We start from the raw sequence: 263,099 nt of genomic DNA on the forward strand, positions 1-263,099 counted from the left end.
GAGGAAATTTCGGTTCATCCAGTACAGGATGTCAGACAGATCAGGACAGTGTACGACTTGCATTGGAACTTGGAGGTGATGTGGTTCACATACATCTGCTTTCCTGATTCTTCTCTGTGGTGAAGGTGCAATGAAAATCGCTTATTGTCTCAAGTAGGATTCAAATGAAGTTCCTGTGAAAAGCCCCTAGTCGCCACATTCTGGCACCTGTTGGGAGGCTGGTACAGGAATTGAACCGTGCTGCTGGCCTTGTTCTGCATTACAAGCCAGCTGTTTAGCCCACTGTGCTAAACCAGCCCCAACTGGGGATGAGGGTCTGGGAGATTCTGTCAAAGCTCTGGCTGAGTTTTAGATACACAGTCCATTACCTTCACCCATTCTGCTCCCAGCTCTCTCTCTCCTCCGAAAGAGGCCTGTGTTTTATCAATGCTCAGACCAGTTGACAGGTTCCCTCTCCTGAAGGACATTAATGAACCAGTTGGGTTTTTATGACAATCCAGTAGTTTTTATGGTCACTTTTCCCCAGTGCCGGCCCCACAAATGACCAGATTCATTCAGCTCAATTTCACAAGCTGCCTTTGTGTTTTTGTGGGTTCTCTCTCACTCCCTATTTTCTGTTTGGAAACAATTTCACAGGATATGAGAACAGGAGGATTTCCAGTGGGGAAACTGAAACCATTCATCACATCAGGATCTGACAGATGCCCAATTGATCATAACGTGAATTTGATTGGAATTTGAAGATGGAAGGAAAAAACACTGTTCACATTGTGGAGAAATCGTGGGAATGTGGAGACTGTGGGAAGGGATTCATTTACCCATCTGCACTGGAAACCCATCGACGCTCTCACACTGGAGAGAGGCCGTTCATCTGTCCCGAGTGTGAAAAAGGATTCACTGATTCATCTACCCTGCTGACACACCAGCAAATTCACACTGACAAGGCATCATTTAAATGTCCAGACTGCGGGAAGTGCTTCAAAAGCTCCAGGAATCTGATGCTGCATCAACGTGTTCACACTGACGAGAGACCATTCAGATGCTCTTACTGTGGGACTAGGTTCAGGCGATCATCACAACTGACTGTACACCGGCGAATTCATACTGGGGAGAGGCCGTTCACCTGCTCCGAGTGTGGGAAGGGATTCACTCAGTCGTCTGATCTGCTGAGACACCAGCTGGTTCACACTGGGGAGAAACCATTTAAATGCCTATTCTGCAGGAAGTGTTATAAAAGTTCTGAGGATCTAATGTACCATCAGCGCGTTCACACTGACGAGAGACCGTTCAGCTGCTCTCACTGTACGACTAGATTCAGGCAATCGTTTGAGCTCACAGCACACCAGCGAATTCACACTGGGGAGAGGCCATTCACCTGCTCCGATTGTGGAAAGAGATTCACTCAGTCATCCAACCTACTGAGACACCACCGAGTTCACAAGTAACGACAGTGATTGAATTTAGTTGTTACATCCAGGATTCAACAATGTTCATTGGGGTCTGTTTCTGCTGATTTTGTTAAACTCCAGCCCAGTTAACAGCCAAGTTACTATTCTAGATAAATGTTAAATAAATCAACTTTATGTTAAGCACACTGCATTGCATCTTTTTAATGTCTCTAACTCATATGAATTCCTTTTGAAGGGCTCTCATTCTTCCCTGTTTCCCTTCTCACTTCCAACAACAAGTGTGAGGAGCTCATGGAGCTACAGAGACAATCCAATCAGCTGCCTCTGCTGCTTTCCTCCCTTCCACGAGCCCACTGGGGCCAGATTTTTGTTTCTGAGCTCTGAACTCACGCCTTTCTCCAGTCTCTCTGCCGTCTTCTCTCGTGCCCTCTCAGTGCTCCTGTTGTCCATGAGACCCACCTTCTGCTGTATTGACCCTATTCTCACTGAACGACTGATCACCCAACTTCCCCTTGTTAGCTGATTATGTCAACAGGTCTCTCTCTTCTGGTACTGTCCCTCTCACCTTTAAATCCACCGTCATCACCCATCTTAAAAAAGGGTCTATCCTCGGCCCCTCCTATTTCTCATCTACAAGCTGCCACTCGGTGACATAATCCAAAATCACCGTGTTAGTTTTCACATGTACACTGACAACACCCAGCTCTACCTCACCACCATCCCTCTCCATTCCTCCACTGTTACTAAATGATCAAATTGCTTATCCCACATCCAGTACTGGATGAGCAGAAATTTTGATTAAAAATTGTGACGGCCAAAGTCATTGTCTTCAGTTACCACTATAAAATCAGTTCCCTAACTGGGCAGCACGATAGCATTGTGGCTAGCACAATTGCTTCACAGCTCCAGGGTCCCAGGTTCGATTCCGGCTTGGGTCACGGTCTGTGCGGAGTCTGCACATCCTCCCTGTGTGTGCGTGGGTTTCCTCCGGGTGCTCCGGTTTCCTCCCACAGTCCAAAGATGTGCAGGTTAGGTGGATTGGCCATGATAAATTGCCCTTAGTGTCCAAAATTGACCTTAGTGTTGGGTGGGGTTCCTGGGTTATGAGGATAGGGTGGAGGTCTTGACCTTGGGTAGGGTGCTCTTTCCAAGAGCCGGTGCAGACTCGATGGGCCGAATGACCTCCTTCTGCACTGTAAATTCTATGAATTCTAACTACCGTGTCCATCCATATGAGGTAATATTGGAATACATTTTCCTGTGTTTGTCAAGCCAGGAATCTTTATTTCGAAGCAAGAGAGACACACACACACAGCTATTCCGATAATCAAAACATTTCTGAAGGTTTTATTGGGTTACAAGACAGTGATTTCCTACAGATCTTCCCACCTTCAAGAGGAAATATCCTTATTGACGTCTCACAATCTGATTTCTGATTAACCCAGCTATTTCTAAACTACAAGCTTCTTTTCCGAATTTCTTGTTACATTCCATAGATAATATTCTAAAGCTGCTGGAATGATCAGAATCAGCAACACAAACCCTTGAGCTGCCACCGTGAATACATATAAAATCTTTTCCAGTAAAATGTGATCATTATTGACTGAGATTTATTTTCACCACCTGCACACCATCTCTCACAATTCTAAATTATTGGCATCGTAAACACATCTGGTTTTAACAAAGGTTCAGGCACAAACTTCAAAGATTCTCCAGCTCCCTGTTCACCTGCATCCACCTTGTGGATATTTTCTGAATCACTTTAATTTTACTATTTTACTCCCTCTGAATGATTTCAGTGAGTTTAATTCTGTCCCGATTGTTTTAGAGTCAGATTCTCTGCGCATGGTACGTCTATGTCTTGATAATTTAAAATGCTCTCTCATTCTATGTTAATTACTCCATGTTGTTCTGTCGTCGAATAGCTCAAAAAATTCTGGGACGTGTTCTCCTGTGAAGGGTCACCATGTGTTTCCACATGTAACATCACATCTGCACACACATCTGTATCCCAAAAGGATGTTCCATGTACCATCTGATACAGCGCACTCATGGATTTTCAAGTGATCTTATTAAAAGATGAAGGTCTCTTAAAAGATGAAGGAACCACTCCGTATGGTCCCAATGCTTTCAGGTAGTGACCAGACTTGTCAGATTCCATTATTGTTAAGTTCTGAAGCAAGGCTACAATCATCTCCAAGTGAAAACTATCAATCACTTGTCTCATCTACACTTTCCTGACTTCCACTAGAATGTACGTGGAAATCCAGTTTGTCTATTCCGTTGAATTAGACCCACAGAATTATTCCAATTCCCAATCGCTGGTGTGATTTTATTTTCTTTGATTAAAAATGGGGCTTCCAGGGCGGCACGGTGGTGCAGTGCTTAGCACTGCTGCCTCATGCCGCCGAGGACCCGGGTTCGATCGCAGCCCCGGTCCACTGTCCGTGTGGAGTTTTCATATTCTCCCCGTGTCTGCATGGATCTTGCCCCCACAACCCAAAGATGTGCAGGGTAGGTGGATTGGCCACGCTAAATTGCCCCTTAATTGGAAAAACACAATTGGGTACTCTAAATTTATTAAGAAAAAAGAAAATGGGCTTCCCATTCTGTCTGTTTCAGGAGAGTGCGGAAAACTTACTGTCCAATTAAACACTCACATCATTTGCGGGCAGCAGGGTAGCATTGTGGATAGCACAATTGCTTCACAGCTCCAGGGTCCCAGGTTCGATTCCCGGCTTGGGTCACTGTCTGTCCGGAGTCTGCACATCCTCCCCGTGTGTGCGTGGGTTTCCTCCATCCTCCCCATGTGTGCGTGGGTTTCCTCCGGGTGCTCGGGTTTCCTCCCACAGTCCAAAGATGTGCAGGTTAGGTGGATTGGCCATGCTAAATTGCTCTTACAGTGTCCAAAATTGCCCTTAGTGTTGGGTGGGGTTACTGGGTTAAGGGGATAGGGTGGTGGTGTGGACCTTGGGTAGGGTGCTCTGTCCAAGAGCTGATGCAGACTCAATGGGCCGAATGGCCTCCTTCTGCAGTGTAAATACTATGATTCAGTATTTTTAGATCCGTGACAGAGATACAGATCGGTTTGAGGGAAACTCTCATATCTCCCGTTTTCAGGCACTTTGTCTTGAACGATATCAAATGGGATGAAGCCAAATCTTTAAAAAACCTTTAAACTTTAGTTTAAATTCTCACCGCGTTGCTTGATTGTAAAAGGGTGAAGCAAACATTCACAAATGGGCACAATTGTCAACTTTACGTAACTTTATTTCCAGATTAAAGGTGAACAAGATACCATTTTGATCTTTGTTTTTCCAATTATTTTGATATTTTTTCTCAGTCTTGCCAAGATGTTGTTTTCTTTCTTCAGGAGTCTTTCCCCATCGCAGTATTATAACGCAGGAAAAATCTAACTAAAAAAGTTAGCTTTCATGGCTAAACAAATGCTTCAACCTTCTTGGACCAAAAATAGTTAAAGAGGGTGGAGCTTCCCACAGCTTGTGAGCTCCGAAATATAACTTCAAGGCTGAAGTTTATCTTCAGAGATTGAAACGTTTTGGTGCCTTTTCCAATTGTACCAGTAAATTGTGATTCACACTGAAAGGTTTACTTTCACTCAGTAATTAGAACATTTCACTTTCTCAGCACTGACACTTTAGATCAAATCCCAATTGTTCTCTTCCCTTGTAGCTGGTGTGTGGAGAAGATCATGTTCACTGTAGACATGTCAGCACAGAAATCGCACTGTGCTTCTGGATACACTCAGTCTGCAAGTAGATGAATCTTTAAACATGACCTGAGTGAAGGTCTTCCCAGTGATGCTGAGGAGATGTCCCTGAAGTTACTGCAATTTCCTCTGTCACTGCTGTTTTTGTAAATTTTGATGATATTTGTGTCACACGTTTCCTGTGCAATGGATCCTACCTCCCAACAGAGGAGGAGATTATGAAGGTGTGGCAGGAGATGGGAATTTCCGTGTTTGAGCAGTTCAGCTGGAATTCAAGCCTTTCTACTTGCTCAGCAATCAATGGCTTTTTCCAGCTCAAGTGATGACATTTTGTCCAACTCAACTATGACAGAAGCTGCAGGAGAGTCAAACAGAGACAGGGAGATGTCCGTCTCACAGGGGTACAGCTCACAGTCATGTTCAACGCAGCAGGTAATCTGTTTAGATCCGTCAGTGAGAACTTCAGCATCTGCCGATTTCAGTTGGGCAATGTTGGTGAAGAAAGAACCAAGTGTCCTCTTAATCCCATCAAACACAGCAGGTTTCAGAGGCAATTCACATTTTGTGATGTCGGCTGATCCAGTGATTATTTCACACATTCTCCCTGGCTTTTACACAACTGTGTTTTGCTACTTTCACATGATGCCCTGTTCTCGGTGTTGGGTTTATGTTGTACATCAGGTCGGCTTTGCTTTTTGCTTCAATGACAGATGTCATCTCTGCTGAGTGGCTCTCAAACCAGTCTTTGTTGTGGGTTCCACCTTTACCAAATGTTGCTGCTGCTGTGTCAGAAATGATTCAACTCAGCGACTTCCAAACCATCAATAACAATGTTAATGGACGTCAGCAAGAATTGTCAGCAAGGATTAATCAGCACTTTCTAATTGGCGATGTGGAGAATTGGAACAAGGAGTAATTTCAATGGGGGAGGTGGGCAAATTTTGCCCATCAAAACCCCAACATGCTAATTAAAATTCACCACTGGGGTGACCATTGAAAGTTAACTTTCTACTGAATGTGGGGGAGACAGAATGTGTGAGAAACAGCTCCTCCAATCAGATTCAGTCTCTCCCAATCTGGCTGCTCCTCCAGTCTAGGCCTGGATGTGACTTACAGGAAAGTCCACTCACTGCAGTTACTTGTGAACTCGCTGGTGTCTCAGCAGAGTGGACGACCGACCAAACCTCTTCCCACACACCGAACAGGTGAATGGCCTCTCCCCAGTGTGAACTTGCTGGTGTCTCTGAAGGGTACATGTCTGATTGAATCGCTTCCCACACACGGAGCACGAGAACGGCTGCTCCCCAGTGTGCGTGCGCTGGTGTACAGTGAGGTCAGATGATTGCTTGAACCCAGTCCCGCAGAGAGAGCACCTGAACGGTCTCTCGTCAGTGTGAACACATTGATGGCATATCAGTTCCCCAGAACTTTTATAGCCTTTCCCACAGTCTGGGCATCTGAAAGGTCTCTCGTCAGAGTGAACTCACTGGTGTCTCAGCAGGTGGGCTGAAATGGTGAATCCCTTCCCACACTCGGAGCAGATGAATGGTCTCTCCCCAGCGTGCATTCGCTGGTGTGTCAGCAGGTTGGATGACTGAGTGAATCCCTTCCCACACTCAGAGCAGGTGAGCGGCCTCTCCCCGGTGTGAACTCGCTGGTGTGTCAGCAGGTGGGATGAGGTAGTGAATCCCTTCCCACACTTGGGACAGGTGAACGGTTGCTCCTCAGTGTGAATTCGCCGATGAATTTCCAGCCTAACTGGATAATCAAAACCCTTCCCACAGTCTCCACATTTCCACAGTTTCTCCTCAGTGTGACGATGCTTGTGGTTCGACCGGCCGGATTGGCTGAAGTCTCGTCCACACACAGAACACGTGGACGGTTTCTCCTCACTGTGATTGGTGCTTTTTCCTTCCATGTTCAAAATCCGATCATATTCCGGTTGTGATAAATTAGGCGACTCTGTCAGATCCTGATGTGATGTTTGGTTTCAGTTTCCTGACAGAAAGTCCTCCCCTTCCAATACCCTGTGAAATTGAGTTAAAACAGAAATAAGGGAGTGAGAACTCACAAAAACACAAAGGCAGCTTGTGAAATTGAGCTGAACCTGGTCATTTGGTGGGTTCGAGGCAGTGGGCAGGGATACAGATTTTACATATCTACAATTGACCAGAACTTGGCAACACCTCCCAAACTCTCATCCTCCACCACCTCGATGGACTGGGATAGCAGGTTTATGTGAACATCTTCACCTCCAAATTCCTCTCCAGGTCACACACCATTCTGACTTGTCTGACATTCAGACTGGATGAACAGAACCTTCCTCCATTTAAATATGTAGAATGAAGCCATTGTTTTCAATCCCCTTTATAAACTCCATTCCCTACCCACTGATTCCATCCCTCTTCAATCCCCACTACAAACTCCATTCCCCACCCACTGACTCCATCCCTCTTCAATCCCCTCTACAAACTCTCCTCTACAAACTCCATTTCCTACCCACTGACTCCATCCCACGTTAGCATTGTGGAAAGCACAATTGCTTCACAACTCCAGGGTCCCAGGTTCGATTCCGGCTTGGGTCACTGTCTGTGCGGAGTCTGCACATCCCCGTGTGTGCGTGGGTTTCCTCCGAGTGCTCCGGTTTCTCCCACAGTCCAAAGATGTACAGGTTAGGTGGATTGGCCAGAATAATTGGCCTTAGTGTCCAAAATTGCCCTTAGTGTTGGGTGGGGTTACTGGGTTATGGGGATAGGGTGGAGGTGTTGACCTTTGGTTGGATGCGCTTTCCAAGAGCCGGTGCAGACTCGATGGGCTGAATGGCCTCCTTCTGCACTGTAAATTCTATGATAATCCCTCTTCAATCCCGTCTACAAACTCTATTCCCTACACACTGACTCCATCCCGATCCCTGGGAATTGTCTGAGGCTGAACCCTGGTTCACACCCAACAAAACATATTTCATCCCAAGCTGAGTTTTCAACTATATATCCACAAGACTATTTTCACCTCAGTAACATTGGCCGACTCCATTTAATGCGATAGGACAGAAACCATGTTTAAACTGGACTTTTTGGGTGAAAAACGACCAATAAAACGGCTGACCCTCTGCCTATGAGTCAGCAGAACAAAAGGATTCACGTCTCCGATTCAGGTAATCTGAAGAGCTTCTATCAGACCATCCGTGAACTGCACTGTCCAACTGCAGAGGGAGCTACCGGAAGGCCATTTGACAAACTCTTGCTAACGGAGTCTGTGAGTGTCTTCCCAAACACCAAACCCTGAACAGATAGCACCTCTTTCTACCTATAATGTCAGGGAGGATATCAGCCTGGAACAGAAAGGCAATTGCCAGACACTTGAGATGTTTATACACATTGAACTGGATTCTCCACCATCCGCAGCGGGGTCCCTGATGCAGTGGAGAATCGTAAAATTGGTATTGGCGCCAGGCGTCGATCCAAACGCGATGCTCTGACACCCGCCCCCTGCTGGGATCAGGGTTCGAGCACACACCAACAAGAGGAGAAAATAATACAAATGGGTCTTAATGACCCATTAGGGTCAATGGCTGACACTCAGTCAGCAAGAAGATGGAATCTTGTAAACATGACCACAGTGAAGATCTTCCCAGTGATGTTAAGAAGTGAGAAGTCCCTGTAGTTGTTGCAATCTCCTCTGTCACTGCTGTTTTTAAAAAATTGTGATGATGTTTGCATCACGCATATGGAATGGGTCCTGTCATCCATCAGAGATGGAGCAGGTCATAAAGGTGTGGAAGTCGATGGGACTATCCGTGTTTGAGCATTTCAGAAAGCCAGGTGCCTTTCTGCTGGCTCAGCAATCAATGGCCTTTTCCAGCTCAAGTGATGAGTGTTCCTCGTCCAACTCAACCATATCAGGAAGCAGCGAGAGAGTCATACGGAGACTGGGAGATGTCTGTTTTTACAGGAGTGCAGCTCACAGTCATGTTCAACCCAGTGGGACATCTGTTTACTTCTGTCGGTGAGAACTTCACTATCTTGCGATTTCAGCTGGGCAGCTTTGGTGATGGTCGGATGAAGCGCCATCTTCATCCAATCACACAGAGATTTCCATTGTCACAGGCAGTCTGGAATCATTGACAGAGGCTGATCCAATGTTTCTTCACAGAGTATGTCCCTGATTTTTACACAACTGTCTTGGCTACTTTCACGTGATGCAATTTAATTCCCTAATGGACAGAAGTCAGCAAGAACTGTCAAGAAGGATTAATCTGCACTTTCTAATTGAAGTTGACAACCAGTGGAACATTTGCAGACACTGATTTGCATCAGAAGATCAATTTAGGATTGAAGTACAAGTTCATAATTTTACTGTAAAGGTGTTCCTGTTGACAGTTCTTGAATTAAGGAGAAAGATCACAGGCACTACTTTTAAAAAGGGACATTTTTAAAATCAGTAACATCTCCAGAATATTAAACTGCAGCCAGTTAAAGTGTTTGTTAACATCAGCAGAATCTGATGCACTAAGCGTCAAGAACCACAAAGACATGTGAGACTTTAACCAAGGCTTTAATACACTACATAGGAAGCTTACCCGACACAGATGACCCCAGACAAAAGGGTCCGGTCTCAGAATCTGGGTCTTATACCTAACTCCCGGGGGAGTGGCCAAGGCGGAGCTCTCCGTGGCCAGGTCAGGTTACATACAGGTGACCGAACCTCTACAGAGCTATAGTACAATACACAGTACAATACACAGGATTACAGGGCCACGTTACACACAACTATTATATAACTATGTACAATGCTAGGTAAGTACAGTGGTGTATCACCACATTCACCCCTTGTTTAGAAGGAAGTCCGGGGTGAAAATATGGAGTAGCAACACAGTGAACAAACAGGGAGTAACGAACAGAGTCCATCAGGAGGTTCCGTGTCGTCAGATCTCTTTGAACGTCGGAGCTGCGGCGCTGAGGTAGTGTCCAGCGGTATCCGTGCGGTCAGTGGTGCTGGGTCGCGAGGCGGCATGACGTCCCCAACCGCTTCGGCTGGCTCGAGGCGAAACTGCGGGATGACAGCGGCTGGCACGGAGTAGTAACAGGCTGAGGGATCGACGGGAGCAGAGAGGGAGCGGGGTGGAGGTCGCGGGGCGGGGGCGGCAGGGGCCCCTGAGGGGGCCAGGTCCTTGATGGAGAGGGTTTCCTCACGCCCGTCGGGGTACGCTATGTACGCGTATTGTGGGTTGGCGTGGAGGAGACGGACTCTCCCCACCAGGGGCTCCGCCTTAGAGGTCCGCACGTGCTTGCGGAGCAGGACGTCTCCCGGGGACAGGAGCCAGGATGGAAGCGATGTCACGGATGCCGATCTCCTGGAGAAGAGAAACATCCGCTCATGAGGGGTAGCATTCCTTGCAGTACACAACAGGGACCGGATGGAGTGGAGTGCGGCAGGGAGGGCCTCCTGCCAACGGGTGAATGGTAGGCCTTTGGACTTGAGGGCTAGCAGCACGGCCTTCCAAACTGTCGCGTTCTCCCTCTCCACCTGTCCGTTCCCCCGGGGGTTGTAACTGGTCGTCCTGCTCGAGGCAACGCCCCTGGCGAGCAGGTACCGACGCAGCTCCTCACTCATGAAGGAGGAGCCCCGGTCACTGTGAATGTAATTGGGATAACCGAAGAGCATTAAGAGGTCGTGCAACGCTTTGATGACGGTGGCGGAGGTCGTGTCGGGGCAGGGAATGGCGAAGGGGAACCGCGAGTACTCGTCGATGACAATGAGGAAGTATGTGTTGCGGTTGTGGGTGGGGAGGGGCCCTTTGAAGTCAATGCTGAGACGTTCAAAGGGGCGGGTAGCCTTGATTAGGTGCGCCATGTCTGGCTTGTAGAATTGCGGCTTGCACTCCGCACAGACGTGGCAGTTCCTAGTCACGGCCTTGACCTCCTCGACTGAGAAGGGCAGGTTGTGGCCCTTGATGTAGTGGTAGAACCGCCTGACGCCCGGGTGACAGAGGTCATTATGTAGTGCCCGCAGTCGGTCATCCTGTGCGTTGGCACAAGTACTACGGACAGGGCATCAGGAGGATCATTGAGCTTACCTGGCCGGTATAAGATATTATAATTGTAGGTGGACAGTTCGATCCTCCACCGTAATATCTTATCATTTTTGATTTTACCTCGTTGTTTGTTGTCGAACATGAACGCAACTCATCGTTGGTCAGTAACGAGGGTAAATGGTTTTCCGGCCAGGTAGTGCCTCCAGTGCCGGACGGCTTCCACTATGGCCTGTGCCTCCTTCTCAACAGAGGAGTGGCGGATCTCGGGGTCTTGGAGTGTGCGGGAAAAGAAGGCGATGGGACTGCCCGCCTGGTTGAGGGTGGCACCCAGGGCAAAGTCGGAGGCATTGCTCTCGACTTGGAATGGTGCAGACTCGTCTACCGCATGCATGGCGGCTTTGGCGATAGCGGTTTTTAGGAGGTGGAAGGCCTGGCAGGCCTCGGACGGGAGGGGGAATGAGGGGGAACAGAGGAGGGGTCGGGCCTTGTTAGCGTACTCGGGCACCCACTGGGCATAGTAGGCAAAGAACCCGAGGCATCACCTCAGTTCCTTGGGGCAGGTGGGAATGGGGAGTTCGAGAAGGGGGCGCAGACGGTCGGGATCGGGGCCGAGGACACCGTTCTCCACCACGTAGCCGAGTATGGCGAGGTGGGTGGTGGCGAAAACACATTTTGCCTCGTTGTACGTGAGATTGAGGTGTTTGGCAGTTTGGAGGAATTTAGTGAGGTTGATGTCATGGTCCTGCTGGTTGTGGCCGCAGATGGTGACGTTGTCCAGATACAGGAAGGTAGCCCGCAGTCTGTTCTGGTCCACCATTCGGTCCATCTCCCGTTGGAAGACCGAGACTCCATTGGTGACGCCAAAGGGTACCCTAAGAAAGTTGTAGAGGCGGCCGTCCGCCTCGAAACCGTGAAGTTACGGTCCTCCGGGCGGATAGGGAGCTGGTGGTAGGCAGATTTCAAGTCTATGGTGGAAAACACCCGGTACTGTGCAATCCAGTTGACCATGTCAGATATGCGGGGGAGGGGATACGCATCAAGCAGCGTGTACCGGTTGATGGTCTGACTGTAGTCAATGACCATGCGGTGTTTCTCGCTAGACTTGACTACCACCACTTGGGCTCGCCAGGGGCTGGTGCTGGGAGCAATGATCTTTTCCGAGAGAAGGCGCTTAATCTCCACTCGAATGAATTGGCGGTCCCCGAAACTGTAACGCCGACTTTTAGTTGCCACGGGCTTGCAGTCGAGGGTGAGATTAGCAAACAGTGAAGGGGGGGGCGGGATCCTGAGCGTGGAGAGACTACAGGTGAGACCCGTGGGGGGATCAGGGAAGAACTGGGGGTTGGAGACCGTGAGGGGGGGGGAGGGGGCCGTTAAAATGCAAGGTGAGGCTGCGCAGGTGGCATTGGAAGTCCAGGCCGAGGATCGCGGCGGCGCAGAGGTGAGGGAGGACCATGAATTTGAAATCCTTGAACACTGCGCCGTTCACTGAGAGGGTGACGACGCAGTAGCCCGAAACCTCGGCCGACTGGGAGCTGGAGGCCATGAAAATATGCCTGCGCGTGGGTAGTACCTTGAGGGAGCAGCGGTGCACGGTGTCCGGGTGGAGGAAGCTCTCCGTGCTGCCGCTGTCGAAGAGGCAGGTAACAGTGAAACAATTTAGCTGAACCTCCATGGTGGATCTGGCGAGCTGATGCGGTCGGTCCTGGTCGAGGACGATGGATGCGATAGTGGAGCTGTTGGAGAAGGGTGCCGGATCCGGGGAGCGGCCTGCGGAAGAAGGTGGCGACGCCCAGGCGTCTGTTGGAGGCCAGGTTGCTGTCGTTGGCTGCATCTCAGTTGTTTGCAGCATTTCGGTCGGGTGCGCAGGACCGGAAGTGATGGTCGGCGGTGAACCGGAAGTGACGATCGGCGGTGGACCGGAAGTGACGTACGGCGGACCGGAAGTGAAGGGAGCCGGGCCGGGGATAGTCAAAGATGGCGGCGCCCATGCGTCGCACGTGTGGAATAGCAAGCCGGGAACGGAGGATGGCGGCACCCAGGAGTAGCAGGCCGCGGTGTTGGACCTAGAGGCAGCGGTGGAGCGGCAGACGTTTGCAAAATGGCCTTTCGTGCCACAGGCTGAACAGGTAGCATCTCTAGCAGGGCAGCGTTTCCTGGGGTGTTTTGCCTGGCCACAAAAGTAACACTGGGGCCCAGGCGTTCTTTTTACTGCTGGTGTGGCTGGGTGGGCCGTGACTTGCAGGGGTTGTTGCTGGGCGGGCGGCAGGGAGGTAGCGGCCACGTAGGGAACGTGGGCAGGTGCATAGGAAGTTTGGGCAGGCATGTAGGATGCATTATTGTCGTAGGCTGCCTGTTGGGCCTCTGCCATAGTGACTGCTATGTCCAGAGTCAGGGTAGTTTGTGCCAGTAGGAGTTGGCGAATTGGGACGGATGCGAGGCCGGCTACAAAGGCATCGAGCACCAGGGCCTCAGTGTTCTGCTCAGCGGAGACTGCTGGCGCGTTGCAGGTGAGCGCGAGGGCACGGAGGTCCCGAACGAACACGGATAGGGGTTCACCCGGCTGCTGGTGCCGGGAGGCGAGGCAGTGGCGGGCGTAAATAGAATTAACAGTTCGTGCAGACCGGCTTTTGAGCTTCACGATGGCATCGGTGTAGGTCGTTGTTCCCGTGATGAGGTCGAAAAGCCCGTAGTCGAGCCGTGAGTACAGGAGGTTGAGTCGGTTTGCGTCCGTTTTGGCGAAGGCGGAGGATGCTTCCAGGTAGGCCTCGAAACACCGGAGCCAGCGTGGAGCGTGGGGGTTGAGCGAGAGCTTGTCAGGTTTCAGAGCAGCCTCCATTATAACAGTAGTGTATTAAATTGATGCACTAAGCGTCAAGAACCACAAAGACATGTGAGACTTTAACCAAGGCTTTAATACACTACATAGGAAGCTTACCCGACACAGACGACCCCAGACAAAAAGGTCCGGTCTCAGAATCTGGGTCTTATACCTAACTCCCAGGGGAGTGGCCAAGGCGGAGCTCTCCGTGGCCAGGTCAGGTTACATTCAGGTGACCGAACCTCTACAGAGCTACAGTACAATACACAGGATTACAGGGCCACGTTACACACAACTATTATATAACTATGTACAATGCCAGGGAAGTACAGTGGTGTATCACCACCGAATCAAACCAAATATTGTCAGACTATCAATCCTGGATGTGATTAGCAGCAGCAAAACAGCAGATTCCAGTCCCTGCACTCACTTGTGAACTCGCTGGTGTCTCAGCAGGTGTTGTGACTGAGTGAATCCTGCTCCACACAAGGAGCAGGTGAACCGTCTCCCCCCGATGTGATCCCACTGATGTGTCAGCAGTTGGGATGACCAAGGGAATCCCTTCTCATACACGGAGCAGGTGAATGGCTTCTCCCCAGTGTGAGTGCGTTGGTGCTCAGAGATCAGCTGACTGACTGAAACCCTCTCCACAGGTGGTGCACCTGAATGGATCCCCATTTGTGTGCATTTGGTGGTGTGTCTGGAGGGTGAATATCTGAGTGAATCCCTCCCCACAAAGCAAATGAATGGTTTCTGACCCGTGTGAATTCGCTGGTGTTCAGTGAGCATGGATAAGGACTTGAATTTCTCTTCACAGGTTGTGCAGCTGAATGGTGCCTTCTCAGTGTGAACTCACTGGGGCAATCGAAGGCCAGATAACTGAGTGAATCTCCTCTCACACACAGAACGGATGAACGGCCTTTCCCCAGTGTGAACGCGTCGATGGATTTCCAGTCGGGATGAGGGATTGAATCCTTTACCACAGTCCTGACATTTCCACGGTTTCTCCATGGTACCAGTTTCCTCGTATCTCTCCAATTTGGACAATCAGTTGAAGCTTTGTACAAACAGAACACAATTACGCTTTTTTCACTCTGTGAATCGTGTAATGTTTTTTACAGGCTGCTTAACTGGTTAAAGCTCTTTGTGCATTGAGTGTACTGGAACCTTTCACTCCAGTGTGTGTCTTGATGGTTTTCCAGTCACAGATGTTTTAAATGGTGTCGTACAGACAGATCACACAAACATTTCTTCTTCCAAATTCAATTACTGATGATATTCAGGCCATGGTGACTCAGTGACTCTGTCAGATAATGCTCTGATGTGCAGTTTGAGCTTCCTGTTTGTAAATCCACCACTCTAATGCCCTGGAAAAGTTTACAAAACTTTAAATAGAGGAGAGAAGTTTTGAATGTACAATTCTATTATCCATGACACATATATTCCCCATTTGTACCTGCAAAGCAGTAGATCCTAATCCCATGCACTCTGTTGCCTCCTGGATCCTTCTCAATGCACAGAACCATGTTTCTTATTGTTTCTGTGTTCCAACAGCTCTGGCAGACACTTACCCCAGGCGGCCTGGTCCCAGCTCTGGCAGAACGCCAGCCTTTCAGTGCAGGCTGTGCCTTAATTTTCACCATGAGAGTTGGTCAGCTCGGCAAACCCTGCACACCACCTTCACAATTCTTTTCCTTAAAGTTTGCCCCCTCCCTCCCCTCTGGCTGGGTTCAGTTCTCAAGACCCTCTGTGCAAAGTGAGAATAAAAATCAATTAATGAATAATTGTGCCTCCTGGTCACTGGGACCCTGAAGCCCCACCCCAGGAGCTCAAAACCCAGGACCGGCAGGTTCTTTATTGGGGGTTTGGGTCCTCCAGTGGGTGTTTGTGAATCCTCCTCGTCCACCTGCCAGGGTTTCCTTCCTTGCCAGAGATCAGAGTCCTCATTGATTTGAGTGCAAAGAGTAAGCTCTTATTTATTGTCCCCCCTCAGCCATCCTCTGATGTGAACCATCCTCCAGTCTGAAGCAGGATGGTGCCCATTAACCTGGGCCTGTTCCCAGGAGGGAGAAGCTCCGCAGCTGCAAACCAGGGAACTGACAATGATGGTGAAGGGTTTGCGGATCCACAAAGTGTTTCCAAATCCTCCCACCCACCGCCTGACGCTGACTCCGCTTCTCTGGGACAACGGCCTCTCGCCACAAGTCAACACAGGATCTGCGCATGCTCCAAACTCCGCTCGTACGCCTGCGCAGTGGTGTCTAACTGCAGTCGCCGCACTGCGCATGCTCTGCATCACAATGCCCGGCTGATTGACGGAAGATCCCGACCAATAGGAATAGGGGGCGGGCCTGTAGGACTGTATCGCTACTGCGCATGCCCAGATCACAATACATAGTGGTGATTGACGGCAGCTGAGGACCAGTAAGAAGAAGGGGCGGGAACCAACCAATCGGAGTGAATGAGAGGCAGGGCTGAGCTCGGATCTCCCTCATTGGCTGGAAATCTGCATCATTTTGGAAGCTGATTTGTCTCAAACTCCAGGAGAAAACTGGACCTTTCTGTTTGTGGCTTTAAACAGATGAAACCCTGTGGGTGTGGAGCAAACATTTCAACATTTGTTACTGAAATGTGGAAATCTGAAACTATGTTCACACAATTCAAGGGCTGACTTCAAAAAAGAGCAGGGCAGAAAGGGAGTATCTACAGTGTCTTGTTGTTGGGTCACTGGGCATCAGTTTGTTCTCACGTACCATTACTTGTTTAAAGGTGTAGCTTTTAAAGAATGCGACACAGTGGGAGGGATTCTCTGTTCCTGAGACTAAGTGCTGACGTCAGGGCAGGATTTGTGGACTCCCACGACATGAAAACAGGCACTGAACCTGGACGGATTCAGCGAATTTGGAGGGGCTAGCACCGGCGCCACATGGAACACAATCGATTCCAATGAAAAATGGTGCGGGATTCACCGGGTCCGTGATTGACTCAGGGGAGGTTGGCAAGCTGCAGCCGTATATACACATTACACTCCCCACACACACTCATCCCAGTCAACAGGATAGCACTAGTTGTGCTGGAACGCTTCCATCCCACTGATGGGTCAGCTAAGGCCAGCGGGCACCTAGGGGAGTGTCCTGGGGGACACCCATACGATCTGTGGGCAGTCACCAGCGTGCGCAGCTGCATGGCTACCTTGCAGGCTGTGCCAATAGTGCTTTGTGTCCATCCACCCTGACCCCACAGCCTCCCTCCTGACCATCCCCCCTACTCCCCCGACCCTGGCAGAAGTCCCCCTGGCCAGCAGCAGAACTGTCAGCAAACTATGGCGATGTTGGACACTTTCCGTACCCCCCTCACTCATCAGCCACAATGCCTGTTTCAAGATTTTTAAAAGCACAAGCGAACCACGCCATCGGGAATTCGGCCCATTGGAGGCGGAGAATCGCAGAGGCCCCGGAGAATACCGGGTCGGGCCCGCTAATGAGATGTAAACGCTGTTTACTGTGTGTGCATTCCAGAACACATTGACGCTGCTGTCGAGGCGATGGAGAATTGTGATTTGGCGTGAAATCGGTGCCCGCCGCAATTTCAGAGTTGAACCCAATTCTCCGCCCAATCGCGCATTGCAATTCGGGCATTAGCTGATGGACAATCCCGTCCAATAAGTGTCACCTTGTTCAAAATGAACTAAACTTACCGGTTGTCTTTACCAAGCAGATAGATGCTACACAGGCCATGTAGACAGATGAGGAAACCTTGTCCCTTTGTAGGTTCAGAATTGATAAGGAGGAAGAGTTGAACTGAAAATGTAAATTTAAGGGGTGCTGGAAGTTATCTCCCAGTCTTTCCTGGAGATGCCAGACTGGAGAATTATAAATCTTGCACCTTTATTCAAAAAGGGTTGGAAGGATAGCTCCAGAAATTGCAGACCAGCTAGTTTAACACCAATTGTTAGGCATGCTTCAAGAATCAATTATTCCAAATAGAATTTTAAAAAATAAAAAAATTTAGAGTCCAAATTATTTATTTTCCAATTAAGGGGCAATTTAGCGTGGCCAATCTACCTAACCTGCATATCTTTGGGTTGTGGGGGTGAAACCCACGCAGTCGTGCAAACTCCACATGGACAGTGACCCAGGGCTGGGATTCGAGTCCGGGTCCTCAGCGACGTAGTCCCAGTGCACCACATGCACTGACAATAAAATCCACGGGTCTTATTGGGGGTTTGGGGCCTCCAGCGGGTGTTTGTGAATCCTCCCCTCCCACCTGCCAGGGTTTCCCTCCTTGCCAGCGATCAGAGTCCTCATTAATTTGAGTGCAAAGTGTAAGCTTTTATTTATCAGACCCCCTCCCCCATCCTCTGATGTGAACCATCCTCCAGTGGCTGAAGCAGGATGGTGCCCGTTAACCTGGGCCTGTTCCCGGGAGGGAGGGAAAAGCTCCACAGCTGCAAACCAGGGAGTTGACAATGATTGTGAAGGGTTTGCGGATCCACAAAGTGTTTCCAAATCCTCCCACCCACCGCCTGACACTGACTCCGCTTCTCCGGGACTAACAAGCGCTGAAATCCATGTCCTGCAGCCGCACTGCGCATTCTCTGGATCACAATGCCCGGGGGTGATTGACAGCTGCTCTGGACCAATGGGAGGAGGGGAAGACCGAGCGGGAGCGGCTGGTCTTCCAACCTATCGGAGTGAATGAGGGACAGGGCTGATCTTGGGTCTCCCTCATTGCCTGAGACTCTGCATCATTTTGAGTTCTTCCCAGTGGCCATGGGTTCCACAACCTCATTTCCTGCCTGAGGTGTTGACGAATGGGAAGTCTTGGAGGACCGGATGGGCTCTGGGCCTCCAGCCAATCACACAGCAGGCTTTGTGTGAATGAAGATTGAGCTTCACACGAAAGTTCTTCCTGTGTCAAACCTCTGATTAAAACAGTTTATTTTCACTTCAATGGACTTTTTCGAGTCCATTGGCCCTTCCACCGAACTGTTACAACAAGGAACAACAAACATTAACTCTGTTTTGCTCTCCACAGATGTGGCATGGTGGCACAGTGCTTAGCATTGCTGCATCTTAACGCCAGCGACCTGGGTTCAATTCTGGCCTTGGTGACTGGAGTTTGCACACTCTCCCAGTGTCTGCATGGGTTTCCTCCAGGTGCACCAGTTTTTTTCCACCTTACAAAGATGTGCATGCAGGTTTGGTGGATTGGCCATGCTAAATTAGCCCTTAGTGTCCAAAAAAGGTTAGGAGCAGTTACTGGGTTACGGGGGTAGCGTAGAGGCATGAGCTTAAGTAAGGTGCTCTTTCCAAGGGCTCGAACGCTCGATGGGCCGAATGGCCTCCTTCTGCACTGTAAATTCTATAATTCTGCAGGATTTCTCTGTCACAGTCTGATCCGATGGGTCTGTCTAGTGGTATTTCCCTGGTCCTGTCCATGTGTTGGCTATTTTAGGGAGCAGGCAGAACTACCTTGGTTCGACCTGTTGTTTTTGGTTAATATGTCTCGAGTCTTTGAGTTCTTCCAGTTCGTCTCCAATTCTCCTTCCTGTCTCGGGTGTATGGGTCTAGGTAGTTTGGTGTTGTGATTCGTGTTGTTTAGTTGTCTGTCTGTCTCCAGCAGGTATTGTTGTCTCTCGATAATGACTGTGCTGCTATCCTTGTCTTCTGGTCTTATGAACATATCCGTGTTGGATCCAAGCTCCCGGATTGTCTGTCTTTCTCTCCGGGTAAGATTCTGTTTGTCTCCTGTATTTCACTGTGACAGGGCAGAGACCTGATTGAAGGATTCAAACATGGGAGTTCTGGGAAAGATGAGCAAGGATTTGGGAGGTGACAACATGTTCAAAGAGTTTGGAGAGGAGAGGGAGGTTGAAGATGGACAGTAAGGATGGCAGGGTCAAGGGTTTGTTTTATTGAGGAGGGGGTGATGATGGCAGATTTGAAGGACAGAGGGACAGTACCCGAAGAGAGAGAAATGTTGACAACATCCATGGACACAGGGTAGTTGGCTGATCAGTAGCTGAGTGGGAATAGGGTCGATGGAGCAGGAGCTGGGTCTCATGGACAAGATGAGCACTGAGAGGGCATGAGGGCAGATGGGAGAGAAACTAGAGAAAGATGTGGGTTCAGGGCTCAGGAAAGGATGAAATTTAGAGACAGTTTGGTCCGGTGGGCTCGTGGAAGGGAGGGAAGTAGCAGAGGCAGCTGATCGGATTTACTCAATCTCAGTCACAAAGAAGTTCCACAAGCTCCTCACACTTCTTGTTGGAGGTGAGGATGGAAGTGACCGGGGAGAGCGAGAGTACTTCAAAAGGAACTAACTTGTGTCAGAGATATTAAAAAGTTTCAACACTGCACATTTAACACTAATCTAATTTATTTGACTTTTAGCCAGAATATTAGCCCCTGTAAATGAGCATAGACCCAAATGAACATGGTTCAGTCCTGAATGTGAGTAACAGCAAAATCCAATCACTTCAGTTACTTGTGGCCTTGTTGGTGTCTCAGCAGGTGGGATGAAGTGCCGAATCCCTTCCCACACTTGGAGCAGGTGCACGGTCTCTCTCCAGTGTGAACTCGCTGGTGCTTCCGCAGTGCGGATGACTCAGTGAATCCCTTCCCACACTTGGAGCAGGTGAATGGCCTCTCCCCAGTGTGAATTCGCTGGTGCTTCTGTAGGTTGAATGACTGAGTGAATCCCTTCCCACACTTGGAGCAGGTGAATGGCCTCTCCCCTGTGTGAATCCGCTGATGGACAGCGAGGTGAGATGATCGTCTGAAACCATTCCCGCAGTGAGAGCACCTAAACGGTCTCTCATCAGTGTGAACACGTTGATGGTGCATCAGTTCTCCAGAACTTTTATAGCAATTCCCGCAGTCTGGGCATTGAAACGGCCTCTCATCAGTGTGACTGCGTCGATGAGTTTCCAGCTGGGATGGGGCAGTGAATCCTTTCCCACAGTCCTCACATTTCCATGGTTTCTCCTCAGTGTGACTGCATTTGTGGTTGGTGAGGCCTGATGATAGAGCGAATCCTCGTCCACACAAACAAATCAGGTACGGTTTCTCCCCACTGTGAACAATGTTTTTTCCTTCCATGTTCAAAATCCGCTGATATTCAGGATATGATAAATTGAGGACTCTGTCAGATCCTGATGTGATGTTTGGTTTGAGTTTCCGGACTTTCAATCCTCCCCTTTGAACACCCTGTGAAACTGATTTAAAAACAGAAAATAGGGAATGAGAGAGAACCCACAAAAACACAAAGGCACGTTGTGAAATTGAGCTGAATGAATCTGGCTGCTTGTGGGGACGGCACTGAGAAAAAGTGACCATGAAAACAGCTGGATTGTCATAAAAACCCAACTGACCTCTTTGGGAGGAGAGAGAAAGAGGTGAAGAGGGATCTTGTATATCTACACGACATATTAACATTTGCTTTGCCACATATTAGTTAGCAAAGCAAATTCTACCTTGAGCTTCATAAACAGTAATATTGATACTGAAACTATGCTTCTGGTGGCACAGTGATTAGCACTGCTACCTCACAGCGCCAGGGACCCGGGTTCAATTCCGGCCTTGGTGACTGTGTGGAGTTTGAACTTTCTCCCCGTGTCTGCGTGTGTTTCCACCCGGTGCTCAGGTTTCCTCTAACAGTCCAAAGAAGAGAAAGTGAGGTGTATTGGCCTTGATAAATTGCCCGTTAGTGTCCAGGTTAGGTGGGGCTATGGGGTTACAGGGACAGGGTAGGGATGTGGGCCTGGGCAGGGTGCCCTTTCAGAGAATCGGTGCAGACTTGATGGGCCGAATGGCCTCCTTCTGCACTGTAGGAATTCTATGGTTCTAATTCTATTCTATGAATCTTTATAAAGCTCTGGTCACCACGCTTCAGGAAGGTTGTGAAGGTTCTTGAGAAGGTGCAGAGGAGATTTACCAGAATGGTTCCAGCAAAGGAGGTTGAGGGGAGATTTGATTCAGGTACACAAGATTATCGGGTGGGCACGGGAGCAATAGGTCAGAACGTGAGAGCATTGAGGGAGAACTAGAGAAGAGGGACATTGGGGCTCTGAGGCAGAGCAGACAGGGAGATGTTGCTGAACACAGCGGGTCTGGTGGCCTGAAGTGCATATGTTTTAATGCAAGAAGTATTACGGGTAAGGCAGATGAACTTAGAGCTTGGATTAGTACTTGGAACTATGATGTTGTTGCCATTACAGAGACCTGGTTAAGGGAAGGGCAGGATTGGCAGCTAAACGTTCCAGGATTTAGATGTTTCAGGCGGGATAGAGGGGGATGTAAAAGGAGAGGCGGAGTTGCGCTATTGGTTAGGGAGAATATCACAGCTGTACTGCGGGAGGACACCTCAGAGGGCAGTGAGGCTATATTGGTAGAGATCAGGAATAAGAAGGGTGCAGTCATAATGTTGGGGGTTTACTACAGGCCTCCCAACAGCCAGCGGGAGATAGAGGAGCAGATAGGTAGACAGATTGTGGAAAAGAGTAAAAACAACAGGGTTGTGGTGATGGGAGACCTCAAGTTCCCCAATATTGACTGGGACTCGCTTCGTGCCAGGGGCTTAGACGGGGCAGAGTTTGTAAGGAGCATCCAGGAGGGCTTCTTAAAACAATATGTAGACAGTCCAACTAGGGAAGGGGCGGTACTGGACCTGGTATTGGGGAATGAGCCCGGCCAGGTGGTAGATGTTTCAGTAGGGGAGCATTTCGGTAACAGTGACCACAATTCAGTAATTTTTAAAGTACTGGTGGACAAGGATAAGAGTGGTCCTAGGATGAATGTGCTAAATTGGGGGAAGGCTAATTATAACAATATTAGGCGGGAACTGAAGAACCTAGATTGGGGGTGGATGTTTGAGGGCAAATCAACATCTGACATGTGGGAGGCTTTCAAGTGGCAGTTGAAAGGAATTCAGGACCGGCATGTTCCTGTGAGGATGAAGGATAAATATGGCAATTTTCGGGAACCTTGGATAACGAGAGATATTGTAGGCCTCGTCAAAAAGAAAAAGGAAGCATTTGTCAGGGTTAAAAGGCTGGGAAAAGACAAAGCCTGCGTGGAATATAAGGAAAGTATGAAGGAACTTAAGCAAGGAGTCAGGAGGGCTAGAAGGGGTCACGAAAAGTCATTGGCAAATAGGGTTAAGGAAAATCCCAAGGCTTTTTACACGTACATAAAAAGCAAGAGGGTAGCCAGGGAAAGGGTTGGCCCACTGAAGGATAGGCAAGGGAATCTATGTGTGGAGCCAGAGGAAATGGGCGAGGTACTCAATGAATACTTTGCATCAGTATTCACCAAAGAGAAGGAATTGGTAGATGCTGAGTCTGGAGATGGGTGTGTAGATAGCCTGGGTCACATTGAGATCCAAAAAGACGAGGTGTTGGGTGTCTTAAAAAATATTAAGGTAGATAAGTCCCCAGGGCCTGATGGGATCTACCCCAGAATACTGAAGGAGGCTGGAGAGGAAATTGCTGAGGCCTTGACAGAAATCTTTGGATCCTCACTGTCTTCAGGGGATGTCCCGGAGGACTGGAGAATAGCCAATGTTGTTCCTCTGTTTAAGAAGGGTAGCAAGGATAATCCAGGGAACTACAGGCCGGTGAGCCTTACTTCATTGGTAGAGAAATTACTGGAGAGAATTCTTCGAGACAGGATCTACTCCCATTTGGAAGCAAATGGAAGTATTAGTGAGAGGCAGCATGATTTTGTGAAGGGGAGGTTGTGTCTCACTAACTTGATAGAGTTTTTCGAGGAGGTTACTAAGATGATTGATGCAGGTAGGGCAGTGGATGTTGTCGATATGGACTTCAGTAAGGCCTTTGACAAGGTCCCTCATGGTAGACTAGTACAAAAGGTGAAGTCACACTGGATCAGGGGTGAGCTGGCAAGGTGGATACAGAACTGGCTAGGTCATAGAAGGCAGAGAGTAGCAATGGAAGGATGCTTTTTTAATTGGAGGGCTGTGACCAGTGGTGTTCCACAGGGATCAGTGCTGGGACCTTTGCTGTTTGTAGTATATATAAATGATTTGGAGGAAAATGTAACTGGTCTGATTAGTAAGTTTGCAGACGATAAAAAGGTTGGTGGAATTGCGGATAGCGATGAGGACTGTCAGAGGATACAGCAGGATTTAGATTGTTTGGAGACTTGGGCGGAGAGATGGCAGATGGGAGTTTAATCCGTATCCGTGACGAATGTGATATAAAATAGTTACTTTAGAGTTACTAGTTAATGTAATGTAGAAATAAGCCACTTTGATTTTTGCAGTTAGGGACAAAGGAATTTGAGACCGCATGGAAAAAGCAGGAAGAGGTGTGTCTATGAGGGTGATGCTTCATTGATAGGGGCCAGAGAAAGGGATTGGAAGTGAGCCAATCAGAATAGATCGAACAGGTCAGGAGGGACATAGGCTGACCTATGTCCGTCGAGTATGTGAAACTTGATACCATTTGAACTGATTTTGCAGAGATCCCTTTGTCTGTTAGTTCAGTCGTTTTCTGGAATGAAAGAGGCTGGATGTCTCTTACATTTCTGTAAGATGATTAAGCTTGCAAGCTAAATAAATAACTTCTGTTTACGTGCGAATCCGTCTCAACCTTTATTGAGGCCAGACTGAAAGAGAAAGAAATTTGGAGATCAACATCCGTAGTTAGGCCACACTTGGAGTATAGTGTTCAATTCTGGTCTCCACACTACCAGAAGGATGTGGAGGCTTTAGAGAGGGTGCAGAAGAGATTTACCAGAATGTTGCCTGGTATGGTGGGCATTAGCTATGAGGAGCGGTTGAATAAACTCGGTTTGTTCTCACTGGAACGAAGGAGGTTGAGGGGCGACCTGATAGAGGTCTACAAAATTATGAGGGGCATAGACAGAGTGGATAGTCAGAGGCTTTTCCCCGGGGTAGAGGGGTCAATTACTAGGGGGCATAGGTTTAAGGTGAGAGGGGCAAGGTTTAGAGTAGATGTATGAGGCAAGTTTTTTACGCAGAGGGTAGTGGGTGCCTGGAACCCGCTACCGGAGGTGGTGGTGGAAGCAGGGACGATAGCGACATTTAAGGGGCATCTTGACAAATACATGAATAGGATGGGAATAGAGGGATACGGACCCAGGAAGTGTAGAAGATTGTAGTTTAGTCGGGCAGCATGGTCTGCACGGGCTTGGAGGGCCGAAGGGCCTGTTCCTGTGCTGTACATTTCTTTGTTCTTTGTTGTATTACGCCAGGTTTCCATCGGGTGGACGAAGAAACTCTGTTTCCATTCACTGATCGTACAAGCAGTCGGGATACAGATTTAAAGTTTTGGGTAAAACCTGGATTGAACTATACAGGATCCTGAGGGGTCTTGACAGGGTGGATGTGGAGAGGATGTTTCCTCTTATGGGAGAATCTAGAACGAGGGCATCACTGTTGCAAAATAAGGGGTCGCCCATTTCAGATGGAGATGAGGATTTTTTATTCTCTTAAGGGTTGTAAGACTTTGGAACTCACTTCCTTAAAAGGCAGTGGAAGCAGAGTCCTTGAATATTTTTAAGGCAGAGTTGGATAGATTCTTGATGGGTAAGGGGTGAAAGGTCATCAGAGGTAGGCAGGAATGTGGAGTTGAGGTTAGAATGAGATCAGCCGCAATCTTATTGAATGCTGAGCAGGCTCGAGGGGCCGAGTGGCCTGTTCCGAGTTTGTATGTAAAAGGTACAGGAGATATGAGGTGTCTGAGATGTATGTTTTTACACAGCGAGCGGCAATGACCTGAAACTTGCTGCCTATGAGGGAGTTCGAAAATAGACACAATGAATGATTTGATTTCAAAAGGAAATTGGATAGACATCTGAGGGAAATAAAGCTGCGAGGATACAGGGATAGAGCAGGAGAATGGCACTGACTGGATTGCCCCAGTGAGCTAGCATGGTCTCAATGGGCCGAATGCCCTTTGTGCCATCATGTCTCTGCCTCCTTTGTGTAATCTAGTTTTGTAATTTAACCCCGGGGGGTTCAGATATCACTCAGGTAAATCTGTGCTACACTCCCTCCGAGGCCATTCTATCCTTCCTCAGGTTTATTGCCCAGAACTGAACACAGTTCTCCAGGTTTGGTCTAACCAGGGTTTGTGAATCTCGGGGCTTTTCCAGTCACACTGAGACCTGAAATCTTCCCTCACAGACAGAACAGACAAACCTTTTACCTTCCACACCCAGATGCTGCTGATATTCAGGTTCTGATGAATCGGGTGACTCTGTCAGATCGCGATGTGACGTTTGGTTTGGTTTTCCTGTCTGTTCAAACTCCACTTCCATTATCCTGTAAATTTACAGAAACCTCACTGTCAGTTTAGGATAGAAATTCACAACATTCACTCCTCGTCAACTTTGATTAAATGTATTCCTGGAGGTTTAATCACATGACCTGCCCCCCATCCTCCAGCCATTAATCGGTTAACACATCCATCCTTGCGACACACTGCCTTCCTCGGCCAATTGGGAAGCAAAAGGACTCATTACCTTACAGGACAGTGTTTGACTGTCAGCCAAACAACCTTTATCCCATTTTCAATATTTTTATATCCACTGAACAGAAATGTTCAAAGAAAATTACAAAAAAATCTTCTTTACTGTCCCAATGATTTCCCAAAGACCCCAAAATCATTCTGACTGTCCCAATGATTTCCCAGACACGAATCTCACCAAGACAGAAGGTTAAATTTGAATTCATTTAAGTCTACTGAAGACCCTGAAACCCTCAATTGTTGCAAAGACCCATCTGGTTCACTGATGTCCTTCAGTGAAGGAAATCTTCTATCCTTACCTGGTCTGGCCTACATGTGACTCCAGATCCACAGTCAGCTTGTTGACTCTTAAAATGCCCTGAGATGCCCTCAGTTCAAGGGCAATTAGGGATGGGCAGTGAATGCTGGCCCAGCCAGCGACGCCCACATCCCGTGAATAATTGGAAAACAAAATTTCCATTTCACCTGGTCTGGCCGACATGATTCCAAACCACAGCAATGTGGTTGACTCTTTAAATGCCCTCCGAGATGGCCGAGCAAGCCGCTCAGTTCAAGGGAAATTAGGGATGGGCAATAAATGTTGGACCAGCCAGTGACTCCGAATAAAATAAAATCCTGGAGACTCCAGTCAGTCAATCCGGGAGAGTTGGCATCCGGTCCAGGCTGGCAGCGCATGCGCCCTGCGGCACCTTGTTCTCTGTAAAGATGGCGGCCGGTAACCCGGGCCTGTCACCGCTCAGCTCTCACTCTGTTCAGTGCTGTTTAAGACGGGATGGTTAACATTTTATTCGGGAGTTGAAGCCTCCATGGGGTATTTATGAAGCCTCCCCGGCCATCCACCGGATCCATTCCTGAAAGTCGCTCGATTGTTTCTTTCCCGCCCCTCGCACCGTCAGCGACAATCTGAACCGCGCATGCGCCAGTCACGGCCCGAACGCGCATGCTCCAGTCACAGCCGGACTCTGCGCATGTGCGCGGAAGTCCTATGATGTGGATAGAGCACATTCTCATCTGCAACGCTGTTACTGGGTGTGATTGACAACAGACCAAACACGGACAGTGAGATGTCAATGTGTTGGGGTCTGAGCAGGTTCAGGTGAACAGTGATTTTTGTCTTCCTGGACAGAACAGTTAAACTACCCCTCGCCAATAACAATGTGCTGAAATTGGATCAAATGGCCTGGGCATTTAAAGTTGTAGTGTTAACCAGTGGGAAAACTGAGGAAATCCCTTTGCACACATGACGTGTGTGAGTGATCTCCCTCTGAACTGCTCCTGAACTGCACATTAGATTAATTAATGACTAACTCATATTTATTCTTATCCAGTGGAAACATCTTCCACTTGTCTATCATATCAAACCTGTTCATAATCTTACAGGATCAGGTCATCCTTCATTCCCTTTTCCAGAGAAAAGGTTTACATCCTGTCCAATCTTTCTTGTCGGGTATAACCTGCAAGTTCAGACATAATTCAAATATCTTTTCCTGCATCTTCTCCAGTCTTTCTAGATCCATTTTACAATATGGAGACTTTAACTAATCTGAGCAGCAAACTCACCGTTGTCCCCAAACGCCTGTATGTTGCAGTATTTTAGTCATTTTACTTCAGCTGAATGTAAGATGGGACAGAATAAGATCCAACGAGCCTGTCTGTAACACTGTGGAACATCTACAAACTTGCCTCCTCCCCGTAATGCTAAACAGTTGACTTTTCACTCTTAACCTGACAGCTACGTCATTAAGAATAATATGTCAGAGAAAGACTGGATTTCAGCTTGGTGACACCAGGCCAGACTAAATTTTAGTTCACAGGATTGTTGAGCTAAGACTTCCGGTTGCGGCTATGCCTAGGTAGGTCGCACGTTCGGCAGCTCCCGCCGGGAACGGACTTTCTGGGCTCTCCAGAGGGGCCCCAACGGCACTTGTTCGACGGCTCCCAGTGTGGGATGGTGACAGCAGGGTCCCCCCCGACATTATATGGATTGGACCAGGCGTGGAGTGGTGAAAAAAGTGATCTTGGGGCAGCGAAAGGTGCGAGGGAGGAAAAACAAGATGGCGACGGGTGGAGACCAAGCAGCATGGGCGCAGTGGTCGCAGGAGCAGCAGGAGTTTCTTAAACGCTGCTTTGAGGAGCTGAAGACAGAAATGCTGGCGCCAATGAAGGCAGCGATTGAGAAGCTTATGGAGACCCAGAAGGCCCAAGGGGCGGCGATCCGGGAGGTGCGGCAAAAAGCCTCGAGAACGAGGATGAGATCTTGGGCCTGGCGGTGAAGGTGGAGGCGCACGAGGCGCTGCACAAGAGGTGGGCGGAAAAATTCGGGGACCTGGAGAATAGGTCGAGGAGGAAGAATCTTCAGATTCTGGGTCTCCCTGAAGGAGTGGAGGGGCCCGATGCTGGGGCATATATGAGCACGATGCTCAATTCGCTGATGGGCGCGGGAGCTTTCCCGAGGCCCCTGGAGCTAGATGGGGCTCATCAGGTCCTGGCAAAGAGACCCAAAGCCAACGAGCCGCCAAGGGCTGTAGTGGTGCTTTAGGGCTTTACGGACAGAGTGTGTCCTGAGATGGGCCAAAAAAGAACGGAGCAGCAGGTGGGAGAACACGGAGATCTGAATTTACCAAGATTGGAGTGCGGAGGTGGCTAAGAGGAGAGCTGGTTTCAATCGGGGTAAGGCTGTGACCATCGGAAGGGGGTAAAGTTCGGGATGCTGCAGCCAGCGCGATTGTGGGTCACATTCCAAGATCGGCACCACTATTTTGAAATGCCCGATGAGGCATGGAACTTTATACAGACTGAAATGTTGGACTCAAATTGAGGGTTTGTCATGGGGGGGATGTTTACTGTGTTCACTGTGTTTATTACGTTTGGGGAATGTTCTTTTGGTTTGAGTGCTGGGTGGGGATGGGTGAATGGATTTGATGTGGGTGCTGTGGGAGAGTGTGGGCGTTGGTGTTGCAGGGGCAGGCCCCCACGGAGGAAGAGGGGGAGCGGAGGCCCGGGGATGGGGAGTTGGGGTAAGGCCGCAAAAAGGAGCTGCGCCAGAGGGGACGGGGCCGGCTCAGGAAAGCGCAGGCTTTTTCCCGCGTTAGGGAAGGACGGGGGGGGTGCTGGAGAGGAGCGCACACTGACTGCCAAGGGAGGGGGGGATTCTCACACTGGGAGGTCGATGGAATGGCGGGAGAGGCCGGGGTCAGCAGGAGTCAGCTGACTTACGGGAGTGTTATGGGGGGAGCAAAATGGCCAGATGTGGATCTAGCGGGGGGAGGGGGGAACAGGGTTGCTGCTGCATTGGCCAAAGGGGAGCTGGAAGTAGGAGAGGTGGTCGGGGCGGGGGTCCGCCGCCTGGGGGACTGGAGGGTGCGGGAGGCGCGGCACGTGGCTGGCCTAGAAAAGGAGGTGGTTAGTCGTCGTCGGCGGGGGGGGGGGGGGGGGGGCGAGAGTAGCCCCCCAATCCAGCTGATAACTTGGAATGTGAGGGGCCTGAACGGGCCGGTCAAGAGGGCCCAGGTGTTCGCGCACTTAAAGGGACTGAAGGCAGACGTGGTTATGCTCCAGGAGACACATTTGAAGGTGGCAGATCAGGTTAGGCTGAGAAAGGGATGGGTAGGGCAGGTCTTCCATTTAGGGCTGGATGCGAAGAACAGAGGGGTTGCAATTGCAATACTGGTGGGGAAGCGGGTGTCGTTTGAGGCACTAAATATTGTAGTGGATAATGGAGGTCGATATGTGATGGTGAGCGGTAGGTTGCAGGGGGTGCAGGTGGTACTGGTGAACGTATATGCCCCGAATTGGGATGATGCCGGATTTATGAAACGCATGCTGGGTCGGATTCCGGATCTGGAGGTAGGAAGCTTGATAATGGGGGGGACTTCAACACAGTGCTGGACCCAGCACTGGACCGCTCTAGGTCCAGGACGGGTAAGAGGCCGGCTGCGGCCAAGGTGCTCAGGGGGTTTATGGACCAGATAGGGGGAGTGGACCCATGGAGATTTGTCAGGCCGCTGGCCAGGGAATTTTCCTTCTTTTCCCACGTCCATAGAGCCTACTCCCGGATAGATTTTTTCATTTTGAGTAGGGCGCTAATCCCGAAAATGGAGGGAACGGAATATTCGGCCATAGCCATCTCGGACCACGCCCCGCATTGGGTGGAGCAGGAGTTGGGGGAGGAGAGGGACCAGTGCCCGCTGTGGCGCCTTGATGTGGGACAGTTGGCGGATGAGGTGGTGTGCGGGCGGCTGCGTGGGTGCATTGAAAGATATTTGGAGGCCAACGACAATGTGGAGGTGCAGGTGGGGGTAGTCTGGGAGGCGCTGGTCAGGGGAGAGCTAATCTCCATTAGGGCTCACAGGGAGAAGAGAGAGGGGAGGGAGAGGGAGAGGTTGGTGGGGGAAATGGTAAGGGTGGACAGGAGATATGCAGAGGCCCCCGAGGAGGGGCTACTCAGGGAGCGACGGAACCTCCAGATGGAGTTTGACCTGTTGACCACAGGGAAAGCAGAGGCACAGTGGAGGAAAGTGCAAGGGGCGGTGTATGAGTATGGGGAGAAGGCGAGTCGGATGCTGGCACACCAGCTTCGTAAGAGGGAGGCAGCGAGGGAGATTGGTGGAGTTAAGGATAGAGGGGGGAATACGGTGCGGAGTGCGGTGAGAATAAACAAGGTATTTAGGGACTTCTATGGGGATCTGTACAGGTCTGAGCCCTTAGCGGGGGAGGAGGGGATGCGACGATTCTTAGATCAGCTGAGGTTCCTGAGGTGGAGGAGGAGGTGGCTGGTTTGGGGGCGCCGATTGGGCTGGAAGAGCTGGTTAAAGGATTGGGGAGCATGCAGGCGGGGAAGGCCCCGGGGCCGGATGGGTTCCCGGTTGAATTCTACAGGAAATACGTGGACCTGCTGGGCCCGTTGCTAGTGAGGACTTTCAATAAGGCGAGGGAGGGGGGGACCTTGCCCCCGACAATGTCTAGGATGCTGATTTCTTTGATCCTGAAGCGGGACAAGGATCCACTGCAATGTGGGTCGTATAGACCGATCTCGCTCCTCAATGTTGATGCTAAGTTGCTGGCAAAGGTGCTGGCTACGAGTATTGAGGACTGTGTCCCGGGGGTGATCCATGAGGGGATTTGTAAAGGGTAGGCAATTGAATACAAATGTGCGGAGGCTCCTCAATGTGATTATGATGCCCTCGGTAGAGGGAGAAGCGGAGGTAGTGGCAGCTATGGACGCGGAGAAGGCCTTTGACCGGGTGGAGTGGGAGTATCTTTGGGAAGTGTTGCGGAGGTTTGGGTTCGGGGAGGGGTTCATCAGCTGGGTCAGGCTGCTATATAGAGCCCCGGTGGCGTGTGTGGCTATGAATCGGCGGAGGTTGGAGTACTTTCGGCTGTACCAGGGGACGAGGCAGGGGTGTCCCCTGTCCCCCTTGTTGTTTGCACTGGCAATTGAGCCTCTGCCCATGGCACTAAGGGAGTCCAGGAAATGGAGGGGACTGGTCCGGGGGGGGGGGGGGGGGGGGGGGGGAGAGGAACACCGGGTGTCGTGTTATGCTGACGACCTGTTGCTGTATGTGGCAGATCCAGTGGAGGGGATGGCGGAGGTCATGGGGATCCTAAGGGAGTTTGGGGACTTTTCGGGGTATAAACTCAATGTGGGGAAGAGCGAGCTCTTTGTGGTGCATTCAGGGGACCAGGGAAGGGGGATAGACGAGCAACCGCTGAGGAGGGCGGAAAGGAGCTTTCGGTACCTAGGGATCCAAGTAGCTAGGCGTTGGGGGGCCCTGCACAAGCTCAATTTGACGCGGTTGGTGGAGCAGATGGAGGAGGATTTTAAAAGATGGGATATGCTGCCACTCTCACTAGCGGGTAGGGTGCAGTCGGTCAAAATGACGGTCCTCCCGAGGTTTCTCTTTGTGTTCCAGTGCCTTCCCATTATGATCCCCAAGGCCTTTTTCAAACGGGTAAGTAGGAGCATCATGGGTTTTGTGTGGGGGAATAAGGCCCCGAGGGTGAAGAGAGTGTTTCTGAAGCGTAGCAGGGACAGGGGCGGGCTGGCGCTGCCGAATTTGTGCGGCTATTATTGGGCAGCCAATGTGGCAATGATCCGTAAGTGGGTAATGAAGGGAGAGGGGGCGGCGCGGAAGAGGTTAGAGATGGCGTCCTGTGTGGGCACGAGCCTGAGGGCGCTGGCGACAGCACCGCTGCCATTCTCGGCGACAAGGTACACCACGAGTCTGGTGGTGGCGGCGACGTTGAAGATCTGGGGGCAGTGGAGGCGACACAGGGGCGAGGTGGGAGCCTCGGTTTGGTCCCCGATTCGGGAGAATCATCGGTTCGTCCCGGGAAGGATGGATGGGGGGTTTCGGAGCAGGGATTAGAAGAATGGGGACCTGTTCATCGATGGGACGTTTGCGAGCCTAGGGGCGCTGGAGGAGAAGTTTGGGTTACCCCCGGGAAACGCTTTCAGGTACATGCAAGTGAGGGCGTTTGTGAGGCGGCAGGTGAGGGAATTCCCGCTGCTCCCGGCACAGGGGATTCAGGACAGGGTGATTTCGGGTGTATGGGTTGGAGAAGGCAAAGTTTTGGTGATTTACCAGGAGCTGAAGGAAGAGGAGGAGGCCTCGGTGGAGGAGTTAAAGGGCAAGTGGGAGGAGGAGCTTGGGGAGGAGATAGATGAGGGTCTGTGGGCTGATGCCCTGAGTAGGGTTCATTCTTCCTCCTCTTGCGCCAGGCTCAGCCTAATACAGTTCAAAGTTACTCACAGAGCACATATGACAGGGGCGAGGTTGAGTAGGTTCTTTGGGGTGGAGGACAGGTGTGGGAGGTGCTCGGGAAGCCCGGCAAATCACGTCCATATGTTCTGGTCGTGCCCGGCGCTGGATGGGTTTTGGAGGGGTTTTGCGAGGACTATGTCCAAGGTGGTGAAAGCCCGGGTCAAGCCGAGCTGGGGGTTGGAATTATTTGGGGTACCGGACGAGCCGGGAGTGCAGGAGGCGAAAGATGCCGGTATCCTGGCCTTTGCGTCCCTGGTAGCCTGGCGGAGGAATTTGCTATTGTGGAAAGATGCGAAGCCCCCTAGTGTGGAAGCTTGGATCAATGACATGGCAGGGTTCATCAAGCTGGAGAGGATAAAGTTTGCCTTGCGAGGGTCTGTGCAGGGGTTCCTCAGACGGTGGCAACCGTTCCTAGACTGTCTCGCGGAGCGTTAGGAGGACGTCAGCAGCAGCCCAGGGGCGGGGGAGGGGTTTCGTTTGGGGGGGCGTTTGGGTGGGTGGGTGGGGCTTCCCTATTGATGCTTTTAAATGTCATATGGGGGGTTATTGTATATGGGGGAAATCCAATGTATAATTTTTGATTGTTGTGTTCTTGTTTCTTTCTTTTTGTTGGGGGGGGGGGTTTGTTGAAAATCTGTTGAAAAATTTGAATAAATATATTTTTTTAAAAAAAGGATTGTTGAGCTAATTTCTCCATATCATAAGATGCCACTGACGATCCCTGAACTGTCAAACAAACGTAAGGAATTTATATGTACGCTCTGTTCATCTTAAAAGTGTTGATTCTGCTGTTACTGTCACTGTTAATCAGACCCAGAACTGAACCATCTTCATTCTGACAATTGGGGTTTATTTCGAATCTCTGTAACTGAGCTGGGCTAGAGTTTAATATCTTGTTGTTTGTGAAATAAATCAGCTTTGTCTCAAACACACTGTGTCAAGTCCTTGATTTCTCTAGGGGGAAAGGAAATTAATTGATGGCCACGTGCCACCAGGCCATGCCAGTCAGTCTTTTTTTAAAAATAAACATTTTATTGAGCTATTTATGGTTTTACAACAAAATAAACAATGTGCACAAAAATATAAACATAGTGCAAAAGCCGTCTTCCTCCCTTGCAGGTCCCACCTTCACCAACCAGAAGGTAGGGATGTGGAGGTCGTGGTCGCAATGGACGCAGAGAAGGCTTTTGATCGGGTGGAATGGGAATATCTGTGGGAGGTACAGGGGCGGTTTGGATTTGGACGGGGCTTTATTGACTGGGTCAGGCTGTTGTATCAGGCTCCTGTTGTGAGCGTATGGACAAACAGGTCAACATCGAACTATTTCAGGCTGCATCAGCAGACGAGACAGGGATGCCCCCTCTCCCCACTAAGTCAAACAAATTCTGATAGCTCAGCAGTTTCTGGAAACATTCTGATTGAAAGTGTTATTTTTTAAAATAAAGATCTAGTCATTGCAATATAATTACCTAATACACCAATTCACTAATGATAATCAATGTTCACTACAGAATAATTATAAATGTAATTATGGTTTTTTGCTATTAAATCAAAACATAGTTAATATAGAAAAGGTACCGAAGATGAAATGGCTGCAGGAAGCCACGTGTTGGAGGTATAACGTGGTGGAGGTATAAAAGTGTTTTTTGCCATGAAATCAATACATAGTTAATATTTAAAAAGGTACAGAAGGTGAAATGGCTGCAGGAGGCACATGTTTGAGAGCTTCTTTGACCTTGTTTAAAATAAAGGGCTTCCTTGACTTTGTTACTAATAGTAAGAAGTTTTGCAACACCAGGTTAATGTCCAACAGGTTTGTTTCGATGTCACTAGCTTTCGGAGCGCTGCTCCTTCCTCAGGTGAATGAAGAGGTATGTTCCAGAAACATATATATATAGACAGATTCAAAGATGCCAGACAATGCTTGGAATGCGAGCTTTAGCAGGTGATTAAATCTTTACAGATCCAGAGATGGGGCAACCCCAGGTTAAAGAGGTGTGAATTGTATCAAGCCAGGACAGTTGGTAGGATTTCGCAGGCCAGATGGTGGGGGATGAATGTAATGCAACACGAATCCCAGGTCCCGGTTGAGGCCGCACTCATGTGTGCGGAACTTGGCTATAAGTTTCTGCTCGATGATTCTGCGTTGTCGCGCGTCCTGAAGGCCGCCTTGGAGAACGCTTACCTTGTTACTAATGACAGTGAATGTACTATGAAATAACAATTTTAAAACTAAATGTGATTACACATGCAAACTTACAGCTTCTTACATCACAACAGTGAATATGTTTCAAAAGAACTCCACTGGCTTTGAAAGACTTCAGAAGGTCCAGTGGCAGTACAAGGTTTTATAGAAATGTACAATTGTTCCAATAGTCCGCAAACTAGGATATACCCCTCTCTCTGGATCTGGAAAGACTTAATTACCTGCGAATGCTCGCATCTAGAACATACGTCTTCATTTACCTGAGGAAGGAGCAGTGCTCTGAAAGCTAGTGATTTGAAACAAACTTGTTGGACTTTAACCTGGTGTTGTAAGACTTCTATCTCTGGGATGATGCTGAAGGGGTTGCTCCAGATCAGGGGGCGAGGCTGGCAGAATGACCGAGAGCGACTGGTCCTCCAGCCAATCAGAGTGAACGGGAGACGGAGCAAAAGCCGGGGCTCCCACTCACTACGCATGCGCCCCGCCACACACTTCGTCCACCCGGGCCTGTGTCGGGGAAAAGCCCGAGCAGCGTTCCCCGGTTCAACTGCCGTATCCGAGCTTCGTATTCGGGGCTTGGGGCCGACACGGAGTGTTTATGAAGCCTCCCGACCCATCCACCGGCTCTGTCATAACTCACCGAGCGGGATCTGACCGGCGGAGCATCTCCACCCGACCGCCTGAATCCTCAGTTGCCAGCGGTACTGCGCATGCTCCAATTCACGTGGGAGACCGGGGATCAGCCCCGCCTCTCATTCACTCCGATTGGTTGGAGGACCCGCTGCAACCACACGGTCTTCCAGGCCCACCCCTCTCTTCCTATTGGTCTAGAGCTGCTGTCAATTACTCCTTGGGCATCGTGAACTGGAGCATGCGTAGTGCTGATGCTGCACGCGGCCGGGAGGTTTCACTGAAACCCGGTGGAGGCTCCAAACCCCAATAAGAAGTTTCCGGGCCCGGGTTTGCATCGAGCGGGGGGACAGCTGCGGCCTGCTCCCGGTGACAGGCCTGAGTTAACGGCCGCCGTCTTTATAGAGGCTGCAAACCCGCAGGGGGCAAAACATCAGAGATAGAGTTTGTTGTGAAACCAATGGGATGTAAAACAGGAGGTCAGGGTTACAGTCAACAACAATAACTTCTATTTATATAACACCTTGAACATCATAAATCATCCCAGTCAACTTCACAGCAACATTATAAAACAAAGTGAGACACCCAGACACAAAAGGAGATATTAGGGCAGGTGACCAAAAACTTGGTCAAAGAGATGAGTTTTAAAGAGTGAAAGGAGGTGAGTGAGGTGGAGACGGGGAGGTTTAGGGAGGGAATTCAGTGCTTGGAGCCGAGGGAACTTAAAACCATGGCGGAGTAATTGGAATCGAGAGTGTACAAGAGTCCAGGATCAGAGCTGTGCAGATATCTCGGGGGATTTGGTGGCTGGAGGAGAGACAGAGAGAGATGAGGCCATGGAGGGATTTGAAAACAAGGGTGAGAATTGACTGGGAGCGAATGCAAGTCTCGGAGCACAGGGATCATAGGGGAAAGGAACTTGCTGTGAATTAAGACATGGGTAGCAGACTTTTGGATGGCTTTAAGTTTAAGTAAGAGGTAGAATGTGGGAGAGCAGCCAGGTGTGTAATGGAATTGTCAAATCGGGAGGTGGCGATGGTAAAATGCCTTTGAATCTAAAAAGGTTAGGTGGGGTTACGGGGATTGGAGAAGGTGTGGACTTAGCTAGGGTGCTCTTTCCAAGGGCTGGTGCAGACTCGATGGGCTGAATGGCCTCCTTCTGCACTGTAAATTCTATGAGGTCAGAAGCTCATATTGGATCAAGTATGAAACCAAGTTTACAAAGAGACTAGCTAAGTCTCAGACTGTTGCCAGGGAGATGGATAAAGTCAGGGGAAAACAGCAGCAGCCAGAGCAGTGGCACCACGGCTGGCTCTGATGTTCAGAAGGGAGGGTCAAAGCGCAGAAGGGTAATAGTAATAGGGGACTCTATAGTCAGGGGCACAGATAGGCGCTGCTGTGGACGTGAAAGAGACTCCAGGATGGTATGTTGCCTCCCTGGTGCCAGGGTCCAGGATGTCTCCGAACGGGTAGAGGGAATCCTGAAGGGGGAGGGCAAACAGGCAGAGGTCGTTGTACATATTGGTACTAACGACATAGGCAGGAAGGGGCATGAGGTCCTGCAGCAGGAGTTCAGGGAGCTAGGCAGAAAGTTAAAAGACAGGACCTCGAGGGTTGTAATCTCGGGATTACTCCCTGTGCCACGTGCCAGTGAGGCTAGAAATAGGAAGATAGAGCAGATAAACACGTGGCTAAACAGCTGGTGTAGGATGGAGGGTTTCCATTATCTGGACCACTGGGAGCTCTTCCGGGGCAGGTGTGACCTGTATAAGAAGGACGGGTTGCATCTAAACCGGAGAGGCATAAATATCCTGGCCGCGAGGTTTGCTAGTGTCACACGGGAGGGTTTAAACTAGTATGGCAGGGGGGTGGGCACGGGAGCAATAGGTCAGAAGGTGAGAGCATTGAGGGAGAACTAGGGAATAGGGACAGTGTGGCTCTGAGGCAGAGCAGACGGGGAGAAGTTGCTGAACACAGCGGGTCTGGTGGCCTGAAGTGCATATGTTTTAATGCAAGGAGCATTACGGGTAAGGCAAATGAACTTAGAGCTTGGATTAGTACTTGGAACTATGATGTTGTTGCCATTACAGAGACCTGGTTGAGGGAAGGGCAGGATTGGCAGCTAAATGTTCCAGGATTTAGATGTTTCAGGCGGGATAGAGGGGGATGTAAAAGGGGAGGCGCAGTTGCGCTACTTGTTCGGGAGAATATCACAGCTGTACTGCGAGAGGACACCTCAGAGGGCAGTGAGGCTATATGGGTAGAGATCAGGAATAAGAAGGGTGCAGTCACAATGTTGGGGGTATACTACAGGCCTCCCAACAGCCAGCGGGAGATAGAGGAGCAGATAGGTAGACAGATTTTGGAAAAGAGTAAAAACAACAGGGTTGTGGTGATTGGAGACTTCAACTTCCCCAATATTGACTGGGACTCACTTAGTGCCAGGGGCTTAGACGGGGCGGAGTTTGTAAGGAGCATCCAGGAGTGCTTCTTAAAACAATATGTAGACAGTCCAACTAGGGAAGGGGCGGTACTGGATCTGGTATTGGGGAATGAGCCCGGCCAGGTGGTAGATGTTTCAGTAGGGGAGCATTTCGGTAACAGTAACCACAATTCAGTAAGTTTTAAAGTACTGGTGGACAAGGATAAGAGTGGTCCTAGGATGAATGTGCTAAATTGGGGGAAGGCTAATTATAACAATATTAGGCGGGAACTGAAGAACCTAGATTGGGGGCGGATGTTTGAGGGCAAATCAACATCTGACATGTGGGAGGCTTTCAAGTGGCAGTTGAAAGGAATACAGGACCGGCATGTTCCTGTGAGGAAGAAAGATAAATACGGCAATTTTCGGGAACCTTGGATGACGAGTGATATTGTAGGCCTCGTCAAAAGGAAAAAGGAGGCATTTGTCAGGGCTAAAAGGCTGGGAACAGACTAAGCCTGCGTGGAATCAAAGGAAAGTAGGAAGGAACTTAAGCAAGGAGTCAGGAGGGCTAGAAGGGGTCACGAAAAGTCATTGGCAAATAGGGTTAAGGAAAATCCCAAGGCTTTTTACACGTACATAAAAAGCAAGAGGGTAGCCAGGGAAAGGGTTGGCCCACTGAAGGATAGGCAAGGGAATCTATGTGTGGAGCCAGAGGAAATGGGCGAGGTACTAAATGAATACTTTGCATCAGTATTCACCAAAGAGAAGGAATTGGTAGATGTTGAGTCGGGAGAAGGGGGTGTAGATAGCCTGGGTCACATTGTGATCCAAAAAGACGAAGTGTTGGGTGTCTTAAAAAATATTAAGGTAGATAAGTCCCCAGGGCCTGATGGGATCTACCCCAGAATACTGAAGGAGGCTGGAGAGGAAATTGCTGAGGCCTTGACAGAAATCTTTGGATCCTCGCTGTCTTCAGGGGATGTCCCGGAGGACTGGAGAATAGCCAATGTTGTTCCTCTGTTTAAGAAGGGTAGCAAGGATAATCTCGGGAACTACAGGCCGGTGAGCCTTACTTCAGTGGTAGGGAAATTACTGGAGAGAATTCTTCGAGACAGGATCTACTCCCATTTGGAAGCAAATGGACGTATTAGTGAGAGGCAGCACGGTTTTGTGAAGGGGAGGTCGTGTCTCACTAACTTGATAGAGTTTTTCGAGGAGGTCACTAAGATGATTGATGCAGGTAGGGCAGTAGATGTTGTCTATATGGACTTCAGTAAGGCCTTTGACAAGGTCCCTCATGGTAGACTAGTACAAAAGGTGAAGTCACACGGGATCAGGGGTGAGCTGGCAAGGTGGATACAGAACTGGCTAGGCCATAGAAGGCAGAGAGTAGCAATGGAGGGATGCTTTTCTAATTGGAGGGCTGTGACCAGTGGTGTTCCACAGGGATCAGTGCTGGGACCTTTGCTGTTTGTAGTATATATAAATGATTTGGAGGAAAATGTAACTGGTCTGATTAGTAAGTTTGCAGACGACACAAAGGTTGGTGGAATTGCGGATAGCGATGAGGACTGTTGGAGGATACAGCAGGAATTAGATTGTCTGGAGACTTGGGCGGAGAGATGGCAGATGGCGTTTAATCCGGACAAATGTGAGGTAATGCATTTTGGAAGGTCTAATGCAGGTAGGGAATATACAGTGAATGGTAGAACCCTCAAGAGTATTGAAAGTCAAAGAGACCTAGGAGTACAGGTCCACAGGTTATTGAAAGGGGCAACACAGGTGGAGAAGGTAGTCAAGAAGGCATACGGCATGCTTGCCTTCATTGGCCGGGGCATTGGGTAGTGGGTGCCTGGAACTCGCTACCGGAGGAGGTAGTGGAAGCAGGGACGATAGGGACATTTAAGGGGCATCTTGACAAATATATGAATAGGATGGGAATAGAAGGATACGGACCCAGGAAGTGTAGAAGATTGTAGTTTAGTCGGGCAGCATGGTCGGCACGGGCTTGGAGGGCCGAAGGGCCTGTTCCTGTGCTGTACATTTCTTTGTTCTTCTTTGTTTGTCGGTATGCCAGGATTGGAGCAGGGAGCGAACAGTGGATTCAGTCTTCTCCATATTTGATTGAAGTTATTTAGTCAGCAGGAAGAGAACCAGAATGAGCCCTAAGTCTGATATCCAGTATAACTTAGTTCAAGAGGGAGAGGAAGAACGAAGGAAACCCTGAAAGATCTGGAGAAATTACCTTCGCGATGGCTCATCAAATCTCCACATGGTCAGTTCAGGACACAAGGTGCACCTCTGTTATTCTGTCTGCTCAGTCAGGGTCATTCAGATTAATGTCCGTCACAAGTCATGAATGAAGTGATTTATAAAGCATATTCTTACCTCTAATTATACAACTTTGGTAAAAGGATACAGAAATAATGATCGAATACCTTATTTGGATTTCAGCCCCAGGGAGGAGGGAGAGTGTGTGGGATGGGGATTTACAGCTTTGGGGACAGAAGAGAGAAAAAAATGTTCCGCAGAAACTGGAATTAACTGTTCTGAATTTCAATCTTGTACTGATAGTGTGACCTTTGTAAACTCCTTTTCCAGGGCATTAGGAGAGGATTTTCAGACAGGAAACACAAACCAAATATCACATTAAGATCCGACAGTGTCACTCAATTGATCAGGACCTGAATATCCTCAGACTATAAATGTGGAATGAAAAATGTTTGTTCTGTTCATGGGAAAACATTTCAAACATCAGTGTGACTGGAAAAGCACCGAGACACACAGGCACCCGAGTGAATGTGTTCCAGTAAACTGACTGTGGAAAGAGCTTTAACCAGTTACAGCCTGAAAAAACACCACACCATTCACTGAGGGGAGAAACCATACACGTGTTCTGTGTGAGGACCAAGCTTCACTTGATTGTCTGAAGGGGAAACAGACAAAGAAACTGACTCCATGGAGACACCATGGAAACAGTGGGGTATGATTTTCGCTTAGGGGGTTTCCAAAATGCGAGAGATTCATATCCCGGGCGAGCCCTGCAAAGCGCTTGACTGGGGAGGTGATGGTCTAGTGGCATTGTCACTGATTGAGTAATCCCGAGACCCAGCACAATTCTCTGAGAATGCAGGTTCAAACCCCACCACGGCAGATGCTTCATTGTGGCTTGTATTTCAACTTGGATCCAATAAATCAGGGGCAGCACGGTGGTTAGCACTGTTGCTTCTCAGCTCCAGGGTCCCAAGTTCGATTCCTGGCTTGGGTCACTGTCTGTGCGGAGTCTGCACATTCTCCTCGTGTCTGCGTGGGTTTACTCCGGGTGCTCAGGTTTTCCCCCAGTTCAAAGATGTGCAGGTTTGGTGGAGTGGCCATTTTAAATTGTTCTTAGTGTCCAAAAGGGTTAAGTGCGGTTACTGGGTTATGGGGATAGGGTGGAGGTGTGGGCTTGAGAAGGGTGCTCTTTCCAAGGGCCAGTGCAGACTCGATGTGCCGAATGGCCTGTTCTGCACTGTAAATTATATGTTTGTGGAAAACAGTTTGGTGAGAATTGGGTCAAAGGAGCAAAGGGTAAGTCTCACAGACAAGATGAACGCTGAGAGAGCATGATGGGAGACAGCAGGAAGAGAGGAGAAAGATGTGAGTTCAGAATTTGGACAAGGTCTTTGAGGCAGTTTTACTGAGTGGTTTAGTGGAAGAGGAGCTGTAGAATCAGCTGATCGGATTGTTTCAATGGGTGAGGTTTTCCAGACCTTCCTGTTGGCTGGATCTTCCAGTCCCACAGATCTCTCGGTCTGCTGTTCCAGTTCATTGGTTATCTCATTGGGTTCGCTGTAGGCCTCTTGGAGTCTGTGGAAAAGCTCCCGGAGACTCATTCACCTGATGAATTCCCTGGAGCGGAGAAACTACGATACCTTCTTCACAGCCTTCAACAAGTCTTCGATGAAGACGAACATCTTGCCAAGGTCATCAACACTGCTTGCCTCCAAACAACCGTGCAACCTGAGACCATTGATTGCAGCAAACTACCCAGCATTCAGGAGAACAGCGATCATGACATCACACAACCCTGCCATGGCAACCTCTGCAAGACGTGAGAACATGTGTAATGGTGCGACTCAGCCAACGTTATCTACTGCATACGCTGCAGCAAAGGATGTCCCGAGGCGTGGTACATTGGCGAGGCTATGCTGATGCTGCGACAATGGATGAACGGACATCGCGCAACAATTGCGAGGCAGGAATGTTCTCTTCCACTTGGGGAGCACTTCAGCAGTCAAGGGCATTCAGCCTCGGATTTTCGGGTATGCGTTCAACCTTCAGGACGCGTGACAACGCAGAATGGCCGAGCAGAAACTGATAGCCAAGTTCCGCACACATGAGTACGGCCTCAACTGGTTTAGGGTTTAGCACACTGGGCTAAATCGCTGGCTTTTAAAGCAGACCAAGGCAGGCCAGCAGCATGGTTCAATTCCCATACCAGCCTCCCCGAACAGGCGCTGGAATGTAGCGACTAGGGGCTTTTCACAGTAATTTCATTTGAAGCCTACTTGTGACAATAAGCGATTTTCATTTCATTTTCAACTGGGACCCTGCACTCATGTTACATTACATGTTCTTGTGAAATCCTACCAACTGTCCTGGCTTGAGACAATTCACACCTCTTTAACCTAGATTATCCCTCTCTCCAATCGCACCGTATGGACCTGTAAAGACTTAATTACCTGCAAAGACTCGCATTCAAAGTACCATTTTGCATCATTGAATTTGTCGACATATATGTTTGCAGAACCCACATCTTCATTCACCTGAGGAAGGAGCTGCACTCTGAAAGCTAGTGATTCGAAACAAACCTGTTGGACTTTAACCTGGTATTGTAAGACTTCATACTGTGCCCACCCCAGTCCAATGCCGGCATCTCCACATCATAAATGAGAAGCATTAAATGCTTCTGCCAGTTTCGAATTGATGCACGATCAATCACTACTGAAGCGAGATTGTAGTCCAATTGAAGGCTTTAATGAACAAGTAGTTACCCCAGCAGCTCCAGTACAGAATGACTGCTGTGGGTGAAACACAGACTCTTATGGTCCACCTGCTGGGCGGAACCAGCAGGCAGGTTTTACCATTCATACTACAGTATAAGGTACATCCCACCTAGGTACCGCGATACCCCGAATATAGCCTACCACACGAACCAGGCACCTTTTGCGCGTTAGGTGAATGTGATAACCACCATGCTACAGAAACAGCTGGAAGACCAGTACCAATGGACCTGTGCAACGTTCAACTGCACAGTCTTGCTGCAGCTTTCAATGGTTGGGCTGGGAGGCCAGGTCCCTGATTACATGAAGACAACTGTTCCTTTAAAACAAATGTCTCAACTTGTAAGACCATAAGATACAGAACTTATATTGAACTCTAGCATTTGTTCAGTAAATATCTAACGGACTAATGCTCTCTGTTCAATCATTAATGCATCATTCTTATCTTCCTACAGAAAATTTCCACCAATTTTACTCAATATTTGTTTTATTATTCAATGTTGAACATAGTATATTTATTTGTTATATGACTTCATTTTGAATTGAATAGATCTCGAGTCTTCACCCTGAATAACTCTGAAATATACACCATTGAATTGCAAACATGACTGACCAAGAAAAGAAAGCGTTTCACTGGGTAACAGAAATCCCATCAACCTTTGTTCAGTTTGACCACAGTCAGCTTTTAAACAAAGTCAACTATAGTTCAATGGAAGAGAATTGAGAATTATGTGTTGCTTATATTTGACCCCTCTGTGTTTTGGTGTGAAACATTCTGCAGCCTAAATCCCGTTCATGTATAAGAAAGGAGGGGTGACAGCAAATCCACACTGAGCCTGGATTTCCTCATCTCCCTGAGTGGCTTTTCCTGTTTCTCCATCATTAAGGCCGAATCTTTCAAAAATGTGGTTCAGTTAAATCTCTGTCATTTCCTCTAATTCAGTTACCGTATCATTTGTGTCTGTCTATATGAGCTGCCTAGATATGTTTCGGATGGTGACTAAAATCTTATTCTGCGTCTACAAAGCCATTAAATTCTTTTGTGAACTGAGCCAAGATCCGCACTTTGTTTTTTCATGTATGGAACGATCTGTCTGGACTGTACACAGAACAATACTTTTCGCTGTACCTCGGTACACGTGACAATAAACCAATCCAATTAAAGAGACAGTTTCTTACTCGTCTTCAAATTGAAAAGAGTCTTCTTAAAAATTATTCATTTATGGGAGGTGGGCGTCACTGGCTGGGCCAGCATTTATTGCTCATTCCAATTGCCCTTGAACTGTGAGGCTATTTCAGAGGACACTTACAAATCAACCACAACATTGCTGTGGATCTGGAGTCACGTGTAGGCCAGGCCACATAAGGAGAGCAGATTTCTTGAAGGACATTAGTGAACCAGATGAGTTTTCACAACAATCAAGAGTGTTATCATTAGACTTTTAATTCAAGACATTTATTCAGTTTCATCATCTGTCATCGGTAGATTCAATCCCAGATCCCCAGAGCATTAACCTGGGTCTCTGGATTACTCGCCCAGTAACAATATCTTTACTCCAATGCCTAGCCCACATATTCTTGGCAGAATATGGTGTCTCGTGTTGTGTTATGTGATCTTGTCTTGCAATCATTCTACAGAACTGCTGGGGAATTAGCCAGAACGATGATTTATTAATGTACATGTGGTAAGGTAATGATCAGAATGCTATACAGACTAAGTTATCACAGGGTTACATTAGAACTCTTGGAACTACCCTTATGTGCGACTGGCCTCGTGTATGCCTGACAACCTTCTGCTGGTAGCCGGATGTCACCTGACTGACGCCTGATGCCAACTACTGGTGGGAGGTCACACTGCTGAGTACATGTAATATTATATACAGGCTTATCACCACATCTCGTAACTTCCCAAAATTATCGAGTAATTAATTTTTTCAAACAAATTCTGATAGCTCTGCAGTTTCTGGAAACATTTTGGTTGATCGTGTTATTTTTTAAAATAAAGATCTAGTCTTTGCAATATAATTACCAATTCACTAATCATAATCAATGTTCACTGCTGAATAAACTTGAATTTAATTATTGTTTTTTGCGATGAAATCAATACATAGTTAATATAGAAAAGGTACAGAAGGCGAAATTGCTGCAGAAAGGCACATGTTAGAGGTATAAAAGGGCTTCCTTGACCTTATTACAAAGGCCAGTGAATACACTATGAAAATAACAGTTTACGGGCAGCAAGGTGGCGCAATGGTGAGCACTGCTGCCTCATGGCGCCAAGGTCCGAGGTTCGATCCCCATCCTGGGTCACTGCCTTGTGGAGTTTGCACATTCTTCCCGTGGTTTTGTTGGTCTCACCTGCACAACCCAAAGATGTGCAGAGTAGGTGGATTGGCCACGCTAAATTGTTCCTTAATTGGAAAAACTGAATTGGGTACTCTAAATTTTTTATTTTTTTAATAATGAAAATGACAATTTAAAAACTAAATGTGATTACACATGCGTACTTACAGCTTCCTACATTACAACAGTGAATATGTTTCAAAAGTACTCCCATTGGCTTTAAAACACCTTAGGAGGTCCAGTGGTAGTGAGAGGTTTTATAGAAATGTACATTTGTTCTAATTGTCCGCAAATGAGGATATATTACACTTGGTATCCTCACCAATTTATTGATAAAGGTTGAGTCTTAATTTTGTGTAATAACCACGTCATTGACACCATTTTGAATACTCTGTGAAATTCCAGACACACCATAGGGGCTGGTTTAGCACACTGGGCTAAATCGCTGGCTTTAAAAGCAGACCAAGGCAGGCCAGCATCACGGTTCAATTCCTGTACCAGTCTCCCCGAACAGGTGCCGGAATGTGGCGACTAGGGGCTTTTCACAGTAACTTCATTTGAAGCCTACTTATGACAATAAGCGGTTTTCATTTTCATGTACAATTATTTGTTTTAAAACACAGCGAGCTGTTGTGATTTGGAATGCACTGTCCATAAATGGTGCCAGAATCTCATTGGACTGTAACTTCCAAAAGGGAATTTGGTACATTCTGAAAAAGAAAACAAAATAGTCGAACTATGGGATTAAATGGGTCGCTGTACAAAGAGCTGGCACGGGGGAAATGGGCCAAATAGACTCCTCTGTGCTCTAGCAGCCTTGTGTACATGTAAAGGGAGTGGTAACAACCTGGAACCTACTGCCTATGAGGGTAGGAGATGCAGAGATAACGGAGGGATTTCAATAGGAAATTGGACAGGCACTGAGAGAAATAAACCCACAGGGATTCGGGGAAAGAACGGGGCAATGGACAAACTGGCTTCCTCCACAGGGAGCCGACACGGTCCCAAAGGGCTGAATGGCCCCATTCCCCACCCTCCAGATGCTGTGATCTCAGGAGAGAAATTCAGCTGCTCCAGTCACTCCAACTAACTGGAGTCCCTCATCTCTGATCCCATTCTTGTAAATGTCCTCTACACCCTCTCTAAGAACTTCACATCTTTCCTAAAGTGTGGGACCCATATATAGGGTTCCATTCTAGAGGGATAGAATTGAAAAGTACAGAAGAAATGTTCAACTTGTTTAAAACGATGGTTCGACTACACTGGGAGCTCTGTCAACATTGATGATCTCCAGTTAGAAAAAGGAAATAGAGGCACTAGATAAGGTGCAACAAAGATTCATAATATACAGAACTGAGAGCATTTAACACTCAGGAAAGGCTGGAGCTGCTTTTTTCTGGAAAAGAGAAGACTGATGGGTGACCTGATGGAAGTCTTTCAGATTATGAAGGGATTCAATAATCCAATAGGAATTTCAATAGAAACCTCTTTACCCAGCGAGTGGCGGGAATGTGGAACTCGTTACCACAGCAAGTGGTTGAGGTGAACAGCATGAATCCATTGAACGTAAAGCTAGATACATACATGAGGGAGAAAGGAATAGAAGGAGATGCTGATGGGAGATATATGAAATGAATGAAAATTGCTTGTCTTCAATTAAGTAACTGTGAAAAACCCTAGTCGCCACATTCCGGTGGGTGGAGGATCATGTGGAGCATATATACTGACACAGAGCAGGGCTAACCTCAGCCGGTATGGGAATTTAACCTGTACTGTTGGTGTCACGCAGCACGAACCAGCCATCCAGCCAACTGATCTAACCAATCCCCGTGTAAATCTGTAATAATTCCTTAAATATTAGTGATTGCCTGTCTCCCACCATACTATTTAATGTAGTTTCCCCGGGCACCTCAGATAACTTGCCCCTCATACCCTAATAATTTTCTTCTGTGAGAAGCACCAAGATAAATTAAACAAATGAACCACGTAACCACCACAGCCCATCTTCATGGCAATGTGGCATGATTTTGGGGGTTACCAAACAGAAATGGTAATGAAACATCTTCTAACCTCCAAACACCCTTTCACTCTTTGATCCTTGTGAAATGTGAAACCAGATATTCGCAAGAAGGCTCAGAGAGAATCAGACCATTGGAGACGAAGACATGAGACCGACCAGTCCAGCAGAAAGAAACTCTCTGACCATCCCCATTGACCAACAGAATGAACAACATGCAGTCCTGGATGTAATTGAGAACAGAAACAATAACAGCAGAATCCAATCCCTGTAATCAGTTGTGAACTTGTTGGTGTCTCAGAAAGTACGATGAATTACAAAATCCCTTCGCACATTGAGAGCAGGTGAACGGCCTCTCCCCAGTATGAACTCCCTGGTATGATTGCAGACGACATAACCGAGTGAATCACGCAAATAGAGGTAAACATCTTTGAGTTATGAGGGTGACACCCACGCAGTCACTTGGAGAACGTGTCTCCACACGGACAGTGACCTGGGGCCAGGATTGAACACTGGTCCTCAGCTCCGTGAGACCGCAGTGCTAACCACTGCGTCACCTAACTATTTAGATGAGGGAACAAAATGCAATATTTCCAAATTTGCAGGTGACACAAGTTGCGTGGGAGGCTGAGCTCTGAGGAGGTTGCAGAAATCCTTCAGTGTGATTTGGACAAGTTGAGTGAGTGGGCAAATAAATGGCAGATACAGTATAATTTGGAGAAATGCGAGGTTATCCAGTTTGGTAGCAAAACGAGAAGGCAGACTATTATCTGAATTGTCATAAATTAGGAGAGGGAAATGTGCAACGCGACCTGGGTATCCTCGTACACGTCACTGAAGGAAAGCATGCAGCTACAGCAGGCGGTAAAGGTGGCAAATGATATGCCAGCCCTCATTGCGAGCGGATTCAGTACAGGAGCAGGAATATCTTGCTGTCATTATACAGGGCCTTGGCGAGGCCATGCCTGGAATATTTTGTGTAGTTTTGGTCTCCTTATCTGAAGAAGGATATTCTTGCTCCAGAGGGAGTGCAGCGAAGGGTTACCAGACTGATTCCTGGGATGATGGGACTGACGTATGAGATTGAATCAGTTAGGATTGTATTCACTGGAGTTCAGAAGAATGGGGGAATCTCATAGAAACCTATAATATTCTAACAGGACTTGACAGGGTAGATGCAGGAAAGATTTTTCCGAGGGTGGGAGTGTACAGAACCAGAGGTCGCAGTCTGAGGATACGGGGTAGACCATTTAGACAGAGATGAGTAATTTCTTCATCAGAGAGTGGTGAGCTTGTGGAATTTGTTACCACAGGAAATAGTTGAGGCCAATACATTGTATGTTTTCAGGAAACAGTTATATATAACACTTAGAGCGAAGGGAATCAAAGGATGTAGAGGAGAAATCGGGATTAAGCTATTGAGTTGGATGATAAGCCATGATCATAATGAATGGCAGAGCAGACGCAAAGTGCCAAATGGTCTCATCCTGCTCCTATTTTCTATGTTTCTATGTAATCCCCTCCCACACTGAGAGCAGGTGAATGGCTTCTCCCCAGTGTGAACTCGCTGGTGTGTCTGCAGGATAAGCTGGCACCCCTGATGATGGAGATATTTGAGGAGGCGAGAGGGAAGGGGGTGTTACCACAAACTTTGGGGCAGGCATCGGTTTCCCTGTTGCTTAAAAAGATAAGGATCCGACGGCGTGTGGGTTGTTTCGGCCCATATCACTTTTAAACGTGAACGCAAAGGTATTAGCGAAGGTACTGGCTGGTAGGCAGGAGGAGTGCCTCCTGAAGGTGATAGGTGAAGATCAGACGGGTTTGTGTGAGGGAGGCAGCTCTTTTCAAACGTTAAGAGGGTATTGAACGTGGTTATGGCACCAGCGGAGGTGAAGGAAACAGAGGTGGTTGTGGAACTGGACGCCGAGAAAGCGTTTGACCGAGTAGAATGGGGACACTTGATAGCAGTTCTGGAGCAGTTTGGGATTGGTCCACGATTTGTGGACTGGGTAAAGCTACTGTATAAATAGCCGGGGCCAGTGTCCGCACAAAAAACATCAGCTTGAGATACTTTTCTCTGCACCATGGGACTAGGCAGGGATGTCCTATGTCCCCCCCCCTGCTGTTTGCACTCTCGCGATTGAGCCGCTGGCCATCGCAAAACCGCGATCAACACCTCCACCCTATCCCCATAACCCAGTAACCCCACCCAACACTAAGGACAATTTTGGACACTAAGGGCAATTTAGCATGGCCAATCCACCTAACCTGCACATCTTTGGACTGTGGGAGGAAACCGGAGCTCCCGGAGGAAACCCACGCGCACACGGGGAGGATGTGCAGACTCCGCACAGACAGTGACCCAAGCCGGAATTGAACCTGGGACCCTGGAGCTGTGAAGCAATTGTGCTATCCGCAATGCTATCGTGCTGCCCCTCTGATTGAAGTTATTTAGTCAGCAGGAAGAGAACCAGAATGGACTCTGAGTCTGATATCCGGTATAACTTAGTTCAAGAGAGAGAGGAAGAACAAAGGAAACCCTGGAAGATTTGGAGAAACGACCTTCGCGATTGTTCATCAAATCTCCACACAGTCAGTTCTGGACACAAGGTTCACCTCTGTTATTCTGTCTGCTCAGTCAGGATGATTCAGATTAATGTCTGTCACAAGTCATGAATGAAGTGACTTATACAACATATTCTTACCTCTAATTATAGAACTTTTCTAAAAGGATACAGAAATAATGATCAAATACTTTATTTGGATTTCAGCCCAGGGAGGAGAGTGTGTGGGACGGGAATTTACAGCTTTGGGGACAAAAGAGAGAAAAAAATGTTCCCCAGAAACTGGAATTGTCTGTTCTGAATTTCTATCCTGTGCTGATAGTGTGACCTTTGTAAACTCCTTTTCCAGGGCATCAGGAGAGGAGTTTCAGACAGGAAACAAACCAAATATCACATTAAGATCTGACCGTGTCACTCAATTGATCAGGACCTGAATATCCTCAGACTATAAATGTGGAATGAAAAATGTTTGTTCTGTTTGTGAGAAAATATTTCAAACATCAGTGTGACTGGAAAAGCACCGAGACACACACGCACCTGAGTGAGTCCGTTCCAGTGAACTGACTGTGGAAAGAGCTTGAACCAGTTACAGCCTGAAAAAACACAATACCATTCATGAAGGGAAGAAACCATACACATGTTCTGTGTGAGGACGAAGCTTCATTTGATTGTCGAAAGAGGAAATGCACAAAGACACTGACTCCATGGAGATACCGTGGAAACGTGGAGATTGTGGAAGTTGGATGTTCAACAGTTTAATGAGAATCGAGCCAAAGGAGCAAAGAGTAAGTCACACAGACAAGATGAGCTCTGGAAGAGCATGATGGGAGATAGCAGGAAAAGAGGGAAAAGATGTGAGTTCAGAATTTGGACAAGAAACGACTTGAGGCAGTTTTACAGAGTGGTTTAGTGGAAGAGGAGCAGCAGAATCAGCTGATCAGATTGTTTCAATGTGTGAGGTTTTCCAGCCATTCCTGCTGGCTGGATCTTCCAGTTGCACAGGTCTCTCGGTCTGCTATTCCGATTCATTGGTTGCCTCATTTGGTTCGCTGTCGGTCTCTTGAGGTCTCTGGAAGAACTGCCAGAGCCTCATTCACCTGATGAATTCCCTGGAGCGGAGAAACTAGGACATCATCTTCACAGGCTTGAACACGTCATCGATGAAGACGAACATCTTGCCAAGGCCATCCCCACACCCCCACTACTTGCCTTCAAACATCTGCGCAACCTCAAACGGACCATCGTTTGCAGCAAACTACCCAGTCTTCAGGAGAACAGCGACCATGACACGACCCAATCCTGCCATGGCAACCTCTGCAGAATTGACCAGATCGACATGGGTACCACCATTACATGTGAAAACACCACTCACCAGGTACCCAGTACAGACTCGTGCAACTTGGCCAACGTTATCTACCTCATATGCTGCAGGAAAGGATGTTCCGAGGCATGTTACATTGGCGAGACCATGTGACAACGGATGAATTGACATTGCGCGACAATCGCAAGGCAGGAATGTTCCCTTCCAGTCGGGGAACACTTACTCAGTCAAGGGCATTCAGCCTCTGATCTTCGGGTAAGCGTTCTCCAAGGCGGCCTTCAGGACGCGCGACAACACAGAATCACAGAGCAGAAACTGACAGCCACGTTCCGCACACATGAGTACGGCCTCAACCGGGACCTTGGATTCATGTCATATTACATTCATCCCCCCACCATCTGGCCTGGGCTTGCAAAATCCTACAAACTGGCTTGGCTTGATACAATTCACCTCTTTAACCTGCGATTATCCCTCTCTCCAGTCGCACCGTCCGGACCTGTAAAGACTTAATTACCTGCAAAGACTCGCATTCAAAGAACTATATCGCATCATTGAATTTTTCTATATATGTGTTTGTGGAAACCACCTCTTCATTCACCTGAGGAAGGAGCAGCGCTCCGAAAGCTAGTGATTCTAAACAAACCTGTTGGACTTTAACCTGGTGCTGTGAGTCTTCTTACTGTGCCCACCCCAGTCCAATGCCGGCATCTCCACATCATAAATCAGAAGCATTTAATGCTTCTGCCAGTTTCCAACCAGGCACCTTTTGCTCGTTAGGTGAATGTGATAACATTCAGATCTACAGAAACAGCTGGAAGACCAGTACCAATGGCCCTGTGCAACGTTTAACTGCACAGTCTTGCTGCAGCTTTCAATGGTTCGGCTGGGAGGCCAAGTCACTGATTACATGAAGACAACTGTTCCTTTAAAACAGATGTCTCAACTTGTAAGACCATAAGATATAGAACTTACGCTGAACTTTAGCATTTGTTCAGTAAATATCTAACGGAACAATGTTTTCTGTTCAATTAATGCATCATTCTTACCTTCCTACTGAAAATTTCCACCAATTTTACTCAATATTTGTTTTATTATTCAATGTTGAACCTCAGTATATTTATTTGTTATATGACTTCATTTTGAATTGAATAGATCTCGAGTCTTCACCCTGAATAACTCTGAAATATACACCATTGAATTGCAAACATGACTGACCAAGAAAAGAAAGCGTTTCACTGGGTAACAGAAATCCCATCAATCTTTGTTCAGTTTGACCACAGTCAGCTTTTAAACAAAGTCAAATACAATTAAATGGAAGTGAATTGAGAATTATGTGTTGCTTATATTTGACCCGTGTGTTTTGGTGTGAAACATTCTGCAGCCTAAATACATGTAAAAGAAAGGAGGGGAGACAGCAAATCCGGACTAAGCCTGGATTTCCACATCCCCCGGGTGGCTTTTCCTATTTCTCGATCATTAAAGTCGAATTTCTCAAGGTGTTTCAGTTAAATCTCTGCCATTTCCTCTAATTCAGTTACAGTATTGTTTGTGTCTGTCTATATGAGCATACATTACCATTAGGTTTGTTTCAGACGGTGATTAAAATGTTAATCTGCATCTACAAAGCCATTAAATTCTTTAGTGACCTGAGCAAGCTGCCAAGATCCGCACTTTGTTTTTCCATGTGTGAAATGATTTGTCTGGACTGTACGCAGAACAATACTTTTCACTGTACTCGGTACACGTGACAATAAATCAAATCCAATCAAAGAAACAGTTTCTTACTCATCTTCAGGTTGAACAATGAGCCGCCTTACAAATTATTCATTCATGGGAGGTGGACGTCACTGGCTGGGCCAGCATTTACTGCTCATTCCAATGGCCCTTGAACTAAGTGTCTTGTGAGGCTATTTCAGAGGGCACTTACAAATCAACAACAACATTGCGTGGATCTGGAGTCACGTGTAGGCCAGGCCACATAAGGAGAGCAGATTCCCTAAAGGACATTTGTGACCCAGACGGGGTTTTCTAACCATCATGAGACTTTTAATTTGAGACTTTTATTCAATTTCATTATCTGTCAGGCAGATTCAATCCCAGATCCCCACCCAGAGCATTAGCCTGGGTCTCCGGATTACTAGCCCAGTAACAATACCATTACGCCACTGCCTAGCCCACATAGTCTTGGCAGAATATGATGTCTAGTAACTTCTCAAAATTACAAGGAATTTATTTTTTCAAACAAATTCTGATAGCTCTGCAGTTTCTGGAAACATTTTCGTTGATCGTGTTATTTTTAAAAATAAAGATCTAGTCTTGACAAAATAATTACCTAACACACCAATTCACTAATGATAATCAATGTTCACTACTGAATAATCATTAATTTAATTGCTGTTATTTGCGATGAAATCAATACATAGTTAATATAGAAAAGGTACAGAAGGTGAAATGGCTGCAGGGAGCCACATGTTCGAGGTATAAAAGGGCTTCCTTGACCATGTTACTAATGACAGTGAATACACTATGAAAATAACAATTTTAAAATTAAATGTGATTACACATGCGTACTTACAGCTTCCTACATTACAACAGTGAATATGTTTCAAAAGTACTCCACTGGGCAGCATGGTAGCACAGTGGTTAGCACTGTGGCTCCACAGCGCCAGGGCCCCAGATTGGATTCCCAGCTTGGGTCACTGTGCCAAGTCTGCACGTTCTCCGTGTCTGCGTGGGTTTCCTCCGGGTGCTCCGCTTTCCTCCAACTAGTCCTGAAAGACGTGCTGTTAGGTAATGTAAGCCTATTTGTGACAATAAAGGTTATTACTATCATCGGATTGAAAACACTTTAGGAGGTCCAGTGGTAGTGAGAGGGTTAATAGAAATGTACATTTGTTCTAATTGCTCTAGTCTGCAAACTCGGATATATTCCACTCGGTGTCCTCACCAGAATCATTGATAAAGATAGAGTCTTAATTTTGTGTAATAACCACGTCATTGACACCATTTTGAATACTCTGTGAACCTCCAGACACACCATAGGCACAATTATTTGTTGTAAAACACAGCGAGTTGTTGTGATTTGGAATGCACTGTCTATAAACGGTGCTGGAATCTCATTGGACTGTAACTTCCAAAAGGGAATTTGAAGAATTCTGAAAAAGAAAACAAAATAGTCGAACTCTGGGATTAAATGGGTCGTTGCACGAAGAGCTGGCACAGGAAAAATGGGCCAAATAGACTCATGTGCTCTAGGAGCCTTATGTCCATGTACAACGAGTGGTAACAACCTGGAACCTACTGCCTACGAGGGAGGAGATGCAGAGATGACGGAAGAATTTCAATCGGAAATTGGACAGGCACTGAGAGAAATAAACCCACAGGGATTTGGGGAACGAACGGGGCAATGGACAGACTGGCTTCCTCCACAGGGAGCCGACACGGTCCCAAAGGGCTGAATGGCCCCATTCCTCACCCTCCAGATGCTGTGATCTCAGGAGAGAAATTCAGCTGCTCCAGTCACTCCAAGTAACTGGAGTCCCTCATCTCTGGTGCCATTCTAGCACAATGGTTAGCACTGTTGCTTGACAGTTCCAGGGTCCCAGGTTGAAAGATTCTTATTTGAAGGATCTTATCCTGCCGAACTACGACAAGTTGTTAGATTCCTACTATTATTCGACTGTGTAAAGTTGAAGGAATTTATATTATTCCTACAATTCGGTTACCAGTAGCACTTTGCGATTACTGGGACTCAGCAGAAATTTAAGGTAAAACTTCTCAGGTGCCAAAAAGAATTGTTTTTTTTTTCTTCTATTGATTACAATTTGAAAGTAATTTAAAAGGCAATTCGTAGACAATTTGAAGCTTTCAGAGAATCAAGACATTATTTTCTTGCTTAGGCAGACAGCTCGAAAGTAACTTTTAAAAGGTCAAAGTCTGGAAATGAAGCATGAAAAAGAGAGAGAGAGCTAAACTAAAACTAAACGTCAAGACTTCAAAAACACTCTCCAAAACTACACTCCAAAAACACACTAAACACTACTACAGAAACACACTAAAACACTACATCACTACAAAATTCAGATGAACAGACAGACAGACTAAAATGGCGGGGGGAAACTTTTCAGTTATACCCTTCCATATCTGTCTTAAATCATCTAATTAAGCTAGCTTGGCTAATGTAACAATGGAGACTTCATGTTGAGAAAGCTGGAATCAAATATATATTTGATTCAATGTTTTATCCATTAAAATGTTTCGGCCTTATAAGCTATGGAATGTGGTTCACGCTGTAATCACTAATGGCCTGAAAAGAGAACAATAGAGCTTTAGTTACTGGACTCCTGCCACCTCGTTGCCATGGAATTCAGCCCTTGTCCTTGACAGCAGCACAAGTATAGTGTCAAACTGTCTTGCAACTGTGCTGTTTTAATCTATGATGGAATTATGCTGTTTCATGTATCTATTGAAGCTATATGTTTTGAGATGACCTGAGGTTATGGGTGCTGAAATTCTCATTTTTAAATGGGTATTTAAAACTGGGGCTAAATATTTATGCTTAAACAGCTATCTTTTACCTATACTAGTTGTATTAGAAATACCTGGCTTCTACACAGGTTCGATTCCCGGTTTGGGTCACTGTCTGTGCGGAGTCTGAGTGTCCCTGTGTTTGGGTGAGTTTCCTCCGGGTGCTCCAATTTTCTCCCACAAGTCCCGAAAGATGTGGTTAGGTGAATTGGACATTCTGAATTCTCTCTCGGTGAACCAGAACAGGCTCCGGAGTGTGGCAACTAGGGGATTTTCACAGTAACTTCAATGGAGCGTTAATGTAAGCCTACTTGTGACATTATTTTTATTGTAAATGTCCTCTACCCCCTCTAAGAACTTCACATCCTTCCTAAAGTGTTGGGTTCATCTATAGGGTTCCATTCTAGAGGGATAGAATTGACAAGCATGGACGAAATGTCCAACTTGTTTAGAACCAGGGTTAGACTACACTGGGAGCACTGTCAACATTGGTGATCTCCATTTAGAAAAAGGAAATAAAGGCATTGGATAAAGTGCAAGATTCAAAATATACAGAACTGAGAGCATTTAACACTCAGGAAAGGCTGGGGCTGCTTTTTTCTGGAAAAGAGAAGACTGATGGGTGACCTGATGTTATCTTTAAGATTATGAAGGGATTCAATAATCCAATAAGAATTTCAGCAGAAACCTCTTTACCCAGCGAGTGGTGAGAATGTGGAACTCACTCCACAGCGAGTGGTTGAGGTGAACAGCATGAATACATTGAACGGAAACCTAGATACATACATGAGGGAGAAAGAATAGGAGATGCTGATGGGGGAAATATAGAGGGGTGGGTGGAGGATCATGTGGAATATAAATACTGACACCGACCATGGATAATCTCAGCCGGTATGGGAATTTAACGTGTGCTGTTGGTGTCACGCAGCACAAACCAGCCATCCAGCCAACTGAGCTAACCGATCCCCGTGTAAATCTGTAATAATTCCTTAAATATTAGTGATTGCCTGTCTCCCACCATACTATTTAATGTAGTTTCCCAGTGCACCTCAGACAACATGCCCCTCAGACCCTGATATTCTGTGAGAAGCATCAAGATAACTTAAACAAAATAACCATCGGGCATCACAGTGGCGCAGTGGGTTAGCCCTGCTGCCTCACGGAGCCGAGGTCCCAGGTTCAATCCCAGCTCTGGGTCATTGTCTGTGTGGAGTTTGCACATTCTCCTCGTATTTGCGTGGGTTCACCCCTACAACCCAAAGATGTGCAGGCTAGGTGGATTGGCCACGCTAAATTGCCCCTTAATTGGAAAAAATGAATTGGGTACTCTACATTAAAAAAAAAAGAACCATGTAACCACCATAGCCCATCGTCATGGCAATGTGGCATGCTTTTTGGGGTTTCTAAACAGAAATGGCAATGAAACATCTTCCAACCTCCAAACCCCCTTTCACCCCTTGTGAAAGGGCAGCACGGTAGCATTATGGTTAGCACAATTGCTTTACAGCTCCAGGGTCCCAGGTTCGATTCCTCACTTGGGTCACTGTCTGTGCGGAGTCTGCACATCCTCCCAGTGTGCGCGTGGGTTTCCTCCGGGTGCTTGGGTTTCCTCCCACAGTCCAAAGATGTGCGGGTTAGGTGGATTGGTCATACTAAATTGCCCATAGTGTCCAAAATTGCCCTTAGAGTTGGGTGGGGTTACTGGGTTCTGGGGATAGGGTGGAGCTGTGGACCTTGGGTAGGGTGCTCTTTCCAAGAGCCGGTGCAGACTCGACTCGATGGGCCGAATGGCCTCCTTCTGCACTGTAAATTCTATGATCTATGAAATGTGCAACCAGATATTCGCAAGAAGGCTCAGAGAGAATCAGCCCACTAGAGGCGAAGTTGTGAGACCGGCCAGTCCAGCAGAAAGAAACCCTCTGACCATCCCCATTGACCAACAGAATGAACAAACTGCAGTCCTGGATGTAATTGAGAACAGAAACAATAACAGCAGAATCCAATCCCTGTAATCAGTTGTGAACTTGTTGGTGTCTCAGGGAGTGCGATGAATTACAAAATCCCTTTGCACATTGAGAGCAGGTGAACGGCCTCTCCCAGTATGAACTCCCTGGTGTGACTGCAGATGGCATAACCGAGTGAATCGCGCAAATAGACATAAACGGGTGTGAGATAATCGGGATTATGGAGACATGGCTGCAGGATGACCAGGGATGGGAATTGAATATATTCAGTATTTAGGAAGGACAGACAAAAAGGAAAAGGAAGTGGTGAGGCAGTGCTGGTTAAAGAGGAAATTAATGCAATAGTGAGGAAGGATATTAGCTCCGACAATGTGGAATCTGTATGGGTAGAGCTCAGAAACACTAAGGGGGAAATAAATTAGTAAAGAGACCCCAAAACTGCAGTGGTGATGTTGGGAATGGCCGAATACAGGAAATTAGGCTGATTGTAAAAGTTCCTATGGGTACATGAAGAGAAAAAGATTGGTGAAGACACATTTAGGTTCCTTTCAGCCAGAAACAGTGGAATGTATAATAGGGGACAAAGAAATGGGTGAGCAAATAAATACATAATTTGGTTCTGTCTTCACAAATGAGGGCACAAATCAGATACCAGAAATGTTGGGGAACGCAGGATTTAGTGAGAGGGAGGAACTGAAGGAGATCAATATTAGTAAAGAAATGGTGTTGGGGAAATTTATGGGATTGAAGGCCGATAAATCCCCAGGGCCTGATAATCTGCATCCCAAAGTACTGAGGGAAGTGGCTCTAGAAATAATGGATGCATTGGTGTCACCTTCTATAGACTCTGAAGCAGTTCCTGCAGATTGGAGGGTGGCTTATGTAACACCACTATTTAAAATGAGAGAGAAAACAGGGAATTATAGATCAGTAAGCCTGACATCAGCAGTGGGAAAAATTCTAGAATCCATTATCAAAGATTTTATAGCAAAGCACTTAGAAACCAGTGGCAGGATCGGACAGAGTCAGCATGGATTTATGAAGGGGAAATCATGCTTGACGAAATTGACTGGAATTCTTCGAGGGTGTAACTGGTAGAGTTGACAAGGGGGAGCAAGTGGATGTGGTATATTTGGACTTTCAGGTGGCGTTTGACAAAATCACTCACAAGAGATTAGTGTGTAAAATTAAAGCACACGGGATTACGGGTAGTGCATTGAGATGCACAAGAAACTGGTTGGCAGACAGGAAACAAAGAGTAGGAATTAATGGTCTTTTTCAAAGTGGCAGGCACTGACTAGTGGGGTACTGCAGGGATCGGTGCTAGGAGCCCAGATGTTCAGAAGACAGATTAATGATTTTTTTAAAAATTTAAAATACCCAATTCTTTTTTCCAATTAAGAGGCAATTTAGCGTGGCCATTTCACCTACGCTGCACATCTTAAGAAGAATAATCTTTATTGTCACAAGTAGGCTTGCATTCACACTGCAATGAAGTTGCTGTGAAAAGAGTTGGATGATAAGCCATGATCATAATGAATGGCAGAGCAGGCGCGAAGGGACAAATGGCCTCTTCCTGCTCCTATTTTCTATGTCATCCCTTCCCACACTAAGAGCAGGTGAATGGCCTCTCCCCAGTGTGAACTCGCTGGTGTGTCTGCAGGATGGATAACTGTGTGAATCCATTCCCACAGAGGGAGCAGGTGAATGGCTTCTCCCCAGTGTGAACTCGCTGATGTCTCTGCAGACTGGATAACTGTGTGAATCCCTTCCCACACTGACAGCAGGTGAATGGCCTCTCCCCAGTGTGAACTCGCTGATGTTTCTGCATGCTGGATAGCTGTGTGAATCCCTTCCCACAGAGGGAGCAGGGGAATGGTCTCACCCCAGTGTGAACTCGCTGATGTTTCTGCAGATTGGATGAATGTGTGAATCCCTTCCCACAGAGGGAGCAGGTGAATGGCCTCTCCCCAGTGTGAATTCGCTGATGTTCCCGCAGGTTGGATGAATCACTGAATCCCTTCCCACACACAGAACAGATGAACGGCCGCTCGCCAGTGTGAATTCGCTGGTGTCTCTGCAGGGCGGCTGAATCACTGAATCCCTTCCCACACTGAGAGCAGGTGAATGGCCTCTCTTCAGTGTGAACTCGCTGGTGTGACTGGAGGGTGGATAACTGAGCAAATCCCTTCCCACACACAGAGCAGGTGAACGGCCTCTCCCCAGTGTGACTGCGTCGATGAGACTCCAGCCGAGATGGGACTCTGAATCCCTTCCCACAGTCCCCACATTTCCACGGTTTCTCCATGTTTTGGGTCTCCTGGTGTCTCTCCAGATTGAACAATCAGTGGAAGCCTTGTCCACACACAGAACATGTGCACTGTCTCTCCTCACTGTGAATGGTGCGATGTTTTTTCAGGCTGTGTAACTAGTTAAAGCTCTTTCCACAGTCAGTTCAATGGAACACTCTCACTCGGGTGTGTGTTCTGTGGGTCTCGGTGCTTTTCCAGTCACACTCACGTTTAAAATCTTTTGAAGCCAACAGATCGGACAAATATTTTGCCTTCTCGCTGAGGATATTCAGTTCAGGAGGAATCGATTGAGTTTGTCACATCGAGACGTGACCTTTGAGATTTCTGTCTATAATTCCTCCTCTTCCAATATCCTTTGAAAACAATTAGCAAAAGTCATCATTGTTAGTACAGGATAGAAACTCAGAACAGACAATTCTAGTTCGTATGAAATGTAATTTCCTCTATTGTTCTCCAAAAGCTGTAAATCTCCACCCCGCACAATCTCACTCCATTCTCACTCTGCTGTATCTAATATTCACCCTCCCAACTCTCCTGCAGGTGCTGATTCATGTTGATTGACAGATCAGAGCTCAGCTCACTGCTTCCTGACCAGGACACAGAGATTATAATAGGAGCAAGAGTAGGCCATTCGGCCCACCAAGTCTACTCAACCATTCATTGAGATCCTTGGCCGATCTACTTCAGCACCATTTTCCCACATGGTCCCCATATCCCTCGATATCTTCAATATCTAGAATCCTAGCAATATTTGTCTTGAACATACCTGATGACTGAGGCTGCACATTCCTCTGGGGTAGAGAATTCCAAAGCTTCACCACATCCTCGAGTGAAGAAATCCCTCCTCATCTCAGCTTTCTCTCTATTTTCCTACCTGTTCCCCATAACCCTTAACTCCATTGTCAATAAAACTTGTGTTTCAATATATTCAATGACCCCCAGATACAACTGGTCCCTATGGAAGAGAAATCCAAAGACTAACAACCCCCTGAGGGAAGAGACGACTGGAAATCTATAACGTAGCTACAGTCTTATATTACAAAGTGAAAAATATTACATTTACTTTATTACACAACGGTAAATAATATATCTAATCTGTACCATGTAACAACACTGGACATATCCCTGTCCATTATTAATTTAATTGCCCTGAAATGCCAGCCATCTCCTGGGGAACCCACCCCTTTAATTGTGAACATGAGGAAAGAGACAAGCCTTTTTTAAAATAAATTTAGAATAACCAATTTTTTTTTTGCAATTAAGGTGCAATTTAGCGTCGCCATTCCACCTACCCTGCAAATCTTTGGGTTGTGGAGCTGAGACCCACACAAACACGGGGAGAATGTGCAAACTCCGCACAGACAGTGACCTGGGGCCAGGATCGAACCGGGTCCTTGGTGTTGTGAGGCAGCAGTGCTAACCACTGTGCTGCCAGAGACCATCCTTTTAGTCAGTCAAATAAATGCGTCAACCTGTTAAGGAGATGGGTGGGAGGAGATGGAAACACTTTGTGCAGCCGCTAACCTTCATGTAATTCTTTTCCCCAATTAAGGGGCAATTTAGCGTGGTTCCAGGTTGGGCTCAAAGCATCAATGAGGACTCTGATCTCTGGCAAGGAAGGAAACCCTGGCAGGCGGGAGGGAAGAATTCACAAACACCCCCTGGAGACCCCAAACCCCCCAATAACACCCATTGATTTTATTGTCAGTCTGCAGACAGGAGCTGGAGAACTGAACCCAGGCAGAGGAGAGGGAGGGAGAAAACTGGGAGTGGAGGAAAGAAATGGTGCAGATGGTGAGATGGGTTTGGATTTCAGCCCAGGGAGGAGGGAGAGTGTGTGGGACGGGGATTTACAGCTTTGGGGGAACAAGAGAGGAACAAATGTTCAAGAGAAACTAGAATTGTCTGTTTAGAATTTCTACCCTGGATTGACAGTGATGTCTTTTGTTTATTTTTAATTAAAAGTTGTTTTTTTTTTAAAAAAAAGAGTACCCAATATTTTTCCCCCAATTGAGGCGTAATCTTTGCGAGGCCAATTCATCGACCTGCACATCTTTTTGGATTGGGGGGTGAGTCCCACACAGACACGGGGAGAATATGCAAACTCTGTACGGGCAGTGACCCGGGCCGGGATCAAACCCCGGTCCTCGGTTAACCAGATGGAAACTCAAATCAAACTTCACATCAAGACTTAAGTCACTTCATTCATCAGGACCTGAATATCATTGGCCTGTGAATGTGGAAGACAAAATGTTTGTCTGTTCTGTCCGTAGGTAAAGATTTTCTTTTTTAAAATAAATTTAGAGTACCCAATTATTTTTTTCCACTTATGGGGCAAGAGAGATAGGAGGGAGAGAGAGGAGAGAGAGAGACGGGCCCGTTGGAAACTAGATCTAGTAAGGGACTGCATTCCGAAATATGTTTTACCCTCGAAGTGGGTAATATTGTTGTTTTGCTTTTCTTGGTGTCCTAAGAGAGCTGCCCCGGCAGCAGTAAGCTGGTGAATGAGAGTGAGAAGGGGGGGTGGGTAAAGCTGCAGCCGGTGAACCAGTTTTGGCTGGTTCGGCAAGCTTAGCTTCTGGGTCAGAGCCTGGGGAGTGGGTTTGATTTCAATTTGTGTGTCTAGCTGGGGCGTTGGTGGGAAATGGGGGCATGGGGGGGAATGTGGTAGCTCACTGATGATGACTATAGAACTGTTTTTGATTTACTCTGAGGATAGGGGTATGGCAGTCATCTTGGGTGGACCCTATGCCTGTACTTTTTGAAGATTTGCTGGATAGTCCCTCACAGTGGAAATGGCTGATTCCGTGATTTTCATAGAATTTTACAGTGCAGAAGGAGGTCATTCGGCCCATCAAGTCTGCACCGGCTCTTGGAAAGAGCACCCTACCCAAGGTCAACACCTCCACCCTATCCCCACAACCCAGTAACCCCACCCAACACTAAGGACAATTTTGGACACTAAGGGCAATTTAGCATGGCCAATCCACCTAACCTGCACATCTTTGGACTGTGGGAGGAAACCGGAGCACCCGGAGGAAACCCACGGGGAGGATGTGCAGACTCCGCACAGACAGTGCCGGAATCGAACCTGGGACCCTGGAGCTGTGAAGCAATTGTGCTATCCACAATGCTACCGTGATGGGAGGGGCGGGGGGGTGATCCCCTAATTCAGGGCTGGTCACCTGGACCGTAAAGGAATTGGGTGAACCAGTGAAGGTCAAGGGTTTTCACTCACCTGAAGATTCTAAATGCTGGTGTGGTGTTCTTGCAGGAGACTCACTTGCAGGTTAGAGATCCGACCAGATGCGGAGGGGTGAGCCAAGTGTTTCACTCGGGCTTTGACGGAAGGGCTCGATATGCTGCAATTTTAATCAATAAAGGGGTCACTAGGGTCATTGCGGACACTAATGGGAGATACATGGTGGTCAGTGGGTTACTGGCGGGTACATTGGTGGTGCTGGTGAATGTCTATGCCCCTAACTGGGACGATGTGTCATTTTAAAATTAAATTGTTGGGACCTATCTCAGACCGGGATACACATCAATTAATTCTTGGAGCGAACTTCAATTGTGAACTGGATCCAAAAATGGACTGGTACAAGCCCATTCGGCCACTATAAACACAGAAAAATGGAGTGAAATCTGGACGAACCACCCAGCACGGCCCAGGCACCGGAAACGACCACAGCAAACCCGGCAAAGGATAAAGAAATCTGTTCCCATCAGTAGATTGTAAAAGGATTATGGGACACAGATTTAAGATTATGAGCAAGATCTACAGGGGGGATATGAGGAAGAAATTTTACACAGTGAGTGATAATGATCTGAACTCAATGCTTACACACAAAGGTTGATAACCTCCAGGTCCTGATAACTCGAATGGTGCTGTCAGAATTTGATGTGAGGATAGGTTGTGAGTTTCCTGTCTGCGAATCCCTTTCTAAGCCCCTGTGAAAGAAGTTTACAAAGGCATCACTGTCAGTCCAGAAATAAAATTCTGGAAAGATAAATATTTCTCCCGGTTTGAATTTGCGGTGTGTAAATCTACCCCGACTAATCCCTGTAAAAGGAGTTTCCAAAATTAATCACTATCAGTCCAGGATAGAAATTCACCACATTCTCTCCTCCTGCTCCCTGGTCCAGGATGACCGCTCATGCCTTCCCGCTCCCCCTCACCGCTGCACACTGCCCTCATCATCAGCAGTCCCCTGATTTTAGGGTGATGTTGACTCAGGGTTGTGAGTTTCTGCCCTGGGTCTTTGTGTGACTGAACAGAGCCTCAGAGCTTTCGACACATGGGACAGGACATCCAATGAGACAGTGACATCCGGAGACCAGGATTGGCTTCCTTTCCATCTCTGCCACCGCTTTGCATCATCAATAAGACATTGGGACTCAAAGACTAATCCAGTTTGATGGACAAGTTGCCTCCATTCTGAACAATGAGGAACAAGCTCCTCCCACTCACTGAAACATCGCCCCCTACAAAGATGACAAACGCGCGTGCGCCCTGATGCACATCCAATAAAGATGGCGGCCGTTAACCCGAGCCGAACATGAGGAGCCGTAGCTCCGCTCAGTACAAACTGGGTACCTTAAACTCTTTTCCTTTTAAAAAAAAAAACTTTTTATTGGCATTTCTCATATTTATAAACAATCTTAAACTCTTTTCCGAGGTTTGCGGCTTACAACAGCTTTACACGACGTTTCCGCCCACCCCCACGATCTCTCGCTCCCTCCATATTGTTAATCGCCTCGCACCAATTTCGGATCTGAAGACACAGCCCTTCTGCATTGCCATTACCCACACAGCGCATGCTTCAATCGCAGCGGGCCCCGCCACTCATTCATTGGTTGGAGGACCAGCGCTCTCGTCCTCCAGTCCTGCCCCTCCACCTTCTATTGGTCCAGAGCTGCCGTCAATCACCCGGACATTGTGACGGTTACAGATGGTGAGAGCGGCCACAGGCTCAGGCTGACTCGCTGATTGTCCAATAATAACAGTGAGAGTCTCAGTGGGACAATCAGACAATAATAGTGGAGATGGGGCCCAGAGGAGAAACAGCAAAGTGTTCACTCACTTTGAGAGGAACAAACACAGTGTCTGTTCCAATAATAAGAGTCAGGCTGCAGTGTGTGAGTGAATATATCATTGGGTCCAATGGAGAATCATAGAATCCCCTCAGTGTAGCAGGAGGCCATTCGGCCCATCGAGTCTGTGGCAACCCTCTGAAAGAGCACGCTACCATGGCGAATTCCCCACCCTATCCACGTAACACTTCCAGGGGACAATTTAGCACAGCCAATCCACCTAATCTGCACATTTTTGGACTGTGGGAGGAAACCAGAGCACCCAGAAAGGAAATCTATGCAGACGCAGGCAAACTCCACAGAGACAGTGACCCAAGGTCGGAATTAATCATAGAATCTACAGTGCAGAAGGAGACCATTCGGCCCATCGAGTCTGCACCGGCGTTACCGGATTTGGCCAACTCACTGAAATGTGGTTAATTCTGAATTGCCTAGCAAGCCACTCAGTTTAAGGACAATTAGAAATGGGCAACCAAGCTGGTTTGCCCGTGACACTCACATCCCATAAAGAATAGAGAAAATAAAAGGGCTGTTTCCAGTGCCGGTTTCAAAGGAATCAGTACTGGGCCCTTCACTCCTGGTTTACATCATTGATTTGAAAGTAAATGTAGGAACATGTGGAAGAAGTTTACCTGTGACACAAAAATGATTGAACACTTGATAGTGAGGAAGAAAGCTGGAGGGAAAACAAGGCAAAGGATTACATGATAAATGGCAGGACAGGACTAGTTAGGCCAGAGCTAGATTCCTGTAGAGGAAGATTGCACCAGAGAGAGCACAGAGGGGATTTAAGATCATTGACCTGAAATTGACAATGTTTGCTCAGAGGAAAGTTTGGATAAACTGGGGCTGTTTTCTTTGGAACAGAAAAGGCTGAGGGGAGACCAAAATGAAATTATGGAAAGCAGCCTGGCTGGCTCAGTCGGCAGAGCATGGGAGTCTTAATCCCAGGGCCGTGGGTTCAAGACCCACGTTGGGCGCTTCAGCTTCTTTAATCTGAGAACATTGAGCTCAACTGTTTTATGGACGGCACGGTAGCACAGTGGCTAGCACTGTTGCTTCACAGTGCCAGGGTCCCGGGGTTCAATTCCCACTTGGGACACTGTCTGCGCAGAGTCTACACATTCTCCCAGTCTCTGTATGGGTTCCCTCCCACAAGTCCCGATCGACGTGCTTGTTAGGTGATTTGGACATTCTGATTTCTCCCTCTGTGTACCTGAATAGGTGCCCGAGTGTGGTTCCGGGGATTTTTACAGTAACTTCATTGCAGTGTTAATGTAAACCTACTTGTGATAATAGTAAAGATTATTCTAAAGGTATAAAATTCTGGGGGATCATGGTGGCACAGTGGTTGTGTGCCTGCGTGCTGGGGACGCGGGGTCGATCCTGGCCCTGGGTCACAGTCTGTAAGGAGTTTGCACATTCTCCCATTGTGTGCGTGGGTTTCACCCCCACAACCCAAATATGTGCAGGGTAGGAGGCTTGGCAAAATTAAATTGCCCCTCAATTGGAAAAAAATATAAATTTATATATTTTTAAAATTTCTGAGGGATCTAAATAGATTGGATAGGAAGGTCCGAATCCCTTTGATTAAGGGATACATATAAAAGGAGGCAGAGATTTAGTGAAGGACTAGGAGGTTTAGAGGGTGGTGAGGATCTGTGACATGCTGCCTGAAATAATGGGACAAACCCTCATAACATTTAAAAAGTATTTAGATAGACATTTGAATTGATATAACTTAAAAATCTACAGACCACAATCTGCAGAGGGCAGTAGAGCGGAGCTGCTGATTGGCTGTTGTGGGGGAAATTTACATACGTGCATTGTGGTCACTGTAACTTGAAGGTGTACCTGTGCAAGAGACCCTAGCTGTTCAAGTGAAGGCAAGCATCCAGCAGAGGGCAGTAGACCTTCACTGAGTGAGTGCTTCCTGAGAAGGGAAGTAATTTTTTTTTAAAAAAACTTACTGTAGGGAGTTTCCAGCTGAACCCAGTCGGAGTGAGGACTGAGTGACTGCTGGGTAAGTAGTAAAGATTTAAATTGTTTGCGCAGGCCCATAACAGCTGATTGCTGTTTTCGTGTGGGGCGCAGTGGGTGCTGGTTAAGTGTTTTATTTTTACCTGTATTTAAGTTGGGCAGTTTCTAAACCCTAGACACTACACTTGTAGTGACCCCACCCTTCCACCTCCTTTAAACTAAGGGGTAGAGTGAATAACAGGTAAGCACTTTCTTTCTTTTTCTTTTTTTATCTAGAGGGGATGGCAGGGAAGGCAGTGCAATGTTCCTCCTGCAGAATGTTTGAGGTGAGGGATGTCGTCAGTGTCCCTGCTGATTTCATCTGGGCACTCATCTCCAGCTCCTCAGAAACCACGTTAGGGAACTGGAGCTGGATGAACTTCGTATTATTCGGGAGGCAGAGGTGGTTAGAGATAGAAGCTTCAGGGATGTAGATACTCCAAAGAATAAAGATAGATGGGTGATGGTGAGAGGGGCTGGGAAGAAGCAGTCAGTACAGGGATCCCCTGTGGTCGTTCCCCTTAGTAACAAGTATACCGCTTTGGATACTGTTGGGGGGGGGGGGGGGGGGGGGAGAGACGTACCAGGGGTAAGCCATGGGGTAGAGGTCTCTGGCACAGAGTCTGCCCCTGTTGCTCAGAAGGGAAGGGGGGAGAGGAATAGAGCATTAGTCATTGGAGATTCCATAGTTAGGGGGATAGATAGGAGATTCTGTGGGAACGAGAGAGACTCGTGATTTGTGTCGGCTCCCAGGTGCCAGGGTCCGTGATGTCTCGGATCGTGTTTTCGGGATCCTTAAGGGGGAGGGGGAGCAGCCCCAAGTCGTGGTCCACATAGGTACCAACGACATAGGTAGGAAAAGGGATAGGGATGTAAGGCAGGAATTCAGGGAGCTAGGATGGAAACTTAGATCTAAGGCAAACAGAGTTATTATCTCTGGGTTGTTACCCGTGCCACGTGCAAGCGAGACGAGGAATAGGGAGAGAGAGGAGTTGAACACGTGGCTACAGGCATGGTGCAGGAGGGAGGGTTTCAGATTTCTGGATAATTGGGGCTCATTCTGGGGTCGGTGGGACCTCTACAAACGAGATGGTCTACACCTGGACCAGAGGGGTACCAATATCCTGGGGAGAAATTTGCTAATGTTCTTCGGGAGGGTTTAAACTAGTTCAGCAGGGGATTGGGAACCTGAATTGTAGCTCCAGTTTACAGGAGGTTGAGAGTAGTGAGGTCATGAGTAAGGTTTCAAAGTTGCAGGAGTGTACCAGCAGGCAGGAAGCTGGTTTAAAGTGTGTCTCCTTCAATGCCAGGAGCATCCGGAATAAGGTGGGTGAACTTGCTGCATGGGTTGGTACCTGGGACTTCGATGTTGTGGCCATTTCGGAGACATGGATAGAGCAGGAACAGGAATGGTTGTTGCAGGTGCCGGGGTTTAGATATTTCAGTAAGCTCAGGGAAGGTGGTAAAAGAGGGGGAGGGGTGGCATTGTTAGTCAAGGACAGTATTACGGTGGCAGAAACGGCGTTTGATGAGGACTCGTCTACTGAGGTAGTATGGGCTGAGGTTAGAAACAGGAAAGGAGAGGTCACCCTGTTAGGGGTTTTCTATAGGCCTCCAAAAAGTTCCAGAGATGTAGAGGAAAGGATTGCAAAGATGATTCTGGATAGGAGCGAAAGCAACAGGGTAGTTGTTATGGGGGACTTTAACTTTCCAAATATTGACTAGAAACGCTATAGTTCAAGTACTTTAGATGGGTCAGTTTTTGTCCAATGTGTGCAGGAGGGTTTCCTGACACAGCATGTAGATAGGCCAACGAGAGGCGAGGCCATATTGGATTTGGTACTGGGTAATGAACCAGGACAGGTGTTAGATTTGGAGGTAGGTGAGCACTTTGGTGATAGTGACCACAATTCGATTACGTTTACTTTAGTGCTGGAAAGGGATAGGTATATGCCGCAGGGCAAGAGTTATATCTGGGGGAAAGGCAATTATGATGCGATGAGACAAGACTTAGGATGCATGGGATGGAGAGGAAAACTGCAGGGGATGGGCACAATTCAAATGTGGAGCTTGTTCAAGGAACAGCTACTGCGTGTCCTTGATATGTATGTACCTGTCAGGCAGGGAGGAAGTGGTCAAGTGAGGGAACCGTGGTTTACTAAAGCAGTCAAAACACTTGTCAAGAGGAAGGAGGCGGCTTATGTAAAGATGAGACATGAAGGTTCAGTTAGGGCGCTCGAGAGTTACAAGTTAGCTAGGAAGGACTTAAAGAGAGAGCTAAGAAGAGCCAGGAGGGGACATGAGAAGTCTTTGGCAGGTAGGATCAAGGATAACCATAAAGCTTTCTATAGATATGTCAGGAATAAAAGAATGACTAGGGTAAGAGTAGGGCCAGTCAAGGACAGTAGTGGGAAGTTGTGCGTGGAGTCCGAGGAGATAGGAGAGGTGCTAAATGAATAATTTTCGGCAGTATTCACACAGGAAAAAGACAATGTTGTCGAGGAGAATACGGAGATTCAAGCTACTAGACTAGAAAGACTTGAAGTTCTTAAGGAGGAGATGTTAACAATTCTGGAAAGTGTGAAAATAGATAAGTCCCCTGGGCCGGATGGGATTTATCCTAGGATTCTCTGGGAAGCTAGGGAGGAGATTGATGAGCCTTTGGCTTTGATCTTCAAGTCATCTTTGTCTGCAGGAATAGTGGCAGAAGATTCGTGGATAGCAAATGTTGTCCCCTTGTTCAAGAAGGGGAGTAGAGACAACCCTGGTAACAATAGACCAGTGAGCCTTACTTCTGTTGAGGGCAAAGTCTTGGAAAGGTTTTGTGATGAATGATATCTGTATACACATGTACCTTTAATGCGTAGGCCCCTTTAAGACCGGGTTTGGAACCCTGGGGGACTCCGGCTCCGCCCCCAGGAAGCTGTATGTAAGGTTACGTTCAGTAGGCAGCGTGCAGTGAGCACACTTCTCGGCAGCTGTCTGGTTTTCTGGTAATTAAAGCCTTTGTATTATCAAACTCCTCTCCCGAGTCGTAATTGAGGGTATCTCAATTTAATTACCAGATTACATCAAGGTGGACAGCGGTCTAAAGCCATAGAAGCTCAATTTGGACGCTCGGTCGCCGGAAGCCACTGAAATTTTTAAAAACTGCTCCGGTGCTTTGAGGCCTGTCTGAATTCCTCAGAGACTGAAGTTGACGGACCTCGCAAGCTGAGCTTACTACATGCCCTGGTGGGCCACCCACTATCCTCCGTGATCGAGAAAGCTACGACGTACGAAACGGCAGACATTTGCTCTCGCCCTGCTGCCAGGGCTCTGGGGAAACGAGCTCGCCAGGAACTGCGACCATAAAGAGGTGACGGCAAAAGTCCACATGAACTTCCATATTCGTGATGCTTTCATGTCCGGTATCCGATCCACGTACATCCGGCAGTGGCTCCTAGAAGACGGAGCGAAGGAACTCCAAGGCACGGTAACGCTCGCCTCTTCCCTGGAAGCGGCCCACCAAAATCTCTGCACGTACTCCGCGGAACTTGCGAACCCCTCCAGACTCGGCCACGCTTCAGGCCTGCGCCGCGTGGCGACCCGCTCACACCGGGGGGCCCCCAATGCCATTTCTGTGGGCAAGGCCAGCACTCACGCCAGCATTGCCCGGCCCGCTCCGCTATCTGCGGCGAATGCGGAAAGAAGGGGCACTTCGCAAAGGTCTGCCTGGCTGGGCCCAAAGGTCTCATCGGACCCAGAAATCGAACTCCCGGGACCACAGGCCCCGCAACGCGGCCGCGCGGTGGCTAGACACGCCTACTTCCGACGCACCGTAGGACTCGTGCGAGTCATGGGGTGGCCATCTTGGCGGCAGCCATCTTCAAAACTCAAAACATGCGACCGACGGCGGCGGCCATTTTGCAAGTCCGATTCAACCGAGGACTCTGACTGCCCGCAACTAGGAGCGATCACGCTCTATCAATCTTGGCCAAAGCACCTGCGAAACTCAATGATGCAGGTTCAAATCAACGGCCGCGACACCCCTTGCCTTTTTGACTCCGGGAGCACGGAGAGTTTTATCCATCCAGACACGGTAAGACGCTGCTCCCTGCGCACCTAATCCCACCTCCCAAACTATCGCCCTCGCATCTGGGTCTCATTCGGTCCAAATCACTGAGTATTGTTTCGCGAACCTCGCTATCCAAGGCGCCAAATACGCCCGTTTTAAACTTTATGCCCTCCCTCACCTCTGCGCCGCCCTGCTGCTCGGTCTGGACTTTCAGTGCAGCCACCGAAGCCTGACCCTGAAGTTCGGCGGACCCCTGCCCATGCTCACGGTATGTAGCCTGGCGACATTCACAGTTGCAACCCCCCCCCTCTTCGCGGACCTCACCCCTGACTGTAAGCCCGTCGCCACCAGGAGTCGACGGTACAGTTCCCAAGACATGACTTTCATCAAGTCAGAGGTTCAGCGGCTACTAAAAGGGGTCATAGAGGCTAGCAACAGCTCTTGGAGGGCACAAGTACTGGTAGTCCGCTCCGGAGAAAAACAATGTATGGTGGTGGACTACAGCCAGACCATAAACCGCGTTACGCAACTCGATGCGTACCCACTTCCCCGCATTGCAGAAATGGTGAACCAAGTCGCCCAGTATCGCGTATTCTCCACAGTCGACCTAAAATCGGCCGATCATCAACTCCCTATCCGCCCAGAGGACGGCCCCTATACAGCCTTCGAAGCAGCCGGTCGGCTCTTCCACTTCCTCGGGGTCCCTCTTGGTGTCACAAACGGAGTCTCCGTTTTACAAAGGGCAATGGATCAAATGGTGGACCAGTACGGCTTACGGGCTACATACTCGTACTTGGACAACGTCACCATCTGTGGCCATGATCAGCAGGACCATGACGAAAACCTGAGGAAGTTCCTCCAGATCGCCCGGGCCCTCAATCTGACATACAATGAAGAGAAATGCGTGTTCCACACAACCCAGCTAGCCACCCTCGGCTATGTCGTGGAAAATGGGGTCCTAGGGCCAGACCCCGGCCGCATGCGCCCCCTGAAGGAACTTCCCCTCCCCCGTAGCCTCAAGGCACTCAAACGTTGCCTGGGGCTCTTTTCCTATTATGCCCAGTGGGTCCCCAGATATGCGGACAAAGCCCGTCCACTCATTAAGACCACGGTTTTTCCCCTGACGGCTGAGGCTCAGTCAGCTTTCAGTCGTATCAAGGCCAATATCATCAAGGCCGCCATGCACGCGGTGGACAAAACTATTCCCTTCCAGGTAGAAAGCGACGCATCAGACGTCGCTCTGGCTGCTACCCTCAACCAGGCGGGCAGACCTGTAGTGTTCTTCTCCCGAACGCTCACCGCCTCGGAAATTCGACACTCTGCAGTCGGGAAGGAGGCACAAGCCATAGTGGAGGCCGTGCGGCACTGGAGGCACTACCGAGCCAGTAGGAGGTTCGACCTCGTCACCGACCAACGGTCGGTCGCCTTTATGTTCGATAACGTATAACGGGGCAAAATAAAGAATGATAACATTCTGAGGTGCAGGATCGAACTCTCCACCTACACGTACGATATTACATATCATCCGGGAAAGCTCAACGAGTCCCCAGATGCCCTGTCTCGCCACAGATGCGCCAACGCGCAGAAAGACCGTCCGCGGGCCATCCACGATGACCTCTGCCACCCGGGGGTCACCCGGCTTGCCCATTTCATCAAGTCCCGCAGCCTGCCTTACTCCACCAAGGAGGTCAAGTCCATGACCATGGCTTGCCAGATCTGTGCGAAGTGCAGACCGCACTTTTATCGGCCAGACAAGGCTCACCGAGTCTCTGGGCCCTTTGAGCGATTAAGCGTGGACTTCAAAGGGCCCTTCCCTTCCACCAACCGCAACAGTTATTTCCTCACTGTCATCGATTAATTCTCCCGCTTCCCCTTCGCTGTCCCCCGCCCCGATATGACCTCGGCCTCCGTAATCAAGGGACTGCACAGCATCTTCACGCTGTTTGGTTTCCCCGCTTATATCCACAGCGACCGGGGTACATCGTTCATGAGCGATGAGCTGCATCGAGATCTGCTAAACAAGGGCATTGCCTCGAGCAGAACGACCAGCTATAACCCGCGGGGAAACGGGCAGGTGGAGAGGGAGAACGTGACAGTTTGGAAGGCTGTTCTTCTAGCCCTATGGTCAAGAAGTCTCCCAATCGCCTGCTGGCAGGAGGTCCTACCCAATGCCCTACACTCCATTACACTCGCTCCTCTGTATGGCCACAAACGAGACCCCTCACAACCGTTTGTTTGTGTTCCCCAGGAGGTCCACCTCTGGGGTCTCGCTTCCACGTTGGCTGACGACTCCGGGGCCAGTTCTACTCCGGAGGCACGCGAGGAGCCATAAGACAGATCCACTGGTCGAGAGGGTCCAACTACTACACGCAAACCCTCAATACGCCTACGTCGAGCACCTCGATGGCAGGCAGGACACCGTTTCCCTGCGAGACCTGGCACCCGCTGGTTCGCCCCCCCCTTCCACCGATGCTCCCCTCCCAGCACCAGCAGTCGACTCCGACAGCGCCCCCCCCTCCCCTCCCCTCCCCCAGCCGGCGCCGGCACCAATCACCCTAGACACCGCGGATACCCCCCCTGCTCCAACGCGGGAAAAGGCTCAGACAACCGTGCTCCCGGATATACCACCACCGAGGACGACCGTATCTGTCGCACCACCGCCGGAGCTGAGAAGGTCGACACGGGCAATCAGACCACCCAAAAGACTGAACTTTTCATTCCACTTCACCCCCGATGAACTATGCATTTTTTTAAACAGGGGGTGATTGTGATGAATGATATCTGTATACACATGTACCTTTAATGCGTAGGCCCCTTTAAGACCGGGTTTGGAACCCTGGGGGACTCCACCTCTGCCCCCAGGAAGCTGTATATAAGGTTATGTTCAGTAGGCAGCGTGCAGTGAGCACACTTCTCGGCAGCTGTCTGGTTCTCTGGTAATTAAAGCCTTTGTATTATCAAACTCCTCTCCGGAGTCATAATTGAGGGTATCTCAGGTTTATAAGAGATTGGATGTATAATCATCTGGAAAGGAATAATTTGATTAGAGATAGTCAACAAGGTTTTGTGAAGGGTAGGTCGTGCCTCACAAACCTTATTAAGTTCTTTGAGAAGGTGACCAAACAGGTGGATGAGGGAAAAGCAGTTGATGTGGTATACATGGATTTCAGTAAAGCGTTTGATAAGGTTCCCCATGGTAGGCTACTGCAGAAAATATGGTGGCATGGGATTCAGGGTGATTTAGCAGTTTGGATTAGAAATCGGCTAGCTGGAAGAAGACAAAGGATGGTGGTTGGTGGGAACTCTTCAGACTGGAGTCCAGTTACTAGTGGTGTACCATCAGGATCTGTTTTGGGGCCACTGCTGTTTGTCACTTTTATAAATGACCTGTGAAGAGGGCGTAGAAGGATGGGTGAGTAAATTTGCAGATGACACTAAAGTCGGTGTAGTTGTGGACCGTGCGGAAGGATATTACAAGTTACAGAGGGACATAGGTAACCTGCAGCACTGAGCTGAGGGGTGGCAAATGGAGTTTAATGCAGAAAAGTGTGAGGTGATTCATTTTGGAAGGAATAACAGGAAGACAGAGTATTGGGCTAATGGTAAAATTCTTGGCAGTGTGGATGAGCAGAGCGATCTCGGTGTCCATGTACATAGATCCCTGAAAGTTGCCACCTAGGTTGAGAGGGTTGTTAAGAAGGCATACGGTGTGTTAGCTTTTAATGGTAGAGGGATTGAGTTTCAGAGCCATGAGGTCATGTTGCAGCTGTACAAAACTCTGGGGCGGCCGCATTTGGAGTATTGTGTGCAATTCTGGTCGCCGCATTATAGGAAGGATGTGGAAGCAATGGAAAGGGTGCAGAGGAGATTTACCAGAATGTTGCCTGGTATGGAGGGAAGATCTTATGAGGAAAGGCTGAGGGACTTGAAGCTGTTTCCGTTAGAGAGAAGAAGGTTAAGAGGTGACTTAATTGAGGCACACAAGATGATCAGAGGATTGGATAGGGTGGACAGAGAGAGCCTTTTTCTTCGGATGGTGATGTCTCACATGAGGGGACATAGCTTTAAATTGAGGGGAGATAGATATAGGACAGATGTCAGAGTTAGGTTCTTTACTCAGAGTAGTAAGGGCGTGGAATGCCCTGCCTGCAACAGTAGTGGACTCGCCAATACTAAGAGCATTCAAATGGTCATTGGATAGACATATGGATGATAAGGGAATAGTGTAGATGGGCTTTAGAGTGGATTCACAGGTCGGCGCAACATCGAGGGCCGAAGGGCCTGTACTGCGCTGTAATGTTCTATGTTCTACGAATACCTACTTTGTAAACACGATGAGCGGAATGAAATGCAACAGGAACAACAAACCTAACAAAATCCCGGATAGTAACTCTCACTACTAAGAAGGTCAGCAGTTTGCCCAGTTGACCTGCCAAGTATGCTAATTCGGTAATTTCAAAATGTACCTGCATACATAAGAGTACAACAGCAAATTATTTAACTTCCCCAATGTGATGTATAATTAGTCTCAAATTTACCCTGGAATGGTCATTTAAAATTTCCCAGTCACTCTGAAATCTTTATCCACGGACAGAACAAACAAACCATTTTACCTCCCAATGATATTCAGGTCCTGATGAATTGAGTGATGATGATGATGTGATGTTTGGTTTGAAGTTCCCGTGAGTAAATCCTCCTCTTTCTAAAGGAGTTTCCAAAGAAACTCCACTCTCAATCCAGGAGAGAAATTCACAAGATTCTCTCTTCCGGCTTCCGGGTGAACGACGGCCGCACATGCGCCCTGTTGCACCTGAGAAAGATGGCGGCCGCGCAGGCGCCCTGTGGCATATCGCCCCCTAAACAGATGACAGCCGTTAACAGGGACCGTTCAGAGAGAAAAACACCGATGCGGCCGCCCCATTCGGTACAAACAACGAACTGTATGAAAAGTGCCGGAACCAATTTAGCACCCTGAGGAACGTAATGAAATAATGGCGGGTAAGACTACCCCCAATGCCGGGCGAGGATGAATACGCCCTATCTTCGTCACTGGAGCCAGGACGCGCCCCGGAAGTCGCCTCTCTGTGTGGAGCATGCGCGGTGCTGCTCCGGGCTGAGCGCAGCCGCAGTGAGAGTGAGTGCGGCTCCCAGAGGCTGAATGAGAGCCGCTGCGAGCGGGGACAATGGTGAGAACCCAAACCCCCCAATAAGACCCATTGGTTTTATTGTCAGTCTGCAGACAGGAGCTGGAGAACTGAACCCAGGCAGAGGAGAGGGAGCGAGAAAACTGGGAGTGGAGGAAAGAAATGATGCAGATGGTGAGATGGGTTTGGATTTCAGCCCAGGGAGGAGGGAGAGTGTGTGGGACAGGGATTTACAGCTTTGGGGGAACAAGAGAGGGAAAATTGTTCCAGAGAAACTAGAATTGTCTGTTCAGAATTTCTACCCTGGATTGACAGGTGATGTCTTTTGTAAACTCCTTTTACAGGATATTGGAAGTGGAGGATTGGCCGACAGAAAACTCAAACCAAACATCACATCGAAATCTGACAGTCACTCAATTCATTGAGAGCTCAATATCATCAGGCTTTGAATTTGGAAGGAGAAGTGTTTGTTCTGTTTCAGCAGTGTGACTGCAAAAGCACCAAGACCCACCCCCAATGAGAGTTTTCCAGTCCACTGACTGTGGAGAGAGTTTTAACCAGTTACACAGCCTCAAAAAAAGTATCGCATCATTCACGGCAGGGAGACATTAAACGCATGTTTGTGTGTGGACAAAGCTTCAACCGGGAGAGACATAAAGACCCCTCACCATGGAGAAACTGTGGAAATGTGCGGACTGTGGGAAGGCATTCAGTTACCCATCACAACTGGAAGTTCATCGTCGCAGTCACACTGGGGAGAGACCGTTCCTCTGCTCCATTTGTGGGAAGGGATTCACCCATTCATACAACCTTCTGACACACCAGCGAGTTCACACTGAGGAAAGGCCATTCACCTGCCCTGTGTGTGGGAAGGGATTCACTCGGTCATCCCACATTGTGACTCATCAACTTGTTCACACTGATAAAAGACCGTTTACATGTCCTGACTGTGAGAAGAGTTTTAAATGTAAAAAGGATCTGCTGACACATCAACGTATTCACACTGGGGAGAGACCGTTTTCGTGTTCCTTGTGTGGGAAAAGATTCATTCAGTCATCCCACCTGCAGACACATCAACTTGTTCACTCTGATAACAAATTTTTTAACTGTCCTGACTGTGAGAAGAGCTTTAAAAACAAAAAGGATTTACTAACACACCAATACGCTCACACTGGGGAGAGACCATTCACCTGCTCTGTGTGTGGGAAAGGATTCAGCCGTCCATCTGCCCTACTGAGCCACCAGAGAATTCACACTGGGGAGAGGCCATTCACCTGCTCTGACTGTGGGAAAGGATTCATTAATTCATCCAACCTTCTGATACACCAGCAACTTCATACAGGGGATAGACCGTTCACCTGCTCTGAATGTGGGAAGGGATTCACACGTTCGTGCAACCTTCTGACACATCAGCAGGTTCACAGCGAGGAGAGGCCGTTCACTTGCTCAGTGTGTGGGAAGGGATTCACACGTTCGTACAACCTTCTGACACATCAGCAGGTTCACAGTGAGGAGAGGCCGTTCACTTGCTCAGTGTGTGGGAAGGGATTCAGTCAGTCATCCAACCTGCTGACACACCAGAGAGTTCACAGTGGGGAGAGGCCGTTCACTTGCTCCATATGTGGGAAGGAATTTTCTCATTTATCTTATCTTCTGAAACATCATCGAGTTCACACTGGGAGCGGCCATTCAACTGCAATGTCTGAGGAAAGGGGTTTACTCACTCATCCCACCTGTTAACACACCAGCGAGTTCACAAGCGACTACATGGTTTAGATTAAAGCCTGATTGATGCTGTTAATCATGTCCAGCACTGAATAATGTTCACTCTGACAGTCTTAATCTGCTGATGAGGTTTATTATTCTGAATAAATGTGTTTGAAACGTTGTTGCAGATTTTTGTCTTTCCCACCTGAGTTTTGAACATCACTGGTCTGGAGCTCAGAAAGGACAATCTGGGGGAGGATCATTTGGCAGGAACAGAACTTCAGCCTGGACACAGTCCTTCAGGGTCACACTGAGAGGAACAAATGACACTTTGGTCTTTCTCATCACTCTTCACTGTCAGCAAAGTCCCCGTGTGGACTTAATCCTGAGATGTGTAAGAAATATGTTCCATCCGCTCTCCTCCAAATCTCAGAACCCCTAGACATGGAACAGCAGTCTTCTTTACAACTGTGTTCAGAGTCGGGAAGAACAATGGTGAATGCTGGAAATGTAATAATAATAATTGCTTATACATGTAGGCTTCAATGAAGTTCCTGTGAAAAGCCCCTAGTCGCTGCATTCCAGCGCCTATTCGAGGAGGCCGGTACGGGAATTAAACCCACGCTGCTAGCCTTGATCTGCATTACAAGCCTGCTGTTTAGCCCACTGTGCTGTCAAATCAGCGATTGGTGTAAAACTGATGTTCCTGATTGAATGCAAAGCAGCTGGTTTCAGTTTCCAGGCTGAAAATGCATCGGAATCGTCTAAAACATTTTAATGTGTTTGTGTGACAGTCACAATGAATTCATTGAATTGAAACCTACTTAAAATAGATTGGTTGACGTTTGCATTAAAAACCAGCAGGAGGTCATCACAGGAACCTGGTAACAGCAGGGAGAATTAGACAATAGTTTCATTCCCAGATAAAGAAGGAGCTGCAGCCTGTGTCCAAGAATTCCCAGTTTCACTGATCTGTGCTTCCCACATTCTGTCCTTTTAAATAAACCTCACCTCTACCAGCCTTTAACAATCATAAACATAACCGAGAAAAGGGCGAAGCTGTGCCTGCCTTTTTAACTGGGAGCTGAGCAGTGTCAGAGCTCCGACTGTCCCTTTAAGAATGTGTGATGTTTTCAGCTGAAGATTCCTATTGGCCGTTTTCTGGGTTGTCTCCTTATTCTGATCGTTCTCAGTGATCCTCGGGTATGTGAACCTGCTCTCCTGTCTCTCATTCTCTTCTCTCTCAGATTCTCACTTAACCTCTCTCCGCTCTCACACGCACTCATTTCACATACCTCCCACCTCTCTCTGTCTTTCTCTCTGACACTCACTCCTTTAACCTTTCTATTTCACAGAGCGCCTAAATTCACTAAACATTTCTCTCATTATCTCTCTCTGAAGAAGCACCGAACACACTGAACCTCTCCGTTTTCTGAGTGAACATCTCATTTATGGAGACTCAATCCTTTCTCTCTCCACCTCTCACTTTCTCTCTCTCTCCCTCTGATTGGCCCTGACTCACTTTATATCTCCTATTTTCTAATAACCCTCTTTGAGGAAAATGTAATTTTGTATAATGTCCCCTTATTTCTCCCAGTGATAATCCTCAGTCCATCTTCCAATTCAGTGAACATGTAAAAAAATTAAATAACCTCATATTTTGTTGTTTAAAATGGAAAGTGATGTGAATGTAATGCTGAGACCAGCAGCAATCTGTGTGGGTGTTCTTGATGCTGTCAGAGTGAGTTCACCCTCACAGGCAGGAAGACTGTTCACGGTGATAACATGAAACTGACGCCTGCTTTTTCATTCTCAGGTAACACAACTTCCTGTTTCTGTGCTGCCGGTTCCAATCCGCACATCTCACTTCTGAGCAGAAAATAAACCCATAGGCCACAATCTGGTGAGAACATCTGTCAGTGCGGCCTATATCTGTCCACAGAGTCAGGGCAGAGTCACACAGATCACATTGTGGTGACATTTACAAATGAGCCGGTTATTTCCGTTCAGAGTCTCCATTCCCGGACAGAACCGGCTGTGTCTGTGAATCAGTCACTGAGTTCCCTCTACTCTGTGTAGCTGGGAACTGATAACCTGCTCCCTTATATTTTATATCATTCTTTCTGTGTTACTTGTTTCCTCTATTTCTCAGTTTTTATCTCTCGCCACCTCATCTTTCTGTTTTTTTAAATCTCTCAGTTCACCTCTCAGTCAGTCTCTCTCCTTTCCTCTGTATCTCTCTTGATCTTTGTCTGTTCCTATTCAATTGAGGTGTTCAAATCATGAAGTGTTTGTGATAGATTGAAGAAAGAAAAAGAGGGAGAAAAACATAAAATGTTGCAAAAAACTTTTTTTTTCTTCTTTTGTCTGTCGGAAAAACTCAGCAGTTCTGGCAGCATCGGTACAGAGAGAAACAGAGTTAACATTTTGAGTCCTTAGAAATCATAGAATTTACAGTGCAGGAGTCCATTCAGCCCATCGAGTCTGCACCGGCTTTTGGAAAGACCACCCTTACCAAGCCCACACCTCCACCCTATCCCCATAACCCAGTAACCCCACCCAACACTAAGGGAAATTTAGCATGGCCAATCCACCTAACCTGCACATCTTTGGACTGTGGGAGGAAACCGGAGTACCCGGAGGAAACCCACGCACGCACCGGGAGAACGTGCAGACTCCACACAGTGACCCAAGCCGGGAATCGAACCTGGGACCCTGGAGCCGTGACGCAATTGTACTAACCACTATGCTCCGAGCTGCCTTGTGACTCTTCAGTGCAGGGTAACCCGGGATTGTCCCTCTGATGTCAGGGAAGGTGAAGAGGAGATGTAATAGAGGTGTTTAAAATGAGGAAGGATTTGTGATAGTGTCGATGGGGAGAAACTGTTTCCCAAGAGCAGGAGGGTTTGTAACCAGAGGACACGGAGATTTAAGGTATTTGACAACAGAACCCAAGGGGGTGATGAGGAGAATTGTTTTTACAGTGATGTGATGTGATCTGGAATTCACACCGAACGGCTGCTGGAAGCAGATTTCACAGTAACTTTCAAAGGGAATTGGATAAACACTTGCAGAGGGTAAATTGGCAGAGTTATGGTGAATGGGGTTAATTGGACAGTTCACTCACCTTTGTGACATTCTGAATTTTCCTCAAACTGATGTTTTAACATTTGACCTTTTTAATCACAAAGTATCTCAAAGAGAAGATTAAAACTTTGGTTTTGATGAGCTGTCAGATACATTTCCTGTGTGACTGTGTAACTCGAGAACTATGAGAAGGATCTGAAAATTTTCAGTTCCTCGACCAGATGTACCTCAGATATCAGAAATCTCTGGAGTTCCCCATGTCCTCATTGCTGTCTCCTTGGGTATAACAGCTCTCAGTCAGGTGGAGTCAGTCACACGTTTCCATTCCTGTTTCCATTCCTGTTTTATCCCACACCTCCCAGTGACACTCACCACAACACAAACCTCAAAATATCATTGCTTCCTTTCACCTTGTCCTCCTATTACAATTTGATGTTTATTGGGCCTTTTGTCTCCATTAACATCAGATTATCTGCAGTTGAAATGACCTCAGAGACACTGGAACCACACTCTGATTGTTATACCAGACTCCAGTCAGCCCAGGACCTGCAGTGGTGACATACACCAGAATTGGAATAAAAGGCAGGTTATTGTCCAATAAAGGGGGCAGCACGGTGGCAGTGCTTAGCACTGCTGTCTGACGGTGCCAAGGTCCCGGGTTCGATCCCGGCCCAGGGTCACTGTCCGTGTGGAGTTTGCACATTCTCCCTGTGTCTGCGTGGGTCTCACCCCACAACACAAAGATGTGCAGGGTAGGTGGATTGACCACACTAAATTTCCCCTTAATGGGAAAAAAATGAATTGGGTACTCTAATTTTTTTTTTTAAAGGTTATGGTCTAACAGTGGCAGAGTAACAGACACCAGAAGCGGATTATGTTATGTTGTCAACAAACCATGACTAACTCACTGTGAAAACCAAACTTTAGTTATGATTCTCTAGATACTGACTGTATTATCATTATATTGGATCCAATGATGTGTTCACTCTCACACTGCAGCCTGACTCTTATTATTGGAACAGACACTGTGTTTGTTACTCTCAAAGTGAATGAATCCTTTGCTGTTTCTCCTCTGGGCCTCATCTCCACTATTATTGTCTGAGACCCTGTGGTTTTACAGGGTTTAACAATTTCATATGAGAAGGGCAGATAATTATAACTTTTTATTTTTTGTTTTTTGAGATTTGTGAGTGATAACCTGCTGCGTTTATCACCACACAGCATCCGCCACTTAATCTGGCGTGATACACTGTGAAAACTATGTAAAGGAACAAAAATTAACTTATGGTCAAAACAAAGGGGGCTGCTCCCAAACAACGAATGGAGCACAGCCCAAAAAGAACTGGAAAGGAAACGGAAACTTAACAAAACCCGTCAAATCAAAGTGCCGAAATCAGGGTCTATAAGGCAGCCCACCCCTGAGGCGCCCACCGAGCACGGAAGGCCTCGACCGTGCCCGTGGACACCGCATGCTCCAGGGACACCCGGCCGCGAACAAGGCTGCGGAAGAGGGTCAGACAGTCAGGTCGGATGACCCCCTTGGTCGCTGCTGCTTGGACCTATTAATGGCAAGTTTGGCCAGGCCCAGGAGCAGGTTCACAAGGAGGTCCTCCGCCTTCCCCGCCCCCCTCCGCACCGGACATCCGTAGATCAGGAGCGTGGGGCTGAAGTGCAAACAAAATTCCAACAACAACATTGTAAGGAAAGCAAAAAGGAAGTGCAGCCTAGGACAGACAACATACACGGTCCACAGTCTCCACCAGGCCGCAAAAGTGTGAGGTCTCTGGGGAGGCCGTGTGGTGGCTTAACTTTACTTAGTTTTCACACCGCGTATCACACCAGACTAAGTACTGGATGCAGGATATACTCCGGTTGAACGGCACTGCTCTGTGCAACACCCTCCACCCCAGGTCCCCATGTTTTATGGGGAGGATGCGTCCGTAGAGGGACCTCCACCGCCGGACGACAACAAGGCACGCCAAGGCGTGTCCGGATGGCAGGCGAGGGCAAGGAGGTGGAAAGTGTGCAATTGCAGGCCATACAGGAAACCCCTCCGCGCGGTGCGAAAAGGAGGGTATTTTCGAAAGGCGGCTGGGATTGTGGGGCACCGGCGCCTGCGGAGGGGGGGGCGGGTCCCAGTGCCTGGGACAAGTGTAGAATTCCATCCAAGCTGGCATCCGCCCAGACGGGATGCCACCGCACAACTGCGCCGTCTCGAGTCCAAGTGTGCCCACGGGGCCAAGCACGACTGATTTGAGGCCTCGGATGCCTTTGGCCGCGCGCTGGACGGACACTTCTCTGTGCTCAGCGAGCTTGTAGGGCATTATCCAGCCCACACCTCCACCACCCAACACGTCCCAATCCTGGTCACCCGGCATCCACAGCCCTCCGCTCGGCCAGTCACCGGAATGGATATTGGCAGAGGTGCGGATTCCTGAACAGCGGCTCCCTTACGTTAGCCACTACTCCTAACGGGGGAGAGCTGCGGTGCGTGGCGACCATGTTCCAGACTTTGAGAAGGTCCTGGTGCAAGATGGGCAGTGCCAACAAAGAACTCTGAAAACTTAGCTGGTCAACGAACAGGAGCTACACATGGTAGTTCAGGCCATATACCTGGCAGAAGAAATACGTCGCCAGGGCACACCATCGTGGAGGAGGCTCAACGTACAGGTAACGTTGCAGACTCTGAAGGCAGAAAGTCCCTCCCTGGGTGCGAAGGCACACCAGCGCCAAACTGCCCTCCGCAATCAGGAGATGCAACACCTCCGCAGCGACCCAGTGCAATCCACTGTTCCAGAAGAACCGAATCAGAATTCTCTGGATGCGTGTGACAAAGTCAGGGGGAGGAGTCAAAGTGACCAGCCGGTACCACAACATGGAGGCAACCAGCTGGTTTATGACGAGAACTCGACCCCTGTGGGACAGCACTCGGAGCAGTCCTGTCCAGCGTCCCATGCGAGCGGTGACCTCGGTCTCCAACTCCTGCCAGTTCACCGGCCAGGCTTCCTCTGCCGGGCAAAGATGGACTCCCAGGTAGAGGATGTTGGTCCGGCTCCAGCTGAAGGGCCTGAGCTCCTCTGGGAGGGGGTCCATTTGCCATGGACCGACCAGGAGTCCGGAACATTTAGCCCAGTTAATCCCAGCAGAAGACGCAGCAAAGTACACAGGCACTCTCGCATCCTCCGCAGGTCACCAGGATCAGTGAACATAAGGAGCACGTCCTCAGCATAAGCCGAAAGGACCACCGCCATGCCCGGTTCATGCAGAACCAGCTCCGACAACCTCCTCCGCAGGAGGCGCAGGAAAGGCTCCACGCAAATAGAATAAAACTGGCCGGACAAGGCGCAGCCCTGATGCACTCCTCTCCCAAAGCGAAGGGGCACCGTCAGGGACCAGTTAACCTTAATCAGACACTCCGAGGCAGCGTACAGTAATCGGATAAGGGCAACAAAGTGCGTCCGAACCTGAAAGCTCGCAAAGTCCCGAGCAAATACTCGTGCCCCACCCTGTCGAACGCCTTCTCCTGGTCAAGAGACAGGAAGGCGCTCGACGTACCAGATCTCTGCTTTGGACACGAAAGCAGCGCCAGATTTCCCCAGCTCTCCAGGGCCAGCCGCACACAGTCCCGGTGACCATGATGCTCTTCAAAAATGCCCGGGGGGAGACTGAGTGCCGGGCATGAGGGCACTCGCTGCAGAGAGCATCTAAATCCTCCTCGCCCGCTACTGAGCAGCCTTCCTCCTGCGAGCGGTCACTGCCTGAGCACGAGCCCCCCGCTACGTGGAGTGTGGCGGGCGCCGTGGGCCCACCGGCTAGCCCTTGGTCCGAGTTGATCCAGGGCTGGTTTAGCACAGGGCTAAATAGCTGACTTTTAAAGCAGATCAAGGCAGGGCAGCAGCACGGTTCAATTCCTGTACCAGCCTCCCCGAACAGGCTCCGGAATGTGGCAATTAGGGGCTTTTCACAGGAACGTCATTTGAAGCCGATTTGTCACAAGCGATTTTCATTTAACTTCTCATTTCATTCCACGCCCAGGATCGTTCTCAGGCGGGTTCCTTGCAGGCTCCCCACCACGATACAATGTCCGTGGACGGCTCCGACCCCGCCGTCGATGCCGAGCCCTGGGAGAGACCCACAAGGTCCCCCGGGAACAGCTCTGGGATGGAACCTGGCATCATCTGCTTGGGTGTTGTGAGCGGGGAGCCTTCCTCGCCGTCGCACGCCCATGACCCGAATATATAAGGACACTGGTGGCTGCCGCGATGAACAAAAGGAGGTGACCGGGGTGTAAAACTGTACCGGGCGGAACGAGCCCTCGGGGGTCACGTCTCCGCCAGGCCCCGGGCCTCCATGCTCGGGCATCTCGGTGGCCTTGGAGGCCACCTTGACCTTTTTAACGGGACTGGGCATCAGGGTGATGGGAATAAACACAGGAGATACCAAACCCCGCTCGCCTGGAGAGGGGGTAGCGAGATGCACCAGCTCCTCCACCCGAGGCAGGCGGAGCTTGCAGGGGGCAGGATCACCTTGCTGCGGGGCCTCCACCGCTGGAGGGCCCTCAGCAGCGTCAACACCACCCCCCGCGCATCGCCCAGCCCCTGGGACTGTGGGGAGGCTGAAACAGCCTCATGCTCGGGGCCGTACATAGGGTCCCCACTGCCCTCTGGAGCCCGTGTGGTGGTCTCTCCAGGCACCCCAGGATGTTGCGAGGCGGCGGATGTGTCCCAAGGTCAGGCTGCGGCCTTAGAGTTGGTTGGGGCGGGCACAGGGTCAGTACCCGTGATGGGACCAAGTTGTGGATGGGCGCGGTCCAACCGCTGTGCCGTCTTTGGCCTTTTTAGGCCGCTCCTGGTCTAGCGGAGGCTCCTCCGGTGTTGTCAGGGGCCGGCTGTTGGGAAGACGAAGAGGAGATGGGGACAGTGCCAGCCGCAGCCGCCCTGGAGGTGGTGTTGGTGGTGGCCATTAGGGTGGGGCAGTTCCGACGAATATGCCCCAGCCCTCTGCAGGCATGGCACCGCATGCCAGCCACAGACCAGAACACTTTATGGTCCTCCCCTTGGTGGGAAACCACAAAACCTCCCTCTGTGACCTCCTCCCGGGTCAGGCGGACAAAAACCTGACGCCGGAAGTGGTATACATGGCGGAGGGAGAGGTCCCGCAGGCCGAGTGTCAGCGGCTCCACCCCGGACCTGACCTCCCCCAGTAGGTTGAGATGGGGAGGAGAAGCTCGGTGGGGAGGTAGGCCAGGACATTTGAAAGAACCACACGTTCAGCGATGGCCTCCAGTGGATCCGCCGCCACGTGTGTCCCACCCACCGTGAGCTCCCTTTCCAGGACATGGTGGATCGCCTGCTCGGCCCTCAGGAAAATCATGCCCTTGCCGTACATCCTAGAGGCGGCTACAATGGTCGAGTCGCCGAAGCCCCCGGCCATCGCATGAGTGCACGCCTCGATGGGCATGGTGGGGTGGGCATAACATTTGACCCCCAGGTTGCCTCATTAGTAGGTGGAAAGGCGAGAGGGCCGCCCCCGCATTGGTTCTTGGCCGCCCTGCCCCGGCAGAGTGGAGGATGCCCCTGGCCATCCCTGGTACAGCTCGGCGGTGTAACTGAGACCAGGGTAGTAGGGAAAGGGGGGAATGGACGTGGCACCACAACAGCAGATGCCACGAGGGAAGGTGCTGCAGGGCAACAGCAGAACGGGACAGCGTTCTTCAGCCCTGGAGGGGCCTAAAACAATGTCCCAGGCTGCCCCACACCCGCCACAGGTGGTGAATAGGTGGGTGGACGGCGCTCTTCAGCCCTGTGGGACCCAAAACAAAGCCCTTGGTCTTCACGACAGCCCCAGGTGGCCCCACTCCCACCTCAGACAGAGTGGTGGGGGGGGGGGGTCAGAGGTCAGGGCCTGCAGTCCCAGGTGGTCCCACTCCCACCTCAGACAGAGGGCAGGGCCTGCAGTCCCAGGTGGTCCCATTCCAACCTCAGAGGGGAGGGAGGACAGAGGGTGGGGCAGCAGAAGAGGGGATTGGGGAGGCGGAGGAGTCAGAGACAGAAACAATCAGCGAGTCAGCCTGAGCCTGTGGCTGTTCTCACCGTCTGTCACCGTCACAATGTCCAGGTGATTGACGGCAGGTCTCGACCAATAGGAAGAGGAGGCAGTAGTGGAGGACCGAGTGAGGGCGGCTGGTCCTCCAACCAATCGGAGTGAATGAGGGGCGGGGCCCGCTGTGATTGAAGCATGCGCAGTGTGGGTAATGGCGAAGGAGAAGGAAGTCTTTTTCAGATCGTAAATTGGTAAGAGGCGTTTAACAATATGGAGGGAGCGAGAGATGGAGAGGGTGGGCGGTAACGTTGTGTAAAGCTGTTGTCAGCCGCAAACCGCGGAAAAAAAGTTCCGGGACCCAGTTTGTACCGAGCAGAACTGCAACTCCTTTTGGCTCAGGTTAACGGCCGCCATCTTTATTGGATGTGCATCAGGGCGCATGCGCATTTGTCATCTTTGTCGGGGCGATGTTTCAATGAGTGGGAGGAGCTTGTTCCCCATTGTTCAGAATGGAGACAACTTGTCCATTAAACTGGATTAGTCTTTGAGTCTCAATGTCTTATTGATGATGCAAAGCGGTGACAGAGATGGAAAGAAAAGGAAGCCAATCCTGCTCTCCGGATTTCACCGTCTCATTGGACATCCTGCCCATGTGTTCAAAGCTCTGTGGCTCTGTTCAGTCACATGAAGATGCAGGGCAGAAACTCGCAATCCTGTGTCAACATCACCTTCAAATCAGGGGACTGCTGATGACAAGGGGGTGAGTGTGCATCCTGGATCAGGGAGCAGGAGGGGAGAATGTAGTGGATTTCTTTCCTGGACTGACGGTGATTAATTTTGGAAACTCGTTTTACAGGGGATTAGTAGGGGAGGATTTACACACAGCAAATTCAAACCAGGCGAAATATTTATCTTTCCTGAATTAAATTTCTGGACTGACAATGGTGCCTTTGTAAACTTCTTTCACAGGGGCTTAGAAAGGGATTCGCAGACAGGAAACTCACAACCAATCCTCACATCAAATTCTGACACCACTGTTCGAATTATCAGGACCTGGAGATTATCAACCTTTGTGTGTAAGCATTGAGTTCCAGATTGTATAAAATGACTACCTCCTATCTCCCCTGTAGATCTTGTTCACAACCTTAAATCTGTGTCCCGTCATCCTTTTATAATCTGCTGATGGGAACAGTTTTAAAAAATCTTTTGCCGGGTTTGCATTGTCGTTTCTGGTGCCTGGGTCGATGTCGGATGGTCTGTCTGGTTTCATTTCCTTTTTCTGTGATATTGTAGAGGTTGAATGGGCTTGGACCAGTTCATTTAAGATCCAGAACACAATTGAAGTCCCCTCCAAGAATCAATTGATCTGTGTCCAGGTCTGGGATGGATCCCAACATTTTTTTCACAAATGCTGCAGAATAATAATCTTTATTATTGCCACATTCTTTATTGTTAACACTGCAGAGAAGTTACTGTGAAAATCCCCGAGTCACCTATTCCAGCGCCTGTTCAGGTACACTGAGGGAGAATTCAGAATGTTCAAATTACCTAACAGCACATCTTTTGGAACTGTGGGAGGAAACCAGAACACCCAGAGGAAACCCACGCAGACACGGGGAGAACGTGCAGACTCCGCACAGTGACCCAAGCCGGGAATTGAACCTGGGTCCCTGGCGCTGTGAAGCAACCGTGCTAACCACTGGGCTGCCGTGCTGCCCATCGTCCCAGTAAGGGGCATAGACATTCACCACCAATGTACCTGCCAACGACCCATTGACCACCATGTATCTCCCATTAGTGTCCGCAACAAGCCCAGTGACCGAAAGAGGAATCTGTTTATTGATTAGAATTGCAGCAGCTCGAGCCCTTCGTCAAAGCCTGAGTGAAACTCTTGGCTCACCCCGCTGCCATCTGGTCTGATCTCTATTTTTTTCTTCTATATATTTAGAGTACCCAATTATTTTTTTTTCCAATTAAGGGGCAATTTCACGTGGCCAATACACCTAACCTGCACAGCTTTGGGTTGTGGGGCGAAGCCCATGCAGACATGGGGAGAATGAGCAAACTCCACACAGCCAATGACGCGGGGCCAGGATCGAACCTGGGACCTCAGCGCCATGAGGGAGCAGTGCTAACCACTGTGCCACCCTGGTCTGATCTCTAACCTGCAAGTGAGTCTCCTGCAAGAACACCACACCAGCATTTGGATTCTCTCAGTGAGCAAAAACACTCGACCTCTTCACTGAACCACCCAATCCCCTAACATTCTAGATGACCAGCCGAATCCAGGGTCTCCCACCCCCACTTCCCCATCATGGAGTCAGCCATTTCCATCGTGAGGGACGATCGAGTAAATCTTCAAAAGATACAGGCCAAGGGCCCACACAAGATGGCCGCCACACACGCCCTGAGAGTAAAACAAAAACAGTTCTATAGTCATCACCAGCAAGCTAACCCCTCTCTCCCAACCCCATTTCCTGCCAACGCCCCACATAATACATAAATTGAAACCAAACCCCCCCACCCCCCGCAGGCTCAGACCCAGACAAGACCAGCCAAAACTGGTTCAACAACTGCAGCCCCCATCTCACTCTCATTCACCAGCTTCTGGCGGGGCAACCCCTCTCAGAACAAAAAGAAAAAGAACGATGATATTGCCCACCTCGAGGATAAATCCTCACTGGAATAACTGAGTGAATCCCTATCCACACTCAGAACAGGTGAATGGTCTGCCGCCGGTATGACTATGGTGATCAGTCTCCAGCTCACATAGGGACCTGAATCCCTTCCCATATTTCCATGGTTTCAGCATGCTGCTGGTGTCCTTGTCGCTTTCCACGTTTGACGATCAGTTGAAGTCTTGTCCCAACAGAGAGCACGTATACGGTCTCTCCCCACTCTGAACGGTGAGATATATTTTCAGACTGTGTAACTGGTTAAAGCTCTTTCCACAGTCAGTTCACTGGAACACTCTCACACGAGTCACGTGTGAATCGGGTTTTTTTTTAGTCACACTGATCTTGAAAATCTTTTCCCACTGACAAACATTTCTTCTTCCACATTCACAGGCCAATGATATTCAGGTCCTGATGAATGGAGTGACTCTGTAAAATCTTGATGTGAAGTTTGTTTTGAGTTTCCATCTGTAAATCCTCCCCTTGTAGTATCCTGTAAAAGGCGTTCACAAAAGTCATCACTATAAGGGCAGGTACAGTGGTTCAGTGGTTAGCCGAGGACCCGGGTTTGATCCTGGCCCTGGGCCACTGTCCGTATGGAGTTTGCACATTCTCCCCGTGTCTGTATGGGTCTCACCCCCAAAACCCAAAGATATGCAGGGTAGGTGGATTGGCCACGCTAAATTGCCCCTTAATTGGAAAAAAATAATTGGTTACTCTAAATTTATTTCAAAAAAGGATTGTCTCTTTCCTAATGTTCACAATTAAATGGGTGGATTCCCCAGGAGATGGCAGACATTTCAGGGCAATTAAATTAATAATGGACAGAGATATGTCTAGTGTTGTTACATGGTACAGATTAGATATATTATTTACCGTTCTGTAATAAAGTAAATGTATAATTATTTCTCGTCTTGTAATATAAGACTGCAGCTCCATTATAGATTTCCAGTCATCTCTTCCCTCAGAGGGTTGTTAGTCTTTGGATTTCTCTTCCACAGGGACCAGTTGTATCTGGGGGTCATTGAATATATTGAAGCACAAGTTTGACAGATATGAGGGCAGCATGTGGAGCAGTGGCTAGCACTGGGACTGCGGCGCTGAGGACCCGGGTTCGAATCCCGGCCCTGGGTCACTCTCTGTGTGGAGTTTGCACATTCTCCCCATGTCTGTGTGGGTTTCGCCCCCACAACCCAAAGATGTGCTGGTTAGGTGGATTGGCCACGCTAAATTGCCCCTTCATTCAAAGAAAAATAATTGGCTACTCTAAAAAAAAAAATTTTTTTAATAAATAAATAAAGTTTGACAGATATTTTTTGACAATGGAGTTGAGGGTTATGGAAAACAGGTAGGAAAATAGAGAGAAAGCTGAAATGAGGAGGGATCTCTTCACTCGAGGATGTGGTGAAGCTTTGGCATTCTCTACCCCAGAGGAATGTGGAGCCTCAGTCATCAGGTATGTTCAAGACAAATATTGATAGGTTTCTAGATATTGAAGAGATCGAGGGATATGGGGACCGTGTGGGAAAATGGTGCTGAGGTAGATCGGCCAAGGATCTCATTGAATGGTTGAGCAGACTCGGTGGGCCGAATGGCCTACTCTTGCTCCTGTTCTAACAGCTGTGTCCTGGTCAAGAAGCAGTGAGCTGAGCTTGGATCTGTCAATCAAGATGAATGAGCACCTTCAGGAGAATTGGGAGGGTGAGTATTAGATACAGCAGAGTGAGAATGGAGGGAGAGTGTGTGGGATGGAGATTTACAGCTTTTGGAGAACGAGAGAGGAAATAATGCCCCATAGGAACTAGAACCGTCTGTTCTGAATTTCTATCCTCTACTGACAATGATGACTTTTGTAATATGTTTTTAAAGGATATTGGAAGAGGCGGAATTACAGACAGAAATCTCAAACATCACGTCTCGATGTGACAAACTCACTCGATTCCTTCTGATCTGAATATCATTGGGCTCTGAATATCATCGGCGAGAAGGAGAAATGTTTGTCCAATCTGTCGGCTTCAAAAGATTTTAAATGTGAGCGTGACTGGAAAAGCACCGAGACCCACACAACACACCCGAGTGAGAGTGTTCCAGTGAACTGACTGTGGAAAGAGCGTCAACCAGTTACACAGCCTGAAAAAACATCACACCATTCACAGTGAGGAGAGACAGAGCACATGTTCTGTGTGTAGACAAAGTTCCGCTGATTGTCCAATCTGGAGAGACACGAGGAGACCCAGAACATGGAGAAACCGTGGAAATGTGGGGACTGTGGGAAGGGATTCAGATTCCCATCGAGGCTAGAGATTCATCGACGCAGGCACACTGGGGAGAGGCCATTCACCTGCTCTAAGTGTGGGAAGGGATTTATTGATTCATCCATCCTGCAGAGACATCAGCGAGTTCACACTGAGGAGAAGCCGTTCACCTGCTCTCTCTGTGGGAATGGATTCACACAGTTATCCAGTCTGCAGACACACCAGCGAGTTCACACTGGGGAGAGACCATTCACCTGCTCCATCTGTGGTAAGGGATTCACTTCGTTATCCATCCTGCAGACACACCAGCGAATTCACACTGGGGAGAGGCCGTTCACCTGCTCTCAGTGTGGGAAGGGATTCACTTCGTTATCCATCCTGCAGACACACCAGCGACTTCACACTGGGGAAAAGCCATTCACCTGCTCTCAGTGTGGGAAGGGATTTACTTCGTTATCCATCCTGCAGACACACCAGCGACTTCACACTGGGGAAAAGCCATTCACCTGCTCTCAGTGTGGGAAGGGATTCACTTGGTTAGCCAGTCTGCGGAGCCATCAGCGAGTTCACATTGGGGAGACGTCATTCACGTGCTCTCGGTGTGAGGAGAGATTCAGCGATTTATCCAGCCTGCAGACACACCAGCGAATTCACACTGGGGAGAGGCCGTTCACCTGCTCTCAGTGTGGGAAGGGATTTATTGATACATCCATCCTGCAGAGACATCAGCGAGTTCACACTGGGGAGAAGCCATTTACCTGCTCCCTCTGTGGGAATGGATTCACACAGTTATCCAGTCTGCAGTCACACCAGCGAGTTCACACTGGGGAGAGACCATTCACCTGCTCTTAGTGTGGGAAGGGATTACATAGAAACATAAAAAATAGGAGCAGGAAGAGATAATTTGACCCTTTGCACCTGCTCCGCCATTCATTCTGATCATAGTTTATCATCCAACTCCATAGCCGAATCCCGTTTCCCCCTCCATATTCTTTGATCCCCTTCGCCCTCAATGCTATATCTAACTGCTTCTTGAAAACATACAATGTATTGGCCTCAACTATTTCCTGTAGTAACAAATTCCACAGGCTCACCACTCTCTGGTTGAAGAAATTTCTCCTCATCTCTGTCCTAAATGGTCTACCTCGTATCCTCAGACTGCGACCACTGGTTCTGTACACTCCCGCCTTCGGGAAAATCTTTCCTACATCTACCCTATCAAGCCCTGTTAGAATATTATAGGTTTCTATGAGATCCCCCGTTCTCTGAACTCCAGCGAATACAATCCGAACAGATTCAATCTCTCATACGTCAGTCCACAGTCTCACCATCCCAGGAATCAGTCTGATAAACCTTCGCTGCACTCCCTCTAGAGCAAGAACATCCTTCCTCAGATAAGGAGACCAAAATTACACACAATATTCCAGGTACGGCCTCACCAAGGCCCTGTATGGAACAAAGAACAATACAGCACAGGAACAGGCCCTTCGGCCCTCCAAACCTGCGGTGATCACGTGTCCTATCTAGACCAACCGCCTGTATCCTTCTAGAACCCGTCTGTTCATATGGCTATCCAGATAAGTCTTAAAAGTCGCTAACTTGTAAAAACCTTCCCCCGCACATCTCCACTGAACCTTTTCCCCCCTCACCTTGAACTTGTGTCCCCTTGTAATTGTCATTTCCGCCCTGGAAAAAAGCCTCCAACTGTTCACCATATCTATACCCCTGATAATTTTATAAACTTCTATCAGGTCGCCCCTCAACCTCCGTCTCTCTGGGGAACACAATCCCGTTTATTCAATCTCTCCTCATAGCTAATACCCTCCATACCAGGCAACATCCTGGTAAACCTTTTCTGTACTCTCTCCAAAGCCTCCACGTCCTTCTGGTAGTGCGGTGACCAGAATTGGACACAGTATTCCAAATGTGGCCTAACCAACATTCTATGTGAAATGAAATGAAAATCACTTATTGTCACAAGTAGGCTTCAAATAAAGTTACTGTGAAAAGCCCCTAGTCGCCACATTCCGGCACCTGTTCGGGGAGGCTGGTACGGGAATTGAACCGTGCTGCTGGCCTGCCTTGGTTTGCTTTAAAAGCCAGCACTTTAGCCCTGTGCTAAACCAATTCTATGTAATTGTAACACAATGTTCGAGCTTTTATACTCGATACCCCCGTCCTATGAAGGCAAGCATGCTATCTGCTTTCTTCACCACCACCATAAGGGGCTGGTTTAGCTCACTGGGCTAAATTGCTGGCTTTTAAAGCAGACCAAGGCAGGCCAGCAGCACGGTTCAATTCCCGTACCAGCCTCCCCGAACAGGCGCCGGAATGTGGCGACTAGGGGCTTTTCACAGTAACTTCATTGAAGCCTACTCGTGACAATAAGCGATTTTCATTTCATTTTCATTTCCACCTGTGCTGCCACTTTTAAGTATCTGTGGACCTGCACGCCCAGATCTCTCCGCTTGTCTATGCTCCTGATGGTTCTGCCATTTATTTTATAGCTCCCACCTGCACTGGATCTACCAAAATGCATCACCTCGCATTTGTCCGGGTTAAATTCCATCTGCCATTTCTCTGCCCAATTTTGCAGCCTATCTATATCCTGTTGTATTCTCTGACAATCTTCACCACTGTCCGCAACTCCTGCAATCTTAGTATCACCCGCAAACCTGCTAATCAGACCCGCTACGTTTTCTTCCAAGTCATTTATATATATTACAAAGAGCAGAGGTCCCTGAACTGATCCCTGAGGAATCCACTAGTTACAGACCTCCATTTGGAAAAACACCCTTCCACTGCTATCCTCTGTCTACTGTGGGGAAACGAGTTCTGGATCCATCCAGCTAGTTCACCCCTGACCCCATGTGATCTAATCTTTTGCACCAGCCTGCCATGAGGGACCTTATCAAATGCTTTACTGAAGTCCATGTAGACAACATACACAGACCTTCCCTCATGAATCATTTTTGTCACCTCTTCAAATAATTCAATCAAATTAGTGAGACATGACGTCTCTCGTACAAAACCATGCTGTCTGTCACTAATAAGACCATTCATTTCCAAATGTGCATAGATCCTATCTTAGAATAATTCTTTGAGTATAATGAGTACAATTGCAGCAAGATAACCCTGCTCCTGTACTCCAATCCGCTAGCATACCATTTACTTTCTTTACCGCCTGCTGTAGCTGCATGTTTACCTTCAATGGCTGGTATCCGAGGATACCCAGGTCTCATTGCATAGACCCCTCTCCTAATCTATGGCCGTTCAGATAATAGTCTGCCTTCTCACTTTTGATCCCAAAGTGGATAACCTCGCATTTCTACAAATTATATTGCATCTGCCATTCATTTGCCCACTCACTCAACTTGACCAAATCACACTGAAGGATCTCTGCATCCTCCTCGCAGCTCACCCTCCACCTAGCTTTGTGTCATCTGCAAATTTGGAGATATTGCATTTTGTTCCCTCATCTAAATCATTAATATATAGGGTGACACAGTGGTTAGCACAGCTGCCTCGCGGTGCTGAGGACCAGGGTTCAATCCTGCCCCGGGTCACTGTCTGTGTGGAGCCAAGTTCTCCCCCTGTCTCCAGGGGTCTCACCCTCGCAACCCAAAGATGTGCAGGATAGGTCAATTGGCCACACTAAATTGCCCCTTAATTGGAAAATACGAATTGGGTACTTAAAATTTTTTTTTAAAATCATCAATATATCTTGTGAATACTGGGGTCCCAGCAGGGATCCCTGCGGTGCCCCACTAGTCACTGCCTGCCAATTTGAAATAGAGCATTAATTCCTCTTTGTTTCCTGCCTGACAAACAGTTTTCTATCAATGTCAATATACTACCGCTAATCCCCTGTGCTTCAATTTTACACACTAATATATTGTGCGGGACTTTGGTCAAAAGTCATCTGAAAGTCCAAATATACCACATCCATTGGCTCTCCCTCGTTAACTCTACCAGTTACACCCTCAAAGAATTCCAGTAGATTTGTCAAGCATTATTTCCCCTTCATAAATCCATGCTGACTCTGTCTGATCCTGCCACTGATTTGTAAGTGCTTTGCTAAAAAATCTTTGATAATGAATTCTTGATATTTCCCCACTGCTGATGTCAGGCTTACTGGTCTAAAATTCCCTGTTTTCTCTCTAGATCCCTTTTTAAATAGTGGAATTACATACTCCACCCTCCAATCTGCAGGAACTGTTCCAGCGTCTATAGAATCCTGGAAGATGACCACCAATGCATCCACTATTTCTGGAGCCACTTCCTTAACTACTTGTGAATGCAGATTATCAGGCCCTGGGGATTTATCAGCCTTCAATCCCATCAATTTCCCCAACACCATTCCTCTACTAATATTGATCTCCTTCAGTTCCTCCCTCTCACTAAATCATGCGTCCCCAACATTTCTGGTATCTGATTTGTGCCCTCATTTGTGAAGACAGAACCAAATTATGTATTTATTTGCCCAGCAGTTTCTTTGTCCCCTATTATACATTCCCCTGTTTCTGAATGTAAGGAAGATGCATTTATTTTCATCAATCATTTTCTCTTCACATACCTATAGAAACTTCTACAATCAGCCTAATTTCCTGTTTGTGCTAATCCCAACATCACCACTGCAGTTTGGGGGCTATGTACGATGTCCATTATTTTTTTTGTCCCTTGCTGTTTCTCAGTTCGACCCATACAGATTCCACATTGTCGGAGCTAATACCCTTCCTCTCTATTGCATTAATTTCCTCTTTAACCAGCACTGCCACTTCACTGCCTTTTCCTTTTTGTCTGTCCTTCCTAAACACTGAATATATTCAGTTCCCATCCCTGGTCATCCTGCAGCCATGTCTCCATAATCCCCATTATCTCACACCCGTTTACGTCTATTTGCTTGATTAACTTGGTTATGCCGTCTGCAGTCACACCAGGGAGTTAATATTGGGGAGAGGCCGTTCACCTGCTCTCAATGTGTGAAGGGATTTTATTAATTTATCGCAGTTCCTGAGACACCAACAAGTTCACAACTGATTACAGGGATTGGATTCTGCTGTTATTGTTTCTGTTCTCAATTACATCAAGGACTGCAGTTTGTTTATTCTGTTGGCCAATGGGGATGGTCAGAGGGTTTCTTTCTGCTGGACTGGCCGGTCTCACGACTTTGCCTCCAGTGGGCTGAATCTTTCTGAGTCTTCTTGCGAATATCTGGTTTCACATTTCACAAGGATCAAAGAGTGAAAGGGGGTTTGGAGGTTACAAGATGTTTCATTACCATTTCTGTTTGGAAACTCCAAACATCATGCGACATTGCCATGAAATTGGGCTATGTTGTTACATGGTTCTTTTGTTTAATTTATCTTGGTGCTTCTCACAGAAGAAAACTATTAGGGTATGAGGGGCAAGTTGTCTGAGGTGCACTGGAAAAGTACATAAAATAGTATGATGCGAGACAGGCAATCACTAATATTGAAGGAATTATTACAGATTTACACGGGGATTGGTTAGCTCAGTTGGCTGGATGGCTGGTTCGTGCTGAGTGACACCACCAGCACAGGTTAACTTCCCATACCGGCTGAGGTTAGCCATGGTCTGTGTCAGTATTTATGCTCCACATGATCCTCCACCCACCCCTCTATATTTCCCCCCCCCCCCCCCCCCCCCCACCCCCATGAGCATCTCCTTCTATTCCTTTCTCCCTCATGTATGTATCTAGCTTTACGTTCAATGTATTCATGCTGTTCACCTCAACCACTCGCTGTGGTAGCGAGTTTCACATTCTCACCACTCGCTCGATAAAGAGGTTTCTACTGAAATCCCTATTGGATTATTGAATCCCTTCATAATCTTAAAGATTCCATCAGGTCACCCATCAGTCTTCTCTTTTCCAGAAAAAAGTAGCCCCAGCCTTTCCTGAGTGTTAAATGCTCTCAGTTCTGTATATTATGAATCTTTGTTGCACCTTATCCAGCGCCTCTGTTTCCTTTTTCTAAATGGAGATCACCAATGTTGACAGTGCTCCCAGTGTAGTCTGACCCCAGTTGAACAATTCCTCTGCTTTTCAATTCTATCCCTCTGCAATGAAACCCTATATATGGGCCCCATACTTTGGGAAAGATATGAAGTTCTTAGAGAGGGTGTAAAGGACATTAATGAGAATGGCACCAGAGTTGAGGGACTCCAGTTACTTGGAGTGACTGGAGCAGCTGAATTTCTCTCCTGAGATCACAGCATCTGGAGGGTGGGGAATGAGGCCATTCAGCCCTTTGAGACGGTGTTGGCTCTATGGAGCAAGCCAGTCTGTCCATTGCCCATTCTATCACTAAATCCCTGTGGTTTATTTCTCTCAGTGCCTGTCCAATTTCCTATTGAAAGCCGTCATCTCTGCATCTCCTACCCTCATAGGCAGTAGCTTCCAGGTCAATACCACTCGCTTTCCATGTACACCAGGCTCCTGGAGCACAGAGGAGTCTATTTGGCCCATTTGTTCCATGCTAGTATTGTACCATGACCCATTTCATCCCACAGTTCGACTATTTTTTTCAGAATGCACCAAATTCCTTTTTGGATGTTACAGTCCAATGAAATTCTAGCACCATTTATAGACCGTGCATTCCACACTTGATGTGTTTTAGAACAAATAATTGTGGATATGGTGTATCTGGAGATTCACAGAGTATGCAAAATGGTATCAGTGACGTGGTTATTACACAAAATTATGACTCAATCTTTATCAATGATTTTGGTGAGGACACTGAGTGTAATGTATCCTAGTTTGAAGACAATTAGTACAAATGTACTTTTCTATAAAACCTCTCATGACCACTGGACCTCCTAAACTGTTTTAAAGCCAATGGAGTACTTTTGAAACATATTCACTGTTGTAATGTAGGAAGCTGTAAGTACACATGTGTAATCACATTTAGTTTAAAAATTGTTTTTTTCATAGTGTATTCACTGTCATTAGTAACAAGGTCAAGGAAGCCCTTTTATACCTCAAACATGTGGCTTCCTGCAGCCATTTCACCTTCTGTCCCTTTCCGATTTAACTATGTATTGATTTCATAGGAAAAAACAATAAATAAATTAATGATTATTCAGTAGCGAACATTGATTATCATTAGTGACTTGGTATATTAGGTTATATTACAAAGACTCGATCTTTATTTTAAAAAATAAACAAGATCAACCAAAATGTTTCCAGAAACTGCAGAACTATCAGAATTTGTTTGAAAAAATCAATTCCTTTATAACTTTGGGAAGTTACAAAACATCATATTCTGCCAAGACTATGTGGGCTAGGCAGTGGTGTAATGGTATTGTTACTGGGCTAGTAATCCGGAGACCCAAGTTAATGCTCTGGGGATCTGGGATTGAATCTGCCTATGAAAGATATTGAAATTGAATAAAAGTCTCAAATTAAACGTCTCATGATTGTTGGAAAAACCTGTCTGGGTCACAAATTCCTTTAGGAAATCTGCTCTCCGTACGTGTCCTGGCCTACACGTGACTCCAGATCCACAGCAATGTTGTGATTGACTTGAACGTGCCCTCTGAAATAGCCTCAAAAGACACGCAGTTCAAGTGCAATTGGAATGCCAGTAAATGCTGGTCCAGCCAGTGACCCCCACCTCCCATGAATAAATAAGTTTTAAGAAGACTCTTTTCAATTTGAAGATGAGTAAGAAAATGTCTCTTTGATTGGATTTGATTTATTAATGAGGTACAGTGAAAAGTATTGTTCTACAGTCCAGACAGATAAGTCCAGACATGAAAAAACAAAGTGCGGATCTTGGCAGTTTGCTCAGTTCACAAAAGAATTTAATGGCTTTGTATTTTTTTTTTATAAATGTTTTATTGAGAATTTTTTCCCAAACAACAATTTTTCCCCTCTTACAAAGCAAACGCAACAATAACAATACAGAAATTTTAAACAATACACAAGTAACAAAACCCCTTTATCTTTGACCTAAACTAAACCCCTCCCCCCCTGGGTTGCTGCTGCTGGTCATCTGTCTTCCCTCTAACGTTCCCCTAGGTAGTCGAGAAATGGCTGCCACCGCCTGGTGAACCCTTGAGCCGATCCTCTCAGGGCAAACTTTATCTGCTCCAGTTTAATGAACCCCGCCATATCATTTACCCAGGCCTCCAGTCCGGGGGGTTTTTAATGGCTTTGTAGACGCAGATTAACATTTTAGTCAGCATCTGAAACATATCTAATGGTAATGTATGCTCATATAGACAGACACAAACAATACTGTAACTGAATTCGAGGAAATGGCAGAGATTTAACTGAACCACCTTTTTGAAAAATTCGGCCTTCATGACAGGGAAACAGGAAAAGCCACTCAGGGAGATGAGGAAATCCAGGCTCAGTGCGGATTTGCTGTCACCCCTCCTTTCTTATACATGAACGGTATATAGGCTGCAGAATGTTTCACACCAAAACACAGAGGGGTCAAATATAAGCAACACATAATTCTCAATTCTCTTCCATTTAACTATATTTGACTTTGTTCAAATGCTGACAATGGTCAAACTGAACAAAGATTCATGGGATTTGTATTACCCAGTGAAAAGCTTTCTTTTCTTGGTCAGTCGTGTTTGCAATTCAATGGTGTATATTTCAGAGTTATTAAGAGTGAAGATTCGAGAGCTATTGAATTCAAAACAAAGTCATATATAACAAATAAATAAATATATTGAATACTGAAACATATTGAGTAAAATTGGTGGAAATTTTCTGTTGGAAGATAAGAATGATGCATTAATGATTTAAAAAATAAAATATTTAGAGTACCCAATTCACTTTTTCCCAGTTAAGGGGCAATTTAGCGTGTCCAATCCACCGACCCTGCACATCTTTGGGTTGTGGGGGCAAAACCCATGCAAACACGGGGAGAATGTGCAAACTCCACAGGACAATGACCTAGAGCCGGGATCGAACCTGGGACCTCGGCGCCGTGAGACAGCAGTGCTAACCACTGTGCTGCCCTGTGATGCATTAATGATTGACCAGAGAGCATTGTTCCGTTGGATATTTGCTGAACAAATGCTAAAGTTCAATATAAGTTCTAAATCTCATAGTCTTACAAGTTGAGACATCTGTTTTAAAGGAACCGCTGTCTTCATGTAATAAGTGACCTGGCCTTCCAGCCGAACCATTGAAAGCTGCAGCAAGACTGCAGTTGAATGTTGCACAGGGCCACTGGGTACTGTGCTGCCAGCTGCTTCTGTGGTGTAGCGGTTATCACATTCACCTAACGTGCGAAAGGTGCCTTGTTCGAAACTGGCAGAAGCATTAAATACTTCCGATTTATGATGTGGAGATGACGGCATTGGACTGGGGTGGGCACAGTAAGAAGTCTTATAACACCAAGTTGAAGTCCAACAGGTTTGTTTCGAATCGCTAGCTTTCGGAGTGCAGCTCCTTCCTCAGGTTAATGAAGAGGTGGATTCCACAAACACATATATAGAAAAATTCAATGATGCGATATAGTTCTTTGAATGCGAGTCTTTGCAGGTAATTAAGTCTTTAAAGGTCCAGACGGTGCGACTGGAGAGAGGGATAATCACAGGTTAAAGAGGTGTGAATAGTCTCAAGCCAAGCCAGTTTGTAGGATTTCGCAAGCCCAGGCCAGATGATGGGGGTGAATGTAATGCAACATGAATCCAAGATCCCAGTTGAGGCCGTACTCGTGTGCGAAACGTGGCTATCAGTTTCTGCTCGGCGATTCTACGTTGTCGCGCGTCCTGAAGGCCGCCTTGGAGAACGTTTTCCCGAAGATCAGAGGCTGAATGCCCTTAACTGACGGAAGTGTTCCCTGACTGGAAGGGAACATTCCTGCCAAGCGATTGCCGCGCAATGTCAGTTCATCCATTGTCGCATGGTCTCGCCAATGTACCACGCCTCGGGACATCCTTTCCTGCAGCATATGAGGTAGAAAACATTGGCCGAGTCGCACGAGTATACTGGGTACCTGGTGGGTGGTGATCTCACATGTAATGATGGTATCCATGTCGATCTGGCACATCTTGTAGAGGTTGCCATGGCAGGGTTGTGTGGTGTCATGGTCGCTGTTCTGAAGGCTGGGTAGTTTGCTGCAAACAATGGTCTGAGGTTGCCCGGTTGTTTGAAGGCAAGTAGTGGGGGTGTCGGGATGCCTTTGGCAAGATGTTCGTCTTCTTCGATGACGTGTTCAAGGCTGTGAAAATGATATCCTAGTTTCTCCGTTCCAGGGAATTCGTCAGACGAATGAAGCTCCAGAAGTTCTTCCACAGACCCCAAGAGACCTACAGCGAACCCAATGAGACAACCAATGAACCGGAACAGCAGACCGAGAGACCTGTGGGACTGGAAGATCCAGCCAGCAGGAAGGGCTGGAAAACCCCACCCATTTGAAACAAACCGATCAGCTGATTCTGCTGCTCCTCTTCCACGAAACCACTCAGTAAAACTGCCTCGAAAGTCCTTTCTTGTCCAAATTCATCTTTCCCCTCTTTTCCTGGTCTCTCCCATCATGCTCCTTCAGAGCTCATCTTGTCTGTGAGACTTACCCTTTGCTCCTTTGACCCGATTCTCACTAAACTGTTGAACATCCAACTTCCACAATCTCCACCTTTCCACGGTATTTCCATGGAGTCAGTGTCTTTGTGCATTTCCTCTTTAGACAATCAAGTGAAGCTTCGTCCTCACACAGAACACGTGTATGTTTCTCCCCTTAGTGAATGGTGTGGTATTTTTTCAGGCTGCAACTGGTTAAAGCTCCTTCCACAGTCAGTTCACTGGAACACTCTCATCCGGGTGTGTGTTGTGTGGGTCTCGGTGCTTTACCAGTGACACTGATGTTTGAAATATTTTCCCACAAACATTTTTCATTCCACATTCATCGTCTGAGGATATTCAGGTCCTGATCAACTGAGTGACACAGTCAGATCTTAATGTGATATTTGGTTTGTATTTCCTGTCTGAAAATCCTCTCCTCATGCCCTGGAAAAGGTATTTTCAAAGGGCACACTATCAGTACGGGATAGAAATTCAGAACAGATAATTCCAGTTTCTGGGGAACATTTTTCTCTCTCTTCTGTCCCCAAAGCTGTAAATCCCCATCCCACACACTCCCTCCTACCTGGGGCTGAAATCCAAATAAAGTATTAGATCATTATTTCTGCATCCTTTTACCAAAGTTCTCATTAGAGGTAAGAATATGCTTTATAAGTCACTTCATTCATAACTTATGACAGATATTAATCTGAATCACCCTGACTGAGCAAACAGAATAACAGATGTTAACCTTGTGTCCAGAACTGACTGTGTGGAGATTAGATGAGCAATCACGAAGGTTGTTTCTCCAAATCTTCCAGGGTTTCCTTCGTTCTTCCTCTCCCACTCGAACTAAGTTACACCGGATATCAGACTCAGGGTCCATTCTGGTTCTCTTTCTGCTGACTAAATAACTTCAATCAAATATGGGGAAGACTGAATCCACTGTTCGTTTCCTGCTCCAACCTTCATTCCTGACATACCGACCCTATCCCTCTCCCTGGCAAAAGTCTGAGACTTCGCCAGTCTCTGTAAACTTTGTTTCACATTTGATCCCAATATGAACTTCTGACCTCATAGAATCATAGACTTTACAGTGCAGAAGGAGGCCATTCAGTCCATCTGCACCGGCCCTTGGAAAGAGAATCCTACCTCAGCTGACATCTCCACCCGATGCCCGTAACCCCACCTAATCTTTTTGGACATTAAGGCAATTTAGCATGGCCAATCCACCTCACCTGCACATCTTTGGACTCATGTCTGTGCTATCACTAAGACTTCCTGTTTCCACCTACGTTACATTATCCGGCCTCGCTCCTGTGTCTGTGCGCCTGGGGCTGAAACCTCGGTCATGCCATCGTAACCCCCCGATTCGACAATTCCATTTCACACCTGGCTGCTCTCCCACATTCTACCTCTGTAAAAGTAAAGCCATCCAAAAGTCTGCTACCCATGTCTTAATTCACAGCCAGTTCCTTCCCCCTATCACCCCTGTGTCCGAGACTTGCATTCGCTCCCAGTCTATTCCCACCCTTGTTTTCAAACCCCTCCATGGCCTCATCTCTCCCTGTCTCTGTCATCTCCTCCCGCCCCACAAACCCCTGAGATATCTGCACAGCTCTGATCCTGGACTCTTGTACACCCCCGATTCTAATTACTCCGCCGCGGTTTTAAGTTCCTTCGGACCCAAGAACTGAATTCCCTCCCTAAACCTCCCCGTCTCCACCTCACATACCTTATTTATAACTCTCTTTAAAACTCACCTCTTTGACCAAATTTTTGGTCACCTGTCCTGATATCTCCTTTTGTGTCTGACTTTGTTTTATAATGTTCCTGTGAAGTTGACTGGGATGATTTATGATGTTAAAGGTGTTATATAAATAGAAGTTGTCGTTGTTGACTGTAACCCTGACCTCCTGTTTTACAATAACCCATTGGTTTCACAACAAACTCTATCTCTGATTTATTTCCCCCTGCGGGTCTGCAGCCTCTATAAAAACTGTGGCCGTTAACTCAGGCCTGTCACCGGGGGCAGGCCGCAGCTGTCTCCATGGAGCTCAATGCAAAGCCGAGCCCGGAAACTTCTTGTTGGGATTTGCAGCCTCCACCGGGCTTCAGTGAAACCTCGCAGCCTGGTGCATCATCGGCACTGCGCATGCTCCAGTTCACAATGCCCGGCGACTGATTGACTGCTGCTCTGGACCAATTGCAAGAGATGGGCGCATCTGGAGGACCAAGCGGAGCTGCTGGTCCTCCAACCAATCAGACTGAATAAGGGGCGGGGCTGGGACCCGGTCTCACACGTTGGTTGGTTGACAGTTCAGGATTCAGGCGATCGGGTGGAAATCGTGAGCCGGTCAGATCCCGCCTGGTGAGTCCTGAGGGAGGGATGGAGCCGGCAGGTGCGTCGGGAGGCTTCATAAACACTCCGTGTAGCCCGAAACTCCGAATACGAAGCTCGGATACAGTTGAACCGGCGAAAGCTACTCGGGCTTTTCCCGAGACAGGCCCGGGTCGCCTGGCGCATGCCGAGGGAGCGAGAGCCCCGGCATTGCTCCGCCTCCCATTCACTCTGATTGGCTGAAGGACCGGCTGCACTGGTGCCATCCTCTAGCCCCGCCCCCTCTTCCCATTGGTCCGAACCCGCCGTCAATCAGTCCCCGGGCATTGTGAGCTGGAGCAAACCCTTCACCATCATTGTCAGCTCCCTGGTTTGCAGCTGCGGAGCTTCTCCCTCCCGGGAACAGGCCCAGGTTAACGGGCACCATCCTGCTTCAGACACTGGAGGATGGTTCACATCAGAGGATGGGGGCGGGGGACAATAAATAAGACCGTACACTTTTTACTCAAATCAATGAGGACAGCAATTTCACACTTGGAGTACAGTGTTCAATTCTGGTCGCCACACTACCAGAAGGATGTGGAGGCTTTAGAGAGGGTGCAGAAGAGATTTACCAGAATGTTGCCTGGTATGGAGGGCATTAGCTATGAGGAGCGATTGAATAAACTCGGTTTGTTCTCACTGGAACGAAGGAGGTTGAGGGGAGACCTGATAGAGGTCTACAAAATTATGAGGGGCATAGACAGAGTGGATAGTCAGAGGCTTTTCCCCAGGGTAGAGGGGTCAATTACTAGGGGGCACAGGTTTAAGGTGAGAGGGGCAAGGTTTAGAGTAGATGTACGAGGCAAGTTTTTTACGCAGAGGGTAGTGGGTGCCTGGAACTCGCTACCGGGGGAGGTAGTGGAAGCAGGGACAATAGGGACATTTAAGGGGCATCTTGACAAATATATGAATAGGATGGGAATAGAAGGATACGGACCCAGGAAGTGTAGAAGATTGTAGTTTAGTCGGGCAGCATGGTCGGCACGGGCTTGGAGGGCCGAAGGGCCTGTTCCTGTGCTGTACATTTCTTTGTCCTTTGTTCTAGCATGGCGGCATAGTGGTTAGCACAATTGCTTCACAACTCCAGGTTGAATTCCTGGCTTGGCTCACTGTGCGGAGTCTGCATGTTCTCCCTGTGTCTGCGTGGGTTTAGAACAGAGAACATACAGTACAGAAGGAGGCCATTTGGCCCATCGAGTCTGCACCGACACACTTAAGCCCTCACTTCCACCCTATCCCCGTAACCCAATAATCCCTCCTAACCTTTTTGATCACTAAGGGCAATTTATCATGGCCAATACACCTAACCTGCATGTCTTTGGACTGTGGGAGGAAACCGGAGCACCCGGAGTAAACCCACGCAGACACGGGGAGAACGTGCAGAACCCGCACAGACAGTGACTCAAGTCGAGAATCGAACTTGGGACCCTGGTGCTGTGAAGCCACAGTGCTATCCACTTGTGCTGCCCCCTTGTCCAAAATTGCCAGAGAAATTAGAATTGCTTGTTCAGAATTTCTATCCTGGACTGAAAGTGATGGCTTTTGTAAACTCCTTTTACAGTGGGTTAGAATTGGAGAATTTGCACACAATAAACTGAACCCAACAGAAAGGTTTGTCTCTTTGCAAATTCTGTCCTGCATTGACTTTTGTAAAATGATAGATTACAGCGGTCAGGAAATATTAAATGGAGTGGGGCCTTTTTTCTATTGAAAACAAGGAATTAAGCAGTGGCCTGATACAAATCTTTAAAATTATCAGTAGTTTGGAAAGGGATAGATAGATAGAATTTACAGTGCAAAAGGAGGCCATTCGGCCCATCGAGTCTGCACCATCTCTTGGAAAGAGCACCCTGCCCAAGCCCACACCACCCTATCACCATAACCCACTAACCCCACTCAACCAACACTAAGGGCAATTTTGGACAGTAAGGGCAATTTAGCATGGCCAATCCACCTAAGCTGCACATCGTTGGACTGTGGGAGGAAACCGGAGCGCCCGGAGGAAATCCACACACACATGGGGAGAACGTGCAGACTCCGCACAGACAGTGACCCAGCCGGGAATCAAACCTGGGACCCTGGAGCTGTGAAGCAATTGTGCTAACCACTATGCTACCATGCTGCCCACTATGGGATGATGTGGGAGAGTCCAATAACAGGGATCATCAATAAACAATGAGTCATAAATTCAAGAAGTTATGAATAAATCAAAGGGGGCAATATGGACAAATTTATTTACTTACAGGTTTGGAATGTGCAATTCATTACCATGGAAAGATGAGATAGGTGGGACAGTAGGAGATTTGTGCCAAGTGAGGACAGCAGCAGAATCTGTGCCAGAATGGCCTGTTTGTGTCTTATATATTCACAGTAATTCAATGCAATCACCTTTTACAGAATATTTGCAGATGCAAACATCATGTTGAGATCTGACAGAGACACTTGATTCATCAGGACCGGCCTTTCAACGTGGAAGGACCATAAGACATAGGTGCGGAAGTAAGGCCATTCGGCCCATCGAGTCCACTCCACCATTCAATCATGGCTGATTTCAACTCCATTTACCCGCTCTCTCTCCATAGCCCTTAATTCCTCGAGAAATCAAGAATTTATCAACTTCTGTCTTAAAGACACTCAACGTCCCGGCCTCCACCGCCCTCTGTGGCAATGAATTCCACAGACCCACCACTCTCTGGCTGAAGAAATTTCTCCTCATCTCTGTTCTAAAGTGATTCCTTTTTATTCTAAGGCTGTGCCCCCGGGTCCTCGTCTCCCCTGCTAATGGAAACAACATCCCTACATCCACCCTATCTAAGCCATTCATTATCTTGTAAGTTTCTATTAGATCTCCCCTCAACCTCCTAAACTCCAATGAATATAATCCCAGGATCCTCAGACGTTCATCATATGTTAGGCCTACCATTCCTGGGATCATCCGTGTGAATCTCCGCTGGACCCGCTCCAGTGCCAGTATGTCCTTCCTGAGGTGTGGGGCCCAAAATTGCTCACAGTATTCTAAATGGGGCCTAACTAATGCTTTATAAAGCTTCAGAAGTACATCCCTGCTTTTATATTCCAAGCCTCTTGAGATGAATGACAACATTGCATTTGCTTTCTTAATTACGGACTCAACCTGCAAGTTTACCTTTAGAGAATCCTGGACTAGGACTCCCAAGTCCCTTTGCACTTCAGCATTATGAATTTTGTCACCGTTTAGAAAATAGTCCATGCCTCTATTCTTTTTTGTCTGTTTCGTCTTTGGGGGAAAAGGTTAAAAATCACTGTGATTGGAAAAGCACCGAGACACAGACATCTAAGTCATTTTCCACAGTTAGCTGGAACTGAGTTTTAACCAATCACACAGCATGAAATTAAATTGCAGCATTTACATCAGAGTGAGGCCGTACTCAGGCTTCAACTGATGATCCAAGCTGGAGAGAGATAAGGACATTCGCACCAAGGAATAAAGAAGCAGCAATTGGACATTCAGCCCCGTGAGCCTGTTCCACCATTTAATAACATCACGGCTGATCTGATAGTGATGTAAAATCTGCATCCCACCTACACCTGATAACCTGTCAATAACTATGAAGAAACCATGGAAATGTGGGGACTGTGGGAAAGGATTCAATTCCCCGTCTGAATTGGAAACTCATCGACGTGTTCACACTGGGGAAAGGCCATTCACCTGCTCTGTGTGTGGGAAGGGATTCACTATGTTATCCAACCTCATCACACACCAGCATGTTCATACTGACCAGAGACCGTTTAAATGTGCTGACTGTGAGAAGAGCTTTAAAAGCAGAAAGGATTTACTGTTCCACCAACGCAGTCATACTGGGGAAAGGCCATTCACCTACTCCGTGTGTGGGAAGGGATTCACTCAGTCATCGAACCTCCGGACACACCAACGTGTTCACACTGATAAGAAATCTTTCAAATGTTCTGACTGTGAGAAGAGCTTTAAAAGTAAAAGGTGTTTAATGATACATCAACGCACTCACACTGGGGAGAGGCCGTTCACTGTGTGCGGGAAGGGATTCACTTGTTCATCCCGGCTTCTGATTCATCAATCTGTTCACACTGACCAGAGACCTTTTAATTGTTCTGACTGTGAGAAAACATTTAAAAGCAAAAGGGATCTTGTGAAACACCAACGCATTCACACTGGGGACAGGCCATTCACCGGCTCCAAGTGTGGGAAGGGATTCACTCGGTCAGCCCACCTTCTGAGACACCATCGAGTTCACACGGGGGAGAGACCATTCAGCTGCCCTATGTGTCGGCAGGAATTCAATGTTTCATCCAACCTTCAGCAACATCAGCGAGTTCACACTGGACAGAGACCGTACTCTTGCCCCGTGTGTGACAAGAAATTCACTCAGTCATCCCACCTGAATACACACCAACTTGTTCCCACTTGTTCAGAAACCTTTTAAATGTTGCGACTGTGAAAAGGGATTTAAAAGTAAACCGAATCTGCTGAAACACCAGCGAGTTCACACTGAAACAGAATCATAGAATTTACAGTGCAGAAGGAGGGCATTCAGCCCATTGAGTCTGCACCGGCCCTTGGAAAGTGCACCCTACTGAAGCCCATACCTCCACCATAACTCCATAACCCCACCAATCTTTTTGGACACGAAGGGCAATTTAGCATGGCCAATCCACCTAACCTGCACATCTTTGGACTGTGGAGGGAAACCAGAGCACCTGGAGGAAACCCACACAGGCACGGGAAGAACGTGCAGACTCCATGCAGACAGTGGCCAAAGCCGGGAATTGAACCAGGGACCCTGGAGCTGTGAAGCAACAGTGCTAACCACTGAGCTACCATGCTGACCACACATGGGAGCGGTGCTGGGGAGTCACTGGGAGAGGCTGTTCAACTGCTCCGCGTGTGGGAGGAGATTCACTCAGCCAAACAACCTGCACAGCAGGTTCACAGGCAACAGCAGGGTTTGGATTCAGCTGTTTTTGCTGCTGTTAGTCACATCCAGGACTGAATGATGCCTGGACGCCTGTTTCCAGTGGAGCTCCACAGTTTTCCGGTATATATCAATGATTTAGACTGAAACGAATGCACCAGGATTCTACAAAAGTTGCTCATGTGTTTTAGACAATGAGGGAGAAAGCCATGGACTGGGCCAGGTGGACAGAAAAGTGGTAAATGGAAATTTAGATAATGAGAGGTTACTAATGTTAATAATGAAATAAATAAAGACATGGCAGGACATCCCAGCCCAGTGGAATACACATCCAGTTCCATGTGGGAAAACCAGGGCACTTCCATTATGCTGGAAATGTCATCAGCTGGAGCAGCAGGAAGCAAAGGGGATTGGTCCAGGGGTAATTTTGTGACCAGAAGACTGTTTCCAGCGGAGTTCTGGATTGTTCAGGACAAGATTCCAAACTTTGTGTGTTATATAGAAATGATTTAGACTTCAACAAAGGGTCATGGTTGAGACATTTGCAGTGTTGTGGTTGACAGTGAGGAATAAAGTTGTAGACTACAGGAAGCTATCGGTAGACTGATCAGCTGGACAGCAAAGAAGCAAATGGAGATCAATCTGGAGGAGTGTGAGGTTATAAATACACTTGTGGTTCGTGTACAAGGACACAGATCCTTCTCTACTGTGGTATTTATCCTGCAGTCTCTCTATTTAAATTATTATTATTCCCAACTTAACTTTATTATAAGACAACTTCACTTTTTCCCCAAATTATACTTTGGGCGGGATTCTCCCAGCCCCGGGCCGGAGAATCCCCGTAATCGCGCCCCGACGCCGGCATGAGATTCTCCGCTCTGCGGAGAATTGACGGCGGTGCGTTTGGCACGGCGCCGGTTAAGGCCGCTGCATGCGGCCGGGCCAATGATTCTCTGGCCCGCATGGGCCAAGTGGCGCTCTGAAAAGGTGGTCCCGCTGGCGCCGTCCACACCTGCTCGCAGTCGGCGGGAACTCTGCGCTCAGGATCAGGGGTGCGGCCTGTGGGGGAGGGGTAGGGGGCTCTGACCCTTGCGGGGGGGGGGGGGGGGCGGGGGGCCTCCGGGGAGAAACTGTGGGAATGTGGGGACTATGGGAAGGGATTTTATTTGCCATCCCAGCCAGTACTTCATCAGTGCACTCACACTGGGCAGACGCTTTTCATGTGCTCTGATTATGGAAAGGGATTCACACACTCATACCACTTGCAGACACACCAACATATTCACGCTGGGGAGAGGCTGTTCACCTTCTCCCAATGTAGCAAGGGATTTGTTCATTCCTCCAATCTGTTGAGAGACCAGTGAGTTCACACTGGTAGAGACCATTTAAATGCCCAGACTGTGAAGAGTGTTATAAAGATTCTGGGGAACTGATGTCCCATTATCATGTTCACACTTAAGAGAGACCAATCAGATGCTCTCACTGTATCATAGAATTTACAGTTCAGAAAGAGGTCATTTGGCCCATCGAGTCTGCACTGGCCCTTGGAAGGTGCACCTGACTTAAGCCTATACCTCCACCCTAACCCCGTAAACCAGTAACCCCACCTAAACCTTTTGGACAATAAGGGCAATTCAAAATGGCCAATCCACCTAACCTGCACATCTTTGGACTATGGGAGGAAACCGGAGCACCTGGAGGAAACACACAGAAATACGGGGAGAATATGCAGACTCCATACAGACAGTGACCCAAGCCAGAAATCGAACCTGGGACCCTGGAGCTGTGAAGCAACAGTGCTAACCACTGTGCTACTGTGCTGCCCAATCAGCAGCTTACCACTCAAAGGTCTGGGTTCAGACAATCGTCTCACCTCACTGTACAGCAGCGTCTTCACACAGAGCCATTCACCTGCTCCCAGTATGGGAGGGGATTCACTCAGATTCCAACCTACTGATGCACCAGCAAGTTCACAAGTAACTTCAGTGATTGGATTGTTTTGCGAATCACAGCCTGGACTGAACCATATTCATTGGGGTCTGTCTCTCCCACAAGCCCCGAAAGATGTGCTTATTAGGTGAATTGGACATTCTGAATTCTCCCTCTGTATACCCGAACAGGGGCCGGAATGTGGCGACTAGGCGATTTTCACAGTAACTTCATTGCAATATTACTATAAGCCAACTTGTGACAATAATAGAGATTATTATTATTATGATGTTCATAAATTCCAACCCTGTTGTAAGAAATTAAATTCTGAATAAAAATCAAGTCAAATCAGTTTGTGTTAATCATAGTTAATCAATGGGCGGCACATTAGCACAGAGTTAGCACTGTGGCTTCACAGCGCCAGGGATTCGGGTTTAATTCCTGGCTTGGGTCACTGTGCGGCGTCTGCACGATATACCCGTGCCTTTGGGGGTTTGCTCCAGGTGCTCCGGTTTCCTCCCACAAGTCCCGAAAGACGTGCTTGTTAGGTGAATTGGACATACTGAATTCTCCCTCAGTGTACCCAAACAGGCGCCGGAATGTGACAACACGGGGCTTTTCACAGTAACTTCATTGCAATGTTAATGTAAGCCTACTTGTGACAATAATAAAGATTATCATTATTATGACTGTGGGATTAATTGGATGAATCTTCCAAAGAGCCAGCACTGGTATAATGGGCTAAATAGTTTCCATCTGTGCTGTATCGTTCCATAGAATAATTAATATTCAATGGGAACAGCAGTAAGCCATTCAGCCTTTCAAGCCTGCTCCTCCATTTAATAAAAAAATGACTGATCCAACACGAAGTCCATTTTCCTGCCTTCTCTCCATAACCCTGATTTCCCTAAATTATTAAAAACCTATTGATCTCAGCCCTGAAAATGTTCAAGGACATCCACCCAATTTTTACCCTGTCTAACCCTCTAAAAATCTTATGTTTCAGTCATATCATTTCTCACACTTCTGCACTCCAGGGAGTACAGACTCAACTTGTTTAATCTTTCCTCATATGGAAATGTCTCCATACCCGGGATCATTGGCGTAAATCTCCTCTATACTGCCTCCAATGATATATCTTTCCTTAAATGAGGGGACCAAATCTCCCTTGAATAAGCACCCGCATCACATTTGCCTTCCCTATTTCCTTCTGCTCCTCTATGCTAGCTTTCTGAGCTTCATGAACAAGAACCCCAAGTCCCTTTGGGCTACAGCTTTCTGCAGTCTCACGATTTAAACAAGAATCCGACTTCTCATTCATTCTTCCAAAATGAACAACTCACATTTTCCCTCATTGAATTCAGCCATTGAGTTCAGCATCAGTAAATAGAGGAGAGGAACCAGTGACTGTCGGATTGACGCAGACAGACTTAGCACCCTGAGAGAAGGAGTCAGGGAAAAGTTGGAAAAAGTTCAAAAAACGAATCATGTACCGACAAGAAAATAAAGGTCTTTTGGGAATGGAATACAACAGCGCAGATATTCACAAGAATGTAGGTGTTGTATTTATTAATTTCTTTGAATGGCGTAACAAAATTTGTTTCCTTCTGTTTGGATACTTCAATGGCGCTGCTGTTACCCAACATTCCCTGCGGGTGTGAATGTGCCCTATTCACTGAGGGAGGCCAATACGCAGGCGCAGTGCTGAATTCTCCGGAACATGCGCAGTGTCACCTTGCTCAGAGGCGGGTGAGTGCGGGAGAGGTTTTTGTTAATGGGAGAGAGCGGGCGGGGCGGAGGGAGGAATGGAGCCGGGAGGTGAGGGTGGGGAGGGAGCGGAGGCTTCATAAACACCGGGTGTAGGCCCCAAACCCAAATATGACCCCGCAGGTCCGGAGTTTGTAGCTCGGAGGCTTTTTCCTGAGAATAGGCCCAGGTTTAAAAAGCATCTTGTTTCAGCAGGAGCAGTGCGCATGCGGGACTATTTGTTCACGTAGTGCAGTGGGCTGGGCTTCAGGGTCCCAGTGACCTGAGGCGAAATTCTCCCGAAACGGCGTGATGTCCGCCAACTGGCGCCCAAAACGGCGCCAATCAGACGGGCATCGCGCCGCCCCAAATCTTTAGGGGCCGAGCCCCAACATTGAGGGGCTAGGCCGGCGCCGGAGGAATTTCCGCCCTGCCAGCTGGCGGAAACGGCCTTTGTTGCCCCGCCAGCTGGCGCGGAAATGACATCTCCGGGCGGCGCATGCGCGGGAGCGTCAGCGGCCGTTGACAGTTTCCCGCGCATGCGCAGTGGGGAGAGTCTCTTCCGCCTCCGCCATGGTGGAGACCGTGGCGGAGGCGGAAGGGAAAGAGTGTCCCCATGGCCCGCGGATCGGTGGGCCCCGATCGTGGGCCAGGCCACCGTGGGGGCACCCCCCGGGGCCAGATCGCCCCGCGCCCCCCCCAGGACCCCGGAGCCCGCCCGCGCCGCCTTGTCCCGCCGTTCAAAAGGTGGTTTAATCCACGCCGGCGGGACAGGCAATTTATCGGCAGGACTTCGGCCCATCCGGGCCGGAGAATCCAGCGGGGGGCCCGCCAACCGGCGCGACGCGATTCCCGCCCCCGCCGAATATCCGGTGCCGGAGACTTCGGCAATCGGCGGGGGCGGGATTCACGCCAGCCCCAAGCGATTCTCCGACCCGGCGGGGGGTCGGAGAATGATCCCCCAGGAGAGAGAATTTCTGACTCGTTGATCTCAATCTGCTAATGGATGGGAAATGCCTCAACAAGTAAATAACGGCTGATTATAGGAGGGTAATTGAGGTGGCAGAATGGACGTGGGGGCTCCATAAACACCCTGTGGAGATGGCAGAATAAAATTAAGAATCTAATGTTTAATGGGGGGGGGGGGCAACATCTGGGTGACTGACATTTTGGGGGGGGGGGCAGGAGTGCGCATGCGTACTGTCAGCAGGAGGAGAAAATGTTGTGAATTTCTCTTCTAGACTGACAGTAATGGATTCTGGAAACTCCTTTTACTGGAGGTTAGAAGGGGAGGATTTACACAAAGCAAACTCAAACCAAGAGAAATGTTTTTCTCTTCTGAATTTTTAATCCTGGACTGACAGTGATGACTTTTTACAGGACATTAGGAAAGCAGAATTTTAAGCTGAAAAACTCACTGAAGATTCACTTCAAAACCTGAGAGTAACTCAGTTTATTAGTACCTGAATGTAAGTGTTTCTGTTTTATTTGTGGTTCAAGATTTAAACATCTGTGTAGCTGGAAATCGGGTGGAGCAAGATTTGCAAACAAGGATGTTGCTTTACTGGGGCCCAGTGTAGATCAGTGAGAACAGGGGTGATGAGTGAGTGAGTGGGACTCAGTTCAGGGGGCATGGCCACAGAGATTTGGATGAACTCAAGTTTGGCAGGTTTCCTACCCTAAACAACATCACTGAACCAGTTTGGTTTTTACAACAATACAGCAGTTTTTATGGTCACTTTTTCCTAGTGTCTGCCCCACAAATGACCAGATTCATCAGCTCAATTTTACAACCTGTCTCTGTCTCTTTGTAGGTTTCCACTGACACCTTTTTCTGGTTTTAATCAATTTCACAGGGTGTTAGAAAGAGACAATTTGCAGTTTGGAAACTCGAATCCAATATCACAACAGGATCTGATTGAGTCGCCCAATTTATTGTAACCTGAATATCTTTGGATTTTGAATATGGAAGGAGAAAGCACCATTTGCAGTTGGGAGAAACTGAACACATGCTCTGCGTGTGAACGAGACATCAGCCAATTGTCTGACCTCTTGAACCACAAGTGCAGACACAACGGGGAGAAAGCATGGACATGTGGAGACTGTGGGAAGGGATTCAAATATCCAGTTGAGCTGGAAACTCATCGGCGCAGTCACACTGGGGAGAGACCGTTCACCTGCTCCATGTGTGGGAAGGGATTCAGTCTGTCTTGCAACCTGTTGGCTCACCAGCGTGTTCACTCTGATGAGAGACCTTTTAAATGCCCAGACTGCGGCAATTGGCACAAAAGTTCTGGGGAAGTGATGCACCATCAACGTATTCACAGTGGCGAGAGACCATTCAGGTGCTCTGACTGTGGGACTGGGTTCAGGTAATTATCTGACCTCACTGTACACCAGCGAATTCACACTGGAGAGAGCCCGATTACCTGCAACGAGTGTGGGAAGGGATTCAGTCGGTCGTCAGGCCTGATGACACACCAGCGAATTCACACTGGAGAGGGACCATTCTCCTGCTCTGTTTGTGGGAAGGGATTTACTAATTCCTCAGCCCTGCTGAAACACCAGCGAGTTCACACTGGGGACAGGCCATTCACCTGTTGTGTGTGGGAAGGGATTCACTGGGTCCACCGACCTGCTGGAACACCAGCGTATTCACAGCGGGGAGAGACCATTTGGCTGCTCCATGTGTGGGAAGAGATTCACTCAGTCATCAACCCTGCTGACACACCAGCGAGTTCACACTGGGGAGAAGCCATTCACCTGCTCCATATGTCAGAAGGGATTTGCTCACTCATCCACCCCACTGAGACACCAGCGAGCTCACAAATAACTGTTTTGATTGAATTTTGCTGTTTATCCATTTGTCCTTCAGGGTTTGTTTCGGAGTTTAAGAAAGTCCAGCCCTGTTCTAGGAATGAATAATCCGGTTAAAAGTCAAATCAGTTTTGTGCTGAGCACACAGTGTGTTAGGTCTTTTTAATATCTTCAACACAAGTTAGTTCCTTTTGAAGGGATCTCCCTCTCCCCTCTATTCCCTATCTTCCCCTCCAAAAAGACAGAGGAGCCTTGAGTTCTTTGAGGATATAATAAGCAGGGTGGATAAAGGGAACCAGTAGATGTTGTGTGTTTGGATTTCCAAAGGCTTTCAGTAATGTATCTCAAAGAAGGTTACTGCATAAGATAGGAGCTCATGGTGTTGGGGGTGATATATTCGCACAGATCGAGGTCTGGGTAACTAACAGAAAAGAGTGAGTTGGGATAAATGAGTCATTTTCAAATTGGCACACACTAACTAATGGACTGCCCCTGGGATCAGTGTTGTGGCCACAACTATCTAGATCTATGTTAATGACTTAGAACCATAGCAGTTGTACAGTGCAGAAGGAGGCCATTCAGCCCTTTAAAACTGCACCAACTCTCTGAAAGAGCACCCTACCTAGGCCAATCCCCCACCCTATCCCCATAACCTGCACATCTTTGGACACGAACAGGAAATTTAGCATTGCCAATGAAATGAAAATGAAAGTCACTTATTGTCACAAGTACGCTTCAATGAAGTTACTGTGTAAAGTCCCTAGTCACCATATTCCGGCGCCTGTTCGGGGAGGCTGTTACGGGAATTGAACCGTGCTGCTGGCCTGCCTTGGTCTGCTTTCAAAGCCAGCGATTTAGCCCTGTGCTAAACAGCCTCTATCCATCTAACCTACACATCTTTGGATGATGGAACAAATTGTATTGGAACTAAATTTGCTAATGGACATGGCAGTTCTTGTTGAGAGAGCAGTTAATAAAACAGAAAGTATTGTAGGCTTTATTATTAGGGGCATTGCATTGAGTACACAGTAAGGAAGTCATAGACATAGAACATACAGTGCAGAAGAAGGCCATTCGGCCCATCGAGTCTGCACCGACCCACTTAAGCCCTCACTTCCACCCTATCCCTGTAACCCAATAACCCCATCTAACAGTTTTGGACACTAAGGGCAATTTGGCCTGTCCAATCCACCTAACCTGCAAGTCTCTGGACTGTGGGAGGAAACCAGAGCACCCGGAGAAAACCCATTCAGACACAGGGAGAAAGTGCAGATTCTGCACAGACAGTGACCCAGCGGGGAATCGAACCTGGGACCGTGGCGCTGAGAAGCCACAGTGCTGACCAATGTCTTACCGTGCTGCCCTACATTTGTCCGGATCAAACTCCATCTGCCATCTCTCCGCCCAAGTCTCCAGACAATCTAAATCCTGCTGTATCCTCTGACAGGCCTCATCGCTATCCGCAATTCCACCAACGTTTGTGTCATCCGAAAACTTACTAATCAGACCATTACATTTTCCTCCAAATCATTTATATATACTACAAAGAGCAAAGGTCCCAGCACTGATCCCCGCGGAACACCACTAGTCACAACCCTCCAAACAGAAAAGCACCCTTCCCTGCTACCCTCAGTCGTCTATGACCTAGCCAATTCTCTATCCATCTTGCCAGCTCACCTCTGATCCCGTGTGATTTCACCTTCTGTACCAGAGTACCAAGAGGGACCTTGTCAAATACCTTACTGAGGTCCATGTAGACAACATCCACTGACCTACCCTCATCAATTATCTTCGTCACTTCCTCGAGAAACATGATCAGTTAGTGAGACTCGACCTCCCGTTCACAAAACAATGCTGCCTCTCGCTAACAAGTACACTTGCTTCTAAATGGGAGTAAATCTTGTCTCGAAGAATCCTCTCCAATAATTTCCCAAGCACTGTTGTAAGGCGGCTCATCAGCCTGTAATATCCTGGATTATCCTTGCTACCCTTCTTGAACAAAGGAACAACATTAGGTATGCTCCAGTCCTCTGGGACCTCACCTGTAGCCGGTGATGATACAACTATTTCTGTCAAGACCCCAGCAATTTCCTCCCTCAGTATTCTGGGGTAGATCCCATGAGGCCCTTGGGAGATATCGAGCTGGATGGTTTCAAGGCGCCCAACATCTTTTCCTTTTTGATCTCACTGTGACCCAGAATATCTACACGCCCTTCCCCAGATTCATCATCCACCCAGTCATTCTCTAGGGGCTGTTTAGCACAGGGCTAATTTGCTGGCTTTGAAAGCAGACCAAGGCAGGCCAGCAGCATGGTTCAATTCCCGTACCAGCCTCCCCGAACAGGCGCCGGAATGTGGCGACTAGGGGCTTTTCACAGTAACTTCATTTGAAGCCTACTTGTGACAATAAGCGATTTTCATTTCATTTATTTGGTGAATACTGATGCAAAGTACTAATTTAGTACGTCGCTCATTTCATCTGGCTCCATTCATTGATTCCCTCCCCTGTCATTGAGTGGGTCAACCCTTTCCCTGGCTACCCTCTTGCTCTCTATATATGTATAAAAAGCCTTGTGTTTTTCCTTAATCCTGTTTGCCAATTACTTTTCGTAACCTTTTAGCCCTCCTGAATCCTTGATTAAGTTCCTGCTGAGTTTGTCCAGTGTTTGCTCTTTGTATTTGAGATTTTCAGCAACGACAGTCTTTTGCTTTTATTTTATAGCAGCCAATGGTCACTGAATCTATTCTAGATATAGAGATGGACCAATTAAACATTGAATTGTATTGGGGGACGTATTGGGTGTGCAGGTTGGTCCCTTGTATTGGGGGACGTACTGGGTCTGCAGGTTGGTCCCTGGCCTCCGGGATAGATTACTGTGGGTAGGCAAAATGTCCAGTTGTAGTTATTCTTCGATCAGCCATGATGTTACTGAATGGCAGAGCAGGCTAGAGGGGCCGAATAACCCACTTCTCCTAATTTGTATGTTGTGCTGCAATAGAATGATTACAATACAGAAGGAGGCCATTTATCCTATTGTGCCCCTGCTGGTTCTCTGCAAGAGCAAATCAGAAAGTCCGATTCCCCAACCCTTCCCTAGTAGCCCAGCACTTCTATTCTCTTCAGGGGCTTGTCCAATTCCCTTGTGAAAGCCTTTTTTGTTTCAGTTTGAGTTGGAGTGGAGATGGTGTAGATTGTGGTTAAGCTTATCTCAGGGTCACATATTATACTGGCGTTGTGATCTGTCTGGTTCAGTTTCCAGGGAGATGGATGGTCAGTGGGAAGGGAGTGGAGTTTGTGGAAGGGATTGAAGACATTGGCTTTGATCTTCTCAATATTTACTTGAAGGAATTTTCTGCTCATTCTATTCTGGATGCCAGTCAGGTCAGGATGAATGTGACTTTGTGGGAAACTTAGAGGTGATAGTTTTCACATACACCTGTTCTGGGCGGCAGGGTGGAGCAGTGGTTAGCACTGCTGCCTCACGGCACCGAGGACCCAGGTTCAATCCCGGCCCCGGGTCACTCTCCATGTGAAGTTTGCACTTTCTCCACGTGTAAGTGTGGCTCTCACCCCCACAACAAAAAGATGTACAGGGCAGGGGGATTGGCCATGCTAAATTGCCCATTTTGGGGAAAAAAGAATTGGGTACCTAAATTTATAAACTATTGTCCTGGTTTTTCTGGGTGGAGGTTCCGAGTTTGGGTGATTCTATCAAAGATCTGATGGAGTTGTAAGAATATAATATACTGTCCATCACCCCGCCTCACCCCCTCTCTCTTTCTGACATGAGGTTAGCATCGTCTGTAAGTCCAGACTGGGTGGCAGGTTCCCTGAAGGACATGAGTGAACCAGTTGGGTTTTTATGACAATCCAGCCGTTTTCATGGTCACTTTTTCCCAGTGCCGGCCCCACAAATGACCAGATTCATTCAGCTCAATTTCACAACCTGCCTTTGTGTTTCTGTGGGTTCTCTCTCACTCCCTATTTTCGGTTTTAAATCAATTTCACAGGGTATCAGAAAGGGACAATTTGCAGCCAGAAAATTCAAACCAAGCATCACATCAGGATCTGATGAACTGGTTCAGTTTATCATACTCCGAATATTATCAGAGTTTGAACATAGAAGGGAATAGCACCGTTCACAGTGGGGAGAAACTGTACACGTGTTCTGTGTGTGGACGAGGTTTCAGCCATTCTTCTGGCCTGTCAAGACACAAGCGCAGTCGCACATGGAAGCAACCCTGTAAATGTGGGGACTGTGGGAAGGGATTCAATTACCCATCATTGCTGGAAGCACATCAACGCGCTCACACTGGGGAGAGGCCATTCACCTGCTCCGTGTGTGGGATTGGATTTACAAAGTCAAACAACCTTCTAAAACACCAGCGGACTCACACTGGAGAGACCTTTCAAATGCTCAGACTGTGAGAAGTCCTTTAAAAGCTCCAGTGAACTTATGTCCCATCAACGTGTTCACAGTGACAAGAGACCATTCAGGTGCTCTCACTGCGGGACTAGGTTCAGATGGTCATCTCAACTTACAGTACACCAGCGAGTTCACACTGGTGAGAGACCATTTACCTGCTCCGAGTGTGGGAAGGGATTCATTCATTCATTCATTCCACCTGCTGACACATGAGCGAGTTCACTCTGGGGAGAAACCATTCACCTGCTCCATGTGTGGAAAGGGATTCACTACCTTATCAAATTGGCTGTTACACCAGCGCACTCACACTGGGGAGAGGCCATTCACCTGCTCCATGTGTGGGAAGGGATTCATTCAGTCATCTGCCCTGCTGATACACCAGCGCACTCACACTGCGTCAGGCCCATTCACCTGCTCCAAGTGTGGGAAGAGAGTCACTACCTTATCCAATCTGCGGACACATCTGCGAGTTCACACGGGGGAGAGGCCATTCACCTGCTTTGTGTGTAAGATGAGTTTCACTCACTCATCCGCCCTGCTGAGACACCAGCGACTTCACGAGTAACGACAGTGATTGAACTTTGCTGTTAATCACATCCAGGACTGAACCATGTTCATTGGGGCCTGTTTCTGCTGTTGTTAATAAACCCCAGCCCAGTTATTGTAGTTAATATTGTGGATAAAAGTGAAAAAAGTCAACTTTCTATTTCACACACATCATGTTGAATCTTTTTAATATCTCGAAGACAAGTTAGGTCCTTTTGAAATGTTCTCCCTCTCCCCTGTCTCCTCCATCCCCACCTCCAATAAGTGCGAGACAATCCAAACAGCTGCCTCTGCTAGTTTCCTCACTTCCACCAATTAAGAACAAACAAAAGAACAAAGAAATGTACAGCACAGGAACAGGCCCTTCGGCCCTCCAAGCCCGTGCCGACCATACTGCCCGACTAAACTACAATCTTCTACACTTCCTGGGTCCGTATCCTTCTATTCCCATCCTCTTCATATATTTGTCAAGATGCCCCTTAAATGTCCCTATCGTCCCTGCTTCCACTACCTCCTCCGGTAGCAAGTTCCAGGTACCCACTACCCTCTGCGTAAAAAACTTGCCTCGTACATCTACTCTAAACCTTGCCCCTCTCACCTTAAACCTATGCCCCCTAGTAATTGACCCCTCTACCCTGGGGAAAAGCCTCTGACTATCCACTCTGTCTATGCCCCTCATAATTTTGTATACCTCTATCAGGTCGCCCCTCAACCTCCTTCGTTCCAGTGAGAACAAACCGAGTCTATTCAATCGCTCCTCATAGCTTATGCCCTCCATACCAGGCAACATTCTGGTAAATCTCTTCTGCACCCTCTCTAAAGCCTCCACATCCTTCTGGTAGTGTGGCGACCAGAATGAACACTATACTCCAAGTGTGGCCTAACTAAGGTTCTATACAGCTGCAACATGACTTGCCAATTCTTATACTCAATGCCCCGTCCAATGAAGGCAAGCATGCCGTATGCCTTCTTGACTACCTTCTCCACCTGTGTTGCCCCTTTCAATGATCTGTGGACCTGTACTCCTAGATCTCTTTGAGTTTCAATACTCTTGAGGGTTCTACCATTCACTGTATATTCCCTACCTGCATTAGACCTTCCAAAATGCATTACCTCACATTTGTCCGGATTAAACTCCATCGGCCATCTCTCCGCCCAAGTCTCCAGACAATCTAAATCCTGCTGTATCCTCAGACAGTCCTCATCGCTATCCGCAATTCCACCAACCTTTGTGTCGTCTGCAAACTTACTAATCAGACTAGTTACATTTTCCTCCAAATCATTTATATATACTACAAAGAGCAAAGGTCCCAGCACTGATCCCTGTGGAACACCACTGGTCACAGCCCTCCAATTAGAAAAGCATCCCTCCATTGCTACCCTCTGCCTTCTATGGCCTAGCCAGTTCTGTATCCACCTTGCCAGTTCACCCCTGATCCCGTGTGACTTCACCTTTTGTACTAGTCTACCATGAGGGACCTTGTCAAAGGCCTTACTGAAGTCCATATAGACAACATCTACTGCCCTACCTGCATCAATCATCTTAGTGACCTCCTCGAAAAACTCTATCAAGTTAGTGAGACACGATCTCCCCTTCACAAAACCGTGCTGCCTCTCACTAATACGTCCATTTGCTTCCAAATGGGAGTAGATCCTGTCTCTAAGAATTCTCTCCAGTAAAAAATTAACTCGGACAAATATCTCTCTGTGACCAACCCTTCCATCAAGCCCCCCCCACACACCAGTGAGTTCATACTGCAGAGAGAGGGTTTAAATGCTGAGACTGTGACAGGAGCTGTAAAACCCACATTCACTGATGGTTCACCAGTACATTCACTCCGGTTCCACTCCATCTGCTCTCAGTGCAGGAAGATGTTCAGCCGATTGTCCATCCTGCAGCAACACCAGTGAGTTCACACCGGCGAAAGGTCATTCACCTGCTCCATGTGTGGGGAGGGATTCACTGAGTAATTCAACCTATTAAAACACTAGTAAATTCATACTGACGGAAGATCTTTTAAATATCTGGATGTGGGAAGGATGAAGTTTCTGTGGAGCTAACATGTTCACACTGACAGGAGACTGTTCAGGATCTCTCTGTGGGACTGGGTTCAGGATCTCCCTGTGGGACTGGGTTCAGCATCTCACTGTGGGACTGGGTTCAGGATCTCTCTGTGGGACTGGGTTCAAGATCTCTCTGTGGGACTGGATTCAGGATCTCTCTGTGGGACTGGGTTCAGGATCTCTCTGTGGGACTGGGTTCAGGATCTCTCACTGGGACTGGGTTCAGGATCTCTCTGTGGGACTGGGTTCATGATCTCTCTGTGGGACTGGGTTCATGATCTCTCTGTGGGACTGGGTTCAGGATCTCTCACTGTGGGACTGGGTTCAGGATCTCTCACTGGGACTGGGTTCAGGATCTCTCTGTGGGACTGGGTTCAGGGTCTCTCTGTGGGACTGGGTTCATGATCTCTCTGTGGGACTGGGTTCAGGATCTCACTGTGGGACTGGGTTCAGGATCTCTCTGTGGGATTGGGCTCAGGATCACTCTGTGGGACTGGGATCAGGATCTCTCACTGTGGGACTGGGTTCAGGATCTCTCTGTGGGACTGGGTTCAGGATCTCTCTGTGGGACTGGGTTCAGGATCTCTCTGTGGGACTGGGTTTAGATAAACTCCGTGTCCAGCAATGCACTCACTCTGGAGAGAGACCATTCACCTGTTCCATGTATGGGAAGGGATTGATTCAGTCATCCCACTTCAATAACGTCAACTTATTCACACCTATCAATATTCTGAGCGTGAGCAGGGATTTAAAAGCAAAACATGTCTATTGACACACAACATTCACACTGGTGAGAGGCTGTTCACCTGCACCATGTGTGGGAAGGGACTCACTGGTGTTTTAACCTATTGACACGCCAGCGAATCACAGTGATTACAGAGGTTGTATTCTCTGTTATTGTTGCTGTTACGGTGGCATGGTGTTGCAGTGGTTAGCACTGCTTCCTCACGGCGCTGCAGACCCAGGTTCGATCGTGGCCATGGGTCACTGTCGATGTGGAGTTTTCACATTCTCCCCATGCCTGCGTAGGTCTCACCCCCACAACCCAAACATGTGCAGGGTAGATGGATTGGCCCTGCTAAATTGCCCCTTAATTGGAAAAACTTGTTAAAAAGAAAAAAAATTGCTGCTGTTAACCACACCCAGGAATGAACCATGGTCATTCTGAAAGTTGCTGTTTGCTTTTGCGAATGTTAATAATCCCTGAAACTCGGCTGGAATTTAATATTCCAGATAAATGTCAAATAAATCAGCTTTGTTTTAAAAATATTGTTGCAGGTTTTTATCTTTCCTACCTGAGTTTTTAACATCACCTGTCTGGAGTTCAGAAAAGACAATCTGGGGGAGGATCACACGGCAGGAACAGAACTTCAGCCTGGACACAGTCCTTCAGGGTCACACTGAGAGGGACAAATGGCACATTGGTCTTTCACATCTCTCTTCACTAACAGCAAAGTCCCCATGTGGGTTAACCTGTGGCGTGTAAGAAATATGTTCCAGCCGCTCTCTTCCATGGTTCAGAGCTCCGAGACATGGAACAGGAGTCTCCTTTACACCTGTGTTCAGAGTCAGGAAAAACAATGGTGAATGCTGGAAACGCGCTGTTAAATCAGAGTTGGTGTAAAACTGGGATCTGTCCCTGATTGAGAGTGAAACGGCAGCTTTACGTTTCCAGATTAAAAATGACTATGGTAGTTATATTGTGTGGCATTTTATGGTAGGTGCTAACTCATTTAAAATAAATAGGAGGAATAAACGGGTGAGTGGGCAAATGGACGGCGGATGCAGTATAATGTGGATAAATGTGAGGTTATCCACTTTGGTAGCAAAAAACAGGAAGGCAGATTATTATCGCAATGGCTATAAATTGAGAGAGGAGAATGAGCAATGAGTGCTGGGTGCCCTCATACACCAGTCGCTGAAGGTAAGCATGCAGGTGTAGCTGACAGTAAAGAAGGCAAATTGTATGTTGCCTTCATAGCGAGAGGATTCATACCTAGGAGCAGAGATTCTTGCTGCAGTTCTACTGAGGCCACACCTGGAATACTGTGTGCAATTTTGGTCTCCTTATCTGAGGAAGGATGTTCTTGCTCTGATGTGATTCTAAGAGGGTCTTGAGGAAAATCTTTTTTACTCAGAGGGTGGTGATGGTCTGAAATGTACTACCTGGTCGGATGGTAGAGGCAGGTTGCCTCGCATTCTTTAAAAAGTACCTGGATGAGCACGTGGCATGTCATAACATTCAAGACTATGGGCCAAGTGCTGACAAATGGAATTAGGTAGACAGGTCAGGTGTTTTTCATGTGTTGGGGCAGACTCGATGGGCCAAAGCCCTCTGCTATATTATTCTGTGCTTCTTTGAATGGAGTGCAGCGAAAATTTACTAGACTGATTCCTGGGATGGTGGGACTGACTATGAGGAGAGATTGAGTCAGTTAGGATTGAATTTGCTCGAATTTAGAAGAATGAGGTGGGATCTCACAGAAATTTATATAATTCTAAAAGAACTAGACTAGGTAATCGCAGGAAGGATGTTCCCGATGGTGGGGGTGTCAAGAACCAGAGGTCATAGTCTAAGAATACGGGGTAAACCTTTTCGGACTGAAATGAGGAGACATTTCAAAATTATTTCACCCATTGAGTGGTAAGCGTGTGGAATTCCCTACCACAGGAAGCAGTTGAGGCCAGAACATTGTATGTTTTCAAGAAGGAATTAGATATAGCTCCTGTGGCTAAAGGGATCAAAGGGTACAGGAACAAAACTACTGAGTTAGATGTTTGGCCGTCATCACATTGAATGGTGGAGCAGGCTCGATGGACCGAATGAATTTCTCCTGCTCCTATTTTCTCTGTTTTGATGTGTACGATAGATAGAATGGATAGATAGTATGTGCGTGTCTGACTGGAGCTGCTGCTTCTCATCAGCAATAACACAAACCTTCCTCTCTCAATGTTATGCACAGTAGCACAGTGGTTAGCACTGTTGATTCACAGCGCCAGGGACCCAGGTTTAATTCCCGACTTGGGTCACTGTCTGTGTGAAGTCTGCACATTCTCCCAGTGTCTGCGTGGGTTTCCTCCGGGTGCTCCGGTTTCCTCCCACAAGTCCCAAAAGACATGCTGTTACGTGAATTGGACATTCTGAATTCTCCCTCCGTGTACCCGAACAGGCGCCGGAGTGTGACTACTAGGGGATTTTCACAATAACTTCATTGCAGTGTTAGCCCCCTCTTCCTATTGGTCGCGACCTTCCGTCAATCAGCCGGGCATTGTGATGCAGAGCAAGCGCAGTCTGGTTACTGAAGGTGAGAGTTGGGTTGGAATCAGCAGTGATTTAAATTGAGAAATCACCCGGTAAGGAGGGAACGGTGGAGCCGGTGCCTGGATTGGAAGGCTTCATAAACACTGAGTAGAACCTCTGAAGCCCGAATATGAATCTCCTGGTACGCTGTTTGCACCAAGCTTTCGCGGTTCCGGTGAAAGTCCGGATTGATGGCCGCCTTTTTGAAACTGGGCGATATACAGGAGGGCGCATGCACGAGCGCCATCTTTATTGAGGGCAACCTGAAGAAAGACGCATGCGCAGGGAGCGACCCCCGGAGATCCAGGTTGGCCCCGCCGCCAGACAGGGACATATTTTATCTCGAGTTGCAGGAATCTGCCTCAGAGACATTTATTGCACATGTGGTTCGCACTACTACCTCACAGCGCCAGGGATGCGGATTCAATTCTGGCTCGAGTGACTGTGTGGAGTTTGCACGTTCTCCTGTGTCTGCGTAGGTTTTCTCACACAGTCCAAAGATGTGCAGGTTAGGTGGATTGACTGTGCTTAGTTGCTTTTGGTGTTCAAATGTTAGATGGGGGATAGGGCGGGGGGAGTGGGCCTCTTTCAGAAGGAAGGTTCACAGTTTAAATTTGTTCACCTAAATGTAGAGTCCAGAAGGCTGGAATGCGCCGAATCGGAAGATGCAGTGTTGTTCCTCCAGTTTGTATTGGGCACAGCTGGAGCATTGCAGCAGGTCAAAGGCAAGATGGTGAGTTAAAATGGCAACTGACAGGAAGGTTGTGGACTTAGCAAAGATCAACCAGTCAGCATTTAGTCTCCCCAGTGTATAGGAGACCACATTGGGAGCAGCACATGCAGTAGACTAAATTGAAGGAGGTGCTATGAAACGCTGCTTCAGCTGAGAGGAGAGTTTGGAAACTTGGACAGGGAGGAAGTAGTGGGGTGGGTATTGCACCTTCTGCGAATGCATTGGAGGAAATGCAGTAAGGGGTTGAGGGAGATGGAGGAGTGTACCAGGGTGTCATATAGGTAGAGGTCCCTGCAGAATGCTGACTGGGGTGGTGAGTAGATCTGTTTCATGGTGGCATCGTGCTGGATTTGACAGAACTGGCAGATGAACTATTGAATGCGGAGGCTGCTGGGGTGAAAAGGGAAGACAAAGGGGCAAACTTTTCACCCATAACCTTATTGAATGGCAGAGCAGTCCTGATGGAGCGAGTGGCCTACTTCTGCTCCCATTTCCTGTGATCTCCGAGTCTAGGACAGGAGGTAGTCAGCATGGATCTGTCCATCAGCTTGAATCAGCACCTTCAGGAGAATTGCGAGTGTATATATTGCAGGGGGGAAACGAGGGAGACCGTGTGGTCTGGAGATTTGCAGATTTTGAAGATTGAGGGAGGAAAGAATGTTCCACAGAAACTAGAATTGTCTGTTCTGCATTTCTATCCTGTTCTCACGAATTAATTTTGTAAATTCCTTTCACAGGATATTAGAAGTGAGGATTTGCAGACAGAAATCTCAAACCAAACATCAAGACAAGATCTGACAGTTATTCGATTCATCAGGACATGAATATCATCGGCTTTTGCATCTACAATGAGAAATGTTTGTGTGTTCTGTCTGCTTCAAAGGGTTACAAACATCAGTGTGACTGGAAAAGCCCCGAGATACACCCACACCCGAGTGAGTGTTCCAGTGAACTGACTGTGGAAACATCAGTGTGACTGGAAAAGCACCGAGATAAACCCACACCCGAGTGAGTGTTCCAGTTTACTGACTGGAAAGAGCTTCAACCACTTACACAGCCTCAAAATCATCTCACAATTCACAGCGGGGAGAGACCTCACACGTGACGAGGCTTCAACTTATTATCCAACCTGGAGACACAGCCACCGACATGGAGAAACCGTGGAAATGTGGAGACTGTGGGAAGGGATTCCGTGCTCCCTGTGAGCTGGAAACCCATCGGCGCAGTCACAGCGGAGAGAAGCCATTCACCTGCTCAGTGTGTGGGAAAGGATTAATTGATTCATCCACCCTGCAGAGGCACCAGCGAGTTCACACTGGGGAGAGGCCATTCTCCTGCCTTGAGTGTGGGAACAGATTCAGTGATTCATACAACCTGCTGACACACCAGCGGGTTCACACTGGGGAGAGGCCGTTCTCCTGCCCTGAGTGTGGGAAGGGATTCGCTCGGTCATCCTCCTTGCGGAATCACCAGAGATTCCACACAGGTGAGGGGTTGTTCACCTGCTCCGAGTGTGGGAAGGGATTCATTCACTCATTCCACCTGCTGAAACACCAACACATTCACACTGGGAAGAGACCGTTCACCTGCTCGGAATGTGGGAAGGGATTCACTCAGTTATCGAGCCTGGTGAGACACCGTCACATTCACACTGGGGAGAGGCCATTCACCTGCTCGGAGTGTGGGAAGGGATTCACTCAGTTATCGAGCCTGGTGAGACACCGTCACGATCACACTGGGGAGAGACCATTCACCTGCTCCGAGTCTGGGAAGAGATTCACTCAGTTATCGAGCCTGGTGAGACACTGTCACATTCACACCGGGGAGAGACCATTCACCTGCTCCGAGTCTGGGAAGGGATTCACTCAGTTATCGAGCCTGGTGAGACACCGTCACATTCACACTGGGGAGAGACCATTCACCTGCTCCGAGTCTGGGAAGAGATTCACTCAGTTATCGAGCCTGGTGAGACACCGTCATATTCACACTGGGGAGAGACCATTCACCTGCTCCATGTGTGGAAAGGGATTCACTCAGTTATCGAGCCTGGTGAGACACCGTCACGATCACACTGGGGAGAGACCATTCACCTGCTCCAGGTGTGGAAAGGGATTAACTCAGTCGTCTAGTCTGTAGCAACGACAAGGCACCCAAAGCAATGAGACACATTTTAAATGCTCTGACTGTGGGAGTTGCTTTCTAAACCCTGCACTGATGGACCATCATGCAGACATTCACACTGAGGAGAGACCGTTCAGCTGCTGTCACTGCACAAAGAGATTTAGAATGTCGTACGATCTACTGAGACATCAGAGAGTTCACACCGGGGAGAAGCCATTCACCTGCCCAGTGTGTGGGAAAGGATTTGGTGATTCATCCAACCTGCAGAGACACCAGCGAGTTCACACTGGGGAGAAGCCATTCACCTGCACTGAGTTTGGGAAGGGATTCACTCAGTCATCCCACTTACAGACACACAAGCGCATTCACAATGGGGAGAGGCCATTCATCTGCTGCATGTGTGGGAAGGGATTCAGAGATTTATCCAACTTGCTGAGACATCAGCGAGTTCACAATGGAGACATTCGGTCACCTGCTCTGTGTGTGGGAAGGGATTCACTTGTTCATCCAACCTGCTGAGACACCAAGGCAGTCACACCGATTATAGAGACTTTTTCGATGGTCTTGCCAATGTACCACGCCTCGGGATATCCTTTCCTACAGCGTATGAGGTGGACATCGTTGGCCGAGTCGCACAAGAATGTGCCCTGTGCCTGGTGGGTGGTGTTCTCGCGTGTAATGGGGTATCCATGTCAATGATCTGACATGTCTTACAGAGGTTGTGACAACAGATGAATGGACATTGCGTGACACTCGCCAGGCAGGAATGTTCCCTTCCAGTCGGGGAGCACTTCAGCAGTCAAGGGCATTCGGCCTCTGATCTTCGGGTAAGTGTTCTCCGAGACGGCCTTCAGGATGCGTGATGACGCAGAATCGCCGATCAGAAACCGATAGCAAAGTTCCGGATGCATGAATACGGTCTCAACCGGGACCTTGGATTCATGTCACATTACATTCACCCCCACCATCTGGCCTGGGCTTCCGAAATCCTGTCAACTGTTCTGGCTTGAGACAATCCATACCTCTTTAACCTGTGATTATCACTCTCTCCTGTTGTGCCGCCTGGACCTGTAAAGACTTAATTCCTTGCCAAGACTCCCATTCAAAGTATCATCTTACATCATTAACTTTGTCTATATATGTGTTTGTGGAACCCACCTCTTCACTCACCTGTGGAAGGAGCTGTGCTCAGAAAGCTAATGATTTGAAACAAACCTGTTGGACTTAAACCTGGTGTTGTAAGACTTCTTACTGTTCTCACCCCGGTCCAATGTCGGCATCTCCACATCTTGTTTTAAGAGGGAGCTCTCTGAAATGTCCACTAATTTTAATCTTCCCCGTAAAAGGAAACTGCCTCCAGATATCTACCCTATCAAGTCCCCTCAGCATCTTCCATGTTTTTGTAAGATTGTCTCTCATAAACCCCAGTGGGTTCAAGCCCAACTTGTTCAACCTTTCCTCATAAGATAAGCCCTTCAGCTGAGAAATTAGTCCAGTGAACCATCTCTGAACTGCTTCTAATGCAATTATATATCTATATATGAATTATTTACTTTTCCAATTGGGTGTCAGAACCGAGTGTGAGATTTTGGAGTCAGTGGAGAGGGTCAAGAGAAGTGATGTTGAGGGAGAGCTGGGTGTTAAACCTACTTCACTGATCCAGATTCTGCTCTTACCTCCCCTTTGGCTTGGTAAACATTTTGTTTTGTCTGATATTGCATACCTGTGATGTCCCTCGGGAGTTTTTCTTTCTGTCTTTAAGTTTGTTTTTGAGGGTTTTATGTTGGTGGCTCCTGTGTGGGATGGGTGGAATTTATTGTTCCCGATCACTGAGAAATCGCGTCAGAACCAGGAAGTGAAAGTAGGGAGCTAAAGATTCCTGCCTGCTCTAATAGAGTGTCATTCGTTCAAACGTTTAAATCAGTGGTGAGAACTCTGACGTTACTGTAGCATCTTACTGCAATACAGGTATGGAGTAGGAGAAGCAGAGATAGTGGAAGAGACCGGGATAGAGAGATACAGAGAGTTGGAGAGACAGGAAAGGGAGAGAGAGACATAGCCAGGCAGGTATGGAGGGTGGCACAGTGGTTAGCACTGATGCCGCACAGCTACAGGGCCTCAGGTGACTGTCTGTGTGGAGTTTGCACTTTCTCCCCGTGTCTGCGTGCGTTTCCTCTGGGTGCTCCGGTTTCCTCCCACAGTCCAAAGATGTGCAGGTTAGGTGATTGGCCATGATAAATTGTCACTTCGTGTCCAAAAGGTTAGGTGGAGTTACAGGGATAGGGTGGCAGCCTGGGCTTAAGTACGGTGCTCTTTCCAAGGCCAGTACTAGGACTGAGTTTAGGAGGAACTTCTTCACCCAAAGGGTTGTGAATCTATGGAATTCCTTGCCCAGTGAAGCAGTTGAGGCTCCTTCACTAAATGTTTTTAAGATAAAGATACATAGTTTTTTGAAGAATAAAGGGATTAAGGGTTATGGTGTTCGGGCCGGAGAGTGGAGCTAAGTCCACAAAAGATCAGCCATAATCTCATTGAATGGCGGAGCAGGCTCGAGGGGCCAGGTGGCCTACTCCTGCTCCTAATTCTTATGTTCGTATGTACAGACTCAGGGCCGAATGGCCTTCTGCAATGTAAATTCTATGACAGAGAAAAAGACAACCAAAGAGGCAATGATAGAGGGATAGAAAGAGAGTTTGTGACAAAGCACATCAGAGAGACAGACAGAGAATCAATCCTATATCAAACAGGAAGATTGAAATGATACCTTGTACAGGAGAGATTGATGCCTCTTCTTCAGTGAGTCTGGACTTTTATTCTCAACATTCTCGTGAATCTGTGCTGCACCCTCCAAGGCCAATACATATTCTTCCTGTATTGTGATGCCTTGGACTGAGCACAGCCTCCAGATGGATGGAACCAGATCTCTCTATCATTGAAACACAAGGTCAACCTATTTGTAGTCCAGTTCCCCCCACATAAAGGCCAACAATCCATTATCTTGTTACATTATTTTTCTATCTGTCGAGCAGATTTGGATGCTTAAAGTTTTCTGCTTATCTGCTCCTCGCTTCCCAGCATTCAGAATGTAATGTTTGATCCAATCCCTTAACCTGTCACAATGCACCTTTGTAACTTTCTCCCAGCTTCTGATCCCATCTACTATCTTTTTATAAATTTAGATTACCCAATTCTTTTTGTCCAATGAAGGGGCAATTTAGCATGGCCAATCCACCTGCCCTGCACATCTTTGGGTTGTGGGGGTGAGACCCACGCAGACACGGGGAGAATGTGCACACTCCACGCAGACAGTGACCCGGGATCGAACCTGGGTCCTCACTGCAGTATGCAGCAGTGCTAACCACTGCGCCACCCCTTCTTATCCCATCTACATTACTTATTTTTATGCCATTGTAGTGTGATCAACAAACTTAGAAATATGGTCTTTAGTCTTTCACCCAGAGGCAGCACGGTGGCGCAGTGATTAGCACTGCTGCCTCATGGCACCAAGGACCCGGGTTCTGTCACAGTCCTGGGTCACTGTCCGTGTAAAGCTTGCCCATTCTCCCCGTGTCTGCGTGGGTTTCACCCCCATAACCCAAAAGGATGTGCAGGGTAGGTGATTTGGACATGCGAAATTGCCCCTTAATTGGAAAAAAAAAGAATTGGGTATTCCAAATTTATTTTAAAAATAGTCTTTCACCCAACTTGTTCAGAAATATAGTGAGTATCTGAGACCCCAGTACAGATCCCTGGGTGAAGGCTGGGGTAAGGAGGCTCCGTTAGTCACATTCTGCTCTCCATTGGTATCCATTATCCCTGCTCACTGTCTCCTTGCTCCGAGTTAGTTAGTGCTGAACTTCACTGACAGATGATGGATGTCACTGAGCCATTGACGATTCTCGATCAGCAGACCAGCTTCGTGAATACCCTCTCTGCCCTGTTCAACAAGGAGGATTTCAGCGACATCAAACTGATTGTGAACAAAAAGCTCACACTGAACGCCCACAAGTTCATCCTGGTTGTGCGCAGCGATGTCTTCAGGACCCTGTTGGACACTGAGCGTTGGTCGGATGTTAAAGACCAGACTGTCCACCTCACTGAGGAAGAGGAGTGCCTGGATCACTTCCAGCATTTCCTGAGGTATCTCTACAACGGGAGTGTCACCCTCAGTACCATGAATGTGCTTCCCCTTCACCTTCTCTCAGAAGAGTACAACGTCCAGGAGCTGAGAGAAAGCTGCCAGCAGTTATTGTTGGCCAATGTGGCTGCCCTGGGCTCCTCCAACCGTGCCATCACATGGCAGAGATATGCCAAGCTGATTGGCCTGACCCAACTGGAAGAGAAATGCTTCCGGTTTATAGCCTGGAACATTGGCACCATCATAAAGTCCCCAGACTGGTTATCGATGGAACCCCACCAACTCTCTGCTCTCTTCCAAAGGTCGGACCTGGTTTTCAAAGCCCTGGTGAGTTGGCTGTCCCTGCATCCTGCCCATACTGAGGAAATGCTGCATCACATTCGCTACCCTATGTTGCCCCCAGAGAAACTGTATGATCTCCAAGCCAGAGGAAGCCTGCCCGAGGCAATCTCCAGCTACCTGCTCCAGGAACGTTTGCTGGTCTACCAAGTGCACCTTTTACCCACGGATGCCATCAGCCAACACCATGATATTACCACCATCCCATTTACCATGAGGCTGTAGAGGTCAGAAAGTTTCAGCCACGCCTGGGACATCAAAGGATATGACATGATGGGGAAAACATCTATTCCGGCATCATTATCGAGAGCAATTTCAAACTGAAGACTCGATGGTATGTTACCTTTTCCCCAAAAGGTCAAAGGACGTTAATCCAGCGGCCAAAGGTCAATCGCCCGCGTTCTGAGAATGTTCGGCAGGACGATGACTTTTCCACTCTCTCTGCCTCAGTAAGCAATTGTGACCCAGCTGGGAAGACACATTCTCACAAGCTGAACATTCTGCTTTACCGATGTGTCAATGGCGTGTGGTTTGTGAATGACATGAAGACACTCGAAGTTCCGCACTCGGGGAATGCCCAGATCAAGCATCTGATCCCCTTGTCGGAGCGGGAGAACTACATCAGCAATGACACATTGAAGCTGCACCTTATTGGACAAACCATCTGGGAGAAATGTCAGTAGATCCAGGCGAGGTTGAATTGAGGTGTTTAGGTCATGAAGGGTTTTGATGGAGTGGATGGGGAGAAACTTCCAACCAGCAAGAACCAGAGGATGCACAGATTTCAGATCATCTGCAAAGGAGCAAGTGGCCGGATGAGGAGGTGTTTATTTCAGGCAGAAGTTTTGATCTGGTTGGTGGCACTGCCTGACTGGGTCACTACTTTCAATAATTACATTCAAAAAGCAATTGGATACAGACTCAAAGTGGCAAAATTAGAGGTGTAGGAAAAGTGCCCTGGAGTGGGATTAACTGGAGAACTATTTCAAAGAGACAACACGCATATGATGGGTCGAATGGTCTTGTGTTGAATGATTCCACAAATCTCTCATCGCTCCACATAACTGAACCCTTGTCTCCTGGTACTTTTCAAATAAAACTAAGATCTCTAATTGTGTGCAAACCCATTACTGTTTGCAAATGTATTCCATAATTATAACTAATTATTTTCACGATTTATTTTTCAGCATTTTAAAATGTAATTCTAACTGTAATTGCAGATCATTTTTAAAAATAATTCTGACCTTATTAATTATTACATGAAACATATTGTGTTTACCAGGCCCAGTCTTTGTTATTACTACTGAAGACCATGTTTCCATTTATATTACAGGGCTCCGTCTTAGTTATTGTGACATTAGACTCTGTATTGTTTTATATTACAATTTCTCGGGTTAATACTTCAATAGAACACATCTGGACTGGATGGACTACACCCCAGGGTTCTAAAAGAAATAGCGGAGGAGATTGTCAAGGCATTGGTGGTGATCCTTCAGGAATCACTGGAGGCAGGAAGGGTCCCAGAGGACTGGAAAATGGCGAATGTCACAATGCTGTTTAAGAAGGGAGGGAGGCAGAAGACTGTCTGTGTGACGTTTCGATATTCTCCCCGTGCCTGCATGGATTTTCTCCGGGTGCTCTGGTTTCCTCCCACAGTCCAAAGACGAGCAGATTAGGTGGATTGGCCATGATAAATTGCCCCTTAGTGTCCAAAAGGTTAGGTGGGGTAATGGGGATTGGGCGGGAGAGTGGGCCTAGGTAGGGCGCTCGTCCCAAGTGTCAGTGCAGACTCAATGGGCCGAATGGCCTCCTGCCCTGTAGAGATTCTATGATTCAATTACCTGACCATTACACATAAACTAAAATTAATTATTAAACATGGCTTTGCCTACAGCTCCACAGTCCAGTCAGTAACAAGCTGACATGGTCATACTCAGTGGATCACACCTTATTGCCGATGTCTCATTCACACAAGGAGCAGGAAGAGGCCACTCAGCCCCTAGTGTCTGCTCCTTTAATCAGATTGTGGCTGATCTGATAGTAACCTCAAACCTGCATCCTGCTTACCTCACCGCCGCCCCCGATAACCTATCACCACCTTACTGACCAAGAATCCAAAAATCTGCCTTAGAAATATTCGCAGACTCGGCTTCCACAGCCCTTCGAGGAAGAGACACACGATCCTCAGAGAGAAAAAATCTCCTCATCTCCCTTTTAAATGAGCGACAGGTTATTTTTAAACTGTGACCCCTAGTTCTGGATTCTCCAACAACAGGATGTATCCTCTCCACACCCACCCTGTCAATACCCCTCAGGATCTTATATGTTTCAATCAAGTTGCCCCTTACTCTTCTAAACCCCAGGGGATACAATCCCAATCTTTCCTGAGAAGACAACCCACCCAGTCCTGGTATCAGTCTGGTAAACCTCTGAACTGCCTCCAACACCCTTCCATCCTTCCTTAAATAAGGAGACCAATACTGTACTCAGTATTGGAGCTATCGTCCCACTCGTGCTCTGGATAACTGAAGCACAACCTCCCTATTTATGTAATTAACTTTCCCCTCACAATAAAGGGCAACATTCTGTTAGCTTTCCCAATTAAGCTGTATCTGCTTATCTATATCAACGATTTGGATGAGAATGTACAAGGCATGATCAGTAAGTTTGCAGATGGCACTAAAATAGGTGATATTGTAGACAGTGAGGAAGATTATCAGAAATTGCAGCAGGATCTTGATCAGGTGGGGTAGTGGGCCGAGAAATGGCAAATGGAGTTCAATACAATAAGTGTGAGGAGTTGCATTTTGGAAAGTCAAATCAAGGTAGGACTTTCACAGTGAATGGTAGGGCCTGAGGGAGTATCATGGAACAGAGGGATCTTGGAGTTCAGGTGCACGGTTCTCTAAAGGTGGAGTCACAGGTAGATAGGGCAGTGAAGAAGGCTTTTGGCATTCATCAGTCAGGGCACTGAGTATAGAAGTTGGAAGTTATGTTGCAGTTCTACAGGACGTCATGAGGCCGCACCTGGAGTATTGTGTTCAGTTTTGGCTGCTTTGCTATGGGAAAGATGTTATTAAACTGGAGAGAGCGCAGAAGAGATTTACAAGGATGTTGCCAGGGCTCGAGGGACTGAGTTCTAGGGAGAGATTGGACAGGCCAGGACCTGTTTCTTTGGAGCGTAGGACACTGAGGGGTGATCTTCTAGAGGTGTATAAGATCATGAGAGGCATGGACAGGGTGAATGCACAGTCTTTTTCTCAGGGTTGGGGAATCGAGAACTAGAGGGCATAGCTTTAAGTTAAGAGGGGAAAGAATTAATGGGAATCTGAGGAGCAACTTTTTAATAGGGTGGTACGTATGTGGAATCCGCTACCGGAGGAAGTGGTTGAGGCAGGGACATTGACAACATTGAAAAGGTGTATACATGGATCAGGAAGATTTAGAGGGATATGGGCCAAATGGGGTTAGCTTAGATGGGCTGGCATGGACCAGTTTGGGCCAAAGGTCCTGTCTCCATGCCGTAGATTCTGTGATACCCGGATTCCTCTGCAACTGAAGAGCTCTGCACTCTCTCACCATTTAGATAATGTGCTTCTCTTTTATTCTTCCTGTCAAAATGTCCTGTCCCACCAGTAGGTCAAACCAGAGTAGAGATAGCAGCACGGACGTATACAGTGTGAGAGATGGTCCTGGGTTGAAATCCCAAATTTCTTTACCCGTCAGTCTGGCCTCAATAAGAGTCGAGATGGATTTGCAGGTACAGCATTAGTTATTTTATTTGGCTTGCAAGCCTGATTCATCTCAGAGGCATAAGACACGTCCAGTCTCCTACACCCCGGAAAGCGATTGAACAAAGAGACAAAGGGATCTCTGCAAATCAATTCAAATGGTATCAAGTTTCACATGCACGATTCCCATAGGTCATCCAATACCCCTCCTGACCTGGTCAAACATTCTGATTGGCTCACTTCCAATCCCTTCCTCTGGCCCCTATTACCCAGCATCCTTTTCTCCTCCTTTGGTGGACACACCGCTTCCTTTGCTTTGCCATGCGGTCTGAAATCCTTTGTCTGTGAACTCACCAGAATTAGACTGGCCTACCTCTACATTACATTGACTAATATCTCTAAAGTAACTATTTTATATCACATTCGTCATTCCCTCCTATTATCATTCCATGATAACCGAACTATCCAATCCATAGCTACGGTTCCTCATCTAAAAAGATCCGTCGCTGCATTTCCAATTCCTGGCGTAGCCCCCCTTCATCTGCTGCACCCTCATGGATTTTGACAGCTAAGATTTTAGGGGCGTTGATCTGTTCCAGTGCACCCCGCATTCTACCCATCACACATTTAAGGATGGCTAGGCCCACAAAGATGCAGCCGATAGCCACCACTAAATACATGGCCATATTTATCAACCAGTCCTTCCAACCTCCAAATCCCCAGTTACCCCAAGAGCCAGGATCCTGCATTCCATCCAGGTGATCCCGTATGTGATCCATAAATTTAGTGATGTTAGCGGTCAAGTCCTGAACTCCCATGATACACTTGCCCTGCACTATGGCGCATACCCCACCCTCACGGGCCAGAAGATAGTCAAGAGCATACCGGTTCTGCATTGCAAACAACCGTAGCTGAGACAATTCCTTGGTTATTGCCCCGAGGGCTCCCACGGTTTCATTTCCCAAGATGGTAAGGCCACAAATAAAATAATTCCTATTGCTGACAGCCAGGGAACCCCCCACACCTCCCAGTGTCAAGACGCTCAGAACCTCCATCCGGCTGAGTGACCCCGGTTGGGTGCGAGAACCTGAGGTTTCTTTCCAGCCGAGATTGCCGAGACTGCCCGCCGTGCTAACTGATTATGCAGCTTCCACGCCGAAGGGCAGGGGACTGTGGTAGGGACTAGAGTCCCAATAGCAATTAGGCGGGGAAATGGGGGTGACAAAACATTGGTCGCTGTGCCATTAAATAAAAAGTAGTATCTTTGCTCCGTGTGCAGGCTAGCATCACAATCAGTATACCGGTTGCGTACGGATCCCCCAGTAGCCCAGTTTATCCAGCTTCGAAACGCCCATTCGGGCCGCCCAGCAATGCAGAAAGCCCTAGTCCCAACAGTGATATGAGAGATATTCGCCCAGCCACAAAGGAGCTGGAGGCCGGCTTTCAATGGAACGCAAGTGGTGTTGTAACAAACGCATTGGCCAGACGCCTGGGTGATATGGCACCTCCTGTCCGTACAGGTGGGGAACAGACATGTTATATTCGTTTCCACCTCTACCAGCAAACAGCCGTATCCTTCACTGCTGAAACAATTCTCGTACGACCGGGAATCCCTATTGGGAGTGAAGTGGCTAGGTATATATGCCCTCCACCATTGCAGCCTATCATACTGTGAATGGGAATTATCCCGAGGAAGGGGAAGGCAAATAGCCGGTGGTGCTGAACCCGGATCGTAAGGAAGAGTGACTTGCTCGGGCGGTGGCTCGGAACACTGACAATGAACTACCGTTTGGGGAGTGCCCCAAAGCGGTGAAACAGAAAATAACCTAGACACCGCTGCGGGGTTCGGGTAGCAGACAACCCGTCCGTGGCCATACAAGCGGTGGTAAATCTGGTAGAAGAGATTCATACTACCCAGGTTTTCCTCAGTTTGGCCTTTAACTAAATTAAGTGTATCTCCCGGTAACCTACGTTCTAGCTGTACTTCCCTTCTCACATGCCCCGTCCTCTCTCTAGTCCCTCTCTCTCTCTCACAGCCTCTTCCTACACTCTCCTGACGGCCTGATGTTACCTTTATTGCACCAATCTTAACACATCCAAAATCAAATTTACATGTATTCCAAAAACAAGGCAATGTCCATATAATGTTCCCTTCCCATCGCCGGGACCGGTGCAATTGCTTCATGACTCCTGCATTCTCCTTAACTTTGACGACCTTCCATGAGTCGATACCATGTCCTCGTATATGGGGGCAGCGAAGAACATCACCTTTGCATAGGTGATGTATCCTTGTAGATTGGTTGGGGTTACAAATGTAGATAATATTCCCCTTTTCCATGTCCGTCGCCAATAACACTCCAAGCGAGGTGAGGCCGAATATCACACAGACGGTGTGTAGCCACCCCATCATGCTCCACACCTGTAAAATAGCACTGGGGAAGGGAGGCAGGTTAATCTGTCCAAGAAAATGAGGCCCGTTATCAGAACTCAACTGAGCTGGTATACTGTACCGGGGAATGATTTCCCGCATCAGAACTTTAACCACAGTAGCAGCTTTATTATCGGTAGTCGGATACGCCTCAACCCATCTGCTGAACCCATCCACAATGACCAAAACATATTTATAACATTGACACCTTTCCAACTCAATGTAATCCATTTGTAGCATCTCAAAGGAACCACTGGGCAACGGGGTTTGCCCCATCCCACAAGGGATACCTTTTCCGGTGCTATATTGCTGACAAATCAAACACCGATTACTGATACTCTGGGCAAACCCCTGCATTTTAGGGTGCCACCAAGTGTCCAGCAACAATCACTAGTCCCCAGAGCTCCACAATGAGTTGCAAAGTGTACACATTCAATGACCCATAAAGCCAGTACATCAGACATACAAGTCTGATGTGCTGGCGTGGTCCATAAAGAGGAAACAGAATCATATGTACAACCTAACCGTTTCCACATTTGTTTATCACTCTCAGGAGCGTCCTCCTGTAACCTTATGACGTCTTGGATGGTTGGCATTGACTTGTCAGAAGCAGACATATTTATAGTAGATCGTTTAGTCTGACTTAACATTTTAGGCACCATCACTTGATGAATTTGCGCGGCTGTCCGCGCTGCACAATCTGCTCGTTCATTACTAACGTCAACTGGGGTCTTACCATTTGTGTGGGCAGCACATTTAATAACGGAAATCTGCGTGGGCATAAGAAGGGCCTGCAGTAGGTCATTAACTAAACCCCGGTGGGATATTTCCATGCCTGCCAAGGTAAGGAGTCCCCTATTCTTCCAGAGTTGTCCGAAGTCATGAACTACCCCGAAAGCATATCGGGAGTCAGTGTAAATATTTACCCGATGATCTACCCCAAGTATACATGCACGGGTGAGGGAAAAAAGTTTGGCTTGTTGAGCTGAATAAGGGGTCTGGAAAGCTGCCGCTTCTAGAATCAGACCATCTTGTTCTACGATTGCATAACCGGACAATCTCCGGCCAGTGGGGCTTACTAATGCACTGCCATCAACATACATAATCATGTCAGGTTGTTCTAATGGAATATCACTCAGATCGTCCCTTATTGTGGTAGTTTCCTGAATCAAGGCTAAACAGTCGTGACCAGGTGCGTCCTCATGGACAGGGGGGCCGCTAAGAAAACAGGCTGGATTGAGAGTGGTACAATATTTAAATGTCAGATGTGGATTGTTCAAAAGGTATATCTCATACCTATTCTGACGAGCTGCGGTAAGATGCAGAGTCTGCAGTTGCCTCAGTAGTGCGATGACCGAGTGGAAGCTATACACCGTAATATCCTGTTAGAGAGTCATATTGGCAGCAGCCTGCAAACTATTGTGTATCGCTGCCAAGATCTGGGTGCAAACAGGGTGGCCCAACGCCACTGGGTCGAGTTTGGAAGAGTAATATGCTACCGGCCGGTGCTTGTCCCCATGTTGCTGGGTGAGTACCGCTGTTTAACATCCTTCCAGAACAGTACAGTGTATCTGGAATGGTCGGTCGTACAAGGGCCTCCCGAGGGCCGGTGCTTGTAACAAGGCCTGCTTCAGGCAACGGAAGGCCTCGAGTGCCTCGGTGGTGAGAGTAAAGTTCCCCCCTTCACTAGTGTAAGGCGTCAGCAGCTTTGTATCGACAGCGATGTTTGGTATCCACTGTCGACAATAATTCACCATACCCAGCCAATGATGAACCTCCTTGGCTATTGTAGGGGCGGGGAATTGGCATATTGGTTCAATCCTACTGGGTTTGAGACTTCTTTCTGTGACTGTAAGTAAAACTCCTAAGAACTTAACCTTTCTCTGAGCCACCAAGACCTTTGCTTGTGAGACAACATAACCCAACGAGGATAGGTGGTTTAATAATTGGATCACATCATCCCTATTACTGGGCTCGTCAGGACTTCCTACCAATATGTCATCTACGTACTGCACTAGAGTGGAACCATGCTCCAATGTCAAGGCCTGGAATTGGGTCTGCAGACATCTGGAGAAGAGTGCAGGTGAGTTGACGAACCCCTGTGGCAGTCGGGTCCAGGTATACTGCTGTCCATTGTAAGTGAAGGCAAACAAATATTGGCTAGGGACGAGAGCATGTAACAGCTGTACAATGGCATTGATTGAACGTAAATCCTGTACTAATCGGTACTGGTCTGGTTTGGCTGGTTTAGGCACAGCAAGTATGGGGGTGTTACATTCTGATTGGCAAGGGACCAAAATACCCTGTTGCAACAGCTCTTGAATTAATTTGACTATAGACGGAGCTGCTTGGGATTTCAGGGGGTATTGCCGAATGGAAGGTAGCTTTACATGATCCTTAATCATTACCTTAATAGGTGTAACATTTGTCTTTCCCACTTGTGATGGGTATTCCGCCCAGACCTGTGGATTGACATATTCCAAAACATCATGTCCCCAGTGATGCTGCAGTCGAGTGTTAATTGTTTCAGGGACCTCAAAATATTTTATGGCAGTGCCGTCCGGCATGACTTGAAGTGCGTACTCTGTTGGATCCGAATGATCCACTGCCCTCCTTACCATTTGCTCCAGATCCCTGCCATGGTACTGGTCGTGGACCTGACGTGTAATATGAGGGCTTACCGACGCTGACTGTGGCCATAAATGTGGTGGTATTGTAACAAAATCGGCTGTACCTTCTTTTCCCGTGACTGTGGCTGTAACCTTGACTGGCCATTCGGTCCCAATTAATGGCCGATATTTGTCCTCCAACTCCCTGTTTTGTCCGGTTCTGTCATAGGCCAGGGTAACGTGATGCAGTGAATGTTCAATGTCTAATGTCCACCACTGGGGGCTGATAGAAATATAGCACTGTTGTCTCATCCTCCATGATTTAACCGTTACCCCCTCGTCTCCGCACTCTAGCTGTAGCTGGAAGATACACAGTAAATCTCGAGCCAACAAGTTACAGTCCAATCCAGTAGTCACTACAAACTGATGATCTGCAGACTTATTCTCGTAAGTGACTGTCACAGGTTCAGAAATAGGATACTCACACACCTGTCCTTGGAACCCCGACAATTGCTGCGTGTGGTCGGATAATGGTAGTCGAAGTTCTGATTGCACTTCGAGACATGGCTGCTCCAGTGTCGATTACAAATGAGTGATGTTGATCTCCTATCTGCAGAGAGATAATAGGTTCCCTGTCCGATTGGAGAGTCCTTATGACTAAATTAGCTAGTCAATCCTGTGTTGGGAAAGGGTTTGCCTGGGAGAAGTCAGTGTATCTCGTCTGTCCTCCCCTTGGTGGGTACCCCCTACTTTGGGTCGGATAATCTCCTTCTGCTGCCTGTCTTTTAAAGGGGCATTCCTGTTGCCAGTCATCTGCACGGCCGCAATTAAAACATGCATTGCTCCCTCTATATCTGCCCCGTCCTTGTCTCCCAGTAGGCCAATGGCCCCTCAGAGGGGGCGGCGGTTGTAAAGCTGTTGATGCATACGGTGGGCCATAAAAAGGAGCTGAGGGTCCCTTTGGGTGGGTTTGATATCCTCCCCCTCGCGATCCACCCACCCAAAGTCACAATATTGGGGCTCCTGCTGGTAAACTACCATTTCTGCCGCTTGTTGGGGTCGCAGATCATCCTTTTTCATTACATACTCAGTCTTAACCTTTGTAACTGAGCCTCCTTCCTGGCCTACACCCTCCTTCCAATAAAATCTAACTGCCCTTGCCATCTGGGAAGGGTCGTTCTCTGTCCAATTCATGTTATTACATTTCACAGCAGTAGCCACAGAAGGTGGTAGGCAGTGCATTAACATAGCACAATATTGAGGGGAATTCTGACCATTTTGATATAGCAAGTCGCCTGACTGCCCACGGTAGGTTTCATTAAAACGCTCCAGAAATTCCTCTGGCTCTTCAGTCTTCTTAGGTTTTAGGTCTAAGATAGCAGAAATATTTATGGGCTTTTGAAATGTGCTATTCAACGCATTCAGGATCTGTGTCCGTCTATCATCGTCTAACGCATGGGCTTGCTGGAGTGCGGCGTGGCTAGCATAATTCAAGTGATTAAGATAATTGCGGTACTCTGCTGGGGTTAAAACCTGCTGGACTAGGGCCCAGAGGTCCCTAGAATCAGCGTGATAAATTGAGATGGTAGTTCTCAAGGAATCCACGAAAGCAGCAGGAGATTTTTTTCTATCTGGGATTGTAGCCATAATAGCCATCATCTCACTGGGTGTCCATGGGAGGTAAACGTCTATCGTGGGTTGCGCCCCGGCAGTCACCGCGTCCGGGTTTGGTATCTTCCTAATCGGCAATTGTCTCCGAATCTCACCAGGGGGCACTCTAACTATTTCCTCTGGTTCTTCCAAGACTTCGACGTCCCTCCCTGTCACTGGAGGGAGTTCTTTCTCTTCAAAATCATCTGTTGCAGCTCCCTTTGTTCTCGAAATTTGCGGTTTCCCCTTGGTCTGGAGGGATTTAGGTGGTATGCTTAATTGTTTCTGGTTAGGATCAAGCCCTTCTCTCGCTGTCCGAGACCTGGTCCTAGAGCTAACTGGGCTTGCGGAACGGAGCTCCTCTTTCTCTACTGATCGTGAAGATGGTAAATCGGGACCCTAACTATCAACCAAAAGGGCTGGAGTTACTGGCATGATTGGAATCTGGGGAGCAGTGACTGGATATAAATTATTATACTCTGGTGGTTCTGGAATTAGTGCAGACAATGCTACAGGTGCAGTCGGAACTTTTAGTGACATTTTTAAATTATTGAATTGATCATTTTCTGTCAATTCAAGGCCAGCCATTGAACTACGTAGCTCATCTTTTGTTTGACCCGAGCCTTTCCTGTCTCTACTTGCGCGTTTTTTGAATACAGGTCTTGAAAAAGGAATGTGCAATGTTTTTTTTGTTACCCTGTTCACTAATTGGAATTCCCATTTTAAGGGCATTGTCCTGCCAACTTGATAACATGATCTTATCTCTTTCCTCTTGACAATATTGTCTCCATAATCCAATTAATTATTTAGCTTTCATACTTTGGCTCTTTCTTTTTTTTAAATTATATATATGTATATATTTTTATTTGCTTATTTATAACCATTGGCAATTTTTTTTCCCTTGGCAAAACGATTGAAAAGGTTCTAACAGTGTTCTTTTAAAACTTAAAAATGTTTGAAAATTCAAATTGAATTACTGCAACTTGCAAGCTTAGCTCTGATCTCAACTCAAAACTAAATTTACGATTTGCTTAACACAAACTTGTATAACATTTACAACTTAATTAATTCTTTATCTTAACAATTTTTCTTTTAACAAGTTTTTCTTACATTCTCAAAAATGTTGGCAAAGTCAACTGTCATCTCCAGATTTACACTTTTTAAAATGGTGTCAGTTATCTTCTTTAAGTTTCTATTAATTCACAAATAAAATGAGATAAACCTTATTTCAAGTAAGTAAAACTTAAGATTCTGGCAATTTCAATCAATTGCTTTCGAAAATAATAACTTTTATCAAAGAGGTGGAGAAACCCACTGGTTTCCTTTAATTAATTCAAAACGTAACTTTGCTGGAGTTCACTGACTCAAAGGAAAGGTATCCGATTACACTACAGGCTGCTGCTGTTATCTCAAGGCCTGAGTGAGAAGCACTGTCTGTCGTCTTTAACTTTGGCTGCTGCTGTTAACCCTTTGAGAGACTTCTGCAACCCTTTGAGAGACTTCTGCTTCAACCAATATGCAGCATTCCCCACAATCTCAACTAGTCCTCAGAACTGCGCCCTTCGCCACCACAGTCCAAGGGTACAATTTTAGCTTAATCAACTATAGATTTAAAACACTCACACATGGAGTTGAACCATCTTTTTTAGATGTCACATCAACCCATAACCTAACCTTAGCTGAATCAGAACTCACACATGGAGTTGAACCATCTTCAGATTTAAAAACACTTATTTAACTGACCCCTCATCTGCTGAAATCACATCAGTCGTCAACAACACAATTAACCCAAAACTGAACTATCAATTATGATATCCCATCAGTTTAATTTGCTAATTCCCAGACTGACCTTTGATTTCGTCGAGACAATCTTTCCGGACCAACTGCGAGTGGCCAGACTAATCAGACGATAAGAAGAGGGGAAAAAGCAATGCGCGGTGATTTTCCAGCTATACATTGTGGGCCCCTTCTTCCCACTCTCCCTGTTCATAATCAGTCTAATTCTGATTTCGCAGTTGGTCAGAACCGTCTTGAGAAATCCCGGGTTTTCGGCACCAAATGACAAATCCCAAATTTCTTTACCCGTCAGTCTGGCCTCAATAAAAGTCGAGATGGATTTGCAGGTATAGCATTAGTTATTTTATTTGGCTTGCAAGCCTGATTCATCTCAGAGGCATAAGACACATCCAGTCTCCTACACCCCGGAAAGCGAATGAACAAAGAGACAAAGGGATCTCTGCAAATCAATTCAAATGGTATCAAGTTACACATACACGATTCCCATAGGTCATCCTATACCCCTCCTGACCTGGTCAGACATTCTGATTGGTTCACTTCCAATCCCTTCCTCTGGCCCCTATTACCCAGCATCCTTTTCTCCTCCTTTGGTGGACACACCTCTTCCTTTGCTTTGCCATGCGGTCTGAAATCCTTTGTCTGTGAACTCACCAGAATTAGACTGGCCTACCTCTACATTACATTGACTAATATCTCTAAAGTAACTATTTTATATCACATTCGTCAGGGTGTCCTCAACATTGATGCTGAGCCCCATGAAATCTCATGGTGTCGGGTCAAACATGGGCAAGGAAATCTCATGCCGATTACTGCCCTCCTTCAGCCACCGAATCAATACTCCTCCAGGTTGAACATTACTTGGAATAAGCACTGAGGAGGTGAGGGGAGGGATGGGGTGGGCATTCAAGGTACTGTGGGTGGGGGAATGCCCATCACCAAGACTCGCTTGGTACCACCACTGAGCTGTCTGAGTCCTGAAGGAGCTCTCGCTGCCGGACTGGGCATGCGGCAGGTAGTGAGGGAACCAAGAAGGATAAGCACACTCGACCTCATCCTCACCAACCTACCGGTCGCTGATTCATCTGTCCATGATTATATTGGGACCACTGCGCATCCTTGTCTATTTTCAGGTTAGCAAACTGTACCTAATGGAGTGTTGCAGGGATCAGTGCCGGGGCCTCAACTATTTCCAACCTATATCAATGATGTGAATGAAAGAACCAATTGTGTTTCTGCCAAACTTGTTGATTCAGGGATAGGTAGGAAGGCAAGTTGTTTAAGGAGGATACAAAGAGTCTGAAAAGGGTCAGATATGTTCAAGTGAGTGGACATTAACTTTAGCAAATGGAGTAAATGTGGGAAAATGTGAGGATGCCCATTTGACAGCAATAGAAAAACCAGAACATTATTTAAATGGAGAGAGTGCAGAATGCTGCTGGACAGAGTGGACTGGGTGTCCTAAAATAATCCCAGAAAGGTAACATGCAGGAACGGCAAGTAATTAGGAAGGCTTTTCTGTAAGGGGGCTGGAATATAAAATATAGCCTCCATTGTCCTGTCCATCACTGTGCTAAACGGGATAGATTCAGGACAGATCTAGATCGAAACTGGGCATTCATGAGGTGCTGTGAGCCACCAGCAGCACAATACTTAAACACAATCTGTAAGCTCATACGCCAGCATATCCCTCACTCTACCATTACCATCAAGCCAAGGGACCAACCCTGGTTCAACATGGAGTGGAGGGAACATGTCAGGAGCAGCACCAGGTTTCCCTGAAACAGATTCCAATCTGGTGACCCTATAACAGGAGACTATAAACGTGTTAAACAGCAGAAGCAGCATGCTCTCAGCAGGGTTAAGCGATCTCACACACAGCGGTTCAGATCAAAGCTGCAGTCCTGCTACATCTCCGTGGTGGTGAATAATTAAACAAATCACAGGAGGAGGAGGCTCCACAAACATCACTGTCCTCAGTGATTGGGAGACAAGCACATCAGCACAAATTGAAATAAGCTGAACTAATTTCAGTGCTGCCTCCATACGGGCTGGTCGACTGCAGTCTTTTCCCAGAGATATGATATGATTCTAGGTGGTCCGCAGAGCAGAAGTTTGTAAGGATCCTTTTTTTGGATGTCCTTGTATCATTTGTACTGACCACCTTCATGTGACTCATCCCAGTGTGAGTGCGTTCATGTTCAATGAGATTCTGTGATCGTTTAAACAGCTTCCCACAGTGAGAACAACTTAACTGCCCCTCAGTCCGAACAACCTGGTGCTTGACCAGATCCCCAGTACAAATGACTGGGTTTTGTGTTTAGTGATCCTGGGTTTGTTACCAATACCTCCCCTGGATGCCAAAGCTCACTCAGACACATTGGAAGTGATGGGGAGCTGGGCCTTGGCTGTGAGAGTAACTGAAGGTGTGAGAACTGAAATAATCCCGAGTTAGAAAGGAGGAAAGGTCACAAAAATGCAGCAGCCAGTAACAGGACACCAATTAATCTCTTCTTATCCTGGTGAAATGAAGGTTTCAATAGTGTGTCTGAAACAATATTAGTTCACTTGACATATATTCAGAAGATTAAACTCCAGTCCAGTTATACGGATTACTAACATCAGCAAAAACAAACTCCAACAGTCAGAATGAACATGGTTCAGTGCTGGATGTGATTAACAGCAGCAATAACAGCAGAATCCAAACCCTGCAGACATTTATCAACCTGTTGCTGTGTCAGATGAGCTGTCCGAGTAAATCCCTTCTCATACTCAGAGAAGGTGAACGGTCTCTCCCCGGTGTGCGTGTGCTGATGTGTCAGCAGATGGGATGAGCGAGTGAATCCCTTCCCACAGTCAGAGCAGGTGAACGGCCTCTCCCCAGTGTGAACCCGCTGATGTCTCAGCAGAACACTTGTGGTTTTAAAGCTCTTCTCACATTCAGAACATTTGAAAGGTTTCTTATCTGAGTGAACAAGTTGGTGTGATCGGAGGCTGGTTAAATAAATGAATCCCTTTCCACATAAGGAGCAGGTGAATGACCTCTCCCCAGTGTGAACTCGCTGGTGTTTCTGGAGGCCAGATAACTGAGTAAATCCCTTCCCACACACTGTACATCTGAATGGCCTCTCCTCGTTGTGAACCCGCTGGTGTATCAGCAGATCACTTGTGGTTTTATAACTCTTCTCGCATTCAGTACATTTGAAAGGTCTGTTATCACTGTGAACCAATCTGTGAGTAGCGAGGTGGGATGATCGTGTGAATCCTTTCCCACACACAGAGCAGGTGAATGGTCTCTCCCCAGTGTGAGTGCGTTCGTGTTCAATGAGATTCTGTGATCGTTTGAATAGCTTCCCACAGTGAGAGCAACTGAACTGTCTCTCAGTGCGAACAACTTGGTGCTTGACCAGGTCCTCGGAGCTTTTAGAGTTATCACAGTCTGACTGGTTAAACAGCCTCTCATCAATGTGAACTTGCTGATGTGTCAGCAGGTGGGATGACTGAATGAATCCCTTACCACACACAGAGCAGGTGAATGGCCTCTCTCCAGTGTGACTGCGTCGATGCATTTCCAGCAGGGATGGGTAATTGAATCCCTTCCCACAGTCCCCACATTTCCACGGTTTCTCCATTGTGTCTGAGTCCTGGTGTCTCTCCAGACTGGATGATCAATGGAAACCTCGTCCACACACCGAACACGTGTACAGTTTCTCCCTGTTATGAATGATGTGCTGTTTTTTCAGGCTGTGTAACTGGTTAAAGTCTTTCCACAGTCAGTTCACTGGAACACTCTCACTCGGGTGTGTGTTGTGTGGGTCTCGGGGCTTTTCCAGTCACACTGATGTTTCCACAGTCAGTTCACTGGAACACTCTCACTCGGGTGTGGGTCTCGGTGCTTTTCCAGTCACACTGATGTTTGAAATTTTTTCCCACTGACAGAACCAACAAACATTTCTCCTTCCACATTCAAGGACCGATGATATTCAGGTCCTGATGAATTAAGTGACTCTGTCAGATCTTGATGTGATGTTTGGTCTGAGTACCCCATCTGCAAATCAACGTCCTCTTGTACCTTGTAAAAGACATTGACAGTGTCAGTGTTACCATTAGTACAGGATAGAAATTCAGAACAGACAATTCCAGTTTCTATGGGTTTTTTCTCTTGTTTCCCCAAACTTGTGGTCCAATCAAACCTCCTTCTCAACTACACCAGAATGTTGTTTCCAGTGTCTATGGGACATTCTGCACCCTGAGGTGGCCGCCAGTGTGGAAGGTCTCAAGTGTTCCGGTAGACACCGCACCCTCCCTCTCCAGGACAACCCAGGGACCGACAAGACCAGAGAACAGGGGCCGACAGCCGGAGTTACCCCCTGCCGATCTACAGGCTGCTGCTTTAACCAGGTCCAGGAGCAGATCCTCTGACTTACCCAGTCCCCTCCACACTGGGCAGTGATTAGCAGCGTGGGGTTAAAGTGCAAACCAAATGGCGAAGCAGTTCCTTCAGGTAACGAGACGGAGACTGCGACCTCTCACTGGATATAAATATATGGCCCAAAGACTCCTCTGGGCGGCGAATATCCGGTGCAGCCCGAGAGCGGGGCATTGATTTTAAAACGTGTTGTCCCGGTCTGGGGGAAATAAAGACCCGGAGCTGGAATCGCGGGACTTGCAGAATCTGATTCTGGATTTGAGGCCCTCACCAGGTGTTTAGAAACCCTCCCTCTCCAGATCCGGCTCCATCGTTCCGTCAGAGTTTCCGCATCCTTCCCGCTGCAGAGGCGACAAATGAGCGACTCTCCTCATCCCATTACTCGCTCTGCGCATGCTCCCATACTGGTCACTACTGCACCTGCGCAGCATATTCCTCTGATGTGAATGGGGGACATTCATTACCGCGGGAATGCTGGGTAAATACAACCCCATCGAAAATCCTAATTAGTGACTCGTGATCTTTTTTGCTGTGATGTGGATATTGGGGGGCAATGTGCACAGACCCTTCATTATCCATTAGAAAGATGGAGTAGGAATTGGTGGAGAATTTCAAATGCCCTAAAGTTTTCCAACACGACAGCAGAATCCAATAGCTCCAGTCAAATGTAAACTCAAAATGTGGGGTGGCTGAGTGAAGTACTTCGGTGGCACAGCATCAGAGACTCAAGTTCAATTCCAGCCTTGGGAGATTGTTTACACTTTCTCCCCACGTCTGCGTGCGTTTCCTCTAGGTGCTCTGGTTTGCTCCCACAATCCAAATATGTGCAGGTTAAGTGGATCGGCTATGCTAAATTGCCACTTAGTGTCCACAGATGTGGGGTGGCATGGTGCGCTAGAGACACGAGTTCAACTCCACCTTATCATCATATCATATCATAGAAGTTACAGTGCCGAAGGCCATTCGGCCCATTGAGTCTGCACCAGCCCTTGGAAAGAACACCTACTTAAGCTCATGCCTCCACCCTATTCCTGTAACCCCACCTAACTGTTTTTGATTCTGCAGTTATTGCTGCTGTTAATCACATCCATGCCGGACCCATGTTCATTCCAATATTTATTTCTGATGTAAATCAGCCCTATTTGGATGCAGTTTGTGCCCTATAGCATTATAGCATCTAATTTATGTATGAATAGACCATCATGTCTGAAAAGCTTGTTTTAAATTTAAATCACTCCGAAACTGTATTACCTGAAGATGAGCAATAAACAAACCACAGTCCAATCCTGCTGCTCTATATTGAGAGGAGAAAGTCTGTTCGGTAACTTGAGGATGAGGCTGCATCCAGGATTTTGACCCAGCGACAGTGAAGGAACATTAATATATTTCCAGGTCAGGAGTATCTTGGAGGGGAACCTCCAGGTGATGGTGCGTCAATGTATCTGCTGCTCTTGTCTTTCTGGATGGCAGAGGTTATGAGTTTGGAAGGTGCTGCCTAAATGAACCTGGGTGAGTTATCGTGCATCTTGTAGCTGGTACACAATGCTGCTACTGTTCGCCAGTGTAGCGAGATTGAATGTTTGTGGATGGGGTGCCAATCAAATGGGCTTGTTTTTTCTGGATGTTGTCAAGCTTCTTGAATGTTGTTGGAGCTGCACTCATCCAAGCAAGTGGGGAATATTCCATCATGCTCCTGACCTGGGTCTTGCAGATGGTGGACTGGCTTTGCTGAGCCTGGGGTTGAGTTGCGTGCCACAGGATTGCTGGCCTCCGACCTGCTCTGGTAGCCACAATATTTATATGGCTAGTCCAGTTCATTTTCTGGTCAGTGCTAACCCCCAGGATGTTGATTGTGGGAGGTTTAGCGATGGTAATGCCATTGAATGTTAAGGGTCAATCATTAGATCCTCTCTTGTTAGAGACGGTCAATGCCTGGCACTTGTGTGGTGTGAAAGTAACTTGCCACTTGTCAGCTCAAGCCTGGCTATTGCCCAGGTCTTGCTGCATTTGGACATGGATTGTGTTATAACCCCAATGGAGGTCCCGGGACAGGACCATACAATTTCCCATTACCTCCCCAGAATAGGAACTGCCCCTTTAAGGGAGCAGGGCTTCCTCTTAACAATTGCTTATTGTCACAAGTCGGCTTCAAAATGAAGTTACTGTGAAAAGCCCCTAGTCGCCACATTCCGGCGCCTGTTCGGAGAGGTTGTTACGGGAATCGAACCGTGCTGCTGGCCTGCCTTGGTCTGCTTTCAAAGCCAGCTATTTAGCCCTGTGTTGCGGAGTTGAGGAGTTTGGATTTGTATCATAATAAACCTTATTCATTACTTTCTACCTATCATCGCTGTGTCCTGCTGTCCGCGAATTCAACAGACTGCATCAGTGTCTGAGGAGCCGTGAATGGTGCTGAACATTGTTTAGTCACCTGCAAACATCCCCAATTCTTTTAAAAAAAAATAATTTAGAGTACCCAATTAATTTTTTCCAATTAATGGGCCATTTTTTGTGGCCAATCCACCTAGCCTGCACATCTTTTGGGTTGTGGGGGTGAAACCCACAGAAAATTTTGGGAGAATGTGCAAACTCCACACAAACAGTGACCCAGGGCCGGGATCGAACTTGGGACCTTGGCACCGTGAGAGGCAGTGTTAACATCCCCAATTCTGACGTTATGAGGGAAGGCAGGTCATTGATAAAGATGTTGGGCCTAGGACTCTGCCATGAGAAACTCCTGCAGTGATGTCCTGGAACTGAGATAATTGACATTCAACAAACACAACCAACTTCCTTTGTGCAAGTTATGACCAGCGGAGTTTCCCCCGATTCCCATTGACACCAGTTTTGCTCGGATTCCCTGATGCAATACTTGGTTAAATGCTGGCTTGGTTTAAATAACAGTTACTCTCAGATTACCTTTGGAGTTCAGCTCTTTTGACCATGTTTGAACCAAGGCTGTAATGAGATCAGGAGCTAAGTGACCCTGCCAGAACCCAAACTGGCATCAATGATAATCTAATAATAATCATTATTAGTGTCACAATTAGGCTTACATTAACACTGCAATAAAGTTATTTCGAAAAGCCCCTAGTCGTCACACTCCGGTGCCTGTTCGGGTACACTGCGGGAGAATTCAGAATGTCCAATTCACCTACCAAGCATGTCTTTCGGGACTTGTGGGAGGAAACCGGAGACTCAATGTGCAGACTCAGCACAGACATGACCCAAGAGCAGGTTATTGCTGAGCAAGTGCCACTTGATAGCACTGCTGATGGCCCCTCCATCACCTTACTGATGATTGAGAGAAGACTGATGAGGCAGTATTGGGCTGTGTTTGATTTGTCCTGCTCTTTGTGTACAGGACATACCTGGGTAATTTTCCACACTGCTGGGTAATCAGTAATTTACAAAGATTCCCGATAGCTTCCTTGCATTTGTACTCCATGTCTACATTAATAAACTGAGGACCCCATTAGCTTTTTTTTGTAAACATCTTGATCAACAGCTTAATCACCCAATTGTCGACATTTACCACCCTTCACCCCCACCACCGCTGGGATATTTGATTCTACACGGTTTAAAATTGCACCATTGACGGAGAGGTTTAGAGAGGGAATTTCACAGTTTCCGGCCTTGGCCCTACACTGATGGTGGAATAATTTAAATGGGGAATTTTAATTATTGTTGAGCTAACACATAATACCCTACCAGTCATTGTATTCTAACTTTTTTTGTTGTTGTTGTTTGTGAGCAGAGTGCAGATATCTCAGAGGGTTGTAAAACTGGAGATTACAGAGATAGGGAGGGATAAGGCCCTGAAGGGACTTGCAAACAAGGTAGAGGATGTGAATTTTAAAATCAAGACTGTCCTACATAAGGAGCCAGTGTAGGTCAGTGAGCACAGGGGTGATGGGTGAACAGGACTACTTGGTGTGAGAAAGCCCACAGTCAGCAGAGTTTGGGATGATCTCATGTTTCAGTGCTGAAATGTGGACAGGAATGTATTGGAATCAACAAATCTAAAGATAACAGGGGCATGGATGAGGGTTTCAGCAGCAGATGAGCTGGGATGGAGGGGGAGACAGGTGAGATTATGGAGATTGAAATATCTGGTATTAGTGATGGGGTCGATATGGGGTCAGAAACTCATCTTGGGGTCAAATAGGACCCGGAGATTGTGCAGAGTGCAGTTCAGCCTCAGACAGCTCCCAGGAAGAGGGATGGACTCAGGAGTTAGGGAACGGAATTTCTAATGGTGACTGAAGACAATGGCTTTGGTCTTCCCAAATTTTTAATAGGCGGAAATTTCTGCTCATCCAGCACTGGATGTGGGATAAGCAGTTTGATAATTTAGTAACAGTGGGGGAATGGAGAGGGATAGTGGTGAGGTAGAGCTGAGTGTCGTCAGTATCCATGTGAAAACTAACACGGTGCTTTGGGATGATGTCACCTAGTGGCCGTGTGTAGGTGGGAAATAGGAGGGGCTGAGGACAGATCCTTGGGGACACCGAGTACAAGGACTTTGGAAAGGAAAGGGAGATTGGAGATGGAGCGGTAGGTTGCCAAGACGATGGGGTCAAGGGTTTTGTTTTTAGGTTGGATGATGAGTGAATTTTTAAAAAAATAAATGTTTTTTATTGGGTTTTTGAATAAAGTATATTTACCGTTATGTACACAAAATAGAATACACACACATATATATATATACATAGAGGAGAAGGGAACACGCACAAAAAACAAAACAAACAGCAACAAAAAAAAAGTTAGAATAAAATGACTGGTAGGGTATTATGTGCTAGCTCAACAACAGCAGCTCTGTACAATTGGCAGTATTGTTTTTAGCACATAAGTAGGCATCTGTTTGGGGAGGGGGGGTGAAACTGGGTGGGAACATAGACATTTGGGCACCGGGGAAACAAATACAGAACAATTACAGAGGGCAATACGCGAATGGATCTGGTTTTGGTGCTGTAGCTTGCTTCTCCCGGACGGTTTTCGCTGCCGTCGTCATCTTGCGATCACCTCCGCTTCAGCCGTTCGTCCTGTCTTTCGCACGGATTTTCCTTGTTCTCTGCTCCTGTAGATGCCAAGTTTGTTCTTGTTTACGTGCCCTACTTCCGGCTATCATTCCCTTGCCTCCTCCCACCTCACTGGTTCCCCTCTATTGTTCCCTGTCTCCTCCCTCTTCCACCTCCTCCCCTTCTCCTGTGATTAGCCTTTCTTTCCTCTTAGGTTTAGCTGCTATCCCCCCCACCACGGTCTATCCCTCTCTCCCCCCGCCTCAGGTACTTTCTGCCCGGCTCGGGTACTTTCCCCTGATTCTTGGCGACCAGTCTATTCTTCTGCTTGTTTGTTGCCACTAACAGGTCTCGGAACAATTGGGTGAATGGCTCCCACGTTCTGTGGAAGCCGTCGCCTGACCCTCGGATGGCGAATTTGATTTTCTCCATTTGCAGAGATTCTGAGAGGTCGGACAGCCAGTCTGCAGCTTTGGGTGGTGCTGCTGACCGCCAGCTGAACAGGATTCTATGGCGGGCGATCAGGGAGGCAAAGGCAAGGGCGTCCGCCCTCCTCCCCGGAAATAGATCTGGCTGGTCTGATACTCCCACGACTGCCACATTCGGGCATGGATCCACCCTCATCCCCATCACTTTGGACATTGCCTCGAAGAAGGGGGTCCAGTACATGGAACATAGAACAGTATAGCACAGAACAGGCCCTTCGGCCCTCAATGTTGTGCCATGCTTTGTCCGAAACCAAGATCAAGCTATCCCACTCCCTGTCATTATGGTGTGCTCCATGTGCCTATCCAATAGCCGCTTGAAAATTCCTAAAGTGTCCGACACCACTATCACAGCAGGCAGTCCATTCCACACCCTAACCACTCTCTGAGTAAAGAACCTACCTCAGACATCCCTCCTATATCTCCCACCCTGATTCTTATCGTTATGCCTCCTTGTATCAGCTGCATCCACCCGAGGAAATAATCTCTGAACGTCCACTCTATCTATCCCCCTCATCATCTTATAAACCTCTATTAAGTCGCCTCTCATTCTCCTTCGCTCCAATGAGAAAAGCCCTAGCTCCCTCAACCTTTCCTCATAAGACCTACCCTCCAATCCAGGCAGCACTCAGGTAAATCTCCTTTGCACCTTTCCAATGCTTCCACATACTTCCCATAATGAGGTGACCAGAACTGCACACAATACTCCAAATATGGTCTCACCAGGGTCCTGTACTGTTGCAGCATAACCCCACGGCTCTTAAACTCCAGCCCCCTGTTAATAAACGCTAACACACTATAGGCCTTCTTCACTGCTCTATCCACTTGAGTGGCAACCTTCAAATTGATTTGATTTATTGTCACATATACCGAAGTACAGTGAAAAGTATTTTTCTGCGGCAGAGGGAACGTACACAGTACGTACAGTAGTAGACAAAAGAATAATCAACAGAGAACATTGACAAATAGTACAACAACAAACAGTGATTGGTTACAGTGCGGAACAAGGGGCCAAACAAAGCAAATACATGAGCCAGAGCAGCATAGGGTGTCATTACAGGGAGTTCTTACAGGGAGTGGATCAGTCCGAGGGGCAGTCGTTGAGGAGTCTTGTAGCTGTGGGGAAGAAGCTGTTCCTAAGTCTGAATGTGCGAGTCTTCAGACTTCTGTACCTTCTGCCTGATGGAAGGGTCTGGAAGAAGGCAATGTCTGGGTGGGAGAGGTCTCTGGTAATGCTGTCTGCCTTCCTGAGGCAGTGGTATGTGTATACAGGATGAATCTGGGAGTGGCAAGCTTGTGTGATGCGTTGGGCTGAGTTCATCACACTGTAGTTTCTTGCGATCTTGGACCAAGCTGTGATGCAGCCGGATAGGATGCTCTCTATCGCACATCTGTAGAAGTTTGTGAGAGTTGATGCAGACATGCCAAATTTCTTTAGCCTCCGTAGGAAGTAGAGACGTCGTTGGGCTTTCTTGACTGTTGCATCAACGTTAGTGGACCAGGACAGACTGTTGGTGATGGTGACCCCAGGAACTTAAAGGTATCGACCATCTCCACTTCAGAGCCATTGATGCAGACGGGAGTGCGTGTCTTGCTATGCTTCCTGAAGTCGATGATCAGTTCTTGGTCTTTCCAACATTTAGAGGGAGATTGTTTTCGGTACACCATGCAACCAACTGATTTATCTCCCTCCTGTAGTCTGATTCATCGTTGTTTGAGATACGGCCCACCACAGTCGTATCATCCGCAAACTTATAGATTGAGTTTGATTTAAATATTGCCACACAGTCATGTGTGTATAGGGAGTACAGTAGAGGACTGAGTACACATCCTTGTGGGGCCCCAGTGTTGAGGACTATTGTGGAGGAGGTGCTGTTGCCTATCCTGACAGATTGCGGTCTGTTGGTGAGGAAGTCGAGGATCCAGCTGCACAGGGAGGGGTCAAGTCCAAGTTTGCGGAGTTTGGTTATCAGTCTTGTTGGGATAATGGTGTTGAAGGCGGAGCTGTAGTCAATGAACAGCAGTCTTACATAGGTATCCTTGTTGTCGAGGTGTTTGAGTGTTGATTGCAGAGCCAGTGAGATTGCGGTGATAGGCAAACTGCATTGGATCGAGACCGTCTGGGATGCTGGCAGTGATCCATCTCATGACCAGCCGCTCAAAGCATTCCATGATGACAGACGTTAGTCGTTGAGGCAGGCTACCTTGTTCTTTTTTAGTACTGGTATTATGGTGGTCTTCTTGAAGGAGGTAGTACCCCGCAAGTCTGGGGCAAGACCAGAACATGTGGGCATGGTTGGCCAGGCCTCCTTGGCACTGTTCCCACCTATCCTCCACCTTCAGGAAGACCATACTCATACGAGTTCTTGTTAAGTGGACTCTATGTACCACTTTTAGTTGCGTCAGGCTGAGCCTTGCGCACGTGGAGGTGGAGTTGACCCCATGCAGTGCTTCGCTCCAGAGTCCCCACCCTATTTCAATCCCCAAGTCCTCCTCCCATTTCTTTCTTGTTGCATCCAATACGGTGTCGGCCCTTTCTATCAATCGGTCATACATGTCGCTACAGTTGCCTTTATCTAGGATGCTTGTGTCCAGTAACTTTTCCAGTAATGTCTGTCGTGGCGGTTGTGGATACGTCCTTGTCTCCTTTCGTAGGAAGTTTTTGAGTTGCAGGTACCTTAGCTCGCTCCCCCTGGCTAGCTGGAATTTCTCTGTCAGTTCGTCCATTGTTGCAATCCTGCCGTCCGTGTATAGGTCCCTGACTGTCAGTGTCCCTCCGTCCTGTCCCCACTTTTTAAAGGTGGCGTCAGTCAGCGCTGGTGCAAACCTATGGTTGTTGCAGATGGGAGCTTTGTCCGACATTTTGGTCACGCCAAATTGTGGCCGTAGTTGGTTTCAGGACTGGATGGTGGCTATCACCACCGGGCTGCTGTCGTGTTTTTTGGGTGGGGTTGGGAGTGCCGCCGTGGCGAGGGCCCAGAGGGAGGTCCCCTTGCAGGAGGCCTCTTCCGCGCGCACCCACTCGGCTTCTGGCTCCTTGATTCGCCCGCTTATCCGTTCAGCGTCGTCGCCCAGTGGTAGAATTGTATGTTTGGGAGGGCTAGCCCCCCCCCCCAGATTTTGTTTTTTTAGGACCTTCTTCGGGATCCTTGCATTCGCCCCCCAACTCCCCCCCCCCCCCATATGAACACCATGATTAGTTTGTCTAGTGCTTTGAAAAAGGCCTCAGGGATGTAGATCGGGATGGATCTAAATAGGAAGAGGTATCTGGGCAGCAAGTTCCCGCCTGTATGGTTAAAATCAGCTCAGAAAGGACAATCTCACCTCATCGAATTAACAGTGCAGAAGGAGGCCATTTGGCCCATCAGGTCTGCACCGGCCCTCGGAAAGACCATTCTACTTAAGCCCACACCTCCACCCTATCCCCGTAACCCAGTAACCCCACCTAGCTTTTTTGGACACCAAGGGCAATTTAGCATGGCCAGTCCACCTAACCTGCACATCTTTGGATTGTGGGAGGAAACCAGAGCACCCGAGGAAACACACGCAGACACGGGGAGAACTTACAGACTCCGCACAGACAGTGACCCAAGCCGGGAATCGAACCCTGGTCCCTGGTGCTGTGAACGAACAGTGCTGCCCACTGTGCTACCATGCCGCCCTTGCATCCAAGCTCCCGGATTGTCTGTCTTCTCTCCAGGTAAGTTCCTGTTTGTATTTCACTGTGACAGGGCAGAGACCTGATTGAAGGGATTCCAACATGGGAGTTCTGGGAAAGATGGGCAAAGATTTGGGAGGCGACAACATGATCTAATAGTTTGGAGTGGAGAGGGATGGGACAGTAATTTGTTAGGATGGCAGGGTCAAGGACCTGTTTTATTGAGGAGGAGGTGATGATGGTAGATTTGAAGGACAGAGGGACAGTACCTGAAGAGACAGAAATGTTGACAATATCCATGGACATAGGGGAGTTGGCTGATCAGTAGCTGAGTGGGAATAGGGTCGATGGAGCAGGAGCTGGATCTCATGGACAAGATGAGCTCTGAGAGGGTATGAGGGAAGATGGGAGAGAAACTAGAGAAAGATGTGGGTTCAGGGCTCGGGAAAGGATGACATTTAGAGACAGTTTGGTCCGGTGGGCTTGGGAAAGGGAGGGAAGCAGCAGAGGCAGCTGATCGGATTTACTCAATCTCAGTCACAAAGAAGCTCCACAAGCTCCTCACACGTCTTGTTGGAGGTGAGGATGGAAGAGACAGGGGAGAGCGAGAGTACGTCAAAAGGAACTAATTTGTGTCAGAGATATTTAAAAACTTTCAGCACTCTGCGTATTTAACACGATTCTGATTTAGTTGACTTTTAGCCAGAATATTAGCCCCTGTAAATGGGCTGGAGTTTGTTAGCAGCAGAAAGAGACCCAAATGAACATGTTTCAGTCCTGAATGTGAGGAACAGCAAAATCCAATCACTGTGGTTACTTGTGGCCTCGTTGGTGTCTCAGGAGGTGGGATGAAGTGGTGAATCCCTTCCCACACTCGGAGCAGGCGAACGGTCACTCGTCAGTGTGAACATGTTGATGGCGCATCAGATCTCCAGACCTTTTATAGCACTTTCTGCAATCTGGACATTGAAAAGGTCTCTCATCAGTGTGAACTCGTTGATGTCTCAGCAGGTGGGATGAAGTGGTGAATCCCTTCCCACACTCGGAGCAGGCGAATGGTCTCTCCCCAGTGTGAACTCGCTGGTGCTTCCGCAGTGCGGATGACTCAGTGAATCCCTTCCCACAGTTGGAGCAGGTGAATGGCCTCTCCCCAGTGTGAATTCGCTGGTGACTCAGCAGGTGGGATGACTTAGTGAATCCCTTCCCACACTCGGAGCAGGTGAATGGTCTCTCCCCAGTGTGAACTCGCTGGTGTGTGGACAGATTAGATGACTCAGTGAACCCCTTCCCACACTCGGAGCAGGTGAACGGTCTCTCCCCAGTGTGAATTCGCTGATGTACAGTGAGGTTAGATGATCGTCTGAACCCAGTCCCGCAGTGAGAGCACCTGAACGGTTTCTCATCAGTGTGAACACGTTGATGGCGTATCAGATCCCCAGAACCTTTGAAGCACTTCCCGCAGTCTGGACATTGAAACGGTCTCTCCCCACTGTGAACTCGCTGGTGTCTCAGCAGGTGGGCTGACATAGTAAATCCCTTCCCACACTCTGAGCAGGTGAATGGTCTCTCCCCAGTGTGAACTCGCTGGTGACTCAGCAGGAGGGATGAGTGAGTGAATCCTTTGCCACACTCTGAGCAGGTGAATGGTCTCTCCCCAGTGTGAATTCGCTGGTGCTTCTGCAGAGCAGATAACTGAGTGAATCCCTTGCCACACTTGGCGCAGGCAAATGGCCTCTCCCCAGTGTGAATTCGCTGATGTGCAGTGAGGTGCGATGATTTTTTGAACTCAGTCCCACAGTAAGAGCACCTAAACGGTCTCTCCCCAGTGTGAATTCGCTGGTGGCTAAGCAGGTCGGATGACTGAGTGAATCCCTTCCCACACTTGGAGCAGGTGAATGGTCTCTCCCCAGTGTGACTGCGTCGATGAGTTTCCAGCTGGGATGGGGAAGTGAATCCTTTCCCACAGTCCGCACATTTCCACGGTTTCTCCTCAGTGTAATTGCATTTGTGGCTTGTGAGGCCTGATGATAGAGCGAATCCTCGTCCACACACACAAATCATGTACGGTTTCTCCCCACTGTGAACGATGCTTTTTCCTTCCATGTTCAATGATATTCCGATGATATTCAGGATGTGATAAATAGAGATCTCTGTCAGATCCTGATGTGATGCTTGGTTTGAGTTTCCGAACTTTGAAACCTCCCCTTCGAACACCCTGTGAAACTGATTTAAAAACAGAAAATAGGGAGTGAGAGAGAACCCACAAGACCACAAGGCAGGTTGTGAAATTGAGCTGAATGAATCTGCTCACTTGTGGGGCCGGCACTGGGAAAAAGTGACCATGAAAACTGCTGGATTGTCATAAAAACCCACTTGGCCTCTTTTGGAGGAGAGAGAAAGAGGCGAAGAGGGATTTTGTATATCCAGAAGACATATTAAGAGAGTAGTTGGCAAAGCATATTCGACCTTGAGCTTCATAAATAGAAATATTGATACTGACACTATGCTTTTGGTGGCACGGTGGTTAGCACTGCTACCTCACAGCGCCAGGGACCCGGGTTCAATTCCGGCCTTGGTGACTGTGTGTGTGGAGTTTGCACTTTCTCCCCGTGTCTGCGTGGGTTTCCACCTGGTGCTCAGGTTTCCTCCAATACAAAGAAGGGAAAGTTAGGTGGAATTGGTCTTGATAAATTGCCCGGTAGTGTCCAGGGATGTGCAGGTTAGGTGGGGCTATGGGGTTACAAGGAGAGGGTCGGGGGCGGGGGGGGGGGGGGGGGGGGGGTGCCTAGGCAGGGTGTCCTTTCAGAGAATCGGTGCAGACTCGATGGGCCAAATGGCCTCCTTCTGCTCTGTAGGAATTCTATGGTTCTAATTCTATTCTATGAATCTTTATAAAGCTCTGGTCATCACTCTTCAGGAAGGATGTGAAGGTTCTTGAGAAGGTGCAGAGGTGATTTACCAGAATGGTTCCAGCAAAGGAGGTGGAGGGGAGATTTGTGTTCAGGTACACAAGATTACGCCAGGTTTCCATTGGGTGGACAAAGAAACTCTGTTTCCATTCACTGATCGTACAAGCACTAGGGAGACAGATTTAAAGTTTTGGGTAAAACCTGGATTGAACTATAAAAGATCCTGAGGGTTCTTGACAGGGTGGATGTGGAGGGAATGTTTCCTCTTGTGGGAGAAGCGAGAATGAGAGCAAAATAAGGAGTCACCCATTTAAGATGGAGATGATGATTTTTTATTCTCTTGAGGGTTGTAAGATTTTGGAACTCACGTCCTTAAAAGGCAGCGGAAGCAGAGTCCTTGAATATTTTTAAGGCAGAGCTGGATAGATTCTTGATGAGCAAGGGGGTGAAAGGTCATCAGGGGTAGGCAGGAATGTGGAGTTGGGGTTAGAATGAGATCAGTCGCAATCTTATTGAATGCTGATCAGGCTCGAGGGGCCAAGTGGCCTGATCCTAGTTTGTATGTAAAAGGTACAGGAGATATGAGGTGACATGAGATATGGTTTTACACAGCGAGCGGCAATGACCTGAAACTTGCTGCCTATGAGGGAGTTTGAAAATAGATCCATGAATCATTTGATTTCCAAAGGAAATTGGATAGACACCTGAGGGAAATAAACCTGCGAAGATACAGGGAGCAGGAGAATGGGACTGACTGGATTGCTCCAGAGAGCTGGCATGGATTCACTGGGCCGAATGCCATTCTCTGTACCATCATGTCTCTGATTCTTTTGTGCAGTCTAGTTTTGTAATTTAACACCGGGGGGGACAGATATCGTTCAGGTAAATCTGTGCTACACTCCCTCCGAGGCCATTCTATCCTTCCTCAGGTTTGTTGACCAGAACTGAACACAGTTCTCCAGGTTTGGTCGAACCAGGGTTTGTGAATCTCGGGGCTTTTCCAGTCACACTGAGACCTGAAATCTTCCCTCACAGACAGAAAGGTCAAACCTTTTACCTTCCACACCCAGATGCTGTTGATATTCAGGTTCTGATGAATCGAGTGACTCTGTCAGATCGCGATGTGACGTTTGGTTTGCTTTTCCCGTCTGTTAAACCACCACTTCCAGTATCCTGTAAATTTACAGAAATCTCACTGTCGGTTTGGGATAGAAATTCACAACATTCTCTCCTCATCAACTTTGATTAAATGTATTCCTGGAGCTTTGGTCACATGACCTGCCGCCATCCTCCAGCCATTAATCTGTCAACACATCCATCCTTGTGACACGCTGCCTTCCTCGGCCAATTGGGAAGCAAAAGGACTGGGTACTTTACAGGACAGTGATTGTCAGCCAAATAACCTTTACCCCATTTTCAATATTTTTATATCCACTAAGAGAAATGTTCAAAGAAAATTACATTAAAATCTTCTTTACTGTCGTAATGATTTCCCAGACACGATTCTCACCAAGACAGAAGGTTAAATTTGAATTCATTTAAAGTCTATTGAAGACCCTGAAACAATTGTTGGTTGTTGCAAAGACCCACCTGATTCACTCATGTCCTTCAGTGAAGGAAATCTTCTATCCTTTCCTGGTCTGGCCTACAGGTGACTCCAGATCCACAGTCAGCTGGTTGACTCTCTGAGATGCTCTCTGAGATACACACAGTTCAAGGGCAATTAGTGCTGGGCAGTGAATGCTGGCCCAGCCAGCGACACCCACATCCCGTGAATGAACAGAAAAGAAAATCTGCCATCCTTACCTGGTCTGGCCAACACGATTCCAAACCACAGCAATATGGTTGACTCTTTAAATGCCCTCCGAGATGGCCGAGCAAGCCACTCGGTTTGAGGGAAATTAGGGATGGGCAATAAATGTTGGCCCAGCCAGTGACTCCCACAAATCAATAAAATAAAATCCTGGAGACTCCAGTCAGTCAATCCGGGAGAGTTGGCATCCGGTCCAGGCTCGCAGCGCATGCGCCCTGTGGCATCATGTCCTCTGTAAAGATGGCGGCCGGTAACCCGGGCCTGTCACCGCTCAGCTCTCACTCTGTTCGGTGCTGTTTAAGACGGGACCGTTAACATTTTCCTCGGGAGTTGAAGCCTCCACGGGGTATTTATGAACCCTCCCGGCTCACTTCGCAGCTTCTATCGCTCCCAGGCCACCCACGGCTCCATTCCTGAAAGTCGCTCAATTGTTGCTTCCCCGCTCCTTGCACCGTCAGCGACAATCTGAACTGCGCATGCGCCGGTCACAGCCCGAACGCCGCATGCTCCAGTCACAGCCGGACTCTGCGCATGTGCGAGAAACTTCTGTCATGTGGATAGAGCACATTCTCAGCTGCAACGCATATTGGGTAATAAACCCACTACTGAAATGGATATGTTTGATTTAAATTATGCTTTGCGAACTGATTATGATTAGTAACATTGGGCCAAGGCAACTCCCACATCCCAAGAACAAATAAAGGAAAGTTGGCAGTTAGAAAGGCAAATGCAATGTTCGCATTCATTTCAAGAGAGCTACAATACAAGATGAATGGGGATGAGAAACATATCAGCCATGATCGAATGGCAGAGCAACCTCAAAAACTCGATGGGCTGAATGGCCTAATTCTGCTTCTCTATCTTTTTTTTTAATGAGGGAATCTCATCAAAACTTTTGTAAAAAAATTGTTGGAATCCATCCCAGACCTGGATATAGATCAATTGATTCTTGGAGGAGACTTCAATTGTGTTCTGGACCCTAAATGGACTGGTCCAAGCTGATTCAACCACAACAAAAACATGGAAAAGGAATGAAACCGGACGGACCACCCGGCATCGACCCAGGCACCAGAAACGACAACAGCAAACCCAGCAAAAGATTTTTAAAATCTGTTCCCATCAGTAGATTGTATAAGGATTACGGGACACAGATTTAAGATTGTGAACAAGATCTACAGGGGAGATAGGAGGTAGACATTTTACACAGTGAGTGATAATGATATGGAACTCAATGCTTACACACAAAGGTCGATAATCTCCAGGTCCTGGTAACTCGAACAGTGGTGTTAGAATTTGATGTGAGGATTGATTGTGAGTTTCCTGTCTGCATATCCCTTTCTAAGCCCCTGTGAAAGAAGTTTACAAAGGCATCACTGTCAGACCAGAAATGAAATTCAGGAAGATAAATATTTCTCCTGGCTTGAATTTGCTGTGTGTAAATCCTTCCCTACTAATCACTTGTAAAAGGAGTTTCCAAAATTAATCACCATCAGTCCGTCATTTCATTTCACATGGGACAGAACGTCGAATAAGACAGTGAAATCCGGAGAGCAGGATTTTCTTCCTTTTCTTTAACAGCCTCCCCGAACAGGTGCCGGAATGTGGTGACTAGGGGCTTTTCACAGTAACTTCATTTGAAGCCTACTTGTGACAATAAGCGATTTTCATTTGATTCATTTTCATCTCTGCCACCGCTTTGCATCATTAATAAGACATTGGGAATCAAAGACGAATGCAGTTTGATGGACAGGTTGTCTCCATTCTGAACAATGGGGAACAAGCTCCTCCCACTGATTGAAACATCGCCACCGACAAAAACGGCAAACGCGCATGCGCCCAGATACACATCCAATAAAGATGGCGGCCGTAAATCCGGGCCGAAGATGAGGAGCTGCAGCCCCGCTCGGTACAAACGGGGTCCCGTAAACCTTTCCGAGGTTTGCGATTTCAACAACTTTACACAACGTTTCCGCCCACTCCCGCGATCTCTCGCTCCCTCCATATTGTTAAACACCTCTTACCAATTTCCATTCTAAAAAAAGACTTCCTTCTCCATCGCCATTACCCACACTGCGCATGCTTCAATCACAGCGGGCCCGCCCCTCATTCACTCCGATTGGTTGGAGGACGAGCTGCTCCTGGTCGGTCGTCCAGTCCCGCCCCTCCTCTTCCTATTGGTCCGGAGCTGCCGTCAATCACCTGGGCATTGTGAGGCTGATTTCAGGCTGACTCGCTGATTGTTCAATAATCATAGAGGTACAATCATAGAATTTACAGTGCAGAAGGAGGCCATTCGGCCCATCGAGTCTGCACCGGCTCTTGGAAAGAGCACCCTACTTAAGCCCGCGCCTCCACCCTATCCCTGTAACCCATCAACCCCATCTAACGTAAGGGCAATTTAGCATGGCCAATCCACCGAACCTGCGCATCTTTGGACTGTGGGAGGAAACCGGAGCACCCGGAGGAAGCCCACGCAGACACGGGGAGAACGGGCAGACTCCGCACAGGCAGTGACACTTTTGTTGGGACTTGCTGATTTTGGTCTTTTATTTTGACTGGACCACATGCTTGGGGAAAGCAAGAGGGGAAAGGAGGTTCAATAGAAACTAGAATGGTCTGTTGTGAATTTCTATCCTATGCTTACAGTGATCATTTTTGTAAACTTCTTTTTCAGGCATTAGAATGGGAGGATTGGCAGCCTGGCAACTCGAACCAAATATAACATCAAGATCTGACAGTCACTCAATTCATTAGGATCTAAATATCACAAACTGTCAATGTGCTTGTCTGTTCTGACTGTGGGAAGAGATTTCAAACATCAGTGTGACTGGAAAAGCCCCGAGACACACACGCCTGAGTGAGAGTGCTCCAGTGAACTGACTGTGGAAAGAGCTTTAACCAGTTACACAGCCTGAAAAATCATCGTGTTTCCACTTGTGGAAGAGTCTGAGACCAGAGGGCATAATCTCAGAGTAAGGGATCTCAAATTTAGGACAGAGATTAGGAGACATTTCTTCCATCAGAGGGCAGTGAATCTGTGGAATTCTTCAGCTGTGAAATCAATCTGTCTCTGAAGTTTACCATAAAAAGGCAAAGGTGAACTCGCCAACATTGAGGGCATTTAAAAGTTTATTGGATAAACATATGGATGATAATGGCATAGTGTAGGTTAGATGGCTTTTGTTTAGGTGCAACATCGTGGGCCGAAGGGCCTGTACTGCGCTGTATTGTTCTATGTTCTATGTTCTATGTGAAGGTGTGTTTACCCGGATGGGCCGCTTGGGGGCGCATGGCTCTTTCACCGAGGGGCCATGAGTTCAGACACATCCCAGACAGGTCTGGTGAGAAATATCTGTCTGGGAAAGGGGAGATAACTGTATAATCGGGGAAATGGAGCGGTGCCGATGGACCTCAGAGAAAGGAGTTCTGATTAGTCTTATTTTCTTGATTATTCATTCAATTTCAGTGAAAATATTACACAAAAGTTTATTTTGATGTTTACAAAAGGGAACATAACAATTGAGGGTCACAGTAAGAACAAAACACATGCCCTCTGAGCTGCCAAATGTATGTACGACTGTAACACAAGAGAGAACAGGAGCTCAGCATAAAGGGAAAGCAACAGTTGTGAATAAGTACGAGATACATTACTTATTTAGACATAGTAAGAAGTCTTACAACACCAGGTTAAAGTCCAACAGGTTTGTTTCGATGTCACTAGCTTTCGGTCATGACATTATTTAGACATGACATTATTTAGACATGACATTATTTAGACATGACAGTGAGAGAAATTATTAGCTACAATTACATTACAGCCAAAATTATCTCGTACATTTTAAACTGAAAAACAGAAATACTGTTGATGATTGTCTCAGTTACAGATGCAGAATAATAAACTGAGAGAATGTTACTGTTAGAGTCACCAAGAGGAGGTATTGTATTTGTGTCACACACACATCATAATAAATAGCTGAGGAAAATCTACAGCGTCCAAACGTCAACCGATCACTTGATCTGTAAAAGAGAGAGAAAATGATGAAGCAGATGTTTATGATCAGGGACATTGATGTTAGAGTTTTTAATCAATCAAACATTTAGAGATTTTTTAAGCGGCTTCTGTCAGTTTGAAGTGTGAGTGGATTGAATCTTCTCACCTTCACCAGAGTGACTGCAGCGCTGTAGGAAATGCTCAGGAAGAACAGGGTGATGAATGTGGAAGCGGTTGTCCAGATGTTCCCGTTATCATCCTCATAGTCTTCAGTCCAGGTGTGGTCTGTGGTATCTATGAGGATAAAGCCAAATAAATATAATCAGACTGTTTATTAATCATGGATATATTTTTAATATTCTCGTTTCATTTTCTCCCGCTGCTAATTCATTCTTTAATATATTTGTCATTGCATATCTACTGTTCAGTTTGTGACACTCAGAAATCGATCTGTGTAACTTAATTTTTCCAATTAAGGGGCAATTTGGCGTGGCCAATCCACCTACCCTGCACAACTTTGGGTTGTGGGGGTGAGACCCATAGGTCACAGGGAGAATGTGCAAACTCCACTGGTACAGAGACCCAGGAGTGGGATCAAACCCAGGTCCTTGGCACTGTGAGGCAGCAGTGCTAACCATTGCATCACCGTGCCACCCTTGCCTGACGTTTGTGTTTGTTCTTTAGCTTTTGTGTCTGTGTAGATGCAAAATTCGTATTTCTTTACTCTTCTTTTGTGTGTCCTGATGTCTTTATAAGTGTCATTGTGTGTGTTCATGTGTCAATGAGTATTGATCTGTGTATTTGTGTGTCAGCGTATGTATGTGAACTTTGTTTATCTTCTGTCAATGTGTAGATATGAGTGTTCTATTGTGTGTGTTGAAGTCTATGTTTATATATTAATGCCTGTGTTAATATAAGTTTATACTTCCCTGCCCAGTAATAAAAGTGTTAGTGTGTCTTTATACATTCAACATGCATGTCAGTGTCTTAATGTTTGTGTCTGGATAAGTGCGTTTGTGTGTGTGTGTGTTTGTTGATGTGTGTATTTCATCATAGAATCATCATCGTATAATCCCTACTCTGCTGAACGAGGCTATTCGGCCCATTCAGTCTGCACCGACCCACCAAAAGAGCACTATACCTGAACGCATGCTCCTGCCCTATCCCCAGAACCTCGTAACCCCACCAAATGTTGTGGGCACTAAGGGATAATATAGCATGGCCAATCCACCTAACCTGCACATATTTAGTTTGCGGGAGGAAACCGGAGCATGCGGAGGAAACAGGAATAGACATGGGAAAACGTGGAAACTCCACACAGACAACCACTAAAGGCTGGAATTGAATCCGGATTTCTGGCGCTGTGAGGCAGCAGTGCTATTTAAGCATTGATGATTGTTTATAACTATCTATTGATGTGTATTGATGCCTCTATGTGCACTAATGTATGTTTGTGCTAGCATGTGTATGAGTATGCTAATATGTGACCACGTGTGCCCATAAGTGTGTTAGTGTGGATATTTGACTCTGTTTGAATGGAAAAATTTGTGTCATCGTGAAATTCTGCTAAGTACATGTTATTGGTTACAGTTGTGTTTCATATTCTTCTGTTAGCTTGCTTGTCTCGTTTCATATGTTTGTGTATCTGTGTGGACACGTGGTTGTATGTGTCTGTTTGTATACATTTGTGTAGCCGCTTGTGTGTGTGGATTTGTGTGTGTATGTGTGTATGTGCACGTGTGTCAGTGTGTGTATAAACGTGCTTTTTGTGTTTATGTGCAGGTTTGTGAATTTTTGCGCATGTTTGCGTGTGTTTTTGTGTCAAAATATGTGTGGTTCATTGTGCCTGGGTGTATGTTTATGCATGTGTTTCTATGTGTGTCTATATGTGTGTGTTTGCCTCTACGTGTGAGCGTGTGTGGGTCTGTGTGCATGTGTGTGTCGTGTTTGTGTCTGTTTATCTGTCTGTGTATTTGCATCAGCTGCCTGTAGCTTTGCCAGTTGTGGGTATTATTGGTACCGATATAGAATATGTTGAACTTTCTGCTTCTAAATGTGTTTTCTGTGAGTTGCAAGCTGACATCAGGTGACCTAATGCAAAAATACAAGGAAGCGCCTCAGGAGAGAACAGTGAAACCCCAGGGAGAATTCAATCACCAGTCTGGATTTGGATTATGGGGAATCGGTTTTAGCAGACGGATAAGAGGAACAATGGTGTTAAAAAAAATGCATCTTTATCATGATGGTCTTTTAAACCCTTCAGCCAGTAAGCTCCATGACGTCTTGTAATGTCAGTGTAGCGCACAATGACTTACGAGAGAGATGAGTAGTGATGAAGTCGATGAGGCTTTATTTAGCGAGACTTGTCCCCAGCAGTTCAGCAACAGAATGAAGCGGCGGGGAGAAGCTCGGGTTCTTATACTCCACCTTCAGGGCGGAGCCAGGAGTCAACAGCCAACCAGGACCCGGGATCTGTCAGCCAATAGCGTCACGGCTTCACAGTCCCACATGACCCCTAATACATACCACCACAGTCAGTAACTGCGTTCTGAGTCTAGAGAACCGTTTACTTCCAAACTCCTTGCTTGGGGACTGGGAAGATATTGAGTTAATAATCTCCCTCTCTCTGGTCAGCTCAGCACATTGCCTTTGGGATCTCCCTGCTGGAGGTGGAGAGACAGAGAGTTCACTCATCACCTTCTTCCTCTTTTGGTCGGGAAAGTGGGTTAGTATTGGCCCTTTGCTCTCTTTGTTGGGGAAGTGTGGGTACAGCAGATTAAATAATGCCGCTCCACTCATTGTTGGAAGCATGTGCGCAGTGGATTAACTAATGCCCACCGTCTCTTTGCTGGGCAAGTGGGGGTACCGTGCATTAAGTAATGCCCCTCCCCCTCTCTGTTAGGGAAGTGGGGGTACAGTGTGTAAGCTAATGCCCCTGCCCCTCTCTTTGTTGGGAAGTGGGGGTACAGTGGATTAACTAATGCCCCTGCCCTCTCTTTGCTGGTGAAGTGGGGGACAGTGGATTAACAATTTCACTTTCCCCTCTCTTTGACTGGGGATTGTTGGTCCATGTTTCTGTGTGACCCTCAATTCAGTTCCCAGTGGGTGTGATACAGCAACTTAAATCTGACATTAATTTTAAAGGGATGGACAATGAGCGAAGCAGGAACACCGAGATCGAAATGTGATGTGTTTGTCTGAAATGGGGAATTGTCCGATTTCTCCTCAGCGGGAGGAAAGTCAATGAATCCTGTAATGAATGAGTTTTGCTCTGTCTCTAACCCAGGGTGTATCTGAGCTGGGAGCTCTGGTTATATCAGACTTGGGGCCGAGACCTGTAGAAATCCGGGTCACGTTGAACAGATCTGATATCAGCAAAGTGGCAGCACCATTAATTAAGCGGCTGTGTATTTAAATCACAATTGGAGGAAAAAGTTTTTATTAGTTTTATTTTAGTTCGAAATGCAATTGATAGATTCTCATTGACATGAATTAACGGTGTCCTTCAGAGCGAGGGAAATGTTCACAAAATTGGGTTTACCGCTGGATTTATCAACCGTTCTGTTGATGATCTTCAAGGGGATGGCTTCATGTCCCACCACACAGGAGTAAGAAGCGCCGCTGGCCCACTCCTCCGCTGCAATGGATAACAGGCTGTACATGAAGAAGGAGCTATTGCCGTTCTCCGCCATCACCTCGGTGTTCTTGTAGTTCCCGGGATTCACCGGCTTGTCATTGACGGTCCACTTGACGAAGATCTCTCGGGGGGAGAAACCTCTCACTAAGCAGCTGAGGGAGACGAATCTCTGAGCGGAGACGTCTTCAGCCGAGGGCAGGAGGACAGAGACGGACGGTTCCCGCGGATTGGGATCTGCAGAAAATGTACAATAAATGTCAGTAAAATGGGGAATTCCGGAGACAATGGAACCGCGGGTTAGATGTGAGAGAAATGTGTTTTTTGTTGGATTTTAAAGGTTTCCATTTGTTTGGGATCTGTCCGGTTTCCCAGCTCGGAGCTGAGGTGGACACAAGCCTTTTCCCTGAGAATTTACGGATATTGGATTCGGAAGTTTCAGAAAATGAACAGCAGGGAAACAGGCCATTCGGCCCGCCTGTTCTGTGCTGGTGTATAAACTCCACTCCAGGCTCCTCCCACCTTACCCCAAGATGATTGGGAAACTGCCAATGTAACACCCTTATTCAAAAGGGAGGGAGTCAAAAACAGGTAACTATAGGCCAGGGACATTAATAGCTGAGCATTTAAGCATACAGAGTGGAATCAAGCTGGTTCTGCCCGGCTTCGTGAAGGGTAAATCATGCCTGACAAATTTATTGCAATTCTTTGAGGTGATAACGAGAAGGCTGGAGAGAGGGGGACCAGTAGATGTGATATACATGAATTTCAAAACTGTGTTTAATAAGTGAATGTACTATTGCCATGGCTGCAGATACAAAAATAGAAAGGCAAGTGGTGAGGATGACAGAATATCCATAGAGGGACAGAGACAGCTTAACTTACTGAGTAAAAACTTGGCAGATGGAACATAATGTTCGAAGATGTGAGGTTAGACACTTTGGTAGGAGGAAGAACATAACAGAATATTATTTAGATGAAGAAAGACTGGAGAAAGCTGAAGTAACGGGGGAATTGGGGGTCCTCGTGCAGAAACCACACAAAGCAAGTTCTGCAGGTAATATGGAGACAAATTTAATGTTGAGATTTATTTCAAAGGGGATAGAATGTAAACATGGGGAAGTCTCGCGAAAACAATACAAGGCATTAGTTAGACTGCACCTGATATACTTTGAATCGTTTTGTTGCCCTTATCTAAGGAAGACAGATTGGTTTTGAAGGCAGTGTAGAGAAGGATCACGAGGTTGATCGCGAGTATGGAGGGATTTTCTTATGGGGAGAGGGTAAGTAGGTTGGGCTGTACTTATTGGAGTTTAGAGGAATAAAGGAGGCCTAATTGAGACATGAAAGATTCTCAGAGAGCTTCTTAGGATAGACGTTGAGGGGTTGTTTTCCCTTGTGGGAACGTCTGGGAGCAGCGTGCATGATCACAAAGTGAAGGTTCTCCCATTTAACACAGAGATGAGGTGGAATTTCCTCTCTCAGAGAGTAGGGAAGCTGTGGAATTATTTAACCCGGTAGCTGTAGATTCTGGGTTGCTCAGTATGTTCAAGGTTGAGAGAGACATATTTTAAATCAGTAAAGCCGGCAAGGGATATGAGGATAAGGCGGGAAAGAGGAGTTTAAGATTATCACATCAGATCAGTCATGGCCTCACTGCAGGCTGGACCGGTGTTGATGGGCCCAATGGCCAACGTCTGCTACTAAGTCTTGTGGTCTATGGTCTCGCTCCATCTAAACCCAATGTCACAGTTGGGTTTCATTGTTCATTCATCTGCATATCAATTTCCCCCTTAAACTCTAAACGCCCAGAATATTTAGTTAGTGGAATTACCAATCAGAATGGGCCATAAATACACTGAATGCTAAATACTGACCGCTGCAGTGACACTAGAAATAGACCCAATGACTCACTTATTGCTTCAGTCTCACCGCTGACATATCTTTTTGTGGATTGAAATTCTTAAAGGAGTTGGCAGGTCCTGGTGGCTCGCCACACAGTCAAACACAGCCCCACTCAGCCAGGCTTGTGTCGAGATGTTTAATTTGCTGACCACGCTCTCAGTATCTGCCCCAGGCTGGTCGGCAATCTCTGATTTCAGCGGCTTCTTCGCTTCACTCCAGGACACGTTGACTCCATGAGGAGCATTCGAAATGACGCAGGTTAAGGTTACTGTCGCCTCCAGTTCTATTGTTGGCGGCAGTATTGTTACTGAGGCATCAGTGCAAAGGGAAGGATCTGTGAATGAAAACATGAAAATTAACCGAAGTTTCATCTTCAGAATCAGGACAACAGTATTCAGCCTTCAATCACTCAATGGGAATAAATCAACTTCGAAATACCAACCTCTGAAGACCGCCTTTAATATTCGATATACAATAGAAAACCAGCGTGTTCTGTGAAAACTATTATAGAATCATAGAGTCACTCACATGCAGAAGAGGACCATTCGGTCCATCGAGACTGTACCGACCCTCCGAAAGAGCACTCTGCATAAAATAATTCCCCCACCCTATCCCTGTCACCTCACAACCCCACCTAATCTTTGGACATTCAGCGACAATTTAGCATCAGCAATTCACCTAACCTGCTCATATTTCCTCTGTGGGAGGAAACCGGAGCACCTGGGGGAAACCCGTGCAGAGACAGGGTGAAGGTGTAAACTTCACACAGTCACACAAGGTCAATATTGAGCCGGGTCCCAGGCATTGTGAGGCCTCAGTGCTAACTACTATTGTGAAAGTCGTTTAGCCCCGGTATCATTTTAAGGAATCAGTATTGCAGCATTCCCAATGCGATACATAATTTCTGATCTCTGGAATACAGTCATGAACGCTAATTTATAAATAGGTTGGATGAACTTTTCAACACTTTCCCCCGGAGCTGTATCAATAAAGGTTTCAAGACACCCACTGCTTCTCAAATATAATCAGCTGTTTCGGAATAAAGCTGATATCAAGGCCACCTCACTCACTAAATGATTTCAAAGTAGAGGGAAACATTCTTTGCTGTTCTGATAAAATCCTGAATGGCGAGCAATCCTCATGCAGCTCTTACATCAGAATGAAACACAAACCACATGGCAGTAAATTAGAAGTTATTCTCTGCTTTGTACTAACTCCAGTAAATTCCTGATTTGGATTAACATCAGAGTAATTCTCTGCTTTGTACTAACTCCAGTAAATTCCTGATTTGGATTAACATCAGAGTTATTCTCTGCTTTGTACTAACTCCAGTAAATTCCTGATTTGGATTAACATCAGAGTGCAGGATGATTTATTGTTTCCTCTGTTTGTTTCTCTTACCAGATGCGGTGATGTTGTGACTTTGGTTGACCTCTCGATGAGTGTATAGACCGCTTTGCTGAACCATTCCCCAGCGGAGACTGTCAGCCGACTGCTCGCCGAGAAGTTCCCGTTCACTTCACAGGCGGGAGAGGTGACAAATCCTGAACCCATGGCTTGTCCATTCTTCAGCCACTTTACGTTAATTGAGTTTGGACAGAAATTGTAGATTGAACAGACGAAGGTTGCAAATTTCTGTCTTGAGATTTCTTCATTGGAACTCACGGTGAGGAGAACATTTGGAGGGATGTAATTTCCACCAGCTTCAAAAACACAAGTTAACATTTCTTACAGAACATCTTGTAACAAATAAAATGACTTATTATGTTTAACTCTTTATCTGCAGTCAATATTTTTCGCCAGGAATCAGAACTATGCAGTGCACCATAAATGTATCATAAATAACCAAAGTTGTAAATAAAGGAATCACATATTTTCTATTTCTCACATGTTCCACAACACTTACATTCCATTCCAATGCCCTTGTCTGAGCCGCTGTGTCGAACCTCGCAGCTGATTTCGCTGCATCCCCCCTCTGACTCGGTGATGGTTAACTGACTGCTCAGGGTGTAGGTTCCCTTCTTGTTTCTCACTGACGGGTATTTCTTAACTCCAGTGGTGATCAGCTGCCCATCTTTCTTCCAGGTCAGGCTGGAGATTTCTGGGGAGTCGTCCATCGCCAAACAGCCGTAGGTCACGGAGCCGTCATTGTTGTGTTGCTGACAGGAGGAGACCAGGCTGTAGAGAGTGGGCGGAGACGGTGTTGCTGGGAGAGAATGGTCCAGTCAACAAGTTAGACTGTGGGATTGTATTTATTCAGTAACCAAACCTTTCAAAATTCGACTAGAACTATGAGTTTATTCTAACATTTTCCTATTAAATGCAACATCCACATTTCAGCGTTTATTTGATCTATCATTTGAGAATCATCACCTGTTTGCCCCCTCATTATAAACTCACATCTCCTGGCAGAAAAGAACATTTGGATACCATCTGAATGGTGTAATTTGCAAAGAGAGGAGCAGTGGGGTTTTCCCCATTTTTTCAGCCACCATGTAATACAAAATGGAAATGTCCCATAGTCCCTGAGTCTCTCTCTTTTTGAGAGCTGACTGGTGGTGATTTAACCTGAGGGTCACCACAACTCAGGCAAGGGGCAAGGTTGAGAATGGGGGTCTTTATGAATAACCTCAGCTGGTCCAGCAATTGGACCCACGCTGTTGGGATGGCTCTTCATCACGAACCAGCCGCCCAGCTCACTGAGCTGTGTACGTCACAATACAGCTAACTGAGCTGTGTACGTCACAATACAGCTAACTGAGCTGTGTACGTCACAATCCAGCTAACTGAGTTGTGTACATCACAATCCAGCTAACTGAGTTGTGTACATCACAATCCAGCTAACTGAGCTGTGTACGTCACAATCCAGCTAGCTGAGCTGTGTACGTCACAATCCAGCTAACTGAGCTGTGTACGTCACAATACAGCTAACTGAGCTGTGTACGTCACAATCCTGCTCACTGAGCTGTGTACGTCACAATACAGCTAACTGAGCTGTGTACATCACAATCCAGCTAACTGAGTTGTGTACATCACAATCCAGCTAACTGAGCTGTGTACGTCACAATCCAGCTAGCTGAGCTGTGTACGTCACAATCCAGCTAACTGAGCTGTGTACGTCCCAATCCTGCTCACTGAGCTGTGCACGTGACAATCCAGCAAACTGAGCTGTGTACGTGACATCCAGCTCAGTGAGCTGTGCACGTCACAATCCAACTAACTGAGTTTAATACATCACAATCCAGTGAACTGGAGCTGTGTACGTCACAATCCATCTAGCTGAGCTGTGTACGTCACAATCCAGTGAACTGGAACTGTGTGCGTCACAATCCAGCGAACTGAGCTGTGCACGTCACAATCCAGCGAACTGAGCTGTACACGTCACAATCCAGCTAACTGAGCTGTGTACGTCACAATCCAACTAACTGAGCTGTGTACGTCACAATCCAGTGAACTGGAACTGTGTGCGTCACAATCCAGCGAACTGAGCTGTGTACGTCACAATCCAGCGAACTGAGCTGCGCACGTCACAATCCAGCTAACTGAGCAGTGTGCATCACTATCCAGTTAACTGAGCGGTGCACGTCACAATCCAGCGAACTGAGCTCTGTACGTCACAATCCAGCGAACTGAGCTGTGTACGTCACAATCCAGCTAACTGAGCAGTGTGCGTCACTATCCAGTTAACTGAGCGGTGCACGTCACAATCCAGCGAACTGAGCTGTGTACGTCACAATCCAGCGAACTGAGCTGTGTACGTCACAATCCAGCGAACTGAGCTGTGTACGTCACAATCCAGCGAACTGAGCTGTGTATTTCACAGTCAACAACATTTTGTGATAAAGAAATTGTCTCTTCATTTATGTCATTGCTGTTTTGGAATTTGCCTTTATTCAAACTGACTGATGCCTCCTCCTCTCTCCACCTCACTACCCCCAATCCCCAAAACATCCCACTTCGGAATGCACACTTATGTAATTACAACAAAACTCTAAATTTGAGTAGTTGCAACAATCTCTAATTTTAGGATCTTGCACATTAACAGCGGGAGGCGGCCATTCTGCTGTCGAGCCTCCTCCCCCATTCAATAAGCTCCTGGCTGTGCTGATTGTGGTGTTAACTCCACATTCCGCCTGTCACTGAGACCGGGCTGTCTGCAATCCCCCCGCACCCCGCCCCGCGCTCCCTGTTCCCCATCTCTCTGCGATGCCCGCTGGATCTCGGCACCGTTCGCCTGCTGCCTTCACTTTCTTTCACATCTCGTGTGCTTTGTCCACTGCTCGTCTCTTTCTCCAGCTCTTTGAATGTTTCCCGTTTCCTGGCACTTTCCATGGGTTGTTTGAACTTCTCGCCAGTATTTTGGCTTTGACCTGATTCTTATCGCTGATCGCCCACTCCATGGACTTTATTCCGGATAGCTGCAATTCTCTCAGCTCTCTGCGCCTTCAACTGGCTCTGTGTACTACCCCCGGCTCTCTGTCCCTTTCCTATGCTTTCTACCAGCTCTCTGCCCTTTGCTACGGCTCCCTGTGCTTTCCCCAGCACCTCTGCCCTTTCCCCCACATTTCCCTCCCCATTCCTGCCCTGTTCCCCGCATCCTTGTTCTTTCCCTGGCCCTGGAAGTTACTCCCGACTCCGGCGCTTTCTCCCGGCTCTCTGAACTATCCTCCAGCTCGCCCCAATCCCGGGCCACACAATACATTCGGGCGCAAGTCGTGCTCATGTCTTGCTCCAGTTCTCTCTTTCTCGCTCATTGCAGACATTCCGACGCTGATTTAGGGACCGTGCATGAGAGAATGAGTGAGTAACGGAGTGAGGGGAGGAGAGTGAGTGCAGGTCATTGAATTGGATGACTGAGGATACAAGAGTATGGATGAGTGGGAGAGAAAGGTTGAATGACTGAGTGAGGGTGAATGGGTGAGGGTGTGTCACTGAGGCTGAATGACTCAGGGTGGGTGAGGGAAAGTGAGTGAGAACAAAGAACAAAGAACTGTACAGCACAGGAACAGGCCCTTCGGCCCTCCAAGCCCGTGCCGACCATGCTGCCCGACTAAACTACAATCTTCTACACTTCCTGGGTCCGTATCCCTCTATTCCCATCCTATTCTTGTATTTGTCAAGATGCCCCTTAAATGTCACTATCGCCCCTGCTTCCACCACCTCCTCCGGTAGCGAGTTCCAGGCACCCACTACCCTTTTTCATGTCAGACTATAAGAGTTATCATGTTTTTAGAATTCTGTGAAATCCTAACGCAGCAACCATGTTCTCTCGATGTTCTTTACTAATACTGTTGGTCTTGATGCCCTGTGAGTCTATGTTCAAATGGTCACTGTCTGTTCCCAGCATTCACTCCCAGCTATTTAATAGATTCTGTAATTTGTTGCAGGAACCAATGGCAAAGATGAAGTGTCCCAGGATTCCTCGGAATTAACAGTTCTGGAAGGACAGTCCATAACACTGGACTGCAGCTACTCGACAACTGGTGCTCCAACTCTGTTCTGGTACATCCAGTCTCCCGGGGAAGCTCCTAAATATTTATTCAAGATATATAGCTCAGGAGCTACGTCTCAAGATTTGCCAACCAGGTTCTCGGCTGTTTTGAACAAAGAAAACAAAATGGTTCCTTTAAATATCGCCGCGGCGCTTCTCTCCGACACCGCAGTGCATTTCTGTGCCATGGAGCCCACACTGCTGCAGAGATATAGTGGAGCCCGTACAAAAACCAGTTCCAGTTATTGTCAGCAGAGGGCGCGCTCGCACTGAAAACATGAACTATAACTGAGCCTGTGAGGATCATTATTAAGATATGAGAACAATCTCTTCCTCAAAGCCAGCAAAACTAAAGAGCTGGTAATTGACTTCAGGAAGCAAAGTACTGTACACACCTCTGTCAGCGTCAACGGGGCCGAGGCGGAGATGGTTAGCAGTTTCAAATTCCTAGGGGTGCACATCTCCAAAAATCTGTCCTGGTCCACCCACGTCGACGCTACCACCAAGAAAGCACAACAGCGCCTATACTTCCTCAGGAAACTAAGGAAATTCGGCATGTCCACATTGACCCTTACCAACTTTTACAGATGCACCATAGAAAGCATCCTATCTGGCTGCATCACAGCCTGGTATGACAACTGCTCTGAAGCAAGAAACTTCAGAGAGTCGTGAACACCGCCCAGTCCATCACACAAACCTGCCTCCCATCCATTGACTCCCTCTACACCTCCCGCTGCCTGGGGAAAGTGTGCAGCATAATCAAAGATCCCTCCCACCCAGCTTACTCACTCTTCCAACTTCTTCCATCGGGCAGGAGATACAGAAGTCCGAGAACATGCACGAACAGACTCAAAAACAGCTTCTTACCCACTGTCACCAGACTCCTAAATGACCCTCTTATGGACTGACCTCATTAACACTACACCCCTGTATGCTTCATCCGATGCCAGTGCTTATGTAGTTACATTGTATACCTTGTGTTGCCCTATTATGTATTTTCTTTTATTCCCTTTTCTTCTCATGTACTTAATGATCTGTTGAGCTGACTTCTGGTTGCGGCGATGACCAGCTAAGCCGCACGTTTCGGCACCTCCCATTTCAACGGACTTTTGGGCTCTTATCGGGAGCCCCAACGGAAATTTTTTACTGCCAAACCCAGTGTGAGGCGACAAAGGAAGGAGTCCCCCTGGGTGTGGATGGAAAGAAGCGATAGTAGTGGCCAGATTGCGGAGGATCCTCTGGAGCAGCGGCAGAGAAGAGAAGGGAGAAGCAAGATGGCGGCTGAGGGAGCCCAGATGGTATGGGGCCCGGAACAGCAGAAGTTCCTCCGACGATGTGTGGAGGAGCTCAAGAAGGAGGTGCTGGCGCCGATGTTGCTGGCGATTGAGGGATTGAAGGAGACGCAAAAGACCCAGGCGATGGAGCTCTGTGGAGTGAAGGCAAAGGCAGCCGAGAACAAAGACAAGATACAGGGCTTGGTGGTGAAGACAGAGACGCACGAGGCACTACATAAGAGGTGCATAGAAAGGCTGGAAGCCCTGGAAAATAGCTCGAGGAGGAAGAATCTAAGGATTTTGGGTCTTCCCGAAGGGACAGAGGGAACTGATGTTGGGGCGTATGTGAGTACGATGCTCCATACTTTAATGGGAGCTGAGGCCCCTACGGGCCCCCTGGAAGTGGAGGGAGCATACCAGGTCCTCGTGAGAAGACCAAAGGCAGGGGAAATACCGCGAGCAATAGTGGTGAGGTTCCACCGCTACAAGGACAGTGAGATGGTCCTGAGATGGGCTAAGAAGACACGGAGTAGCAGGTGTGAGAACGCGGTGATCCCCATGTATCAAGATTGGAGTGCGGAGGTGGCGAGAAGGATGGCGAGTTTCAATCGGGCCAAGGCGGTGCTCCACAGGAAGAAAGTAAAATTTGGAATGCTGCAGCCGGCAAGACTGTGGGTTACACACCAGGGCAAACACCACTACTTCGAGACGGCAGAGGAGGCGTGGACATTTATTCAAGAAGACAAGTTGGACTAGATTTGAGGAATTGATGTTTGGAAAGAAGTAGCAAGGAGGTGGCAAAAAAAATGCAAAGGGGGGAGAGGAGGAGGGTTTATCTGGAAAAATGTTAGACGGGAGAATTTTTCTGCCCCCCTCCCCCCCGAGGGGGGGCACACGAAGACATGGGGGCGCCGGTGGGGAAGGGGACAGGGAGGGGGAGAGGGAGCTGCGCCACTAGGGGCGGGGCCGAGAGGGAAGCGCGTTTTTCTTTCCCGCGCTATGGAAATTGCGGCGGGAAAAGTGGGCGCAGGAAGGAAGGGGGCCTCACACGCAGGGAGGCCAAGGGTAAACGGGGGAAGCCGAGGTCAGCCAGAGTTTTCTGACTCCAGGAAGCAATATGGGGGGAGCAATCAAGCTAGAAGGGAATTTATCGGGGGGGGGGGAGATTAACCGGTTTGCTGCTGCTGAGGGTAAGGGGGAGCTAATACGGGATGGGATGGTCGGGACGGGAGGGCGCCGTCTGGGGGACAAACGGGTGCGTGGGACCCGGGTGAGGAGCTGGTTTAAAAACGGGGATGGCTAGTCGACGATGGGGAGAGTGGGGGTAAAGGGCCCCCCAACCCGGTTGATCACGTGGAACGTGAGAGGGCTGAATGGGCCGATTAAGAGGGCAAGGGTATTTGCGCACCTAAAGAGGCTGAAGGCGGATGTGGTTATGCTTCAGGAGACGCACCTGAAATTGGCGGATCAGGTCATATTAAGGAAAGGATGGGTGGGACAGGTATTCCACTCAGGCTTAGATACAAAAAATAGAGGGGTGGCAATACTGGTGGGGAAACAGGTATCGTTTGAGGCTAAGACCATAGTGGTGGACAGTGGGGGCACGTACGTGATGGTGGGTGGCAGATTGCAAGGTGAGGCGGTGGTGCTGGTGAACGTATATGCCCCGAACTGGGATGACGCGGGTTTTATGAAGTGTATGTTGGGGCGCATCCCGGACCTAGAGATGGGAAATTTGGTAATGGGGGGGGGGGGGGGGGGGGACTTCAACACGGTGCTGGACCCAGGGCTGGACCGCTCCAGATCTAGGACCGGGAGGAGGCCGGCAGCGGCCAAGGTGCTTAAGGGGTTTATGGAGCAGATGGGAGGAGTAGATCCCTGGAGATTTGCTAGACCGAGGAGTAAAGAGTTTTCCTTCTTCTCCCACGTCCATAAAGTATACTCCCGGCTAGACTATTTTGTCCGAGGAAGGACGCTGATCCCGAAAGTGGTAGGAACGGAATATTCGGCTATAGCCATTGTGGTAGTATGCATTAGGGGTCATGTGGGACTGTGAAGCCGTGATGTCATTGGCTGACAGATCCCGGGTCCTGGTTGGCTGTTGATCTCTAGCTCCGCCCTGAAGGCGGAGTATAAGAACCAGGAGTTCTCCCCGCAGCTCCAGTCTGTTGCTGAACTGCGGGGAACAAGTCACGCTTAATAAAGCCTCATCGACTTCATCTCTATTCGTCTCTCGTAAGTCTTTGTGCGCTACAATTTATTAAGCGTGATTAAAGGACTAGGGAGCTCAGGATCGCACCGGAATTCCTGCGGATCAGCCCCCACGCAGTGAACTCAGCAGCAGTTTTTAAACACTGGCAAGCTTGTTTCGAAGGCTACCTCCGAACGGCCCCCGGCCGGATCACAGAAGACCAGAAACTGCAGGTCCTGCATTCGAGGGTAAGCCCGGAAATTTACCCTCTCATAGAAGACGCAGAGGATTTCCCGACGGCGTTCGCAGCACTAAAGAGCGTCTACGTTCGCCCAGTGAACCAGGTCTACGCACGCCACCAACTCGCAACGAGACGGCAAAGTCCCGGAGAATCGCTAGACGAATTCTACGCCGCGCTGCTAATTTTGGGACCGGCCTGCAGCTGCCCACCCATAAACACGGCTGAACACACGGACATGTTAATTTGCGATGCGTTTGTGGCAGGTATGAACTCTCACCAAATCCGCCAAAGACTGTTAGAAAAAGAGTCGCTAGGACTCTCAGAGGCACGGGCCCTTGCAGTTTCCCTAGATGTGGCCGCGCAAAACGCCCGCGCGTACGGCCCCGTCCGCGCGGCAGCCCCTTGGGCTCCGTGGACCCTTGTCGCGACAAACCCCCCCCCCCCCTCACAGGCTTGCGCGGTTCAGACACCAGGTCATCCCGGGGGGGCCCGCTGCTATTTCTGCGGGCAGGCGAAACACCCCCGGCAGCGCTGCCCGGCCCGCGCAGCAACTTGCAAGAGCTGCGGGGAAAAGGGCCATTTCGCGGCTGTGTGCCGGTCCCGGGGGGTCGCCGCTGTCCCCGGAGAAGAAAGAGTCCAGCGCATCCCAAACGCGCCCCAACCCCCCCCCCCCCCAGCGCCCCATGTGCGACCCGCAGGCGCCGCCATTTTGGGTCCCGGCCACCACGAGGGGAGGAGGGGCGCCGCCATCATGTGACCCCCCAACCATGTGCAATGCATGGGGGCGGCCATTTTGTCCACCCCCGCCGCCATCCTGGGACCCCCAGCCATGTGCGATGCATGGGGTCGGCCATTTTGTCCACCCCCGCCGCCATCTTGGACGACAACAAAGGACCCCAGCATCGACGGGTCCACGGGGTTCGAAGAAGACGCTGAGACACTGCGACCACATCTGGCCTCGGTGACGCTGGACCAAGCATGGCCCCGGACGCTCCAGACGACGACAACAACGGTGCTGATCAACGGACACGAGACACCATGCCTGATCGACTCCGGGAGCACCGAAGGTTTCATCCACCCCGACATGGTAAGACGCTGCTTCTTGACCATCCGCCCAAGTATGGAAAAGATTTCCCTAGCTGCAGGATCCCACTCCGTACAGATCAAAGGGTTCTGCATAGTGACCCTAACGGTGCAAGGGAGGGAGTTTAAAAACTACAGGCTCTACGTCCTTCCCCAACTCTGCGCGCCCACATTACTGGGATTAGACTTCCAGTACAACCTGCAGAGCCTAACATTCCAATTCGGCGGCCCAATACCCCCACTCACTATCTGCGGCCTCGCAACCCTCAAAGTTGAACCCCCATCCTTGTTTGCAAACCTCACCCCGGATTGCAAACCCGTCGCCACTAGGAGCAGACTGTACAGCGCCCAGGACCGGACATTTATTCGGTCCGAGGTCCAGCGGTTGCTGAAGGAAGGCATAATCCAGGCCAGCAATAGTCCCTGGAGAGCACAGGTGGTAGTAGTAAAGACAGGGGAGAAGCAAAGGATGGTCATAGACTATAGCCAGACCATCAACAGGTACACACAGCTAGATGCGTACCCTCTCCCACGCATATCCAACATGGTCAATCGGATTGCCCAATATAAGGTCTTCTCCACCGTGGACCACAAGTCCGCCTACCACCAGCTCCCCATCCGCCCAAGTGACCGCAAGTACACAGCCTTCGAGGCAGACGGGCGACTATACCACTTCCTAAGGGTCCCATTTGGCGTCACAAACGGGGTCTCGGTCTTCCAACGGGAGATGGACCGAATGGTTGATCAACACAGGTTGCAGGCCACGTTCCCGTATCTTGACAACGTAACCATCTGCGGCCACGATCAGCAGGACCACGACGCCAACCTCCAAAAATTCCTCCAGACCGCTAAAGCCTTGAACCTCACACACAACGAGGACAAGAGCGTGTTTAGCACAAACCGGCTAGCCATCTTGGGGTATGTAGTGCGCAATGGGATAATAGGCCCCGACCCCAAACGCATGCGCCCCCTCATGGAATTCCCCCTCCCCCACTGCTCCAAAGCCCTGAAACGCCGCCTGGGGTTCTTTTCATATTACGCCCAGTGGGTCCCCCAGTACACAGACAAGGCCCGCCCCCTAATACAGACCACTGCCTTCCCCTTGTCGACAGAGGCTCGCCAGGCCTTCAGCCGCATCAAAGCGGATATCGCAAAGGCCACGATGCGCGCCATCGACGAGCCCCTCCCCTTTCAGGTCGAGAGCGACGCCTCCGACGTAGATCTGGCGGCCACCCTTACCAAGCGGGCAGACCCGTGGCCTTTTTCTCCCGAACCCTCCACGCCTCAGAAATCCGCCACTCCTCAGTGGAAAAGGAAGCCCAAGCCATAGTGGAAGCTGTGCGACATTGGAGGCATTACCTGGCCGGCAGGAGATTCACTCTCCTCACTGACCAACGGTCGGTAGCTTTCATGTTCGATAATGCACAGCGGGGCAAAATTAAAAATGACAAGATCTTAAGGTGGAGGATCGAGCTCTCCACCTTCAACTACGAGATCTTGTACCGTCCCGGAAAGCTGAACGAGCCGTCCGATGCCCTATCCCGCGGCACATGTGCCAATGCACAAATAGACCGTCTCCAAACCCTCCACGAGGACCTCTGCCACCCGGGGGTCACTCGGTTCTACCATTTTATAAAGTCCCGCAACCTCCCTTACTCCATGGAGGAGGTCCGTACAGTCACCAGGAACTGCCACGAGTGCAAACCGCACTTTTTCAGGCCGGGTAGAGCGCACCTGATCAAGGCTTCCCGCCCCTTTGAACGCCTCAGTCTGGATTTCAAAGGGCCCCTCCCCTCCACCGACCGCAACACATACTTCCTGAACGTGGTGGACGAGTACTCTCGTTTCCCTTTCGCCATCCCCTGCCCCGACATGACAGCGGCCACAGTTATTAAAGCCCTTAGCACCATATTCACACTGTTTGGTTGCCCCGCATATATCCATAGCGACAGGGGGTCCTCCTTCATGAGTGACGAGCTGCGCCAGTTCCTGCTCAGCAAGGGTATAGCCTCGAGCAGGACGACCAGCTACAACCCCCGGGGCAACGGGCAAGTAGAGAGGGAGAATGGCACGGTCGGGAAGACCGTCCTACTGGCCCTACGGTCCAGGGATCTCCCAGCTTCACGGTGGCAGGAGGTCCTCCCGGATGCTCTCCACTCCATCCGGTCGCTGCTGTGTACCACCACTAACCAAACGCCTCATGAGCGCCTCCTTGTCTTCCCCAGGAAGTCCTCCTCCGGAACGTCGCTGCCGACCTGGCTGGCGGCCCCAGGACCCATCTTGCTCCGGAAACATGTGCGGGCGCACAAGTCGGACCCGTTGGTCGAGAGGGTTCACCTCCTCCACGCAAACCCGCAGTACGCCTACGTGGCGTACCCCGACGGCCGACAGGACACGGTCTCCCTGCGAGACCTGGCGCCCGCCGGCAACACGCACACCCCCCCGACACCGATCATCCCCTCCCTGCCACCGGCGCACCCCGCGACCGCCCCCTTCCCGGGAGGATCGGTCCTCCTCCCATGTCCGACCAGGAGTGAAACAGAAGCAGACACCGAAAAGCTCCCGGAAACGACAACGCTGGAACAAGCACCTGCACCACCACCGAGGCTGAGGCGATCGACAAGGAAGACCAGACCGCCCGCTCGACTCCTGGCATCGGTATAACACAAGAATGTTGTGGGACTATAACGAGAATGTTCTGTTCCTCTTACGAATATTATAAATAGTTCACAAACCCTGTACATAGCCCAGTGTAGGGCACTGTAACGACATGCAAAAAAATTTTTTTTTCCTCCCAGGACCAGCCTTGTAAACCCCTACCACCATGCGAAGCACCACCCCGCCGGGTTCATTTTTAACAAGGGGTGAATGTGGTAGCATGCATTAGGGGTCATGTGGGACTGTGAAGCCGTGATGTCATTGGCTGACAGATCCCGGGTCCTGGTTGGAGAACCAGGAGTTCTCCCCGCAGCTCCAGTCTGTTGCTGAACTGCGGGGAACAAGTCACGCTTAATAAAGCCTCATCAACTTCATCTCTATTCGTCTCTCGTAAGTCTTTGTGCGCTACAGCCATTTCAGATCATGCCCCACATTGGGTGGATCTGGATCTAGGAGAGGAGAAGGAGCAGCGCCCACTTTGGAGATTAGACATGGGACTGTTGGCGGACGAGGAGTTATGTGGAAGGGTGAGGGGATGTATTGAAAGATACCTAGAGGTCAATGATGATGGAGCGGTCCATGTGGGAGTAGTATGGGAGGCGCTGAAGGCGGTGGTTAGGGGGGAGTTGATTTCCATAAGAGCCCACAGGGGGAAACAAGAGGGTAAAGAAAGGGAGAGACTGATTGGGGAGACTCTGAGGGTGGATAGGCAATATGCGGAGGCCCCGGATGAAGGGCTATACAGGGAAAGACGGAGACTACAGACGGAGTTTGACCTGCTGACCACGGGTAAGGCAGAGACGCAGTGGAGGAAGGCACAGGGAATACAATACGAATATGGGGAAAAGGCGAGCCGACTGCTGGCCCAACAACTTAGGAAGAGGGGGGCGGCGAGAGAGATCGGAGGAGTTAGGGACAGGGAGGGAAGGATGGAGCAGAGAGCGGGGAGGGTGAACGGGGTGTTTAAGTCATTTTATGAGAGGCTGTATAAGTCCCAACCCCCGGAGGGGAAAGAGGGAATGATACACTTCCTGAAACAGCTGGAGTTCCCGAGGGTTGAGGAGGAGGAGGTGGCAGGTTTGGGAGCGCAGATTGATGTGGAGGAGGTGATTAAAGGAATTGGGAACATGCAGGCAGGAAAGGCCCTGGGACCAGATGGGTTCCCGGTGGAATTTTACAGGAAATATGTGGACCTACTGGCCCCACTCCTGACGAGAACCTTCAATGAGGGGGACACTACCCCCGACAATGTCGGAGGCGACGATATCGTTGATCCTGAAATGAGACAAAGACCCGCTGCAGTGCGGGTCATACAGGCCCATCTCCCTCCTAAATGTAGATGCCAAGTTACTGGCCAAAGTGATGGCGACAAGGATAGAGGACTGTGTCCCAGGGGTGGTACATGACGACCAGACAGGGTTTGTTAAAGGGAGGCAATTGAATACCAATATGCGAAGGTTACTGGGGATGATGCTGATGCCCCCACCGGAGGGGGAGGTGGAGATAGTGGTGGCGATGGATGCAGAGAAGGCATTTGATAGAGTGGAGTGGAACTACCTGTGGGAGGTACTGAAGAGATTTGGATTTGGAGAGGGGTTCATCAGATGGGTTCAGCTCCTGTACGGGGCCCCGGTGGCAAGCGTGGTTACAAACAGGCAACGATAGGACTATTTCCGATTACATAGGGGCACAAGACAGGGGTGTCCCTTGTCCCCGTTACTGTTCGCGTTGGCAATCGAGCCATTGGCCATAGCACTGAGGGGCTCTAAGAAGTGGAGGGGGGGTGCTCAGAGGAGGAGAGGAACATCGGGTGTCATTATATGCGGATGACTTGCTGCTATATGTGGCGGACCCAGTGGAGGGGATGCCAGAGATAATGCAGACACTCAGGGAGTTTGGAGAGTTCTCGGGATATAAATTGAATATGGGAAAGAGTGAACTATTTGTGATGCACCCCGGGGAACAGGGCAGGGGGATATACGATCTGCCGCTGAGGAGAGCAGCAAGGGATTTTCGATATCTAGGGATCCAGGTGGCCAGGAACTGGGGAACCTTGCATAAGCTTAACTTGACGCGACTGGTAGAGCAGATGGAGGAGGACTTTAATAAGTGGGTCATGGTGCCCCTGTCACTGGCGGGCAGAGTACAGGCGGTTAAAATGTTGGTCCTCCCGAGGTTTCTTTTCGTGTTTCACTGCCTCCCCATACTGATTACAAAGGCCTTTTTCAAGAAAGTGGACAGGAGTATTATGAGCTTTGTGTGGGCTGGAAAGACCCCGAGGGTAAAGAGGGGGTTCCTGCAGCGCAGTAGGGACAGAGGGGGACTGGCACTGCCGAGTCTGAGTGACTATTATTGGGCCGCCAACGTGTCTAAGATATGTAAGTGGATGAGGGAAGAAGAAGGGGCGGCGTGGAAAAGGCTGGAGATGGCGTCCTGTAAGGGAACAAGTTTAAAAGCACTGGCGACGGCGCCGTTACCGTTCCCCCCGAAAAAATACACCACAAACCCAGTAGTGGTGGCGAACCACACCCACATGTTTTGGTCATGTCCGGTATTGCATGGGTTCTGGGTGGGTGTGGCAAGAGTGATCTCAAAGGTGGTGGGGGTCCGGGTCGAACCGAGCTGGGGGTTAGCTATATTTGGGGTTGCAGAAGAGCCGGGAGTGCAGGAGGCGAGAGAGGCCGATGTTTTGGCCTTTGCGTCCCTAGTAGCCCGGCGAAGGATTCTACTTATGTGGAAAGAAGCCAGACCCCCGGGCGTGGAGGCCTGGATAAACGACATGGCAGGGTTTATAAAATTGGAGCGAATAAAATACGCACTGAGAGGTTCGGCTCAAGGGTTCACCAGGCGGTGGCAACCGTTCCTTGACTATCTCGCAGAGCGATAAGGGAAAACAGGAAAGACAGCAGCAGCAACCCAGGGAGGGTGGGGGGGGGGGGATGGGGGGGGGGGGGGGGGGGAGAGTATTCAGTGTTTGGGTTTTTTGTTCTTTTCTTTCTTTCCATGCTACTTGTTTATATTTATTTTTTCAGTATTATTATTTCTCTTTTCTTGTTCTTTTTCTGCACTTGTTGTTGGTTTGATATATTGTTTAAATAACGGTCAATGTACATTTGTTACAAAGTTGTAAAAATGGAAAATTCTTTTTGATCGAAAAACTTTAATAAAATATATATTTTTAAATAATGATTGTAGCGCACAATGACTTACGAGAGACGAGAAGTGATGAAGTCGATCCAGGCTTTATTAAGCGATGCTTGTCCCCAGCAGCTCAGCAACAGAATGAAGCTGCGGGGAGAAGCTCGGCTTCTTATACTCCGCCTTCAGGGCGGAGCCAGAAGTTGGCAGATCCAACCAGGACCCGCGTGGAGAAGGTGAACCTCTCTCGACCAACTGAGTGGAATACCTGTCCCACCCATCCTTTCCTTAATATGACCTGATCCGCCAAATTCAGGTGCGTCTCCTGAAGCATAACCACATCCGCCTTCAGCGTCTTTAGGTGCGCAAATACCCTTGCCCTCTTAATCGGCCCATTCAGCCCTCTCACGTTCCACGTGATCAACCGGGTTGGGGGGCCCTTTACCCCCACTCTCCCCATCGTCGACTAGCCATCCCCTTTTTTAAACCAGCTCCTCACCCGGGTCCCACACACCCGTTTGTCCCCCAGACGGCGCCCTCCCGTCCCGACCATCCCATCCCGTATCAGCTCCCCCTTACCCTCAGCAGCAGCAAACCAGTTAATCTACCCCCCCCCCCCCCCCGATAAATTCCCTTCTAGCTTGATTGCTCCCCCATATTGCTTCCTGGAATCGGAGAACTCTGGCTGACCTCGGCTTCCCCCGTTTACCCTTGGCCTCCCTGCGTGTGAGGCCCCCTTCCTTCCTGCGCCCACTTTTCCCGCCGGAATTTCCATAGCGCGGGGAAAAAAAACGCGCTCCCTCTCGGCCCCGCCCCTAGTGGCGCAGCTCCCTCTCCCCCTCCCTGTCCCCTTCCCCACTGGCGCCCCCATGTCTTCGTGTGCCCCCCCTCGGGGGGGGGGGGGGGGAGGGGGGCAGAAAAATTCTCCCGTCTAACATTTTTCCAGATAAACCCTCCTCCTCTCCCCCCTTTGCATTTTTTTGCCACCTCCTTGCTACTTCTTTCCAAACATCAATTCCTCAAATCTAGTCCAACTTGTCTTCTTGAATAAATGTCCACGCCTCCTCTGCCGTCTCGAAGTAGTGGTGTTTGCCCTGGTGTGTAACCCACAGTCTTGCCGGCTGCAGCATTCCAGATTTTATTTTCTTCCTGTGGAGCACCGCCTTGGCCCGATTGAAACTCGCCCTCCTTCTCGCCACCTCCGCACTCCAATCTTGATACACGCGGATCACCGCGTTCTCACACCTGCTACTCCGTGTCTTCTTAGCCCATCTCAGGACCATCTCACTGTCCTTGTAGCGGTGGAACCTCACCACTATTGCTCGCGGTATTTCCCCTGCTTTTGGTCTTCTCACGAGGACCTGGTATGCTCCCTCCACTTCCAGGGGGCCCGTAGGGGCCTCAGCTCCCATTAAAGTATGGAGCATCGTACTCACATACGCCCCAACATCAGTTCCCTCTGTCCCTTCGGGAAGACCCAAAATCCTTAGATTCTTCCTCCTCGAGCTATTTTCCAGGGCTTCCAGCCTTTCTATGCACCTCTTATGTAGTGCCTCGTGCGTCTCTGTCTTCACCACCAAGCCCTGTATCTTGTCTTTGTTCTCGGCTGCCTTTGCCTTCACTCCACAGAGCTCCAACGCCTGGGTCTTTTGCGTCTCCTTCAATCCCTCAATCGCCAGCAACATCGGCGCCAGCACCTCCTTCTTGAGCTCCTCCACACATCGTTGGAGGAACTTCTGCTGTTCCGGGCCCCATACCATCTGGGCTCCCTCAGCCGCCATCTTGCTTCTCCCTTCTCTTCTCTGCCACTGCTCCAGAGGATCCTCCGCAATCTGGCCACTACTATCGCTTCTTTCCATCCACACCCAGGGGGACTCCTTCCTTTGTCGCCTCACACTGGGTTTGGCCGTAAAAAATTTCCGTTGGGGCTCCCGATAAGAGCCCAAAAGTCCGTTGAAATGGGAGGTGCCGAAACGTGCGGCTTAGCTGGTCATCGCCGCAACTGGAAGTCAGCTCAACAGATCATTAAGTACATGAGAAGAAAAGGGAATAAAAGAAAATACATAATAGGGCAACACAAGGTATACAATGTAACTACATAAGCACTGGCATCGGATGAAGCAAACAGGGGTGTAGTGTTAATGAGGTCAGTCCATAAGAGGGTCATTTAGGAGTCTGGTGACAGTGGGTAAGAAGCTGTTTTTGAGTCTGTTCGTGCATGTTCTCGGACTTTTGTATCTCCTGCCCGATGGAAGAAGTTGGAAGAGTGAGTAAGCTGGGTGGGAGGGATCTTTGATTATGCTGCACACTTTCCCCAGGCAGCGGGAGGTGTAGATGGAGTCAATGGATGGGAGGCAGGTTCGTGTGATGGACTGGGCGGTGTTCACGACTCTCTGAAGTTTCTTGCGGTCCTGGGCCGAGCAGTTGCCATACCAGGCTGTGATGCAGCCAGATAAGATGCTTTCTATGGTGCATCTGTAAAAGTTGGTAAGAGTCAATGTGGACATGCTGAATTTCCTTAGTTTCCTGAGGAAGTATAGGCGCTGTTGTGCTTTCTTGGTGGTAGCGTCGACGTGGGTGGACCAGGACAGATTTTTGGAGATGTGCACCCCTAGGAATTTGAAACTGCTAACCATCTCCACCTCGGCCCCGTTGACGCTGACAGGGGTGTGTACAGCACTTTGCTTCCTGAAGTCAATTACCAGCTCTTTAGTTTTGCTGGCTTTGAGGAAGAGATTGTTCTCACATCTTAATAATGATCCTCACAGGCTCAGTTATAGTTTATGTTTTCAGTGCGCGAGCGCGCCCTCTGCTGACAATAACTGGAACTGGTTTTTGTACGGGCTCCACTATATCTCTGCAGCAGTGTGGGCTCCATGGCACAGAAATGCACTGCGGTGTCGGAGAGAAGCGCCGCGGCGATATTTAAAGGAACCGTTTTGTTTTCTTTGTTCAAAACAGCCGAGAACCTGGTTGGCAAATCTTGAGACGTAGCTCCTGAGCTATATATCTTGAATAAATATTTCGGAGCTTCCCCGGGAGACTGGATGTACCAGAACAGAGTTGGAGCACCAGTTGTCGAGTAGCTGCAGTCCAGTGTTATGGACTGTCCTTCCAGAACCCTTAATTCAGAGGAATCCTGGGACACTTCATCTTTGCCATTGGTTCCTGCAACAAATTACAGAATCTATTAAATACCTGGGAGTGAATGCTGGGAACAGACAGTGGCCATTTGAACATAGACTCACAGGGCATCAAGACCAACAGTATTAGTAAAGAACATCGAGAGAACATGGTTGCTGCTTTAGGATTTCACAGAAGTCACAGAATTCTAAAAACATGATAACTCTTATAGTCTGACATGAAAAAGGGTAGTGGGTGCCTGGAACTCGCTACCAGAGGAGGTGGTGGAAACAGGGACGATAGGGACATTTAAGGGGCATCTTGACAAATACATGAATAGGATGGGAATAGAGAGATACGGACCCAGGAAGTGTAGAAGATTGTAGTTTAGTCGGGCAGCATGGTCGGCACGGGCTTGGAGGGCCGAAGGGCCTGTTCCTGTGCTGTACAGTTCTTTGTTCTTTGTTCTCACTCACTTTCCCTCACCCACCCTGAGTCATTCACCCTCAGTGACACACCCTCACCCATTCACCCTCAGTGACACACTCTCACCCATTCACCCTCACTCAGTCATTCAACCTTTCTCTCCCACTCATCCATACTCTTGTAGCCTCAGTCATCCAATTCAATGACCTGCACTCACTCTCCTACTCTCACTCCGTTACTCACTCATTCTCTCATGCACGGTCCCTAAATCAGCGTCGGAATGTCTGCAATGAGAGAGAAAGAGAGAACTGGAGCAAGACATGAGCACGACTGGCGCCCGAATGTATTGTGTGGCCCGGGATTGGGGCGAGCTGGAGGATAGTTCAGAGAGCCGGGAGAAAGCGCCGAAGCCGGGCGAAAACGCCAGAGCCGGGAGAAAGCGCCGGAGCCGGGAGTAACTTCCAGGGCCAGGGAAAGAACAAGGATGCGGGGAACAGGGCAGGAATGGGGAGGGGAATGTGGGGGAAAGGGCAGAGGTGCTGGGGAGAGCACAGGGAGCCGCAGCAAAGGGCAGAGAGCTGGTAGAAAGCATAGGAAAGGGACAGAGAGCCGGGGGTAGTACACAGAGCCAGTTGAAGGCGCAGAGAGCTGAGAGAATTGCAGCTATCCGGAATAAAGTCCATGGAGTGGGCGATCAGCGATAAGAATCAGGGCAAAGCCAAAATACTGGCGAGAAGTTCAAACAACCCATGGAAAGTGCCAGGAAACGGGAAACATTCAAAGAACTGGAGAAAGAGACGAGCAGTGGACAAAGCGCACGAGATGTGAAAGAAAGCGAAGGGGGCAGGCAAACGGTGCCGAGATCCAGCGCGAATCGCAAAGAGATGGGGGAACAGGGAGCGCGGGGCGGGATTGCAGACAGCCCGGTCTCAGTGACAGGCGGAATGTGGAGTTAACACCACAATCAGCACAGCCAGGATCTTATTGAATGGGGGAGGAGACTCGACGGCAGAATGGCCGCCTCCCGCTGTTAATGTGCAAGATCCTAAAATTAGAGATTGTTGCAACTACTCAAATTTAGAGTTTTGTTGTAATTACATAAGTGTGCATTCTGAAGTGGGGTGTTTTGGGGATTGGGGGTAGTGAGATGGAGAGAGGAGGAGGCATCAGTCAGTTTGAATAAAGGCAAATTCCAAAACTGCAATGATATAAATGAAGAGACAATTTCTTTATCACAAAATATTGTTGACTGTGAAATACACAGCTCAGTCGCTGGATTGTGACGTGCACCGCTCAGTTAGCTGGATTGTGACGTGCACCGCTCAGTTAGCTGGATTGTGACGCACACTGCTCAGTTAGCTGGATTGTGACGTACACAGCTCAGTTCGCTGGATTGTGACGTGCACAGCTCAGTTCGCTGGATTGTGACGTGCACAGCTCAGTTAGCTGGATTGTGACGCACACTGCTCAGTTAGCTGGATTGTGACGTACACAGCTCAGTTAGCTGGATTGTGACGTGTACAGCTCAGTTCGCTGGATTGTGACGTGCACAGCTCAGTTCGCTGGATTGTGACGCACACTGCTCAGTTAGTTGGATTGTGACGTACACAGTTCCAGTTCACTGGATTGTGACGTATTAAACTCAGTTAGTTGGATTGTGACGTGCACAGTTCACTTAGCTGGATGTCACGTACACAGCTCAGTTTGCTGGATTGTCACGTGCACAGCTCAGTGAGCAGGATTGGGACGTACACAGCTCAGTTAGCTGGATTGTGACGTACACAGCTCAGTTAGCTGGATTGTGACGTACACAGCTCAGTGAGCTGGGCGGCTGGTTTGTGATGAAGAGCGATCCCAACAGCGTTGGGTTCAATTGCTGGACCAGCTGAGGTTATTCATAAAGACCCCCATTCTCAACCTTGCCCCTCGCCTGAGGTGTGGTGACCCTCAGGTTAAATCACCACCAGTCAGCTCTCAAAAAGAGGGAGACTCAGGAACTATGGGACATTTCCATTTTGTATTACATGGTGGCTGAAAAAATGGGGAAAACCCCACTGGTCCTCTCTTTGCAAATTACACCATTCAGATGGTATCGAAATGTTCTTTTCTGCCAGGAGATGTGAGTTTATAATAAGGGGGCAAACAGGTGATGATTCTCAAATGATAGATGAAATAAACGCTGAAATGTGGATGTTGCATTTAATAGGAAAATGTTAGAATAAACTCATAGTTCTAGTCGAATTTTGAAAGGTTTGGTTACTGAATAAATACAATCCCACAGTCTAACTTGTTGAATGGACCATTCTCTCCCAGCAACACCGTCTCCGCCCACTCTCTACAGCCTGGTCTCCTCCTGTCAGCAACGCAACACCGACGGCTCCGTGACCGACGGCTGTTTGGCGATGGACTACTCCCCAGAAATCTCCAGCCTTACCTGGAAGAAAGATGGGCAGCTGATCACCACTGGAGTTAAGAAATACCCGTCAGTGAGAAACAAGAAGGGAACCTACACCCTGAGCAGCCAATTAACCATCACCGAGTCAGAGGGGGGATGCAGCGAAATCAGCTGCGAGGTTCGACACAGCGGCTCAGACAAGGGCATTGGAATGGAATGTAAGTGTTGTGGAACATGTGAGAAATAGAAAATATGTGATTCCTTTATTTACAACTTTGGTTATTTATGATACATTTATGGTGCACTGCATAGTTCTGACTCCTGGCGAAAAATATTGACTGCAGATAAAGAGTTAAACATAATAAGTCATTTTATTTGTTACAAGATCTTCTGTAAGAAATGTTAACTTGTGTTTTTGAAGCTGGTGGAAATTACATCCCTCCAAATGTTCTCCTCACCGTGAGTTCCAATGAAGAAATCTCAAGACAGAAATTTGCAACCATCGTCTGTTCAATCTACAATTTCTGTCCAAACTCAATTAACGTGAAGTGGCTGAAGAATGGACAAGGCATGGGTTGAGGATTTGTCACCTCTCCCGCCTGTGAAGTGAACGGGAACTTCTCGGCGAGCAGTCGGCTGACAGTCTCCGCTGGGGAATGGTTCAGCAAAGCGGTCTATACCTGCCAGGTCACTCATCAAGAGGTCACCCAAAGTCAAACCATCACCGCGTCTGGTAAGAGACACAAACAGAGGAAACAATGAATCATCCTGCACTCTGATGTTAATCCAAATCAGGAATTTACTGGAGTTAGTACAAAGCAGAGAATAACTTCTAATTTACTGCCATGTGGTTTGTGTTTCATTCTGATGTAAGAGCTGCATGAGGATTGCTCGCCATTCAGGATTTTATCAGAACAGCAAAGAATGTTTTCCTCTACTTTGAAATCATTTAGTGAGTGAGGTGGCCTTGATATCAGCTTTATTCCGAAACAACTGATTATATTTGAGAAGCAATGGGTGTCTTGAAACCTTTATTGATACAGCTCCGGGGGAAAGTGTTGAAAGGTTCATCCAACCTATTTATAAATTAGCGTTCATGACTGTATTCCAGAGATCAGAAATTATGTATCGCATTGGGAATGCTGCAATACTGATTCTTTAAAATGATACCGGGGCTAAACGACTTTCACAATAGTAGTTAGCACTGAGGCCTCACAATGCCTGGGACCGGGCTCAATATTGACCTTGTGTGACTGTGTGAAGTTTACACCTTCACCCTGTCTCTGCACGGGTTTCCTCTAGGTGCTCCGATTTCCTCCCACAGAGGAAATATGAGCAGGTTAGGTGAATTGCTGATGCTAAATTGTCGCTGAATGTCCAAAGATTAGGTGGGGTTGTGAGGTGACAGGGATAGGGTGGGGGAATTATTTTATGTAGAGTGCTCTTTCGGAGGGTCGGTGCAGTCTCGATGGGCCGAATGGTCCTCTTCTGCATGTGAGTGACTCGATGATTCTATAATAGTTTTCACAGAACACGCTGGTTTTCTATTGTATATCGAATATTAAAGGCGGTCTTCAGAGGTTGGTATTTCGAAGTTGATTTATTCCCATTGAGTGATTGAAGGCTGAATACTGTTGTCCTGATTCTGAAGATGAAACTTGGGTTAATTTTCATGTTTTCATTCACAGATCCTTCCCTTTGCGCTGATGCCTCAGTAACAACACTGCCACCACCAATAGAACAGGTCTTACTGGAGGCGACTGTAACCTTAACCTGCGTCATTTCGAATGCTCCTTATGGAGTCAACGTGTCCTGGAGTGAAGCGAAGAAGCCGCTGAAATCAGAGATTGCCGAGCAGCCTGGGGCAGATACCGAGAGTGTGGTCAGCAAATTAAACATCTCCACACAAGCCTGGCTGAGTGGGGCTGTGTTTGACTGTGTGGCGAGCCATCAGGACCTGCCAACTCCTTTAAGAATTTCAATCCACAAAAAAATAGGTGAGCGGTGAGACTGAAGGAATAAGTGAGTCATTGTGTCTATTTCTAGTGTCAGTGCAGCGGTCAGTATTTAGCATTCAGGGTATTTATGGTCCATTCTGATTGGTAATTCCACTAACTAAATACTCTGGGCGTTTAGTGTTTAAGGGGGAAATTGATATTCAGATGAATGAACAATTAATTAAAAACAGTGACATTGGGTTTAGATGGAGCGAGACCATAGACCACAAGACTTAGGAGCAGACGTTGGCCATTGGGCCCATCAACACCGGTCCAGCCGGCAGTGAGGTCACCACTGATCTGATGTGATACTCTTCACCTCCTCTTTCCTGCCTTATCCCCATATCCCTTGCCGGCTTTACTGATTTAAAATATGTCTCTCTCAACCTTGAACATACTGAGCAACCCAGAATCTACAGCCACCGGGTTAAATAATTCCACAGCTTCACTACTCTCGGAGAGAGGAAGTTACACCTCATCTCGGTCTGAAATGAACCCTCACTTTGTGATCCTGCATGCTGCTCCCAGACGCTCCCACAGGGGAAAACAACCCCTCAACGTCTATCCTAAGAAGCTCCCGGAGAATCTTTCATGTCTCAATTAGGCCTCCTTTATTCCTCTAAACTCCAATAAGTACAGCCCAACCTACTTACCCTCTCCCCATAAGAAAATCCCTCCATACTCGCGATTAACCTCGTGATCCTTCTCTACACTGCCTTCAAAACCAATCTGTCTTCCTTAGATAAGGGCAACAAAACGATTCAAAGTATACCAGGTGCAGTCTAACTAACGCCTTGTATAGTTTTAGCTCGACTTCCCCATGTTTACATTCTATCCCCTTTGAAATAAATGTCAACATTCAATTTGTCTCCATATTACCTGCAGAACTTGCTTTGTGTGGTTTCTGCACGAGGACCCCCAATTCCCCCGTTACTTCAGCTTTCTCCAGTTTTTCTTCATCTGAATAATATTCCGTTATGTACTTCCTCCGACCAAAGTGTCTAACCTCACATTTTCCTACATTATGTTCCATCTGCCAAGTTTTTACTCAGTAAGTTACGCTGTCTCTGTCCCTCTGTGGATATTCTGTAATCCTCACCACTTGCCTTTCTATTTTTATATCTGCAGCCATGGCAATAGTACATTCACTTATTAAACACAGTTTTGAAATTCATGTATATTAAATCTACTGGCCCCCCTCTCTCCAGCTTTCTCGTTATCACCTCAAAGAATTGCAATAAATTTGTCAGGCATGATTTACCCTTCACGAAGCCGGGCAGACCCAGCGTGATTATACTCTGTATGCTTAAATGCTCAGCTATTAAGGTTACCTATCGTTACCTGTTTTTGACTCCCTCCCTTTTGAATAAGGGTGTTACATTGGCAGTTTTCCAATCCTCTTGGGGTAAGGTGGGAGGAGCCTGGAGTGGAGTTTATACACCAGCACAGAGCAGTTGGGCCGAATGGCCTGTTTCCCTGCTGTACGCTTTCTGAAACTTTCGAATTCAACTTCCGTAAATTTTCAGGGTAAAGGATTGTGTCCACCTCAGCTCCGAGCTGGGAAACCGGACAGATCCCAAACTGGGAAATGGAAACCTTTAAAATCCAACACAAAACACATTTCTCTCACATCTAACCCGCGGTTCCATTGTCTCCGGAATTCCCCATTTTATTAACATTTATTGTACATTTTCTGCAGATCCCAACCCGCGGGAACCGTCCGTCTCTGTCCTCCTGCCCTCGGCTGAAGACGTCTCCGCTCAGAGATTCGTCTCCCTCAGCTGCTTAGTGAGAGGTTTCTCCCCCCGAGAGATCTTCGTCAAGTGGACCGTCAATGACAAGCCGGTGAGTCCCGGGAACTACAAGAACACCGAGGTGATGGCGGAGAACGGCAATAGCTCCTTCTTCATGTACAGCCTGTTATCCATTGCAGCGGAGGAGTGGGCCAGCGGCGCTTCTTACTCCTGTGTGGTGGGACATGAAGCCATCCCCTTGAAGATCATCAACAGAACGGTTGATAAATCCAGCGGTAAACCCAGTTTTGTGAACATTTCCCTCGCTCTGATGGACACCGTTAATTCATGTCAATGAGAATCTATCAATTGCATTTCGAACTAAAATAAAAATAATAAAAACTTTTTCCTCCAATTGTGATTTAAATGCACAGCCGCTTAATTAATGGCGCTTCCACTTTGCTGATATCAGATCTGTTCAACGTGACCCGGATTTCTACAGGTCTCGGCCCCAAGTCTGATATAACCAGAGCTCCCAGCTCAGATGCACCCTGGGTTAGAGACAGAATGAAACTCATTCATTACAGGATTAATTTACTTTCCTCCGGCTGAGGAGAAATCGGACAATTCCCCATTTCAGACAAACAAATACATCACATTTAGATCTCGGTGTTCCTGCATCGCTCATTGTCCATCCCTTTAAAATTTATGTCAGCTTTAAGTTGCTGTATCACACCCACTGGGAACTGAATTGAGGGTCACACAGAAACATGGACCAACAATCCCCAGTCAAAGAGAGGGGAAAGTGAAATTGTTAATCCACTGTCCCCCACTTCACCAGCAAAGAGAGGGCAGGGGCATTAGTTAATCCACTGTACCCCCACTTCCCAACAAAGAGAGGGGGAGGGGCATTAGCTTACACACTGTACCCCCACTTCCCCAACAGAGAGAGGGGGAGGGGCATTACTTAATGCACTGTACCTCCACTTGCCCACCAAAGAGGGGAGGGGCATCAGTTAACACACTGTACCCCCACTTCCCCAACAGAGAGAGGGGGAGGGGCTGAGTTAATCCACTGTCCATCCGCTTCCAACAATGAGAGGGGGGTGGGCATTAGTTAATCCACTGCGCACATGCTTCCAACAATGAGTGGAGCGGCATTATTTAATTTACTGTACCCACACTTCCCCAACAAAGAGAGCAAAGGGCCAATACTAACCCATTTTACCTCCACATTCCCGACCAAAGAGGAGGAAGGTGATGAGTGAACTCTCTGTCTCACCACCTCCAACAGGGAGATCCCAAAGGCAATTTGCTGAGCTGACCAGAGAGAGGGAGATTATTAACTCAATATCCTCCCAGTCCCCAAGCAGGGAGTTTGGAAGTAAACGGTTCTCTAGACTAAGAACTCAGTTACTGACATTACAAGACGTCATGTAGCTTACTGGCTGAAGGGTTTAAAAGGCCATCATGATCAAGATGCATTTTTTAAAGTCCCATTGTTCCTCTTATCCGTCTGCTAAAACTGACTCCCCATAATCCAAATCCAGACTGGTGATTGAATTCTCCCTGGGGTTTCACTGTTCTCTCCTGAGGCGCTTCCTTGTATTTTTGCATTAGGTCACCTGATGTCAGCTTGCAACTCACAGAAAACACATTTATAGCAGAAAGTTCAACATATTCTACATCGGTACCAATAATACCCACAACTGGCAAAGCTACAGGCAGCTGATACAAATACACAGACAAATAAACAGACACAAACACGACACACACATGTACACAGACCCACAAACATACACACGCTCACACGTAGACACAAACACACATATAGACACACACACAGAAACACATGCATAAACATACACCCAGGCACAAAAACACACGCAAACGTGCGCAAAAATTCACAAACATGCACATAAACACAAAAAAGCACACGTTTATACACACACTGACACACGTGCAAATACACATACACACACTAATCCACACACACAAGCGGCTACACAAATGTATACAAACAGACACATACAACCACATGTTCACACTGACACACAAACATATGAAACGAGACAAGCAAGCTGACAGAATATGAAACACAAATGTAACCAATAACATGTACATTAGCAGAATTTCACGATGACACAATTTTTTCCATTCAAACAGAGTCAATAATCCACACTAACACACTTATGGGCACACGTGGTCACATATTAGCATACTCATACACATGCTAGCACAAACATACATTAGTGCACATAGAGGCATCAATACACATCAATAGATAGTTATAAACAATCACCAACGGATAAATAGCACTGCTGCCTCACAGCTACATAAACCCGGGTTCAATTCCAGCCTTTAGTGATTGTCTGTGTGGAGTTTCCACGTTTTCCCGTGTCTATTCCTGTTTCCTCCGCATAATCCGGTTCCCTCCCGCAAACTAAATATGTGCAGGTTAGGTGGATTGGCCATGCTATATTATCCCTGAGTACCCACAACATTTGGTGGGGTTACGAGGTTCTGGGGTTAGGGCAGGAGCATGCGTTCAGGTAGAGTGCTCTTTTGGTGGGTCGGTGCAGACTCAATGGGCCGAATAGCCTCGTTCAGCAGAGTAGGGATTATACGATGATGATTCTATGATGAAATACACACATCAACAAACACACAAACGCACTTATCCAGACACAAACATTAAGACACTGACATGCATGTTGAACGTATAAAGACACATTAACACTTTTATTACTGGGCAGGGAAGTATAAACTTATATTAACACAGGCATTAATATATAAACATAGACTTCAACACGCACAATAAAACACTCATATCTACACATTGACAGAAGATAAACAAAGTTCACATACAGACGCTGACACACAAATACACAGATCAATACTCATTGACACAGGAACACACACAATTACACTTATAAAGACATCGGGACACACAAAAGAAGAGTAAAGAAACACGAATTTGCATCTACACAGACACAAAAGCTAAAGAACAAACACAAACGTCAGGCAAGGGCGGCACGGTGATGCTATGGTTAGCACTGCTGCCTCACAGTGCCAAGGACCTGGGTTTGATCCCACTCCTGGGTCTCTGTCCCAGTGGAGTTTGCACATTCTCCCTGTGACCTATGGGTCTCACCCCCACAACACAAAGTTGTGCAGGGTAGGTGGATTGGCCACGCCAAATTGCCCCTTAATTGGAAAAATTAAGTTACACAGATCGATTTCTGAGTGTCACAAACTCAACAGTAGATATGCAATGACAAATATATTAAAGAATGAATTAGCAGCGGGAGAAAATGAAACGAGAATATTAAAAATATATCCATGATTAATAAACAGTCTGATTATATTTATTTGGCTTTATCCTCATAGATACCACAGACCACAGCTGGACTCAAGACTATGAGGATGATAACGGGAACATCTGGACAACCGCTTCCTCATTCATCACCCTGTTCTTCCTGAGCATTTCCTACAGCGCTGCAGTCACTCTGGTGAAGGTGAGAAGATTCAATCCACTCACACTTCAAACTGACAGAAGCCGTTTAAAAAAATCTATAAATGTTTGATTGATTAAAAACTCTAACATCAATGTTCCCGATCATAAACATCTGCTTCATCATTTTCTCTTTCTTTTACAGATCAAATGATCGGTTGACTTTCGGGCGCTGTAGATTTTCCTCAGCTGTTTATTATGATCTGTGTGTGACACAAATACAATATCTACTCTTGGTGACTCTAACAGTAAAATTCTCTCAGTTTATTATTCTGCATCTGTAACTGAGACAATCATCGACAGTATTTCTGTTTTTCAGTTTAAAATGTACGAGATAATTTTGGCTGTAATGTAATTATAGCTAATAATTTCTCTCACTGTCATGTCTAAATAAGTAATGTATCTCGTACTTATTCACAACTGTTGCCTTCCCTTTATGTTGAGCTCCTGTTCTCTCTTTCTGGTGTCTGTTACAGTTGTACATACATTTGGCAGCTCAGAGGGCATGTGTTTTGTTCTTACTGTGACCCTCAATCGTTATGTTCCCTTTTGTAAACATCAAATTAAAGTTTTGTGTAATATTTTCTCTGAAATTGAATGAAAAATCAAGAAAATAAGACTAATCAGAACTCCTTTCTCTGAGGTCCATCGGCACCGCTCCATTTCCCCGATTATACAGTTGTCTCCCCTTTCCCAGACAGATATTTCTCACCAGACCTGTCTGAACTCATGGCCCCTCAGTGAAAGCGCCACTGCGCCACCAAGCGGCCCATCCGGGTCAAGACACCTTCACCTTTGCCTTTTTATGGTTAACTCCAGAGACAGATTGATTTCACAGCTGAAGAATTCCACAGATTCACTGCCCTTTGATGGAAGAAATGTCTCCTAATCTCTGTCCTAAATTTGAGATCCCTTACTCTGAGATTATGCCCTCTGGACTCAGACTCTCCCAGAAGAGGAAACAAAATGATTTTTCAGACTGTGTAACTGGTTAAAGCTCTTTCCACAGTCATAGAACATAGAATCATAGAATTTACAGGCAGAAGGAGGCCATTCGGCCCATCGAGTCTGCACCGGCTCTTGGAAAGAGCACCCTATCAAGGCCCACACCACCCTATCCCCATAACCCAGTAACCCCACTCAACCAACCCTAAGGCCAATTTTTGGACACTAAGGGCAATTTAGTATGGCAAATCCACCTAACCTGCACGTCTTTGGACTGTGGGAGGAAACCGGAGCATCCGGAGGAAACCCACGCACACACGGGGAGAATGTGCAGACTCCACACAGACAGTGACCCAAGCCAGGAATCGAACCTGGGACCCTGGAGCTGTTAAGCAATTATGCTAACCACTATGCTACCGTGCTGCCCCATACATAGAACGATACAGCGCAGTTCAGGCCCTTCGGCCCTCGATGTTGCACCAAAACAAAAGCCATCTAACCTACACTATGCCATTATCATCCATATGCTTATCCAAAAAACTTTTAAATGCCCTCAATGTTGGCGAGTTCACTACTGTTGCAGGTAGGGCATTCCATGGCCTCACCACTCTTTGCGTAAAGAAGCTACCTCTGACCTCTGTCCTATATCTATTACCCCTCAGTTTAAAGCTATGTCCCCTCGTGCTAGCCATTTCCATCCACGGGAGAAGGCTCTCACTGTCCACCCAATCTAACCCCCTGATCATTTTGCATGCCTCTATTAAGTCTCCTCTTAACCTTCTTCTCTCTAACGAAAACAACCTCAAGTCCATCAGCCTTTCCTCATAAGATTTTCCCTCCATACTCGGCAACATCCTGGTAAATCTCCTCTGCACCCGCTCCAAAGCTTCCATGTTCTTCCTGTAATGCGGTGACCAGAACTGTACGCAATACTCCAAATGCGGCCGTACCAGAGTTTTGTACAGCTCCAACATAACCTCATGACTGCGGAACTCAATCCCTCTACCAATAAAGGCCAACACTCCATAGGCCTTTTTCACAACCCTATCAACCTGGGTGGCAACTTTCAGGAATCTATGTACATGGACACCTAGATCCCTCTGCTCATCCACACTTCCAAGAACTTTACCATTAGCCAAATATTCCGCATTCCTGTTATTCCTTCCAAAGTGGATCACCTGACATTTCTCTACATTAAACTCCATTTGCCACCTCTCAGCCCAGCTCTGCAGCTTATCTATGTCCCTCTGTAACCTGCTACATCGTTCCGCACTGTCGACAACACCACCGACTTTAGTGTCGTCTGCAAATTTACTCACCCACCCTTCTGCGCCCTCCTCTAGGTCATTGATAAAAATGACAAACAGCAACGGCCCCAGAACAGATCCTTGTGGTACGCCACTTGTAACTGAACTCCATTCTGAACATTTCCCATCAACCACCACACTCTGTCTTCTTTCAGCTAGCCAATTTCTGATCCACATCCCTAAATCACCCTCAATCCCCAGCCTCCGTCCTTTCTGCAATAGCCAACCGTGGGGAACCTTACCAAACGCTTTACTGAAATCCATATACACCACATCAACTGCTCTACCGTCGTTTACCTGTTCAGTCACCTTCTCAACGAACTCGATAAGGTTTGTGAGGCATGACCTACCCTTCACAAAGCCATGCTGACTATCCCTGATCATATTATTCCTATCTAGATGATTATAAATCTTGTCTCTTATAATCCCCTCCAAGACTTTACCCACAACAGACATGAGGCTCACCGGTCTATAGTTGCCGGGGTTGTCTCTACTCCCCTTCTTGAACAAAGGGACCACATTTGCTATCCTCCAGTCCTCTGGCACTATTCCTGTAGCCAATGATGACATAAAAATCAAAGCCAAAGGCCCAGCAATCTCTTCCCTGACTTCCCAGAGAATCCTAGGATAAATCCCATCAGGCCCCGGGGACTTATCTATTTTCAGCCTGTCCAGAATTGCCAACACCTCTTCCCTATGTACCTCAATGCCATCTATTCTAATAGCCTGGGTCTCAGCATTCCCCTCCACAACATTATCTTTTTCCTGAGTGAATACTGACGAAAAATATTCATTTAGTATCTCGCCTATCTCTTCAGACTCCACACACAACTTCCCATCCCTGTCCTTGACTGGCCCTACTCTTACCCTAGTCATTCTTTTATTCCTGACATACCTATATAAAGCTTTTGGGTTTTCCTTGATCCTACCTGCCAAATACTTCTCATGTCCCCTCCTTGCTCGTCTTAGCTCTCTCTTTAGATCCTTCCTCGCTACCTTGTAACTATCAATCGCCCCAACTGAAACTTCACACCCCATCTTCACATAGGCCTCCTTCTTCCTCTTAACAAGAGATTCCACTTCTTTGGTAAACCACGGTTCCCTCGCTCTACGCCTTGCTCCCTGCCTGACCGGTACGTACTTATCAAGAACACGCTTGGACAAGCTCCACTTATCCAGTGTGCCCAACACCAAATCCAAAGTTGCCTTGCCTCTTGTTGGCCTGTCAATATATTGTGTCAGGAAACCCTCCTGCACACATTGTACAAAAAACGACCCATCTAATGTACTCGAACTATATCTTTTCCAGTCAATATTTGGAAAGTTAAAATCTCCCATAATAACTACCCTGTTACTTTCGCTCTTATCCAGAATCATCTTCGCCATCCTTTCCTCTACATCCCTAGCACTATTTGGAGGCCTATAGAAAACTCCCAACAGGGTGACCTCTCCTTTCCTGTTTCTAACCTCAGCCCATACTACCTCGGACGAAGAGTCCCCATCTAGCATCCTCTCCGCCACCGTAATACTGTTCTTGACTAGCAGCGCCACACCTCCCCCTCTTTTGCCTCTTTCTCTGAGTTTACAAAAACACCTAAACCCCGGAACCTGCAACATCCATTCCTGTCCCTGCTCTATCCATGTCTCCGAAATGGCCACAACATCGAAGTCCCAGGTCCCAACCCATGCTGCCAGTTCCCCTACCTTATTTCGTATACTCCTGGCATTGAAGTAGACACACTTCAAACCACCTACCTGAACACTGGCCCCTTCCTGCGAAGTCAAATCTGTGCTCCTGACCTTTATACTCTCATTCTCCCGTACCCTAAAACTACAATCCAGGTTCCCATGCCCCTGCTGCATTAGTTTAAACCCCCCCCAAAGAGCACTAACAAATCTCCCCCCCAGGATATTTGTGCCCCTCAGGTTCAGATGTAGACCATCCTGTCTGTAGAGGTCCCACCTTCCCCAGAAAGAGCCCCAGTTATCCAGAAATCTGAATCCCTCCCGCCTGCACCATCCCTGTAGCCACGTGTTTAATTGCTCTCTCTCCCTATTCCTCATCTCATTATCACGTGGCACGGGCAACAGCCCAGAGATAACAACTCTGTTTGTTCTCGTTCTGAGCTTCCATCCTAGCTCCCTGAAAGCCTGCCTGACATCCTTGTCCCCTTTCCTACCTATGTCGTTAGTGCCAATGTGGACCACGACTTGGGGCTGCTCCCCCTCCCCCCTAAGGACCCGGAAAACACGATCCGAGACATCAGTTCACTGGAACACTCCCACTCTGGTGTGTGTGTGTCTCGGGGCTTTTCCAGTCACACTGATGTTTGAAATCTCTTCCCACAGTCAGAACAGACAAGCACATTGACAGTTTGTGATATTTAGATCCTAATGAATTGAGTGACTGTCAGATCTTGATGTTGTATTTGGTTCAAGTTGTCCAGCTGCCAATCCTCCCGTCCTAATGCCCCGAAAAAGAAGTTTACAAAAATGATCACTGTACGAATAGGATAGAAATTCACAACAGATCATTCTAGTTTCTATTGAACCTTCTTTCCTCTCTTGCTTTCCCCAAGTTGTGGCCCAGTCAAAATAAAAGACCAAAATCAGCAAGTCCCAACCAAAGTGTCACTGCCTGTGCAGAGACTGCCCGTTCTCCCCGTGTCTGCGTGGGCTTCCTCCGGGTGCTCCGGTTTCCTCCCACAGTCCAAAGATGCGCAGGTTAGGTGGATTGGCCATGCTAAATTGCCCTTACGTTAGATGGGGTTGAGGGGTTACAGGGATAAGAACAAAAGAACTCGGAGCAGGAGTCGGCCATCTGGCCCCTCGAGCCTGCTCCGCCATTCAATGAGATCATGGCTGATCTTTTGTGGACTCAGCTCCACTTTCCGGCCCGAACACCATAACCCTTAATCCCTTTATTCTTCAAAAAACTATCTATCGTTATCTTAAAAACATTTAATGAAGGAGCCTCTACTGCTTCACTGGGCAAGGAATTCCATAGATTCACAACCCGTTGGGTGAAGAAGTTCCTCCTAAACTCAGTCCTAAATCTACTTCCCCTTATTTTGAGGCTATGCCCCCTAGTTCTGCTTTCACCCGCCAGTGGAAACAACCTGCCCGCATCTATCCTATCTATTCCCTTCATAATTTTATATGTTTCTATAAGATCCCCCCTCATCCTTCTAAATTCCAACGAGTACAGTCCCAGTCTACTCAACCTCTCCTCGTAATCCAACCCCTTCAGTTCTGGGATTAACCTAGTGAATCTCCTCTGTACACCCTCCAGTGCCAGTACGTCCTTTCTCAAGTAAGGAGACCAAAACTGAACACAATACTCCAGGTGTGGCCTCACGAACACCTTATACAATTGCAGCAGAACCTCCCTAGTCTTAAACTCCATCCCTCTAGCAATGAAGGACAAAATTCAATTTGCCTTCTTAATCACCTGTTACACCTGAAAACCAACTTTCTGCGACTCATGCACTAGCACACCCAGGTCTCTCTGCACAGCAGCATGTTTTAATATTTTATCATTTAAATAATAATCCCTTTTGCTGTTATTCCTACCAAAATGGATAACCTCACATTTGTCAACATTGTATTCCATCTGCCAGACCCTAGCCCATTCACTTAGACTATCCAAATCCCTCTGCAGACTTCCAGTATCCTCTGCACTTTTTGTTTTACCACTTATCTTAGTGTCGTCTGCAAACTTGGACACATTGCCCTTGGTCCCAACTCCAAATCATCTATGTAAATTGTGAACAGTTGTGGGCCCAACACTGATCCCTGAGGGACACCACTAGCTACTGATTGCCAACCAGAGAAACACCCATTAATCCCCACTCTTTGCTTTCTATTAATTAACCAATCCTCTATCCATGCTACTATTTTCCCCTTAATGCCATGCATCTTTATCTTATGCAACAACCTTTTGTGTGGCACCTTGTCAAAGGCTTTCTGGAAATCCAGATATACCACATCCATTGGCTCCCCGTTATCTACCGCACTGTTAATGTCCTCAAACAATTCCACTAAATTAGTTAGGCACGACCTGCCCTTTATGAACCCATGCTGCGTCTGTCCAATGGGACAATTTCCATCCAGATGCCTCGCTATTTCTTCCTTGATGATAGATTCCAGCATCTTCCCTACTACCGAAGTTAAACTCACTGGCCTATAATTACCCGCTTTCTGCCTAACTCCTTTTTTAAACAGTGGTGTCACGTTTGCTAATTTCCAATCCGCCGGAACCACCCCAGAGTCGAGTGAATTTTGGTAAATTATCACTAGTGCATTTGCAATTTCCCTAGCCATCTCTTTTAGCACTCTGGGATGCATTCCATCTGGTCCAGGAGACTTGTCTACCTTTAGCCCCATTAGCTTGCCCATCAGTACCTCCTTGGTGATATCAATCCTCTCAAGGTCCTCACCTGTCATAGCCACATTTCCATCAGTCACTGGCATGTTATTTGTGTCTTCCACTGTGAAGACCGACCCAAAAAACCTGTTCAGTTCCTCAGCCATTTCCTCATCTCCCATTATTAAATCTCCCTTCTCATCCTCTAAAGGACCAATATTTACCTTAGCCACTCTTTTTTGTTTTATGTATTTGTAGAAACTTTTACTATCTGTTTTTATATTCTGAGCAAGTTTACTCTCATAATCTATCTTACTCTTCTTTATAGCTTTTTTAGTAGCTTTCTGTTGCCCCCTAAAGATTTCCCAGTCCTCTAGTCTCCCACTGATCTTTGCTACTTTGTATGTTAGGGATAGGGTGGAGGTATGGGCTTAAGTAGGGTGCTCTTTCAAAGAGCCGGTGCAGACTCGATGGGCCGAATGGCCTCCTTCTGCACTGTAAATTCTATGATTGCACCTCTATGATTATTGAACAATCAGCGAGTCAGCCTGAAATCTGCCTCACAATGCCCAGGTGATTGACGGCAGCTCCGGACCAATAGGAAGAGGAGGGGCGGGACTGGACGACCGACCGGGGGCAGCGAGTCCTCCAACCAATCGGAGTAAATGAGGGGCGGGCCCGCTGTGATTGAAGCATGCGCAGTGTGGGTAATGGCGATGGAGAAGGAAGTCTTTTTTAGATCGTAAATTGGTAAGAGGCGTTTAACAATATGGAGGGAGCGAGAGATCGCGGGAGCGGGCGGAAACGTTGTGTAAAGTTGTTGAAATCGCAAACCTCGGAAAGGTTTACGGGACCCCGTTTGTACCGAGCGGGGCTGCAGCTCCTCATCTTCGGCTCGGGTTAACGGCCGCCATCTTGATTGGATGTGCATCAGGGCGCATGCGCGTTTGTCGGGTGCGATGTTTCAATGAGTGGGAGGAGCTTGTTCCCCATTGTTCAGATTGGAGACAACTTGTCCATCAACCTGGATTAGTCTTTGAGTCCCAATGTCTTGTTGATGATGCGAAGCGGTGGCAGAGCTGAAAATGAATGAAATGAAAATCGCTTGTCACAAGTAGGCTTCAAATGAAGTTACTGTGAAAAGTCCCTAGTCGCCATATTCCGGCGCCTGTTCGGGGAGGCTGTTAAAGAAAAGGAAGCAAATCCTGCTCTCCGGATTTCACTGTCTTATTAGACATTCTGTCCCATGTGAAATGAAATGAAATGACGGACTGATGGTGATTAATTTTGGAAACTCTTTTTACAAGGGATTAGTAGGGGAGGATTTACACACAGCAAATTCAAGCCAGGGGAAATATTTATCTTCCTGAATTTCATTTCTGGGCTGACAGTGATGCCTTTGTAAACTTCTTTCACAGGGGCTTAGAAAGGGATTCACAGACAAGAAACCCACAACCAATCCTCACATCAAATTCTAACACCACTGTTCGAGTTACCAGGACCTGGAGATTATCGACCTTTGTGTGTAAGCATTGAATTCCATATCATTATCACTCACTGTATAAAATGTCTACCTCCTATCTCCCCTGTAGATCTTGCTCGCAATCTTAAATCTGTGTCCCGTAATCCTTTTACAATCTACTGATGGGAACAGATTTTAAAAATCCTTTGCTGGGTTTGCCGTTGTCGTTTCTGGTGCCTGGGTCGATGCCGGGTGGTCCGTCCGGTTTCATTCCTTTCTCATGTTTTTGTTGTGTTTGAATCAGCTTGGACCAATCCATTTATGATCCAGAACACAATTGAAATCCCCTCCAAGAATCAATTGATCTGTATCCAGGTCTGGGATGGATTCCAACAATTATTTTACAAATGTTTCGATGAGATTCCCTCATTTAAAAAAAAAAGATAGAGAAGCACAATTAGGCCATTCAGCCCATCGAGTTTTCGAGTTTGCCATTTGATCATGGCTGATATGTTTCTCATCCCCATTCATTTTGTATTGTAGCTCTCTTGAAATGAATGCGAACATTGCATTTGCCTTTCTAACTGCCAACTTTCCTTTATTTGTTCTTGGGATGTGGGTGTTGCCTTGGCCCAATGTTACTAATCGTAATCAGTTCGCAAAGCATAATTTAAATCAAACATATCCATTCCAATAGTGGGTTTATTACCCAATGTGTGTAATAGCTGAGAATGTGCTCTATCCACATGACAGAAGCTCCTCGCCCATGTGCAGAGTCCGGCTGTGACTGGAGCATGCGGCGTTCGGGCTGTGACTTGTGCCTGCGCAGTTCAGGCTGTCGCTGACCGTGCGAGGAGAGGGAAAGAAACAATCGAGCGACTTTCAGGATTGGAGCGGGTGGGTGATCGGGGAGCAATAGAAGCTGCGGAGTGAGCCGGGAGGCTTCATAAATACCCCGTGGAGGCTTCAACTCCCGAGGAAAATGTTAACGGTCCCGTCTTAAACAGCACCAAACAGAGTGAGAGCTGAGCGGTGACAGGCCCGGGTTACTGGCCGCCATCTTTACAGAGGACAAGGTGCCGCAGGGCGCATGTGCTGCGAGCCTGGACCGGATGCCAACTCTCCCGGATTGACTGACTGGAGTCTCCAGAATTTTATTTTAATCATTTGTGGGAGTCACTGGCTGGGCCAACATTTATTGCCCATCCCTAATTTCCCTTAAACAGAGTGACTTGCTCGGCCATCTCGGAGGGCATTTAAAGAGTCAACCACATTGCTGTGGGTTGGAATCGTGTCGGCCAGACCAGGTAAGGATGGCAGATTTTCTTTTGTATTCATTCATGGGATGTGGGTGTCGCTGGCTGGGCCAGCATTCACTGCCCAGCACTAATTGCCCTTGAACTGAGTGTACCTCAGAGAGCATTTTAAGAGTCAACCAGCTGACCGTGGATGTTGAGCCGAACCTTTGTCCTAATTAATCATAGATTTACATTGAATTTACAGTGTAGAAGGAGGCCATTCGGCCCTTTGAGTCTGCACTGGCTCTTGGAAAGAGCACCCTACCCAAACTCAACACCTCCACCCAACACCAAGGGCAATTTTGGACACTAAGGGCAATTTATCATGGCCAATCCACCTAACCTGCACATCTTTGGACTGTGGGAGGAAACCGGAGCACCCGGAGGAAACCCACGCAGACACGGGGAGGACGTGCAGACTCCGCACAGACAGTGACCCAAGCCGTAATCGAACCTGGGACCCTGGAGCTGTGAAGCAATTGTGCTATCCACAATGCTACCGTGCTGCCCTTAAGAACAAATAAATCTACACTATATCATTTTACCGTATCCATGTACCTATCCAATAGCTGCTTGAAGGTCCCTAATGTTTCCGACTCAACTACTTCCACAGGCAGTGCATTCCATGCCCCCACTACTCTCTGGGTAAAGATCCTACCTCTGATATCCCTCCTATATCTTCCACCTTTCACCTTAAATTTATGTTCCCTTGTAATGGTGTGTTCCACCCGGGGGAAAAGTCTCTGACTGTCTACTCTATCTATCCCCCTGATCATCTTATAAACCTCTATCAAGTCGCCCCTCATCCTTCTCAGTTCTAATGAGAAAAGGCCTAGCACCCTCAACCGTTCCTCGTAAGACCTACTCTCCATTCCAGGCAACATCTTGGTAAATCTTCTTTGCACCTTTTCCAAAGCTTCCACATCCTTCCCAAAATGAGGCGACCAGAACTGTACACAGATGTATGAACATAGACCCCAAGATCTCTCTGCTCCTCCACATTGCCAAGAACTCTACCGTTAACCCTGTATTCCACATTCATATTGAGTCGATTTCGGCGGCGTGAGAGCAGCTGGTTAGTCAGTTTCAGCGGGAGCATTGCGGAAGGAGGGTGCTGGGAGGTAAGTCAACCTTTAAAAGCACTTCTCTTTGCAGGGGCAGGCCAGTCGATTTCGGCGGCGTGAGAGCAGCTGGTGAGTCAGTTTCAGCGGGAGCATTGCGGAAGGAGGGTGCTGGGAGGTAAGTCAACCTTTAAAAGCACTTCTCTTTGCAGGGGCAGGCCATTCGATTTCGGCGGCGTGAGAGCAGCTGGTTAGTCAGTTTCAGCGGGAGCATTGCGGAAGGAGGGTGCTGGGAGGTAAGTCAACCTTTAAAAGCACTTCTCTTTGCAGGGGCAGGCCAGTCGATTTCGGCGGCGTGAGAGCAGCTGGTTAGTCAGTTTCAGCGGGAGCATTGCGGAAGGAGGGTGCTGGGAGGTAAGTCAACCTTTAAAAGCACTTCTCTTTGCAGGGGCAGGCCAGTCGATTTCGGCGGCGTGAGAGCAGCTGGTTAGTCAGTTTCAGCGGGAGCATTGCGGAAGGAGGGTGCTGGGAGGTAAGTCAACCTTTAAAAGCACTTCTCTTTGCAGGGGCAGGCCAGTTGATTTCTGCGGCGTGAGAGCAGCTGGTTAGTCAGTTTCAGTGGGAGCATTGCGGAAGGAGGGTGCTGGGAGGTAAGTCAACCTTTAAAAGCACTTCTCTTTGCAGGGGCAGGCCAGTCGATTTCGGCGGCGTGAGAGCAGCTGGTTAGTCAGTTTCAGCAGGAGCATTGCGGAAGGAGGGTGCTGGGAGGTAAGTCAACCTTTAAAAGCACTTCTCTTTGCAGGGGCAGGCCAGTCGATTTCGGCGGCGTGAGAGCAGCTGGTGAGTGGTGAGTCAGTTTCAGCAGGAGCTGAGACTTTTTCTCTTTTCTTTAAATTAGTTTTTTAGGCGGGATCAGGAAGTCGACCCGCGGACGTCTGGGAAGACCCTCACCAATAAATTCTGGTGGAGAGGAAACCCGAGACACTACACGTGTAGTGTCTCCCACCCGCCCTCCTCCTCTAACCTAATAATAAAACCCATTGGTCTGAGGTAAGTACCATATTTTTATTATATTATTATTATTTTTTATAAAAATTTAATTTAGTTGTTAGCCAGATCTTGGTAGAAAGTTAGAGGAATGGCAGGGAAGGGAGTACAATGTTCCTCCTGCAGGATGTTTGAGGTGAGGGATGCAGTTAGTGTCCCTGCTGATTTTACCTGCAGGAAGTGCTGCCATCTCCAGCTCCTCCAAGACCGAGTTAGGGAACTGGAGCTGGAGTTGGAAGAACTTCGGATCATTCGGGAGGCAGAAGGGGTCATAGATAGCAGCTTCAGGGAATTAGTTACACCAAAGATTGGAGAGAGGTGGGTAACTGTAAGAGGGACTGGGAAAAAACAGTCAGTGCAGGGATCCCCTGCGGTCGTTCCCCTGAGAAACAAGTATACCGCTTTGGATACTTGTGGCGGGGGGGACTTACCAGGGGTAAGCCATGGGGTACGGGCCTCTGGCACGGAGTCTGTCCCTGTTGCTCAGAAGGGAAGGGGGGAGAGGAGCAGAGCATTAGTAATTGGGGACTCTATAGTCAGGGGCACAGATAGGAGATTTGTGGGAGCGTGAGAGACTCACGTTTGGTATGTTGCCTCCCAGGTGCAAGGGTACGTGATGTCTCGGATCGTGTTTTCCGGGTCCTTAGGGGGGAGGGGGAGCAGCCCCAAGTCGTGGTCCACATTGGCACCAACGACATAGGTAGGAAAGGGGACAAGGATGTCAGGCAGGCTTTCAGGGAGCTAGGATGGAAGCTCAGAACTAGAACAAACAGAGTTGTTATCTCTGGGTTGTTGCCCGTGCCACGTGATAGTGAGATGAGGAATAGGGAGAGAGAGCATTTAAACACGTGGCTACAGGGATGGTGCAGGCGGGAGGGTTTCAGATTTTTGGATAACTGGGGCTCTTTCTGGGGAAGGTGGGACCTCTACAGACAGGATGGTCTACATCTGAACCTGAGGGGCACAAATATCCTGGGGGGGAGATTTGTTAGTGCTCTTTGGGGGGGTTTAAACTAATGCAGCAGGGGCATGGGAACCTGGATTGTAGTTTTAGGGTAAGGGAGAATGAGAGTATAGAGGTCAGGAGCACAGATTTGACGTCGCAGGAGGGGGCCAGCGTTCAGGTAGGTGGTTTGAAGTGTGTCTACTTCAATGCCAGGAGTATACGAAACAAGGTAGGGGAACTGGCAGCGTGGGTTGGTACCTGGGACTTCGATGTTGTGGCCATTTCGGAGACATGGATAGAGCAGGGACAGGAATGGATGTTGCAGGTTCCGGGGTTTAGGTGTTTTAGTAAGCTCAGAGAAGGAGGCAAAAGAGGGGGAGGTGTGGCGCTGCTAGTCAAGAGCAGTATTACGGTGGCGGAGAGGATGCTAGATGGGGACTCTTCTTCCGAGGTAGTATTGGCTGAAGTTAGAAACAGGAAAGGAGAGGTCACCCTGTTGGGAGTTTTTTATAGGCCTCCTAATAGTTCGAGGGATGTAGAGGAAAGGATGGCGAAGATGATTCTGGATATGAGCGAAAGTAGCAGGGTAGTTATTATGGGAGACTTTAACTTTCCAAATATTGACTGGAAAAGATATAGTTCGAGTACAATAGATGGGTCGTTTTTTGTACAGTGTGTGCAGGAGGGTTTCCTGAAACAATATGTTGACAGGCCAACAAGAGGCGAGGCCACGTTGGATTTGGTTTTGGGTAATGAACCAGGCCAGGTGTTGGATTTGGAGGTAGGAGAGCACTTTGGGGACAGTGACCACAATTCGGTGACGTTTACGTTAATGATGGAAAGGGATAAGTATACACCGCAGGGCAAGAGTTATAGCTGGGGGAAGGGCAATTATGATGCCATTAGACGTGACTTGGGGGGGATAAGGTGGAGAAGTAGGCTGCAAGTGTTGGGCACACTGGATAAGTGGGGCTTGTTCAAGGATCAGCTACTGCGTGTTCTTGATAAGTATGTACCGGTCAGACAGGGAGGAAAGCGTCGAGCGAGGGAACCGTGGTTTACCAGGGAAGTGGAATCTCTTGTTAAGAGGAAGAAGGAGGCCTATGTGAAGATGAAGTGTGAAGTTTCGGTTGGGGCGATGGATAGTTACAAGGTAGCGAGGAAGGATCTAAAGAGAGAGCTAAGACGAGCAAGGAGGGGACATGAGAAGTATTTGGCAGGAAGGATCAAGGAAAACCCAAAAGCTTTCTATAGGTATGTCAGGAATAAGCGAATGACTAGGGAAAGAGTAGGACCAGTCAAGGACAGGGATGAGAAATTGTGTGTTGAGTCTGAAGAGATAGGCGAGATACTAAATGAATATTTTTCGTCAGTATTCACTCAGGAAAAAGATAATGTTGTGGAGGAGAATGCTGAGCCCCAGGCTAATAGAATAGATGGCATTGAGGTACGTAGGGAAGAGGTGTTGGCAATTCTGGACAGGCTGAAAATAGATAAGTCCCCGGGACCTGATGGGATTTATCCTAGGATTCTATGGGAGGCCAGGGAAGAGATTGCTGGACCTTTGGCTTTGATTTTTATGTCATCATTGGCTACAGGAATAGTGCCAGAGGACTGGAGGACAGCAAATGTGGTCCCTTTGTTCAAAAAGGGGAGCAGAGACAACCCCGGCAACTATAGACCGGTGAGCCTCACGTCTGTAGTGGGTAAAGTCTTGGAGGGGATTATAAGGGACAAGATTTATAATCATCTAGATAGGAATAATATGATCAGGGATAGTCAGCATGGCTTTGTGAAGGGTAGGTCATGCCTCACAAACCTTATTGAGTTCTTTGAGAAGGTGACTGAACAGGTAGACGAGGGTAGAGCAGTTGATGTGGTGTATATGGATTTCAGCAAAGCGTTTGATAAGGTTCCCCATGGTAGGCTATTGCAAAAAATACGGAGGCTGGGGATTGAGGGTGATTTAGAGATGTGGATCAGAAATTGGCTAGCTGAAAGAAGACAGAGGGTGGTGGTTGATGGGAAATGTTCAGAATGGAGTACAGTCACAAGTGGAGTACCACAAGGATCTGTTCTGGGGCCGTTGCTGTTTGTCATTTTTATCAATGACCTAGAGGAAGGCACAGAAGGGTGGGTGAGTAAATTTGCAGATGATACTAAAGTCGGTGGTGTTGTCGATAGTGTGGAAGGATGTAGCAGGTTACAGAGGGATATAGATAAGCTGCAGAGCTGGGCTGAGAGGTGGCAAATGGAGTTTAATGTAGAGAAGTGTGAGGTGATTCACTTTGGAAGGAATAACAGGAATGCGGAATATTTGGCTAATGGTAAATTTCTTGAAAGTGTGGCTGAGCAGAGGGATCTAGGTGTCCATGTACATAGATCCCTGAAAGTTGCCACCCAGGTTGATAGGGTTGTGAAGAAGGCCTATGGAGTGTTGGCCTTTATTGGTAGAGGGATTGAGTTCCGGAGTCGGGAGGTCATGTTGCAGCTGTACAGAACTCTGGTCCGGCCGCATTTGGAGTATTGCGTACAGTTCTGGTCACCGCATTATAGGAAGGACGTGGAGGCTTTGGAGCGGGTGCAGAGGAGATTTACCAGGATGTTGCCTGGTATGGAGGGAAAATCTTATGAGGAAAGGCTGACGGACTTGAGGTTGTTTTCGTTGGAGAGAAGAAGGTTAAGAGGAGACTTAATAGAGGCATACAAAATGATAAGGGGGTTGGATAGGGTGGACAGTGAGAGCCTTCTCCCGCGGATGGACATGGCTGGCACGAGGGGACATAACTTTAAACTGAGGGGTAATAGATATAGGACAGAGGTCAGAGGTAGGTTCTTTACGCAAAGAGTAGTGAGGCCGTGGAATGCCCTACCTGCTACAGTAGTGAACTCGCCAACATTGAGGGCATTTAAAAGTTTATTGGATAAACATATGGATGATAATGGCATAGTGTAGGTTAGATGGCTTTTGTTTCGGTGCAACATCGTGGGCCGAAGGGCCTGTACTGCGCTGTATTGTTCTATGTTCTATGTTCTATATTTGTCCTTCCAAAATGGACAACCTCACACTTTTCAGGGTTAAACTCCATCTGCCACTTCTCAGCCCAGCTCTGCATCTTATCTATGTCTCTTTGCAGCCGACAACAGCCCTCCTCACTATCCACAACTCCACCAATCTTCGTATCGTCTGCAAATTTACTGACCCACCCTTCAACTCCCTCATCCAAGTCATTAATGAAAATCACAAACAGCAGAGGACCCAGAACTGATCCCACTGGGATCCAGGCTGAATATTTGCCATCCACCACCACTCTCTGACATCTATCGGTTAGCCAGTTCGTTATCCAACTGGCCAAATTTCCCACTATCCCATGCCTCCTTACTTTCTGCAGAAGCCTACCATGGGGAACCTTATCAAATGCCTTACTAAAATCCCTGTACACTACATCCACTGCTTTACCTTCATCCACATGCTTGGTCACCTCCTCAAAGAATTCAATAAGACTTGTAAGGCAAGACTTACCCCTCACAAATCCGTGCTGACTATCCCTAATTAAGTAGTGTCTTTCCAGATGCTCAGAAATCCTATCCTTCAGTACCCTTTCCATTACGTTGCCTACCACCGAAGTAAGACTAGCTGGCCTGTAATTCCCAGGGTTATCACTAGTCCCTTTTTTGAACAGGGGCACGACATTCGCCACTCTCCAATCCCCTGGTACCACCCCTGTTGACAGTGAGGACGAAAAGATCATTGCCAACGGCTCTGCAATTTCATCTCTTGCTTCCCATAGAATCCTTGGATATATCCCGTCAGGCCCGGGGGACTTGTCTATCCTCAAGTTTTTCAAAATGCCCAACACATCTTCCTTCCTAACAAGTATTTCCTCGAGCTTACCAATCTGTTTCACACTGTCCTCTCCAACAATATCGCCCCTCTCATTTGTAAATACAGAAGAAAAGTACTCGTTCAAGACCTCTCCTATCTCTTCAGACTCAATACACAATCTCCCGCTACTGTCCTTGATCGGACCTACCCTCGCTCTAGTCACTCTCATATTTCTCACATATGTGTAAAAGGCCTTGGGGTTTTTCCTTGATCCTACCCGCCAAAGATTGTTCATGCCCTCTCTTAGCTCTCCTAATCCCTTTCTTCAGTTCCATCCTGGCTATCTTGTATCCCTCCAATGCCCTGTCTGAACCTTGTTTCCTCAGCCTTACATAAGTCTCCTTTTTCCTCTTAACAAGACATTCAACCTCTCTTGTCAACCATGGTTCCCTCACTCGACCATCTCTTCCCTGCCTGACAGGGACATACATATCAAGGACACGTAGTACCTGTTCCTTGAACAAGTTCCACATTTCACTTGTGTCCTTCCCTGACAGCCTATGTTCCCAACTTATGCACTTCAATTCTTGTCTGACAACATCGTATTTACCCTTCCCCCAATTGTAAACCTTGCCCTGTTGCACGCACCTATCCCTCTCCATTACTAAAGTGAAAGTCACAGAATTGTGGTCACTATCTCCAAAATGCTCCCACACTAACAAATCTATCACCTGCCCTGGTTCATTACCAAGTACTAAATCCAATATTGCCCCTCCTCTGGTCGGACAATCTACATACTGTGTTAGAAAAGCTTCCTGGACACACTGCACAAACACCACACCATCCAAACTATTTGATCTAAAGAGTTTCCACTCAATATTTGGGAAGTTAAAGTCACCCATGACTACAACCCTGTGACTTCTGCACCTTTCCAAAATCTGTTTCCCAATCTGTTCCTCCACATCTCTGCTACTATTGGGGGGCCTATAGAAAACTCCTAACAAGGTGACTGCTCCTTTCCTATTTCTGACTTCAACCCATACTACCTCATTAGGGTGATACTCCACCCTAATGAGGTAGTATGGAGTAGAGGTTTAACAGACGGGAAAAGCAAACCAAACGTCACATCGCGATCTGACAGAGTCACCTGATTCATCAGAACCTGAATTTCAGCAGCATCTGGGTGTGGAAGGTAAAAGGTTTGTCTGTTCTGTCTGTGAGGGAAGATTTCAGGTCTCAGTGTGACTGGAAAAGCCCCGAGATTCACAAACCCTGGTTAGACCAAACCTGGAGAACTGTGTTCAGTTCTGGGCAACAAACCTGAGGAAGGATAGAATGACCTCGGAGGGAGTGTAGCACAGATTTACCTGAGTGATATCTGAACCCCCCCGGGGTTAAATTACAAAACTAGACTTCACAAAAGAGTCAGAGACATGATGGTACAGAGAATGGCATTTGGCCCATTGAATCCATGCTAGCTCTCTGGAGCAATCCAGTCAGTCCTATTCTCCTGCTCTACCCTTCTATCCTCGCATGTTTATTTCCCTCAAATATCTATCCAATTTCCTTTGGAAATCAAATGATTCATGGATCTATTTTCAAACTCCCTCATAGGCAGCAAGTATCAGGTATTGCTGCTCGCTTTTGTAAAAACATATATCTCATATCACCTCATATCTCCTGTACCTTTTACATACAAACTAGGAACAGGCCACTCGGCCCCTCGAGCCTGCTCAGCATTCAATAAGATTGCGGCTGATCTCATTCTAACCTCAACTCTACATTCCTGCCTACCCCTGATGACCTTTCACCCCCTTGCTCATCAAGAATCTATCCAGCTCTGCCTTAAAAATATTCAAGGTCTCTGCTTCCACTGCCTTTTAAGGACGTGAGTTTCAAAATCTTACAACCCTCAAGAGAATAAAAAATCCTCATCTCATCTTAAATGGGTGACTCCTTATTTTGCCCTCGTTCTCGATTCTCCCACAAGAGGAAACATCCTCTCCACATCGACCCTGTCAAGAACCCTCAGGATCTTTTATAGTTCAATCCAGGTTTTACCCAAAACTTTAAATCTGTCTCCCTAGTGCTTGTATGATCAGTGAATGGAAACAGAGTTTCTTTGTCCACCCAATGGAAACCTGGCGTAATCTTGTGTACTTGAATCAAATCTCCCCTCAACCTCCTTTGCTGGAACCATTCTGGTAAATCTCCTCTGCACCTTCTCAACAGCCTTTCCATTCTTCCTGAAGAGTGGTGACCAGAGCTTTATAAAGATTCATAGAATAGAATTAGAACCATAGAATTCCTGCAGTGAAGCAGGAGGCCATTCGGTCCATCAAGTCTGCACCAATTCTCTGAAAGGGCACCCTGCCTAGGCCCACACTCCGACCCTGTCCCTGTAACCCCATAGCCCCACCGAACCTGCACATCCCTGGACACTAATGGGCAATTTATCAAGGCCAATCCACCTAACTTTCCCTTCTTTGGACTGTTGGAGGAAACCTGAGCACCGGGTGGAAACCCACGCAGACACGGGGCGAAAGTGCAAACTCCACAGAGACAGTCACCGAGGCCGGAATTGAACCCGGGTCCCTGGCGCTGTGAGGTAGCAGTGCTAACCACCGTGCCACCAAAAGCATAGTTTCAATATCAATATTTCTATTTATGAAGCTCAAGGTCGAACATGCTTTGCCAACTACTCTCTTAATATGTCTTGTAGATATACAAAATTCCTCTTCGCCTCTTTCTCTCTCCTCCCAAAGAGGTCAATTGGGTTTTATAACAATCCAGCCATTTTCATGGTCACTTTTTCCCAGTGCCGGCCCCACAAATGACCAGATTCATTTCTAAATTTCATAACCTGCCTTTGTGTTTTTGTGGGTTCTCTCTCATTCCCTATTTTCTGTTTTAAATCAGTTTCACAGGGTGTTCGAAGGGGAGGCTTCAAAGTCCGGAAACACAAACCAAGCATCACATCAGGATCTGACAGAGTCCTCAATTTATCATATCCTGAATATCATCGCAATAACATTGAACATGGAAGGAAAAAGCATTGTTCACAGTGGGGAGAAACCGTACACGTGTTGTGTGTATGGACGAGGAGTCACTCGATTATCAGGCCTCACAAGCCACAAATGCAGTCACACTGAGGAGAAACCGTGGAAATGTGCGGACTGTGGGAAAGGATTCACTTCCCCATCCCAGCTGGAAACTCATCGACGCAGTCACACTGGGGAGAGACCATTCACCTGCTCCGAGTGTGGGAAGGGATTCACTCAGTCATCTGACCTGTCCACACACCAGCGAGTTCACACTGGGGAGAGACCGTTTAGGTGCTCTTACTGTGGGACTGGGTTCAGAAAATCATCTCACCTCACTGCACATCAGCGAATTCACACTGGGGAGAGGCCATTCACCTGCTCAGAGTGTGGGAAAGGATTCACTCAGTCATCCCTACTGCTGAGACACCAGCTAGTTCACACTGGGGAGAGACCGTTTCAATGTCCAGACTGCAGGAAGTGCTTTAGAAGTTCTGGGGATCTGATACGCCATCAACGTGTTCACACTGATGAGAGACCGTTCAGGTGCTCTCACTGCGGGACAGGGTTCAGGCGATCATCGAACCTCACTGTACATCAGCGAATCCACACTGGGGAGAGACCATTCGCCTGTTCCGAGTGTGGGAAGAGATTCACTGAGTCATCTAATCTGTCCACACAGCAGCGAGTTCACACTGGGGAGAGACCATTCACCTGCTCCAAGCGTGGGAAGGGATTCACTAAGACACCCCACCTTCTGAGTCACCAGCGAATTCACACTGGGGAGAGGCCATTCACCTGCTCAGAGTGTGGGAAGGGATTTACTGAGTCATCCGCACTGCGGAAGCACCAGCGAATTCACACTGGGGAGAGACCATTCACCTGCTCCAAGTGTGGGAAGGGATTCGCCACTTCATCCCACCTGCTGAGACACCAGCGAGACCACACGTACCTACAGTGATTGGATTTTGCTGTTCCTCGCAGTCAGGACTGAACCATGTTCGTTTGGGTCACTTTCTGCTGATCACAAACTCCAGCCCATTTACAGGGGCTAATATTCTGGCTAGAAGTCAAATAAATTAGATTTGTGTTAAATGCGCAGTGTTGAAACTTTCTAATATCTCTGACACGAGTTAGTTCCTTTTGAAGTACTCTCGCTCTCCCCTGTCTCTTCCATCCTCACCTCCAACAAGACGTGTGAGGAGCTTGTGGAGCTTCTTTGTGACTGAGATTGAGTAAATCCGATCAGCTGCCTCTGCTGCTTCCCTCCCTTCCATGAGCCCATCAAACCAAACTGTCTCTAAATTTCATCCTTTGCCGAGCCCTGAACCCACATCTCTCTCTAGTTTCTCTCCCATCTCCCCTCATGGCTTCTCAGAGCTCATCTTGTCCATGAGACCCAGCTCCTGCTCCATCGACCCTATTCCCACTAAGCGACTGATCAGCCAACTACCCTGTGTCCATGGATATTGTCAACATTTCTCTCTCTTCAGGTACTGTCCCTCTGTCCTTCAAATCTGCCATCACCACCCCCTCCTCAATAAAACAGGTCCTTGACCCTGCCTTCCTTACAAATTACTGCTCCATCCCTCTCCTCTCCAAATATTTGAACATGTTGTCACCTCCCAAATCCTTGCCCAGCTTTCCCAGAACTCCCATGTTGGAATCCCTTCAATCAGGTCTGTCCTGTCACAGTGAAATACAAGAGACAAACAGAATCTTACCCGGAGAGAAAGACAGACAATCCGGGAGCTTGGATGCAAGGGTGGCACGGTAGCACAGTGGGTAGCACCGTTGCTTCACAGCGCCAGGAACCCGGGTTCGATTCCTGGCTTGGATCACTGTCTGTGCAGAGTCTGCACGTTCTCCCCGTGTCTGTGTGGCTTTCCTCCGGGTGCTCCGGTTTCCTCCCATACTCCAAAGATGTGCAGATTAGGTGGATTGACTATGCTGAATTGCCCTTCGTGTCCAAAAGATTAGGTGGGGTTACTGGGTTATGGGGGTAGGGTGGAGGTGTGGGCTTAAGTAGGATGCTCTTTCCAAGGGCTGGCACAGACTCAATGGGCCAAATGGCCTCCTGCCCTGTAAATTCTCTGATTCTATGAGGTGAGATTGTCCTTTCTGAGCTCCAGCCAGGTGATGTTAAACACTCAGGCGGGAAAGACAAAAATCTGCAACGTGTTTAAAACAGCTGATTTATTTCACCAATATCTAGAATGTTAAACTCCAATCCCTTAGAGGTTATTATCATCAGAAACAAACTCCAACAACAGAGTAAAAACCTCAAAGTTCTGGTATAGATAGAGGCCATTTGGCCCATTGTGTGTGTGCTGGCTGAAGTGGAGCTATTCAGCTTAATCCTATTTTGCAGGTCTCAGTGGATTGCCCTGTGTGTCCCAGTCCTTCAATTGGATATCCAAGACATTTATTTTAAAGTGATCGGGATTTCTGCTTCTATGACTCTATCAGACAGTGAGTTCTAGACTCCCACCACTGAAATGATTACCCCCTTCCACTCCCAACCCTCTGCTGATTACTTTAAATCTAAACCCCTTGGTTATTGATATAGATTCTTCTTATCCATTCTATCCGGGCCCCTCATAATATTAAACACCTCAGTTAATCTCTCCTCAGCGTTCTCTGTTCCACAGAAAACCACCTCGGCCTCTCCAATCTTTCCTCATTGTTAAAATTCTCCATTTGCGTCACCATCCTCATCAATCTCCTCTGCATCCTCTCTGGTATGAACACATCCTTCCTGTAATGTGGTGACCAGACCTGTACTCAGTAATGCAGCTGTGGTTTAACTAGTGTTTTGGACAGCTGTGGTTTAACTAGTGTTTTGGACAGCTGTGGTTTAACTAGTATTTTGGACAGCTCCAGTATAACCTCCCTGATCTTATAATAAAATCAGAAAATGCTGGAAATACTCAGCAGCTCTGGCAGCATCTGTGGAGAGAGGGGTTTCAGGTCTTTCCTCCAATAGAAATTGCTGGGAATATTCCCTGCTCTAGTACTCTATGTCCCCGTGAATGAAGTATCCTCTCTGCCTTTACAATCACCGTATCTACCTCTCCTGTCACCTTCAGGGATCTGTGGACTTGCACTCTTAGGCCCCTCTGTCCCTCTACACCTCACTGTCAAACCATTCATATTCTTTCCCTTTGCCGCATTTGTCCTCCCAAATGTATTTATTACCCCGCGCTTCTCTGGATTGACCTCAGATTGCAACCTTCCTAGCCGGCTGATCAGTCTATTGATGTCTTCCTGCATTTCTGTTGTCTCTCTATCTTTTCTCGTGGTATTATCCTGTCTGAACCTTAATGTTCCTACTCGCATCACAGTCTTGTGGACGGCACGGTGGCACAGTGTTTAGCACTGTTGCTTCACTGCACCAAGGTCCCAGATTTGATTCCTGGCTTGTGTCACTGTCTGTGCGGAGTCTGCACGTTCTCTGTGTGTGCATGGGTTTCCTCCGGGTGCTCTGGTTTCCTCCCCTGGACTGAACCATATTCGTTGGAGTCTGTTGCTCCCACAAGTCCCGAAACACATGCTGTTAGGTGAATTGGACATTCTGAATTCTCGCTCAGTGTACCCAAGCGGGCGCCGGAATGTGGCGACTTGGGGCTTTTCACAGTAACTTCATTGCAGTGTTAATGTAAGCTTACTTGAGACAATAAAAATTATTATTAACTTTCTTCATACGTTAACTGGCTGGAGTTTAATCTTCAAGATATATGTTGGTTTGTGTGATGGCGGGGTCCCTTTTTAAATGCAACAGTGATCCTATCCTTCGATTTAAGAACTCCCAAAGAAACTGGTGAACAATACAATAATGAATTTTTACTTAGTCCTAAATTGCCTTTGTAAAAAACTCTACAATTCAGTGTCTGAACACTTACTCTGATTAACATCGCCCATTAGAAAATGCTGATTAATCCTCACTGACAATCCTTCCTGACTGACACATTCTTCACATGACACCTCCATTACGAAAGTAAATATAACAGTTCAATATTTTACAAGAACATCAATTTAAAAAATAATAATAACCTTTATTGTCATAAGTAGGCTTACATTATCACTTCAATGAAGTTACTGTGAAAATCCCCTAGTCGCCACACTGCAGCGCCTGTTCAGGTGAATTCAGAACGTCCAATTCACCTAACAAACATGTCTTTCGGGGAGAATGTGCAGACTCTGCACAGGCAGTGACCCAAGCGGTAGTCGAACCCAGACCCTGGTGCTGTGAAGCAACAGTGCTAACCACTGTGCTACTCTGCTGCCCTAATGATGCAGTTTGATGGGCACGTTGTCATGATAGCGACTGATTGTCAGTAAACACTTCCCAGTCATTACGGTCAATATTTATTACATAAGTGGGGAGTGAACAGGCAGTAGTGGAGTACATTCAGAGACAGGCAAGGCAGCACCCAGTTATTAGCCTTGGCTAGAACGTCAGCTTTTTCAGCATTGTTTCTCCAGGGTAATTAAAGCTTTTGATTGTCTCACAGGAAAGAAACACAGGCTCAGGTGCTGATGGAGACCTTGTGCATCCTCAGCCAACAATAGTAATTATATAAAAAAATCGAGGATTTGAAATATGTGAAGGTATAATCGATAAGTTTGCAGATGGAAAATTGTTGGTGTGGAAACTAACAAAGACAAAAGCCTTAAATTACAGCATGATACAGATGGGCTGGTTATATGGGCAGAACAGTGGCAAATGGAATTTAACCAGGAAAAGTGGTAGCTCTTGTACAGAGTCAGTACAGACATGATGTGCCGAGTTACTTCCATCTGTGCTGGATCATTTTAGATAACACTGAACATTCAGTATCATGAGCAAGTGGGAAGGAGATAGAGGAATTACTGATTCTGGGATTGAACCCAGCAAGTGTTTGCATCTTCTGGGGAGGAGAGAGGAAAGACCCATTGGGGAAAAAACCTTAAGTTCTGCATTGTTCCACAGGAGAGCAGCATTTAATCATTTTGAGAAATGAAGAACAGCAGAATACACATTGATAATTTGTTTGATTATTTTTATTGGTAATCTCGTTATTTTGTATTAACTGTTTGCGATGTCAATGGTACGGCTATTACCCAACATTCCCTGCGGCTGTGAATGTGCCCTATTTACTCCACAGGAGTCCAGTGCGCAGATGCAATGAGGGGCTGTATCTGGAGCATGCGCAATGTCACTTTGCTTGGAGGTCTGAGAGTGCGGGAGTGGCTGTTTGGGGCGGTGAGAGTTGGTGAGGCGGAGGGAGGAATGGAGTCGGGGTGGGGAGGGAGTGAAAGCTTCATAAACACCTCCTGCCGGTCACAAGGCCGGAATAAGGCGCTGCAAATCCCGCGTTTGCAGCTGCGGAGATTTTATCTGGTATCAGGCCCAGTTCCACGGCCGCCATCTTTATTTTGCTGAGGGGCCACCTGACAATTTTGATAATAATTTTACCATTTATTACTAGATCATATGTTCAACTTTTTATTGTATAATCATTTTATTTGTGTACATGAAGTTATTATTATTAATTGTTTATTGCTGAATTATGTAATCATGATATCAATTTTCAATCAGTATATCAATGTTAAGATCTGTAAAATGTTAACCATAATACAACCGTAATGACTCATTTTCAGTTTTTTGACTGGCTTTGTAAATGTCGTACCAGATTCACATCCAAAAATCTATTAACTTATAGAAATCTGCAGGCTATCCACTAAATACCTTTTCAGGTACTTAAATATAACCTTGACAAAAAAAAATATAACCTTGACAAAAAAAAACCTCAACATCTTAACCTCCCAACTAATATTAAACAAAAAGGATCAATTTGCCTCATCAGTAAGAACCCTAAAGGGATACAAATGGGTAATAGTGTTTGTACTAATTATGTAGATGTTAACACAGCTTATAAATGTACAAATGATCGCTTACAAAGAGTTCTGCGGTCCTCAAGGATAACAGGCATACCTAACCTCAAAAATAATAAAACATTCAAAGACCGATAGTTCTTAGAATATATTTTTTATATTCGGCTTATAATGTAACTTATTTTATTTGTGATAATAAACCATATCCCTGGCTCCCAAGATCCTGGTCAGGATCTTGCTATTTAGGATACATTGTACCCGCCATTCGTCATGTGACTAATCTCCGTCATGCTTCAGAAGCAGCTGTTCGAAGAAATAGGTTCCATTACCTTAAGAGATGCAATTTATGCTAGAATGATTCCTTTCTATTGGGAAATGAGGATGGAGAATGAATTGAATGAAATAACAACCATCTTACAAAACGTAGCCGATTACACCGCCACTGCCCTAGATTTCTGACGAAATGCGAGCAATTCAAACCATGGTATTACAAAATCGAATGGCACTTGACTATGTGCTGGCTGAAAAGGGTGGCACCTGCACCCTAATTGGTGCAGAATGTTGCACTTTCATTCCCGATAACTCTAAAGAAGTTAAAGATTTGGCATTACATATCGAAAAAGAAATTAAAAAAAACTTGATCCACCCCAATTTATCTCTCTCTGGGATAAAATTTGCGAGTGGCTTGGACACACTGGAATGTCCACAATAAGAATAATCCTATTCTCCTGTGTAGCTGTATTCATCATTTACATAACATATCAATGTGCTAAGTGCATCAAAGAACTATTCGCTAAACGCAGGGGACCAACTATCAGAATGATTCAAACTAACCCAACTGCACCCCCAATTGAGGAATTTGAGATGAAATACTATTGTTCAAATGTTACTGATCAATCAACTATTTGACTATTAACATATTATTTAATTTATTAACACTGAATCAGTAGTATCAAATTTGATTAATTTATTAATTATAATAATTATTTTGAAATGCCTGTTGCAATGCCAAGTGTCCATTCTTTTGTTTAAAACTGCAATGACAATATTAATGAGTTATTCTTTGCGCTTTTACCTATCCTATCGCATTAATGATGTCTTTTATCTTATTCTGATATATCTCACTTAATCTTTCGACTTTTCAAAGGGCCGACTGTAGAAGCCAGGTATTTCTAATACAACTAGTATAGGTAAAAGATAACTGTTTAAGCATAAATATTAAGCCCCAGTTTTAGACACACATTTTAAATTCACTTATAACCTCAGGTCATCTCTGATCATACAGAGACACAAAAACAGCATGAAACAGCATAATTCCATCATAGATTAAAACAGCACAGTTGCAAGACAATTTGACACTATACTTGTTCTGTCAGATCAAGGACAGAGCTACACCATAACAATGCCACAGTAATATGAAGGCACCATTGTTCATAATGCAGATAACAGCTAAGTCAGCAGACCAGTTTTTGCTGGTAAAGATAAAGCAGAATATCGCATTCCATAACATGCACAAGTATTCAGACATGAAACAATTAAAACGACTGTTGCACATTGAAGATGGACGGCTTGCCGTCAAATCAAATGTGTTTGAGTCTAACCCAAACCAATTAGGATTGTATTGGGGTGTGATTAGATGACTTAAGACAGATATGAAAGGGTATAACTGAAGAAGTTTTTTGTGTGTGTGTTTTTAGTGTGTGTGTGTTTTTGGTGTTTTAGTTTAGGTGGAGTTTAGTTTTAGATTAGTTTTTGTTTTGTTGGTTTGAAGCTGAAGATTAGCTCTCTCTCTTTTTTTACATTTCATTTTCAGACTTTGACTTTTAAAAGTTATTGTTGAGCTGTCTGCCTAAGCAAGAAGAGAATGTCTTTACATAGAACATAGAACAATACAGCGCAGTACAGGCCCTTCGGCCCACGATGTTGCACCGAAACAAAAGCCATCTAACCTACACTATGCCATTATCATCCATATGTTTATCCAATAAACTTTTAAATGCCCTCAATGTTGGCGAGTTCACTACTGTAGCAGGTAGGGCATTCCACGGCCTCACTACTCTTTGCGTAAAGAACCTACCTCTGACCTCTGTCCTATATCTATTACCCCTCAGTTTAAAGTTATGTCCCCTCGTGCCAGCCATATCCATCCGCGGGAGAAGGCTCTCACTGTCCACCCTATCCAACCCCCTGATCATTTTGTATGCCTCTATTAAGTCTCCTCTTAACCTTCTTCTCTCCAACGAAAACAACCTCAAGTCCATCAGCCTTTCCTCATAAGATTTTCCCTCCATACCAGGCAACATCCTGGTAAATCTCCTCTGCACCCGCTCCAAAGCCTCCACGTCCTTCCTATAATGCGGTGACCAGAACTGTACGCAATACTCCAAATGCGGCCGTACCAGAGTTCTGTACAGCTGCAACATGACCTCCCGACTCCGGAACTCAATCCCTCTACCAATAAAGGCCAACACTCCATAGGCCTTCTTCACAACCCTATCAACCTGGGTGGCAACTTTCAGGGATCTATGTACATGGACACCTAGATCCCTCTGCTCATCCACACTTTCAAGAACTTTACCATTAGCCAAATATTCCGCATTCCTGTTATTCCTTCCAAAGTGAATCACCTCACACTTCTCTACATTAAACTCCATTTGCCACCTCTCAGCCCAGCTCTGCAGCTTATCTATATCCCTCTGTAACCTGCTACATCCTTCCACACTATCGACAACACCACCGACTTTAGTATCGTCTGCAAATTTACTCACCCACCCTTCTGCGCCTTCCTCTAGGTCATTGATAAAAATGACAAACAGCAACGGCCCCAGAACAGATCCTTGTGGTACTCCACTTGTGACTGTACTCCATTCTGAACATTTCCCATCAACCACCACCCTCTGTCTTCTTTCAGCTAGCCAATTTCTGATCCACATCTCTAAATCACCCTCAATCCCCAGCCTCCGTATTTTCTGCAATAGCCTACCGTGGGGAACCTTATCAAACGCTTTGCTGAAATCCATATACACCACATCAACTGCTCTACCCTCGTCTACCTGTTCAGTCACCTTCTCAAAGAACTCGATAAGGTTTGTGAGGCATGACCTACCCTTCACAAAGCCATGCTGACTATCCCTGATCATATTATTCCTATCTAGATGATTATAAATCTTGTCTCTTATAATCCCCTCCAAGACTTTACCCACTACAGACGTGAGGCTCACCAGTCTATAGTTGCCGGGGTTGTCTCTGCTCCCCTTTTTGAACAAAGGGACCACATTTGCTGTCCTCCAGTCCTCTGGCACTATTCCTGTAGCCAATGATGACATAAAAATCAAAGCCAAAGGTCCAGCAATCTCTTCCCTGGCCTCCCAGAGAATCCTAGGATAAATCCCATCAGGTCCCGGGGACTTATCTATTTTCAGCCTGTCCAGAATTGCCAACACCTCTTCCCTACGTACCTCAATGCCATCTATTCTATTAGCCTGGGGCTCAGCATTCTCCTCCATAACATTATCTTTTTCCTGAGTGAATACTGACGAAAAATATTCATTTAGTATCTCGCCTATCTCTTCAGACTCCACACACAATTTCCCATCCCTGTCCTTGACTGGTCCTACTCTTTCCCTAGTCATTCGCTTATTCCTGACATACCTATAGAAAGCTTTTGGGTTTTCCTTGATCCTTCCTGCCAAATACTTCTCATGTCCCCTCCTTGCTCGTCTTAGCTCTCTCTTTAGATCCTTCCTCGCTACCTTGTAACTATCCATCGCCCCAACCGAAACTTCACACTTCATCTTCACATAGGCCTCCTTCTTCCTCTTAACAAGAGATTCCACTTCCTTGGTAAACCACGGTTCCCTCGCTCGACGCCTTCCTCCCTGTCTGACCGGTGCATACTTATCAAGAACACGCAGTAGCTAATCCTTGAACAAGCCCCACTTATCCAGTGTGCCCAACACTTGCAGCCTACTTCTCCACCTTATCCCCCCCAAGTCACGTCTAATGGCATCATAATTGCCCTTCCCCCAGCTATAACTCTTGCCCTGCGGTGTATACTTATCCCTTTCCATCATTAACGTAAACGTCACCGAATTGTGGTCACTGTCCCCAAAGTGCTCTCCTACCTCCAAATCCAACACCTGGCCTGGTTCATTATCCAAAACCAAATCCAACGTGGCCTCGCCTCTTGTTGGCCTGTCAACATATTGTTTCAGGAAACCCTCCTGCACACACTGTACAAAAAACGACCCATCTATTGTACTCGAACTATATCTTTTCCAGTCAATATTTGGAAAGTTAAAGTCTCCCATAATAACTACCCTGTTACTTTCGCTCTTATCCAGAATCATCTTCGCCATCCTTTCCTCTACATCCCTAGAACTATTAGGAGGCCTATAAAAAAACTCCCAACAGGGTGACCTCTCCTTTCCTGTTTCTAACTTCAGCCCATACTACCTCGGAAGAAGAGTCCCCATCTAGCATCCTCTCCGCCACCGTAATACTGCTCTTGACTAGCAGCGCCACACCTCCCCCTCTTTTGCCTCCTTCTCTGAGCTTACTAAAACACCTAAACCCCGGAACCTGCAACATCCATTCCTGTCCCTGCTCTATCCATGTCTCCGAAATGGCCACAACATCGAAGTCCCAGGTACCAACCCATGCTGCCAGTTCCCCTACCTTGTTTCGTATACTCCTGGCATTGAAGTAGACACACTTCAAACCACCTACCTGAACACTGGCCCCCTCCTGCGACGTCAAATCTGTGCTCCTGACCTCTATACTCTCATTCTCCCTTACCCTAAAACTACAATCCAGGTTCCCATGCCCCTGCTGCATTAGTTTAAACCCCCCCAAAGAGCACTAACAAATCTCCCCCCCAGGATATTTGTGCCCCTCAGGTTCAGATGTAGACCATCCTGTCTGTAGAGGTCCCACCTTCCCCAGAAAGAGCCCCAGTTATCCAGAAATCTGAATCCCTCCCGCCTGCACCATCCCTGTAGCCACGTGTTTAAATGCTCTCTCTCCCTATTCCTCATCTCACTATCACGTGGCACGGGCAACAACCCAGAGATAACAACTCTGTTTGTTCTAGTTCTGAGCTTCCATCCTAGCTCCCTGCAAGCCTGCCTGACATCCTTGTCCCCTTTCCTACCTATGTCGTAGTGCCAATGTGGACCACGACTTGGGGCTGCTCCCCCTCCCCCCTAAGGACCCGGAAAACACGATCCGAGACATCACGTACCCTTGTACCTGGGATGCAACATACCAAACGTGAGTCTCTCACGCTCCCACAAAATCTCCTATCTGTGCCCCTGACTATAGAGTCCCCAATTACTAATGCTCTGCTCCTCTCCCCCCCCTTCCCTTCTGAGCAACAGGGACAGACTCCGTGCCAGAGGCCCGTACCCCATGGCTTACCCCTGGTAAGTCCCCCCCCCCACAAGTATCCAAAGCGGTATACTTGTTTCTCAGGGGAACGACCGCAGGGGATCCCTGCACTGACTGCTTTTTCCCAGTCCCTCTTACAGTTACCCACCTATCTCCAATCTTTGGTGTAACTAATTCCCTGAAGCTGCTATCTATGACCCCTTCTGCCTCCCGAATGATCCGAAGTTCTTCCAACTCCAGCTCCAGTTCCCTAACTCGGTCTTGGAGGAGCTGGAGATGGCAGCACTTCCTGCAGGTAAAATCAGCAGGGACACTAACTGCATCCCTCACCTCAAACATCCTGCAGGAGGAACATTGCACTCCCTTCCCTGCCATTCCTCTTACTTTGATTCTTTTAAAAGCTTCAAATTGTCTATGAATTGCCTTTTAAATGACTTTCAAATTGTAATGGATAGAAGACAAATAAAACAATTTCTATTGGCACCTGAGAAGTTTTAAAGTTCGACTGAGTTCCAGTAATCGCAAAATGCTGCTGGTAACCGAATGGTAGGAATACTATAAATTCCTTCATTCATTCAGCTCAATTTCACAACCTGCTTTTGTGTTTTTGTGGGTTCTCTCTCACTCCCTATTTTCTGTTTTGAATCCGTTTCACAGGGTGTTCGAAGAGGAGGCTTCAAAGTCCGGAAACTCAAACCAAGCATCACATCATGATCTGACAGAGTTCTCAATTTATCATATCCTGAATATCATCGTACTTTGAACATGGAAGGAAAAAGCCTCGCTCACAGTGGGGAGAAACCGTACACGTGTTGTGTGTGTGGACGAGGATTCAATCTATCATCAGGCCTCACGAGACACAAATGCAGTCACACTGAGGAGAAACCGTGGAAATGTGCGGACTGTGGGAAAGGATTCACTTACCCATCCAAGCTGGAAACTCATCAACGCAGTCACACTGGGGAGAGACCATTCACCTGCTCCAAGTGTGGGAAGGGATTCACCGAGTCATCCACTCTGTCCACACACCAGCGAGTTCACACTGGGGAGAGACCATTTACCTGCTCCAAGTGTGGGAAGGCATTTACTATTTCATCCGACCTGCTGAGACACCAGCGAGTTCATACTGAGGAGAGACCGTTTCAATGTCCAGTCTGTGGAAAGTGCTATAAAAGTTCTGGGGATCTGATGAGCCATCAACGTGTTCACACTGACGAGAGACCGTTTAAGTGCTCTCACTGTGGGACTGGGTTCAGACAATCATCTGACCTCATTGTACATCAGCGAATTCACACCGGAGAGAGACCATTCGCCTGCTTCAAGTGTGGGAAGGGATTCACTAAGTCGTCCCAGCTGCAGAAGCACCAGCGAATTCACACTGGGGTGAGACCATTTGCCTGCTCCAACTGTGGGAAGGGATTCACTCAGTTAACCAACTTGCTGACACACCAGCAAATTCACACTGGGGTGAGGCCATTCACCTGCTCCAAGTGTGGGAAGGGATTCACTTGGCCATCTGCTCTGTCTACACACCAGCGAATTCACACTGGGGAGAGACCATTCACCTGCTCAGAGTGTGGGAAGAAATTCACTCAGTCATCCCACCTGCTGAAACACCAAAGAGGCCACAAGTGACCACAGTGCATGGATTTTACTGTTAACTCACATTCAGGACTGAACCATGTTCATTTGTGTCTCTTTCTGCTGATAACAAACTCCAGACAATTTACAGGGGCTAATATTCTGGCTAAAAGTCAAATAAATTAGATTTGTGTTAAATACGCAGTGTTGAAACTTTCTAATATCTCTGACACAAGTTAGTTCCTTTTGAAGTACTCTCGCTCTCCCCTGTCTCTTCCATCCTCACCACCAACAAGAAGTGTGAGGAGCTTGTGGAGTTTCTTTGTGACTGAGATTGAGTAAATCCGATCAGCTGCCTCTGCTGCTTCCCTCCCTTCCACGAGCCCACCGGACCAAACTGTCTCTAAATGTCATCCTTTCCCGAGCCCTAAACTCACATCTTTCTCTAGTTTCTCTCTCATCTCCCCTCACGCCCCCTTAGAGCTCATCTTGTCCATGAGACCCAGCTCTTGCTCCACCGACCCTATTCCCACTGAGCTACTGATCAGCAAACTACCCTGTGTCCATGGATATTGTCAACATTTCTCTCTCTTCAGGTACTGTCCCTCTGTCCTTCAAATCTGCCATCATCACCCCTTCCTCAATAAAACAACCCTTGATCCTGCCATCCTTATAAATTACTGCCCCATCTTCAACCTCCCTCTCCTCTCCAAACTCTTTGAACATGTTGTCACGTCCCAAATCCTTGCCCATATTTTTCCAGAACTCCCATGTTTGAATCCCTTCAATCAGGTCTCTGCCCTGTCACAGTGAAATACAAGAGACAAACAGAATCTTACCCGGAGAGAAAGACAGACAATCTGGGAGCTTGGATCCAACACGGAAATGTTCATAAGACCAGAAGACAAGGATAGCAGCACAGTCATTATCGAGAGACAACAATACCTGCTGGAGACAGACAGACAACCAAACAACACATATCACACCAAGCTACCGAGACCCATATACACGAGGCAGGAAGGGAATTGGAGGCGGAAGAACTGAAAGACTCCAGACACATTAGCCACAAACAGATGGAATATCTGAGGGCACAACCAGGAGAACCAAAAAGTTCTACCTGCTCCTTAAAATACACAAACACCAAATAATAATCTTTATTATTGTCACATGTAGGCTTACATTAGCACTGCAATGAAGTTACTGTGAAAATCTTCTAGTCGCTACATTCTGGCACGTGTGTGGGAGGTAACCCACGCAGACATGGGGAGAATGTGCAGACTCTACGTAGACAGTAACCCAAGTGGAAATCGAACTGGGGACCCAGGTGCTGTGAAGCAACAGTGCTAACCACTGTGCTATTGTCACGGATTTACCACCAGACACCAATCGGGTGAGATTGAGAGAGAGAAAATTCGACTGAATGATAAAACTAACAGTGCAAAAGGAGGTTATTTGGCCCATCAAGCCTGCACTAGCCCTTGGAAAGAGCACCCCACTCAAACCCATGCCTCCACCCTATCCCCATAATCCAGTAACCCCACCGATCCTTTTTTTGGCCACTAAGGGCAATTTAGCATGGTCAATCCACCTAACCTGCACATCTTTGGACTGTGGGAGAAAACTGGAGCACCCGATGGGAACCCACACAGACATGGGGAGAATGTGCAAACTCTACACAGTCATCCGAGGCCGGAATGGCTGAAGCATCAACACACTGCTCCTGGTAGTTGATGGTACAGTGGTTCAATAAATATAATTAGTAGATTAAAAAGGTGCGTAATGTCAAGTAAAAACAGAAAATGCGAGATTAAACCAACAGGTCTGGCAGCATCATAGAATCCCTACAGTGCAGAAGGAGACCATTCGGCCCATCGAGCTTGCACCAACCCTACAAAAGAGCACCCCACCCAGGTGCACTTCCCCCAACCTCTCCCCGTAACCCCACTTCATCTTTGGACATGGAGGGGCAATTTAGTATAGCATATCCACCAAACCGGCACATCTTTCGACGGTGGGAGAAAACTGGAGCACCCAGACGGATCCCACACAGACACGTGGAGAATGTGCAGTTCCCCAAGGCTGGAATTGAACCCAGGTCGCTGGCGCTGTGAGGCAGCAGTGCTAACTACTGTGCCACCATGCCACATCTGTGGCAAGAGAAACAGAGGTAACGTTTGTTGTTCCTTGTTGCAACAGTTCTGTAGAAGGGTCAATGGTCTCTAAAAGAGTCCATTGAAGTGAAAATAAAGTGTTTTACTCAGCGGTTTGACACAGGAAGAAGATTCAGTCTGTGTGAAGCTCAAACTTCATTCACACAAAGCCCGTAGTCTGTTTGGCTGGAGCACAAGAGTCCATCAGGTCCTCCAAATCTTCCCATTGGTCAACACCTCTCAGGCAGGAAATGAGGTTTTGGAACCCGGAGGAAACCCACACAGACACAGGGAGAACGTACAGAGTCCTCACAGTGACCCAGCAGGGAATCAAACCTGGGACCCTGGTGCTGTGAAGTCACAGTGCTGGCCACTAGTGCTACCATGCTGCCCTGATGAACCGGCTCATGTCCAGGGACAGACGCTAGTTTGTCTCATCTTCAGGCCGGAAGGAGGCGGATAAGGAGGCAGTGGGTGGGAGGGGAGGCTTCACAAACACCCAGTGGAGGCCTCAAAGCTAAAACAAGAAAATTACCACTTCCGAGTTTGCACCGAGTGGGAAGGTTTTCCTGCAGAGCCTTTCCCCAGTTAACCAGCACCATCCTCATAGGGGGCAGTGAGCAGCAGAGCGCATGCGCGGTGAGCCCTGTCCACTCAGCAGGACTGACAGTGATGGATTCTGGAAACTCCTTTTACAGGGGGTTACAAGGGGAGGATTTAAACACAGCAAAGTGAAATCAAATAAGACATTAAGACCTGAGAGAGTCACTTCATTAATCAGAACCTGGATATTATTGGTCTTTGAGTGCAAGCATTGAGTTCCAGGTCAGTACCACTCTCCATGGGAGTTCACTACACCAGCAATCCACAGACACAGGCTAGTGTTCTGGGGACAAGGGTTCAAATCCCACCATGGCAATTGATGGAGTGTAAATTCAATTAAAAACCTGGAATTCAATGTTCATCTCGGTATTGGTGACTGTGAAATCATTGTGGTGAGTTTGTGGGAAGAGTTAGCATGAGTGTGGGACTGGGGTGTGCACCTTTGGGAAACGAGAGCAATAATTATGCTCCGGGAACTAGAATTATCTGTTCTAAGTTTCTGTCCTGGACTAACCTATGCAAATTGGTTTTACAGGGTCACAAGGAGTGGATTGGCAGACAGGAAACTCAAATCAAACATCACATCAAGATCTGACAGAGTCACTCAATTCATCAGGACCTGAATATCATTGGCTTTTGAATGTGGACGGAGAAATGTTTGTCTGTTCTGTCTGTGGGAAAGATTTCAAACACCGGTGTGCCTGGGAAAGCATCGAGACGCACACACACACACACACCCGAGTGAGAGTGTTCCAGTGAACTGACTGTGGAAACATCAGTGTGACTGGAAAAGCATCGAGACGCACACACACCGGAGTGAGAGTGTTCCAGTGAACTGACTGTGGAAAGAGCTTTAACCTGTTACACAGCCTGAAAATAAATCACACCATTCACGGCGAGGAGAATCCGTACACGTGTTCTGTGTGGACGGGTTTTCAACCGATTGTCCAACCTGGAGAGGCACAAGGACACCGGCACCATGGACAAACTGTGGAAATGTGGGGACTGTGGGAAGGGATTCATATCCCCGTCTGTGCTGGACATTCATCGCCGCAGTCACACCGGGGAAAGGCCACTTGCTCAGAGTGTGGGAAGAGGTTCACTCGACTAACCCACCTCACTACACACCAACTTGTTCACTCTGACACCAGACCTTTTAAATGTTCTGACTGTGAGAAGAGCTTTAAAAGAAAAGAAAATCTGCTGACACACCAGCGGGTTCACACCGGGGAAAGGCCGTACCCCTGCTCTGAGTGTGGGAAGAGATTCAATCAGTTATCCAGCTTTCTGTTACACCAGCGAGTTCACACTGCGGAGAAACTATTTTCCTGCCCCAAGTGTGGGATGACATTCACTCAGTTATGCAAACTGTTGGATCACCAGCGAGTTCACATTGGGGAGAGACCATTCACTTGTTCTGTGTGTGGGAAGGGATTCACTCAGTTATCAATCCTGATGAGACACCAGCGAGTTCACACTGGGGAGAGACCATTCACCCACCTGGAGTGTGGGAAGGGATTCACTCAGTCTGCCCACCTCACTTCACACCAACGTGTTCACTCTGACACGAGACCTTTTAAATGTTCTGCCTGTGAGATGAGCTTCAAAGGCAAAATGAATCTGCTGATTCACCAGCGCAGTCACATTGGAGAGAGGCCGTTCACCTGCTCCGTGTGTGGGAAGGGATTCACTCAGCAGTCCCTCCGGCTGAAACACCAGCGCATTCACACCAGGGGGGGAGGGTTCATCTGTTCCCTGTGTGGGAAGGGATTCATTCGGTCATCCACCCTGCAGACACACCAGCGAGTTCACAAGTGCCTCCAGGAATCTGCTGTTATTGATGTTAATCACATCCAGGACTGAACCAAAATCACATCCAGGACAGAACCATGTTCATTCTGACAGCTGGAGTTTGTTTCAGTTGATGTTAATAATCCCTGAAACTGAGATTAGAATAGATTGGTGCTTGATCGCCGGCAGACACAATGGGACAAAGGGCCGTGTTTTGTGCTGTAAAACTCTATAACTCGAACCCATCTCACATCACACCAACATGTTCACTCTGACAGAAGACATTTTATGTGTACCGACTGTGAGAAGAATTTTAGAAGCAAAATGGATCTGCTGACTCACCAATGCGCTCACACTGGAGAGAAACCATTCACTGCTCTGAGAGTGGGAAGGGATTTTTTTCCGGTTGCACACACCCCCTTCCCCCCCGCCACCCTCTCCCCAACCCAAGACAGGAAATTCCCACCCAAGGTAAAGGACCTTTAAAGGGGTGGCACAGCCGCACAGTGATTAGCACTGTTGCTTCACAGCGCTAGGGTCCCCGGTTCGATTCCGCTTTGGGTCACTGTCTGTGCGGCGTCTGCACGTTCTCCCAGTGTCTGTTTGGGTTTCCTCCGGGTGCTCCGGTTTCCCCCCCACAAATCCCGAAAGACGTGCTGTTAGGTAATTTGGACATTCTGTCATGTGAGAGTACCTTTAGAAAATGGATGTTTATCAAATAGCTGCAGTGATATCAGAGTGTGGGTGGAGCTGGGCTGTCTGTCTTCACTGCAGCTATTTGATAAACACCCATTTCTTAAAGGTATTCTCACATGACAATTCTGAATTCTCCCTCTGTGTACCTGAACAGGCTCCGGAATGTGCTGACTGGGGGCTTTTCACTGTAACTTAATTGCAGTGTTAATGTAAGATTACTTGTGACAATAAAGATTCGGATTATAAAAATATTTGGCAAATTTCCATCCCGCCCGCGCTGATTTGCACGGGAATATGACCCCTACAAATGGGATGAAGCCAAATCTTTAAAAGTCAAAGTCTTTATTTCAAATTGTTGCCGTGCTGTCAGGGGAAAGGGTTAACTTCTCTGCTTGTTTACAAAAGGGAAGAGGAAACATTCACAAAGATTCCCACAGCGTGTGAGCTCCGAAACATAACTTCAAGGTTGAAGTTTATCTTCTGAGATCGAAACATTTTGGTGTCTTTTCCAATTGGACCAGTAAATTGTGATTCACAATGAAAGGTTCTCTTTCACTCAGTAATTAGAACATTTCACTTTCTCAGCACTGACACTTTAGATCAAATCCCAATTGTTCTCTTCGCTTGTAGCTGGTGTGTGGAGAAGATCATGTTCACCGTAGATCTGTCAGCACAGAGACCGCACTGTGCTTCTGGATAAACTCAGTCTGCAAGTAGATGAATCTTTTAAACATCACCCAAGTGAAGGTCTTCCCCTGACTCTAAGGAGTGAGATGTCCCTGCAGTTGATGCTGTCTCCTCTGTCCCTGCTGTTTTTATTGCATCACACATGTTCCGTGGGCCAGTCTCACAGCCCAAAAGGGGAGGGCAGGAAGGTGTGACAGTCAATGGGACTTTCCGTGTGTGAGCAGTTCAGCTGGAATTCCATCCTTGCCGGGCACCTTTCTGCTTGCTCGGCAATCAATGGCCTTTTCCAGCTCAAATGATGAGAGTTCCTTGTCCAACTCAACCATGACATGAAGCTGTAGGAGAGTCAAACAGAGACTGGGAGATGCCCTTCTCACAGGGGTACAGCTCACTGTTGTGTTCAACCCAGCTCCTCCTCACTCTCTCACCATGACTGACACTGAGCATGCTCAGAGCACACACCCACACTGCCCCTGCGCACTGGCCTCGTACACTCACTGATCGGGGACTTTCTGCAGCGCGGGGGATTCTGGGTAACACAGCAGCCATAGAGCAATTAGTAAACAGGAAGATTCTATTTCCCAGTCCGCAAAACAGAAGATCCACAGTTAGGCAAGATGCTGGGCATGAAGCACAATGAGAGGTTTGGTAACTTTATTTCATACAGAAGCACATTATTCTGATATCAGAATAGACATGGGCAGCAAGCAGGCTGATCTACAGTATGCACAGTATTTACAACATCTGGGACACGGTAAATCATCTCATCAAACCAGTGATAGGTTTGTTTACTGTTCATAATTGTGACTGGGTCATACGATTCATGCAAAATGCAACTCCCCAGGTTCACTGACCCACTCCCTCCAGACCTGTTTTCGCTCAAAGGGTCTTGACATCTGCCTTAGTCTTTATCCAGCCCTGTATGTTCAGCTCACACTGCCCAACAACCAGCCTCTCCTGCACTGGTCACAGGGTTTCCATCACCAAAAATCTGTCCTGGTCCACCCACATCGATGCTACGACCAAGAAAGCACAACAGCGCCTTTACTTCTTCAGGAAATTAAGGAAATTTGGCATGTCCACACTGACTCTTACCAGCTTTTACAGATGCACCATAGAAAGCATCTTATCTGACTGCATCACAACCTGATATGGCAACTGCACGGCCCAAGACCGCAAGAAACTTCAGAGAGTAGTGAACACAGCCCAGTCCATCACACAAACCTGCCCCCCATTCAGTGACTATCCACACCTCCCGCTGCCTTGGAAAAGCGGGCAGCATAATCAAAGACCCCTCCCACCCGGCTTACTCACTCTTCCAACTTCTTCCATCGGGCAGGAGATACAAAAGTCTGAGAACACGCATGAACGGATTCAAAACAGCTTCTTCCCCGCTAAACCTCTTATGGACTGACCAAATTAGTACTACACTCCTGTATGCTTCACTCAATGCCTTTGTCTATATATTGACATTGTGTACCTTGTGTTGCCCTATTATGTATTTTCTTTTTAGTTTACTTTTTCATGTACGAAATGATCTGTTTGAGCTGCTCGCAGAATAATACTTTTCACTGTACCTCGGTACACGTGACAATAAACAAATCCAATCCATATCGAGGGAGCAATCTGCCTCTCTTGCATTGGTGCACTGCATTTCCCTCATAACACAGTGGCATAGAAAGGTGACAGCACAAAACAAAGGCACTCAACAAATTGTATCTGTGCCAACTTTCTGCAACAGTCACAATCCGCTGTCATTGGCCCTGAACTCTGCAGATATTTTTCTCCTCAAAAGATACGAACAGATGAGCAAGGAGCTGGAGTTGGCTATTCAGCCCAGTCTGCTCCACCATTTAATAAGCTCATGGCTGATCTGATAGTAACAGATAGTTGTCCAATTATTTTCAAGGCATCAATTGAATCTGCCTCCACCACATTTTCGAGCAGTGCATTCATGATCCCACACGCAGCACAGAATGTTTTTCTTCACATCATAAGACATCGGAACAGAATTAGGCCACTCGGCCCATCTGCTCCGCCATTCAATCATGGCTGATATTTTCCTCATCCCCATTCTGCCTTCTCCCCATAACCCCTGATCCCCTGATTAATCAAGAATCTATCTATCTCTGTCTTCAAGACACTCAGTGATTTGGCCTCCACGGCATTCTGTGGCAAAGAGTTCCACTGATTCACCACCCTCTGGCTGAAGAAATTCCTCATCTGTTTGAATTCCTCCTCATGACGTGAGGAAGGAACTGTGCCCTTGAAGCTAGTGAGTCGAAACAAACCGGTTGGACTTTAACCTGGTGTTGTACGATTTCTTCCTCTGTTTTGAAGGATCGCCCTTTAGTCTGAGATTGTGTCCTCTGCTTCTAGTTTTTCCTACAAGTGGAAACATCTTCTCCATGTCCACTCTACCCAGGCCTCGCAGTATCCCGTAAGTTTTAATAAGATTCCCCCATATCCTTCTAAACTCCAACGAGTACAGACCCAGAGTCCTCAACCGTTCCTCATACGACAAGCTCTTCATTCCAGGGATCATTCTTGTAAACCTCCTCTGGACGCTTTCCAAGGCCAACACATCCTTCATTAGATACGGGGCCCCAAACTGCTCAAAATACTCCAAATGAGGTCTGATCAGGGCCTTAAATGAAATGAAAATTGCTTATTGTCACAAGTAGGCTTCAAATGAAGTTACTGTGAAAAGCCCCTAGTCACCACATTCCGTGCCTGTTCGGGGAGGCTGGTACAGAAATTGAACCGTGCTGCTGGCCTGCCTTGGTCTGCTTTAAATGCCAGCGATTTAGCCCAGTGTGCTAAACCAGCCCCTATATAACCTCAGAAGTACATCCCTGGTCTTGTATTCTAGTCCTCTTGACTTGAAGACATTGCATTTGCCTTCCTAACTGCCGACTGAACCTGCACGTTAACCTTTTTTTTACATTTAAAAAAAAAATTTGGAGTTCCCAATTCATTTTTCCAATTAAGGGGCAATTTAGTGTGCCCTATCCACCTACCCTGCACATCTTTGGGTTGTGGGAGCGAAACCCATGCAAACACGGGGAGAATGTGCAAACTCCACATGGACAGTGACCCAGAGCCGGGATCGAATCTGGGATCTCGGTGCCGTGAGGCTGCAGTGCACCTGCACGTTAACCTGAAGAGAATCTTGAACAAGGTCTCCCAAGTCCCTTTGTGCTTGTGATTTCCTCAGCATTTTCCCATTTAGAAAATAGTCTATGCCTCCATTTCTCCTTCCAAAGTGGATAACCTCACACTTTTCCACATTGTATTCCATCTGCCACTTTGCCCACTCTCCTAGCCTTGCTCAGCATTGCTTATTTTTCTAATCACTTTAAATGAATGCCCTCTGTTTATAATCTTGCCCTAAATATGACTTGCTAGATCAAACGTCTATTGCAGATCCTTAGTTTTAATGTGGTCAAGTGCCTTTCCATTTGAGAACTGTTCAATAAAGTTATTAGAATTATTTGTAGCTAAGGCAGCACGTGGAGCAGTGGTTCGCACTGGGACTGCAGCGCTGAGGACCCGGGTTTGAGTCCCGGCCCTGGGTCACTGTCCGTGTGGAGTTCGCACATTCTCCACGTGTCTGCATGGGTTTCACCCCCACAACCCAAAGATGTGCAGGTTAGGTGGATTGGTAAAATTGCTAAATTGCCACTTGATTGGAAAAATAATAATAATAATTGGGTCTGAATTTATTTTTTTTAAACTTCCCCACCAATCAGTTTTTTCCATTCCCCTAAAGTGACCTTATTTTTATCGGGAGTTAACTGAAGTGCGTTCCCAATGGCTCATTATCTAAATTTTCATTTACCACTTTTCTGTCCACCTGACCCAGTCCATGGCTTTCTCCCTCATTGTCTAAAACACATGAGCAACTTTTGTATAATCCTGGAGTATGCATTTAAGTCTAAATCACTGATTAAATACACCAGAAAACTGTGGCGCCTCACTGGAATCAGACGTCAAGGCATCATTCAGTCCTGGATGTGACTAACAGCAGCAACAACAGCTGAATCCAAACCCCGCTGTTGCCTGTGAACTTGCTGGCTGATGTCTGTTTAGGTTGTTTGACTGAATGAATCTCCTCCCACGCACGGAGCAGTTGAACAACCTCGCCCCAGTACCGCTCCCACGTGTGGGAGACACGGCAGCACAGTGGCTAGCACTGTTGCTTCACAGCTCCAAGGTCCCTGGTTTTATTCCCGGCTTGGGTCACTGGCTGTGCGGCGTCTGCGTGTTGTCCCAGTGTCTGTGTGGGTTTCCTCCGGGTGCTCCGGTTTCCCCCCCACAGTCCAAAGATGTGCGGGTGACGAATGTGATATAAAATAGTTAGTTTAAATATATTAGTTATAGTAATGTAGATGTAGGCCGGTCTAATTCTAGTGAGTTCACAGACAAAGGATTTCAGAAAGCATGGTAAGGAAGGGGAGGTGTGTCTGGTAGAGGAGGAGAAAAGGATGCTGGGTAACAAGTGGCCAGGGTTAAGGAATGAGAAGTGAGCCAATTAGGATGTATGGCCAGGTCAGGAGGGGCATAGGATGACCTATGGGAATCGTGTCTGTGAAACTTGATGCCATTTGAATGTATTTGCAGAGATCCCTTTGTATCCTACCTCATTCGTTTCCAAGGGGTCCAGGAGACTGGTTCTGTGTTCTGTGTCCCTGAGAAGCGAGTCAGACTTGCAAGTTGGTTTAAAATAAATAATACTATGCCTACAAATCCATCTCGAGTTTTATTGAGACCAGACTGATGGGTAAAGAATTCAACATTTGTCACGGGTTAGATGGATTGGCCATGCTAAATTACCCTGAGTGTCCAAAAATTGAGGTGGGGTTATGGGTTAGGTTGGAGGTATGGGCTTAAGTAAGGTGCTCTTTGCGAGGGCCGGTGCACGCGATGGGCCGAATGCCCTCCTTCTGCACTGTAAATTCTATGATTCTGTTTCCGTGTGAACTCGCTGGTGTTTCAGCAGATTCAGTTTACTTTTAAATCTCTTTTCACAGTCAGAACATTTTAAAGGTTTCTGGTCAGTGTGAACAAGTTGGTGTGAAGTCAGGTGGGATGACTGAGTGAATTTCTTGTCACATACGGGGCACGTGTACGGTCTCTGTCCAGTGTGAACTCGCTGGTGTCTCAGAAGCTGGGATGAACAAATGAATCCCTTCCCACACACGGAGCAAGTGAATGGCCTCTCCCCAGTGTGAGTGCGTTGATGGATCAGTAAATTCTTTCTGCTTTTATAGCTCTTCTCACAGTCAGCACATTTAAAAGGTTTCTGATCAGTATGAACAAGTTGATGGCTCAGGAGGAGTGATGACTGAGTAAATCCCATCCCACACACGGAGCAGCTGAATGGTCTCTCCCCAGTGTGAGTGCATTGATGGATCAGTAAATTCTTTCTGCTTTTATACTTCTTCTCACAGTCAGCACATTTAAACGGTCTCTGGTCAGAGTGAACCTGATGGTGAGTCCGGAGGTTTGACAAATCATTAAAACCCTTCCCACATTCCAGACAGGTGAATGGCCTCTCCCCAGTGTGAGTGCGGTGATGTGACAGTAAATTCTTTCTGCTTTTAAAGCTCTTTTCACAGTCAGAACATTTAAAAGGTCTCTGATCAGTGTGAACAAGTTGATGTTTCAGGAGGTCGGATGACCGAGTGAATCCCTTCCCACACACTGAGCAGGTGAACGGCCTCTCCCCAGTATGAGTACGTTCGTGTATCAGTAAATCCTTTCTGCTTTTAAAGCTCTTCTCACAGTCAGAACATTTAAACGGTCTCTCATCATTATGAACAAGTTGGTGTTTGAGGAGGTGGGGTGACAGAGTGAATCCCTTCCCACACACGGAGCAGGTGAACGGCCTCTCCCCAGTGTGAGTTCGTTGATGTATCAGTAAATCCTTTCTGCTTTTAAAGCTCTTCTCACAGTCAGCACATTTAAATGGTCTCTGGTCAGTATGAACATGCTGGTGTGTGATGAGGTTGGATAGCTTAGTGAATCCCTTCCCACACACGGAGCAGGTAAATGGCCTTTCCCCAGTGTGAATACGTCGATGAGTTTCCAATTCAGACGGGTAATTGAATCCCATCCCACAGTCCCCACATTGCCACGGTTTCTCCATGGTTATTGACAGGTTATCAGGTGTAGGTGGGATGCAGATTTGAGGTCACTATCAGATCAGCCGTGATGTTATTAAATGGTGGAACAGGCTCACGGGGCTGAATGTCCTATTGCTGCTTCTTGATTCCTTTGGTGCGAATGTCCTTATGTCTCTTCAACTTGGATCATCAGTTGAAGCCTGAGTACGGTGTCTCCCTGATGTAAATGCTGCAATTTAATTTCATGCTGTGTGATTGGTTAAAGCTCAGTTCCAGCTAACTGTGGAAAATGACTTAGATGTCTGTGTCTCGGTGCTTTTCCAATCACAGTGACTTTTGAATTTTTTTCCGAAAGACAAAACAGACAAACATTTCTCCTTCCACGTTGAAAGGCCGGTCCTGATGAATCAAGTGACTCGGTCAGATCTCAACATGATGTTTGCATCTGCAAATATTCTGTAAAAGGAGATTACATTGAATTACTGTGAAAATATAAGACACAAACAGGCCATTCTGTCACAGATTTTGCTGCTGTCAATACTCGGCACACATCTCCGACTGTCACACCTATCAAATCTCAGCCTTTCAGCTGATTTTCAATTCCATTTTCTCTCATGTGCTTGTCCCGTTTCCTTTTGAAAACATCTCAGCACTTTCCTCAACTCCTTTCCATTGTAATGAGTTGCACATTCTCAACATGTGATAAATAAATTTGTCCGTATTGCCCCCTTGGATTTATTCGTAACTATCTTGTATTTATGACTTGTTGTTTATTGATGGTCCCTGGTTTTGGATTCTCTCACATCGCCCCTCTCCAAACTACTGATAATTTAAAAGATTTATAGCAGGTCACTGCTAAATTTGTTGTTGTCGATAGAAAAAAGGCCCCACTCCATTTAATCTTTCCTGATCGCTGTAATCTCTCATGTTACAAAAGTCATCACTATCAATGCAGGATAGAATTCGCAAACAGACAAACCTTTCTGTTGGGTTCAGTTTGTTCTGTGCAAATTCTCCAGTTCTAACCCCCTGTGAAAGGAGTTTACAAAAGCTACCACTGTCAGTCCAGGATAGAAATTCTGAACAGGCAATTCTAGTTTCTCTGGAACATTTTTTCCTCTCTTGTTCCCCCAAAGCTGTAAATCCCCGTCCCACACACTCTCCCTCCTCCTTGGGCTGAAATCCAAACCCATCTCACCATTTCTTTCCTCCACTCCCAGTTTTCTCCCTCCCTCTCCTCTGCCTGGGTTCAGTTCTCCAGCTCCTGTCTGCAGACTGACAATAAAACCAATGGGTCTTATTGGGGGTTTGGGGCCTCCAGTGCGGGTTTGTGAATCCTCCCCGCCCACCTGCCACGGTTTGCTTCCTTGCCAGAGATCAGGGTCCTCATTGATTTGAGTGCAAAGTGGAAGCTCTTATTTCTTGTCCCCCTCCCCATCCTCTGATGTGAATCAGCCTCCAGTGGCTGAAGCAGGATGGTGCCCATTAACCTGGGCCTGTTCCCGGGAGGGAGGGAGAAGCCCCGCAGCTGCAAACCAGGGAGCTGACAATGATTGTGAAGGGTTTGCTCCAGCTCACAATGCCCGGGGACTGATTGACGGCAGGTTCGGACCAATAGGAAGAGGCGACGGGCCTGGAAGACCAAATATGAGCGGCTGGTCCTCCAGCCAATCAGAGTGAATGGGAGGTGGAGCTAAGCCGGGGCTATCGCTCCCTCCGCATTCACCCGGCCCCACACTTCGTCCACTCAGGCCTGTCTCGGGGAAAAGACGAGCAGCTTTCGCCAGTTCAACTGCTGTATCCTAGCTTCGTATTCGGGGCTTCGGGCTACACGGAGTGTTTATGAAGCCTACTGACCCATGCGCCGGCTCCATCCCTCCCTCATGCCTCACCCGACCGAATTTGACCGGCTGAGGATTTCCACCCTACCGCCTGAATCCTGAGTTGTCATCGGTACTGGATAATCTGAAACATCAAACCAGAGCGGAGAGAGACCCACTCATGCTTCTGTGGAGACAAGGGCACCACGATAGCACAGTGGGTAGCTTTGTCGATTCACAGCACCACGGACCTGGGTTCGATTCCCGGCTTGGGTCATTGTCTGTGCAGAGTCTGCACGATCTCCCAGTGTCTGTGTAGGTTTCCTCCGGGTGTTCCTGTTTCCTCCCACAAGTCCCCAAAAACGTGCTTGTTTGGTGATTTGGACATTCTGAATTCTCCCTCTGATTACCCGAACAGACGCCGGAGTGTGGCGAATAAGGGATTTTCTCAGTCATCATTGCAGTGTTAATGTAAGCCTATTTGTGACACTAATAAAGTTTATTATTCAACTGATCATCAAACGTGGAGAGGGACAAGGACACCAACAGCATGCTGAAACCGTGGAAACAGGAGCTGGTTTAGCACAGGGCTAAATAGCTGCCTTTTAAAGCAGACCATGGCAGGCCAGCAGCACGGTTCAATTCCCGTACCAGCCTCCTGAACAGGCGCCGGAATGTGGTGACTAGGGGTTTCTCACAGTAACTTCATTTGAAGCCTACTTGTGACAATAAGCGATTTTCATTTCATTTTTCATGTGGGGACAGTGGGAAGGGATTCAAGTCCACATGTGAGCTGGAAATTCATCACCTCAATCACACCAGCGACAGACCTTTCACCTGTTCTGAGTGTGGGAAGGGATTCACTCAGTTATCCGAGTGAGGATTTACCAGGATGTGGGAGCCGAGCTGGTGAGGAAGCGAGCGGCCTTTAATAAGGTTCAGGCTGCTCGGTGTAAGAAAGGAGTTTGATTCGGGGTGGTATACCCGGCAAAGCTGCAGGTGACAAATGAGTCCAAAGAATTCCATTTTGAGACACTGGAGGAGGCGAATGCCTTTATTGTAAAGCATGGACTGGGTCCAGTTATCTGTATTGGACAAGATGTACGTTCCCTGTGGGGTGGGGTGGGTGTTGTGATATCCTGTCTATAGTTTTGACATTTTCTGATAGATTGTTTTTCTGTGTGGAGATGAAGAGAGATTTTCTTTACAAAGCACAACGTAGATCTATGGGGAGGGGTGGGGGGTGACGGCACATTTTATTCTCGAGTGGGCAACATTGTTGTTTTTATTTTCTTGGTGTCCTGAGAGGAGCTGCCCTGCCAGCAGTCAGCTGGTGAATGGGAGTGAGATGGAGGGGGGGGCTGCAGCCGGTGAACCAGTTTTAGCTGGTTCGACAAGCTCAGCCCGGGGGGGGGGGGGGGGGGGCGGTTAGATTTGTGTGTCTCGGTGGGACGTTGGTGAAAAATGGGGGAGGGGGGTTACTTTGCTGATGAAGACTATAAAACTGTTTTTGTTTTACTCTGAAGATGTGTGTGTGTGGCGGTCATCTTGGGTGGACCCTTGGCCTGTACTTTTTGAAAATTTGCTGGATAGACCCTCACGGTGGAAATGGCTGAGTCCATGATGGGGGCTGGTGCAGAGACCCTTGATACAGCTGGTCACCTGGAACGCAAGGGGATTGAGTGGACCAGTGAAGGTCAAGGGTTTTCGCTCACCTAAAGAATCAAAATGCTGGTGTGGTGTTCTTGCAGGAGACTCACTTGCGGGTTAGAGATCAGACCAGACTGCGGAGGGGTGAGCCAAGTGTTTCACTCGGGCTTTGACAAAGGGCTCGAGCTGCTGCAATTCTAATCAATAAAGATTCCTCTTTCGGTCACTGGGATCATTGCGGACACTAATGAGAGTTACGTGGTGGTCAGTGGGTCATTGGGTGCTAGTGAATGGCTAAGCCCCTAACTGGGCCGATCTGGCATTTGTAAAAAAAATGGTTGCGATCCATCCCAGACCTGGATACACGTCAATCAATGCTTGGCGGAGACTTCACTTGTGTACTGGATCTGGAAATGGACTGGTCCAAGTCCATTCAACCGCTATAAATACACAATAACGGAGTGGAACCTGGACGGACCATCTGGCATGACCCAGACACCGGAAACGATAACAGCAAACCCGGAAAAAAGATAAATCAATCTGTTCCCATCAGTAGATTGTAAAAGGATTACGGGACACAGATTTAAGGTTGTGAGCAAGATCTACAGGGAGGATATGAGGAAGAAATTTTACGCAGTGAGTGATAATGATATGGAATTCAATGCTTACACATCTCCAGGTCCTGATAACTCGAATGGTGCTGTCAGAATTGATGTGAGGATTGGTTGTGAATTTCCTGTCTGCGAAACCCTAGCTAAGTCCCTGTGAAAGAAGATTACAAAAGGCATCACTGTCAGTCCAGAAATAAAATTTGGGAAAGATAAACATTTCTCCCGGTTTGAATTTGCTGAGTATAAATCCTCCCCTACTAATCCCCTGTAAAAGGAGTTTCCAAAATTAATCACCGTCAGTCCAGGATAGAAATTCACAACATTCTCTCCTCCTGCTCCCTGGTCCAGGATGATCGCTCATCCTCCCCCCCCCCCCCCCGCCCCGCTGCACACTGTCCCTCTTGTCATCAGCAGTCCCCTGATTTGAGGGTGATGTTGACTCAAGGTTGTGAATTTCTACCCTGGGTCTTCATGTGACTGAACAGAGCCGCAGAGCTTTCGACACATGGGACAGGACGTCCAATGAGACAGTGAAATCCGGAGAGCAGGATTTGCTTCCTTTTCTTTCCATCTCTGCCGCCACTTTGCATCATCAATAAGACATTGGGACTCAAAGACTAATCCAGTTTGATGGACAAGTTGCCTCCATTCTGAACAATGGGGAACAAGCTCCTCCCACTCTTTGAAACATCGCCCCGACAAAGATGACAAACGCGCATGCGCCCTGATGCACATCCAATAAAGATGACGGCCATTAACCCGAGCCGAACATGAGGAGCCGTAGCTCCGCTCGGTACAAACTGGGTACCTTAAACTCTTTTCCTTTTTTAAAAAAAAAACTTTTTATTGGCATTTCTCATATTTATAAACAACCGTGAACTCTCTTCCGAAGTTTGCGGCTTACAACAGCTTTACACGATGTTTCCGCCCACCCCCACGATCTCTCGCTCCCTCCATATTGTTCATCGCCTCTCACGATTTCGGATCTGAAGACACAGCCCTTCTGCATCTCCATTACCCACACAGCGCATGCTTCAATCACAGCGGGCCCCACCCCTCATTCACTCCGATTGGTTGGAGGACTAGCCGCTCTCGGTCGGTCCTCCAATCCTGCCCCTCCACCTCCTATTGGTCTGGAGCTGCCGTCAATCACCCAGGCATTATGACGGTTACAGATGGTGAGAGCGGCCACAGGCTCAGACTGTGCGCTGATTGTCCAATAATAACAGTGAGAGTCTCAGTAGGACAATTAGACACTAATAGTGGAGATGGGGCTCAGAGGAGAAACAGCAAAGGATTCACTCACTTTGAGTGTAACAAACACTGTCTGTTCCAATAATAAGAGTCAGGCTGCAGTGTGTGAGTGAACACATCATTGGATCCAATGTAGAATCATAGAATCCCCCCAGTGCAGAAGGAGGCCATTCGGCCAATCGAGCCCATAGCAACCCTCTGAAAGAGCACCCTACCTTGGCAAATTCCCCACCCTTTCCCCGTAACACCTCCCAGGGACAATTTAGCACAGCCAATCCACCTAATCTGCACATTCTTGGACTGTGGGAGGAAACCAGAGCACCCGGAAAGGAAATCTACGCAGACGCAGGAAAACTCCGCAGAGACAGTGACCCAAGGTCAGAATTAATCATAGAATCTACAGTGCAGAAGGAGACCATTCGGCCCATTAAGTCTGTACCTGTGTTACCTGATCTGGCCAACTCACTGAAATGTACTTAATTCTGAATTGCCTAGCAAGCCCCTCAGTTTAAGGGCAATTAGGAATGGGCAACCAAACTGGTTTGCCCGTGACACTCACATCCCATAAAAAAGAGAAAATCAAAGGGCTGTTTCCAGTGCCGGTTTCAAAGCAATCAGTACTGGCCCTTCACTCCTGGTTTACATCATTGATTTGAAAGTAAATGTAGGAACATGAATAAGAAGTTTACATGTGACACAAAAATGATTAAACATTGGTGATAGTGAGGAAGAAAACTGGATGGAAAACAAGGCAAAGGATTACATGATAAATGGCAGGACAGGACTAGTTAGGCCAGAGCTAGATTCATGTACAGGAAGATTGCACTAGAGAAAGTACAGAGGGGATTTACGAACATCAGCCAGAAATTGACAATGTTTGCTCTGAGGAAAGTTTGGATAAACTGGGACTGTTTTCTTTGGAACAGAAAAGACTGAGGAGAGACATAGAACATAGAACATAGAACAATACAGCGCAGTACAGGCCCTTCGGCCCACGATGTTGCACCGAAACAAAAGCCATCTAACCTACACTATACCATTATCATCCATATGTTTATCCAATAAACTTTTAAATGCCCTTAATGTTGGCGAGTTCACTACTGTAGCAGGTAGGGCATTCCACGGCCTCACTACTCTTTGCGTAAAGAACCTACCCCTGACCTCTGTCCTATATCTATTACCCCTCAGTTTAAGGCTATGTCCCCTCGTGCTAGCCATTTCCATCCGCGGGAGAAGGCTCTCACTGTCCACCCTATCTAACCCTCTGATCATTTTGTATGCCTCTATTAAGTCTCCTCTTAACCTTCTTCTCTCTAACGAAAACAACCTCAAGTCCATCAGCCTTTCCTCATAAGATTTTCCCTCCATACCAGGCAACATCCTGGTAAATCTCCTCTGCACCCGTTCCAAAGCCTCCACGTCCTTCCTATAATGCGGTGACCAGAACTGTACGCAATACTCCAAATGCGGCCGTACCAGAGTTCTGTACAGCTGCAACATGACCTCCTGACTCCGGAACTCAATCCCTCTACCAATAAAGGCCAACACTCCATAGGCCTTCTTCACCACCCTATCAACCTGGGTGGCAACTTTCAGGGATCTATGTACATGGACACCTAGATCCCTCTGCTCATCCACACTTTCAAGAACTTTTCCATTAGCCACATATTCCACATTCCTGTTTTTCCTTCCAAAGTGAATCACCTCACACTTCTCTACATTAAACTCCATTTGCCACCTCTCAGCCCAGCACTGCAGCTTATCTATATCCCTCTGTAACCTGCTACTTCCTTCCTCACTATCGACAACACCACCGACTTTAGTATCGTCTGCAAATTTACTCACCCACCCTTCTGCGCCTTCCTCTAGGTCATTGATAAAAATGACAAACAGCAACGGCCCCAGAACAGATCCTTGTGGTACTCCACTTGTGACAGAACTCCATTCTGAACATTTCCCATCAACCACCACCCTCTGTCTTCTTTCAGCTAGCCAATTTCTGATCCACATCTCTAAATCACCCTCAATCCCCAGCCTCCGTATTTTCTGCAATAGCCTACCGTGGGGAACCTTATCAAACGCTTTGCTGAAATCCATATACACCACATCAACTGCTCTACCCTCGTCTACCTGTTCAGTCACCTTCTCAAAGAACTCGATAAGGTTTGTGAGGCATGACCTACCCTTCACAAAGCCATGCTGACTATCCCTGATCATATTATTCCTATCTAGATGATTATAAATCTTGTCTCTTATAATGCCCTCCAAGACTTTACCCACTACAGACGTGAGGCTCACCGGTCTATAGTTGCCGGGGTTGTCTCTGCTCCCCTTTTTGAACAAAGGGACCACATTTGCTATCCTCCAGTCCTCTGGCACTATTCCTGTATCCAATGATGACATAAAAATCAAAGCCAATGGTCCAGCAATCTCTTCCCTGGCCTCCCAGAGAATCCTAGGATAAATCCCATCAGGCCCCGGGGACTTATCTATTTTCAGCCTGTCCAGAATTGCCAACACCTCTTCCCTACTTACCTCAATGCCATCTAATCTATTTACCTGGAGCTCAGCATTCTCCTCCACAACATTATCTTTTTCCTGAGTGAATACTGACGAAAAATATTCATTTAGTATCTCGCCTATCTCTTCAGACTCTACACACAACTTCCCATCCCTGTCCTTGACTGGTCCTACTCTGTCCCTAGTCATTCGCTTATTCCTGACATACCTATAGAAAGCTTTTGGGTTTTCCTTGATCCTTCCTGCCAAATACTTCTCATGTCCCCTCCTTGCTCGTCTTAGCTCTCTCTTTAGATCCTTCCTCGCTACCTTGTAACTATCCATCGCCCCAACTGAAACTTCACACCTCATCTTCACATAGGCCTCCTTCTTCCTCTTAACAAGAGATTCCACTTCTTTGGTAAACCACGGTTCCCTCGCTCGGCACCTTCCTCCCTGCCTGACCGGTACATACTTATCAAGAACACGCAATAGCTGATCCTTGAACAAGCTCCACTTATCCAGTGTGTCCAAAACTTGCAGCCTACTTCTCCACCTTATCCCCCCCAAGTCACGTCTAATGGCATCATAATTTCCCTTCCCCCAGCTATAACTCTTGCCCTGCGGTGTATACTTATCCCTTTCCATCCTTAACGTAAACGTCACCGAATTGTGGTCACTGTCCCCAAAGTGCTCACCTACCTCCAAATCCAACACCTGGCCTGGTTCATTACCCAAAACCAAATCCAATGTGGCCTCACCTCTTGTTGGCCTGTCAACAAACTGTGTCAGGAAACCCTCCTGCACACACTGAACAAAAAACGACCCATCTAATGTACTCGAACTATATCTTTTCCAGTCAATATTTGGAAAGTTAAAGTCTCCCATAATAACTACCCTGTTACTTTCACTCATATCCAGGATCATCTTCGCCATCCTTTCCTCTACATCCCTAGAACTATTTGGAGGCCTATAGAAAACTCCCAACAGGGTGACCTCTCCTTTCCTGTTTCTAACCTCAGCCCATACTACCTCGGAAGATGAGTCCCCATCTAGCATCCTCTCCGCCACCGTAATACTGCTCTTGACTAGCAGCGCCACACCTCCCCCTCTTTTGCCTCCTTCCCTGAGCTTACTAAAACACCTAAACCCCGGAACCTGCAACATCCATTCCTGTCCCTGCTCTATCCACGTCTCCGAAATGGCCACAACATCGAAGTCCCAGGTACCAACCCATGCTGCCAGTTCCCCTACCTTATTTCGTATACTCCTGGCATTGAAGTAGACACACTTCAAACCACCTACCTGAACACTGGCCCCCTCCTCCGACGTCAAATCTGAGCTCCTGACCTCTATACTCTCATTCTCCCTTACCCTAAAACTACAATCCAGGTTCCCATGCCCCTGCTGCATTAGTTTAAACCCCCCCAAATGAAATTGTGAAAAGCAGCCTGGCTAGCTCAGTCGGCAGATCATGGGAGTCTTAATCCCAGGGCCATGGGTTCAAGACCCACTCTGGGCGCTTCAGCTTCTTTAATCTGAGAACATAGAGCTGGACTGTTTTATGGGCGGCACGGTAGCACAGTGGTTAGCACTGTTGCTTCACAGCACCAGGGTCCCAGGGTTCAATTCCCACTTGGGACACTGTCTGCGTAGAGTCAACAGGTTCTCCCAGTGTCTGTATGGGTTTCCTCCCACATGTCCCGAAAGACATGCTTGTTAGGTGAATTGGACATTCCGAATTCTCCCTCTGCGTACCCGAATAGGTGCCTGAATGTGATTACGGGGATTTTCACAGTAACTTCATTGCAGTGTTAATGTAAGACTACTTGTGACAATAGTAAAGATTATTCTAAATGTATAAAATTCTGGCGTTTCATGGTGGCACAGTGGTTGTGCGCCTGCGTGTTGGGGACACGGGTTCGATCCTGGCCCTGGGTCACAGTCTGTAAGGAGTTTGCACATTCTCCCATTTTCTGTGTGGGTTTCACCCCCACAACCCAAAAATGTGCACGTTAGATGGCTTGGCAAAATTAAATTGCCCCTTAATTGGAGAAAAATATAAATTTATATATTTTTTAAATTCAGAGGGATTTAAATAGATTGGAAAGGAGGGTCCTATTCCCTTTGGTTGAGGGATACATATAAAAGGGGACAGAGATTTAGGGAAGGACTAGGAGGTTTAGAGGGTGGTGAGGATCTGTGACATGCTGCCTGAAATTATGGCAGAAACCCTCATAACATTTAAAAAGTATTCAGATAGACATTCGAATTGATGTAACTTAAAAAGCTACAGACCACAATCTGGAAATTGGGATTCGGCTGAATACCTACTTTGTAGCCACGATGAGCTGAATGAAATGCAACACAAAACAACAAACTTTAACAAAATCCCCGGATAGTAACTCTCACTACGAACAAGGTCAGCAGTTTGCCCAGTTTAACTGCCAAGTATGCTAATGCGGTAATTTTAAAATGTATCTGCATACATAAGAGTACAACAGCAAATTATTTAACTTCCCCAATGTGATCGGTGTAATTAGTCTCAAATTTAACCCGGAATGGTCATTTACATTTTCCCAGTCACTCTGATATCTGAAATCTTTGCCCTCAGACAGAACAGAAAAACCATTTTACCGCCCAATGATTTTCAGGTCCTGATGAATCGAGTAACTCAGTCAGAGGATGATGTGATGTTTGGTTTGACGTTCCCATCAGTAAATCCTCGTATTTCGAAAGGAGTTTCCAAAGGAATTTCACAAGATTCTCTCTTCCGGCTTCCGGTTCAACGACGGCCGCACATGCGCCCTGCTGCACCTGAGAAAGATGGCGGCCGCGCAGGTGTCCTGCTGCATATCGCCTCCTAAACAGATGACAGCCGTTAACAGAGGCCAATCAGAGAGAAAGACACCGAGGCGGCCGCCCCATTCGGTGCAAACACCGAACTGTATCAAAGGTGCCGGAACCAATTTATCACCCTGAGAAACGTAATGGAATAATGGCGGATAAGACTACCCGGAATGCCAGGCGCGGATGAATACGCCCTATCTCCATCACAGGAGGCGCAGGCGTCCGAATGTCCCGCCCCCGGAAGTTGCCTCCCTGTACGGAGCATGCGCGGTGCTGCTCCTGGCTCAGCGTAGCCGCAGTGAGAGTGAGTGCGGCTCCCAGAGGCTGAATTAGAGCCTCCGCGAGCGGGGACAATGGGGAGAACCCAAACCCCCCAATAAGACCCATTGATTTTAGTGTCAGTCTGCAGACAGGAGCTGCAGAACTGAACCCAGGCAGAGGAGAACATAGAACATTACAGCGCAGTACCGGTCCTACCGCCCTCGATGTTGCGCCGACCTGTGAAACCACTCTAAAGCCCATCTATACTATTCGGCTATCTTCCATATGTCTTTCCAATGACCATTTGAATGCCCTTAGTGTTGGCGAGTCCAGTACTGTTGCAGGCAGGGCATTCCACACCCTTACTACTCTCTGAGTAGTCTGTCTTATATCTATTTCCCCTCAATTTAAAGCTATGTCCCCTCGTGCTCGACATCACCATCCGAGGAAAAAGGCTCTCACTGTCCACCCTATCCAATCCTCTGATCATCTTGTATGCCTCAATTAAGTCACCTCTTGACCTTCTCTCTAACGAAAACAGCCTCAAGTCCCTCAGCCTTTCCTCATAAGATCTTCCCTCCATACCAGGCAACATTCTGGTAAATCTCCTCTGCACCCTTTCCAATGCTTCCACATCCTTCCTATAATGCAGCGACCAGAATTGCCCGCAAGACTCCAAATGCGGCCGCACCAGAGTTTTGTACAGCTGCAACATGACCTCATGGCTCCGAAACTCAATCCCTCTACCAATAAACGCTAACACACCGTATGCCTTCTTACCAACCCTCTCAACCTGGGTGGCAACTTTCAGGGATCTATGTACATGGACACCGCGATCTCTCTGCTCATCCACACTGCCAAGAATCTTACCATTAACCCAGTACTCTGTCTTCCTGTTATTCCTTCCAAAATGAATCACCTCACACTTTTCTGCATTAAACTCCATTTGCCACCTCTCAGCCCAGCGCTGCAGCTTATCTATGTCCCTCTGTAACTTGTAACATCCTTCCGCACTGTCCACAACTCCACCGACTTTAGTGTCATCTGCAAATTTACTCACCCATCCTTCTACGCCCTCCTCCAGGTCATTTATAAAAATGACAAACAGCAGTGGCCCCAAAGCAGATCCTTGTGGTACACCACTAGTAACTGGACTCCAGTCTGAACATTTCCCATCAACCACCACTCTTTGACTTCTTCCAGCTAGCCAATTTCTGATCCAAACTGCTAAATCACCCTGAATCCCATGCCTCCGTATTTTCTGCAGTAGCCTACCGTGGGGAACCTTATCAAATGCTTTACTGAAATCCATATACACCACATCAAATGCTTTACCCTCATCCACCTGTTTGGTCACCTTCTCAAAGAACTCAATAAGGTTTGTGAGGCACGACCTACTCTTCACAAAACCGTGTTGACTATCTCTAATCAAATTATTCCTTTCCAGATGATTATACATCCTATCTCTTATAAACCTTTCCAAGATTTTTCCCACAACAGAAGTAAGGCTCACTGGTCTATAATTACCGGGTTTGTCTCTACTCCCCTTCTTGAACAAGGGGACAACATTTGCTATCCTCCAGTCTTCTGGCACTATTCCTGTAGACAAAGATGACTTAAAGATCAAAGCCAAAGGCTCAGCAATCTCCTCCCTAGCTTCCCAGAGAATCCTAGGATAAATCCCATCCGGCCCAGGGGACTTATCTATTTTCACACTTTCCAGAATTGCTAACACCTCCTCCTTATGAACCTCAAGCCCTTCTAGTCGAGTAGCCTGAATCTCAGTATTCTCCTCGACAACATTGTCTTTTTCCTGTGAGAATACCAATGAAAAAATTTAATTTAGCACCTCTCCTATCTCCTCGGACTCCAAGCACAGCTTCCCACGACTGTCCTTGACTGGCCCTACTCTTACCCTAGTCATTCGTTTATTCCTGACACATCTATAAAAAGTTTTAGGGTTATCCTTGATCCTACCTGCCAAAGACTTCTCATGTCCCCTCCTGGCTCTTCTTAGCTCTCTCTTTAGGTCCTTTCTAGCTAACTTGTAACTCTCGAGCGCCCTAACTGAACCTTCATGTCTCATCTTTACATAAGCCTCCTTCTTCCTCTTGACAAGTGTTTTGACTGAGTTAGTAAACCATGGTTCCCTTGCTCGACCACTTCCTCCCTGCCTGACAGGTACATACTTATCAAGGACACGCAGTAGCTGTTCCTTGAACAAGCTCCACATTACCATTGTGCCCATCCCCTGAGAGTTTTCCTCTCCATCCGATGCATCCTAAGTCATGCCTCATTGCATCATAATTGCCTTTCCCCCAGATATAACTCTTGCCCTGCAGTATATACCTATCCCTTTCCATCACTAAAGTAAACGTAATCGAATTGTGGTCACTATCACCAAAGTGCTCATCTACCTCCAAATCTAACACCTGTCCTGGTTCATTACCCAGTACCAAATCCAATATGGCCTCACCTCTCATTGGCCTATCTACATACTGTGTCAGGAAACCCTCCTGCACACATTGGACAAAAACGGACCCATCTAATGTACTCGAACTATAGCGTTTCCAGTCAATATTTGGAAAGTTAAAGTCCCCCATAACAACTACCCTGTTGCTTTCGCTCCTATCGAGAATCATCTTTGCAATCCTTTCCTCTACATCTCTGGAACTTTTCGGAGACCTAGAGAAAACCCCTAACAGGGTGACCTCTCCTTTCCTGTTTCTAACCTCAGCCCATACTACCTCAGTAGACGAGTCCTCATCAAACGTCCTTTCTGCCACCGTAATACTGTCCTTGACTAACAGTGCCACCCCTCCACCTCTGTTACCACCTTCCCTGAGCTTAATGAAATATCTAAACCCCGGCACCTGCAACAACCATTCCTGTCCCTGCTCTATCCATGTCTCCGAAATGGCCACAACATCGAAGTCCCAGGTACCAACCCATGCCGCAAGTTCACCCACCTTATTCTGGATGTTCCTGGCATTGAAGAAGACACACTTTAAACCACCTTCCTGCCTGCCGGTACACTCCTGCAACTTTGAAACCTTACTCATGACCTCACTACTCTCAACCTCCTGTATACTGGAGCTACAATTCAGGTTCCCAAGCCCCTGCTGAACTTGTTTAAACCCTCCCGAAAGGCATTAGCAAATTTCCCCCCCAGGATATTGGTACCCCTCTGGTCCAGGTGTAGACCATCCCATTTGTAGAGGTCCTACCGACCCCAGAATGAGCCCCAATTATCCAGAAATCTGAAACCCCCCCATCCTGCACCATCCCTGTAGCCAAGTGTTCAACTCCTCTCTCTCCCTATTCCTCGTCTCACTATCACGTGGCACGGGTAACAACCCAGCGATAATAACTCTGTTTGTCCTGGATCTAAGTTCCCACCCTAGCTCCCTGAATTCCTGCCTTACATCCCTATCCCTTTTCCTACCTATGTTATTGGTACCTATGTGGACCACGACTTGGGGCTGCTCCCCCTCCCCCTTAAGGATCCCGAAAACACGATCCAAGACATCACGCACCCTGGCACCTGGGAGGCAACACACCAACCGCGAGTCTCTCTCGTTCCCACTGAATCTCCTTTCTATCCCCCTAACTATGGCGTCTCCAATGACGAATGCTCTACTCCTCTCCCCCCTTCCATTCTGAGCAACAGGGACAGACTCTGTGCCAGAGACCTGTACCCCATGGCTTACTCCTGGTAAGTGCCCGCCCCCCCAACAGTACCCAAAGCGGTATACTTGTTACTAAGGGGAATGACCACAAGGGTTCCCTGTACTGACTGCTTCCTCCCAGCCCCTTTCACCATCACCCATCTATCTTTATTCTTCGGAGTAACTACATCCCTGAAGCTTCTATCGATGATGACCTCTGCCTCCAGAATGATCCGAA

At 47.6% G+C, this 263,099-nt stretch overlaps 7 protein-coding genes, 1 long non-coding RNA gene, 1 other non-coding gene and 1 gene segment (V, D, J or C); 4 read left to right on the forward strand and 6 right to left on the reverse strand.

Moving 5' to 3' along the window:
- Window positions 1–14,067: 14,067 nt before the first annotated feature.
- LOC140421589 (uncharacterized) lies at window positions 14,068–18,276 on the reverse strand. The gene is made up of 2 exons (XR_011946925.1): window positions 17,692–18,276; window positions 14,068–15,361 (listed from the first exon to the last, which is right to left on the reverse strand). It is a non-coding gene; the product is annotated as an uncharacterized lncRNA (long non-coding RNA).
- A 2,081-nt stretch (window positions 18,277–20,357) lies between these two features.
- Window positions 20,358–76,557, reverse strand: LOC140421563 (uncharacterized). 2 transcript variants are annotated; one of them, XM_072506352.1, is made up of 3 exons: window positions 76,413–76,557; window positions 26,191–26,306; window positions 20,358–21,213 (listed from the first exon to the last, which is right to left on the reverse strand). In XM_072506352.1, the coding sequence occupies exons 2-3, from the start codon at window positions 26,300–26,302 to the stop codon at window positions 20,480–20,482; spliced, it is 846 nt and encodes a 281-aa protein (XP_072362453.1). In that variant the 5' UTR covers window positions 26,303–26,306; window positions 76,413–76,557; the 3' UTR covers window positions 20,358–20,479. The 2 variants fall into 2 exon arrangements, with proteins under 2 accessions (XP_072362453.1, XP_072362452.1); XM_072506351.1 differs by lacking the exon at window positions 76,413–76,557 and adding an exon at window positions 36,122–36,217.
- On the reverse strand, window positions 54,191–167,285 carry LOC140417835 (uncharacterized). The gene is made up of 5 exons (XM_072501284.1): window positions 166,494–167,285; window positions 164,499–164,614; window positions 161,427–162,755; window positions 76,122–76,265; window positions 54,191–60,649 (listed from the first exon to the last, which is right to left on the reverse strand). Exons 3-5 carry the CDS (start codon window positions 162,633–162,635, stop codon window positions 59,927–59,929), a joined length of 2,076 nt encoding a protein of 691 aa, XP_072357385.1. The 5' UTR covers window positions 162,636–162,755; window positions 164,499–164,614; window positions 166,494–167,285; the 3' UTR covers window positions 54,191–59,926.
- trnak-cuu (transfer RNA lysine (anticodon CUU)) lies at window positions 66,631–66,703 on the forward strand. Its single transcript has one exon. It is a non-coding gene; the product is annotated as a tRNA-Lys (tRNA).
- Window positions 76,915–78,831, forward strand: LOC140421556 (uncharacterized). Of its 2 annotated transcripts, none has more exons than XM_072506336.1 (2): window positions 76,915–76,985; window positions 77,288–78,831. In XM_072506336.1, the coding sequence occupies exon 2, from the start codon at window positions 77,613–77,615 to the stop codon at window positions 78,681–78,683; it is 1,071 nt and encodes a 356-aa protein (XP_072362437.1). In that variant the 5' UTR covers window positions 76,915–76,985; window positions 77,288–77,612; the 3' UTR covers window positions 78,684–78,831. The 2 variants fall into 2 exon arrangements, with proteins under 2 accessions (XP_072362437.1, XP_072362436.1); XM_072506335.1 differs by having other exon boundaries at window positions 76,935–77,117.
- On the forward strand, window positions 87,967–105,208 carry LOC140421568 (uncharacterized). 5 transcript variants are annotated; one of them, XR_011946908.1, is made up of 3 exons: window positions 87,967–88,030; window positions 88,749–88,855; window positions 102,955–105,208. XR_011946908.1 is itself a non-coding variant. In XM_072506361.1 (3 exons), the coding sequence occupies exon 3, from the start codon at window positions 92,695–92,697 to the stop codon at window positions 93,559–93,561; it is 867 nt and encodes a 288-aa protein (XP_072362462.1). In that variant the 5' UTR covers window positions 87,967–88,030; window positions 88,749–88,855; window positions 92,324–92,694; the 3' UTR covers window positions 93,562–99,811. The 5 variants fall into 5 exon arrangements, 3 of the variants coding, with proteins under 3 accessions (XP_072362462.1, XP_072362463.1, XP_072362464.1); XM_072506361.1 differs by lacking the exon at window positions 102,955–105,208 and adding an exon at window positions 92,324–99,811; XM_072506362.1 differs by lacking the exons at window positions 88,749–88,855; window positions 102,955–105,208 and adding an exon at window positions 92,324–99,811 and having other exon boundaries at window positions 87,981–88,030.
- Window positions 147,265–151,850, reverse strand: LOC140421560 (uncharacterized). 2 transcript variants are annotated; one of them, XM_072506345.1, is made up of 2 exons: window positions 151,643–151,850; window positions 147,265–151,014 (listed from the first exon to the last, which is right to left on the reverse strand). In XM_072506345.1, exon 2 carries the CDS (start codon window positions 150,572–150,574, stop codon window positions 149,603–149,605), a length of 972 nt encoding a protein of 323 aa, XP_072362446.1. In that variant the 5' UTR covers window positions 150,575–151,014; window positions 151,643–151,850; the 3' UTR covers window positions 147,265–149,602. The 2 variants fall into 2 exon arrangements, with proteins under 2 accessions (XP_072362446.1, XP_072362447.1); XM_072506346.1 differs by lacking the exon at window positions 151,643–151,850 and adding an exon at window positions 151,370–151,620.
- A 7,508-nt stretch (window positions 167,286–174,793) lies between the features above and the next one.
- LOC140421575 (Ig heavy chain C region-like) lies at window positions 174,794–190,955 on the reverse strand. The segment is given in 4 exon segments: window positions 174,794–175,118; window positions 176,186–176,487; window positions 176,691–176,990; window positions 190,933–190,955. Coding segments are annotated over 3 exon segments (543 nt in total).
- Window positions 190,956–211,351: 20,396 nt separating this feature from the next.
- On the forward strand, window positions 211,352–243,745 carry LOC140421561 (uncharacterized). Of its 5 annotated transcripts, XR_011946904.1 has the most exons (4): window positions 211,352–211,416; window positions 212,085–212,191; window positions 235,270–238,360; window positions 239,482–243,745. XR_011946904.1 is itself a non-coding variant. In XM_072506347.1 (3 exons), exon 3 carries the CDS (start codon window positions 223,346–223,348, stop codon window positions 224,306–224,308), a length of 963 nt encoding a protein of 320 aa, XP_072362448.1. In that variant the 5' UTR covers window positions 211,352–211,416; window positions 212,085–212,191; window positions 223,226–223,345; the 3' UTR covers window positions 224,309–228,622. The 5 variants fall into 5 exon arrangements, 2 of the variants coding, with proteins under 2 accessions (XP_072362448.1, XP_072362449.1); XR_011946905.1 differs by lacking the exon at window positions 235,270–238,360; XM_072506347.1 differs by lacking the exons at window positions 235,270–238,360; window positions 239,482–243,745 and adding an exon at window positions 223,226–228,622.
- Window positions 243,746–246,863: 3,118 nt separating this feature from the next.
- LOC140421554 (uncharacterized) lies at window positions 246,864–258,860 on the reverse strand. Of its 3 annotated transcripts, none has more exons than XM_072506331.1 (3): window positions 258,720–258,860; window positions 252,388–252,480; window positions 246,864–248,704 (listed from the first exon to the last, which is right to left on the reverse strand). In XM_072506331.1, the coding sequence occupies exon 3, from the start codon at window positions 248,269–248,271 to the stop codon at window positions 247,081–247,083; it is 1,191 nt and encodes a 396-aa protein (XP_072362432.1). In that variant the 5' UTR covers window positions 248,272–248,704; window positions 252,388–252,480; window positions 258,720–258,860; the 3' UTR covers window positions 246,864–247,080. The 3 variants fall into 3 exon arrangements, with proteins under 3 accessions (XP_072362432.1, XP_072362431.1, XP_072362433.1); XM_072506330.1 differs by having other exon boundaries at window positions 258,712–258,860; XM_072506332.1 differs by having other exon boundaries at window positions 258,656–258,860.
- Window positions 258,861–263,099: the final 4,239 nt, after the last annotated feature.

This window comes from Scyliorhinus torazame, chromosome 5, assembly GCF_047496885.1.
Source record: "Scyliorhinus torazame isolate Kashiwa2021f chromosome 5, sScyTor2.1, whole genome shotgun sequence".
Classification (NCBI taxonomy): domain Eukaryota; kingdom Metazoa; phylum Chordata; class Chondrichthyes; order Carcharhiniformes; family Scyliorhinidae; genus Scyliorhinus; species Scyliorhinus torazame.

Bases quoted from the DNA above. Each gene is read 5' to 3' on its own strand.
- LOC140421563 (XM_072506351.1), bottom strand. From the start codon at position 36,147: ATGCTCCGCCGGTCAGATCCCGCTCG. The intron at 26,307-36,121 runs GTGAGTTATGAC...GTAAATTTACAG, and splicing joins CGCCGGTCAGATCCCGCTCG to GATAATGGAAGTGGAGTTTG. The intron at 21,214-26,190 runs GTAAAAGGTTTG...TTTTTAAATCAG, and splicing joins GCAGCATCTGGGTGTGGAAG to TTTCACAGGGTGTTCAAAGG.
- LOC140421561 (XM_072506347.1), top strand. From the start codon at position 223,346: ATGGAAGGAAAAAGCATTGTTCACAGTGGGGAGAAACCGTACACGTGT.
- LOC140421554 (XM_072506331.1), bottom strand. From the start codon at position 248,271: ATGGAGAAACCGTGGCAATGTGGGGACTGTGGGATGGGATTCAATTAC.
- LOC140417835 (XM_072501284.1), bottom strand. From the start codon at position 162,635: ATGGAAGGAAAAAGCATCGTTCACAGTGGGGAGAAACCGTACATGATT. The intron at 76,266-161,426 runs TGACCGTTCGCC...TTATGTATGCAG, and splicing joins AACATGTTCACACTGACGAG to GTACATTTTGAAATTACCGA. The intron at 60,650-76,121 runs GTAGGTATTCGT...TTGTTCAATCTG, and splicing joins CCGCTCATCGTGTTTACAAA to GAGAGACACCAGGAGACCCA.
- LOC140421560 (XM_072506345.1), bottom strand. From the start codon at position 150,574: ATGGAGAAACCGTGGAAATGTGGGGACTGTGGGAAGGGATTCAATTAC.
- LOC140421568 (XM_072506361.1), top strand. From the start codon at position 92,695: ATGGAGAAACCGTGGAAATGTGGGGACTGTGGGAAGGGATTCAGATTC.
- LOC140421556 (XM_072506336.1), top strand. From the start codon at position 77,613: ATGGAGAAACTGTGGAAATGTGCGGACTGTGGGAAGGCATTCAGTTAC.